At 40.0% G+C, this 203,603-nt stretch overlaps 5 protein-coding genes and 1 long non-coding RNA gene across 8 annotated transcripts; 5 read left to right on the top strand and 1 right to left on the bottom strand.

Moving 5' to 3' along the window:
* The first annotated feature begins 25,333 nt into the window (after nucleotides 1-25,333).
* TRPC3 (transient receptor potential cation channel subfamily C member 3) lies at nucleotides 25,334-74,628 on the top strand. 2 transcript variants are annotated; one of them, XM_064510653.1, is made up of 13 exons: nucleotides 25,334-25,719; nucleotides 36,150-36,921; nucleotides 48,347-48,532; nucleotides 55,667-55,831; nucleotides 58,739-58,955; nucleotides 61,123-61,356; nucleotides 62,726-62,990; nucleotides 65,282-65,477; nucleotides 67,338-67,547; nucleotides 69,774-69,857; nucleotides 70,886-70,961; nucleotides 73,177-73,212; nucleotides 73,676-73,805. In XM_064510653.1, the coding sequence occupies exons 1-12, from the start codon at nucleotides 25,496-25,498 to the stop codon at nucleotides 73,185-73,187; spliced, it is 2,640 nt and encodes an 879-aa protein (XP_064366723.1). In that variant the 5' UTR covers nucleotides 25,334-25,495; the 3' UTR covers nucleotides 73,188-73,212; nucleotides 73,676-73,805. The 2 variants fall into 2 exon arrangements, with proteins under 2 accessions (XP_064366723.1, XP_025951905.2); XM_026096120.2 differs by lacking the exon at nucleotides 73,177-73,212 and having other exon boundaries at nucleotides 73,676-74,628.
* Nucleotides 74,629-75,102: 474 nt separating this feature from the next.
* BBS7 (Bardet-Biedl syndrome 7) lies at nucleotides 75,103-95,070 on the top strand. The gene is made up of 19 exons (XM_026096115.2): nucleotides 75,103-75,330; nucleotides 76,172-76,237; nucleotides 76,871-76,933; nucleotides 77,291-77,466; nucleotides 78,093-78,279; nucleotides 78,924-78,996; nucleotides 80,484-80,600; nucleotides 81,971-82,101; nucleotides 82,853-82,937; nucleotides 83,852-83,954; nucleotides 84,535-84,727; nucleotides 86,239-86,313; nucleotides 87,657-87,722; nucleotides 89,689-89,828; nucleotides 90,788-90,952; nucleotides 91,654-91,763; nucleotides 91,867-91,970; nucleotides 93,164-93,287; nucleotides 94,268-95,070. The coding sequence occupies exons 1-19, from the start codon at nucleotides 75,295-75,297 to the stop codon at nucleotides 94,402-94,404; spliced, it is 2,151 nt and encodes a 716-aa protein (XP_025951900.1). The 5' UTR covers nucleotides 75,103-75,294; the 3' UTR covers nucleotides 94,405-95,070.
* A 501-nt stretch (nucleotides 95,071-95,571) lies between these two features.
* CCNA2 (cyclin A2) lies at nucleotides 95,572-103,446 on the top strand. The gene is given in 9 exon segments (XM_064510651.1): nucleotides 95,572-95,939; nucleotides 95,941-95,991; nucleotides 95,994-96,228; nucleotides 96,349-96,464; nucleotides 96,823-97,046; nucleotides 97,617-97,821; nucleotides 99,017-99,130; nucleotides 99,715-99,848; nucleotides 100,314-103,446. Coding segments are annotated over 9 exon segments (1,326 nt in total). The 5' UTR covers nucleotides 95,572-95,744; the 3' UTR covers nucleotides 100,366-103,446.
* A 413-nt stretch (nucleotides 103,447-103,859) lies between these two features.
* On the bottom strand, nucleotides 103,860-109,694 carry EXOSC9 (exosome component 9). The gene is made up of 12 exons (XM_026096104.2): nucleotides 109,541-109,694; nucleotides 109,291-109,385; nucleotides 108,442-108,561; nucleotides 108,225-108,327; nucleotides 107,630-107,767; nucleotides 107,024-107,106; nucleotides 106,579-106,711; nucleotides 106,038-106,126; nucleotides 105,686-105,832; nucleotides 105,105-105,295; nucleotides 104,692-104,770; nucleotides 103,860-104,142 (listed from the first exon to the last, which is right to left on the bottom strand). Exons 1-12 carry the CDS (start codon nucleotides 109,604-109,606, stop codon nucleotides 104,061-104,063), a joined length of 1,326 nt encoding a protein of 441 aa, XP_025951889.1. The 5' UTR covers nucleotides 109,607-109,694; the 3' UTR covers nucleotides 103,860-104,060.
* A 13,679-nt stretch (nucleotides 109,695-123,373) lies between these two features.
* ANXA5 (annexin A5) lies at nucleotides 123,374-169,233 on the top strand. Of its 2 annotated transcripts, XM_026096117.2 has the most exons (13): nucleotides 145,523-145,682; nucleotides 145,760-145,797; nucleotides 153,222-153,306; nucleotides 154,391-154,485; nucleotides 155,590-155,703; nucleotides 158,181-158,271; nucleotides 159,302-159,381; nucleotides 159,895-159,951; nucleotides 163,405-163,498; nucleotides 164,670-164,765; nucleotides 165,294-165,352; nucleotides 167,390-167,512; nucleotides 168,683-169,233. In XM_026096117.2, the coding sequence occupies exons 2-13, from the start codon at nucleotides 145,789-145,791 to the stop codon at nucleotides 168,743-168,745; spliced, it is 966 nt and encodes a 321-aa protein (XP_025951902.1). In that variant the 5' UTR covers nucleotides 145,523-145,682; nucleotides 145,760-145,788; the 3' UTR covers nucleotides 168,746-169,233. The 2 variants fall into 2 exon arrangements, with proteins under 2 accessions (XP_064366722.1, XP_025951902.1); XM_064510652.1 differs by lacking the exons at nucleotides 145,523-145,682; nucleotides 145,760-145,797 and adding an exon at nucleotides 123,374-123,490.
* On the top strand, nucleotides 128,268-137,056 carry LOC112980904 (uncharacterized). The gene is made up of 3 exons (XR_010388942.1): nucleotides 128,268-128,477; nucleotides 133,072-133,196; nucleotides 136,127-137,056. It is a non-coding gene; the product is annotated as an uncharacterized LOC112980904 (long non-coding RNA).
* Nucleotides 169,234-203,603: the final 34,370 nt, after the last annotated feature.

Here is a 203,603-nt window from a genome sequence, read left to right as displayed (position 1 = left end):
CATGGCTCCTGCCTGCAACAGAATGGCACACATGCGCCAATCCACAGAGCACAACAGCCGATGAGTACACAGGTGTTTGCAGGGACTCACAGTTCAGCTGCACTTAAACCCTGAGACAGCTGGACAACCGTAGCCTGGGTGCTAGGGTGCTAGGGTGCTATGGAAACAGGCTGTCTTTTGGTAAGGGTCACTGGCATGAACTCACTGCTTTGGTGGTATGAATAACTCCAAGAAAGCTTTTTATCATCATTTCAGGAATGGCTTATCTTACTTACTATAGTTAGAGTTTTACCTCCCATGGATCTTTATTAGTTTTTCTTTAGTTCACTGCAGTCCATAGCTGTATGTAGCTGGTGTTTTACTTCTTTCCTTCTAACCTGACCTACTCCTTCTGGTTGCATCTTGTGGGCTCATTTTTTTTCTCTATAGCCTACAAAAAAGAAAATCACACACAGATTTCTTCCTTCTGTATACACCAGAACTGGTGAATTCACTGGCCTTTTTTAAATTGAACTATTAGTTATTGCAAGTTCAATACAAATAAAAACAACAGCAACAAAAGAAGAAAAATGTTTTTTCACCTTTATAAATTCCTCATAAGTTAATTACCAGTTTAAATTTAAAATTAGAAAGAAGGAGGGCAAATATTCCATTGTTCTTATTGAACCACAAAGACTGAATTTTATTATGATACAAAAGGAAAGAATTTGTCATCATTAACTGTAATGTTTTCGGGAAGGAGGTTAGATACGAGACTTAGCATCATTAGAGGTTTTTATCTAAAGATTTCCTGCCTCAAGTAATTGTTCTGAAGAATAGAAGTAATCACGGAGAGATTATGTCATTTATTTTCTTTAATAAAGTTCTGTGGTAAGTGTTGTTTCATAGACTCATTTGAAGAATTTTAACAAAAACTCTAGTTTTTGGTTGGTTCCCTTATTTTGGTGGAAGTGCATGCATTTTTATTTATTTATGTATTTATTTTGCAGCTGTTTTACAGCCAGGTAACCAGCTACTTTTTGACCAGGTAACATGTTTTATGGTCACTGCATTGCTACTAGCTAGGTCCTTCAAAATCACGTGAGGTGCCTGCTCATATAATTCCTTTCCATATTTACCAGTACCAATGTCAGGAAACTAACACAGACCCAGCAAACATACTTACAGATACGCCCTATTATCCTGCAGCATTCATTTTCCAGTCATGAGTGGCTGGTCAGTTGACAGAGATATCTGTATGCTGCTATACTGTGTTGTCTATACTGAGTATACTACTCAAACAGTCAGTATTAGTTATCTAGTTATTTTAAATGCTTTTCTCTGTTCTTGAGTGTTGTACCTATTGGGGACCATTATCTTGCAGTCTGCAGGACGCAGCATTAAAATAAGAGAATATGTGCTTTTTTACAGTAAAATATAAAATGGTAACTTATTTTAGGTAAAACACACACACATACTCATGTGCGCACACACCTGTGCAAGTGAGTGCTATAGTCAGGACTAATAGCAACACTTGTGTTGAGACAACCCAACAGGTCTTATCAGGAAAGCCCATTTTCAACTGTTTATAATTCTATTAAATTTGGACTGCTAAAATAGTCCATGCGTATGGTTAATGGGGTCCTTTAATGTGAAAATTTCAGAAAGAATCATTCTGCTGTTTTTACAAGTGGAACACAGGGAAAATGTTTTTTGGTATTAAAAAATATATGATATCCTCTTCTTTGGAAAGTCCTAGTCACCTCCCTATCCTTTGGCCTAAGGACTAAAATTTGGCTGGGAATTAGTCTTTGTGTTATAGCGGGCCTCCTGCTTTCCATAGCAAAAACAAACTAAATTTATTTGAGTTTTCAGATTTCACACAGGCTGTTCACAGAAGTTGAATATGAGACTAGCTGTGTTACCTAAAATGTTAGAAAGCACTATGCTTGCTGAGGTTACATCACTAGCTAGAAGGATTATGCACTGTCACGACACAGTAGCAGAAAAAACTCCATCCACCCCCAAACCTGCTGGTGGCCGGTGTGCACACCCTGCCAGCCCCACACCTCTCTCCCTTCAAACCTTGCAACAGCTAAGGCAGGGGTCCTATAAACCACCCCAACATACAGCCCAGGCTCCTCCCCGGATCACAGGGTAAAAATCAGCGTATGACTGTCTGATGAAAACCTGGATCACAGTATGCATACAGTAGGACTATACTGAAGTTATGCTGGTACCTTTACCTTTTCATTTGGCAGTTCCTAACTTTGCAGTCTTCATCTGCGCTTTAAAGAGGCTGTGCATGTTGTATACATAGCCATGCTCTGCGCGGCTCATTCTTTCTGGACTCCCATTGCTGGAAATATTAAAATAGAATAACAGAGACTGTTTCCTTAAAGCATTTGGAATGTGCGTATTTTCAACTTTTATGGCAAACTATAAAGAGATTTCAGTAGGGACTCTTCCCATCAGCAAATCTGACAAACCGGTATTTTTATTTTTTTAATCTGGTTGTACAAAATTCTATTTTAAAATACGATTTTAAAGAGTTTTCCCAGACAGATTTCTCCTCAAATCCTGTAGTAAGATATTTCTCTAAAGGAACCTAATGAGAACTCTTTATCTGTTCCTGTATAGCAGACATGGTCTATTAGAAATTAATCTTAAACATATTTCCCTGAATGGACCTACATCCTAGCAGCTATTACTGGTGCAAATAGTGCAAGTCTATTCTGTCACCACTGCATCAGTTGATTTCAGAATTTGGGATGTTCACAACTAGAGAAGACCACAAACTACAGAAAGCACACATTTCTGATGCTCTTAAAAACTTGCCTGCCCTAATCAATTGCACGCCCGCAAGCTCTCTGATCAAAAGAAAAGAGCATTTGACAAAGTCCTTTCTGTACTTACAGAGGCTTATTCTCCTGAGGAGACAGTCCATCACAAGTCAGATTAAGTAACGTGAGGATTTCACAATCATTATCTGTATTTCATGCTGTTTCCTTTGCTCTTATGGTATTAATACTCTGCAATATTCTCTGATAATTTACTTTTTGGGGTTTCTGCTGCTGTGAGATCAGAGAACCTGTCAGAATCTTTCAGTCTTCATTTTCTGATCTGGCTTTTAGTACACTTGCTTTCAGTATGGTCAACTTTTGGTCAACAGATGAAATCTCCTTTGTTTCCTCCCCTAAGAGTAGGACCTGATCCTTCAGTTTGCAGAGCAGCCTAAGACTAGTCTTTACTGACCTTATTTTAATACTACTTCTCACCTGCATCTTCCAGCAGAGTTTAGAAGCATGAAAAGTAAGGGGAAATAATCTGTCCTTTGCTGTCTCATTAAAAGCTTTAAACCCAGTTTGCTCTCCTGATGAGTAGCACTGGAATTGCTGGTAGGGAATCTGTAATAATATGCCAATGATTTTTCAAATGTTTCCACCTTCTTTGAAGTTTTCATTGCATTTTTCCATAGCCTTACAATGTGGAAAACTGAGTAAAACTTGGTGAAGGATATAAAAATATCAAGACAATTTTTATAACTTAGGAAAATCATCTGTTTTCCAGTACACTTCTAACATGAAAATAAAATCTTGCTAAACTTAAAACAAAGAATGTATCCTCTAGCTAAAAACTAGTGTGATATAGTTCAGCACGAAGAACATTCTTTTCCTCCTAGAAAACTATACATACCTTAGAGCGGTAACACTATACAATGACATTCTTAACCACTTTGCAGCTGTTTCTGCAAGAAATATTAGGGGTCAGACACTGAAATACACGGGAATTGATGCCTTCAGGAAACTCCTGGTCTCACTGAACCAAAAAGAGCATTGGTATCAAAGTCCAGAGTGAGAATTTAATCCATAGCATACAAATGCATACTGGTGTGGCAATGGAATGAAACTGTAAGAAATGCGATGGACATTTATGCTACAATTTTCATTCCAGCTTCCAAGTACCTGTGTAGAACCCGCACCATTCCACTACAGCAAACACCATCTAAGAGACTTTAAAAGCCTGCAGAAAGAAGCTATACAGCAAAGGCTTCATCGTTCCTCCCTTTTGAAGACTATAGGCTGTTTGGTGCAATTTGCCTGCTCCTTTGTTCAAAAAGCTCCTTAGAAAAGAGATAGCATTTGTTCTGTGTCTGCTTCTTTCTGACTAGTGAGTGATCCTTTCTCTAATCTGATTAGTGCTTACTCCTGTCCAAATTAAAAAAAAAAAGAGGAAAAATGATTATTTTAATATTCTACGTTGTTGAAGACCTCAGATAACACACTGCATCTCCATCTGTTTTCAGACAATTACTCTTGACTGTGGCCTGTGGGGGCATGTGGAGGACAGTAATAGCAGTTCTGAGCAAGTGTATTCTTAGGATAAAACCCATTGCTTGTGAAGTTCCTTGGGATTATGATTGTAGGAGCCAAAGTACTTCAGGTCCCTGATCTCTGATGCAAGACCGCTTTGGGAAAATGCAATACTCTATTTGAGGTGTTTTGTTAACAACATTCAAGCATGCACGTAGGACGTAGCCCTGCTGCTACAAAGCAAAAATACACACATGATTAATAAAAGGTCTAGAACTCAGGGGATTATTCTGCCTGTGACTTAAGCCTGAGGAGGATCATTATCACAAGCCAGCAGAGGCTCTATAAATAACCCATGGAGCTGAGTTTAGAGCATTAGTTTAGCCTTTCAGTGGAAATTCAACATGTTCTGTAAGTGTGGTTAGAGGCAAATATTATCTTAGAGCAACTTATTGTTTTTATTCACAGTGGTAAGGAAATAAGCATTTCTTATTATCAGGATGACTGGCATTATTTCAGATCATCCTTATGACTTGTGGCAGAGCAGAAAGAAAGAATGAGGCAAAGCTGCAATTCCCCAGCAAGCACTTTTTCTCAGAAATTCAAAGCAGTGGATGTATTAATCCTGAAAAGCCTGACTAATGGTTCTGGAAATGGATTCAGTGTACCTATTCATGTGCAGGTGGAACAGAAGCAGCAGTACTGCAGCTGGTTCCACGCTGCTGTGAGCTGCACGCATGTTCTCAAGTCCCCTGGAAGCAGTGCTGGAAACACACCTCTGTGTCACCTCACTTAGCTACTCCACTGAAGTTGCCAACAGAACTGCGAGGTAGTGTGTGATTGAGATCTTTGTGAAGTGGATGTTTGTCCACAGAGAACTAAACTAACTACCAAGTAGTTTTGCATGGATTATTAAACAACCATTAGGTGGTAACAACTTTTTGCCGCTAAGGCCTTTAGTCAAATTGGAGGAGGTGACAGCTGTCATGTTATCATCTCTCCATCTTTCTATGTATCTACCTACTGAGTCAGTCACCCTTCTACTGCTGATTTTGAAGAAATGTGTTTTTATTAGAAGTTTCTTTAAATATGTTTCTTTGCGCATATTTTATCTGGCCAAATATTTTGTATCTCCTTCAGCTAGCTGATTAGCATACAATATAACAGCTTGCTAGCTTCATCAGATGGTAAAGTTATGCTGTTAATGTGAGTTTGTGCTTTCAACCCCGCGCCTGGTAAAATGGGTCCTTACATTTTTAGTGAAAAAAGCTGTTTCATGCCTGCCAATGAAGCTAGAAGCTGCTAGAAGTGTGGTCATTCAGAAATAATGCTGGAATACACTAGATCTTCATATCTCACCAACTCTATGATTATTTATTTATTATTAATGACTAAAAAAATTGTTTAATTCTTCTTAAGAACACTTAAGACTGTTCTATTTCTATTACCTATCTAGAGACAGTGAAGCAGTCTGATATTGCCCTTTCTTACAAGATGAGTTGCAGCCAGGAGGTAACTGAAAGCAAGCCTAAGGAAAGGAGACTTAAAAATACTTTTTTATGCATAAAACTTGTAACACTGTACTTGGATTAAAAAAAAAAGAAAAATAACACATCATCCAGCGTGAATGTAATTATATATGTACCAGCCTATAAAAATGTGTTAGTGCTATCAGCGCAAACTTCCTGTAGAGAAACTGTGCCTGAAGCCTATCCCTTCAGAAGACTGTAATGTTAAGGTACCATGGCTGGACAAACCATACTTTTGCTCAGACTAGGTCAGAATGATTTCAGTGAAAAACTCTATTTTCAATTTATACATTGTACAATGAAATTAGACCTTGCAGACCTTGACCTTGACCCGCTGACTTGACTTCCTGGCTTGACCTTGGACCTATCTCATCACTACGGACTTGTCCAGCGACCACTGGGCTGTGGCTGACCCTGGTAACTGTTACCAGTCCTGCCCTGCTCACCTTGCTTGGGTCCTTACCGGAGTCGTTGAGGTCACTGCCCCTGCTGATGTTGTGGGTGCCCCTCAGCTCCTGGCTCGCCTTCCCTTCCTGCTGCTCCCAGATTATCTCTGAATATTCACTGGAGATAGGTCAGTCTGCATAATGGTAGCAGAGAAAAAAATGTACCTCTGAAAGGGGAAAACAGGATCGGAGAAATTAGAGACCAATCAATGGAACTTTGATAATGAAACAAATTATGAAGTACTCTGTTTGTACTTATCCAGAGGACAATAAGGAGACAAAAATAGCCAGCGTGGACTTCTCCAACACAGGTCAAGTCAAGCTGTCCTATTCTCTTCTTTGATGGAATAACTGGATTAATGAATAAGAATTAAGCCACAAGTATGGTATAACTCGACTTTAGTTAGATTGCTGACATAGCTTTAAATAATATTCTTCTATAAAAAGAAGACCTGGACAAAATTATACTGTTATTAGGTAACTGTTGAAAGCTGATACTCAAAATAGTTCCAAAGCTGAGTCTTGAATACATCACTCTTGCATGTGGGCTTGATATTGTAATTAACAGCTTAAATGATAGCACAGGGAGTGTATTATGTCACAGGTTTTCTGAAAGAAAAACAACAATTGTTGCTCTAGGAAGTTATTAACAGAAATGTAGCATACAAGTGAGATACTCTGCTTTACTTGTAACTTGATATGGCCCAATTTAGAACACAATAGCTCATATAGGAATACCGATCTCAATCTCAAGAAAGATTTAGATAAATTGGAGAAGCAAACAAGTGATGACAGGTTTAGAAAATAAGGTCTGTGAAGAAGAGTTGAAAAAACTGGACTTTTTGTGCAGGCAAAAGTGAAGATGTGGAGGGAAGAAGGATGACATTGAATGTGTAAAAACTGTTTTAAAAGCATGGCGATCAATTATTCTCCATGCCATCTAGAATAGAACAAGAAGTAATCAGCTTTCCTTATAGCAAGGGAAAAGTCTAGTTTAAATTTTAGGAATAACTTTCTAACTACATTTTAGCACTAAAAGAGATTATTTAAAGAATCTGTGGAATCTGCATCACTGGATATGTCTAAGAACAGACTATCCAAACATCTGCCAGGCTTCCTATATCTAATCTCAGAGAATGGAATTGATGGATGGGGTGTCATCTAGTCCTACATTTCTAGGGTTTCTCTGATATCTTATGCTAGTGAAGGACATCTTAATTTAAATGCGGTATCTCTTATTTCATCTTCTAGTAATTCTTCTGCTTACCCACAGATATAATCAGCCCCAGGTATAGTGCATTATTATCTTGTACTTGCCTCTGAATAGAGAAAAGCCATTTAAAAATGGCCAGCACTAAGTGGAGTGAACTGTACATGTTCAGTGTTTCATAATCTGAAAGACCAGTTGTATTTAACGTTGTTGCCATCATAAAAAGAGTGTTCCCAGAAGTGCTCTCTGGAATAGAGCAGTGGCTGTTAATACAGCTGTATTGTGGCCAATACAGCCAATACAGTGGCTGTAAGATGGCCAATCTAAATTCAGGGCAAAAGGAGCTGGGCAATGACCCAAATATATTTTCCTGAGCTGTGAGTTAGTGAATGAGAAATGAACATTTTGGCTGAGATCAGCTCTCACACAAAATGTTTCTTTTGCTTTATTCCCAGCCTGTCCTGATTTTAAATGTATGTCAAAGTTATTTTTTTATCCTTGAAAATCAATGAAATTATTTTAATTTTTCATGCAGAGATAAAGATGTATGCATATTCTATATCAACTAGTATTTTTTGCTTTTTAACCAATTCTTTACTTAAAAGCTCATAAAACTAATGCTTTTGTGTTCATAAAAAGGAAAAACCAAGACATAAAGCCCTTGAGACCCCATATTCCCTATCTGCACAGAACTACCCAGAAGAGGACAAGCTTCTCATAAATTTCTGCAACCTGAAAGCTGTAGTAAACCTTTGATTTAACTACCTTATGGGAGATGAGTGGAGTTTGCAAGCATATGCAGTATCAAGGGACATACCTCTGTTTACCTACACGCTTGAAGGAAACACTCTCAGAAGGCAGCAGGCAGCAGGCAGCACGCCAAGCAATTTGAGAAGCAACCTCTTCAAGCAACTGTCTTGGCTCGTTACCCAGTACCTCTTTCATTATCCACACTTCCATTAATGGGGTTTTCAGAAGTGACTGTGCTCAAGATATCACCTGTTCAAAAGGCCTCTCCCAAAACCTTGCATGATCTATGACAGGAAAATGGTTATCCACAGCACCTTATTCCTTTCTGACATCTTCTCTTACCTTCTTTTTACACCAGCCAGATATGATGGCTGTTGAAAGCAACTTCAAGACCTTTTTTGCTGTGGAGCAGATGATCTGGCCCAAAACTTGTTGTGAACTTAGATTTTGCTTCATGCTCTGAGAAGCAGATAGACTATAGAAATTTTTTATGTTCTTTAAGCTCTTTGAAAAAGTAAAGCACTCTGTAAGCATTAAACATCTGTATGTATGTCAACCTGACCATTCCCAAGCTAATACTTACACAATAGAAGCACAAAACCCAGATATATTCAGGTCTCCTTTTTGCACTTTGCTCACAGGCCTGCAACCACCTGCCTTGCTAAGCAATGCCCCCTCACCATGTTCATGTACAAGCAAAGATCTTTTGCAGAACATGGTATTGCCAGGATGGAAGATGCTACATTCTGCCAGCTTTGAACAGAGAGGATGAGAAGCTCTGTAGTCGGGGATCTGGTAGAGAGCTAGGCAAAAGGCAAAAAATCAAATCCAAAACAATCTCTTGCACAAAAAAACAAAAGCAGGAAAGGAAAAAAAAAAGGGAATTTAGTTTCACTGTTGTCCCTGAAATGAAAGTAACAGAAAATCAGTATTTGTTTCAGTAATTCCGTATTTAAGAGAGCATTCTACTTTGAAGTCAGATCATCAGGAAACACAGGTGTGATCCCTTTACAGTACGCATGTCTTACAACAGGCAATTATGTAGCAATTCTCTTCGTGCAAAACAGATTTTTAATAGGGTTCAAAACAGATTTGCTCCTCTTAGATTTCTCTAGAAAAGATTAAAGCATATCCTTTTAGTCCCTGAAGTAAGATTAATGATGTCTAACACATAGGGTGTTCTCACAACCAAGCAAAGCTGTGTTTTGTTATTCCTATAGACACAGATTTCAACTCTTGTTCCTCTTATTTTACTATGCAAACACTGAGAACAGAAGTACTTTCTTAAAAAAAAATGACATTTTGAAGCTAAAATCACTGGAGTGGCTCTGCATGCCACGATGTTCAAATGAAAGATTTGTACAAGTATAAAGTGTTATTCCTCATGTTTATGATTGCAAGTAGAGAGTTGACACAGAAGGAAACTACCTGGTAAACTTCTGTCTTCGTCTTTTTTATGGTGAATAAACGAATATTTAGGATGAGAAAAGGCTATCAATAAAACTATAAATTACAACAAAAAAAACTCCTCTGCCTTTCACATAAATCAGTACAACATATTTTTTGAGCCTTGTGAACCTCATAAAAAGAGAGCTTGCAAAAGTTTTTTTGCTTACTATTTGGTTTTTAGAATCAGAAGCTGACAGCTGTTTCCTTCTAAAACTGTCAGCAGATAGATGACCTAAAGTTTCACAGATAGACTTAGAAGTACTACAGAAAGGTCACATCATATGTTAGGCATTGTAGAGAAGCTTATGGTGCTGGTATGCATTCTGTAGGCAAGTAAGTGTTGCCATTGTCTAATCATCAGCTTTCAGAAGAATAAAATTTTACTTTTCAAATGGTGATATGTAAAGTGATTTTTTCAAACAGCAGTTGACAAATAAAGAAGAGATAAAAGATCTATTTCATCTGTTGACTGTGCAACTATATGTTTCAGTGCTCATTCAACACACTAGAATATGTAACAAGCAACAGCCAGAGAGCAAACCAAGCAGAATGATTGTTTCAGGGCAACTTTCTCCTGCCCGTCTAAACCCCATCCAGTTAAACCATCTCAGCATCTCTGGACAGTAACAGAATGGTAACTGGTAGTCTAGACTGAAGTTTTAAAATGTCCAGGGGAGAGGGAAGCTGTTTGAATGATATTTTAAATTTATAAATATATTGTATAACTTTATTGTTGAAAGAAGCCACGTATTGAGACAAAAAAAATACCTATCATCTGAGTTGTCTGATGGAAATAATTGCCACTTAAGAGTATTTATTATCTCCCTCTGGAGAGTTTATAAAATAATACAACAGGCCAGAATTTTCATGCAATTTCCAAACTAATAATTGGAAGCTTGTTTTTATCATCCAGTTTAACAAGAAATGACCAATACCTTTTTGAATCTTTCATTATGAACAAAAGAACTTGGTAAGTTCCACTTGGGGACTTGCCATAACGCAGTCAAGCTTTCATTTATCTAAAGTTGAAAGATATTCTACTCAAATTTGGAGGTTGAACCAGATGCCATTAGCATTTTCCTGACTTTTCTGTCTGAAGATGGTAATCTCATATTCTGTCTCTAAGTTATCTCTTTTTCACCTTCTTCCTCACACCCTCTGCCTATCTTTCCTTGCTTCCTTATCCCAAGTAAGTGCCCAAGTCTGATAAGAGTCAGAATGAATCTCACACTAACTCTTCTTTAGTGTCTGAAAACCAGCTTCAGGCAGTGGACTCTAGTAAAGCTGATGTCTCAAAGTGCTTAATATGCCTGTACATCTAGATGCGGGGTAACACAGAAGAACTTAGAGAAAGCTGGAAAACCAAAGCTTCTTTTCTTCTGTCCTATGAAATGCAAGCATCTTTGAGAGTAGCAGTTTTTCCTTCACTTCTGATAGTCTTTGTCCTCTCTCTCCCCATTTTTGTAAATTCTTATCTTTTGTTTTGAGAAAAGAACAAGAACTGAATTTGACAAGAAAACAATAGAGTTACAAGCTAAAATTGAATTGCTCCTCCTCCCGACAAGGACATTCGATATCAGCTCTGAGGCTGTCAGACAGTGTCATTCTTTTAAAACTTGCACACAAGTAAGTTTTTATACATATATATATATATATATATGTAAAAGGAGAAAGAGGAAAGGACGAAGGGAAAGGAAGTGTCAAGAGCCCCATAAATTTTTGAGTTGTACATAGCTTCCTCCTTCTTTTTATCTTGTTAAAAATTAAATCATCATTGGCAGTGTATTTAACAAAAGCAACAAAGCCTTTGAAAGTGAGCTCTGCACCCAAATAATAGTCTCTATCTTTCAGTTCCAGCTTTAATTCTGTCCCTGTTTCAAGAATTTAAAAAGAATTGATCAGTAAAAAGGACCAATGCACAAGCATAAGTTGAGTGTGAGTATTTACAAGTGAGCTCTAATGTTAGTTCAGTTATGACATCACATAAAATCCACATTAAAAATACAGAGTTTGACAGCTCTGTGTTTCACAAAATTCTAGCATTCTCCTATCTCTATTTCGTTGCCAATGGAAAGTTTTCTTCTGTGTCAGAGCAAGGATTTACAATTTCTTTAAGGGCTTCTTCTGCACAGGCTCATTTCAGGGACCAAATATATGTGGCTAAATTGGAAAGTTCTTCTTGTTAGATTCCCTAACTTGGGTGCTTAGAATGACTGTACAGAGGAGCCAATCTTTTTCTCTATTGAAATACAAAGAAACTAGGAGGAAAGACTTAATTCACAACTTAAATTGGGTACCAGAAGGTAGGCAGTGTGAGAGTCTCCTTTGCCCCTATTACTGCTCATTGCAGGATGTCCACCTGAGCTCTGAAGTAATTTAATAACTATGATGTAAATTACTTGGATGGATTTTTAAGTCTCTTCACATTTATTATTGTAATAGTTTTATAACCTGTGCCTTGAAAAAATGATGTGAGGCACATCATCTGCACAGTACAGTGGTTAGGCATGGAGGTGCTGTGGGCTAGTCAGTGGACCAATATGGGGCATTCAGCAGAGGACCAGCCCCAGAAAATTAGTTATTTGGACAAAGGGGTGAGGTTCTTTCTAACAATAACTTTCTAACAACGGAAGAGAGAAGTAGGTAAAACACCTAACTATTTTCAGAATAGGTCCCTCTAAATTTAGGAAGAGGATTTTGTAGCAGTGACGGGTAGCCAGGCAACCACACTATATGCCCTTCCTTGTAATCTTTTTCTAGGGATGTGGAACTACTATGAGGAAGACATGGAGAATGATGTAATTCGGAGATGTTTATCTAATCCAGCCCTGCCTTTGCCTGTAAAAGGGTTTAAATGTTTTGTTTTGTTTTTTTTTAATTTTGGGTTAATTCTGAGAAGAGGTTTTATGGCTATGAGCTAAGTAGGTTTGTGGCATTATATTTCCTGAATGATAATAGAGACAGTGACCACTCACTTGTATCTTTAGTTTAGATTTCCCTAGACAATTCCCTTCATTTTACCTACAAGTACTTCTTATGCCACAGAGGACTACCGCATTTGTCAGTTACATAGAGCGTAGCTTGTTTACATGACAATTTAGAAAAATAGCCTCCTCTCACATGATCCTGTTCTTCTAGCAAAGCCAGCTAGAAACATGACTGAGATAGATAAACTAATTCACCAACATCACTTTTCACTTTTAGATTTCAGAACAGCTCTTCTTTTCAGTCAGTACTGTTAATAAATTATTGTTATTCTAATGTTATCTGTAAATCAGAGTGAAGCACTAAAAACATCAGGTTACATAAAATTTAGTATGTTTTAACAGAAATCAGGCAACTTGTAATTTAAATATAGGGAAGTTCAGAAGGACATATACATTTATTTTTAATGTGTTTGGAACAATGCTCTCCTCCAGTCAGCTTTAATAGGAACATAGGATCTGCCATGCTACATTAATCCATCAAGTCCAATATTCTCCACTCTGCTTGGCAAACACAAGATGCTTCAAAGGAAGGCAAATTGCCCATCATGCACTTGGCCAATTTTTCAGTTTGAATAGTCCATTGTGCAAAAACCATTCCATTCTTCCTGTCAAGTCCTTGTCCCATATGGTTTCAAAAGTTCAAGTAATCAAGTGACATGAATGATCCAATGTGCCATTTTAATAATATTTAAGGTTACATTTATGCTCTGATCTGGTCTGTTTCTCTTGAACTGTCATTGTTGTTATGTACAATGCTCCTCACAATCATTCTCATTACTTATCCAATTTCTACTATACTTCAATTCAGCAACTAAGCAAATCAACAGTATTCATGAGTCCTTACAAATTCGTATCAATATTCACAAATCAGTTATGAATTGCAAATAGACATTACAGGATATTTCTATTAAACAGCCACTTGGTATAACAAAACAGCATGCAGCAATGAGAGCATTACAACAGTGCTCTACTGAAGTTCCTTTGTTTGAATTATATGCTATTGTTGCACATGAGTATCTTTTAGTTTCTGAGGTGAGAAAAGCTTCTAATTCAGACTGCAATGCTTTGCAGTTTTGACCCATGCCTAACAAATGTTAATGAATTGTTGGCTAAGGGACATGTTGTGTTGTTAGATACTGGAAAACACTGGAAATATTTTCTTTATTTCTTTTAACATAATTTTAATATAATTCACTTAGTTCTTTATTTATCATTTTCTGGGCATACCATTTTCTTTTCTTGTTCTCTGTGTTTTCCTTCGGGACTTCATTTACTGTTTCAGTGATATATTTTGCAATGTTTTCACCTTTCTTTTTCTCTCATTGTCTTGCACTCTATTTTTAATTTAGGTATTCAGGGTTTGTCAAACCGTGTCAGACATGTCGATTAGGTCCAGTCTCCTGGATCAAGAGTATCTTACATTCTGGGCAACGCACGGACATGAGAAGGCAGAGCAATAGAAAACTGGAAAGTAAGGCCATAAGCAGCACTCTACTGAGTGATACATTTTGTATTTTTCTAGGGTTATATGTTCTCCACTGCTGTGCTTAAAAACAATATGCCAAATGAGGCAAGAATTAATTCAAAATGCTCAGGTAATAATTCTCTTGACATCTCCTCCCCTCAGTTTCAGACAGAATTCACGGCAATGACGTATTCTCTGCCAGGGCTCTGCTGCTGAATTGAGCTCCAAATGCCGCACTGAGAACTACGAACAGTTGTTGCTCCATTGTGTGGGGACAATGGGACTGGGGATGGGGGCAGGCAGGGAGAGGCAAAAGAGGGGAAATAAAGGAAGATAAGTAGGAAACTTATATGGGAACTGGAAGCTTTAGGTGACGTGGTACACAGAATTTCCCACTTACTGTTTTTCATGGGGTGTAGAATCAAGTTTAACATCTCAGCGTCTCAAGCGGACCTTTCAGCTTGTACAAAAGTCAGAGACATCCTAGAGTCTTTTATCTGGATATTATTTGTGGCTTCCACAAAACTGAATGCTGATTACTTAGTTGGCCCAGCATAATCAGAAAATGGGGAATCTCACAGGACTACAGGGAGACCATATTAAGGAAAGTGCTAGCTATCTTCTCATGATCTAATGAGCTGTTGCATTGACTGTGAGGGTTTCAGGTGGGGAAAAGGAAGAAAAGGCCCATAAACTGATGCTTCCTTTCTTCCATTCCTTCTCAAGATCTAACTCATTTCTGTGGTGATGGCATCTCTGAAGATGACCAAAATATAACATAGCATCTTCCCCAAAATCTTTTTTTCCTCCTTGTACCTTGCTGTTTTCGGAAGAGTCAATGTATCATTGTCGATCTTCTTAGAACTTTGCTTGTGTTTACAATCATTTTCACTCTCCCCTCTTTGTAATGCAAACATATATCATTTTGGGTACCTTTTATCTAATACAAGGTTCTTCATTACAAGCTGTCTAGAAGAAAGAATAGAGAAGTCAAGATATATTTTTTGTCACTGTATCACTGAGACAACATTTCTATCAGATAGAAGATTTCCGCAGTAATATATTCATTTGCAATCAATCCTTTCCATTTTTGAGTGTCATACAGAATGAATAACATAACAGATTCACTCTTGCTAAAAGGTCTGCTGTAATTATCCTGAATTACATTAATCATTACCTGATGCTGAAAATGGACTGTACAAAAATGGACAAAGCTAATAGCTGTTTTAATGTAGAAGTGCCTGGACTGGTAAGAAGTTAAAGGGTTCCACTTTGATAGTTTATGACGTAAGTTGAGAATAGAAAGTTTGAGTGTTGGAAGGCTCTTGAAAATACTGTATCTGATACTGCAGGTTAGTTATTTTTTGATGCTAATATATCCATACCACTACATGTAAAAGTGGTTTTATTAATTGCATGATTGAACTTTGGCCACATTTTATTTCTGCAATTTTTAAAATTCTACTATACATCTTTTAACATAATATTTTTACATTCAGAAGGTATATTTACATGTGCATATTTAACATGCCTTCGAAAAATCTTTGTTTGGCTCTTTCCACATGAATTGTATGGATTTCACATGATGCCCACATCAAAGTTCACAATGTCCAGAGTCTTAGTTTTCCAAAATCTCTGACTTGACAGTTAAAGATTTCTATCAGCACCTTTCTCATTTGACAAGGAAACTGTTTGTATCACTTTTCCCTAAGACTAATTTCCATGCTCAGTATTCCATTTCTTCAGTGCTTACTCCACCTCTTGCTACGGTGATGAAGTGTTATTTGGGCTCTCTATCAATATCAAAACCCCTTTAGTTGAATGTGGAAGTCTAAAGTGGGGGGATCCCCAGACAAAGACTTCAGTGTTGCATGCAGTTTCCATACAGCAGCTGGGATCACGTAATGAAAAATGTGGGGGGAGATGGAAATACTTCTATTCTAGGCATATAAACACTTTGTGCATGAAAGACATGTCCTTACATTTGTTATATTATTGCAAAATAGTTTGCATTCTACTGCTCTTCTGTTGAGTAAGCATCTCTGGTCCCATTTTTAGCGTTTTAATGCTCTTTACTCGTAAAAACCAGGACAGGCATCTTTTAAAAATTAATGCAATCTATGACAGTCTTCTGAGATTGACTTTTTTCTCCTTAGCTTGTCTGAGGTACCACTTCCGCCTGATTTGGCTGTGTTCTGAAACCCTGGGAGAAATTTCTTCCAGTTTTTCATGGAATTGGGTTAATGTTTTTATGAATACTAAAAAACAAAATCCAAACCCCACTGAAAGTAAATGCAACATTTCCTTTAACCTGAATTCACCCCCAAAATGACAACATTCTTATAGATTTTGCTTTCTAAATAATACCTGAATTCCAAATGTCCTGAGAGCACCAATAGGGGATATGTGAGTTGCAAATCTCCATGTCAGTACCTAGTCACACATGCAGGGGTACACAGGGACCGCTGGAAGAAAGCATTCCTGAGGTTCTCTTAACACATAACACCTGCTGCTGACAATAGTGGAGTTATTCTAATTATCATGGCAAAAGATATTGCACCTTCACTGTATTCTTAAATAGGCTTCAAGGAATAATTCATGTGTGTTGTGATGTCTGCCTTTTTTCAGTTTCTCTGTCACTCACTTTGAACATTATGCCAGCTTGAAACTTTGGCATATCCTCATTCTATTTTCTGACAAATGGCTTCTCTTACAGGCACAAGGCAGGAGAGCTGTAATGAAAGTTTATGCAAGAATTTAGAATGTGTATTTTCATTTTTACAACAAAGAACATTTGTAGGGGATCCCAAACTTTGCAAGACACCTGAACTTGGTGGGAGTTAAAGGTGTTGTGGGCTTTACAAAACCAGGCTGTTGGCATCTTATACTGTTTTAATCAGACAAGGATATAGTTTCACTGCTTCTTTTGGCTATTTCTTACGGATTCTGATTACTCCCTAACGAGTGTCTCTGAGCACATAGGTAAGATGTGGTCTTTTCATAAGAAGTTTAACACCCAGAGGCTTAAGGCTAATCCACCAGTTGCCAATATTATTGCCTGGTCACTTGGGAGTGATGATACATAGTGTGCTCAGTGCTTCACTGTGTACAAAGGGGCAAAATGTTTCAACGATAAGATGTATTTGGTAGAGCTGGAAACATGATTTTTGCCTTGTCAAGATACTGAACTCTTTTTTCACTCGGCAACAAATGACTTGGGAGCTCTGCAGGAGGATGCATTCCCATTTACACCACAGCTACACTACTTAACAGGATATTCTTTTAATCTGCTCCCCTTGTAGTTGACCATTCCTCCAGCACGGCAACGAAGAGGCTTTGGATGACCCACTGAACTGCTGTCACTCAAACAGTTATGACTTGTGGTTGAGTGTTATCACCTGGTCCACAGCAGTCCATGGAATGAAAGACTATATTTTCAGTTCAACAGTGTGCTGTGGTATTTGCTCCTCCACCAACAAAAGCAATTTAATTTTTTGAGGTCTGGCAAGTAGTTAGTACCAGATGGTATCTGTCCAAGGGTTCTGATGCAATTTAAGAAACTTAGACTCTAAACTATGACAGAATCACGTAATCTTTCAATCAAAATCACCAGGTAACCTGAACAAAGGAGTTTAGAATGGTGAAAAACAGGATGAAGAATTTTCTCCTTCTCTGGGAGCCATGCTTGTCAGTCAGATTTGCCTTTTATTATTGGTAAGCTGCTGTTTAAATTTCTTTCTGCTAAGCTGTCATGAGGGCTTCTGGGAATGTGCCCACAAATTAAAATATATTATTATATCAGTTCACAAAACAACATGAAAAATCCACTTGTTTCTAGATTTAAAAATTATTGTGAATTGGCTTATTTCGTTATGTGGCCTGTTTGTCTCTTGCTATTATTTTTCTGATGTACTGCTTCCCCTTTTGGATCCCCACAGTGACTCAAGTCCTACTACCCCAGTTAGAGAAAGATCGAACTGCGTCCAAATATATTCAGACTTAATCACCTGCACTGGACAGAAATCATTGCTAATTTGCTAAAATAAGAGCTCCTCTGCACTCCATACATCCATCCCAACTCTAAATCTCATTAGTAGTTAACAGAATGTTTCTTAGAAAAATAGAGGGCAAATTAAGGAATCAACAGAAAATACACATCCCTTCAGTTGAAGGCCCCTGCCTTAAATGTTGTAAAAGACTATAATCATCAGAAGCTTTCCCCAGCTGATACCCTGTATAAAATTAAAGTGACCGCTTCCGTCCACTTCCTGAAGGCAAATGTCTATGCTATCACTGCTGGCACCATTGGCACCCCTGTGGGCAGGGTGGTGAAGCCACAGATGAATGACTGATACTGGTTCAAATGGGACTAGGTGCCCAATTTCTGTTGACTTTCAAGAGGAGCTGAATACCGAACTGCTCTCTGTGCCTTCAAATTGTTTCCTTAGCGTTGGACATAAAAATAAATCAGCTCCTCTCAAAAGCGGTCCCTCCTGAGCAAGACCAAACATATTGGCAGGACAAAGTAAGAAGGAAGGCTCTGTTACTTCCCAGATGGTGTCCCAACGACTTCCATGGGATTTGGCTTTGAGGCTGTCAATATAGCAACTCTCAACTTTTTTTGCCAAAACAAGGTAAGTTCAATTGTGATTTTCACAGTGAGTTTTTTCTTACATGAAATGCAGGGGTTTTACACAAAGCACGATGATAAAGAAGAACAAAAGCTGAGTGTGACAGAATTATCTTTCTAACTAACTATCTTTCTGGGCTCATCCCTGAAAGGTGTTGAACATTCTGCCTTGTCCTAGCAAAACACCTGAACGGGAGTTCAGCTTTCATGTGGGGAGTAGCTTCACAATGCCAATGCTGACAAAATTCTACCAGATCAAGGTTTGCATCTTCTCAATCTGACCCTTATTACCTATATTTGGGGCTAATTTTAAGCATCACTATTCATTTATGATTCTGCATTCAACTGCATGACCTTGCAGAGAAAGGTATCTTAGTCTTACACCAAGGTCAGAACATTTATCTGCCTTCTCTGATTGTTAGATTTGGCTAAGGCAGACTTAGTTTATTCTGAGCATTCACTGGTAGTAATGATCAGAAATGTCAGTCCAGGTAAATCTTACACAACTCTCAAGAGAGTGGGTAATTTTAAGATTTTGGTATCCTACATGAAACCCTGCTGACAATGTTACATATGGCTTGCTTTCTAAATATAATGTAAATTATCTTTACTCACAGACTATTTTACTATATTTAATAAAAAAGTGTTCAAATAATACATTGAACCATTGAATACACCCATGTAGTAACTCTTGTATCAACTGGCATGGGGATAATAGGATGCACTGCATTCATCCACCCGTATTTGCAGCACTGTCAATAAGAAGAAAGTTTTGTTCAAAATGTTGTCTTGTGACAATAAATTTATTTTTCACATGGTTGCCAGCTTCTACTTAGCAATAGGGTGAGATTCGCGTTTACATTTTCAGGGAGGATTGACTGAGATAGGGACACTGAAACTAACTGGAAGAGGAAAATCCTGACACGTATAAATGATGAGTAAAGCAAATTTTACTACATATGAAAGTATACTTTTTTAATTTATGAGCCATACACAGTCTCCATGGAAATGTTCAGATAAGAGAACTGATTCTGTAGTCCCTTATCTAGTAACACTTCTATTAACTTCTAATATCTACTAGTATGAGGGAAAAGAGAGAAATAAAACTTAATTGGTATGCAATCAGGATGCTATGGATTTGTTCAAAATCATGCAAAAACATTGGATTTGTTTAAAGAAATATCTGTCTTGCCTTAGAAAAACAGAAACACCAAGTGCCAATGTGTAAATGTACACACAGTTGCCACTTAATGAAAAAAAAAGTATTTGCCCATTTTGTCCAGATAGACATTTTACAGACCTTTGAAAATGTAGCTGGTATCTATCTAATGGTTTTATTGGCAGGAGACTTCGGTAGCCTTTTAATATCGTAAAGTAGACCACATAATACAACTGCAATACACAGCTCTGAGGGCCTGCTTTCTAGTGGATCATTTGACAGTACTTTATACCCACTCCTTTTGCCTGGTCCTGAACGGCTGCACAGCATATATGAAATAACAGGCTCAAGTTGCAGGCATTTATCTTTTCATCTAATTTAAAAGTCTTAAACCATAATATTAGTTCTGAGGAAGAGATCTGCTTACAGATCAGTGACATCACATCACTCCTCCTTTTTTCTTCACGCTGATTAACCTGTTTAGACTTTCATACAAGTCCTTGGCGCAGGAGCTAAACGTCCTTGAAAACACTGGGCTCTTGGCAAGTAGGCAAATTCCCAGTATGAGGCAAAGAAGGCCAATTTTGCTTTCATTACACTGTTGCTATTCCCACCAACTTCCCAATTTTCATGAAAGTAGTACACATACACATTTTAGATAGGTTCAGCATAGTACACGACCTGGATTCTATTTCTAGCATTACCATGAGTGTCTTTTTGCTTCTCTTTATCCATCTCTTAAAACAAATGAAAAAGTATCTCGTGAGAGAGGGTACTCTGACTTGTTTTTAAAGCTGGCAAATAATCATTCAATAATCATATGATGTATAAGATATTTCCGTAAGGGAAATTGTCAGAAGTTTCTTGGATCTTGCTGATTCTTAATCATAAATCACTTAGCTTCAACAATCTTAGTGTCAACGATCTTAGTTTCGACAAGCAGGGTGAGATTTATCTTCAAGGTAATACTTTTAAAATGTACCTCTCAGAAAATTCCGCTAAGAGAAAACCCCAGATTGTATTCATTAAATGGCATTTTTCCATACCAGTTGTCACATGGTCTCTTACTGATTAGCACAGCCATTCAGTTAGATGCCTGATAGATCTGCAAGGTATTATTGCACAGCCATTCAGTTAGATGCCTGATAGATCTGCAAGGTATTATTGCTATCCCAGTTTACTCTAAGAATCTGAATGGACTTCCTGATTCTTTTATACATTGAATGCCAGGCTGTGCTATCTGTTTTCATAATTCAGATCTTTACTCCATTTACCTATCTTAAAGAAGCTGAAAAAAAAATGGGGGAAAGATAAGCCCAGAACTTCTGTTTTGGAACAACATTTTAAGGAAAGTAATAACTGTAGGTTCTTTAAGCATCTGACTTCAATTTAGGAATGCCAGTTGTTTGATCCAACCGGAGAATACCGTCAACAGCATTTTAAAATCTAAATGGTATGTTTCTCATAATTTTGAGGACAGAAAAATTCCATCACAGACTAGTTGACCCATATAAATAAATCCCTGTTTCAACCTAATTCTACCCTTGATAAAGCCTGTTTGGTGAAAAGAATGAGGGACTGCATTCTGGCTGCAGTTCTAACTCATACGTAAAATACTTACAACACTAAATCCATGCCCTAAACAAACAAAAACATGAAGAATAACAAACAGCAGCTTTGGTAATATAATACCGTATTTGCTATACTTCACTATTTGTTATAATTATGTCAGGCTTTTCTGTTCGGTCTCTTGTTCTTATAGTAGTATACCTTTCATTTTTTTAACCCTGCCTAAGCAATTTCTAGGAAGGGTTTTTCTAAATTAAAATGACATCACTTCAAAGCACTGTATATTCAGGTTAGTGCTCACAAAATGTACTGGATTGGCAGCCTTTGACAGCAACATCTTAAACCAGCTGAAACAACAAGTAGCACAAGCCTACTCATACTCCTCTGCCTGGTATTTTAAACCTAATCTTCCTTTCTCACTGACTCTAGTTTAGCTGTGCTGACATGTCTCATACTTCAATGACATTAAATACATCTGAGAGCAATAATGATTTTGGAACACTAGCATTATTGACATTCTAAAAGTTTTCAAAAATGTTTAAATGACTCATGACAAAAACCCCATTTCAAGAATGGTCAGCCGCACCCAGATTTTTGAAGGTACAAACAGCAGTTACTTTTCACTTTTTACCTTCAGGTAACTCAGTGATGGCTGAAGTCTAATCAGACAAAGATTCTCATACCCCTATTCCGGTACCCTGTTCTGACAATCACCTGTTTCTTCAAATTGCAGTAAATTATCTATATATAATTTTATTATGATGACTTTTGTGTTTTCCTACATGTTTCAGTTGGGAATGCAAAATACTTCTGAAACTAAACCCATACAAATTACATTTGAGATGTGTAATGGATCCTTTTGTTGCCATCCTGGCTGTTTTTCAGGTAGGATTTCCTTCAAATAACCAAAGGAAAAAAATTATGTTTTGGAAAGTTCAAATGCAAGCAAGTGCTGGCCAAAACCGATTAGAAAGCAAGTAAAGCAGGAAGGGCAGGATGAAGAAGAGCATCTAATCTAAATGTACATTAGGAAGTATATATTTAAGTACGATGGCTTTGGAACAGTGTGATAAGAAAGAGAAAAGGATTTGGCCACTTTTTCTTACACTACCCTCTTTCTTCAGCATCAAGAGGGAATGCTCACCTCCACGAAAAGCTTGACTGCCATTTCCCCTCCAACGCAGGCAGTGAGGAGAACACAGCGATGGCGGTGAGAGGAATCAGACTTGTCAGCAGTCTGCGTATGTTGCTGGGGAACTATGTCGTAGGAACAGTGGCCTTCTATAAAGTTTATAGTGCTATACTTTGACTTTAATAAGGTTTTTGCCACTGTCTCACATGGCATTCTCAGGAGCAAACTAAGGAAACAGTCCAGACAAAAGTTCCATGGGATGAAATAAATAATGTAAGATACAATAATGTAACTACTTGGAGAGCTGTTATTAATTTACTCCTCAAAATGGAAGGATGTGTCAAGAAGGCTTCTGCAGGGATGTGTCCCAAGTCCAGTATTATTCCGTGTTTTCCTTAGCGACTTGGATAATTGAATAGACAGTAGTCTTATGAACTTTTCTTGTAGAAACAGCAAAGCAAGCTCTATTTCATACTTAGACAATATGGAAATGATGAAAAACACAGCCCATAGAGCACCTGATTCAAATTAGTGATGAAAAGCACTACAGAAAAAGCAGCAATGTGAATTTCTTAAAACTAAGAACCAACATTAAAAAAATCTTTAACCTATTTCTGAAAGGCAAACAAACCTCGATATTCGGAAGCCTTGTTCTGAGCATAGGTTTGGGAAGCAAGAACATTTTTCATCTAGTTTCATCACAGTACCTGCTATACTTTTATACTTTGTTCTCGTGGGAAATTCTAGAGACAATTCAAAGTCCATTCCCATAGCTCACTGTAATAATAGAGGATTTTTTGAAAAAGGAATACAATATGGGAGGTATCATTTTTAGAAGTCAAAGAGACCCTGCAAGAATACCAGGTTTAATTTTAACAGATTGTTGTGTGGCTATGCTCTAAAATACGTAACAAACACTGATATGGTATGCATAATTAGGTTACACACCTAGACTGTCCTAAATGAAAAACCCCAAGCAGTTCAAAGTTAGAGTAGCTACACATTATATTAGTTTCTTAGAGAGCAAAATTTGCTCAACCATTTATGTAATTCCACTGAAGCTAAGAAGACTTTGTATGCGACAAGACGTAAAAAACCACTTCTGTAAACAGTTAAAAATGCAAACTAATCAAGCCAACAAAGACAAAACCCAGTTCTTTTCCCAAAGCTGTAGCAGAATGAATTATCTCTGTGTAACTCTTGGTTGTTTTTTCCTGTGCTTCATCAGTACAAATTTTGCATGTATGGAAAATAACATAAACAAAAGCTTGGCTGATACTGAAAATTGAATGTGCAACATGAGCTAATGAGTATTTTGTGCTAAGAGACAACTCAATGTTGCTCAACAGTGAGAATTTTATCTAAACAGTCATATTTGGATTTACAGCCCACCTTCTCTGAAATAACTGGAAAACTTACATGAATTTCAATGGCAGCAGGATCTGAATTTTTGAATACATATACATGCAATTTTATTCTGATTGCCACATTAAGCTTTGAAAAAGTTTAAAGCACAAGAAAAATGGCACCTCAGCAATATGTAGATAAAGGAGTAGCTTTATTGTATATATAAATCAACATATATAGTCTCTGTGCACCCAGTGTTCTGCATACTCTGTGTATAAAACTACATACATTCTGCCTTGATTTTAATGGGGTTGCAGTGTTGTGATAGAACAATTTTCCCTATCGCATAATGCACTGAAAATCTCATATTAAGCAAAGATGTAATATGTCTCTGTGCAGCAAGAATCTTTGTGACTCGTATCTGCAGAGTATAATTACCTTTGATTATATGCAATAGGCATCTTAACATCCTCCCACCGTTTTTAGTTTTACACCACGTAGAATTAAACCAGTCACTCTAAGACACAGACATGTGGAATATATTTGGGAAGCCTAGACTTATTTTTATCACAGGTAAGGCAGTGCAAAAGCTCCGTCTCTTTTCAAAACGCAGGAAATCTCACCTAAACTGTTTTCCAGTGTTGGGCGAAAGATGTCAAAGTAACGAATGTTTACCAGCCTGCGCACTGCCCCTGCTTCTGGGGCGTTTTCGCAGGAGCCACCCTGCTCGGAGCAGACCGTGCTGCCTTACTTGAACCAACAACCCCCGGCTCGCCGTGGACCGCAAACCGGGTCACGTCGGCGCGCCAGCGCTTCACCTGGCGCTGCACGGAGGGCTACATACGGCCTCGCAGGGACTGTGTCACCCGGCCGTGACCTTCCGAGGGCTTTCTAAAGCAGCGGCGACATTAACGTTTGGAAATCACGCGGGGCAGAAGAGCGATTTACCTCGAGGAACCGCGCTGGCGGCGGGCGGCGACGCGCTGCGGGCCGCTCGTGACGGCCGAGCGGCAACGGCCGGGCGGTAACGGCTCTGTGGTAACGGCTCCCCGCGCGGCGCGCGCCGCCCCCTCCCCGCCCCCGTGGCCGTTGGGGAGGGGGGCGGGGGGCGGTTCTGGCTTCGGCAGGTGGCGGAGGGGCGTCCCCTCCTCTCGCGGCGCCCGCTGTGGTACATGACCGCTCCGCTCCCTCGGCAACCATGCCGTCCTAGCGGGGGACGATGACAGGGAGAGGAGAGGGGCAGAGCCGCCGCCGCCGGGAGCCCGGTCTCTCCGTCGCCGCCTCGCTCGCCGGCACTTCCCGGCTGCCGCGGCCGGGCTGCACATCGCCGCGCCGCCCCGACCGGCGGCAGGGGGACAGGGCGGAGGGGCGGCGCTGCCTTTGTGGTGAGGGGCTTGTCCCCTCCGGGTGCCCTGTCCCCCGCCGGGCAGGGCTTTCCTCCTCCTCCTCCTCCTCCTGCCTCCTTCCCCGCCACACACGCCGCCGGGCGAGGCCGGCCGGGAGCAGCCGCCGCCTGAGGGGACCCCGACCATGTCCAGCAAGAGCAGGAAGAGCAAGGAGCAGGGGAGAGTGACCTTCCCCCCGCAGCAGGAGGAGGAGGAGGAGGGGGCAGAGGAAGAGGAGCAGCAGCGCCGGCGCCGCGGCTGGAGAGGCGTCAATGGGGGGCTGGAGCCCCCGCCGCCGCCGCCGAGAGCCGTTAAGACCCTGCGGGAGCCCTACGGCTACTACCCGCCGCCGCCCTTCGCCAGCACCATGTAAGTGGGGGCCGGGGCCGCGGTAGGAGGGTGCTGCCCGGCAACTTCTGCGGCGGAGGCGCAGGGGCCCGGCCGCCGCGGCCCCGCGAAGTTGGCGCCGGGCGCCGGGGAGCCTGGCAGCGGCCGGGCGGGACTGGCGCGGCGAGGGGCGGGCGGGGGCGGTTGGCGGCGGTGGCAGGCGGGCACTCGGGGGACAGCGCCCGCGGGCATGCAGCGCCGCGGCCCCCCGCGCTCCGCTGCGCCCCAGCCCTTCAGCTTTGCTCCGTCGCGGTGAGGCACAAGCCCCGCAGGTGCCGCGGCGCTGGGGCTGGGGCGGGCGCGGCCCCGGCGGAGCGGGACGTGCTGGGGCCGGGCACCCGCTTGTGGCCAGCGTTGCCTTTGCCTCTGAAGCCAAAGCTTGCAGAAGGGCGGCGCTGGGCCGGGTCCTGTGATCGACGGGGAGGGCAGCGAGGAGGCGCCCTGCCGCCGCCGCCCTCCCGCTTTCGCCGTGCCCCACCGCCGCCGCCCGGGGCGCGGCACCGCGGCGGCTCCTGGTGTTCGCGGTGCGGAGCCGGGCGGGAGGGCGGCACAGGCGGGCGCAGCGCCCCGCTTGCACAGCCACGGCACGTCCCCGGCGGCAGGTCGTTCCTTGCTATTGCGCGTCCCCTTTTGCATTATTGGGGCTTTTCTTTTCTTTTTTTTCCCCTAAACCGGTGACACAGTTTAAATCCTTTCCCGCCGCCAAACGCTTAGGAAACTTTATTAGTTATTAGAGAAGAGCTTGGTGAAGTAGGTCGCTTAATATTGTGATGAACGCATTTGATTTACGTTGGCATCGTGTCTATATTTTATGGTGTTTTTCCCTGAACTACCAGCATAGTTGCTGAAAAAAAGCCTAATTATAGGCTCGCCTAAGGTTTAGAGAGCCCACTACAGCCTGTTGTCCTGGCAGTGCTAAAGCATCCCTCTTCTATCTTTTAAATCATCTAGACTGTGATAAAACCAGACTCCCAGCAGAAATCTAGGACAACTGCACAGGAGAACATCAGTTTTTGCAATGTTTCTTGTCAGTTTAAATTCAAGGTGTCTTAGGAAGTTTTAATTTGTTGTTTTTACGTATTCACATGTAATAATATGTAATTCACATGTAATTATAAATACTGACCATGGCTAGGACTTACTGCAAGAGAAATAAATTCAATTTTACTTATAGGGATGATAACTTTCTTGGCTCTGATTTACAAAATGTAAGCTCTTGGTGAATTATTCACTCATTTTTATAACGTGTTGCAGTTTAGTGAGACTTCTCTCTGAGGATTACTTGAGTATCTTACACTTTCAGGACAATATTTAATTCTTAATTAAATATTTTAATTACCAAATGACAAATACTTTATTCTGAGTTTTAAGATAACATATTCAGCCTTTATAGAACAAGCCTTAATTAAAATCGCCCTAGAGACAACTCTAAAGTACAGGAATAATTAGAGTAGCACTTAGAATGTGATAACCACAAATAAAAATGGTTTCTACCATCCCAGTGCAGAAATTGTACACAAATATCCTGTACTCAGCAACTGAGACATCGAGGGAAGGAATATCTCACCTGTCTTTAGCTGTCTGAAAGTTGTCCTTAAGTTGTTTGTCTAGGCTCCCTCTGTGATCAATGGGATGAGAGAGGAAATAGCAATGGGCAAGTCGGCTTAGTCTTTCTTGAGGTGCCTGTCTTTCCCCATTCGCCATACAGGGAGCCTAGAGGATTGGTTTAGGCTTGGACACTTAACTTTTAGACAGCTGAAGCTTGCTGAGGTAAATTGTAATTCCTGAGACCTAAATTTCTGGATGTCTTGTAGGTTCGTGTCTCCATAGAACTGTTAGAATATTCCTTTCTTTAAGAAACGGTTATTTTGCCAACAGAGACTGAAACTGGAGTCAAGTTTGCACAGCTATAGGCATTTGTACCTGGAATGAGCTCCATCTGTTGGCATTACTTACTGGTATATAATTCCTGTGATCCTGTCCTGGGAATCTTTGTCACAGCAGCGATTGCAAGTGACTGTCCTCTGAGCTGACAAAAGGGTTCCATTAATCAATGTAGTAGGAGCGTATTGAAGCGACAGGGCATAGAAACAAAAGACCAACAACTACCATTTCCTCTGTTACATGCCTTTGGTCATCCGTGGTATAGCACCAGGCTTTTTCTTCTGGAGTAATTTTTTGTATTTGGCACTAAAGGCTAAAATCATAACATCTGTTAATGAAATAAATACCAATATCTGTTTGCTAATAATGTGCTCAAATTGGCACACTTAACGCTTTAGTGTGCACAAAATGAGTATGAGAATCCTTGACTTGAAAAATTTATGGTCCAAATAGTCAGTACTGACAGACAGCGCAAGGGGAAAGAGGCAGGAAAATGTGAAGTAGCTTGCCCAGGGAGATATATTTTGTTGGTATTTGAAGTGTCTTCACTCTGAAAGCTGTAACCTATGCAAGGTACCTGTCAACGTATGGTTGGCTCCCTCCTGTGCCAAGTATTGCTGGAAAAAGTAATTAACCTCGGATTCCCACTAAGGCTGCAGCCTGGATGTAATACTTCTGCTTCAGAAGGTATCATATGTCCCAGTGAGAAAAACGTAGACAAAAATTGTAAGTTAAATGTAATAGGCATTGGATGCCTGATTTCCTGAGGCTCTTTGGAAAAAATAGTTTAGTTCCCTGACTCAGTGGAACTCCAGAACACAAATCAAGGACTGAGTGTGAAAAAGGCTTTAAAATTCTTAGTTGCTGCAGCCCTGTCAACTTGTCTCTCTCCCAGTGAGATCTGTTTGCCTTATTCTGTGTGCACGTGTGCAGTCCTCGCATCAAAATACAGTCCCTTTATTTTCCTGGAATTCAGATGATTGGTATTTTCTATTGAGGAGTTAGTGAAGAGTAATGGTAGGAAAAAGCACTGCATAGTTTGTGGGGGAAAAGGAAAAAAACTGAATGTGAGTACACCCCCACCTGATATCTCATGGTGTTTTGTTCCGTTTTCTGACTGCAGTTCTTTCCGAGTTCTGAGCCAGAACTTCTGCAAGCTGACATGAGGGCATTTTGGATGATGGATTATGTCATTTCAGAGCAGTGGGAGAGTATAGACCAGGGTCAGGCCTTGCAGCTGGCCTGATTTATGTTCTGCTATTGAGCTGAATGAACCTCCCTCTTCTGGCAAGCCCAGGTAATAGTTTTCAGAAAGGAGAAGGAAGCTCTCATTTAATATTCTTTGGTTTGGTGCAGGCATTACCAAATTGTGTGGAGCACATATGCAAGCTTCTTTGAAGCGTGGTATGCAAACATATGTAAACATGACGCTACTTTTACTGGTGAAAAACAGAAACCTACCAAAAGCCTCTTGTGGTGCATGGCCTGGAGCAGAGCTTGGAGGGATGGCAAAGCCTTCATTTGAGAGGTGATGAAGCTGGAGGGACTGCCTGCTAGCACTGCCTGTGGCCCTGCACAGAGCCAGGAGCTGCTACCTCACATGGCACAACACAGTCTTTTTCTGTGGTGGTAACAAAGCAAACAGCTTTGAGATCCCTCAGTTTAGGAGATCGCAGAAGTCATGAGCTGAAAGGCTGCTGATATTTATGTGCATGTCTAAGCACTTGCTTTTGGGAGCAAGTCAGTTGTCATTCTTTAGATTTTAAAACTGGGACCTCAGAGGTTCCTTTTGGCAGAACATGAAGCAGACTCTGCGTCTCCTGTGCCACAGATTGTTGCCTGTAAGTGTGTGTGCGCATCACTGTTTTGGCGACATACTTGCCTGATCTCCCTATAATCGCTGGACTGCATTCCCTTTCCAGGGTTAGAACAGAATCAAGATTGCTAACATTGTACGGAAGTTTAGCAGCAGGATATACTACTTGTAAATTGTTGATGCCATCTTTTCTTGCATTTATTACTTCAGGGAGAGTAACAGCCAGTTCTTCAGTACAAATATTAGAAAACTGTTCTAGGGATCTAGGAAGGCCCAAAATGAGATTTCTGTTTCCGCCGCTTCTCTCCCTTTTTTAAAATGGCTTATGCAGTCTGCACAATTAAAAACAGACTTAGAAACAAGATTATAAAGCTTTTGAATTGCTGTTGATGAGATAATGAACAGCACAACACAAGGAATTCTCAGGTCAACTATTTGTCCCAGATCTCTGTCCTTTTGCTACAACTCTGAAAGTTTGAACATCAAAAGGGATTGGTAAATTCAGAGTAGACATCTGGAACTGAAATAATCCAGTGTAGAAGCAGAGGAATCATAAAGTTTGCTCTAGTCCTTTGCAATTGTTGTGCTGCTAAAGTTTCTAGCATCCCATATACAAGTAACTCTGTGTCCAAAGAAAAAAATCAATTATTTCAGGAACAGGCTGCAGTGTTCAGGCAACACTACAGCGCAATGTAATGTCATAGGGAATGTTATGAATGCAAATCACAATAGACAAAGTGGCCATTGCTTGCTTAATGAAAAAATACTTATTTTATATTTTTAATTACATGTATGAAGGGTCAAACATTTTAGGCAAAAATATTTAAGATAAATAGAAATAACGCAAGATAGATTTTTGTGTCTTACGACGCTAACTGGTGTATAATGAACCAATTAAGTGTTCAGTGTGTACTTATCACTGCCCTACATGAAATGTTTCTCATTTGGTAAAGGTCTTGAAAGGCTGTATACCCTTTAGGAGTCATGGCATGAGTCCTGCTGCAAACCAGAAACAGACTTGTACTGTCCCAGCTTCATATTTTTCAAGAAGGGCACAGCCATGGATTATGCCATGATCTTGGAGAAATGTACTTTCCCTTATATAGATGAAGTTTCAACCACAACCTGGCACTGGTGCTAAAAACATAACATATAAAACAGGAGTTTAGCGGTATTGCATTGGCTAGGATAGGTGTGAACAGGGAGAATATGGCATGTCTGTGTATATCAGTTTTATTTGTGCTTTCAGTGAATGGTTTATCTGCTTTATTTGTGTTTCCTGTTTATAGCTAGGAAACTGTATGTTTTGTTAAAAGAGACAGGCAGCAGAAAAGAGAGCTACCTTTTTGCCTATCTGTGGCTGCAGCATCCTGGACCTGGGGCCAAGGGGCTGCTGAAAGGAAAAGGCAATCGGTGTCTCCCAGGGAGCAGCAGAGCGTTTTGAGAGCAGAGACACTTCCACGGTGCAGGGTGAGACAGGTAGTAGCCCGGTGTCCTGGAAGGAGTGTGCTGCATGCGGGAAGCAGCCCCTTTTCTGTGGAAGTCTGCTGAGCGTAGCCTGGGCCTCCCTGGCAGCTGGAAGCACACTCAGAGGAGCACAAAGGGGTCTTTCCTAAGACATGCAGAGAGGACTGTGTTGGACGAGGTTCAACTGGGAAACTGTAAAAATTGCTTGCCTGAAAAGCATGACTGGGAGAAAGGACTACACTGCAAAGACCAAGGTCTAGGGAAGGGCTTGTTTTTGTACCTTTTATTTTAACCAGTCTTACGCAGCAGGTCAGTTTCCTCTTTTTAATGTTAATATGTTTCCATGTGTTATGTTTGTGTTCTTACAAAGCCTTGTCTTTAAAGATTGGGAGTCTCTGGAGATGTCCTTACTTTTAGGATAAAATGGGACAACTGTACCACCAGGCATTAGCTGACTTAAGGTCTTGTCACATCTTGGTTAATTGTTTATCATCTTGTAGTGAGTTATGCTCTGTGAAGGCTATCACTGAAGTTACTGAGAGTTTGTCTAAGTAGGAAGTGTGGGGCTAGACTTAAGCTGACAAATGAGTGATGATAGCAGTATAGTTAAAGAAATAAAACTTGTAACTTACGAACATCTTGGTTTTATTGTGATTGTTAACAGGTGCTATTGAATTAGTGATTCTGAAGGTGGCTGTATAGTTTCAGAAGTTCTTCCTTTTTGCCAGTGAAGCTCTTCAGTTCCTCTAAACAACTGACTGGTACACACTTATGGCCAAGTGAACGTGTTAAGATGTTGTAGAACTGGTGTACTTCAGTTAACATGACTGCTCTTCCCCAATTCCATCCTTCTTGTTTATGCTGAGCAGCAAACAGGGGCTTGAGGCTTTATAGGTCCCCTGGCCACTTTTTGTGCTGTCGGGAGTGTGGACAATCAGTCATGGGCAAAATGGAGGGGCTCCGCTGCTGCTCCATGTCAGCAGATGGGAACTGGGTCCTGTCCTTCTTACCTTCCTACAGCATACTACGTAGCTTAATTACTCAACCTGTGTACTAGAACTAGACTTCACTTAATGTTGCAGTACATCGCTGTTTAAGAATTAACATATAATAATTGGACATTTTTCTTGCTCAGTGTTTGTGTGGATTTTTTGGCATGAGCTCTAGAGATTCTAAATTTTCTGTCCTCTTTCAACTATTGGGAACAGGTGGGAAGAAGAACAATGCAATTTCCATCTCTCCCTCCCTCTTTTTAAATAAGTTGTCAGTGCCTTACAGGTTGAGAATGTGAACCTTAAAGTCTCTAAGAACTAGAGCACAAGTAATTAATACACATTCAGTTCTATTTTAATAATATTTTTAAGCCAATATAATGGTATCTAGAGATGTATCCTGAGATTTTGTGTTTTCATTACTTCAGTTGACAAATACTGCATATTAGATGTGTTGAAAACAGTTAAAAAGTTAAAACTAAAATTTTAATCGTTCAGACCATTTTTTCGATGTCTTGGGATAGGTTAAAAGTGTGATTAGTAGATAGAAGAATGGGAGAGTAGACAATGGAATAGGAGACCCTGTACCTGATCCTTCCTGCATGCAACACTGACCAGAGCTTCACTGGCATCCAGAAGGTCTTTGAATTTACTGAGGGAAGAGGGGAAAAAGACAGTGGGGAGGTACGAATGACCCTGGCAGTCTGCTGGCGGTGTGGTGCTGTACAAGATTTCTTGTTCTTTATTTTTCAGAAGGCCTTGACAATATTTTAGTCAATAAAATACCAAGCAACTTTCATCTTACTTTGAAAAGATATTGCAGTCAGTTCAAATATATCATTTCTGTCACAAGATTTATAGCTAAAGAGATCTTCCTTTTCGGGAAGATATTCCCGTACAACACCTTTGGAAAGATGCATCTTTTTTTACAGCAGTCAGATGAGTCACCTGAGTCAGAGAGTGGGTCTTGAAAGAATGATAGATAAAACAGAAAATAAAGTATTGTATTTCAATTTGTATTGAAAAATGACACTGAATATTTGGGAGAAAACATGTTGTTATATGTTTCATAAAAGATAAATGAGATTCAGGGTGACTTTAGAATCTTCTCAAATCAAGAAGTCAGCATGAGTTAATCTTTTTCTCTGTCTTTTTACTTGTTTTAATATACTTACGGATTTTTTTCTAACCATATAGTTATTATTTATTATGATAAAGAGCTGCATTTCTATAGCCATGTGTTTTTTAGATGTGGAGGAAGACTAGAAACCTAACAGCATAGCAGACAATAATATCTGGTGTAAAAGGTAATGATGAAAATACAGTATTTCTGGTTCTACTTGTGATTTCATGGAGGGATATGGTAGTAGCATACTGTGACTGTTCACCGCATGCACTCTGGGCTCAAATCTTTATATCCAGGGAGTCTCAGATGTGAAATATGACTGAGCTTTAGATATTAAATCAATTAGTGTTTAATACAGAGACACAAATCCTCTCTGTAATGCAGCCTTTTTCATAGCCATAAGGAAAGTGGGTCAGGGGTGAATAAGAATGGATCTAGGTTTTTTGGCAAAGCAGTTTTGACACACATTTCCAGAAGTAAATATCAGTTCATATACCTTACATTGTAGTGCCACCCAGGTAATTTCTGTCAGTCCAGAAATACTGATCACACTTGAAAATTTAAATAAGGTCAAATGCTTTCATCCCAGGAGAGTCCTACCCTTGGTAATGAGTATTACGATCTCACCACTTGGTCTGCAATGAAACTGCCCATTTGTGTTAACCAAAATGTTGGGAGCATGGACTAGCTTTTATGATGCCAGTAGCTTTGATAAAGTGGTTAAGATTTTATGTTTTGCTAAATTTATTACAGCTGACGTGGATAGCTGGAAGGCCAGACACATTCTTACAACCTGAATGGCATTAGTTATGCACAGTGAAAACCATATAGAGCTGCCAGTGTTGCGTATAGAGAAATCCAGTGATGTCAACAGGCATATTTTCTGCAGTGGTAATACAGATAAGCTCACTGTTGAAAAAACACACAGAAAATAAAAAATTGTGTTCAAGAGAAGGTTACTCGGGTTGCAAATCTGAACCCATAGGAATTAGGATTGCCACTATTAAAGCTGTTTATGCAGCTTCTGCTGTGTCCTCTTGAATGTGTAGTCTTTATATGCATGTGTCATTTTTTTCCCGTGTTTCATTCCTTTTTACAGACTTACAGGATTTGCTTAAAAAGGACTTTTTAATATTTTCTTTTGTCCTCAGTGTTCATTATGTGGACCTACATCCATTTAGCATACATTACTGAGCCCGTGCGCTGAGGTTGGAAGGAATAATTTCCTCTTCATTTTTTCTGTGTTGCTGTTTACTGTTATATTTGAATTTTTCTCTGAGGTGGATGAATTCATTTTCACAATGCTCCTATAAAATGGGAGACAATTATTCTTTATTTATAGATGATGAACAGAGGCACAGAGGACTTAAGGCCCAGATTTGACATCTATAGGGCCTGTTTGTCTCGGAGTATGTAGCCAATGTATAGTGTCATATGTATTCAAAGCACACTCCTCCATTAACTCACATATTGTTTATCAGCAGCATGGTGCCTCTCTGTCCATCAAATCAGTTCAAGTGATCTCTATGCCTTGAGTTAATGGATTAACTGATAGCAGCTGGAGGCTGTCTCCCTCAGTATTGACCCAGATTAGGAAGGAATGGGAGATTGCTGATGGCTTTCACACTTACTTGCTGACAGCAGTGAAGGAAGATTACAGTGCTGTGGCAGGCATCAAGCTTCTGTTTGTTCCCCTAGCTGTGACCACTTTGGCCTGATTCCATCTATTCTGTTGTTTCAGATCCAGCCAGGCACTTGTTGGTTCCTCTAGTCAGGCAGTGGCTGTTCCTCAGGCTCTCATTCTAGGTCTGGTTTCCTTGCAAATCCTTGTATCGCTCCTTTGAACCTCCTTTCTCCTCTCTGTTTTTCTTACCTGGCTAGTTCCAGCTCAGCATCTGATCTGTGTTTTCTCTCACCTGGTCTTATTTGTTCCTTGCTGCTCTCAGTCTGCATCTTCACTGGCTCATAATTCTGGTTTCTGTGTTCCTTCAGGTACCTTGCTTACTCTTTCACTTCTTCTGTTCCCCTTCTCTTTTCTCCCTCATTCTACTTTTGCAATCAGTTTTTCTGGGAGTTCACCACTTCCCAAGTTGATTCTCAGTTTCCTTTCCTAAACAATCTCCCTTTTCTATATCCAGATTTCTTCTCCCCAGCGCAGCCTACCTGCCCAGGTTTCATTCCTGTTCAATAGCTCTTTGACTTTTGTTTTTTTCTGATCATATGACAGGACTGTGTTTGCTTTTTTGCTTGGGGAAGAACATCAGACAGCTTTGTCCTTTCAGCTCCTCAAGTGGTAGACATATCATAGAAGTAGGGTCAACATAGCCCACAGCATTGCAAAGCTCCAGTTTGACTAAGAGCTGTTCCTAGTCTGGACTGGATCATGTGCAGTGTCTGGAAACTGTGAACAGTTCAGTTGCTGGTATCTATGAAGTCTACTGAACATGTATGAACTGCTGTTTTCAAAAACTTGTAATTTGGCCAAATTAACTGGTGACTAAATTCTTCTAGATTTGATTAACACATCTAGCAGTAAACACTAAGGGATGTGAGATCAGACTACTGTAGTTTGTACTGCTCTGAAAGGCATCAGGAAGCAAACTTGTCTTTGTTTCTTGTTTATGCAAAGTACAGTATGGTACACATGAATATTGCCTGCCTTAAACCATCAGCTTCTATGGTGAATAGTATTAATTGCTGTTGACAATCCAGTCTGGTATAGCAGGTGTGTTTTCAGTTTATATATATATATCTGTGTGTGTGTGTGTGTGTGTGTGTATATATATATATATATATATATATATATATATATATATATATATATATATATATATAGTAGTGAGTTGGCAGGTATTTCTGAAGAGGGATGACTTCTTATATTAGGGGGGAAATATCTTGACCATATTAATGAAACGGAAATGGCCTGTGGTATTGAACCTGTAAGTGCCTTTAGGTAGTGTACAAGCAAACATGAAAACAGAAAGATGACAATAGAGAATTATCCTGGTCAATAGATGCGTAAATGATACAGGACAAAATGAGTAAGTTGTCAATTTTTTCAGCCATAAGGGAGGTGGAAGTTACAAGTAACCAACACTGTGCAATTCTATTACCTTATTTTTGCTAGGTACATTGAAGGAAGTCCATCTCTGAGACGTATGACTATGATGAGGGAAAAGGGAAGGCGACAGGCCATTAGAGGCCCAGCGTTCATGTTCAACAACAGGGGGACAAGTCTTACCGCTGAAGAAGAGCGCTTTCTAGATGCAGCAGAGTATGGGAACATCCCTGTGGTGCGCAAAATGCTAGAGGAGTCAAAAACACTGAATGTCAACTGTGTTGACTACATGGGCCAAAACGCCTTGCAGCTTGCTGTAGGGAACGAACATTTGGAAGTGACAGAACTTCTGTTAAAAAAAGAGAACTTGGCACGGATCGGAGATGCCCTGCTGCTTGCAATCAGCAAGGGCTACATCAGGATAGTGGAAGCAATTTTGAATCATCCTGGGTTTTCAGCAAATAAGCGACTGACTCTGAGCCCTTGTGAGCAGGAGCTCCAGGATGATGATTTTTATTCTTATGACGAAGACGGTACCCGCTTTTCTCCAGATATCACTCCCATTATTTTAGCTGCCCACTGCCAGAAATACGAAGTTGTGCACATGCTATTGATGAAAGGAGCCAGGATAGAAAGACCTCATGATTATTTCTGCAAATGTAATGACTGTACGGAGAAGCAGAAGCATGATTCTTTCAGTCACTCTAGGTCACGAATAAATGCTTACAAAGGACTGGCTAGTCCTGCTTACCTGTCCCTCTCCAGTGAAGATCCAGTACTCACTGCTCTGGAACTCAGCAATGAGCTTGCCAAGTTGGCCAACATTGAAAAAGAATTCAAGGTAATGGTGTTTTTGTATTTCTGTTACTGCTTTAATGTTGATGTTACTTTATCCTTAGATGCTTGAAATTATTTCCTGTATTTTTACTTTTTCAATTTCAAGTGCTTTCATTACAGTCATTGTCTCTTTTGCTCTTGATTTTGAATTCTCAATATGTAAGCCATTAAAAAGCAATTTTTAATGAAATGAAAGTGCTTTTTCACCTACTATGCATGGAAAACAATGGAAAAAGGGACAATGTGAATTCTAATAACCTTGCAAGAGATGGAAAATTTTGTTTGCTGTAACAGATTAAAGATTGTTTTTAGTTACAAACACTCAGTAGTATGAGCTTAGAAAGCAGAAACATGCTTTTCTTGAGCATGCTGTAGCATTGACCTTATTCCCATTTTTTATTCATCCTTATTTCAAATGATGTCTCCAAATCGTTAGAAATACAGACAGCTTTTCTTTAATGCACCTTTTAGAAATGCCACTTGTTCAGAGCCAGTTGCTAAACTGATTACAGATGCAGTCCCTATTATCCTGTTTCTGAGTTGTATCTGGTTTAGTATGTCAGTGTCCTGACTTTTCTGTGTATCGCAGCTTCTTCATCAGATAATTAATTGACTCAGTACTGGGCAACAGTTAACTGCTTTTTATGATCTGTAGTTTTTTTCAATACCTTGAGAAGTACTAGCAAATACAGTTTGTAAGCTAGCAAAAAACCTCCCCCAAAAACAGAAAAACAACCCAAAAAACCCAAAGCCAAAACAGTAGGACAGGACAACTGCTTATAATAAGTAAAGCTCAGCTTGGGGTATCACAGTTTGTGCTCAGTGAGTAGTGATATTAATAGCATTGCATCTAGTTGTAACAAAAGTTTTAATGCGGTCCTGCAGGATCAGTGCTGGGTACCACTTGTTTAATTAATATCTTCATGAATTATCTGAGAGAGGCAAAAGATGCATTAATCTTTTGAGATGTCAGCTGTTACAAAGACAGTGGATGACTGAGAAGGACACAGCAACTTAGAGACAAATAGGCAGAAATGAATAAAGTGAAGTTTGCCACAAGCATAAGAAACAATTCTATACTCCTGAGAAAGAACAGCTCCATATGTAGCTAAGAGAGTGGAAATATAATTTAAAAAGAAAGTTTCAGTGCCAAGGAGGATCCAAGTATTATACCACTAAAAAAAAAAAAGTTTGTAACAGTTGTACTGTGGCCCACTACCAAAGCCAATACTGAGATTCGTATTCATCACTCATGTCATTCTTCAGGCAAAACTCTGAGAAGGGAGGAAGTAAGTCCTGTAGGCTTGTTGCATGCATTCCAGTTCGTGCTTCCTTCTGTCATCTTAAACCTCTCTTCTCCTTTCTCTGCTGAAGGAAACTCCTCATACCATGCAGCATACTGTGTAATTTGGCAAATGGAGTGAGTATTTACTGGAATGTTTTTCTTCAAGAGTGGAGGGAAAATGTCAGCTTTTTTTTTTTTTTTCTCCTCTCTGCTGAAAAAATATTAAACTGGGAAAGCTCTCTGTGGGGGTAAAATTGAAGAATGGAGATTTTTATCATATACCCAGAGCCTGTTGACTTACGTGTTTCCCCCAAGGACTTAGTTACTTGCCTTATTTATAGACCATTACAGAAAGTAAAAACTGTGCTGTATTCAACTCAGTCCTGTTCATGATTGATTGCTTTCCAACTAGGCCAACAGTCTGAGAGCCATAGGGTGTCCAGAATCCTGTGTGTCAAAGATAATACAAAGTCAACCTTTTTTTCCCTCCTGCGGCTTCTTAGGAAGAACTCTTCTTCTAGGCTGCCATCTCAGAAACTCTAACATCTATCATTTTTTGTGATACTGCGTATAATGTTTGTCATTATACCTGCGTTCAGAAATGCTGGTGAGCTCAGGACCTCAATTTAAGTGTCATACAACATCCCAGTCTTCCACAATACAGCCTCTGCCACCAAAAGCTAAATTAAGGCAAGCCATGTCATCTTTTTCTAAGAGGAGGATGTGGATGATTAGAGCTGAATAGAGAAGTATCAGTAACGCCGTAAATTCATGAGAAACTGATATCCTAGGTACTAAGACTATGAATGCTAATTTAGACAAAAAAGAAATGGCTTGAGATTTTGGAGGGGAAAAAGCTGAAAGTTTTGATTGGATTTCTCATTTCAAAACAGAATTTCTTTTTAAAAATTCACTTGAATTGTCAACTTCCACAGAATAAAAGAAAATACTCAATTTTCTGCAACTTTGCAATTTCAAATTTTGCAATTTTTTTGTTGTTTTTCTGAACCATTTAGCCTCTACCCATTGATATTTTGGAATGTCCAGGAACATAGGAGCCCCTCTATTTGCACAGATCTCACTGCTTGTGAACAGACCTTACACTGCTGCTAAGCTTCCCAAGCGTATAATAATTGATAATTGAATTTTGGTCCCTACTGTAGAAGTTGTTCCTGGCTTCTTGCTAGCATGGAAATTCTAGCTATTCATCAAAATTGCAACATTACAGTGAATTAGTTAGTTATTTTCCTAATGTCACATCTATTTCCTTTCCCTCTGTTTCTTACGTGTCTCAGGGTGTTCCTTGTGCTCTCTCAGGCCCAGTAGGAGAGTTGCTTGTTTGCTTGTAGCATCTATGGTTGGCTGCCCTTCCTGCGGGAAGGAGGGAAAGGACAGGGGAGTGGGGAGGAAAACAGAGAGGCAAGGAATTTTTTAGTATCAACATCAACCTAGTCTAGAAAGGGCCGAAATTGCATGACTGACGAGAAGTCTGTATATTCCATGGAGGCCGGGGGCAGCTATGGTAGAGCTGCCAGAGGCATGAATGTAATGTGAGATGCTGCGTTGACAAATGTAGAGGTAGATCTAGGAAGAAGCAAGCAGCCTCTCTTCTGCGTCTTACAGAAATCCATTCTGAGTTCTCGCCAGCTTTGATGTAAGTTCAAGTTGTAACTGTCTGTTCAGTGCTTTCTTTTCTACAGGTGTGTCATCTGAATGTGTTTTGCTAATAACTGTGTGCTTTGTCGCGCCCCAAAGGAGAACGCTTCTGGCCCAACGTTCATACCCCCTACCAGTGAGACTTCTGGTGTGCTCTTGTTTAGTATTATCGTGGCAAATGCTTAGGTATTTCAATCAAATTCAACCCATAAAACAGTATTGAGCATAATTCTTCCAGGCTAGACAAAAATAGACAATATCATTTGCCTCGTACAGGAAATGGACAAATATGTTTAAAGGGACTTTAGCAATATTCATGATTTATTCTCAATGTCTATGGTAAACTGAGGTGCATAGCATTTCCAGTGCCTGCTCAGTGTGGTGCACTTGCTGGATGTGGAACAGTGGCACAGAAAGTACATTCTAGGTGGCTTCCCCACAGACAAGAAGTATGGAGAGTGAACCTGTTTAAAAATGTCTGAGGTCAAAGTTTCCTGATGCACGCTTGCTAAGTTGAACCTTACCTCTTTTGCATATGCAAAGTCCAGTGTGCTTCTTTCACTTCTGATTTACAATAGCAAATTCTGATGTCCATGTGCAAATTGGAGCTTCTAGAAGTGTATTAGAGATGTGGGTAAGTGACTTAGGACATTCATTCACGACAGTCAGTTCCACGTGAACATTAAAAAATTTGTTCTTAATTACAGTGATTTTTTTTTTCCTCTGTCTCTCACAAGTAAGCAGGAAGGAATCAAAGAAACCAGTGAACCCTCATTCTTCTTTGAAGATACAAGACACATGTAGACAAAAATAAAAACTGAAAATGAGTAAAAATAGATGGGGAAACTGGAGCCCTAAAGAACATTGCACTCATCTTACAACTTACTTTCCCAAGCTTCCTTATTTCTTACTCCTTTGTGAAATCCCTGTTCCAAATTTCTAGTGCTCCTTTTACTCTTCATTATCTATTTCATTGTAGAGTTTCATTTCTCCTTTTTGCTATTTGCAGCTGCTTGTTGTCTTCTTTCTCCTCTTTTCTCCTTTTCAGTTCCCTCTTTGTATTTACTTTTTATTGTCTCCCTTCTAAGTGTTCTCCTGTTCTCTTGAACTTTTTGGGGATTCTTTACATCTTCCTGCCTGTAGTTTGTTCCTTGCTTTTCCTAATCTTGGTAAAGCATGCTGGCTTGTCTGAACGTCCTGATGACTCCTCTCTAGGTCTAGAAAGTAGCTGAGGGAGCAGCAGAGGTCATCAGTGCCTGGCTGTCAAAGCAGCAAGACATTGTTTTAGCGGCCAGTGTAGCAAGATACCATCCTTGCGCTCAGAGCAAGAACTGCATCTTTTTTTTTCTTTTACCTTCCCTGGCAATCCTAGTCCCATTCTAAGGATTAATGGCAGGATTTGGATGAAGTCAGAAATTTCCATTTGTTTTGTCTGAGTCAAGATTACTACCAAGCCTTAAAAAACTCTTGCTCTCAGTCTCTTAAAGGAGCCAGATAGACTCTGTTCTGTCAGATTTTCAGTGGTATTTTGTATGTAGAGTTACTTAGAAGGAAAGCAGCAGTGCTAATGAAGTTCTCCGTCTAAGATGTGAGACCAGAATTCTGCTTCGCTCTGGACTTTTTCACCAATTTTGATGTTTATAAAGGCTTGTATAAGCAATGTGCCTGCTCAGAAAATGTTTTACAAGTAAAACGACGCTCTCAAAGTGTATTAATCTGCTTGTTGAATTCCTTCTGTTTATTGAAAAGGACCAGCCTATTAAGTTAGAGAAAGCTGTGGTGCAGCTTTCTGCTGTCACTTGGTTTTCTGAAGTGGTTTCAGACCTCTGAAGTATACTGCTTTATACTTGAGAGACTGGCTGGGGAAGCTCAGTCTGGAACTGTGTCTTCTCCTAAAGTGAAACAGTGTTCATTACCACACTTGCAGAATCATATTTTCCAATCCCAGTAGCACCAGAAAATACTTTACAATACAAATATTCCCAATTTTTATGATTTTTCTTTTTGTTCTATTTTTAGCAAGCCCTGGCCACTGCAGTTGCTGTAGGTTACTAAAGTTAATTGATATTTACCGTCCTCCCTGAGACCTTTAAAAATGTTACTGCACTGTGACAGGAGAATTTCTAGCAATCAGAACAGCTGATGGAGCTTTCCTTTGGAGTAGCAATAGCCAAAAAAAGCGGGGGGGGGGGGGGGGGGGGAGAATGACAAGGTAGCTAAAAGGCCGTATGACAGTCTGTGTATACCAGTTTTCAGCTAAATGCAGTCGTGGTGTAAGCAAGCTCAATTCTCTCACTGGGAATTACGCTATCTGACATCATGTCAGAATTCAGTCTGTCACATTAAAGACCAAAAGGAGCATAGTCCCACTGTATAGGGTAAATCCCTGTTCTCAGTTGTACTAGAAGCACCCACTGAAAGCGATGGAAGATGTGGACGTGCATCTAAAGGCAGAATCTGTCACTGTTCCAAGTAAATTTACATAGTGTTATCTCAGCTGAACTAACAAAGAGTGTTCAAGCTTGAACTACATTTAGGACCATTTTTTAAAAGGACAGGGCCCAGCTCCATAATCATTAGTGCAATTTTGTGCTTGATTTGCATATACAGTTCCTACAGTTATATATGCAAGCTGGCTAATTATGTACATGATTTCAGAAGGACCATTTAATACCTAATACTCAACTTGCATGTATGATTGCATGTGTGTGAATTAGTTACTAGTTATTAGTATAGCTGTGCATAGTCATGAACTGTGGTGCTTATGGAAATCTGGCTCTTGTATAACAGGAAGTAGATATATTATTTGAATAGATGTAATTTCTCTTTATAAAGAGCTGTTTATTAATTTTCTTTAAAATAGTTTATCTCAAGGATAAAATCAATTTTAGATTTTTGTTCGTATGCTTTACTCTTCACACACGGATTAATACATCCTTTGTAACAATTCTAGATAAACTCACAATGTAGTCTTTAATATTATGACTGAAAATGGAATATGCAGAGTCGGACAGACAGATCTGACAGTTGATGTGTGCCAGAGTCCTCTGAAGCTGCTGGTGAGGCACAGGTCTGCAGTTCCACTCATGATCAGTTGTCCGTTAGATAGAGGTGTCCTCTGTGATATCCATAAAATGCAGAATACAGATTGATATCTTTGATATTAGAAAGATGTCTGTAGCCATTAATTTTTGAGAGAGATGTCATTTAAGATATAGCTAGTAAAACCAGCTAAGTTAGACTGAATTAACTGAAGATGCACTATGCTAGTCAGGGAACCAGAGTCCCTGCATTAACATGAAAAATAGACGAAGAGCTCTCCGATATAAACAGGTCTGTAAGTGCCTTGCAGTTTGGCATTCACCTGAAGGGTAGCTTCACCTTAGGGAACTGGCAATTTGCGTTGTATGTAGCAGCGTTTTTCAAACATGGGTTTGGATGCTTCACGCAGGAGTTTTGGCGGCATTGCTTAGAGTAGCGAAGAGATGAGTGATCTGGCCTTCATTTGATCTCAGTATCTTCTCAAGAGAAAACAGAGCTGTGTGTGTGGGTGACAGACCACAGACTCTGGTTTCTGCTGCTAGCACAACAGTTTTAAAACCTCAGTCTACCTAGAGGTAGAAGATTGCTTGAGGATTGGGTCCCATGGTTACAATGTGGGCAAAGTTTGGCTGTTTAGGTTTATGAAGGCAATCAAATAGACTGAGAGAAATTGGATTTTACAAATAAGTAAATGAAGACCTGGAGAGGGAAATCTAACCAGTTTTCCTAGTGTGGGATTCAAAGTGTGAGTCAGATGCTAACAATGCACACAGTGGTTTTCAGCTCTCATAACAGGATCTATAAATATTGTAGGCTTTATTTAATCCTTAAAATTGACAAAATAAAATTCCATGTCATTCATATGTAGTTCAAGAAGTATAGGTACATATGTACAAGAGTAGGCAACTCTTGTGTAGCAGGCAAATAGTCCATGCAGGGCAGTCTGTCCTTATGCAAATAGGGCTGTGCACAGAGTGGATGGGTGTATTTTCAGGCTGCCTGAAAAAGTGTGGGTATAAAGTATGAGCTGCAAGGGAAGAAACTTTGCAGCCTCTGCCAGGATCAGTCAGGAGACTTGACACTCTTGTAGACATACTTGTGGGGATGAGTATTCATTTGTGAGAGAGAACAGCAGAATGAAACAGTCTGTGCTGTTGAAATTGCGATCTTCATGTGGTATTACAGCCATCGCAATTTGTCCCCCTTTTGCCCCAGTAAGATGACTTTATGCTATTCTGCCATTTCTAGGCAATATTTCATGGCTGTAGCTGCCAATGAAAGCATATTCTTATTGCAGAGTTTGTACTAATTGAGGAAACTGATTTTGTTGAACCTTTGCTGTAGCAGTGTGTGTGACTAGCTTGAACTTGCTTGAACATTTACATTTTTGTAGAACTGATGCTAGAGTATACTTTTCCATGTATATGTGTGACTGTGTGTGATGTGACTGGGCTGTGGCTTAAATGCAAGGAAATCAAATTAGATTTTCTTGATTTTTTTCTTTAAATTTTTGAGAAATAACTTTTTGTCATATAACTTTTTGTATTACACTTCTGTGGTTTTTAAGGAAAAAAAGAATGGTTAAATTTAAGTAACAAAAATGGAGTGAATCATTAAGAAGATTAACAATTCCTATCTCCAAACTATTAGAACTCCTCTATTTCTCATTCTGATTCTTCACAGTTAGCAAAGTCCATCTTCATCCTTGAGATCTTTGCATGTGCGAAAAGACATTTTAAATGAAGAAACTCCCCACAACTGGACAGCATATATTCATTCATGGAAGGGCAAAATTTGAACTCTGTTGTGCCATGAGGACCTTCAACAGTACAAAATCAGCTAAAGTAAACTTTGTTAAACTTTAATGAGATGTCACCTTTCAGCATAGGATAGATAGAATTAATACTAGAACAGTGCCCTGTTTCTTTTTTTTTAGTCTTGTAAAGTGTGCCTGCAAAATTAGGGTGAGAAAGAATGTAGTTTCAGCTATACAGTGCTACCACTGAAGTCAGTGAAGTTAATATATCCTCCCACACGCTGCCAGTAGCAGAATTACAGCTACTTTATATTGCTAAAGGAAAATTAATTACCAGTCTTATTCCTGTTGAATTAACAGTGCTGTATCTGATGATTATCATGTTTTGTGCTCAGCCATCTCAATAAATGCTTCTTTAGTTGTGAAAATGTGGAAGCAAGTCTGAAATAAGAAATTTAAGGCAAAGCATTTCAAGTTCTCACAAATTTGTAATAATTCTGTTTTGAAAAATGTAAAACAATTTAAGATAAGCAATGAAACAACACAAGACTGAAGTAAGCTGAAGGCAAGGTATTGCTTTAGGTTCGTTGGCTCTGCTGGGATTATCTTTAGTCTCTATTTTGTCTTCACTGAAGAAAATCCCTATCCTCTTTTCATACTCTTTGGCTACTGTGATGAAGAACCTGATCATGCTCTTAATATCCTTTCCAAGCCTGGCTTTTAATGGCTTTCACTTTATTCTCTATGACGATACTTTCTTTTTGGTCTAGGCTGTTTCCCCCTCATCTTTTCTAAGGTGGCTATTGAAGCCAACAATTCTGAAATCCTCCTCTACAAGGTATCTATTTTTGTAGGATCTGAAGTCTAATCATTTTCATATCTTTCAATTAAAAGGCTTCTCTACGTTCAGACCTCTATGCTTGTAAGTCCATTTCACTCCCCTTACTAGTTTATGAGAGTTTGCCTTCTTAAAGTCCTAAATCTTACAGATATGCCTGCGTATCCTTCCACTTAATTTTACTACTTATTTTTATTAATTATTATTTTTATAACTGGCTCATCTATGCTGTTCTCCTTATTTACCAAAAACAAATCTAAAATAGCATTACGTCTTGTTGGTTCCACGACAACTGAATTAATGTCTTCTATGGCCTAAGGGAATAACGGGGTCCTATCAAGGTTAGGACTGTTTATTTCCTAGTCTGTATGTGGGATGTTAGTCTTCTATAGAAACAAAATTCCTAGGATTATTTATTTGTTTCCAGTAGTGTTTCAGAGATCTTGATTTATATCTGAATCTAACCTATGGGATTGTTAGCTATTCCCACAATTATCCTATGCAGTCTCTTTTCCCATCTTTCCCAAAATAATTTGAAACCACTGACAGCATGTTTGTTCTTCTCTCCCGTTTTATTTGTTTGTACTCTTCCTAGAACATTTTATAGATGCTAAGTTAAAAATATTAACAAAACCGGTAGTACAAGGAGGGAAAAGCAATATACTTAGGCAAAAGAAAAAAAAAAGTTAGGGTTTCAAATAAAATTTGAAATGAAATGAGCAAATAATGAAGGCAGAGACAGTAAGGAAGCCTTTTCCAGATGACAGGAACCACAAAGGAAAAATCTGTACCCCTAAGAGTGATTTAAAAAAGGCAGTGTGTGAAAATGAACAGAGTTCACTGATGAATGATGAGCAAAGATAGAAAAGTAGAGAGACAGAGAACTCAGACTTGTCTTTTGATAGCCTGTTGGAAAAAACAGCTGAAGCAAAGCTATAAGGTAGTCGAAGAGAAGGCTTTACTGTTTTGAATTGGATGCCGAAACACTTGATGATACAACAGGATAAGAGGCAGATGCAGTCAAGTTTCCTCCTCCAATTATAGCTTTATGTAAGGGAATTGGAAGCTGCATCTCAGACGAAAAAGTCATAGAAGTCAAGCTGAGAGGACATGGGCACAGGAATTGAAGACCGAGAGTTTTAAGTAAAACTCTCGTATGAGCTTGTAGACAATGTCACAGAGGTGGTGGAAAACAGATATACAAGCGTAGGCAAAAGTGCAAGGAGAGACTCGTGTTTGCATGCTTAACAGAATTATCTAAGATTTTGAGAAGTAGCCACAATTTTTGTCAGAAAAGTTGTGAGATTAGCTAGATGGAAATCTTGGCCATGTCAGCATGTATGAGCAACTGATAAGTTGAAAGATAAAACCTAAACATTAGACCTAAGCTTGCGCAGAGAGAGGAGGCAAAAAGAATAACGAGGAAGAGCATGAAACTTGTGAGCGGTTTGCCAGACAAAAGGTATGTATGTAGAGAAAAGCATTATCACAGTATCCTAGACATAACAGTTCGATAGACAGGAAGGATCACAGCAAGTGAGCGTAACTAAGGATACGGTCCGAAAGTGTGAAGTGGTGGAGGAGACTATGAGGAGAGACAGAGGAAAGACTGAGGACCAGCAAAGGTAGTTGCTTTTACTGTGTGACATAATAAAATTTCACAGGTGTAATCAACATGCCACAAATCTGGAAGTGGCTGATGATATTGTGCAAAATGGAAGAAGTTGGCAGGAGGGGAGGGCACAGAAAGAGATACTTTTCTGAAAGGAAATTTAGGTTTCTGGAGTGCCTAATTATCCTGGAATTGGAGGAGGGAGCAACGGAGGTTGTCTACCCAATCGTGGGAAACCTTGTTTAAAGTCATAATAGGAACCAGTTTTGAACTATATTTAAAACTAGTTCAGATTACAGAAATACACTTCCCAGTACAGATTAGGTTTGGAAAAGAATCTGAATAGGAGGAGGGGATTTGTTTTTTTTAAGAACTAGGAAAACAGGTGTTGGCTTTATGTACTTTCAGAAGGTAACACTATTGACTTCAGCAGTAACAGAAGGGAAAACTGATGGAACAAGAACAAATGAGGGACACTAAAACAATAAGGGATTTGGGGAAAAGGAGTGGTTTGTGACAGATATGGACAAGAAGTTGAAGAAGAGAGGGAAAAGACAAGAAGGGAAAACTGGGCAGAACTTTTGAAGAAAACTTGAAGTTTACCAAAGTATGTCTCTGTAACTTGGCTGTGTTATCAGTGGAAAGATGGTCTCTCAGAGAATGACTCAGAACAGGAGTCTAATATGAAAGCTTGGAATCGCCCTTTGAAGAGGCTGGTTTCTCTCAGTTGTCTGTATAGGAAACTTGCCCTAGTCTTGCTACGCAGCACAGGTGTCTAATTTCCTGCCACAGTTATTCTCTGCAGTAACTGTGTAACCCATGGTTACATGTGAAGCCAATCTAATGAAAGGCGGGAAGCAAAGGGGAAATGAGGGTGGAAAAATGAATACTGTATAAATGAGAGTAAAGAGTAAGCAGCTATTTAGCACTGTAGAAAGAATGGAAATTATGTTCATAGCCTGGGAGGCAACCCTTTAAGAATTATTTCATTAATTGTCTACATCCCTCAAAGATTTTGCTGTTCTGCTTGGGTGGGCAGCAGAAAAAGACTTCCTGTATCAAAAAAGAAATGATTTTGCTATAGAAAAAGTCTGTAATGTCTGATACACTCATAACTTGACATATTCTGTAAAAGGCAAACACTATTAATTTTTAGTAACTTGAACGGTTTCTTTTTTCCTTGCTGCTGATTGTCAAGCACGTTCCTCATGGGCCATTTTCTCTTACCCTTCTGTTTTAGAATGACTATCGCAAGCTGTCTATGCAGTGCAAGGACTTTGTGGTCGGTGTGCTCGATCTCTGCCGAGACTCGGAAGAAGTGGAGGCCATTTTAAACGGGGATTTGAATTCTGAGCCAGTTGAAACGCAGAGACACAGAGCGTCACTGAGCCGTGTGAAACTGGCCATTAAGTATGAGGTCAAAAAGGTAACTCTTTATAGCCAGTGCTTTCAGACGGGGTAATATGTGAACGCAATGTCATTTCATTATTCCACGTGTATTATGAACTGGTGGTTGGTTGTGTTAAATAAGATGTAGAGCATGTAATCAAGATTTTCACAGGGTGGAAGCTGGCAGAAGGGCACTGCACTGAAGGAGTTCTGTTTAATCTACATTCCACAGCTGAGAATTAATGGGAGATTTTAATGACGTAAATCAGCTGTGCTAGCAAGGTTATACACAGTTGGTCAGATCCTCATCCTGGTTAAACCAAAATTTCCTGAAGATTTAAGCTGGGCCAGATTTTCACTCTATAAGCATGTGTCGTCTTGCCAGTCTGTGTGATAATATTATAATCAAAAGAGAAACCTGTATTTATAATAGTGTTGGTTTCAATTAATGAAAAGAACCGGTTTGTTCATTATTTTTTGTTATCTTTGCTTTCTACCTTAAATAATGAGGCAAGTAAATTCTTGAAAGTAAATTTAGGAAGTCTTATGATGTTCTACCAGTATTCCTACGAACAGATACATATATTTTTGAAACAAAGGTCTGTATTTACTACTTTGAAAAGAGAAAGAGACTACTTATGTTGTCATTAAGCAAATTGTTTTTTCCTCTTTATTAAAATATGACAGTATATCAGAGAGCTCATCTGCTACTGTGTGGGTATCAAAAAACAACAGCATAGAGAGAAATTCTACATGATTGACTCTGTGTTCCTTTTTAAAAAAATCTTATAAAATTCAATCCTGGAAATGCATGGAATATGTTTGTTGTCGGTTAATCAGTTTTGTTGTCAGTTCATCAGTTTACACATCTGTGTTTGTCAGTGTCTTGTAAAGTGCAATGTGTGTTCAGCTGATAACCCTATCAAATTATTTTTAATGAACACAATTATTTTGTGAATGAATGTTATATATCAAAAAGCATAGCTCTGTATCACACAATCCATTTGACACAGATACATATCCATATATTATTGCAGTTTTCAATATATAGCTGTGCTGTTCTTTCTCAAGATCCTACTAGATTAGCACAGAAAATAGTTAATATGATGGCCTACTGTCAGAAGGGCTCGAGAAATACAGCAATGCTTATGTTTTATTTACAGCTACCTATTTACATGGTCACCATAATTTCCAATCTTAACAGCCATTATAGTTTCATCATCTCTGCAAGATTTCCTGTGTCTTTCAGAATAAATAACATTGTGTTATGTGGCCACCTCTTGAGCCAATCTGCCGTATAAAATGATTTGTAAGCAACCTGCCAGAACTGCTGGAAAGAGTTGTTTATTGTGTCCCCAGAAGATGGCTAACAAAAATTGTAAATGCAGCTCACAAGCAGCAAATTGTTTCCAATATAGAATTTGTGTTCAGCAGATAAATGCATGTGAATTACTGAAATTCGAAGTAAATATATAGAAACACTAAATTAATTGAAAAGAGCAGAGCAAGGAAAAATCCAGTTCTGGTAGACAAACATGTTATGATATCTAGATAACTTATGAATTCTTTATGCTGTTGTATTTCAGTGTGGACCAGACCTTTGAGACTCTTGTTTCTGCTTTATTGCTGAAGACCGTAGTTTTCTTCTAAGAGATGGTTGTCACTGGTGAAATTCATTGCTGAGCAAAGGGCCACCCAGATCTGTTAAGAACCGCAAAAATCTGCATAACACGAGACAATGCCATTTGGCCAACTCGTTCTCCTTTCCCGCAAGAGATCAGTTATCTGTAGATAAACTCAAGGGTTTGGTTCCAGTTCCTGAGAAATGCAGGTCAGAACCTACAAGAGCAATGATCGTGGTGGGAGGAAATAAGCAAACGGTGCAGAGTGGTTTCCGTATTCCTACATGTGCTGTTCCATGGTCAGTACAGAGGGTATGACAGGGAAGGAGCTGGGAAATTTCTCTGCCATGGTGGTCTTTTGATGCTGAAATTGGCCCCATTACAGCTGCTGCAGAGTACAGCAATACCCTGACTGCAGAACAGATTCCGATGTGGGAATTCGACGCAGGATGCTTTCAACCCTGTGACGGCAGCAAGCAGGCAAGGATGTGGTTCATATTTCTTAGGTTTCAGTATTTCTAGCTGCACTTCTGGGTTAGTTGTATTGCATCAGTTCACTGTTGCAAGACAGGTAGCACAGCCAAACAGACCTGCAGTTCCATGAAATGGCTCACGAGTGATATGCCCTTTGGTGGGGGGAGAGACAGTAAAAACCATATGACAAGTGAGCTAATGTTCTCTAAAGTGTGGTTTGGGAAATGCAGCTTTTAACCCTAATGAAACTCCTGCACCTAGTACCTGAGGCACTGCATAAGAAAGTAACCCATCCTGTAAATAGAGTATGAATTTTGGAGTTAAGGTTCAGACTGAAACTGCAGCCCCAACAGTGAATGTCTGAGGGAATTTTCAGCCAAGAAAAATTATCTAGAACAAGTAGTCTGGCTCTCCATGCTGAACTGCTACTGCAGCAGTGCTTCTAATTCCTGTATTGTATGTTAACTATGCCTTTAGGCTGCCAACAAAATCACAGAGAAGTAGCTGACATTGGGCCAAATTCTGCAGTTCTTATTCAGATGAAAATCAGAATGGAATTTCCAAATGAAATGAACAAAAATTTGTCTGAGTAAAACTACAGGATTTAATTTTCAAACATTGAAGTTTCTAATAGATAGGATAGAAGATTCAGATTTCACTTTGTATGCTGTGTGTTTATATATCAGAATATGCCAGGATCTGTTCCTGCTAGGTCTAAACTTGGTCATTTGGATGTTAGAATAAATAACATTACTTTATAATCACTCTTACTCATACAGAAAAATATTTACATACTGATCACTTGGTTCATGGTCATGGAAATGAATGCAAATTGAATGCATCTAAAATGTTACTGACAAGTATACCCTGAAAAGTAGATACATAAAACTGGGTTTTTTTTAGTGACTGGATATAGTCTGCATGCGTGTGTTTTGTTCAGTGGGATTTGGATTGGGTCATAAAATATTAGACAAACGTGATAATAAGATAAGATAGACCTATGTAGCAAAAACTGAGAAACTATGTGAAATGCAGGGTGGAGAAGAGAAACGTGGAAGAAACAAGGTTGCAGCATGATGTGATTGGTAGGCGAAAAATGATGCGAGCTACTGTTTTCTGAGGAGATGAAGGGGGAGAGATGGATAAACAGACAACCAGAGAAGAGGTTGCAATTGCTGAGATTCAAGACAATGAAAGAATAAATTGAAATATTTCAGCAGAGCCAGAGAGAAGGATGAATTTCAGAGCTTTTATGGATGGGAGAAGTGACTTGAGTTGCTATGGGGTCTTGGAAGTGGTGCAGATAGCGCAATTGCCAACAATTAAATTAATCTCTAAGATCTTCTCAAGAGCTCTTAGACTTACTGCCAGAGGAGAACTTGCCATAACCATTGGCAGCTTACTCACTAACTCCTCCCTTTTTTGTGGAAAGAGCACAGGCAGAGCTCATCTCAGCCTCAGATCATAATGTTGATAGACCAAGAGGAATAAACCCGCACACAGCTCTGGATGAGATGCAAGTGGGCCCCTGGGCTGATTTGTAGCCCTAGGCTAACTCCCTTAAAACTTCCTTTCTGTTTCTTCCCATTCCTCCTGATAATGGGAGGAATGATGTGGGTGTTGCTTCTCTCTCCTCTTTCCAGGAGTTTTTAGTCTGCTTTTTTTATATGTCTTCATAATATGAAATAATTACTGACTTCTTGTGTCTTTGCCCGCAGTGAACTTGCCACAGGATTTGTCATATAATGGCATGAATTGAGAATGAAGTTTATTCTAGCAAAAGAAGAGACTGGGGGCATATGGCAGAATGCACAAACCAACTGGTTTATACAAATGCACAAAAAAGTCTGTTTCTAATATGACAGGCTGGTGTTTTTTTCCTTGTATAAACTTCAGTGGTGACAACCTGTTTAAAAGAATAAAGATGTTGTTCAAGTTTATGTTAATTTCTTACAGACTTTTAAAATCTTATGTATTTCTGTCTGCCATTCCATTATAGGCACAAACTATGTTAACATGTGATCTAACTGGCTAATGAATCATATACCAAAATACTTGGAGACTTTTGTTTTGGAGCAAAGCAGATTAAAATATGAAGATTGCTTCCCTGTTTAAAGCTCATGCAACAGCTTCAGATTCCTTTTCCCGAGAGATTTAAGGTTCCCTCTTTTCATTGCCAACTATTTAATTTGATTTTTTTGAAGAAGTCTGCCCTATTGTACTACTGTATGCAGTTTTTAATGAGTTTTGGAATACAAATGTTGTTTTGCAGGCAGGACCTGGCAAGCAACAGTGCATGTAGTACATTAAGTACATTATGATCTCAACAGAGTAAAAATGATAAAACAGATATACAAGGCTTCCTTTTTTTTTTTTTTTTTTTTTTTTTTTTTTAGGTATAAGTAACTTGATCAAATTTCCCCCTTAATCCAACATGGAGTTATCAGAATTATTTTAAAATCCTTTTTGCGAAAACACTTTAATTCCTTACTCCAAATTATTAGAAGTGTCAACCAATTTGACAAGAATGTTAACCAACTCCTTCAAATTGCAATGAGGACTAGGCTTTTTATTCTTGTGCTTAACCAGTGTCCCACATGCTCTCATGATGTGGCAGTCTCACAAGCCACAGTATGATAACTGTAACAGTGATAATCATGAGTATGATAATAATTTAGAAATGGAGTTGTAAATGTAATGGGCAGGGAACATAGAGAGCTGTAGTATTGTTCTCTCCCCACCCCTTACATTTCTTCAGTAGCAGAACCCAACAAAGGCTGCACTCTCCCAGTTATATGATGTGGTCCTGATGGGGTGGTGGTAGAGTCTCCTCCATCCATGTAGCATGTCACTTCATCCCGAAGAAATACAACAGTGCTTTAAAAATATGGCAGTACATGCGCATCCACAAACTCAGCTACAGTGATTTTAGGAGAATAGGGCTTGAAGCATATAAAAAAAAATGCAGTAGTTGGACACAGCTTGTTTTATCATTACAGAATTATTTTGGGAAATAGTCCCTTTCCAATGCTGAAATCTTACTGAACTTAGGAAGATAACTCAGGCATCTACTTGCTGCTTATCAGAAAGATGGAAGTTGTCTGTTTAATAATAGGTAGTAGATCCTTAATGTGTGTCTCATTTTAGGATCTAAGCATTTCAACAAGTGCTTCCTTTCCATTTTCTGACATTCACGGAAAGATCTGCAGAAGCTAGGGGCTAATGAAACTTCTATAAAAGGCTCTGGGGAGCAAGTTTGTGTTGGAATAACTAATTGTCTGAGGAAAAAATGTTCATTTATCTTGAGCATTTTCATGCTTGTCTGTTTGACTGTCTTTTGTGATTAAACCCATAACTGATAAATTCACTTTAATGCTCTATTTCTTTGTCTAGGTGTTTGTCTGATTTTGGTGTTTTGTTTTGTTTTGTTTTGTTAGATTTTTAAAACACTCAAGTTACAGAAATGCTTAGTGATGGCTCTGCTCAGTTAGGGTCAGTTGATATTTTACCATTGACTTCAGTGGGGGGGCAGTTAGGTCAAAACAAAGTAAGTATATTTGAAAATCCTTTCTCATTTGTCCATGTCCGAGGATAAGAGAAGTAAGTACCAGAAGTTGGGTGTAGGGTCAAACATTCCAAAAATGGCCTGACATTCAGTGAGTTGAAATCAGTGGTAGCTGTGTATGTTTAGACTACTGATAATCAGGACATTCTTATGTAAATGCCTGAATATTGTCTCAGGAATGTAGAATTAAGTATTGAAATTTGAAATTTACTCAGATATTTGTACAGACTTACTCCTGTAGTTTCCCCACTTCTGACTGATATCTCTTAGTCCTGCTCCTATAGAAATAAATAAGCAGTATTGATAAATAATAATATAAAGCAGTCAGTAAAAATAAATGTCTCATTAATTGAAGGTAAAATTATGTTGCTTAGAAAAATCCCTGAAATGTTTATATTTTTAGATAAAGTATACACCATTCTAATCTTATTTGAGCCTCTGTTAAGATGTTCACAGCTCATCAAAACACAAAGAAGTCTAAGAATAGCATGAGACTGTACAGTGATAACAATCTGTACACTGAAGAACTTTTTAAATCTTAAAATAGTAAAAAGGGAAAAGTTATTTTTGAAAATGTCAAATTTGAGCATTTAATATTTTTCAGCTAAGAGAGTATCAAAGGCACAAACTTTGAATAGAGAAAATGAAAAACTGTATTGCAAAATAAACTTTATATAATTAGTGTAAAGGATGACAAAGCATGAAATAAAAAATCTATTATAGCCTTCTAGGAGCATCATCAAAACCATGACACCATCTTATTATCTGATTCACAAAATTAAATTTCTATATATTACTGAGTGATAAGTTTTATCTTCCACAAAACACAAAAATGTGTTTGTAATAAGTGGCTTCTGACTATTTTTCATATCCCAAGTAATTCCAAATGGGGGTGACAGCTTGCCTCATTGATGCTAATATGAGAATAAAGAACCCTTTCAATACCTGTGTCTCTGCCTCTGGGGAGGTTTAAACCTTTATTTTTGCTTCATCTATTTCTTGTCTCAATAAGTTTTAGACTTAAAAGATATAGATGGTGAAGGAGGTATTTGGAACATTTGTAAAAGAATCAAATCAAACAACAGCAACTTTCAAGGAAGACTGTGAACAGTACGTGCGAAAAGGGGAGAGGCTAAAGGTGGGTTATGGTAAGATCAGAATTTCCAGTCTTCATCAGCTTGATTTGCTGAGAAATTGTTGCAAGATAGGATTAAAGCTCAACTGACAGGATCCAGTTGGATATGTGACACTGTTCTAATGAAGCAGAAAAGCTTCCATCAGTGATGGCTGTCCACATGTGCAACCCTCTCCCCAAAGTGCTGCTTTTAATCAGCTCAACAGTTTGTTCTTTATTTATTAGCCTTCATTTTAAAGGAAAGGGAAAAAAGCAGGCTTGTTAAGATCTGAATTAACACCAGATGTTTAAGGTTCACTGTTCACGTATGCAATATTTATGTAACTTGTATTATAAATTGTAATATGTCTTGGTTTTCATTCTTTTTCTTTACAGTTTGTGGCTCATCCCAACTGTCAGCAACAGCTACTGACTATCTGGTATGAAAATCTCTCAGGATTACGGGAGCAGACCATAGCTATCAAGTGTCTGGTTGTGCTGGTTGTGGCATTGGGCCTTCCGTTTCTAGCCATTGGTTATTGGATTGCACCATGTAGCAGGGTACTGACTTTTATAAATTGCAAATTAAAATATCTGGTATTAATCTGGGTGCTGTTTTTCAGTTTCTGGCATCCAAAATGCAGTATTGTGCCTCTAGTTTGCTGCCTGTGAAGTTGTTGCTTCTAGGTAATCATATTTTTTGTGATCTCTAGTCGTGAGCCAAATGATGCTATTTGTTTTATGTTGCCTTGTAAAGAGGGAACTACACTGATGAAGCATTAGAGGGAACATAAGTTGTTGTTAAGGAAAGAAAAAGCCCTTCTCTGAGAGCCCTTTTTTAAAAAAAAATTTCTTTAGATCATGCTCACCTCACAATCTCTGCTATGCGACTGAATTCTTTTGTGTGTTTTAGTACTGAGGGTTTTTTTAATAGTCACCACCGAGTGGCCCAGAAGATTCTGTAACGGTTCTCCGGTGGCATCTCAGGAGCCGATGCCGTTCTTGTATAGCCCATCAGTAGAACGTCTGTTGACTTCAGTGATGCAGAATTTAATCCTAAGTAAAATATTTGCTGTTACTGTGCTAGCAGGTCTGTTTACCAGGTGAACCATAGAAGAGCAATCAAATTAAATACAGCTTTCCAACCATGTGGTACGATATATTCATAAGAGAGCGTAACCGTAAACACCTTTTTTAAATGATACAAAAGCGAACGGGTGCTTCTACATTCCCTGACAATCTCGAAATGAAAATAACAGAAGTTTCTTTGAAATCCTTACAGTCCGTAACATGTGAGCTATCTGCAAATGAAGCATATTGATAGACCTTTAGTAAATCAGCAGAAGTAAAAAGATTTCTCTAAGTTTCATTGGTTTTTAAAGATTTTAATTTTAAGTAAATTTACTTCTGTGCTGAATATGGTCTTACAATTTTCTTTCCCTAACAACTGTGCAGCAGAGAAATCTGAGTTTCACTCAGACTTGTATTTTGCTTTTGTAGTTCACCTTAAAAAGGAATAAGATTTTGCTCATCTCGTGCATATTTCAAGAGAATCTGGTGTTTTGTCTGCGTTAAATATTTATTTGTTTACTTTAAAGATTAGCCTTTATGAAATGGTATGATTGTTACTTAGATTATTCTCTGAAATGCCACTTTCTGCGATTATCGGTAGTGAAGATATTCCTCACAGCTCCGTGTCATAGAAATGTATTGATATTTTTTTTAGCTAGTGTTTAATATGGAGAAGTGACATTTGTCCTTGAGCTTTAATTCCTAGTACCAGAAACACCTGACATTTTTCCTAGTGCTCATGTCAAATAAAAGTACTGTACATTTAGATCAGTTGTTTGATACTGTAATTTCAAAATGCTTTCTAAAGGTCAGGAGCAGGAAAGGATACTGAGGTTGTTTGCATAGGTAGTAAATGCTGTTCAGTGTGTGCTGGTCTGTGCAGTCCAGAGTAGCTGACCCCAGCTTCAGAGAAACCACTCTGCAAAATAAGAAAGCTACTTACAGTTCCTCATCTACTGAAAGCAGTTCTTTTCTTCTTATATGTTACTACTGCTAATGCTGTACTTTACAGGGGATTTGGGGATGTTGCATAATATTGACAATGTATGTGGTAGTTCATCACGATAGAACTGTATATTGGCATTGATAAAGACTGGCCATTATGTGCAGGGCAGTGGATTCCCCTGTTGTACTGAAGGAGCCAAAGAGACCTTTTGCCTTATGTGGTGCGCAGCAGCTAAGGCAAAGAAAGCTCTCTGGCATCTACCTTCTCACACCCTGCACAGAGACAGGGGACAAGCGTAGTCACACTCAGGGTGCAGAAATGGGATGTATCCCAAAGGTACTAATCCTTCCAAAGGGAAGTAAACTGGGAGAGACTAGTAAGTTCAAATGTGCAGTCCCTCACAGAGGTCTCCAGAGAGCACTGGCAGGGAGTTTCGGTACCATCTCCGTACTTGAGCCAGTGCATAAACTGTAGTCTGTGGCGCAGCCTTGCTGGTGCTTGGACTCTCTGAGTACACAGGTCGGGAGGTTGCAGTGGCACTGGCAGCATTGGACCTTCACTGCACGGGTTAAGGAGGCTGGCGGTATTACCCTCTGAGAGGTGGACTGTAGCTCTGGCACTTTCGATACTGGCTGCAGGCTAAGGCTAGTACTGATGGGATCAGACTCCTTTCTTGTATGGGGAGTAGCAGTGACAGCCCCATTGCTCTTTTCAGTGTGGTCTCCTGGAGGCCAGCTGTTCCCCTCTGCTGCAAGACTGCCTCTGCAAATGTAGAGATACAGATGTGAATGAAAGCAGCTGAATTTATTTGAAAACAGTAGAATTTCTGATCTTGTCCTCCTTACGCCATTGCGATACAATAGTCCTCGTTGGTTTAAGTACACATTTAAAGGTCATTCATTTAGGACTTTTGCTATGAACCTATGTTCTGTGGTTGCAGTACAATAGCCAGAGATGAGGAGATGAGTCTGTAGTTTTTCCCAGAGCTAGATTGTAGTCATAGACAAACTAATAGTACTTTCTTGTTGGTATGGAAAGCATTTTGGTATTTAGGGGCTTTGTTTGTTTGTTTGTTTTCCCCTTGGCTTGCTTCAGTCCCCCACTGTCATATGTGAGCATTAGATCAGACACATTCTGGTCACTGCCACTGTGTATGTTTGTAGTTCCTTGGAGTATTTTCCTGCAAACATTGCCATCTAGAGTTTATGGAACAACATGAACACTCCCTAACAGGATGACATATTCCATATGGCTGCCTTTGGGAGACTTTTGTCAGAAATGGTACAGCATGGCACTTCATTGTCTTTAATATCCTTAAGCAGAGAGTAGAAGTTTTTGTTTCTGACTGTCCTGAGCTCTGAGTGCCTCTTTATGCTTCTGAAATGCTTGATGAAAGAGAGTTTCTGTTTCTGTGAGAAAGATGAGTGACTGCTTTCATTCTGCCTTCACAGCTTGGAAGAATTCTTCGAAGCCCATTTATGAAATTTGTGGCACATGCAGCATCCTTCATTATTTTCCTAGGCCTGCTGGTGTTCAATGCTTCAGACAGATTCGAAGGTATAACAACACTACCAAACGTCACTGTTACTGATTACCCTAAGCAGATCTTTAGGGTGAAGACTACCCAGTTCACCTGGACAGAAATGCTGATCATGGTATGGGTGCTTGGTAGGTATATTGCCCCTTCGTCTCTATGTCAACTGTGTTCCTGAAGGTAGAAATTAGAAAAGAAAGGAGAGAGACCTAGGTCCCCAACCTTTTGCTAACCCTAACCAGCTGCTGCATGGTTAGAAATAAACACTCAGGGCAGATTAGTACCCAAAAACTAGTGAAAGCATCTCTATGCTGACCCCTCTTGCAGCATGGGGTAAAAAATTGTCAGAAGAGCAGACTGGGGGCATAAAAGGAGTGGCTGGACTGCTTCGTACCTGGGGTGCTGAGCAGCCCCCAGGCAAGAATGAGGAAGCCTCTGTGGCATTGACCCCAGCACAGATGAGGCTTAAGGCCATTTTGTTCTGAGCTAGAGCAGAGCAGGGCAAGGGAGGTGTGGTGAGTGAGGGCAGGAGTCCTGCTGGCTGTTGCCCCAGAAGAAGGGATAAAAGGCTAATGAGTGGCTGAAAGGGGGCCTCGAAAAGGGTGCCATTGATACCACTTGTTTCTTTACAGCTTTCATATTATTTGCAGTCAAGAAGTTTTAAAATTTGTAGCCTGCAGGAGTAAAGTGATCAAGCATTTTCTTCAGAGGATGAAGGCTGTTTCACGGTGTAGTAAGTCTCGTTGATTTGCAGACACAGCTGAGCGGTTTGGTAATTCTGGCATTTGTGACAGGAACATAGGTTTGCTGAAGAAAACATTACAGAAATCATACTTTGCTGAACTGCTGTTCTTAAACGGCATCAGGAAGCCTGCTCTGCTCTATATGCCAGAAGGTCAGGAGGTCCCATGGCTCAGTGTTAATGCGTTAGCATGGTAGTGCTTATGTGGCATTACTGCTTACGTAGCATTTGGGAGAAATCACAGTTTCCACCAGTGTCAAGGGGCTAATGTGTCTGTTCCATTACTCAGTCCCGTGTGCTGCCCCTCCACCCCCGAACCTGGTCAGCTGCCAGCCTGTTTGAAACTACGTATGGCAGAAAATGCTATCTTCTAGTTTTTCATCAAAGTCGGGTGCCCTATGTAGGCAGGAAAATGTCAGCCACGTGATGATGTAGCATTCTCAGATTTTACCAGCTGCAGAATAGAAAGGAAGTATTACTCTGGCTGCTACTTGAAGGTGCCTCACCTGTCTTTTGAATCATCTATGTCTCCTGGTTTAAGCACTGTTTAATCTTAAACTACGTTAGGGTAGGGAGATGAGTATCCCTTGTGTATGCTGCCTTTTGGGTAGTCCCAGCATATGCTGGTGGAGAACAGCCTCTTTATTTCATGGAAGGCAAGGATTGTGATTTTGGTGGTCTCTGGGACTCGGTCACTGTAAGAAATTTCTTTGGCACTCAGGAGCCGACCAGCCCAAGCAAATCCAGTGCATGGCTGCTGTGCATATGCTTGGGGTGACAACAAAATTACAAGTTAGATTAGAGACTCTGTGGCTCAAGCCTGTTCAGAGCAGAACCCCTTTACATTATCCCTGTAGGGAAACAAGGAAAAATATTTATCTCTTTTTTCCTCACAAACTTTTTGAAGTAAGCAAAAATCATGATTCTCAACAATTACATCTCTAAATTATGATGAGGTTGTGGTCTGGATTAATTCCATATGAATGAATGTCTGAGGAGAAGTTTGAATAAGAAGGTTGAATTACAGTAGCCAAATTCCACTTTGCATGCTGAAAAGCGTCTTACTCTATGAAATGGAGAACCAGTATTATAATTTTGCCATTTATATTTTGTCATCTATACAGTTGTGAGTTGTTGTACCTTTCTGTAACAATTAGCCCTTTTGATTAAGAAGTATTATGTGAATGTAAATGATAAAATAATAAGAGACGAGTTCTTTTTTCCACATTTAAAATTTTTCCTTCTTTAGAAACACAGCATATTGTTAGGCTTTTGCTTTCATTGCATATGCACGTTCATTGCAAAGTTGTGGTGCTACGTTTTACAATATGGAGATGGCTGAACTTTATCTTGGCATATTGATTAAGATCTTGCAATTTGATCAACCCTATTAAAACCAAGACAGCCATATTCAAGGTGTATGACAACTCTGTGACACTGCAAATAAGTGAATTTCTGATCTACTTGTACCACCTGGTTTCATGCAATGAGAGAATGCAAAGAGCTTAAATGAAAACGGTGTGGCCAACATTGCTATGTTTTTTCATTTCTTGTTGCAGGTATGATGTGGTCAGAATGCAAAGAGCTTTGGCTGGAAGGACCCAGAGAATATATTTTACAGTTATGGAATGTTTTGGATTTTGGGATGCTGTCCATTTTCATTGCTGCTTTCACAGCGAGGCTTCTAGCATTTCTGCAGGCCACAAAAGCACAACAATATGTGGACAACTACATTGAGGAGAGTGACCTCTCTGAAGTCACACTTCCACCAGAAATAGAATATTTTACTTACGGTGAGTTTAATTTTTCTGCAACACAGATCTTAAAATAGAAAATCTGGTTGGCATCCCTTTGAACTGTGAAATGCACTAGCATTTTTAATCCTTAAAATGAGTATTTGCATGTGTCTGTGTTCATAGCATTATCTAATGGTTTCTACCTCTTTTTTTTCTCTGCTATTTAAACAATACTTGCTATGCTAATTTGATAAACAAGTTTGCCAATATATTAAAACCAAACAATAGGTAAGGACAAAATCAATTCAAATGTAACTGTACATAATTTAACTGTCTTTCCGAACTGCTTATACCAAAACTGAATTTGACCTTTTGTATTATAAACACTTCCAAGCTATATTTTATTCTTGACTTAACACACAACAAATACAGTTTTGATGTGAATTATTTTTTTGTTTGGTTCAGTAGAATCATTTGTATCCCTAAAGGTCTATCAGCATTTTATGATTAAGGAAGAAGCTTATACCAAACTTGGACCCAGTAAAGTCCTGTTCAAATAGAATAGAAGTACTAAATAGTTATTGCAGCGCAAATGTCGTAATTAAAGGTATAAAGAATTTCTATTTGCGGCTATCAACAAAGGCCTGTATTTGCTGCTGACAGTATACTTTAGCATACTTTATGAACTTCAATATATTATAATAACAGACTTGATTTTATTACTTTAATTGGTACATAATCAATCTGAACTTGTACTTTTTTTGTACATATATTATTTTGGTATCAAGCACATTTTAATTCAGTGGTATTTTGCTACGAGGGTGCATTAACTCACATAATAAAGAATTTATGAATTTGTATACAAATTATTATTTCTGAACATGCTGTAAGTAAAAATCATGGTCCTGTTCCCATTGAGGTCAATGGAAAAAATATCCATGACCGCAGTGGGGTCCAGGTTGTATCCTGAATTTGTAACAATGGCAAAAGCTTCATATAATTAACAAATTAAATTGTCCCTCAGCCAATACTGTTTACTTTCCACTAATAAACCCCAAAACGTGAGTTAAGTACTGGCTTTAGCTGGTGCATGTTAAGAGAGCTAATCACATGTTACAAAAGACAGTAAGAAATTATTTATTGTTACGTAGTTCAGGTTAAAGCACACATTGTAGAAGTGACTTTTATCTTGAAGCAAGTATAATTTTTCTTCTAGCAAAAGGTAATGTAATTTACATTCATCATTTGTGACTTAAAGGAAATAGGAATAGAGTAGCAGCTATAGAGTAGCAGCTACTAGGCTCCCCAAATATTTGTCTCAACTAGTTTCAGACATGTTCATGACAAATCCTGTCAAGATTTATTTTAAAACATTGTGATAAACGAGTAACTCCTTATATTTATGTCTGTATTTCATATCTTCCAGCTAGAGATAAATGGCTCCCATCTGATCCTCAGATAATATCCGAAGGCCTTTATGCAATTGCTGTTGTACTTAGCTTTTCTCGGATTGCATATATCCTACCTGCAAATGAGAGTTTTGGGCCCTTGCAGATTTCACTTGGAAGGACCGTTAAGGACATTTTCAAGTTTATGGTCCTTTTTATTATGGTGTTTCTTGCATTTATGATTGGAATGTTCATACTGTATTCCTACTACCTTGGAGCTAAACTAAACCCGGCCTTCACAACGTAAGTATGAAGCTATGTTAAAGCAAAAGGAAATATAAAACTTTCAGTTTTCCACAAAGGTAACAAAGTCTGTGAAGTATTGCATGCTCTCTCCTAGCATTAAAATATAACTGAATGCTGCTGAAGTGGATGAGAAATCAGGTATCTCAGAGCCTTAGAAAGCAGAATACAAAAGCCCAATTCTACCCTGCGTACATAAAGGATGCTTCCATTAAAATAATTTTACCTCTGTATCATGGTAATCATACAGGCTTGTGGACAACCAACTGCAAGAAAATATTACTGATTTCCCCAAATTACATTTTCCCATATCAACCAGTGGAATTACAGTCTTGAACGGTGCTCTATCAGACCTAATTGATACAGAGAGGGATTTAGCCTAGGTGTCAGTAATAGGCCTCCAAATAACACTTTAATCTTTCAAGAAGTGAAGTTAGCAATTCTGTAGATGATGTGTCTTTCTTAGATCAGTACTGAAACAAATCTATGAACTGCATTGCACTCTTTTGGATCAGATTTACACTCTGCAGGATAACTACTTATTACTGATAGTTACATGAGTGCAAAAGAACACTGGCTCTAAATTGCATCTCATGCAATTAGATTGCTTGCCGTGATCTTCGCTGAAGTTTCTGTCTCATTTCCATTTTTTACTTCCTGAAACAAAGTGATGTTGGAACTGATAAATACTTAAGACATTCCAAACCAGAGGTAGTTTCACAGGTTGGTGAAATTCAGAACTTTTCTCTTTCTCCCATCTTTCCACACAAGACTGAACTTCTGTAAAAACTGTGGTGTTTCCATGTATTTCATTCCATGACTTTTCCTTAATTTGATGTGATTTTTTCACTTATTCTTTCTCATTGTCTTTCCTTTAGATAAATAATGAGATACAATGATATTTATGCTACGGTTTCTGGTACCAGGTATTGAATATGGATAATATCTTAATACTTATTCATTGCTTAAACAGTGGTGTTATTTTACTAGACAATACACCCCTTCCTATATTATTCAAATTTAAAATTATTTATCAGCATTAAAACAGGTAACTCAGGATATGTGTACTGGCTTATTTTGGATACTTATTAAAATACAGCTGTAAATGTCTGTTGTTTCACCTTTTAACAACACAAAGAAGTAATTGCCAGTAAATTTTCTACAATGGGGTACAATGGAAGGTACATTTTTAAAGTAAGATCAAACTTTTTATTGAATTTCTACATCTCTTATCTTCCGTTCTTTAGCCCACCTCCCGGTGCAGTGTAGGGTAGAGCTTTGCAGTGAGCTGTATCCTCACTGCATGATAAGTCAACCTGTAGCAACGTTATGCTGACACAAAGCCAAGCTCTGCAGTCTGCCCCTCGATCTTGGTGGCAGATGTCTGTCTCGCCGCTGAACGAATCAGACAGGCATCAGAGCTGTGTGCCACGGAAACAACAGTCACTTTGTCATGAGAATGAGAAGGCTCCCTGGTGCCATATTGCTGTAATCATTTTCCTTTCCCTTCATAAAAACCTTCATGAGGTCAAATTTCCCTGGGTTGGAAGAGGAATGGCAGCGTGAAGAGGATCCACTGTCAAATGCCCTGAAGGTCTGAGACGGGGGTCAGACAGCTGTCTGAGAGGCCTTGGCAGCTCCCTCCCTCAGAAATCAGTCTGCCCTGGACCCAGAGCCTCAGGGGTGTTTAGGTGCCTGCCTCCTACCAAAGTGCTCTGTTCCCACTGTGATTTCAGCAGTGGTCTTGAAGAAATCCCATGAAATCTGTTCGGTTTACCAGTTCTGTTGCTGAACTTGCTCCTACCCATTTTTGGATGCACTCTTCCTAATGGAAGGTTTATTCAGGAACTCTGTGAAAGGAGTGCAGCAGTTTTCCTCCCTCCAGCCCCATTTTTAGCTTTCTTAGGATAGGGAGGGTCTGCCCCCTACAGAATTAGACTGGAAAATAATGAGAATATGCTTCATGTCAAAACCTGAAAATGTGATAGCTTTCTAGTTCCTTTTTCTACTGAGCTTTCAGTCTTTGACAAATATTTTGAGTAACTGAATTTTGCATGCGTTACCAGTGTTATAGCAATATTATGCACGATATATCGGAGCACAGTGGAGAAATCAAGGAGTCTGAACACAGTTTCTTGAATGTTTGTTATTTTGATCAATGCCTAAATTAAAATCTCTACAAACCTGAGTCACGGACAAATTACTGGAGATTGTTTATCATTTGTTCTAAACACAGCTTATGTATTTATTTGTGTAGCTAGTAATAATGCTTGCTTCTCTCTTTAATACAGAGTGGAAGAAAGTTTCAAGACTTTATTTTGGTCAATATTTGGCTTGTCTGAAGTAACCTCTGTTGTCCTCAAATATGATCATAAATTTATAGAGAACATTGGTTATGTTCTTTATGGCATCTACAATGTAACAATGGTTGTAGTTCTGCTCAACATGCTGATTGCTATGATCAACAGTTCATATCAAGAAATTGAGGTATGGCTCTGCTCTCAAGTTGTTCTCTTTTATTATGTTGGAAAAGGGCAGAATTATTAAGAATTACTTTAATGAGCACATCTTGATATGCAAAAGTACAGTGAAGGGACTATCTTAGTGAAGGAGATGACAAAAAATACCATGTTCCTAAGACTGTCTTTATCTAGCAACCCAGCCAAGATGCAGAACCTTACAGGATCTGAACAGGTAGTTTATCTTGTGCACATGTAAGGAAATGCCATCCATCCAGAGATCTTACAATCAAAACTAACATTCAGATGAAGACTGCTGTGAAGTAGAAAACAAAGTTACTTGGCACAACATTTTAGACCATGACTAGTTCATTCCCCATTTCTTTAGGGTGCTAATTGCATGTTTTCTTAATGCGGTACACTTCAGTCTTTGGATAGATCAGTAGGATATGGATTAAGTGTATTTTGATGGAATTTTTAATGGAAACCTCTTTGCAGTTCCAGTCCTTAAACTTTTTAACTAAACATGGAGGAGCTGGACACTTATGTTCATATGCCACTACTGTACACACTTTTCCACATTTATGTACTGTACTTGGAGTATGCTATAAGCATCTATCCACATAATTGTTGTGACTGAATCACACTTCACAATGCTTACAAGCTTAGTTATGAAGTATGTACTTTTCTTCTGCTTTTAGGTACAATATTAAAGCTTGATTCTTGGCTTAGCTGAACTTTGTCATGTGCCCTGAAAACACAATAGCAATAGTTCTCCAAATCTGCCAAATGGCTCAGTGGAATGAATGACTGAAGTTCACACGCAGTGATTAGCTGCATTGCTCATCAAAAGAGATATGTTTTTATTTGAATTTCATTTTGATGATAAAGTATCTTCATTTTTAAAGCTAATTAATTGAATTAGGGTGTTTAGAACCCTACTACAATAAAAAACTCAAAAACTTTAAAGTAGAGAAGACATTCGCTTTTAAAAATAAAATTGAAATTGCTGAAATGAAAATAAAAATACATTTATAATGCCAGTCTTCCAGACCATAAATTATGATGTTATTCAGAGTACTACATTCACATGCACACATGCATGCCCGCACACATGCATGCCCACACACATGCACACACAAACACTGCCCCCAGCAGGGAAAAAAACCCAAATCTAACAGGAAGTGTAGGGATGGATGTGTCATTTACAGTACTTTCAGTGGCTTCTGGGAAATTTCAGGGAATTCAGCAAGAGAAAAACAGTTATACTAAACCGAGTTTTCACTTCAGGAATAAATCAAGTCCAGACTTGAAAAACTTTGGTAAGAACGTATCAGGACAAAATCAGTTTGTCACTTTTTAACAGGATTTCTTCATGAAAACAGATTTGATATTTTATGTAGTCCATTATAAGTCACAGTTAGTGTTCATAGTTATGTAAAAAGCTGTGAACCTTAGTAGTTTGAACTGTGCATGCCTAGAAGCCAATACAATTACTTCGTTTGCATAGGAGTAGGAGTAGGAAATTCATGTAACCAATTTAAAGAAGAAACAAGACTTCTTTAAAAAAAACAGTTCCACTATAAATAGCAGAGAGTTAATATATTAGCTTTCACTCAGTGCAAAAATAACTCTTGTTTAAATTGTTCACATGCTTGAACTAAGTACCAGTAATGAGATGTTGACATAAAGAGAGAGAGCTGAAATTTAGTTGAAGTAGGTTTGATAAAGCAGTTGCATTTTTGCAGAACTACTAAGGCTCTTACTTGTAAGTAAGTAACATTGCTATGTAAAATAAAAAGGTTAGATATTTAAAAGATGTTTCATTTGGAAGAAGTTTTGTGCATCATGAAAACAAAGCACATACCTGTTTTGTATCTTAACACAGGACGACAGTGATGTAGAGTGGAAGTTTGCTCGTTCTAAACTCTGGTTATCGTATTTTGATGATGGAAAAACGTTACCTCCACCATTCAGTCTCGTACCAAGCCCCAAATCTTTTTTCTATTTCATCATGAGGATCATTAACTTTTCTAAGTGCAGGAGGAGACGGCTGCAGAAGGACATTGAAATGGGAATGGGCAATTCCAAATCTAGGGTAGGTACTAAAATCTTTTAATTGTCATAATGAGGTACTTTTCCATCTCAGTATTTTGTTTTCCTTTACATTTTAGGGAATAATTTGTGCTTCTGATAATGGTATGGTAATTAGGCATTTATATTTATAGATCTGTAATTCATATTGTCATATGGAAAAACATGGTTATAACAAAAATAACTCAGTAATCAAAGATGCAAGTAATTCCCCCATGGAATGACCTAAATATTGAACAAAGAAACTTTCAGCCTCCACTGGAGAGATGTTGCCATACACTTTTATTTCATGGATAACAACTGGGGATATGGAGAGCTAGCTTTTCCTTTCACCAAAACAGGTAACGGATAAAGTGTGGTCAGGATGGTATTTCACTCCCTACTATCAAAAGCTATGTTCTCAAGAGAGGGGAGCAGGAAGAGAGGGAATTGGTAATAATAATCTTTAGCACCTCCATAACATTCTAAATTGGGGTATCTAAATGTTCTGTGCAAATATTAATGAATGCAGTGTCACAACACCCTTGAGAATTAGAGAATTAGATAACAGTTCCCCCGTTTTGTTGATGGCAAAGTGGGACACAAACAGGTTAAAGAGGATGCATTTCTTTTTTTAGTAAATTAGCCTCAATGCCTTGTATTTTACAAAGACCAAAAGCAGTATTTTGAAAATCATTTTTGATTTGTTTTACCATAAAATATAAGAAATATCAACTCTTTCCTTTTTTCTGGAAGATCTCTGGAGTCTTGGACATTGTTTGGGGCTATTGAATCTTTAATAAAGACAATGTTTTCTCCAGTTTTCTCTAGGCAGTGAAAGTAGATGCATGTTTTTAAAAATGGCAGTTTTAATCAGTTGAGCTAAGAGCACTCTTTGCTACTAACTGCTCTACTTTTGGCCTTTAGCGTTTCAAGTGTTTAAAAAAAGTATAAAAAATGACCAAGAAACCTCAACACCCTGAAGATACACTTTTATAACAAAGCACTTACTCCTTCTGATATATCATACAGCAGCAGCTTAGAATGTAAGTCACTAAAGAATGATAATCATGTTTGAGCCACCACTGAGACAGGTGAGGTGGAGCTAGTTTTTTCTGAACTACAAACCAAATTGTTTTTTTCTGGGAAAGGCAAGGTATATGCCTAGAACATCCTTTTGTTCCCTGCAGCCTCTTCTGAGCCAAGTTGGGCTGACACACTGTGTATTACGCTGTGTACAAAGATAAAACCTGGCCCACTCCCTGTGAAAAATGGTGGCTGAGCTGATGTCTCATTGCCCGAAGGAAAGATGACAATCTGGACTAAGCACAAATAGCACGCTCCTGACCCACCTTTCTTAACTAGTGACAGGGACTTGTCTGTGCATGGGCTGTATGCAGAATATACGCACAATATGTGTGACACTTACTGAAAGCATCAAACTCGCTGTACAGGTGCAGGTTGACATCAGGTCACTCCCTTGCCCCATTAGAGGTCAGGTGTTACTGATTCAGTGACTTGAATTGGTCATACAGAAAATTAATGACAAACACAGATTAGGGATTTGAGCCTTCTCCTATGGATAGGCATTTTTACTTCACTCTCACTGGTGTATCTGATTTGATGGTGGCCACTGATTTGATAATAACAAACCTTGTGCATTAGTCACAAAGCCATCTTGTTCAAGGCTTTTTTCCCCTTCTATTTTTATCCCATTACTACAAAAATCTTAATTTGGGGGGTGGGGGTGGTGGGGGGAGTAATCTGATGATGTCTTTGTGGTAGAATCTGCTGATCCTCTGATAATTAAGCAGTGACCAATTTTCTAAAGGTATTACTATTCCTGAAATTTGTGCTTTAGAAGAACACCTTTGCAGATGCTTTGAACTGAGTAGAAATGGTTTTCATCATGTACTTGTAGTTAAACATATGCCTAAGGGTGCAGTTTCACAATAACCCTTTCCAAAGCTAGTTTGGGGAGTCTCTCCTTGCTCTGGCCATTCATTCCTGCCTTCAAGTCATAACTTGTTATCTTTTGAACTGTGTGAGCACAACTGCTATGCTGTGAACAGGATAACTAAAATGCTCAGTATTAAAAAAAAAAAAAAAAAAAGCAAGACGATCTTAGTGTTTTTTTGAAAGTAGGATTCTGAAATAGTGAATATAGAAACATCCCCAAGAAAAAAGAAAGCAGCTGACTTTTAACTGTGAATTCCATAAAGTGTTTTAATTTTGTTTTATTGTTTCCTAGTTAAACCTTTTCACTCAGTCGAACTCCAGAGTTTTTGAATCACACAGTTTTAACAGTATTCTCAATCAGCCGACACGGTATCAGGTGAGTATGTACACTGGCCACTGTTCAGTAATGGAAACGTGTGAAAGTAGAGATTATATATATATGTGTGTATATATATTAATTACTCATCATATAAGATGAGTAATTATTTCATACACTTTCATTTGATAGAATCATAGAATATTTAGGTTGGAAGGGACCCCTGGAAGTCATCTAATCCAACCTCCTGCTCCAAGTCAGGTCAGGATGCCCAGGGCCTGGTCCACTCCAGTTCTCAAAATCTCTAGGGATGGAGATACCATAACCTCTCTGAGCAGCCCTTTTCAGAGTAATTATACTGGAGAAAAGGCAGAGGAGCCTATGTCAGAAAAGAGTAGACACAACTGATACTCAGAAAAGCTGCAGCATACTTTATTACCTAGAACTGGTTCTTGATCAAAATAACTAATCAGATCAAGCACCATTTGTTAGGTATAACTTGGTGTCTGCAGGGCTTTGTTTAGGTAAAAGTTCTGTGTTGGGTAAGTTACTCAGCGTCACCATACAAGTGGCTGCATAAGTGCTAAAGAAATCAAGATAATGGCAGAAAAGTGCTACACAAAATACAGTTTTTTTTTCACCACTATAATTTTACATTGATAATGATGTGGATAATAAAGTTACATCCATAAGATTGGGTTTCCACACCCTGTAGTCTATAAACCCCTGGTGGTGCATCTGGTGACTTCTGAAAAAGCTAACTATTTGCACTAAGCCAAACTTTCTTGTTTCCACATGTTACACTGCATTAAAAGAAACAAAATTACATTTGACATGTTGATATTGTCCATGTTCCCTGAAAGCAATGGTGATATTCTGTAAATAAGAGGCAGCTGGATGAGAAAGGTGCTTTGTTGTAATGCTGAATATCTGCATGCCACCAAAAAAGCCCATGTAAGACAACTTCTTAATCTAGGGCTGCTCATTCTTTTGCTTACAAGGAAGTGAGAAGTAGAGTTCATAAACGAAAGTGAATAGAGGTTCATTATATATGCTTACCTGATTATAAAACTGTTTTAATCTGGCAGCAAATAATGAAGAGACTGATAAAACGTTATGTTTTGAAAGCACAAGTGGACAAAGAAAATGATGAAGTAAATGAAGGTAAGAGACATTGCAGTTGTAACATTCAGAGACAATTCTTGCCACGCTGTATTAGGAATTGGAATTGCAGTGGTGCATGAAGGCTTCAGTTAAAATGAGGGTTTCATTCTATTTTAAGTGCACTGAACTAAGTGCACTGAACTTAAATAGACAGTAAGGAAAGCATGTCTGTGGCAACAAAAATGGACAAGTAGGGCAAAAGAATTGGAACTGAACATAGTACTTCTATGGGCCCCATTCATGGAAAATTGGGATACAGACATGACTTGTCTAGAGTTTCAGAGGAAACTTGTGAGGAAGCCACTAACTGTATTCAGACTTCCAGAGTCCTAGTCAGAGCTGTAGGGCTATCTTTCTGCTTCATTCAACTGAACACACAATTTACTACTTCATGCCATGAACTACGTGGATTCCTTTCATTCATGAAGTTATGTGGAATCTTCATCTATGAAGTTGCGCATAATTAAAAAAAAACTGCATAGCTTTAGCTGTACGGTGAGAAAAACAAGAACTGTAGCCACTGTTTTAGTGCAAGACCGTAGATCTTTGGCGAAATGGTGGATCTGAGCTTCGTGTGTGTCTGAACTGTGGGGCCTCAAGAACTTGTATGGTAGCAGCGTGAGGGGTCATGTGCCAGGCGCACACCTTGACTCTGTTTGGGGTAAGACTCAGGTGCACACTGTCCTCCTTTCTCCTGCCTTTCAGGAATGAAATGCAGGCCTGGGGGCTAAAAAAGAACCTCATGAGTCTGGGCAGGTCTCCGAATAAAGTAGTCGAGATGAGCGCAGCACTCTGCCCTCTAGGGAAAGATGATCAGGCTATAGACTAATGTCCTTTCCAGGGCTAGCTCTGCTCTTTGAAGATGTAAGTAACCACTCCAGCAATATTTTTGTTCCCGGTAAGCTGGAGGTCATAACCTTCCTGGTCCAACCAGTAAGAAATCCACATGACCACTACCAGCAGAACATACCCGTTTTGCACAGGTGGTTCTGGTCTGGACTAGTTTAGCTGGATCTCCCTGTACTGGATTGGGGAACACTTATCCAGACCACTGTATGGGCAGGCTCTTGCCCTTCAACTGGCATGCGGTGGTGAACAGCTTGGGATCAGAACAGCTTTTACTGGCATGGAGGGAGCAGGAGACTGTGTCCGCATATGACATGAGGGGCCCTGAGAGGCTGCTATCTCAGCTAAGGCTGCATGACTTTTGCTTTGTTTGTCAGTGTTTCCCTGTTGAACCACAACTCCGCAGCAAGAAGCTGGGAGCAGAAAAGAAATTAGGATATAAATTAAATCCAACTCTGTGCCTTCAAAAGGCAGCATTGTGTGGTGACTGTCATTTTGACTCTGCCCCATCCTATATGGCTGTGCAGAGCCAAGCTCATGAGCGACAGAAGCAGAGAAGCTCCTCAAACTTAGATAATGGGGAAAGACAGTCCTGTACCTGTCTTGGGTGCAGCATGCCCCTCACGCCACACTGCAGAATTCCCATCGCTTTTCTCCTACTCCCTCTATGATGGGGGAATCACCTACAGAGCGATTAAAAGTCCATGTTTTCTCACCAGTAAAATACCTGTGGAGTTCAGGTCTTCCCAATGCCCTGATGACTGTTCAGGTATTTACATACACAGGTTCACATGAGTAAGACAGTTAATGTGCAGAAGAATCATGATGTATGTGATGATTTTCCTAGAGGCAAGTCCACTTCGGGCAAGTCAGCTAACCCCTGAACCTCAGTCTTAGCTGCAAAGCAAAGATGCAGCGTTTTGCCAGTCTCATTGGTACCTGAGATATCTGGGCTTTGAAGATGCAACTTTTGGAGTCTGCTATATTGTAAATAGAAAACTCTCTTCCACTGTTACATATTGCAGCTATTTTAATCATGAGTTTAGGGATTTTTCCGTTTTGCATCACGTAGAGAACTTAGGTATTCTTTTGTACTCTGTTATTTCATACATGTCAAACAATTTGCTGCAGTGGGTACCACGTAAGAATTAACAGGCCTCACACTTCTTAGAAGAATAGCATTTGAATATTTAAAAAAACTTCTATTCTTGAACAGAACATCCTATAATGAAAAACATGCTGTTGCTTGTTATAAGGCTGGCCCTAACAATTGTTTCTTGACTAATGTGGTTCCCATTTAGATGGGGTGTTGGTACTTGTGTTGAATTGTAACATAATATTAAATTGGTTGACTTTTTCTAATTCAAAGGATATTGTTAAGGACGAGGAGAGAGACTCAGAAGCTGTGAGTTTTATTGCCAGCTCTGCCACACTTTTCCTGTGTGATCTTAGCATATCACTTCAGAAAAAAATCTCTTTGCCTTTTCTCTCTAAAAGCGGGGGGGGGGGGGGGGCAGGTGTGCACAAATACTAATATTTACCAGCTGCTCAGCAGTGTTGCTGTGATTAATTCATTAACCTATATAAAGGGCTTTGTGAATCTTTGATGTTCTGTGTATCCATGAAGCACATTAGTAGAGGTTGCTGGATTATGAAAATACCTTTGGTACAATACAGGGGTGGACACATGCTCACATGTCGAGTGAAGAAGTAAAGCCTCTTGCTGCACTCCTGCACATGCTCTCATGAAGAGTTTGGATGAGCAGGAAATAATTCTGAAACATGCACTGATGTTACTTGACAGAACATTATTTAAGGACCGTATAACAAACTTTGCTAACAAGTATTTTTTTCAATGATTAATACAGGTGAATTAAAGGAAATCAAACAAGATATCTCCAGTCTTCGCTATGAACTTTTGGAGGATAAGTCCCAAGCAACAGAAGAGTTAGCTATTTTAATACATAAACTCAGTGAAAAACTAAATCCTAATATGTTGAGATGTGAATGATTCAGCAAATGAACCGTGGCTTTGACTACAGCACAACTATTTATTGGCAATAATATTTCAGTATCTTATACTTGAAAAATGTATTGTAGATTTTTAGCACTAAATAACTTTATGTACAGCTTCTCTGGAATTTAGTCTTAAGGAAATTTTATTAACTCACCACAAAAAAATTGCTCTCTTCATTTTAAGTGTCTAAAAGCAAGAATTATCATACTTTTTTGCATTTATGCATTTTAAGAAGGTATAATGGTATGAATTGCTAGTATTTAAACAGGTTTATGAATACATGCTGAAAATTCTTTGCACTAAATTTGCAAGAAAAAATTAAAATACTGTATACAGTGTAGTGTTCTGTTCCGTACGACAACTGGGTATGAAGAGGATTTTTCCCTATATAATAAATCAGCTAGAGATCAGTGAAGGATTACTTGAAATCTCTATGTTCTTTATTAGTGATGCTAGTAATGCATATAAGCTGAGAACTCATGGTCTGGTCACAAAAACTCGATGAAAATCAGGTAAGTGTGAATGTAATTTTAGAAGCACTGTTTAACATGTATGTATATACACACACCCCCACACAAAAAATAGTTTTTTCTTAATTCAGCATATTTACTTTCAACAATAGCAGTTAGAGGTTTGGGGGTTTTTTAAACTACTTTGAAAGGTAATGTGAACTCAGTCCAAAGCTACTCTTTCTGTGGTAGAAATGATTTTTTAAATTCGAACTCTGGGCAGGGCCGGTCTTTTGTTACGCTGTTCTAAACAATGCCTCCAATGCTTATTGTTAAATAAAATATTCATACTTTACGGCTCCTCGGTGTTGTCCCAATAGCTCAGCACTGGCTTACGCGATCGTCTAACAAAAGCGACTTTGTACGAGAGAGACGCCAAGGGTACGGAGGGGTGCTGCCTCGTACTTGCGCCATGAGCTCGGCCTTTCTGGTGACATTTCAGCAACACCCATCTGTCCGTGTTTGAGATTTAAGTAGGAAAAATAGGTTTATCTGCCTTAAAAACCCTGATTTTTAACTACTTTTTTTTTCACGGTCGTAGTAAGAAAAGCTTTACTGCCTTCCCTCAGTAGAAGGGGGGAAGCCTGGCACCGCGCGCCGTGTGCACCACTCGCAGCCTCGAGGGCCGCAGCTGGGCGGCTGCCGCTCTCGGCTGGCCCCGGCTGGGCCGCGCCCGTTGCCCCGCCGGAACCGCTCCGCCCTCCCACGTGCCCCTCTGCCCAACCGTGGCGCGCCCCTCCCTGCGGACCCGCCCCCTCCGCCGCCGCGCGTGGCCAATGGGGAGCTGGCTCGGGGCGACGCGGGCCGCCGCTCACGGTTGCCGCGGTAACGGGGGCGCCGCGGCCGTTGGTGGCGCGGGGCCGGGCGCGGCCGAGCGCTGGGGGCGGCGCGGCGCGGCGCGGCGGCGGCGGCGGCGGCGCTGCGCTGCGCTGCGCTGCGCTGCGCTGCGCTGCTGCTCGCCATGGAGCTGAGCCTGGCCCGCGTGGACTACTTGCAGGTAGCGCCTTCGGGCCCGGGCGGCGGCGGGGCCGCGCTGCCCTTCCCCCGGCGCGGCCCGGTGGCGAGCTCGGCCCTGCTGGGCCGCCCGGTGAGGGTGGGGGAAGCGGCTCGGGAGAGGGGCCTGGGCGGCCCGGTGCGCTGTGGCCAGGCCCGCGGCGCTCCCGCTCGCTCGCTCGCTCGCTCGTAGCGTTAAGGTGCCCGAAGCTAAACACATCTTCGTAGGAAAGGCGTTGGTCGTTAACGGCGGGAGGGGCAGGGGGCTGCCGCGGCCTGGCGCTTCGGTGCGCGTTAGCGAGGCTGGAAAAACTGTTAGTGCGGCACGGCTTCCTGCTGAGCGCCGAATTCCTCATTTCTGCTTGTGCAGAGCAGTTCTTGTAGCTGTTTTACTTGTTTGTTTGCTTTTTTATTATTTACGAGGTGGCCTGTATAATTTTGGTTGTATAAGGAATGTCGGGCTGCCTCTTTGAGGACCAGCAGTGTTTAATTGCCGGGTTTGGCAGAGAAGTTTTCATCTGATGAACATAAACATGCAAAGTTTAAAATAACGGTGGAAGATCAGGTAATTGTCTGTAAAGATGGCATATACTGAATTAGTGTGATAGTTTTATACGCTCTGGAATAGATGAATTCTGTATTTAGATGCTGCCAGAGCAGTTTGAGCAGGGCCGAGTGTTGCGGCGTCCGTTCGGATGAATTGGGAATCCCCGGAGAGCTCCAAGTGTTGCACTTCCCTTTGCTGGTGAATCGCTTCTCCCCAGTCAGTGACTGCTCCTGATCTTGCATGTTTAAGTAGCAGAGCCAAAATAATGTTCAATAATAAGAATATATCTTTTAAACAGGTGGGAGTAACATCTCAGAAGACTATGAAGCTTCTTCCTGCATCAGGACGTAAAGCAACGCAGAAGGTAGTGGTTGTTAACAACGGATAACTTGTTCTGCTGTTTCCCACTAATTTATTTTCCAATTTTGGGGAATATCATGATAATAATATTAATCATATTTTGAGTTTCTCTATCTGGTAGAGCGTAGGAAAAATTTCAGAACCACTGCGATTTAAAGAATTGCTGAAACTGCAAGGAAATCAAACTGCCTTTTAATGCAGACAGAAGGAGCTTTTTTAAAATTGTTTTTAATATAAGTTCAAATTGAGGAAAATATTCTTTAGGAAAACTCAACAGAAACAACTCAACAGTGCATTTTTTTAATAATAAATGCAAAATATGAAAATACAACTGTTTCCCAAATATGCCCTTCTGGGGGTACCACCTGATGATTTCTGGCCTTTACAACAGGAAGCAGAGGAGGGATTGTAAAGGCTATCACTTAAAACTTAAATTGTTCTTAGGCTTTAATGTCCTATTTATAGTAGCTTATATACTTTTCTAAAGCATAATCCTTTACAGCTATACAAACTAAGTACTGTAGAATTTAATAATATTTACCAAGCTACAGAAAAATATGATTAATCTAGGAAAAGTGTTATTTAAAAATAATGTTTATTAATTCATAAAATATAATGTTGGACTATACTTTTGAAGGTTGTTGTTGGAGATCAAGATGGGGTGATTACATGTTTCGGCATAAAAAAGGGGGAAGCTGTGGTAAGTTTAATTTTTCCATTTAAATATATTTTTCTGGAACAGAAGTGCAATATGTAAGAGGGACAACAAAAAAAAAATTGCACAGCTACCAGCAGTGCTGAAATTGTCTTGGATAAATAAGGATAAATAATAAGTTTGGGGTTTTTTTTAATTATTATATTTCAAAGCCTTCTATTGACTTACAGAATGCTTGATTTCTTTGTGATGGTGAAATGCACAGTATGATTTTTGTCTGCATATAATCTATAGTATCATTAGTTTTGCCAGAAATTGTAAAGTAGATTTATCATCCTTTGTATGAAAAGATGACTGTAAGAATGGTACTGGGATGATGAAAATTACTTTTCTGCTTTACAGCCAGTGTTTAAGACACTGCCAGGCCAAAAAATTGCAAGATTGGAGTTAGGAGGAGCTCTTAATACACCTCAAGAGAAAATTTTTGTGGCTACAGGATCAGAAGTTAGAGGTTTCACAAAAAGAGGGAAGCAGTTCCTTTCATTTGAAACTAATCTCACTGAAAGCATCAAAGCTATGTATGTATTGTATTTATATATTTGTTGTTATCCATAGCAGATTGTTAGTTTATGATTTTATGAAATAGTTCTGTTACCGTAATGCATGCTCGTAGGTGCCCATCCGGCTTTAGCATATATCAGTTACATGACATGTAGAAAGGAACTTACTGTGAAGCTTAGAGAGTGCATGGGGGCTTGGGAGCGGTGTGGAGGCACTTGCATTGGTGCAAATAGAGGTGAGGGCAGCTGGGGTGGTCGTGATGATGTATGCTGTCCCTATATCCCTCCTGTAGAAAACCAACTTGTTTATTCTTTTTTTGATTTTGTTGTAAGGTGCTTGGGACAAATTGTACATAAACCAGCTTGAGAAGAATTAATATGCTCAAAATACATTAATTAAATTTCTATAAAGGTATTCTAAGGGCTTGACATGAAGACAGAAGATAAAATTTGAGAGCTGTATCAATCATATGGTTTTAGCATGCATAAGAAACATTTTTTAATTGCTGAAATGGATGGCTTACGTGGCACGCTAGTGCATTCAATCTGCAAGCAGTAATATAGTCCGTGCATATAGCAGGGCTAAAAGAATATCACTTAACTATACTGGCAAAATGCTACAAGAAATGTTTTCTTTTTCTCAGGCATATTTCAGGAGCAGATCTCTTCCTTTGTGCAAGCTATATCTATAACCATTACTGTGACTGCAAAGACCAGCACTACTACCTATCAGGAGATAAAATCAATGATGTTCTCTGTCTTCCTGTAGAGAAAGTGAATTGCATTACACCTGTACTTGCATGTCAGGATAGAGTCCTCAGAGTTTTACAGGTTAAAATACTTGCTTGTTTTTCTTTTGTGTATTGATGCCATAGAATGTGGCTAATTCTCAAGTGAATCAACACTTTTTAAACATTGTAAGCATATTCTTATTTGTTATGGCCTACAATAGTGCAGCTACTTTTTTTTTTCATTGAGAAACAAAGTTCTGTTTTGTGGAAATCATGACAGTAAACTTGCAAAATAAGGATTAATAAAATTCTACTATAAATAGGCTTTGGAATTTAGAGATGGAAATGGTTAACAAATTGATTCCTTTTCGTATAACTACAGCTGCTCACACAAGTGAATTGAGTGTGTGACTATTTATAGGTTGGGAAATCCTTACTCTCACAAATTAATGTCATAATAATTCTGAGTTATGTTAAATAGTATAACGTTGTTATTTCTTACTGGCTGATGAATTCTCAGAGTATCTTGTCATAAAAAGAGTTTTTAAATGATAATAACATGTTATAAGACCTTTTTAAAAATCAGTGCTATGTTTTATTTATGTACGCTTTATACTGTTCTGGCTTAGAAATGGTACTCCCACAGGTATTGAGAATTTGTATAAGTAAAGCATATCCATGTAAAAAAAGTAATTTGCATCTATCATTATTAAACTCATTCAAGACAGTTTTCTTTGTCTTTAGGGATCTGATTTACTGTATGAAGTAGAAGTTTCTGGACCACCTACTGTTCTTGCTCTAAACAACGGAAATGGAAGTAACAAGATTTTTAATATACATATAACTGAATAGTACTATTTTATTATGTTTCTGAGATTTTAATGCTTATATGCATACAGCCTTGATTTTGAAGCTGATGCTAAACATGGGTCACAGCTGTGACCATGTAAAGTCATTTGTTATAGTTATATCTAAATATATATGTTTGATGGTAGTTCGAATCAGTACTTCATTCTAATTAGATGAGAACTTAGTTGCACTGTGCACTTGAACAAAATTATTGGAAAATTACCAACTTCTTGGGGGAGGGGAGTGGAACTTGAAGGTATTTGCATAACTTCTTCCTATTTGGAAAAGTGGGAAAAAATCTTTTAATAGTATTTAAGACGCTATCATTAACTGAGTTTTTTTGTTGTTGTTCTTCTAGTGGAAAAGGTTCATATGCGGCAATTGGGATGAAAAGCCTGTTGACACTAAAAGAAATTCCAAGTTTAAAGATACCTTTTCCCCCTCATACAAAAAAACAATTTTTGAGTCAGAGTTGCAGCATTTATACTGCGTAGGCAAGTGAGAAACTAATAAGATGAAAAGGGGGAGAGATGGCGGGAGGAGTACTATAGTGGTTTTACGTTGAGATGCTGGGGAGATTATTGTGGAGATTTGGAACTAGGGACTATTTCCGCCTTACGCTTTTTCTGCTCTGACTTTAATTCTTATATACAAATTTTTAGACAATTCTCAATGATACTCACATTTCATTGAAAGCCTCTTACAGCAGCATTTTATTGTAAGATGGTTTCATGGTGTAGATATGAACTAGCCTTTTGGGAACCTCATGCAAGTTCTGGTTTTGGATTTCTCTCTTACGTGTAGATTTCCTTAATGAGAATTCTTAGCTGCATCCATCCATGGATAGGAGAGAATATTGGGTAGTGCTCCCATACACTGAGAATGTGGCAGAAGGATCAAGAAGGATCAAGCTTAAAATAGTTTGGTCATCCTTCTTGTTAACATGTTTTAACCCAATATAAATCCCTTTGGTGTGTTAATCTGGTGCTTAATTTAGTTTGGATTAGACTATTTGACAGCAATATTCAAAGTTGATTTGGAAAAGCAGTTCTTTTCGTTTAAGTCTCAATACAATATTTACTGTTAGATCTGTGTTCTTAATGAATCACTTTGTTTCTTTTCCATAAAGGCAGATTTTATTTGCTAGTTGGAACCACAAAGCCTCTCTCTACCTAAATTTAAAGCACTAGATTATGAATGCCCTGGCATCTAGGCAGAACTCCAGTGCAGGAGGACATTAATGCACAGGAGAGTACTAGTGTTGAAGAAGTTATAACAGTTGAAGTTTTCATGTATTTGGCTTTTTTTTTTTTTTTTAAAGCCTGACAGTTGTGTTACTCGACTTTAATATTTTCTTTTATCCTTGGGAAGTAGAGTATAACTGCACGCTATTTTCAGATCTTTAAAACAGGTGTACTTGATTTTATTGATCCTAAAATGAATTTCTGTGCTTAGGTGATTCTGGAGAAGAAATTGTGTTTGGAACTTCTGATGGTAAAGTGGGTCTGATCCAAATTACTGGTTCCAATCCTGTACATAAGTGGGAAATTGGAAATGAAAAAAAGAGAGGAGGTATGTGTCTCAGTCTCTTCATCTTTAGTTTTCCAGCATAGCTTAGGTATTATTACAAGTATAATAATTAAGAGATGTTATTCATAGATACTTTGGATGTGTATTATAATTATTCCAGTATATGATATGAATATGAATAAGTTCTCTTTCATTCTCCTTTCTTCTAAATTTTAATCAATTTGTCTTGCTTTGGGTCTTCTGTTTATATTATTTCCAGTCTTTCAGTATTATTTTGTTATTACAGTATAATTTTTAAAGTGGCAATGTTAAAACAGAATATAAATTCATATATAATCCCTTGAGGTTTTTATGATTTTGGTGACTATTTTTAAAGGCAGATGTACCTGCTAAACTTTCAGATGTTCAGTAGTCTTAAAGTCTTTTCAGAGGACTGGTTGGCATCTTCTCTGCAAGACTTTTTAAAAAATTATTCTTATGGTTTCTCTCTGAAGATAGAACAAGGATTTCCTTAAAGCTCTATACCATAGTTTAACTGGTCAAAATATAGTAGAATACTTTCTCTACTTTAATCTTGGTATGCTGTTGCTTCTGCAGCATGTATTAGTCTTTACTCCTTTGAAAAGGAGAGGACCAGGAATACATTTTGTTTTTTTAGTTAATTTAATTATCTCATAAAAGATACTGCTAAACTTCCCTCTTAAAATGCATTTAAGTATGGCCATACTCTTCCTTTGAAATACTTGAAATACTAAATTCCATCTGATTTTTTTCTTCTTAAGTCTTATACTAAAGCTTACTCGCATTTTTTTTTTTCTTCCAGACTATAGCTCTGTCTGTCCTGTCCAAACACTATTGGTTGTCATAGACTGTGGTTCCACATTCAGTGGTGGTGTGTTTGTGGACTAACATGTCATTCAGCAGTATAGACCTAATCCCGATCTGGCACAAGTCACAACCCTACTTCTGTCAAATTAGGCAGAATTTGTAGTAGTCCATTTACTACAGCTTTATATACACTCTCAGAAACAAATAATATTACAGTAGAGTGGACAGGCAAGTAGTTCGTCTTGGGAAAAGTTTGACATGGGCAGGTTAAATCCTTCAGGAGTGAGTTTTTGGATTATCAGAAGGGATGTCTGTGCAGTGCTTTTCACCTTTAGTGTTCATGACTGGAGGGGGCTGTAGTGTTGTAGACTTGCTGTTGGCAGCCATAAAATCACTTGCCATCTTGTTGACCTTCGGCCATAGATCAGAGACTTCAGCCCTCTCTAGTGGACTCAGCCGGAAATAGCATTAATAAAACTTTAAAAGCTGACCAAGAATTTCTTTCTATGTAGTTTAATGTGGCCTGTGTAGTAATGTGTCATAAACAAAGATGAAGTAAGTGGTTTCCTTGTCTTTTCCATTAGGTATCTTATGTATTGATAGTTTTGACATTTTGGGAGATGGAGTTAAGGAATTACTCATTGGACGAGATGATGGTGTCCTAGAAGTCTATAACTTTGAGAGTGCAGATGATCCAGTCCTTCGATACGATCATGTAAGTCCCTGTTCATCATATTCTTCTTTGCTGGCAAAATGAATTAAAAAAAAAAATCTGTATTTCAAAATTTCAAGGTTTTACAAGGTTGGAAGTTACAGCTAAAATGTCATTCATCTTTTAAAAATTGATGCACTTTGTAATGTAGACTGTATGAACTTCAAAGCCTTATGCTAATATTTGAGAAGCAGAAAGTGATGTGATCCTTATTTGAGCAAAAATCAAAATAGTGTAGTGGGTATGTTGATGCTCTGTCTCTGGTAACTATTGAACCCTCTCCTGCGTGAAACCTAAAGTGGTGCTGCTTTCTCAGTGAAGAAACTAAACGTAAATTGTATATAATCTTTCTTTTGCGTATGAAATAATAAATGTTAGCTGTCAGGATTTTCTGGGCTTAGTTACCTTGGTTATGAATTGCTAAAATAGTGGATTTAATTCATAGTGATTATTTAGCTTCAGTCAGACTGCTAATTACCACTGGAAAAATACTAGTACATCAGTGTTTTACTTTAGGCCACCTCTTACTGCCTTTGCTACACAGAGTAGAATCAGAATGTATTAATTAAAACACCCTGATTTAGTTGTGATAGTCATCAGCTAGCTTGCTTGCTTTTTGCATCTAGATATTCTGCATGTATGTAGATATTTTGTGATGTAGGTAAAAGAGGGAAAAAAAACTTAAAAATGCAAAAACAAACTTCTAAAATAGGTGCAGTGATATTTCCTTGTACTTGAATGTGTTTATTTGAAGGCTTTATCAGAGAGCATTGCCTCAGTCCAAGGTGGCTGTGTAGGAAAAGATGGATATGATGAAATTTTAGCCTGCACGTATTCAGGTATGCTGTTTATCATTCATTCAGTAGAAGTTGGGTATGGTGATGGAATAAAAATGAAAAGGAAAAACATGCATACACCTGTGGCCTTCCAAAGGTAAACTCCAGTGTGGTGTACAGTAGATTGGGTTTGGTAGATTTTGGCAGGTAAGAAAAGTAGTGCTCTGAACAGTAGAAGTTGCATTTGAAGCCTGGCAGTGTTGGACTTCAGTGGATTTTTTAAATTCATGCTCCGTTATTTGGCTTTCTTGGTAATTGAAGTAGATAGCTGAGGAATGTGAAAGATTGTGGATGTTCACTTGTCAGCTTTTGTGGTGCATTTTATAATAATGCGATATTGCTCTTTGTTTTCTTTTGGTGAGGTAATTCTAGAAGTCGAAACACCTAAGTCTGCACAGCATACCTGAGGTGTCATGGTATAACCAAGTAGTATGTATTTTTATAAGTAAATGCTATTAAGAAAACAAAAAAGCTTTTTTTTCCATTTCGAGCAACAGCATTCTGTCTCAATACACACTATGCAATATGTAGTTTTCTATAAATAATTGCACAACTCTCTTTAGTGTTTTCAAATATAGTGCTGCAAATTATCCCAGGTATTAGAAAAACTTCTGTCAGAAGTAGGGACAAAAACCCTCAGATAAAAATTGCTACAGATAGATTTATTGTTTAAACTGCTCTATGAAAAAGGATAAGTAATGTTTTTCAACTTGTAAATGTAGAATGACTCCCTTCCCATAAAAATCTATGCTCGGTGTCTAGAGTGATCCATTTTGGAGTTTATCCTCCAAAAGAGCATAAAACTAAGGCTTGATTCTCCCTATCCCAAATCCTGAACAAAAGTTGCTCCATTCAGATATAAAAGCTGAGAGTAGATTTTTATTTGTAGCTTATATGGAATATAAACTTTGGTTTAGGATGGCTGACAGGACTGACTACAGAACCTATCCATAGAGAAGGCGGATCCGGTGAAGAGCTAAAGCTGAGTCAAGAGATGCAAAGCAAGATTTCATCCTTAAGGTAATTTTTACTGAAAAGAAATGTAATAAAATTTCAGATCTTAAAAGCTGAAATATCCTCTTCCGTCTGATCTTGTCAGATTGTTTTTGTATCAATTGTGTATTCAGAAAAGGAGTCAAACCTTCTCAAAGTAGAAATCAATAGTAATCTGCTGTTTCATGGTCCCTTCTGTCTTGTCTTCAGATGATGTTGTCTTGATGCCATCTTCCTCATAGTGTCAGCCAGATATGATTCTGCACTTCTGTGTTGTTTCTATCTTCTAAGTGATGTGAGGGAAATAGTCACTGATGTATTATTAAAATGTGTTGTATTTTTGGAGGGAAGGAAGTGTCCTTTTCAGTGTCTCTTAGAAAATTCTTCAGGCACTGTACGGTAGAACCTACATTTTCATATTACGTAGTTTTTGTTTTATCTTTGTGATATTATGTATGTGGAAGGGGACTTACTGGTCACATCTGATTGGAAAGCAGTGGACAGAAGATCAGAAACCTGATTGCTTTGCAAGTATAATATTTAATTTCTAGTGTAGCTTTTACAGTTAATTTTTCTGACAACTTTATGTGTGTTTTCTCTTTTCTAGGAGTGAACTGGAACACTTACAGATGAAAGTACTTCAGGAACGTGAAAAATACCAGCAGTCTTCTCAGTCCAGTACTGCTGTTTCATCAGTGCCTGCATTTAGTGTGAATGATAAGTTTACATTAAATAAGGACGATGCTAGCTACAGCCTCATCTTGGAGGTGCAGACGGCTATAGATAATGTCCTGGTGCAGGTGAGAGCTTTTGTTTTCCTGTTGGCTGTCATGGATCTTTAAATGAAAGTTAAAACATAAGAGACTCTCTGTCTAAAAAGACAAGTTATAATCTGCTAAGTATGTGTTTGTTTTTAAGTATCTGAAGTGTTAGAGAGTTGAAATGTGTAGGCTTGGAATATTGATGCAACTGTTCTATATGTTTGTTTCGGAACAAATAGAACTTAAATCTTTGAGCATCATTATGGTACCAAAACAGACTGAAACATGTGCTGTACTAGCAGGCTTATATGCAACTTTTGTATTTGCTCTTGCACATCACTTTTATTTCAAGAGCAGTGAGTTCAGTGGATCTTAAATGTGATCTGATTTCTCACTGGGCTGGTTAATTACCTTCTGTGCTGGAAGATTAGTTTTAGAACAGTACGGGCCGCATTTGTGTACTTTAACAATTTGCAGCAGTATCCGATTTGTATGTTGTTGGTGACAAATATGCCTGCCAAGTAAAGCCATCTTAATTAGTTATTCCTCTTAACATTCACTTCGGGTGATGCAGTTATCTTTGGTAGTCAAAAGAATAATGGTACTCAGTTAACTTCTTCTGGGATATGCCTGGGGAGAAAAATTTGACCAGGAGGAGTTTCTGTCTAGGTAAATTTGCCATACTAAAGGGGAGGGAACTACTGTATGATTTTTTCCTTTCACTTTCTGTTAAATATTTTTATGGCAAAGGATTTTAATTAGAGAAAGGCTAAGCAATAACCAGTTTGCAGCTCTATGGTTTCTGCAGTTTTATTAGCTAAGTGAGGAAAACTTGAATTGTTTTATCTAGGCCTGAATTTATTGTAGAGCTTGCTGTCATTTAAAGAAAAGGCTGTAAGTTCTGAGGTAATGCTTGGTATTGCCTTCTATTGCTAGAGAAGGCAATAAAACTGTTTTTAAGTTCTTAAGTTTTAAGACTTTTAGGAAGTCTTTTGCGTATTTGCTGGTGTTTCCTGACACTTCTGTTAAGTTATAAAGCAGTATTAAATCAAGTGATTTAATTATTTTAAAGCTTTTAAATGTTGTTATGCTATCCAAATAGTTTTCATTTTAATACAGGTGAAAACACATCTAGGAAAGAAGTGTCAAAAGCCTTGTTGTAAGTAAAAGTATCGTTAATAATGATCTCGTATGGTCCGTTATTTCCTAAATGAATGTTACATTCCCCCTATTAGAATGGGGAAACATTTCAGTCATGAATGAATATACTTCAGGCACATCTGAAAGACAGTTGCCTATCTTGTGCTGGGGTTGTAAGCCAGCCACACGACAGAGTTCAGAGCGCCCTAAGAGAAAGATCATCACATTCCTCTGGAAATAAACTTTAAGCAAGAAATTGCATGTCTCTTAAGCTTTTACCTCTTGGTTATAAATGATGAAGCAATCATATTGCCTCACCATTACTAAAAATGATTGATTAGAGGATAAATGCATTAGAAGCTACTCAGGAACTTAAACTTTTTATTTTCCCTTCCTTATATGTTCTACAGAGTGATGTCCCAATAGACTTGCTGGATGTGGATAAAAATTCTGCTGTTGTTAGTTTTAGCAGCTGTGATTCTGAGGTAAGTGAAACAAAGGAAATAATGATATTTACAGAGATTGTGTGAAGAAAGAGGTTAATACTGTTTGTTAAAAAGAACAGAATTTGGATTGATATATTTGTAATTGTAAGTATATGGAGTTAAACTACTTATTTGGTAATTTTAGAGAACTCAGCCTCATTAGAGATACTGCAAAATTAGGTATTAGAGGGAGACCTTGATAAAAGGCACAGCTAAATGTGCATGGACAGATCCAGAAGTGACTGCTCTGGCACTTTTTCCTTCCTAATTAGAGGTGTCCAAGGTGTATTCAGTATTGCTCTCTTTGGATTTGCCAATATCATGTATAGTCAGTTGAAAGTAATTTAGACAAAGAACATTACGTATATATGTGTGTATATATATATATATATATAAATATGTATATATATAATATATATACACACATACATGTGTGTATACACATATATATATATTATATATAAATATATATATATTTTTTTATATATATATATCTTACTGTATCTCTTAAAAATCACTTTGGAACACGAAAATTTTGTTGTCTGGAGAGTCACATGCTTGACCAGGTGCATTTTTTATATATAATTATACAATTATAGACATAATATACTTAAATATATTTATTTCTATATATAAATACATGTATCTGTCAATATAGATACATATATCTATAAGTGCCTGTGTGTGTATACACACATATATGTATGTACATATTTCTTTGGGGGAAAAAATCCAGAAACTACTTAGGAATATTATGAAAATATTCTGCGATGTCTCTTTCTTCATAACAGTCCTCTGAGTATTCTCATTTTAATAAAAGCTGAATTGGCACCTCATAGGTTTACCCTGGAACCTTCCACAATGAGCTTTTATTCAGAGTTTCTTGCCGTTTTTCATGTTCACTAATTTAGCTACTTTGTTTTTCTGCCTTTGGTGTGTTTTTTTAATGGATCTTTCTTTCCACAATTAGCATAATTGTAGTTTTCAGGCATTAGGCTATATTAATACTGCAGCTGAGTGGGACAGGCTGACAGATATTCTCTGCATTAAAAAGTTTCTAGCTTTTTTCCCCCCCCCCCTTTTATGGTGTTATTAAAGAATATAGGAGTTTGCAGTTGATTTGTCTGTGTATAGAGGTAGATGCTTTGCTACTCTGTCATCTTTAAAGTTAATTGGAACATTCATGGGAACCAAAGCTTGCTTTGTTGTATTTATCTTTTGAAAAATAGCTGTGCAAAAATAGCAAACTCTTTACTGTGTATGTTTACACTTAGAACAGACCAACAGAACTGTGAATCCACAGACCTATTTTGTATTATTCCACTGTTTTTTATTGTTCACAGCCAAATAGCAACTTTCTTCTTGCAACTTACCGATGCCAAGCAAACACTACAAGACTTGAACTTAAGGTAAAATGCCACAAAATACTTTCCAGAAGAAACCATATGGTATGTAGCAGTCTGCTTAGGGATAGAGAGATCTATCTCCACCTGGATTGACTCGTTAACCTGAGCAAATGATGAGTCAGGTTATTCTCACATAGTACTTTTCTACCACTGCTTGTTCCCTGAGAAGTTTCTAATCTGGTAATTTGTAAAGGTTTCTATAAATATCTAAAGGAGAGCCTAGGATCCTGCTTTGGCTGCCCCTAAAATGAAAGCAGTTGGTAAATCGCTCATTGTGAAAGTACTTGATTCTAGAGACATTGTGTGAAACTTCAAGTGGAAAGGTGTGGGAAGGAAAATTCTGAGGATAAAAGGTGCTAGAAGTATTTGAGAGAAATAATGCTGATCAGGGAAAATAGACTGTATTTTAGGAGGCAAATTCTGTACATACATGTTTATTAGATTAAAGGCATGCTTTGTGGTGTTCCGTTTTGTTTTTAATTTTTTTAAATGATCCACCAAATTCACACATTTCTGTGGTTACCACTGGGAAAATAATAAGTGAAAACATGATTAGTAAAAATAGCAAAAATAATCCTCAAGATACACACAGACTCCAGGCTTTCTCTTGATGCAGTCACCTACCACTGCAGCCTCCTAATCTGATGTGTGTTTATTTATGTAAAACTCTCAGTCAAACTACTGTTTTTGTCATTAGAAATTTAAGTTTGCGTAAGACACATAAAATGCAGGAGAGTTGTGGGGTGGGTTTTTTGTTTGTTCGTTTGCTTGTTTATGAGAAGGGGGTGAGATCACAATAATGGACCTACTGTGCAGAATTGAGACTTATCCTGTATCTCTCAGGTCCCCTTAAGCAATGCTTTAGGTTTGCCTATTGGCTCTGAGCAGGTCATTTCATCTCCCTGTGTCTCAGTTCTCTTATTTTAATTTAAGGATATGACGCTGGCCGCCTTTACTGTTAAAAGTACTATGTAAAGAATAGGTAATATAACACACACAAAAAGAAGATCAAATGCATTCATAATACAAGAAAAGAGAGTTTAGTTAGCCTCCAACTAAAAACATTGCTGTTTAATAGTGTATTATCAAAAAAAATAGTGTCATCAAAACACTATACTATCCTTCTGTCATTTGGATCCTGATGGTATGGATCTGATCTATGTAAGTTCTACTGCAACCCCACTCAGTACATCAAGAAATTCCAGTGATTTACTTATCCAGTGCCTGGCACGTCCAGTTTATTCTCTTCTGTGTTTCCTCTCTGCACATACAGACTGTGCAACCACTTTAAGTCTTTGAGATTTTTATTTCCAAAGAGACTTTTTTCTTACTAACTTTTATTAAAAACACACTGAAGTGGATGCATTTCTGCAATACACTCCTTTTCTAGTACTGAGACACTATAAAATACATGAGATAACTAAGGTTGTAAAACAAACATGTCCAGAGGTGGAGACAGTGTCTCAAATGTATTTGCACATCCTGGGTATTCTGATTATTGAGCTGTGAAATCTGATCTCTTTCTTTTCCAAAAATAGCTCATGAAGAAGTTTGATTGTTATAAAGAGATGGACATTAAAGAGAGAATATTGTGAAATTCTGTTGACTTTAAAAAAATATATTCTTTAATCTATTCTGTGTTGTTAACTGCTACAGAATACAATTTATAAAAACCAATAGGGGGGGCTACTGAAGAATTAGGAGTAAGTTACAGACTTAGTATTTTAACTAATCAGAAGGTAAGTTAGTGGGTTTTATTTTTGTAATATTACATTCATCCATTATTTCATCTAGTTTTAAAATATTCTTATCTGCCCTATTTATTGGGACATTGTCAGGTAAATACTGTATAGTACTCTGTACTGTACTGAACTGAAGTCCTGCTGGAAATCTGAAATCTCTCTGAATTCTGGTAAATTAATCTTTTCCCTCCTGTTCTTTTTTGTGGGTTCTGCTTCTATTTATGCAGGTTCGATCAATTGAAGGACAATATGGGACACTTCAAGCATATGTAACCCCAAGAATTCAACCGAAAACCTGCCAAGTTCATCAATATCAGATTAAACCACTTTCACTTCATCAGAGAACTCATTCTATTGACCATGACCGGTATTTACAAAGAAAAATCAATGCTGTTTTATTCTGAAAAACTGATACAATCCAGTTGAAACAATGTTTACTGTATAAGTTTAAGTAATCACACTTAACTTAAAGTTGAGCATGTGGTTCCATTTAATGGGTTTTTTGACAAAAAAAAAAGGGGGCAGATTTAACAGGTTCCTGCTTTCCTTTCCATTCTTTATCATTGTATTTTCAGGTTGTTGTCTTTATTTTATTGGTCTGGCATTATAGTGCAGCCCGATGTGCTAGTGGAGCTGAGGGTGTGGCAGAAAGGAAACTGTCCTGTGTGACACTGTCTTTTTCAGTTTCAGCCTCAGTTTCCCCTGAGCCCTTTATTGTAGTTCTTTCCCATTGCTGTCTTAGCTGCAAACTGACTTTTTTTCCCCATATCCCTCTTTGTTTTACCCAATTTTACTTGATTTCCCCACTCTTAATTAGTATCTTATATTACAGTCTACTGGTTGCTTAAAACTGAGGGACTGAATGAATGATACCACATGTATTTACTTGAAATGGAAAGGTGTTCCTTGTTTTTGGTATAAATGCTATATGTCTGTGGCTTACAGAATGGAAGACCTTTGAGGCTCTTGGTCATATTTTTTTTCCTTTTGTCAGTTATTTGCCTTTGTCATAAGTTTTGAGCTTAACAACTTGAAATGAGGTATGTCAAAAACTTCCACCCAGTTCTTGCCCAGTTTTGACATACCTACTAGTAGATAAAATTTGCATGTTCTTAAAACTTTTTGTCTTGAGATACAGAAAACTGTAATCTGCAATACACAGCTGCTTAGCAAGATACCAGAGTTAGACATGATTTTTTTGCAGGATGTTGATCAAAAGAAGATGACCACATGGAATTAAACTTTTTTTTTCATATGGATAACCAGGGCACTGATAGTACCACTTTCAGTAACTAATGACCAGTTTTTACTTTCATAATGTCATAGACCTATGAATACACTGATGCTCAAAGGCCAGTTCAGTTTTGCTGAAATTCATTCCTGGGTTGTGTTTTGCTTGCCTGAAGTCCCTGAGAAGACTCCAGCTGGAGAGAGTATCACCTTTTATTTTCAGAACACCTTTCTGGGTACACAGCTTGAAAGTACTTACAGGTAAAATATAGTTACTGAAGCAGAGTGTGACTATGCTGGAGTTGTCTTTTTTCATTCTTGACTAGTCTGTGAGGACTATCCTCATGCACACACTAGTGTTTGCCTCCCCCATCCCTCTCACCTCCCATCCCCAGTAAAATCTCCCAGTAGGGAATTTTTGCTTAAAAAGGACTGTCAAATATTACCATGATTGAGTACTGTACAGTAATGATACAATCTCTAACTTTAACAACTATGAAGTTGTTGGGGCTCTTGTGGGGGAGGACATGTTTTTTTCTTCCTCCTGGTATTGAAGCTTGCCTTCCTGTTTGCCTTCCAGGTGTTTGAATGATAAACTTAAGAAGAATGTTGGTATATAGAACACCATCCAAAATCTTACTTGTGTAACCTTAATGCCACGCAGCAAGTAAGATAAAACCGCTTTATCTGTGTATGCTTGAAGATACTGCTTTGTCTTAATTACTGGAACAAATTCTGTTCTCTGACAAGGTTGCGCTGAATAGGAAAGGAGGGAATAACATGGGTGTATACAACCACCCAATATATGAAGAATCATTATGACCTATATAGAGGTTGTTTTCTCTGATTTAGGTAGTAATTTATAGGCCTTGTATTTTAAAATGGGGAAATATCTAATGCATGCATCTGTTTTAGGTTGGTCTGTTTGTGTAAAAGTCTTTTTTTTTTTTTTTTTTAAATAGAAAAGGTGAGGGATTTTTTAAATCTGACAACATTTCTACCATATCCATCTTAAAAGATGTGCTTTCCAAAGAGGCCACTAAAAGGAAGATTAATCTTAATATATCATATGGTAAAACTTCTTTGCTGTTTTATTGTCTTTATTTTATATTCTTTTAAATGAAACACATTACTCATTTGCTTGTTGTGGGGTTTTTTTTCTGATGCCCTGCTAGACATAAATGAAGAATCTGTGAGGTATACATTAAAGCTTATCCACCCCAAATTAGAGTATCAGCAGCTGTTGGCCAAGAAGGTTCACTTAATAGATGCTTTGAAAGTAAGTATTTTCCCCGAAGGATTTTTATGTGGATTATGTTGGCAAATATCAAGCTGTATGACTCAAGTCAGATATGTGTCATAATATTATCTGTTCTTTTTCGATTCCCAAGACACAAATAGTAGTTATGTAGGAGACAGACATTTTAAAGTAAAACTCCTATTGGTACTATATAACTAGTGAATAATACATAGAATTACTGATTGTTGTGGAGGGTGTTTAAATTGGACGGTAGACATGGGCAACTGATTCCTTCTTGTGCTTGATACCACCAAAGGACTAGTTGTCAGAACTCTCTTTGGTTACTGGAAAAACTTTACTACTAGTGAGCGCACAATATGTTGTATATTTTTCTTTTAAGTAAAAGTATTTTACTTAACCTTGATTAAACAAACTTGAGAGATACAAAATAATAGAGAATTTATTCTCACTGCGTGTTATGTTTGTGCATAAATACTGATGTTGCAGCTCTTGGAGGAAGTGTTTTGTGCTTGCTTTAGGTTTTTTTAGTTAGCAAACCTTTAACGTTTTTGTGTCACTGGTATCTAAATAACTTATTAAGAGGCCGTACAATAATCTGGCAACTGATAAAAGCTATTATCCCTGAAGACTCAAAATGCCTAATTACCTTGAGTCTAGAAAAGAACAGTCTTTCTGTACAGAGTAAAAGGATCTATGTCAATTTGATCTGATAGTAGACAGGGGCATTTTAGGAGAGGTCTTTAAAATCTCTTGCTGTTATGAGTTCAGTCATACTTTTGGAATTTGCTTTTACCTTTGGACTTTTAATATATGCTGCATGTTCTAGGAATTTACTTATTCCGTAAAAGAATGCACGTATTCTGTAAAATTCACGTATTCTGTGAAGGCATGGTGAAGGCTTTGGGCCTTCATTAGGCTTGATTGTATAGAGGCTGAGCTGTGCAGTGATCCTGTTCTGGCAGGACTTGGAGCTCAAAGCTGTAACACATAGCATTTTGAGAATCTAGTGTATGAAGTGACAAGTAACATCTGGCATTTCATTAGAAGGCCTAGAAAATAACTCTTGCTAGTTTAGAAGCGTCTTATTTTGAAAGGCATTGTTTAGTCCTTGAAGTATTTCCTCCAGTCAGATCTAAGCTGAATTTTTGTTACTTTTATGTTCTTTTTGTACTTACCAGTCTTTAATTTTCACAATTTAAAATGTCTTTGAGGAATTACAAGTTCATGAAGGAAATGTGGACTTCCTGCTACCTAAGTACCGTAGCATTTTAGAAGAGGCAGATCAGCTGCTTGAGGAATACAAAAAACAACCTGCGCATCTCGAGAGACTTTATGGTTTGTTGATCAACCCAACTTTTTTTCTAAGTGCAAATTAATGTTCAGAGAACGCATTGGATGTGACTGAAATAGTTATGAAGTCAATACCTGTAGCATTGAAATAATTTGGTAAGGGGGTACATTTGAGTAGCTTCAGGAGACCAATAGGTGTCTAAATATATATGTCCATCTGCTCTTACAGCTAGGCTGGATGGTTACACGGTATTTTTGATCATAAAATTCCAGAGTTAAAAGTAAGATAGTAGAACTTAGCACATACCAAAATTGTTTTTGCTACTACAAATTTTGAAAAAATCTCCAAAGGTCCTCAAGAATTGTTCAACTGAGAACTTCTGAAATTATCTTGCTGTCATAAGCATAGTGCTGCGAATGCAAATACAGGATTATTCACGAGTGACTTTTGTACTTTTTATGTCATAGGCAGCTTTTTATATTCAGATGATCCTTGTCCTTATGGACATGGTTAAGGAGCATATTCTAATTCAGGATGGCATTTAAGAGTGTATATAAGTTGAATGAGTGATTAAGTTCTGCCAAAGTAAAAAGACTTTTATGAGTTAACAGAAAAATATGCATGGGATATGAAGGGAGAATCTTTGATCTAATTAAGTGAAGGAAATTCTGTTACCTTTTCTGGTGCTTCCCTATATAGCTTTTAGCTCAAGGAATCTCTGCCAGGCGTTAGGTTTAGTAATGAGTCCTCCTTCCCTACCCTTGGACAGTTCCTTTCTCCTGAGTGTTTCAGGTCTGGGTAATTCTAAGGCAGAAATACACCCTTTGGAAGGAAGCTGGAATCTGGGATAACAGGAGAGTGCTTTGGGTTTAAAGTAAATCATTGTTTAAAACATGAAGTTTAAAAACAGTCTTGTCTCTAAAAACAAAATCGACTAGAATAGTCTATAGATGGTAATGAGTTAAAAGTAGAGATACGTCACTGTGAAAAGGCAAATAAAAATCTCGGAATTTTACATTTGCAGGTATGATCACAGATCTCTTCATAGATAAATTTAAATTTAAAGGCACCAATGTGAAAACAAAAGTTCCTCTTCTTCTGGAAGTTCTGGATGGCTGTGATCAAGATGGACTAATTGCTTTTTTTGAGGCTGCAGCCTGAATTGGAAGTGACAAAGAGAAGACAGAGTGATTTCTTTTATTTATTTACTTTTTTAACGAAGGCAATCAACTATCACGTCCAATACATTATTGTGGGAAAAATGTTTTTATTATTCCTTTTACTCTTTCATTTTATTCTTATTTATTACCGCACATAGTTTATATACACAAATGTTCTTCATAGCCAAGGGAAACTACTGAATATCCTTTTTGCAGAAGTATATTTTCAGTTGCGTTGGAGACTATAAATAGGAATATTCTCCATTTGTAAGAATGTATGAAGAAATTTATTATCATGGACTTAGCACATTTAGAAAAGAAAATCAGGTGTTTAATGTATAGCTATGTTGTTTGTACTGAGCACGTGGTCCAATGCTGTCAACTGATTTTATGTAACTGGCGTGCACATGAAAGGGGGGAGAGTTATCTCTGAATTTTAGATTTACACGATCACTTTAAAAGCTACCCATGACCTCTGTTTCAGAAGGCACTGCATTAGATTTCCTCCGTGCTTCTTATCTGTCTGCATTCTTCATTTCTTCAAGTCAACTGAATTCTTCAGTTCTTCCAAATGACTCTTCAGTACTCTTTGTTGAAAGCAAAGCATCTATAACATCTTATTTTTTTCTTTGAACTTAAAAGACATTAAACAGGCTATGGATATGGATTTGTGTGTTTTCTACTTCTCGATATTAATAAATATCTTACTTATTTTTCCTTGCGCGAGAGCCCTTCGCTTCCCTCCCCCGGCGCAGGCGCCCAGCGCGGGGGCAGTGCAGCACGGACCCCCCGCAGCCAGCAACGCGCCCTTACGCGGCAGCAGCTCTTGCGTTAACCCTCATCCTTTCTCGCCGCCAGGCCCGCGGCAGCGCTGGGGCTTTACGGGCAGCAGGGGCTGGTGCTGGGGGCACCGGCCGCGCTGCGCCATCCCGCCGCCGCCGCTTCCCGCCCAGCAGGAGCCGAGCGGAGCTGAGGCCCCGCCCCCACGCGGGAGGTGCCGGCGGGGGGGAACCACTGCCCAGCGCCCACTGCGCATGCCCGCTTCCTCCCGCTCTCCAAGCCACGCCCCCTCGTCTCAGGCCACGCCTTCGCCCCGCAGCGCGGCTCTCCCCATCCTCTTTGGCCCCTGCCGCTGCCCGTAGGCCGCGTGACGCGCGGCGGCCCACGCTCCTCATTGGCCGGTTCAATAGTCGCGGGTTACTTGAACCGCGAGAGCAGCACCGCGGCGCGAGACTTAGCGGCCCCGGGAGTGGGCACACGTCGCGCCAAGGCCCGCTCGCCCTCTCCCCCTTCCCTCCGCGGGCAGCGGGGCCGCCCGCTCCGGCCCGGCCCGGCGGCGCGATGATGTTCGCGGAGCAGGAGAACCAGGAGAACGTCCCGCCCGGGGGCAAAGCGGCGCCGCCGCCCGCCGCCGCCGCCCGCGTGGCGCTGGGGCTGCTGCAGGGCCCCGCGGCGCGGGCCGGGCCGCCGCCGCCGCAGGCAAGTGCGGAGGGCGCGGGGGGGGCGGGCGCGCGGGGCCGCCATCTTGGCGCGGCGGGAGCTGTCAGGGCGGCTGTCAGCGCCGGGCCGTGCTGACGGGCCGCCCCCTCGCAGGCGGCGCGGAGCGGCGGCGAGGGCCATGCGGCGGCGCCGGGGCGGCCGGGCGGCAGCCAGCCGGCCTTCGCCATCCATGTGGACGAGCCCGACGGCGAGCGGCGGCGGCGGCGCGGCGCGGCGGCCGAGAAGGAGGCGGCGGCGGCGGCGCTAGGGCTGCGGGCGGCCGTGAGTGCCCTGGGCGAGCGGCGGCCGCTGGCGCCGCTGGGCAACAGCCTGGAGCTGAGCTGCGGTGAGTGCGGGCCGCGCACCGGCGGCAGCCCCGCCGCCCCCCGCCTCGCCGCGGAGCGGGGCCTCTGCCCCGCCGCGGGGGGCCGCGCCGGCGCTGACGCGGCCGCTGTCTCCCGCCCAGGCTCCCCCAGTATCATGGATATCTCGATATGCTCCGAGGCGGAGGAGGGAAGCCCCAGCGTCAACGACGTGCCCGACTATGTCAGTGACATCCACACGTACCTGCGGGAGATGGAGGTGAGGGGCTGCGCCTCGTCCTGCGTGAGCACAGCCAGCGGGCGAGAAACTTGGGGTCGCGAAACGTGTCCAAGCTTCAGTCACTACTGCAGTGACTAAAGCTGTACCTAAGATAGATGCTGTGTCCGCTGCTGTGAATGCAGGGCCCCCGTTCTGTAACAAAGCTGGCTGTGCTGTGCACTGAGCACCAGCTGGAAAGCAAAATTACAGAAAAATAGCATGCTGATCCTACGCTTGCCAGTGCTGGCTGCTTCTGATCTGCTTAAAGCCTTTTAACTAGGATAAATGGAGTTAAAATACCTGCTTCCCTGCGAGCACTTAATGCAAACTTAACCTTGTGTGTTATCAAAATTTACAGGTGAAATGCAAGCCTAAAATGGGCTACATGAAGAAGCAACCTGATATCACAAACAACATGCGGGCCATTCTCGTGGACTGGCTGGTAGAAGTTGGCGAAGAATACAAATTACAGAATGAAACCCTGCACTTAGCTGTAAATTACATTGATAGGTTTCTTTCTTCAATGTCTGTTCTAAGAGGAAAACTTCAGCTTGTGGGTACTGCAGCTATGCTGCTTGCATCGTAAGTGAAACTGGTTAATTTAAAACTCCCCTGCTGGTCTTGTACAGATGGCAGCCTTCTCTTGTGGCTATCATGTTTTGTTGTTTGTAGTCAGATTGACTATGCATGGTTTTACACTAGGTAAAAAGCAGCAGTTATCCACCCAAAAGCCTGGTAGCCTATGTCAAACTCCACAAGCAAGGTTCTAGGCTGTGTTTGTGGATTGGCCTAATGTGAGGATTCATTACTTCTAGATGCAGCAGCAAAAGGCTTTTGAAATGTATTTGGGGGAGTACGTACAAAGAACGCGAAAAGAAAATATTGCTCACAACTGTTAGTCCACTGTATTTTCAGGAACTTTAGTAGCTCTTAAGTCCCAAATTACTTAATGGTGAAATTGCTGAGTGTAGCTCTCCATAACTTCAAAGTCTGCTGATCCAAGACCTAGTGGGCTGGATGCAGCAAACCTGAGTAACAGCATACAGCTACTTCACAAGTCAGAACTTGTACTAAGTTGTTTTTCACTAAATGCTGCTGGTTAGTTGGTTCTCTGCTACCCAATTACTTGCTCATAACTGTTCTTTATGGCAGAAAGTTTGAAGAAATCTACCCTCCTGAAGTAGCAGAGTTTGTCTACATCACAGATGATACCTACACTAAGAAGCAAGTTCTAAGGATGGAGCACTTAATTTTGAAAGTTTTGTCATTTGACTTGGCAGCTCCAACGATCAACCAGTTCCTTACCCAGTATTTCCTACATGAGCAGACAAGTGCTAAAGTTGAGAGCTTATCAATGGTAAGTAAGAATTAATAGTTGAATCTGTGTAACTGGAAAGATATCTTATTAATGCACCTTACAAGCTGTTTTCTATTCCCAATAGAAAAGGAAAAATGGTAAAAGATACTTCAGTCCAGCTTTTCTTTTTCCCAGTCTTTCTTACATCAGTAACCTTACTCTTTGGGAGACTTGTGGAGAGTGCCCCTGGTATGCCATGTGCTCCTCCAGCGGTGGTGCCCTGCCTTTGGAAACTAACCCTTTTGTCTGCCACTTAGTAGTGGAGCGTCTCAAACAGTACAGTCCTCCAGGACTTGATCTGGCTCAAGTGTGAATGCTTACTCAAAGCAGGCTGGGATTGATAAATGCAGGGTCTGTTTCAGTGCTGGATGTTTCCCCTGATGCTTTCCCATCTAAAATCAACACCCTCTTCTCCCCTGAAAGGGACACTGTTCCTTAAGTCTCCATGTTAAAATTGCCTATGGAAACTGAATAGGGATCAATGCATAAATGTATCGGTCACCAGAAACATCTTGAGTAGATAGTGTCTTGTCTGGGCAGACTTGTCTACTTTAGTGGTTTATTTTGGCTAGAAAGGACACTTTTGGGGAAAAAGCATCGAGCTCTAAATCCAGAAGCTAGTTTCTAAAGCAGAGCACAATGAACATCTCAGGCTTATTCTGGATAAAGTTTTAAGTTACCTTAAACCCAAAGTGTATGGCAGGTGCCAGAGATGCTAAATGGAAGCAGTCGCCTCATTAGGCGAAGGTCAGACATGACCGGACTCTTCCCTCTAGGTCTTGCGTTACTTCTAAAGATAAAAATGTCGTGTTGAAACAACATGCGTGGGAATGGTGTTAGACTGTGGCTAACAGATGCTAAAAGAGGTATTTCTTTGGTATATTCCTCAAGTTTTGTTGCTGTTCAGGGACTCCCAGAATCGGAGGCGGTGGTTTAGTTTATCAGCCCTCGCTCTTCCTCCCCCGCACCAATGTCCAATGCCTTAACCTGTGTCAACTTTGTCCTGAACAGAGTATCAGTATTTATTAGAAGGAACAAATCTGTAGGCCAGCTCAGTAAGATGGTTAACCAGGAAAAGCTGTTTCCCCCAACTGATGGCAGGATTGGAAGTTTAAATTAGGGTCCCAGTGGAACTGTTTAATATCCTCCTTCCTTTTGGAGGCAGATCATTCCTCTTCTCTTGTCTTCCTTGCAGTATCTTGGGGAGCTGAGTCTAATTGATGCTGATCCTTATCTGAAATACCTGCCATCAGTTATTGCTGCTGCGGCATTTCATCTAGCAGGCTACACAATCACTGGACAAACTTGGGTACGTAGCACTGACTGGGCCTTCAGATCTCTTTATGCCTGCCTTTATGCATATATTCATATGCAGTTCTGCATGCTCTGGCCAAAGCTGTCCTTTGGGCTTGGGCTGCAGGAATTACAGCCCTTCCACACCAGGATCCTGTTAATTAAGGATTGTTCCCTTTGGTATTTGAAAGAGGAGGAGGTGGGAGAACCTTTTCTAGGAAGGGAGAAGCATCTGCTGATGTGCTCTGTTCTTGTGATTCTTCACAAAGCTGTGAGCAGCTTCCTTGTGATGAAGAAGTGAGCAGATAGAAACCCTGAACAGTGGAGGCAAGGAAGACTTCTAGTTTCTGTCTCTAAAGGATATGATAGTTTTCAGGATTAATGTAAATCTACACAAACTGCTAAAATCTGAGCAGTTTGTATGAAACTGCTTGGTGCTTGAGCTAACCATACTCCCCCAGCCCGTGAGGACAACAGCAGAATACACCATTGTCTGCTGGTTTCAACAGGAAGCTTAAAAACTCCACAAATGATATTAGCTCATCAGTGTAAGCTAATGGAAACATGCTCAAATGTTCCTCTTGCTTTTCTTCTCCTCAGCCTGAATCTCTGTGCAAAGTAACAGGCTACACCCTTGAAAACATCAAGCCTTGCCTTGTGGACTTACACAAGACCTACCTCAAAGCAGCACAACACACGCAACAGTCGATAAGGGAAAAATACAAGAGCACAAAGTGAGTATCTGTAGAGATGCATGATAAACTAGTATTAAGCACGAGCTGTCCTAGCGTGTAACTGCTAAACTAGGGGTTTTAACTTGAGATGAGTCTTAAGTCAGACTAAACTAACCAAATCGACGATGTGAGTGAGACAGTGACAAGACTCTCCCAAGATCTTTGCATGGTGCTTTGTGGAGCAATACTTCATGTTCACCAACAGGCTAGCTATCGCTACCCAAACTATTAGCTGAACTGCCCTGTGGAAACTGGAGGGGTTTTCTTGAAGTTTCTACAACTGGTAGTCAGGAGACTACCAAATGCTCCTAAAAATTGGTGTCGGCATGGCAGCTGACAAGCTCCAAAACGTTTTGTTGGTCCTGCCTTTAGTGAAATGCACTTTGCTGCAGTATATATGCTGTTCTTTCCAGCAGAGAGCACTTAAGTGAGATTACATCCTGCATGTTTTTTTCCCTCCTCTAGGTACCATGGAGTATCGCTCATTGACCCACCAGAGACACTAAACTTGTTGTAATAATCAAGAGACTGATCTTTTTAAAAGATGTATATTACCTTTGCGAGAAAATGATGTACAGTTTTAAATGGGGTTCAGAAATCTAGATGTGATCATTCAGAATATTAATGCAGGTTTTGATGAGCTTAATTATGAAGTTAGTTTTATGTGGTTTTAATGTAAATCTTTTGTACATGCAATCTTGTTAAAATATTTAGCAGAATTTTTTACAAAAACATTCTCTTTGAGCACAGAATTAACCATGCAGACCAAGTGCATGCCTGAGACTGCTTATCTAATTATAGAACAAACAGTAATAGCAGTGCATTAAAGTAGGGCTTTTTCTCTTTCCAAGTGAGAGTGACTTGGACTCCACAGCAGTATTTGTAGCATTTTTCTACTGTCTAGTTTAAATTGAGACTTAGTATAGATCCAAAATGTGGCTTAACAGCTATAATACTGGAAGAAACCGCATAGCTATGAGGAGAACACCTTGCTGAAGTTAACTTCTGTGAGACTCTAGGATGTGCTAGATACTGGAAGCCTGGACTTCTACCTAACGTACTGCCCGATCTCCATCAGGTTAAAGGTTGAGTGTTCTACCGCAGGGACTGCATGCCTCAAAGTAGTGTACCGGTTCGTACTTCTCTTCCTGTATGTAGGAAATGGTCTTGCTACATGTATTTTCCAGTCAAAGTGTAAAACATACTAACGTATTAGCTGCCCCAAAAGCCCATCAATGCCTACTAAAAAACTCTGATCATCAGTCTGCTTGCTTAGCACTTTGGTGGCAAGATTAAACTGCAGCAAGGCAAACTGCTGCTGTGTGCTCAAGAGGAAGGAAGGAAGGAAGGAATGCCTTTTGGCTTGGATGGACTGTGTGCAGAATGGTCCTGACTGTGTACATCCCTATCCCTTGAGATGGGTTCCTCTGCAAGCATGCAGCAAAAACATAACCAACTTGTCTTAATTTCTCTTAGTTACCAGAACTGCTACACAAATTAGTGGCAAATAATCAGTGCTGGATCAAATGGACACTCACCTTCAACCTCTATAAATGGAGTGATGTCCTGTACATACAGTGCTTTGAATGTAAAGCAGTGAATGTATGGGAGTGGATTTCTAAATGAGCCATTTCCAGGTTAGCTAATAAACATCTTTACATCTGATGTTAGTGGTTTTGCTGATACCTTAAAAAAACTGACAGTTAGTAGTATTACCATCATAAATTGGCATTCATTTCTAAATCCTGGCAAGGACTGCCCTGTGAAACCTGTTCCTTTGTAACTTGAAGTTAGTTAATATAGGTGTGTGGCTAACCAAAGAGACAAACAGTACTAGTTGAATTTTATATATAATGTGGAGCAGCTGGTGTGGTATGGGCTATAAAAAAGGATATCAGCAGCCTGCTATCAAGCTGATAAGCATGTATTTTGGTGAGAAAATTCACATGTCAACTCAGCAACTAAAAATTTGCTGTTCTGCCTGCATGTCTGCTAAACTCCAGCTCACCCCTGCTCAGTCTGTGGTCTGAGCCCTCCAAAACCCAACACAGTTAGCAGAACTTAAGTCTTGGCTTATGAAGTTAAGCCAAAAGTATGCAGCAGAGGGGCCACCTCTTTTGGCAGATTTGAGTGTTTTAGGATGTGTTTTGACAAAGTTTTAATGTATTCTAATGTGTAATGAAGAACCATATTTCATTAGCGTTCCTTGTTCTCCAGTAGCCTTCATTAGCTAAATTGCAATAGCTTGCCACTGAAAAGCTAAAATTTTTTTTCATTAAAACTACACGGTATCATGTCTGGTGCTTAGTATTGGAAATACTCTAACCTTATAGGGGAATGAGTTTGAATATACATTAACACATGTGCTTTTGCATAGTTGCAACATCAGTTGGTGACCTTTGAAGGTCAAATGGAAATGCTGAATGGCCACTATTTGAAGACCTAGAGCACAGTGCTCTTCCTGAGAAACTGGGTCCTGCCTTCTCCTTTTTGTGGCAGATGTTGGGATCTTTAAAGACCGCCAAGAAGTGCAAACATAAGAGGAATAACTTAAAGAAAGCTTATGAATTACTTTCCCCAGAAAAGAGCAAGATACCAGTACTCAAGTGAAAGGCTTCAATAGTTGACTGTATTAATTTACAGCTTAATGAAAAGTCTCCTTGCTCTCTTTTGGACTAAGAAGTATTGTTTCTATAGCACAGAGAATAATGCTCCTTTGCTCCCTAAGCTTTGCTTTCAGCATATGGCATCTGGTATGACTTCCTGTATGGCCTAAAAAATGCTTCAGCAATGGGCTGCCATCTCAGCCTGGTATGAGACTGTTCCTCCTGCCATACTGACAGCTCTTGTTGCTTCAGTAAGTAACATCCTTTTCCATCTCTTCAGTTTCTACAGCTAGCAGGGGGAATTTCTAGCTCTTGTCACAGAGCTTTGAACAAAAAAGCCTGGGTTGCACTGTACTACCATTTTGTCTATCCGGGGTAACTTCTCTCATTCCTTTCAAAAGGAAAAACTAAGGAAAGTAGGGTATGCACTATCATGTGTGGAAATAACAGGATCCCTAAATAGAAGGGGAGAGAAACAGTTGCAAAGAATACTGTTCTTCCTGAAGAAGTTGGAAGAAACTGAATCTTCACTTGTTTTTGTGCTCCTAACAGCCCTTTCCAATCAGAAGAACTAACACTAAGAAAATACACTGGTTTAGCTCCTGAAGGAACAGGGTTTGTTTGTCTCTTTCTAAAAGATCGCAACTTGATTAAAGCCGATAATTAGCAAGGAGATTCCCCCACACCCCCCTCAAGTTCTAAAACGGATTCTGGGATCCAGTATCTGTGACAGCAACTTCTTTCCTGTTTGTATTTCATGAAATACTGAGGTCACATGTAAAATAGTCCTACTTTGCTCTTGTACATATGTGTGTGTTTCTGATTTGACTCAGTTTTCAAACAAAGCAGCTAGGACATCTTGGAAACCTTTCCTTCTGCTTTGTTTTGCCTGATTTTTAAATTCAGAGCATAATTCTTGGACTATGGTGCAAGAAGCATTCCTGTTTGTTGCATGTAATATTTAATTAAACTTTAAAAAAAAAAAAAACGTATTGACGAACTGTGAGTCACTTTCATATTCAAGTTTTGCCGCCTCTTGTCCCTCGCCGGCAGCTGTATGCTATTTTGTTAAGTATTTGCATTTTTGCTGATTTTATACACAGCAATTTTAGTGAAGGTAAGATAGGGAGTGATAAGGAAAGACTGTCTTAGTCGCAGTACATCACTTCCTGCTGTGACATCTTTCAAGGTATGATACAGCTACATTAATCAAAAAAAATCCCTTTTCCTGGCATTACGCTTGAGCCATAATTCCTTTTACCAACTGAACTCTGACTATACCTAGTTTACAATGATGAGAACTGTTGATTTATACTCATTTAAGAATTAAGTAGTTGCTGGGTTTGTTTTGTGAAGATTACGATCTAGCCTGCTTGTACAACTTGAGTTAAATAACTTGAGTCAGTTTAACAGGATACTACCAGAGAATTTAATTTATATGCAGACTTTTTTTTTCATTTAAAATGTGTACAAATATTATGTAAAATATACATGGAAGCAGACCTGAGTTTGGGGTGGGAGGGAAGAAAATTATCTACAAAAATAAGGTCAATAACAATAGACAAATCATGTATTATACAGTGTGTCTGAAGGACAGATGATGGCTTTAATGAGCAGCCCTCTTCTTTTTTCTCTTTTTGTTAAGTGTTTTCTTACTTGTGTTTTCTTGTTTCAAGTTGGCCTGTGTTCTGCGAGCAAATAACATTTTAACAAAATAATACATTAAGCAATTTTAAAAGAAGGTAGGTTGATCCTCTGTAACAGGGCAACCATCCACCATGCTGAGCACAGAGCTCAAACTTTAATTTCTAGTGGGTGTTTCAACACAGTAAGTTTCCATGGCTAACAAAGGGATACAACAATAAATCTAACCTACAAAAGATTAAGATTAGCTGTAACAGGCAGTCTCTACAGCATTTCTTAAGCAGCAGCTGTTTTGAATCCACTTCTATGCTCTTATTCCCTTTGCTATGATTAAGATTAGTGAAACACCTATAAGCCTCTTCAACAGCTGCAGGTCAGCCAGGACTACTGGCCTCAGAGAGAAGCAAACTAGTATGCATTTAAACTTCCTGACTATGCTATCTCTGCAATCCCCTTGATCACTGGAGTCCTTGTCTTGGCCTTGCCGAAATTCTCAGCACATGCTAGAGAGCAATGTCTTCAATAACATCTGGTGCTTTCAGAAACTACTCCTTACCTACACCTTCCCCCTCTTATTTTCATGTTATGGTTACCTTGGTTTCCTTGGTAGATCCTGTGGTTCCAGAATGACAACTTCTTCCTCTTCACTATCAGACAATACAATAGGTTCATCTTTTAAAAAAAAAAAAAAAAAAAAAAAAAAACACTTGTACAAACTTCTGCAACTAGTAACTATGCTATTTCTAAAGAAATATTCAAAGTAGAAAGACTGAGGTTCACTACTGCTAGGGCATAATTTGGAGCAGTAGCTCTTAGTGTACCACAGAAAACAAATTTGTTTTGAAGACGTGTCCAGGTGAAATCCAAGTAGCAAATGGGTGTATGTGTCTCAAGTAGAAAGTGGCTATGCTACCTTCCCTTTCTTGCTAAGGAGATCTTTCACATCTTAGTTCTGGATTGTTGAAGTGATATTATAAGTTTCTCTGATAGCAAGATGAATACTTACCTTTCTCAGTTTTATTCGTAATACTTGTATCCTCCATTTCCATCTTCTGACATTCAAAAGCAGTAGCATCAGTTTCACCTTCCTCTTCTGCTGCTTCTTCCCTCTCAGATTCTTCAAGGTCTCCCCAGGCATTCTCTATTCCTTCCCCAATTTGGGCTGTCCCAGGGGTGTGCAGTATTGGTTTGGTAAAACTTGATGTAGTTAAGAAAAATCCCAGTTAGCTGGTAACCTGTTTGTATTCTTAATGCAAAATAGCTGGATTTTAAGCTGTCTTTTCTCTACAGGCCTTTAAAGGGGAGGTAGGAGAGAATACTTCCTCCCTGGGGTGATTGACAGTTTCAATTTTGTTTGATTCTCTCACAAGAATTTGTTACATAACCACCAGTCACTTCAGACCATGGTTTTGCAGTTTGTTAGGAATTAAATTATCTAAAGGCAGTTACTATCAAAACCAGTATGATGGTGGTGATTCATTTGAAGGCAATGAGGCTACCTAAGCTGTGAGGAATTTTAGCTATGTGTTTAGCTACTTCAGTGGAGGGGAAGCCTGTTTTTTCCACTGCATGACACAAAAAAGATACACTTCTGAAGGAGGGTCAGCTTTAGTGATGATTTCTTCTGCTTGTTCTTCCACATCCTTAGTATCAACAGCAGCTCTTTCCATTTTGAAGGCAGTAATCTTTTGGTTTGGTATAGATTCTGCAAAGCCAAACTTCCCACCTTCTTTCCTAATCATTCAATGACAAATGTTATTTCAGGATGTTTCACATTTATAAATGCTTTCTCTTTTCAAGCTCAGCCATATATACACTTACTGTTTAAAACAGCTATAAGTTTAAAAAAAAAATGCTATTCATATTAAAGGGTGGCAGTGATTTTTTTTTAAAGCATATTTCTTAAAAATGTTCTTTTCCCCTCTTTCCCAAAACTCACCTAACTTTCTGGTCATTCTCCAATGCCTTTTGAATGAGTTCCGTTATTTCTGCAACCTTAACAGCTGTTATTTTACTGCATCTCAGAACCTGTTTATAATATATATAACAGCAGTTTAAAACTGTGAAAAGAAGGCATTTTTATCAAAACCACAGTACACTGGAGTCAAACACTTAAAATACAATATGGCATCTTAACATGAGCGTGTAGTGTATCCAGTCCCTCATGCTAATACAAGGGCCTCTAGCGATAAATGAAAGTACAGTCTAGGTTCCTTTATAGCCTCCATTCCCCAGAAAAAGGTGGGGGAAGGGGGAGAAGATATGCATATCTGACCAAGAAATGTTGCACTTTGTTATATCTCTTCTTTGACACCACTCTCAGTTGCATGCTCTTCCACTAAGAAGAAAAACATCTTTTCCAATGAAATCAGCCAGATAGTTTTCTTAGCTTCAAAATGTTAAGGACTTTGCAATATCAAAATTACAGTACAGGAAGTAGCTTAGATTTGAGAGAAAGACAGGTCAAGGCAAAGATTTACCTGATCTTTTAATAGCATAATCCCACCACTGGACTGTATGGTACAAATTTCACGATGTTTATTCATGGCAATTACAAGGAGGCCATCCATTACACGTTCCTCTCTTTCACTTGGATCCACCAATAAGTAGGTCCTAGAATCAAGTGTTTGAATATAATGCAATAATAAAAGTTTAAAGCAAGTGAGTTACTATCCTTAATATAGCCAGAGAATTGGTTTAAATAGAAGTAATTATGATTATACTTTCCCACCCTCAACCTGAGAAAATTTTCTATGTTGTTTGTGAAAGGTGCTGGTTACTTAAACTTGTGCAGTGCACATAAATAAGTGTTTTAAGAAATCAGCCTATCAATACAAATATTTTTAGGACTCTTCTACATTTATTGTCAGTTTCTGCAGAACTGGTAATAGGTTGTTTCTGTCAAAGACTTAACAAAAAGCTTACCCTTGCTCGAAGAAGGCAAAACTGACACAAATAGGCATGTGATGGATACTCAAAGGGACAGGATCACGCTCCTCAGGGGTGTACTTTAAAAAGAGTTAGCCCACAAGACAATTATTTACAAAACACGTATTTAATTCCAAAAGGATGTTCTGTACACACATGATATTTAAAGGAATAAAAAGCAAAGAAAAAAAGGCACATAAACTTTTAGTCATCTAAATATTAACAAAAGTCTTTCTAACACTTCTTGTGTAGTTCTTTCTGTTTATTACCTACATAAGTAAATAGAGCCCATTTTACATTTACAAATCCAAGAATATAATTCTTGTATTTGATCCAGTTGAAATACTGCTCATCAGTTAAAACACTCTGTAAAATACTTATCTATTACAATGAATATTCCCACAAACCTGAAGTTGATAGAATTCTGTATTCAGCAGGCTCACTTACTATCCTCTCACATGTTCTGCAGCAATGCATTTATCCTAAAGCAATGTATATCCTGAAGTTCATCTATTTACATAAACATTTATTTCTTCTCTCTCAGACAGAGAGGAACAACTATCTGTGATCCCACAGCTTTTACTATGGGCTGACATAACTTACCACGGTTATTTCCTCTCCTTGTACAGACACATCTGGTCTGCGAAAATGACACAAAGCTACAATTCCTGCTATGCTAGCAGCATCAATAATGTTCCCATCGTGATTTAACAGATGCAGGTCCACACGAATTTGCCAAACCTGAGAAAAAGTGTACATAATGACGGAATTTGTAGCATGATTCCACAGAAACTGTCATTTTTCAAAATGCTTTCAGCTTTCAAATCATGGGGAAAAAAAAAAAAAAACAGGGTATATTCATCAGTTCTTGCCTTAAAAAGTTATGATGAAAAATCTTGGTAAATTCAAAGATACACAGTGTGCTAGGTTTAAACACTGGTTAATTTTGACAAATACACAACAGTGAAGTACAGCCAAGACATTCATTCTACAAAGAAATATTCAAGGGTCCTAACTATCTCAAGAGGCCCACACAGATGAGCAAGTTAAAATGCATGCAAACTCAGATGAGTAAATCCTTATTATATTAAGCTAAAGTCAGAATTCTTCATCTTCAAAACAAGGCAGTGACCACTTTACAAACAGACTATATGCATCCTCTAGTATAAAACCATCTGGAATCAGTAGCTTTCCATACCTTTTCACCAGCAACAACGCAGAGGGATTCTGTATCTATACACTTGGAGTTTCTCAGGCATCGTTCTATCAGTCTGTTCAGTTTCACCAGTAATTCAGATTGCCTGTTAAAACAAAATTGCCACAGATGGTGTGTGATTACACTGTATATTTATATGTACCAAAACAGTGGCTCTTACGTTGTCCCTGTTTTTAGTCTTTTTAAGAAAGCTACATACCTGCCAGGCTCAAAAGCGGGTGCTGCCATTGGTGAGAGCTCAAGATTGAAGAAAAGTATACCTTCTGCAGCCCGATTTGGCTTGGGGGCAACAAGTTCACATGAGACTTGTCCAAGAACCCTGTAGAGGGAAATAAACCCCCAGACCACAGAATTTAGTGGGAAGAAAACCCTACCACTAGAAACAAAATACATTCACTGAAAAAAAAATGCATTTGGGCTTTTATTTTGTAGTTCTGTCTTCTCCCAGTTTCTACCCAGACCATGTCATACCTGTTTAAATGCTAGTTACTAATTGAAAGGACTGAATGTAGACATTAGAATGTTGTTCTAAATTTTAGGACAGAAATGAATAATATAAATAATAAATAAATAAAAGCAGAATTGAACACAGGAAAATTGAGAACTAAAAGTCTATTTAAGTGTACATATTCCACTTTTCCCCATACATAAAAGAAACATCTGATTTGTGGAAGACTGCAAAATGTATGAGATCTTTGAATAATGGGATGAAAAGTTATACACAGTGTCTAATTTTCCTTAAGCTACCAGCAACATGGAAATCCCATCCTTTCCACTCCAATTTATTATGCATATTCCTCTTCCCGAAATACTACTGCTTTCAGGCCTCAGCCCTTGAAATCCACTTACGGTGATTTCAGTGGGCTTCCCAACGTCCCTCACCCAACGCTGCGCGTTTCATCTGCTTCTGCCGGCGGGGAAACGCAACGTTGTGAAGCCGGAGCGCCAGCAGCGCCCGAGTCACCTTGGCCGCGCAGCAAGGCGAGATCAGGCGCGGGGAGCGGTTCCCCTGGCCGGCTGAGCCCCCTCCCGCCCCGGCCCCAGCTACCTGGTCTTGCCCAGCTCCACGATGCAGCAGCCGTAGTCGGCGCCGAAGGAGATGCGCACGTTGCGGTAGTCATAGCACTGCCGCCCGTCCAGGCGCTGCCAGGGAGAGACACACGCAACGTTACGGCGCCATCGCCGCCCGGCGCGGCGCAGGGGGGAGAGGCCCGGGGGGCCGCCGCCGGCGGGGAGGGCCGGGCAGGCCGCCGCCGGGCGGGAGAGGAGGGAGAGGGAGAGGGAGACCGGTGCGGCACCTTCCGCTCCTGGACGGCGCGCAGCAGGAAACGCCGCTCGCAGTTGGACAGCGGCGTCTCCTTCATGGTGGCCGTTACCGGCGGCGCGAGCGCGGGCCACCGGTCGCGCGCGCCGCTGCGTCATCACGGGGCGGCCGCTGGGCGCCAGGGCGCATGCGCAGGGCCGGCTGCGCCAGCCGCCCGCAAGGCGGGAAGCGCCGTAACGGTTTTAACGGTCGAGGCGAAGCGGCCCTCGTGTGGGGCTCTGCGGGCGGGCGGCGCCGGGAATACGTTGGGGGCTAAAAGCGAAATTAATCTTTACAGCCTCGGGCAGACACACCGTGTGAGAGAAACGCGTCTATCTCTGCGGGCCAAGCCTTCTAAATAAAGGTGGTTGATACAGTAGCTGATCTCAACATCATATTCTATATTCATAAGCTTGCTCTCTGGGGAATTTGCACATTAAATCGATCTCTGTTAATCTACAATTTGATCGATGTCACTAATCCGACTTTAAATCAGTGGAGGAGACTTTCTGGTTCTTCCCTAAGTCTTCCCTATGTTTTTAAGCTTTAACGCTGGTAAAAATTGAGACATGGAGACCTTTAGAAGTGAAATTTATGTTGGAATGACTTGAAATGGTCATAAGGTAGTGAGATGTGTTGCAACATGAATACATACAAAGCAGTATTTGGTAGCTGAGAAAGTAAGTTTTAGCCATGATTTGGAGGTCTGCTCTTGCAAGTGATAACCCCTTGGAAAGGGTCATTGTGGTGTCTGTGAGTCTCAATGCATTTTTTAGTGACTGAAAGAATAAAGGCCATGGGGATTAGTGCAAAAGCTCCTGTTGTCTGGGTAATCATATGGAATTAAAAAAATGCATCTCTTATTTTCATTGGTTAACGCAGATGCAGTGCCCAGTCTTCAAGGCAGGCAGAGTACTAAAGAGAGGCCAAAGAAGAGAAGGCTGTAGAAAACTGCTAAGCTGGCAACAGTAGCAAGGTAAGTAGGGCTACAAAAGTACAACCAAACTTCCAATTCATTTGAAGAATATAATTTCCTGTTGTTCTGAAGTGTCTCCCCTAAGGGAAAACTTAAGGCCTTTACAAGTGGCTTTTATTTTTAGTTTGAGCTGAAATGAGAAAAATCTATTACTCACATATGTTCTCACATAGAAATGTTGAAATATCTTAATTATACTGTCTTTTTAAAGCCTGTTAATACACTTAACAAGTGTTAACAAGGGTTTAGTCCAAAGTAACGAGTGAGTCACATTCAGAAACTTGCAGATGGTGCCAAATGAGGACAAGTGCTGTAAGATTGCCCATGCTGGTTTTATATTTTCAAAATAGAATGCATGTCATCAAAGATATTTATTCTAAAAGAATACCAACAAGAGATTATAATGGCCCTCATGTTGTAGAGACAAAGGTAAACAAATAGTTTTCCCAAATGGTACTACATGTAAAGCAACAATAAGGTACAAATTGCTTTAATACTTGCAAGCTTTCCTCTCGTCACAGATATGTTAACATTTGGAACAAGGCTCTCTCTCATCATGGTTGCATCATGGTTGTTTTATTTTTCCCTTAGGCTTTGATGTGCAGGTTTTATTCAGAGATTCTGACGATCTTGCTTTTTTCATTCTTTGTTTAAATCAGTGATGGCATTTGTTAGTGAAGACTTGGGGTTAAATTCTTGCTGTTTTGAAATCACTGAGGAGAAACACTTCCACTGGGACCAAGCCTGCTTCTTATTAGCAGACTTGGCCCTTAGTTCTGCAGTGCCTTGGCTGATGCAACTTTTTACATGGAATGTAGAGCTTGGGTACTAATCACTTGCCATTCCTTAAGATTTGATAAGAATGAAATTATTTTCTAAGGATTAATAGCAGAGCTAGTTTCTGAGTTATGTACAGTTGGGTAACTAATGAACAACTAGTATTTCTAAGTCATAGAACACAAAGAAATGTAACATTTTGAATTGTTTCATTTGCTATCAGCAGGAAGATATAATATGCAAAATAGAACCTGGTGAAAACTGACAGAAATATTTTGGTAAAATGTGTAAATTGAATAACAAAAGTGGCAGACTTCCGAAAGAGGTGGGATGCATATGTAAGCTTTGTATTTTGAATGGCTTTCTAATTTAAACTATTTTTGCCAAGTATGTTAATGCAAATCCTTTCCTATAACACTGATGTGTTTCTTTTGTTGCACTGTGGTCTGTATGTTGCATTCATAGAAACTCGATACAAATTTCAGCCGCTTCAGTGTCTGGAGAGATTTTTTTTTGGCATATTCAAGTAAATCTGAGCTAAACCCATAAACTACCTTCTCTGATTATTTTTTCTTACATCTTTTATGTGCTATTATTTTGTATTTGTAAGTATACTTACTAAGAGTCCATTTTCATCCACGCTCTAAGTCATAGTATTTGTGGAAGTGAGATTGTAGAATATTTGTCGTTTTATATTTTAAAAAGTGAAATCTTTTTACATCCCAGTGAATAAAATTTGTTTGGTGGGGCATTTGAGTTACATCTCTAACAAATAGGATAATCAGAACAATGCTGCATTACCCTTTTCTCACTCTGTGTGTTTTAGTGTAGGAGTCTAATAGCAGCATTCCACAATATTATGATCACGAATGTGATCTCTTTGGCTAACCTATTAAGGGAAATGAGAGGAAGGTGGCTGGGCTCACTATCTTCAAAGAGAACTCTGGAGAAGCAGTTTTTTTGTAACATTTTCCATTTACTGTATTATTGAGAATTTGTCTACAGTCATTGTAAATTCTCTCCATAGTAAATTGGGTTAGCTCTGCCATTATTTGTCATACTAAACCTCAGGAAATCAGAGGTTAGCTTGTCTGAAAAAGATGGTTAAGCCTTGTGAGACTGATTTCTTTATAGGAGTGGGATACATGCATTACATTCAGTAAGGAGGATGTATGAATATGCAACCAATTCAAGTTATAGGGTTCCTTGTTATGACACTTGGGAGTGAACTGAAGTGATCTAAGGGTGTACATACTCTATCAGACACGGTCATTTAAGGTTTCCCCTTACATTGGCATGTCAGGTTTTTTTCTGCAGAATTGCTGTCTAGAGTCCAACCCCTTGCTTCAAGCAGGGTCAACTAGAGCAGGGTGCTCAGAGCTGTGCCCAGTCGGGTTTTGAATATCTCCAAGGGTGGAGTCTCCACAGCTTCTCTGAGCAACTTGTTCCAGTGGTTGACCATGCTCACATTAAAAAACACTTTTTTCTTATGTTTAAATGGAGTTTCCTGCAATTCTGTTTGTGCCCATTGCCTCTTGTCATGTCACTGGATACCACTGAGAAGAGTCTGACTCAGTCTTCTTTACTTTCCCTCACCAGGTATTTATATACACATTGATAAGATCCCCCTTAGTCTTCTCCAGGCTGAACAGTCCCAGCGTTCTCAGCATCTCCTCATATGTCAGATGCTCCAGGCTCTTAATCATCTTTGTGGCCCTTCACTGGACCTGCTGCAGTGTGTCCATGTCCCTCTTGTACTGGGGAGTCCAGCACTGGCTCCAGCACTCCAGGTGTGGCCTCACCAGGGTTGAGTAGAGGGGAAGGATCACCCCCCTCAACCTGCTGGCAACGCTCTGCCTAATGCAGCCCTAGTGGCTGTTGGCCTTCTTTGCTACAAGGACCTGTGGCACCTCATGTTCATCCTGTTGTCCACCAGGACCCCCAGGTCCTTCTCTGCAAAGCTACTTTCCAGCTGGTTGGCCCCCAGCCTGTACTGGTGCAGGGGGATATTCCTCCCCAAGTGCAGGATTTGGCATTTCTTTTTGCTGAACTTCATGAGGTTCCTGTTGGCCCATTTCTCCAGCCGGTCAAGGTCTCTCTGAGTGGCAGCATATACACCCATCTGGTGTATCAGCCGCTCCTCTCAGTTTTGTGTCGCCTGCAAACTTGCTGCAGGTGCACTCTGCTCCATCATTTGCATCATTAATGAAGATGTTAGAGATACCACTAGTGACTGGCCTCCAGCTGGACTTTGTGCAGCAGCATGAAGCACTGATCAAAACCCTTTAAGCTCAGCAATTCAGCCAGTTTTCAGTCCACCTCACTGTCTGCTTATCTAGTCAGTACTTAATCAGTTTTTCAGTGAGGGTGTTGTAGGAGAGAGTGTTGAAAGCCTTGCTAAAGGCAAGATAATACCAGCTGATCTCCCCTTGTCCACTGAGCTAGCCATTTTGTCAAAGAAGGATATCGGATTGGTCAGGCATTTCCAAGCCCTTTGGAAATCTGTGCTGCCTATTCCCAATCACCTTCTTGTCCTTAATATGTTTGGAAATGTTTCCAGGCTTATTCCCAGGGATCAGGGTAAGACTGACTGGTCTATAGTTCCCTGGATCCTCCTTCTTGAAGATAGGAGTGACATTTGCTTTCTTCTAATCCTCAGGAACTTCCCCTGATCACCACGACCTTTCAAATGTGATTGAGAGTGGCCTTGAAATGACATCAGCCAGCTCCCTCAGCACTCATGGCTGCATCTCATCAGGGCCCATGCACACGTGTACATCCAGTTTGTTTAAATGTTCTGTAACCTGATCCTCCTTTACTAAGGAGTTTTACTTTACCAAGTCTTTCTTGTTCCATACTTTCCCATTGGTCTCAGGGGCCTGAGAATCCTGGAGATAAATCTTATCAGTAAAAACTGAGGTGAAAAAGGCATTAAGTATCTCAGCCTTTTCCATGTCATTTGCCAGCAGGTCCCCACCCCATGCAGCAGTGGGCCCACGTCTTCCCTAGATTTCCTTTTGCTGCTGAAGCCCCTGTAGAAGCTCATCTTGTTGCCCTTCACATCCCTTGCCAGATTCAATTCCAGATGTTTTTGGCTTTCCTTACCCTGCCCCTGCACACTCAGACAGCGTTTCTGTATTCCTCCCAGGGCACCTGTCCTTGATTCCACCTCTTGTATGCTTACTTTTTATATTTGAATTTTGTCAGGAAATCCTTCCTCATCCATGTGTTGGGTCCTTGAGGACACTGCCAGGTCCTACCGGCCCTGCCCAGCATCCCTTGAGGCCTGCCTTGACCCTGCCCTGGGCCCATCACCCCATTTCAGCTCAGTCCCTGCCCCAGCAATGCCGTAGCAGTGCCAGCCTCCAGCTCTGCCACAGCCCTGCTCCTGCCAGGCCATGGCCTCACCGCTCCGGACTCTGACCTGCGGGCTGACAGCCTGGCCTGGCCTCAGCCCAGCCCTGTCACCACAGCCCTGCCTGGCCATCGCTGGACCTGATCCTGACCAGTTTAACTTCCCAGCTTGCCCTTGGCCCTGTCTCCTCACCATGAACTTGCTGGATGATCTGGACTTTTGGTTAAAGCTGGCCACGATCTTTGGGTCTGTCCTGCTCCCTTGCTTGGGTGCTGTGGGACAGGCCCTGGCTGGTGAGGCCCTGCCCTGCTGGCCATGTTACCGTGCTCGGCTTGCTGCTCCATGACACCATGCAGGCCTCCTGTTGCCTTTGCTTGAGTTCCTGCTCATCAGGGTGGCCTGTTCTTGAGCTTGGAGAAGGTGACCCTCGAAAATCAGCCAGCCCACCTGGACCCCTCTTGTCTCCGGGACTGTCTCTCATGGGACTCTCCCAAGCAGGTCCATGCAGAGGCCAAAGTCTACTCTCCTGAAGGTTGGGATCCTGCTATTTTTCCTGCTTCCTCCTTGCAGGATCCTGAACTCCTCCATCTCATGGTTACTGGAGGCAAGGCTGCCCTGACCTTCAAGTCCCAACCAGTTCTTCCCTGTCTGTAAAAGAGGTCCAGCAGAGCATTTCCGCTTGTCGGCCTCCTCAATCACCTGTGGTAGGAATTTATCACCAGTGGTCTCCAGAAACTTCCTGGATTGCTTGTGCCTGGATTGCTGTGTTGCCCTTCCAGCAGATACTGGGGTGGTTAAAGACCCTCTTGAGAGACTTATGCCATTAGTTTAATCCTGCAAAGTAGTTGTGCTTTATTTAAAAGATGTATCTTATGCCACAGAATTTGAATCCTATGCGTACACAAATGTATTGATGTTAATGATGGGAGTAGTATTAAATATTTTTATCTGGCTTGCACAGCTCAAGTGGCTGAGTAGAAATGAACTAGATTATTTTCTTGATGCTACATATGCATATTTTGGTTCTAAATTCAAATTAAAAGGCCATCCAATAAATCCATGGAGACAGTGAGGTCGCATAGGTTTCACTAGAGACCTGATCTGGCACACAGACACTTTATTAGTGATGACGATATGCAAGAAGGAGAGATCTCAATTTGAATTACAGAATCTTGATTTGGTTTGGAAAGCTAATAGCTTACAAGCAGGAAAAAATATCTTTCTGCAGTGCATTTCATATGAAAGGTAGTAGGACGTGGTGACTGTGAAACCTTACTGTGCCACTTTGTCAGCTTACGATAAAGTATAAGGCACACTGAAAACCTTACCATCTTCTTTGGATTGAAAAAAAACCAAGCTTTTATTGAAGAGCAGGCTTTATGGACCCGGCAGGCTAAAGGCATAAAGGCTAAAAACACAAGACTAAGACTTCAACCAGGGAAGTCTTTCTCCGAAGTCATACCTTGCCTGATTAAAATGCTTCGTGCTGAGCTGCCCCTTCATTTCATTCTGCACTCTGGCATCTGTAACACTCTTGCATTCCATGTACTGTATTCTGCAAGCTTAAATTGGTCTATAGACATTGACATAAGCAATTCTCTTCAGTGTATAGACTCCACCTCTATTGCAGTAGCCCACATTAAATCCGGTTTACTAACTGTTTCTTTCCACCTTTTCCTCTGATTTTCTTTTTTGGGGAAAAAAGTACAACTCACTGGATGAGGGTAATGCCGGCAATTACTAACATCAATAAATTAGTTTTCTTAAAAAGTGAGTTAGACTATCTACCTTTTTAGAAGAAGTGGACTCTGAAGACTGGACATTTTCACTCGCTTGATTCATAGGAAGTTCAGGATAGTCACTTGTAATTTACATTGGTGTAAATGAGCAGAGCCTGAATACTTATTATCTACTCAATTTGAAATCAACAGTATTTGTGCTTCAAGTGGGAAAACTGGACTGTTAGTATTTGTATTCAGTTCCATCACTGTGGGCAAACAATTGAATTCAAGCATTTTTCAGCTTAGTCTGATTCTCATAGCTTCTACAGAAAAGGTGATCAGGTTGAATTTCCCACTTAAATGGAACATTTTGTGCCTGTGTAATATAACAGTTCAGATATTTAACAGAAAAGAGCTTCCTTGAGCAGCTTACCTTCCACTGTCTGCATTATTTATTCAGCATTTTGCTTATCTTAGCAATGATAAATTAATCCATTTTACCTGGTTCTCATTCACTAGCACCATTTTGTTATACGTTAATTGCAGGCTTTGCAGAGAACGTTAATGCTTAAATTCACTGTGTTATGCTTCAGAAAGAAAAAAAGTTTCCTAACCATTGAGAAAGAGAATTGAGCTCTGGAAATTGGATGTCTAGCTCGACAAATCGTTCGCATAGGTTAAAATGTCCTCTTCTTGCAAGCTGTATAGGTGGTGGAATTTTTACTGTAAATGGTTGCTCAGTAGAGCAGTCAAATGCCAGTTTTGAAACATGGCAGTCATTTTCATTTTGAAATGAAGCAATTTTTCATGAATCTTTCTTTAGCTACTAAAAGCAAGCTTGGAAGGGAGACCTCTGTGAAAAAAGTCTCAAATGGTTATTGTTTCTAGAGCCCCTGTAAAAAGTGTTACTTTCCATCCCTTACAAAAATGTCGGTGTGGATATATGCTGAGATTTGTGTTAGGGGCTACAGTAGGAAACATTCCTGGCCCAGCTCTCAGGGTTAACTGTTGTGTGCTTTGGTTGGCCAGGCCAAGGCCAGGGCCAAGTGCCATTTGGTGCCCTTTTGACAGGGGTGAGAGTTTGACAGGGGTGTTTGGGCCGTTGAGGAGTTACAGTCCAGTTGCTTAGCAAAGCACAGTAATAGCTCTTTTGTAAAAGAAGTTTTTATAATGGTTTTGATAAAATGGTATTTTTAAAGGAGTCACATGTTTCACCCCCACTTCTACTAGGTTTTCCTGCACTAATACATGTTCTGTCAGCAACTTTTCCAGAAGTTAGTTCTAATTACCTTTACTGCTGAGGAGGCAGGTAAGGTAAATTCCTGCTTCCGAAGCTGTTTCTGTTCAAGATCAGTAAAATACACAGAGAATTTGGTGATGGACTTCTAGGAGAAGCTGGATGGGAGTCCCAGCAGGTCAGCATTACAAGCCCCGAAGGAACCAAGTCGTATGTGGGGGGTGGAAATGAATTATTTCCTATGATTCATGCCATATTCTTTGCACAAAGTCTGCTTTGTAGATTTTGTGCATGCACATGTGCTGGGAAGGATAAAGAATTTCATGCACAAATTAAGGATGCATAAAATCGCGTATCAGTGGAAATTTGAAGCAGGATACATGGGAAAATAAGGTCAATACAATAGGGTAATGAAATAGAAGTTGAGATAATACACAATTACTGTGATGTTTCTGTATAGTAAAAGGCAGAGTTGTAATTGTAACCAAGTAATAGAAATACACTGGGTATTTGAAACGAGAGAGAAAGGGAATGAGTGTATTATGCTGCCCAGTAAGTGAATAAATCACAGGCACTTAGGCTAACGCAGGAATTCTCCAAAAGAGGAGCCTAATGATCTATTGTGCCCACACAGAAGCGTTCCTTCATTTGAGATCAATGTTCTGTAGGCTGAAATGCTTGAATTGGATTATCTTACCCAACTGAGCCATGAGAGAAAATCACATTTGATGACTGAAGAAAAAAACAAGCTGCATCAGAATCTTGGTATCTTGACTCTAAGCCTCCAGCAATCATATTTTATGGCTTAATAAAAATAAATAAAAAAATCATCTTCAGTCTTCACAGTAAGCTTAACTATGATGTGCCCCATGCTGCTTAGCTGCTAGTGCCACTCTCCAATGTCCAGTATACACATTTACACGTGTATGCACAACATGATGTATTCAATATTTTAGTATATAAATTTGGGAAGAAAGACTCTACATAAATGTAAAAATATTCTTAATAGCTTGGTTTTACAAGAGCCTCTGAGACTTTGAAACAAATACAGTCCTGCTTGGTGGGGTGGGGGAGGTAGGTAATCACTGTGAGCAGTGCAGCCTGCGGAAATAAAACTTGAGCAGTACCGGCTGCTTAACAGCTTGATGCAGCGAGGTGCTGAATATTCTGGCCTCGATCCAGAAAAACACTTAAACAAGCTCTTTATTTGAAGCACAGCCGTAAGGGGGTTTGTCCCTTACTGATTAGAAGGAAGGTGCCACAGCTTGTGTGACTAAAATTTAGGAGGGTAGTTTCCTAATTTATACACCAAAGTAATTTTATTCCATAAAAAGGACTCTGAATTGTCAGCAAGCTATCCAAATACCAGCTTAAAACAAGTTGGTAATAAGTTCTGGTCCATCTACTCTCTGGATGTTCGTTTTATTATTTTTCATAGGCTGGATTTCTGAGTATGCCCCAGAATATTCTTACTGTTTCCACCCATGCTGTAGCCTTCACATAAGCTCTTCTTTTTATTATTATTATGAAAGAAGTTTATTTTGTGAAGAAAGAATCCCATCAGAGGTTCTAGTCCTGTCAGCAGTTCTGCATTCAGCACTTCTTATCTCTAAGCAATCCTCTGGGAAAGCGGTAAAGTCTTTGCTAGGTGGGATATTAGGCAGGCAACAAAGTAGCAGAAAAGGAATTCTCTCCCGTTTTGTTGCTGCTGCCTGTTTTTCTGTGGAAGCTGCTGAAGAGCTACTGAGGTAGCCAAAATGTTATCCTGTCATCATGTAATGGCACTTAATTAATCTGTAGCCTAGAGTCTCTGCAAAACAGTTAACTACGAAGAGGCTGGCTTTCTCTAAATGGTGCAATTTCTCTTTCTCTGTCTTAGCCACAGAGGTATGCACTTCAGTTTGCCATTCTCAATAAATGGCATGCCTGGCTTTTATTGATTCAAGCACAGCTGACAACAGTTGCTGAGTTAAAAGTATCACATTAAGCCAAAACTGTTAAAGCTAGTGTCAAACACACAGAAGCAATGTCTGGATTAAGATTTTAGTGTTTAAGATTTTCAAACCTGTTAGAAGCATCTTCAAATTCAAAGGAGTGTGACACTTGTTTGTACCGAACCAGGAGTTGACTCTCCTTGCTGAATGTTTCATCATTTTAAAAAGTAAAAAATGTTCATGATAAAGCAGAAACTAGCTTGCTTTCGTGTTAAATATTGGATAATTACTGAGGGTAGGCAAAAATTAATGTTTGTTATAAAAAAACCCTCACTTTCTTGTATCTTTGTCTTGACTATTACTTGGCAGAGATCATAGGTTAATTACTGGATATTAAGCTGATATGGAATAAGTGGCTTGGTACAAGAACTCAGAAGTTTGAAATTGAAGCTAATATAGATTTGGAAACTTAATGTTTTTACTGGAAAAGTAGACAAAAATGTTTACTGATACATATTATTGATCTTACTATTGTAAGTACTTACTGTACTATTCCTATAACACAGGGGAAATCCATAGTACTGAAAAGCGTGCAGGCCATAAGTGATGATAGCACATTTATGGTTAACAAAATTATAGTGTATTTTTCTCTTTTTGCAACTGGGATTATTTTGAATAATTCAGTTCAGTTTCCCATAATCCACAGTTCTATCGATCTCAAATGCCAGACTACACTGCTACTGACATAGTATGGATGGAAGAAATGCGTATGAGGTGCTGTGATAATCATGACCTGGATTTCTGCTGTCTATTAATTGAATCTGCCGAGCCTTACAACTCTAACAAATCAGTATCATTTCCATTCCCAGATCCTCCAAAACACCATCATGACTCAGAGTGATAACTGAATGAATACATTTAGTTACAAATACACAAGGAAAATCTGACTGTGCCCTTATAGAATCATCAGCTGTAACAATATTAACACAGCATGTATTGATGCAATGACAGGGGAGGTGGTTTCGACCCCAGAAAAAGCAGAATAAATAATACATGATCAAGTTAAACCACGAAATAAGAAGTGCTCTTTTCAATTCTTTCTCCTGCTTGTTCAGCTTCCAAGTATCTGTTACAAACAAGAAATTAATCTTGACCACCTGGTTACTTGAGACACTGGAACTCATAATCTTTTTCTAGCAAGTATTTTTGTTGTTCTCTATGGATGACCTCTTTTGAGACTACTAAATCTTTGTACTAAAATATTTTTGTTAAATCAGAAGATGCATTTTAAAAATGTATGGATATGCCTCTTCTGAGTCATTTGTTGCTATCTTTCTATAGAGCCTTACCACTTTGTTGTGTGAAGAGTAAGGATTGGGAAAGAAGTCTCGCTTACCTATCTACTGAGGTTGTGTTCACACTGTGTGAAACATTTTGCATTATATCGTTATAGGATTAAATAAAGCATTTTGATAGTAAAAGAAGATGAAATATTTCTCTTCTATGCAACTTTAAGAAATTTCAGAATTCTGTTTCGATCATAAAAAGCGCAAACAAAAACTATATGTATTTTTGCTGATTTTAAATACAATTTTGTATTTGCAATTGTTTCTTAAAACAGTCATTGTTAAAGTATAAAAGCATATTTCAGAAGTAACTGCTCTGTGTACCACAGCCATTTACAAGGCATTAGTGTCCAGTGCACAGTAGCAGACTGTCTTTCCTAGACATTTTGGTCAATACTCTGTGCATCTCAAATGCATGTTGTTAATACTGTCATATTTCCCCAAAAGGCTAATTCTGAATTCCTCATGAAGAAATGCTGATGACAAAATACTGTTTTAAGTAGTCTAATTCCTCACTAATAATACAAGCAGAAGGGGAAACTGTTAATTATTATGCTTGAGGGACTACAGAACAGGAAAGCGTCGACTGCTGGTGAATTATTGATGCAGGACTTTTGTGATTCTGTCAGATAATATTTTCTACAGTATTGATGAAGATGTCAGAATGAAGCTTTGCTATTTCAGGGAGAGGTGAATTATCATTTTCTCAAATTGCTTCAAATTGTTTATTAAATATTATTATGAAGATCAAATGAATATAGAAGATTCAGTGTAAAATGGTAGCTCAATACATAATTACCTCCTCAGCTCAAACTTGCATTGAAGCTATATTTAAATTTAAGAATTTGGAAGGTTTTATTCTAAATGAAGTAGAATTTATGCATTTTTTGACATATTTCTTTGGGAAGTAAGACACTTAATGTGGTCTTGACAAAATTTGGAATATATGTGGCAGTGCTTATGTTCATTCTTTTAAATTTTGGTCCTAATGCTCATGAATCTGGGTACACTTTCGAAACATTACTTTAGCCGAGATGAATTGCTTGAGGAAGGTGGACTGAATGCCACCAAAAAATGCAAGTAGGGTTTTCCATGAGGACAGCAAAGAGCAGATATCCTTCCACCGCCTTGGTTTCATCTGCTTTCGTGCAGCCTCAGTGCACTGATGGTCCTTTGGAGAGCAGGGAGAAGTAAGGAGAGATTAGGTGCAATAATCTGAAAGTGTGAGATACACTCTGTGGTTTTGTTTTGTTTTTCTTTTTTGCTTGATGCCACTGTCCCTAGTGAACCACTGCATCCTGCAAGCACTACCTGCCCTGAGTGGTGCTCAGGGCTGAGGCAGGCAAAGTTTCAGCTCGCGGCAGGCTGGGGGCTGTGTGGGGGCAGGTGCCGGCGAGCACTGCGGCGGTCTCCTGCCATAGAGACCTGTCGCTGGAGCCTGGAAGCTTGGCCGCCGAGCAGAGGGGGCCGGAAGCCTGGCGCGGGAGCCGTGGACTTGTGCCAGATGTAACCCACGCACGTCCCTCGCCCGGCACCTCTGTTAGCTGACCGACAGCCAGATGTTTGAGACCCAGGTCTCCGAGTGGCTTCCAGGGTTTTTCTAAGTATAGTTTTTCATGACTTTCACATAAACTAAGTCAAGCAGTCAATGGTTTGAGTTGACTTTTCTATCCCTATAGTAATACCTGATAAATGTCTTCATTCCTGCCCAAGAGGACAGTTCCCAAACTCTTCAAGGAGAGAGCCGTTTCCTCATACTGAAACAGTCCTGAGCTGGTTGGCACGCAGTGCCGAAACCCTTCAGGAACAGCGTTGCGTCAGACCGTCTCCTCCTGAGAGCAGAGCCCGCAGCCCGCGGGCGGCGGTGGGGGCAGCCCTGCCCGCCGCGCCTCCCATCCCGCCGCCGGGGGACCCCAGCTCCGCGCTAAGTCCCGGAGGGACCTGTGGAGGGGGCGCAGCGCCGGCCGCGACTGCCTGCAGCTGCTGGGGCCCTTTGGGCCAGAAGGGCACTTTTGACCCGAGCCTGCCCCGCGCCTCCGGCAGTCCCCGGCCGCGCCGCGCCGCCGCTGCTCCTCCCGGCCGGCCCCGGGGCGCGCCCGCTGCGGGCGGGGAGAGTCGAGCCGCGCCGACCCGTACCAAGCCGAGTCGTGCCGAGCCGGGCTGCCCCGGGACCTGCGTGCCCGCCGCCGCTGCCGCCGGGCATGGAGTGGGAGTTCAACCTGCTGCTTTACCTGGCGCTCTTCTTCCTCCTGCTGCTGCTCCTCCTTCTCCTGCTGTGCCTGGTGCTCCGGCAGCTGAAGCGCTCGGCGGGCAGCGCCCCCGGGGCCCCGCGGCGCGGCCGCCCCTCGCGGCGGGAGCCCTGGGGCTTGTGCCGGGAGCAGGCGCTGTGAGCCGCCGCCTATCGCCGTCGCCTCCGGCCGCCCCGGGCCGGCCTCCGCGGAGACCCCGTCCGGGCTGGGCGTGACTGCACGCCCAGCAGCCTCCGGCCCGCAGACTGATGCCACCTGCACCATCCCCAGGGCTCCTGCTGCCCGCAGGCATCTCCCGCTCTCGCTCCTTGTCTTCACCTGCAGCAGAAAAATTAAGGAGAAATCTGAAGGTGAGCTTACCCCGTGGCTTTTACTCTCTAAAGAAATCATGTAAAGCTCCCGTCATGTAAATGTAAATGTAAAACGTTTTGTGGAAGAGATTATTTTGGATTTACTTTGGCATACTGAGATCTGAATTTGACTCAGAGCATTTTAAAATTCAGCATTTTCCAACAAAAAAGAATATACTCGTATTTTTAAAAGACTTTCTTTTTTTCTATCACATCTAACCCAATTTTTGCCCTGTTATTCCACAGGATTTAGTCCCTACATATGACTAAAATCCTAGATAGGCTTAACTCACGGTAGGTGGGGGCAGACCTGGCAATCTGCCCCTTTCATTTCCTCAATGTGGCCAGGGTCTGCTTTGGCCCCAGCACAGCAGCCCAGGCACCGCAGTGCCAGCCAGAGAGCCCACACGGCCGCTCCTGCCAGCTGCCTGTCACCCTGCGCTCAGGGACTGGGCACCATGAGGAAAGTGGTTTGGCCTTTGGGCCGTCAGGAAACTGCTACGCATGCAGATTTTCTCACAGTGTTGTTTTTGATAGCTCTCTTCTATCATGGTGGCTTTGAAAACCAGGCTGTATGTAAGTGAGCTCTGCCGTTGTGCATCACTAGTGCCCTTACAGAAGTCTTTGTGCAGTCATTAACTTCTGAGAGCCTCTCACTTTCCCCCCTTTTTATACAGTACAAAAATCTATGAAAACAGGGTTTGGAAATGACTTTTGATTGCTTGAATGGCACATAGCTACCTCCTGGTTCTGGGAGGCAAAGCAAAATGACTCAGTAAAGCAGTGCATTGGGTCTGAGGTTCCTGAGCCCTGGACTGGTAACTGTCAAAGAGACTGAACAAAGTATCTTGTGTTTACATGGAGGCTGCTGCTGGCAAGGAGGCGAGGCGCTGAAATGGGTGTCTGTACCATGACCAGCGGACGGACAGAGTTTGGTCTTTATAGGAAGGATAAGTGGAGAAGTTCCTGACAGATGCTAACAGCTGGGCAGCGAGCTTAGTGAAAGAAACATATTTCAGAAGTCTTGTAGAGTTGGTGTTCCTTTTCAAATGTGTGCGTGTGTGGGTTTTTTAAACTTTTTTTTTAGGTCTTACTAGATTACAATTCCTGGAAGCAGTCTGGCTGCTAGAATAGCATGCAGCCTGGTCTAGCTTTGCGGCAGAGTGTGTTTTAGAGGGCAGAGCACCGTGCTAATTCAAATAGCATCTCTTAGCGTACTGCCTGCCGTATTTAGATCTGCCATGCATTTCTCCGTTGCAAGGCAGCATGCTTTGCAGGCAAGGCTCCTGTTTTACCAGCTCAGTATACCAGCTCACCAGCCCTCGCTCTGGTGAGTTTGGCCCTCTCCCCATCCACCCTGTACCACGCCCTTCTCCCATTTCTCTTTACGCTCACTGCTCAGTGACTGGGCATAGAAATGTGGGACAGGGGGCCGCAGCCACAGTGGGCTAACGCAGCCTGCGAGGAAGATGCCATCGCGGGCACAGCTGGTGGGAGCTGGCGCTGTCGGGACTGTGGCTCTCCATACGCTTCCCAGCCTATCTGTGGGCTCTGGGGCTGTGACAGAGCCACTGCCCTGCCATGCCCGGGGTCCCAGGGTGTCTTTTTCTTCTTCTGTGAAAATGGTGGGAATAACTTCTGTCATTGGTTAGAAAGAAGACTGGCTAATGGCTTTATTTGATTAATACAATAACCATGGATGTATATGGCATATTGTACCTGAGCACACGGAGATTATCTTTATACCTAGCTGACTTTGCAGATAAATAGCCCTAAAGTATACCGAATAATGTGAATAGTTGGGATGTTTTTAATAGTAGGAATCTTAAATGTATTTTAATAACCTGATTTGCAGAAGCACTGCATACTTATTGTATTGTGAAGAAATAGAGATAATTTAACTTTTTTAACAAATCTTCATAAATGTGGCTGACAGGCAGGATATAGGCTGAGTCACCTTTATCTGGAAACTGGAAACTAATAGACCATTCTCCTCTCACATACATGCATTTTATTCCAATGTAATGTGACAGAAGTCTGTGGGGCTACTCAGTTAAACATTTGTAAGTGAGAGGATTACCAACTCTTCATTTTGTCTTGTCTTGGTACTAGTATTGCATCCCAAATCTCCTAATTTCACAAATATGTGCAGCATAGGAATATTTGCCCCAAACTTCCTCTGCAAGTAGCATAAGTCCTTCCTGAAAGTAATCTCAATATTTCAGTGCAGTCATCTGCAGTGTCACTTGGAAGGACAAACTGTGAGGCAGTTTGACACACAAGTGACACCACACATCTGCACCAGACAAACACAACATTTCCATTTCTTGGTATGGATTTCAGGACACAGCAGTGGAGGCAGCACCATCCCATCTGGTGATGTAGTCACCAGGAAAAGGGCAAGTAGAGATCAAGGTCCTGTGAGCTGCTATTTTATGTGATTATTCTCCTTTCCAAGTGAAGATTGATGCTGCTGATTGCCCCTCATCCTTTTGCTCAGAGCAGAAAAAAGACCACCCCTGGTGCAGAGAGTGCCTCTCCCACCATCCAGAGCTCTTCCTTCAAAGTTTCTAAATTCCCAGTGGCCACCTTTGAAATGAAAGACATGCCTCGTTTTGCCTAATCAGTAGAGAGAGTGAGCCGTAATCCAAAGGCGCTAGAAGATGAGGCAGATGAATCATTTGGGGAAGATGCAAACAAACTGAAGAGTGAGAGAAATACGAGGTATGATCATAAGCAGTAAATTAATCCTGAATGTGCAAAGCAACAAGCGAGTCTTGTGTCCTGATGACCTGTGTACGCATAGGTATCCTGTCGCTGGGCTGGAGCTAAGGTCTTCTTTCTGGTCAGCTCTAATGGGCATCGTCCAGACACCTGGTCAATAGACCATTGCTGGCAAAAGGAGGGAATGCATATAAGAGCAATGAAAAGTTTTTAGGGAATTGCGAGGGAAAGAATAAAATAGTTAAATGTGTGTGCTTTTGATAACTGGCATCTAAAGGGGAGCACAATCACCTACATACACTCAAGGGATATAAATACTGAGGAAGAAGACTTATTTAGCAGAATCTGTAGCTAGGCATAATGAGATAGAGTAAGACTAACAGCAGGAGAAACTGCTTGACGATGAGATGTGTTAAGTTAAGAAATAATCTCCCAAAGAAAACACAGGAAGCACAATATTTGCATGTTGAAAACTAGAGGGAATAAACCTGGGCTTTTTCAAAGATATACCAACTATCTAATTAGCTCTTTTCTCATCTCTAGATTAAAAGAATCTTAAACTCAGTGTATCAAATCTATTTCTGGTGAAGCCTGAGGAATTACACCAGAAATGTCCTATTTTGGGAATTGGTAAATAATCTAAAATAAATACAACAACCTGTTTCTTCGTTAGATGTTTAATTTGGTATGGATATTCTCATTGTGACGAACAGCAGCTCTGCTCACAGTCACAGCTGTGCAAGACCTGCTTTAATTTCCTGGCATCCCTGAGAAACTTGTTATTTCTTTTTGCTTCCCTTCAGATGCATTGCATCTCTCAAATTTTAATTTGAAAATCCACCTATTCGGAGAGGGCTATCAAAACTGCTGTTTTGAGGGGCCTTAGGGGGCCTTAGCCAAACAGGTTTTCTGTTCAGGCAGGCTGATGCACCTGACCTGAGCTACTGGCTCTTGTGACTTGTGTCACTCTCAGAAGATTTGATGCTGGTTTTAGAGTCCCAGCTTCTGGATTCATGTGATGGCATAATGGCATACATGTCCATTTTCTTTTGCAGAAAGCTTTCCAAATCCCATGATGCAAATAAAAAGCTTGAAAGGGAAAAAGGTAGTCAGTCAAGGTTTTGCAGTTACATCTTACTCTTTGTATAGAAAAGACCTGATCCTCTTTTCAGATAGCTGGAAATGATTGTGAATGCACAATGCTCTTGACACAGAATATGATGATCCATCTGATTTGGGCTTGCAGAATAAAAGATCTTTTTTTTGTCAGATTGATTTTTTAGTTTCCCTCACAGTAGTGGCTGAAAATTTTAGAAAATGAGGAATATTACAAAATTACAAAAATTGAACTGAATTCAGTTCTATGAGAGACAATTGTCAGAGAAGCTAAAGAATGCCTCAAAAATCCATTTATTCTATATTTGCAGCATGACCTTAAGTGAAAAGTAACAGCATATACTTAAGATGATTTCTTTCTAAATGCATGTATTTTATTTTTGATTTCAGTAAAATTAACTTCCTCAGATCAGAGCACGTCAATAACGATGATCTTAAGATGATAAGCAGTCTTCTGCTTCTTTTCTGGACTTTTTAAAAATATCAGTGATAAAAATGCGTGTCATCAGTCTGTTTAGTTTATTGTTTCTGAAGCTATCTTGATGGAAACAACACCCTGAAAAAAGGGTTAAAAGACTGCGCGCATCCCTGCTTCACTGGAGATAACAGATGATAGAGAAAAACAAATTACTTTTCGTTCCAGTCTGTACACAAAAGCCCTACTTAACCTGTATGTTAGTAAATGGCACTCCTGCTCTTCAAGGAGATTCAATATGATGCTCTCAATAGCTTCAAACACTGAATTAACTGCAAGTCTACTGTGATCAGCAAGCCTACTCACACCTATTTAACACTTGGGAATTGGTGTGCCCTAACATGTATTTCCTCCTGAACACTAAGCCTTGCTTCTCTTCTTCTAAGCAAATTAGGCAATATCTCACCATGTAATTCAGGCGTCATTTTCCTTGTGCTTGTATTTTCTACAGCAGTTGGTGAAATACCTCCTAGCACAACGTCTCTCTCCAGGCCCCTCTAGCAGGGTGATCCCTAGGTGTATTCCTGAACCAGCTAGGGATGCTCTGCACAAGATATATGAGTGTGAAACAACAAGTACCCAGTTCCCTGCCTTCGATTTCGTTTTCAATGGAGCAGCCAGGAGACACAGAGTGTGAACTGGAAAGGCTGCTGAAAGGTGGCAGCAGGGAAGGTGAGGAGTGTTGGCTTTTTGGTGTCCCAGACTGGGTCTGAACTGGGACGCAAGCTGCCCCCTGGTTAGACTTAAGCCCTGCATGTGTTGAGACCACTGGGGTTCCAAGTGCGTGGCACATGGGCCGGGCTCCCCTCATGCCGGGATGTCATTTTGTGATGGCACAAAGTCAGCTTAATGGTGCCAACAGCTCTTCAAATTACAATGATTAAAAGCAATGAACCTTATTTTGGTTTGTTAAACAGGAATTGTATTCCTAGAAGTAGTAGTGGAAACCGAATCCAGGTAAAATTGTAGCACTACAGTGATACATTTATGTTATTCACACTTTTAGATATCTGTTTTTCATTTTGATCTTAGATTTTACTATGCTTCCCTTTCAAATGAAGTCGTCACATGCTTGGGTATCCTTCATACAGATTAAGGCTACTATGAGCTGTTTCTTTATCAGTGTTATCAAAATATGAGAATTTAATAAGGTATGTGCCTGATAATATGGTGTAATCCTAATTTTACAATTGATACCATACTAACTGTAAAAAATTTAAAAGGAACCATGTCCGCTATATTAATACTTTTGCACAAAGTGGTCAATAACAGACAAGTCACCGAGATTTAAAAAAACAGACAAATATATTGCCAAAAATTCATTCATTCCATGAGTTTGCTGTATAATCTCTCTGTATCAATCTAGAAAGCACTGAATAATTTAGTTTTTCTTCTTATCTCCAAGTACTTGTAGAAAAAAATTGTCCATTGCTTCTGACTTTAATTCTGTCCATTTTTGATAGTGTTTTGAGTACACAGTTAATGATTCAGAGAAGCAACTTTGATTGTCTAAGTGACTTCTGCAGCTGCTGATGTGAGACAAGTAATTGTGTGAAAGAGCACCATGGATGTAAACTTAAAAACAGGCTTAGAACATGCATGCGCATGCTGCTGTTTCTCCTGTGCGTGATTAGCAGGAGAGATTGTCAGCAATGCAAGGCGTCAAGGTGAAAAGGAACCGCAGAGAATTGCTTTTCTAAAGCTCAGCAGAGCCTGTGCTCCTATCACTGTTTGTGCATGCCTTATTAAAATTTATGTTGCATTAAGGAGATGCTAAGAGGCAACTCTTTGTCTTAACTAATGGTAATGAGGTTGTCAGTGGTATCCATTCTTTAGCGAAAGATCACCTATCTGTGGTAGAACGGGTTTCGCTGGAGCCTTGATTGATTGCTCAAGACAAGTCTAGCTATTCTGCATTGCTAGAAAGGGTTGTTGGCGTATACTTTCCCTGCTTTGTTTTCTCTCTCTTTTGGATGATTGATGTACTTGAAACAGGGCCTTTTACATGACGTGAATGCTGTGTAACTCCAGATGTGTGATGAAAACTCAGTATGCCCTTTTCCCAAACTGAAGAATGCCTCCCAAAGCCCAGGTGTTCCTATGGTGACAGTATCACTGGCTCTCTGACTCTTTAGGATAAGCTGCGCAGAGCGTGCCAGACACTTCTGGCCAGAGCTGGATGGGAAGGTGGGTGGCTGGGGCCGGCACTGCAGGAAGGGAGCTGGGAAGCTGCAGGCCACGGGACGTGGAGGGGAGGAAACACAAGTGCTTCGATGAGAAAGCTGGTGGTAGGGAGAGGGGAAGGGGAGCTGGCTTGTTTTTGTCATGACAGGGGAGAGTGGGCATTGAGAGATTAAGAGCAGTGGGACATGGACCTGGCAGCGGCCTGAGCGGGATAACTGGAGCCAGGTGCGGGCTCGTTGTTGCTGGCAGGGTGGAGGACGGAGTGGGCATTGTGCGCTTGTCTGTAGTGGCTCCTCAGGGGCACCTTGGTGCATGTCCACTGAGAGGGGCCGGTGCACAGAGCAGCAGGGAGCTGAAGAGGGGAGTCAGGAACAGCAGAAGGGGTATATATTTCATTGCGTTTAGTTTCTGATGTGTGGAAAGGAGCAAAGGCCCTGGATGCCAAGGTATGTCAGAGTGGAGGGAGAAATGTGTTGCAGTTTTTCTCTACTTTGATCAAATCATTTCCAAGGAAATAGTGAGTTTTTGCAGAGTCTTAGGTAAGGAGAGACTTCTCTTGCTTCCATTTGTTAAATCTGGGCATGAGACAGACCTTGGGGCTGTGCGAAGACCTGCTGCCTTACTTTTTGGCTCCCGCCCCACAAAGGGGAATCAGCATCCTTGTGCTGTGCTGGGCTCCCAGACGAGGCACCAGAAGGGCCTCCTGCGCACCCAAGTCCCGCAGTGGCACCCCACGGCAGTCTGCAGGGAGCTGCCTGGTAGGGAGGTATGAGGGTGTCTGTTAAATGCTCCCCAGCCTGCAGGAGGGGTTTTAGCATCTGCACAGGGGCTTTTCTGTCTGGCTGTGAGCACAGCTTAGTACCCTTCTGCTGAAGGGAGGCACATATCACCTTAGAAAAGACAGAGATGTCCTGATGTCCCCTTTTGCTTTAAAATTCCAGGGGAAAGCATATGTCTTTATGGTCTTTTCATAAAGGCCTAATGAAATGATCTTGCCAAAAGAATGAGTTATGTAATTTGTCAGTAGTTGAAATGATGTAAACCACTTCTGTGTTAAAATGTACAGTTTGGTTAAAACAGAGATGTTTCAATTTCATAACCCTTATTTAGTACACTCTGCTTAAGTGATTAACTGAGTTATCTGTATCTGTTGCCCCGATTCAAATGTGTAATCACTGGAGGCTCTTCATTTGTCAGAAGATTATGGATACTTAGCAGAGGAATTAAAGGTCTGCAATACATTATTTTGCAAAGAATAAGCATGGAGGAAAAGATGATTCATCACTGCGCTATACCAGTTCTGTATTCACATAACTCACTCAAACTCAGCTGCATTCAATCACCTTGTGCAAGACTGAAGCTGGAAGGGACATGTGCGGCATCCGGTCTGCTCAGGCACTGCTCTTCACCTCTGGAGTTCAGGGCTTTGCAAAACCCCCTTACCCTAGTTCCTCAGATGGGAAAGTGAGGCATAAGCTGGTTGTAGGCATGCAGAAAGGTAGTGTTACTGTCAGGATACAAGGCATGCCGCGGACTGGCTCCCGTGCAGGTGGGCCGGCGGTGCCCCCTGCCTCCGGCCCTGGGCAGCAGCGGCAGAAACTGCGTGCCGGGAGCAAACTGAAGCATGCACTGAGAGACCCGTGCACACCCAACGCTGCCACCGAAATGCTCCTCTGAAAAGGCTCCAAGAAGTGCGCCATAATGCCAGACAGACCAAGTTGTGTGACTTTTATCACTTGGCTTTCATTTCAGGGAAGATGCAGCATTTTTTCCCTGTCCTGTTGCTATATGAAAGACAGGTGAAACTTGGTGTAGGGGGAAAGGAGCATTCACCATGATGCAGGCTCATTTTGTAACGTGGGTGGCTGGTTACTAGGAGATGCATTGAGGAAACTTGCTTAATGAACCTGCAAAAAGTCCCCCCCCTTTGATAGAAGTTGCTAGCTTTTGGGGGCAGCACTAAGCCCTCAAACAAGCTCTCTCTTCAGCCTCCCCTTTCTGCCACCAGCACTATAAGTAAAGGTAGGCTCTATCGAAAACCCTGAGGTGACAATACTTTAAAAGGTGAAAGACCTTAAGCGTGAACAAAATATTCATTACAGAGAGACAGAGCCATCTGAGGTGAGAGGACACATAACAAACTGATGTGTTTGCTTATCTCGGCCTGCAGTTCTGCTAAATGAAATATTACCTGGGCCCTTCTGTAGAAAATATTTCAACTTTTAAACTTAAACGCATAGTTCTGTAACTGCACAATGTCAATTTAAGAAGAAATTACATTCATATTAATCTTTTTTTAATCTGATCTCTTTAGTATATTTCAGTTCTTCAAACATATTCAGTGCCTGACCTGAGCACTCATTCACCATTTGAAAGTTGTTTTGCTGATAGCTTTTATGAGTGTCAAATTAAAAAGGATTTGCTTGACTGAAACTTGCCTAGACTGGATAAACATTTCATGGTTATGAAAATCTTTTCCTCTTCCATTTTTCTTTGAAGAGAGTATCTGAATACCAGAGCATAACTGAAGCTGTTGCAGTGGAATAAACCAAGTACTTTTATGAATTATAATGATTTTATTTGCACTCTGTACTGGATAACAAGACTTAGCTATAGACTTTACTGCTTTCTCCATATTCGTTTATCTTTTACCTAGTTGCTGTGGGATTTGCTGGTGTCTAATTTCTCTGGCATGAAATCTGGTTCCTTATTATGTAAAATATAATCCAAATTTACATTTAAAGTCTTATTAAGGACCAATAACAAAGAGTGAACAATCACAGAACCTTTTATTTTTTTTTCCATTTACTTGATTGCATTTATATGAGGCCTATTTCCAGCTCAGAATCTGTCTTGCTTGTTTTAAACACAAACTCTTAGTGTGAGATTATTTATCAGTATGAAGCGTTTTTCTTAGTAGAATCAGGAACCTACTGATGGTTTCACACCAAAAAGAATGGAGAGCTAGAGGGAAATCTGCCTACAGATGGTGAGAAAGCTTGATAAATAAAACCATTCTGGGATCAAATGCTAGGATGCTGTGGTGATATTGTACGTAAACAAACCTTTTCTTTTTCTCCAGCACCAGAGCTGCCAGTTTTAACTTTCCACAAATAACAGCAAGAACATTGACAACGTATTTCTGAGTGTGAATCCAAAATTCAGATGCATATGGATGGCCTCATCTAGACCTTTTGACTCTCTGAGGTGAGAGAAAGGGATGCAAATAGTAAATGTGATAGAAGAAAAACACACAAAGTGGGATACCTGCCTGATTGCCTGGTGGTATTTTTTGAATTGTTGGAATAACACTTTTGCCCATCTCAGGATTTTCGAGGGATTTTATGTATCACCACTGTTGTTGCTTTACTTTATCATAGTATTAATGCATGCACATGAAAGATTTGACAAGACACCTTTTTTCCATCCCTCGGCCATAGGTTCAATACCCATGCCTTGCCACTAGATGTCTCATTTTCTATAAAAAAGCTTAAATCATGCTGCTTTAAAAATCACTAGTGTTGAAATATGGGAAGGGATTTCAATATGTCATTATTTACATTATTCTAGTTTTTCACTTCCCCTTTGCCTGTATTGCTATTTTTGAAAAATTTGCCACTGACAGTGGTTTAACATAGTTTAACTAAAATTCCTACAGGGGACTGGGTTGCAAATGCATAGTGCTTCTCCATCACAGCGTTCAGTAGAATAACGTGCAATAACTTGCTTTTTAATTATTGTATGACAGCACTGCTATACAGGGATATATATTTTAGTGAAAGACTTGTACAGAAACCAAGCTGTTGGTTCTGTCACTGCTAATGGTGGCAGATATTCAGCATAAACTACTTGTTTTGGGTTCCTTTGATTTAAAAATATTTCTGAGGCGGAGCTATGCATGAATTATGCTGTGTGTGGTGTAAGCTGTGTGCAGGCCTGAGCAGAAGGTTTGTGCCGTTGTGCAGAGGTGTAGGAGCTGTAGCATCAAATACACCAATTTATGGTGCACATGGTGACGTGACCTACTCCTTCCATGCAGATTACAGTCACTCCGTCTCCAAAACAAGGAGGACACCTCCAATATGGATTTTGCCCCTCTGGACCCCAAAGCTGTCTGTCGTGTTCCCCAGGGATTAAACCCTGAGGCTTTGACCCGAGGCCCCTTGCACCTGTGCAGACGCCCTCCTGGGCCTGACCCACAGAGCGGCCACGCAGGCCTGCAGGGGTTTTGCTCGCCCCCAGTGGCGAAGCTGATGGAGGCCCGTGGTGCAGAGAGGTTTCTGTGTTTCCTGGCTTCCTCCTGTGGTTAGAGGCACAGCGGCTGTCACCCATTTCCGGGACGTGCGGCCACTCGCCTTGCTCTGCGCCACGTTACCTCCGAATTCAGCAGTTTAGCAAGGTGCACGTTCACAGTGGAGAAAGAAAAGCTCTAATTAGCTATACCTACTCATTTATTCAGGCTGAAGGGAAAAGGGCAATTTATGTTTGCAGCTGTCTTCAGCAAATAATCTAACATTAAGAAGCAAGTAAGTTAGGTATGGAAAGAATGCACCTCCTCATGTTCTGTAGTCTGGACGCAAAGTTTAAATGTGCTGATTCACCTGGTCCCATTGAATGGAGGTGAACACACCATGTTTTTCAACAGCTCGCAGTGTAAGCTTCCTAGATCTAAGTACTGTAATGCCTCACTAGACAACTGCCATTTGGTTTCATTTAATTACTGCAGTCATTGCTAATGATGATATCTGGTATACATCTCTAGCTGCACATGAGCTCTCTTGATGCCCAGTTCTGGATAGTGCAGAGTGTTTCCAGCTCTTGTTGGTATCGGTTATACTCAGCAGTTGGCAGGATTGTGCCCTAAAGATTTTTTTAATGAAATCCTTGCTGGCATTCCCTTTATTATGGGCTAAGTTTTGACTTTTTTGATGACTGCTACCTGAGGGCTCAAACAGCTCCACTGTGCAGCGGTAGTAACACCTCACTCCACAGGCAGGGTAGTGCCTTGAAGTCAGTGACAGATGTGGCCTTTCAGTGACATGTATCAGGGTGCTGAGCATTTTACAAAGTAAATAAAGATGGTTCTTTCTAAATTCCTGCCACTGGCTTTCTCTCTAACTGATAAACCTAGCAAGTAAGTGGTGTTGCTGCAAAACATATGGAATAACAGCAGCTGTTTTCTGAAAGCCTCCTCTGCTGTTTGAGGGACAAAACCGGGATCTGTTACTGTGAGCACTATATAAGCACAGAAGAGAGAAGTTTCTTGCCCCTGGGGATGCAGAGCATGGAAAGCAGAAGCAAAGGGTTTACAACTAGGATAAGCATGCAAAGAAATGGATAGAGATGCTTGGCCGTGCTCATGACAGAGAGGAGAACTGAGGTATTGAGACAGGAACGGGGGAGCCAGTAAAATTATAGAAAAAGGAGTAAAACAGCAGAGCTGTCATAAGTTATCCCCTGTCCATCCATGCTTACTTTTGATGGCTGCTCTTTCCCTGGGTAATTAATAAAATGAGAGTGAGAAAATGATCACTGTTAGAGCACCATATTTCTCTTTCTCCTCCTATTTTGAGCGGAGTTTGGTGATCTTCATGAAAGAGCAGACAGCGAACCAAGGGAACATCAGGGCTGTACATGGGATAACAGCATGCACCGTTTGTGTGTCGTATGCCTGCTCTGTGATAAAGGTCCTCATGCACCTGGAAGTCCGCTGCTGGACAGCATGGTGCTGCAGATCCTTGCCCTGCCAGCAGGACTGTAAGGCTGAAGGTTTTTAAGGGAGGGATAATGGGATCAGGGCCAGAATTTCTCCCCTTTTCCTTAGTCCTGCCAGTGCAGAGCTGGGAAGTGTGCAGTTTTACAGGAGCAAAGTTTGACACACTTCTGAAGACTGTGCATCAAAACATCAGTGCTCTCTAACCCCAGTTTCACTGATCTGTTCGTACCAGCGCAGAAGAATATGCAAGGGCATACTGAGGTCTGGACATTTTTTTTTTCGTTCTGGGAAGACAATTTATCTGGCTCAGTGATGGCATTTCCTTCCTTCTTAGCTTCACACAATCAGTCATGCATCTGGATCGTTGCTTCTATGAGCCTTGACCTCTAGACATTAAATGTAATGGCAATTTTATTTGCAGGGTTGTGGTCACCTGGGATGTGGGCAGACAAGCGGTGTTGCAGGCAATCCGCGGGGAAGTCCTTCAAACCACTGCGACCAGACACAGGTGCAGCCAAATGAAGAGCTCAAGATAAATGGGGGAGATGATATTTAATGTAAGGCAGTTTGCAGTTTCCCTTGCAAATATGCTCATCCTGTCACATCTGAATGCCAAAAACCAGTCTGGTGTTTGGTTTGGTAACAGATCAGGATGCATGGCAGTAGCTACATGTGTACTGCAAAACAGTGCTAATCTATATTATTATTTCACGTGTAGACATTTTCATCAAGGCGCTTTTATGAAGAATATGTATTATTCTAACCATTTCACTCCTGGAAGAAGAGACTTTGGGTCTCAGAGCTAATAGTGTATCCTGGAGAGGACTCACAGCTCCTGACTCTCAGTTCATTCTTCTACTCTGGAAAAATCAGCGTTACAAAAGGCTGTCAATATGATAGCTGATAGAGCAAGCAAATCAGAGAATTTGTCATTAAAAATGCTTTACTTGAACAAGAGCTAAATATATGTTCTTGCAAAGTGGAAAAACCTACTTTGAAATAAACAGAACTACAGGCCTTTGCACCAGGATAGAATTTGTTACCATGTTTCTGGACCCTAATGTGTTTCTGTTTTACTTAAAGTTTTGCTGTGGTTACTGCTACAGCTCAAAAATGCGAATTAAGGTAACAAAAGCACCCCCAAAAGTCCTAGAGATGCAGAGGTGCTGTGGGATCTTAGAGGAATATTACTGCAGGCATTTCTCTCAAACTAGTAATTTATTTTCAGTTGGACAGCTAGTGTAGGAAGAACAGAAATGGTCTTTTTTTACAGACAGCTTTTACAAAACATGATGTTGAGTAGGAGTTGAGACTACTGGAAAAGTTGACTACACATACAAGTTTAGCATAAATTCATTACATTTGCTATCTTTTTTTGCTAAAGCTTTAACTCCTTGAATCATGTTATCACCTGGAAATCTCAGCTTTCATTAAAAAAAATTGCAATAGAAAATTGTTATATTGTTGCTATAGAGAAAGGAATTGACAATGTGACGCAAATAATATGGAAGAATTGCATATCATACTACTTGAAGCCTAGTCCTGTTTCTGAAGAGAGAAAAGATGTGTTGTGCCTGGCAATGACCAAGGTGGGAACAGGAGAATACTAAGAAATACTGTATAAAGGTGTCTTTGAAGTTTTTCTTGGAGGAAGAGGTAGATTATTGTAGGCCCTTCTACACTGTATAGAAGAGAGCAAGAGTGAGAGCGGCGGGGTGTGTGGAGTTTTGTCCTGTACAGGGCTACTCCCAAATGCTCGTGTTTGCATGGCTTTGTCCGTACATAAATCTTTGTTTAGTGACTTGCTCGTCTTTGAAGTTTTAAAATTAAGTAAAGAATAGAGCATTTTTAAATCTAGAGTGCTTGTGTGTGTGCACAGAGTAGCAATAATTTGTTGGGAGCAATTAAAAGATTTCATTTATTTGCTGGCAGTTTCTATAGATTCGTTCTAGTCCAGATGTCAAAACATACCATAGAAACCTGTAAAAGGACTTTAAAGGTCTTGAGCTAATTGCTAAAAAAGCTTTTTGTGTTTACAGGAGCAATAAATATCCAGTGGTAGGGGAATATATGAGAAGTTACGGAAAGAAAGAGTAGAAGTAAATTAGGTTCAAGACAGATGGATCAGAGCTCTGTAAAAGACCCTAGTGCCTCCTGATAAAGCTGTGAGCTCTAGGTGGTGCTGCTAGCTGCACACACGGTCTGAAATCGAAGTGCTCCGTAATAGGGGGTTTCATGAATAGTGACTTGGAAGATTACTTGATCAACATTTTCATTTTAGAACTGTAATGAAAAGTTGAAATGTAAGCAAGCTGATGTAGGCTTTGTTTGCTTTTGCCTCCAGACTTATTCCCTTGTTACTAAACTAAGCTTTTATGGGCTTGATTCTGCTCTTACTAGGGACTCAAAGTCTGTACACTTTTAAGTGAGAACAGTCGTACTGTGTCCTCTCAAAAGCATGCAGAGATGCGACAGTGCTTCTTATTTTAACATCCTTAGAATAATTTGTGGGGTTTTTTGTCCTTTGACAGTAAATATGTAAACCAAGGAGGCAGTTTTCAGTGACACTGAGGCCCTTTGGCAGCATGAAGAGAGAAAGAACAGCCCAGCGCTAAGTCAGTAGCTTGTGACTTGACACCTGGGTTCAGTTACCGGCTGTGCTGCAGATTGCCTGTGTGACCTTAGGCAAACCACTGAGCATTACCTTACCTTTATTCTCCGTTTGGAAATGAGGATACTAGTGTTTTTGTGTCTCAAGACTCTCATGAGAATGCTAAATGGTAGTGTACTAATCCAGGGCCTTAGATGAGAGAGAGGTCTTGTTACAGGATCTCACTTACGAAGTATTTGGGAATAATAAAAGCAAATGATAAATTTATTTAGTGGCATTATACCAGTTCATATCAGCTAAGTTGATTAATGTTTCCCTTCATCACAGAGCAGGAGACATGCACTCATGGAAAATTTTTATTTTCCTCTCCCAGATTTTTCAAATTTCCATTAAATTAAACCTCCAGCAAACAGAATCAAATGTCTTTCTCTCTACTGCTCTTTTACAAGTATAATTAATGGCCTCATAGGCTAAGGGAAACATCTTTCTGAACTTTCATTGTTTACACTTGATGGTTGCTTACTGCTGTCTCACAGGTTTGTGATTGCTCTTACATTCTTTAAAGGATGCTTTAAGTGCTGGGTAGAAGAGAAGTGTTCTGCTACTGTTGATGGGCTGTCCCCTCATCCGCTCTCATGGTGTGTTGGAGGGTGTGTGTGGAGAGAGCACAAAGCATAAGTGATCTGCTCAAGATAAAAAACACAGTACAGAACAGCCGGACTTACAACCCAAGCTCCTGACTCCTTTTCTTTCCCTTTCCCCTAGGGAAGTCCAAATCACTAGTCATCAGGGATGTCAGCTGTGTCTCCCAGGGAGAATTAGGCAGCCTGATGCTCGAGGCTGGCCTTAGCATAATGCTGCAGAATCGCCCTAGTATCGATACTAGCATCCAGAGCCTGGGACAAGTATTGGGATCTGGCTCAAGGGATTTATCTCTGTGGATATAAAGCTTTGCTTGAATTCACGTTATTATATTGATGACATTCCTGTGGTATGCCTTTCTGTAGAGATAGTTTCAAAGAAACCTGAACCTCCTCTCAATAAAAGAAAATATTTTTTTCCAGTAAGGTGAATCCAGCTGCCTGATGCTATAACCAGTATGAATGCTCTTAACTCCTGTTAACCTTTTCACATTGTAGTGGTGTCCCAAGAGAAATCAAGAATCTGACAGAGCACCGCTTTGTAATGGGTTGTGGATTAAAAGTAATGAATCACTTACAGGAAGTTGTCTTTGCTGGAACACAAACCAACATTTTTAGTCTCCAAAGCAATTCTCAAAGCACTTAAAAAAAAAAAAAAAGTCTTCCCCTGCTCTCTACTCTTAACCTGTCCTTCAGCAGCCCCTTCATGCCAGCATACAGCGTGGAGAGAATTTTATAAACTTTCTGTCGGTATTATAATCTGAGCCTTTTTACCCTGCCCATAAACAATAAAACCCTCCCCTCTCTCCTAACATATTCCTTATGTTCAAAGGGTTGCTGTTTTGAATTTTGTCTTGTACCTCCCACCTGAGGTGCTCGAGTGCTGCCAAAGCTCTTCTTGCCCAAGCTAGCAGTTGTGCTGTGCTTGGTGTTTGTGTAAGAGCCGAGCAAAAGGTGGCACTGAGAAACTGCCATCCTCTGGCACCTGGTCTGGAAATGAGCTGGTTCCTTCTGTGTTAGTAGTAATCAAAGCATCAGCATGAAATTACTCTTTTCTCCTCACTCAACTTTACTTTTGGCTTGTGGTTCATCGAACAATTCTCATTGTTTCACTTCCAAAGAGACATTAGAGTGTGAAATGCATCTAAGGCTGATCTGCAGTTATAGTTTCATAACGAAACTGTGACTACAAGCACCAGTGTCTGCTCCCTGAAATTTCACAAGCCTGAAAATCTTCCTGGGCAAAAGTCTATTGCTGTTCATTGCCTCTACAATAGGCTTTTTTAATATTTTGCAATGGGATTTTTTTTTCTGAAGAGATAATATTTGAACTAGGACTCTGACTGTCCTTGGCCTTTCAGTATCATGTGGAAAGGACTCTAATGTGATTACAGTGCTTTGACTTTTTTAGATAAATGGAAAGACCTTTTCCTTCTCAGCAGCCTTCTGATAGGTAGCAGGAGGAAACTTTCCTTTAATATGGGCCTTGCTTTTTTTCTTCTGTGGTGCACTTAAAGGTAGTTACACTGTGTCAACTAACATCTCAGAAATGTTATAGTAACAGAGTGATGTATGATACTTCTGGGTAGGAGGTGAGGACACACTAGAAGACTGTCTTGATACAGCTGACCATCTGTCTTTATTTTTTCTTTTTAAACCTGAAGTTACTGGTCTTTCTGTGATACAGCATCTTGCTTTTGACAGCAATTGCAATAGGGTGTGCTTTTGAAATTAACTGCTTTTTTGCTAACCTTTCATCCTCTACATCTTTTACATTGTACCTGAAAAATATGCGGATACATTTCAGTGCTACAGCAAGTGTTTAAAATCATTTTCCAGTTCCTTATTAGAAATCCATTATCAAGTTAATTATTTAACATATTGGGTGATTCTTGTGTTTAATGTTTGCCTCCCTTCTACAACTGAAGGTCCTATAATGAATCTGTTGTGTAACTGTGCGGTGATGTCAATTTTGAACTTTATACTGTGGTCAGGGCTCAGGGAAAACTCATTGGCTTATTTATATTGAATAACGTGCCCAGGTGACCTGCTTGCATTCCTGAATTTCACACAAAAGCAAGAAGGTTTAGTGAGATCACACTTCTTTAGACAGCATGTGTATATTGTTTTTGTAATATATAATTTGCAATCCTGCCTACAGGCTCCTGAACCCAGGCCCAGAGAAGCAGGTTATGCTGAGTTTTTGAATTTTTTTTTAAAGAAAAACCCCAAACAACAGAACAGTAACTTTGTTGTTGAAGAACAAAAGGCAACTTTCAAAGTTCGTCTGAAGCCACAACAATCATTTCATCCGACTGCTTCCTAGTGTGGCAGCAAACCGTCCTTGTCTAGGATTTCAGTCTTCGTGCACTGAGACGAAAACCCTTTCAGCTACCCAGTGTACAGTAGCTGGACATTTCTTTGGGAGATAACAAAACCTACATTCTCCCAGAAGTAGAGAAGTGGTTCACAGATGAAGATGGTGCCCATGACAGTCTTTCACGCTCCTCTCCTACCACCTCCTCTGTGGTTTCAGGCTAGCCACATGGTCCCCAGCTTCTCACCTCCTCCGGAGGAACAGAAATGTGCAGGAAGCAAGCCCTCATGAGCATTAGTCATTCTGGTTATTGTCATTGTGACATTTTGGATGTATATGTCTAGTTTTTAATCCCTTTCCAAGAGGTTAGGCCAGGGAAGTGCTAACCTCTGACGCAGCAGCAGTAGCCTATGTCTCTTCAGAGCAAAACCCTGTGAACGCAGAGTGTATCCCCTGATTGATACAATCCCATCTTGCCTCCTGGGGAAGTGCAAGATTGCTAATATAATCCATGCTTCTCGCATTACTTTGGCTTTCTGGCTGCTGAACACTTCTTAGTTGCCTAACTAAGGCACATTCAACCCCAGTGTGATATTTCAGCATTTCTTTACCCTTTAGAAGCATGATTTTGAGGCCAAGCCAGAATTTCACTCCATGTAGACCAGATCTGTGCCTGAAGCAAATTTGGGATTTAGAAAAGCATGACCCTGCTTGCAACTGAAGTTGTTGCGTGTGTTCAAGCTAAATACATCATCAAGGCATTGGTACTTTGTTTATTTTTTTATATTATTATTGTTATTGTTCCAGGTGTTTACAGCTCTGCACTTAGGAAGGCTCAGGCCTATGCTTTGCCAGCAGCAGCAGTGCCAAGAGGCAGGCTATTACATCCTGGTATGATGCTGTTCGTTTTTGAAGATGGAAAGGACAGGCAGGGCTTGGGAGGGGGAAAGACTGTTTTAACCTAATATGTTCTTTTTTTGCTTGAAAATTAGGTTTTCTTTAAAAACAAAAAAAACTAACAGGATTGTACTAAATCTGGAAGACCTGTATGTGGTTTGTGCATGAACACTATTGAATACTAGAGCAGCTAGCAGGTGCGTGCTCACAGTGGCTATGAAGGTCCTGCATCTGATGCTTTTAGTACGTCTACTATCTGTAAATGTGCCCTAGCCCACCTTAAATTTTGCCACCAAAGGCAGTCCATACAATATGCATTTTCCTCCCATTACATGCTCATGTCTTTCTCAGGTCCACTCTGGATTTGCTGGTATAGCCATTCTTGTCTCTTCCCTTTGCATTCAAATCAATTCAGAGACTGATATTCTGTGATGAGCAGGAGATTTTTGAACATCTGCTCTTGCCAAATGGACTGGCAAATCTGTTACATATTTTTATTCTAGCATCCCTCCAGGCGTCCTTGCTCCACCAAGTTGTGCAAATATTTGCTTGCTTAAGCAAACATTGATGACATTTTAGTCTGACTAGAGTAAGTTTTACTCCTAACTTCATCTGTTGGCAACAAGATTGCTCTGTTCTTCTCAGTTTAACCTTTCCATTGCTACAGCTAGTGTTTATCTTACATCATGTGTTTCGGACTCCCTTCAGAGCAGAAAAATACCATGTGTTCTCATATCCAAGATTATCCATTCCTTATCCTTCACGGATTTGAAATGCAGAAGCTACCTTAGATTGGCTGCACATTACCTCACATTTGGCTGGGGGTAAGGCTGTGCACACAGAGTGTAACAAGCACACAGGGAGTAGCAAGCTATTTTGTGTGAGCTCCTCAAAGGTAAATGAGAGGAAAACTATTTCAAATATCTCAAAATGAAAGAAGGGAGACGACTTCACATTCATTGTAGATTAAGTGTGTACACAGGGACACTTCTGCAGAACAAGTGGCATATGTTATTTTGCTCCCAAATCCACAAGGTCCAACACAGTGTTTAAAGGGAAAAATAGTATTGAAGACATCTCTTACCATTTGATGATTTTCTCAAATTTGAGAGTGGTTATAAATTAGTTAGGATATTAAATATGGCCCAGGAAACACAAATCTGATAACCCATGTACCATAAAAATCCATCCTCATGGTTTGAAATATACATGAGAAGAGCTAGGAGAAAATAAGCCCTTTTTTGTCTTTAATGTGCTATTTTACACATGCAAGTTCTGCAATGTTTGTGTTAAGCTAGCAGCGATTATTTTGTGTCAGACTGCCCAGTCTGAACTATGCTGGCTGTTACAGGAAGCCGAGAGCTCAAAGCTTATACTGCAGATCTGGGAGCCAGGAGGGGCTGCTGCAGCCGAGGGGAGGGGAGAGCAGGATCGTCGTCTTTCTGGGGCAGCGCACTTGCATTCCAGGCAGTCAGGTGCTAACTGCTGAATGATTAGACAAATATACACATTTTTCCAGATTATTCAAGAACTTGTTTCATCGTTTGTGAAGCTTAACAGATATATTTGTATCAATAGAGGGAAGCGTACCTATCTTTGTGTATGCGGTTTGCTGTAGGAGGGAGATCCTATTAACATATTTCAAAGCAAGGAGGACTACAGCTTTATTAGTTTCTAGAGAGCTTACTAATTGTTTGCGTGATACTAATAGAGTCCTTTTAAGCTTTCTCATTTTGCAGTAACTTTTCCTTTACTTATCACACATCTGAGTCACGAACATGGTCTGAATTCCATGCGGCTGTGTTCACACCCCTGGCTTTCCACGCTCTGCACGCCGGTCGTGTGCCTCAGTCTGACAAACAGAACTTTGGAGTGCATCAAAAATGGCAGATTTAGATCCTACTTCTTTTTTTTTTCCCCCTTGTGAGCATGTGTGCACTTTCTCCAGGTGGTAAAGCTTGAAACATGAATCCAGCATGTCCTGTATCTGCTCTGGATACAATGTGTAAGAAGAAAACGACTTTCATTTTTGCAGGAGATGGGTGTGCCTAGGCTAGGTTGTGCTTAAATTAAAAGCAACCAATTTGAACTTCCACAGATACTTTTTAAAATCACTTCATAACCCTTAATGCTTTCTTGATTACCCTGACCCTACGTCTAATCCATTGTGCATTTCCACATGTATATATTGAGCAATATTGAGCAGCTTACTATTCCCTTCGTGAGTCTTTGTGCATGTGTGGAATGTCACTTAAATGGATGGGATGCAAATTAAACTTTAATAAGGAAATCAGGCCATTTTAGCAAACCATTTGGCCCCCAATCCTGTAAACACAGCCAACTGCATTCATGTTTTTCCTGAACTGTTTGTGAACTTTTGAGGCAACATGAAACGATAGAAAAAAAGATTTAAATTTACATCACGATCTGCAGTTCTGTCAGTGTTTTCAGGGCAAATACAACTCGTTTTAAATAAGACTGAAGTCACCATTGTATGTTAAAATGCTCACATAGTGACATAATGTTCATGTCTCGTTTTGGCAAAGATGCTAAATTCTGTTTGTGCTGTAATCTCTTTTCCTTCTGTCATCTAACGCACAACTGGAGTGCATCTGTACGGGTGAGGAGCAAATTTTTAGCTTCGGGTGAAAATGCTCATTGAAATAGCCATGCAGACCGCATCCTCCCTGTTCTCCAGAACAGGATGTATGTTCTCTGTGCTTGGGGGACCGAAGTGGTCCCTCTGTAAGATGCTGAGAAGTAAAAAACATCATCACTCATTAGATCCTGTATAAAATGCTTTTACCATACTGGTTGTCTGGATTAATAACCTTTACACTCTGATCCCGTGTCATGCTCATTTTGCTGACCTAGCTTACATGGAAGCTAACCTAAGTCGGCTAATAAAGTGACTAATTTAAAATTTAGTACAGATTTGCCCTTTAGTGATGGGGGGCCCAGCTCCCTTTCCTCTTGCGATTAATAGGGATTTTTCCCTGATTTCAGCAGGAGGGGACTCGCTCACGGTTTGAAGACTCTCTGCAAATGTCATTTTTCTTCCCAAAAGTTTATTACTAAAAAAAGAAAAAAACCCAGAACTTTAATTATACGCTTTTATTGGCACGATAGAGATGGTGGAGAAAGCAATCCTCTAAAGGTGACCAGCATCGTTTCCGGCGCCCTCGGGCCTCGGCACCGGAGCCTCCGCCGGCTTCGCACCAGCGAGACGGGCCCGCGGCGGGACGGCGGCCGCTGACCGGAGCTGCGGGAGGAGCCACCCGTTCCCCCCGGGGCCCGGCCTTCCCCGGGCGGCGCCTCCGCTCCCCTCGGAGCCCGCGGTGCCGCCGCCCGGCCGGGCTCGGGGTGGGGGCAGGCCCCGGCCCGGCCCCCGGGTGGGGCGGGCGGCGGCGGGGCCGGCTCGCTCTCTCCCTGCCTCCCTCCCTCCCTGCCTCCTTCCCTCCTCAGTGCTGCGGCAGCTCTGGGCGGCGGCGGCTCGGCGGACCCGCTAGCGGTGAGGGGGCGCCCGGCCGGCGGGGGAGGCGGCGGCGGGGCGAGGGGCGCCGCCGCTCACGGTCTCTCTCTTTGCAGACTCGGCCCCGGCGCGGAGGAGACCGGAGATGGCGAAGGTGAGGCGGGCGGCAACGGCCGCGGCGAGCTAACCGCCGCGCTAACGGCTTTCGCCGCAGCTTTTTCTTCTCGCTTTTGCGCCCTCGCCGGTTTATTTTTGGCCTCCCGCAAATCTGCCCGTCCCCAGACCCCGGCAGGAGGAGGAGGAGGACGGGGAAAGCAGCTAGTCATGTGAGGTACACGTCAGACAACTTTTTTTCCGCCAGTTTCCACTAATTTGGCCAAGTTTTCAGTGCTGTGTGTTTATATTATGCCTGGGTGGAGGCTCTTTCCACTGGCGGAGGGAAGAGAAAGACCACTATGTTCTCCTCCTCCTCCTCCTCCTCCTCCTCTTCTGGTGTTCCTCCCCCCTTCCTGCCCGGCTGACACGTCTCCGGGCAGTGTAGTCCCTTCTACTGCTTTGCCGCATCTAATTCTGTTTTTCCTTCTCTGAAAATGTTGCAGCTACCACACTGAAGCCTGGGAGCATGAGTCAAACCACACTGTTTCTGTAGTTGCATCAAATGTATTCACATTCTGCAAAGTAAAATAAAAGCTAAGTTGCTCATTGCTTTTGTGCTGCTGTAGGAAATGAAAGCCATCAAATTGTATGAGTGGGACTAATTGCACAGTAACATTGTGGTAGTTTTTTTATCTTAATTTGAAATAATAGTTGAATGACTTTTTGTTGAATACTTAGCGGAATGATTTAATACTAGTGATGTTTTAATGTTGCTGAGAGTATTTACTCATATTCTATCTGAATTTAGTTTTTAAAGGAAGAGGGGTTTCTTCATTTTAAAGAAAGGGCATTTTATTTTGGATAGTATTCTGCTAAATCCTCACTAGGCTTTCTGAGGAATAGAAAAGGGGATTTCTTTTTAACCCAGCCTGGCTTGTTTAGGGAGTATCTCACTGGGAAATAGGGAACCTTACCCATGCCAGTGCAGGATATCTGGCCAGACTGATCTGCCTGGCAACCTTTAATTGCCATGGTATATGTAATGTCACATGTGGATTTGAAGATAACTTCTGTTTTATAAAAACATGGAAATCTCTGATTCACTTGTCATTTACTCCACATAGACACTGACTTTAATTCTTGATCTTTGTAAAAGGAATGTTTCATGTCTCCATAGTATAAACCAGTTATTCTTGTATTCATGTGGTAGGATTTTCTATTGCCTGAGGTAACACTTAGGATTGAGTTGCTGACTGTGGTAAATTGCAGTGGGCTGAAGTCATTGGAACTATGGGGTCTTGCCCTCCAATTCCCTTCTTTCGGAGGACTGCTTTCCATTGACTTCAGTAACGCTCTCTGCCTGTATGTGGCAGTGAAAGGCTGTAAGAGTGTTAAGGCTTTTTAGCCTGTAATTCATTCAAAAACAAACAAATAAAGGTGAGGAATAAGGTCTGCTCCTCATGGCAGGTGTATTGCATGCTTTTGCATGCAAAGTGTTTTTATTTTCTGTTCTTAATTTTGTTGCATCATGAAGTAACACCACAAAATGAAAATATGTATCAGTTAATTATGAAATGTTGAGTATTAATCGACAGTACCTATTTATACAGGCAACTAAAGGTTCAGAATTCCAAAAAGCTGCACAGAACAACACCAAAAGTGCTGTGTATTAAAGTCCAGTTAAGTCTAGATAGGTCACTGAAGAATAAAACCTTTGAAAAAGGTAAGTTATTTTTGACGTCTCAGTGACTGAAGTAATTGCTCTTGCTCAGGAGTGGCAGGATTTTTTTTTTCTTTTTTTTTTTTTCCCCCATCCTAAGGTGCTGAGGGATTTTATGTATTGCACTGCCAGGAGAAAAAGATCCATTCGTTTTGTGGGGAAGCTATGGTGCTGTGCAGACTCGTCTTTCCATGTCTGCATTTACCCACTTGTTTGGTGGAACATTACTGTTGTAACAAGCTGCCTTTTCTCACACACCTTTATCTGTAGTGGTCTTTGTTAATGCCGAGGTGTGTATGTGACAAGCTCTTCCTGCCTGATGAACTAGCTGCCTTGGAAATTCTGCCCCGTGATCTTTGCTCGTTCAGAAATCTTGGAACAAAGCAGCAAGAGTAGTTTCTGCTTGCAGGGTGGTGGGCTTCCATGTTGTGGACTGGTCTATATTGGTATGCTACTCTCAAATTAATCCCTGAAAGTGAAGTTGGGACCATTTCATATGTCCGTTTGTAATTTGCTGGGAACTGTGCTTGTTGCCAGTGCAGGTGTGGCTGCTGTGTGCTGTATCTGCAGTTCCTGTTATGCCAATTTGCACATGTGACTAGGAGCACAGGAGTAGTATCACTGACTCCGTTATTGCTTTAGAGGATTATTTCTGACATTCAGAAGTACACACATTTTAGCAAGTGCAAAATTGGGTCCTAAGTAGTTTCACTGTCTTTGTTGGGATTATTTGCGAGGACAGATGCTTTGAGTTTTTTTGCAAATGTTCTGGTGTTGATTTCTAAGTTGCTGTTGCTTGATCTTCTATTTCTTTCTCCCCACCCCTACCCCCCATCTTTGCATCTTTGGTATCTCTGTGGTGCAGTGACTCAGAGTTCAACCCAGATGTTATGCAATTTCATCTTTTGTTAGGAATTTAAATTTAGTAGGGCAGATGTGAATATAGTCTGCTGACTGGAGGTTATTCTTTCCCTTTAAGTGGACGATATGAAGCATTACTAAATTTGGAGAGATGTTTTATAGAAATGTCTTTAAAATAGTTTCACATACGCACCCGCTCTGTGCCTATATGCATCCATTCACCATGTAATTTACGTTCTACTGGCTGTTGAAATTTTAGCGGAGATGTCATGAAATAGATGTATATTTCTTGTATGATGTTGATTTTAAAGCACAGTTTGAACTGGGATCTCTGTCCCATCTTTAATGGCTACAAAGGCTTTCAGTTTACTGGTGAACACTATTGTGCTTTATCTGCAAGATGGCTATACTTATCTACGAAATCTTAAGGGAATCATTCATTTATTCCAGCACGTGAGCTTCTGGGCTCTTTTCTATGTTCGCATAGCATGCCTTTTCTGTTTGTTGACCTACGTGCTGAAAAGCATTTTCCATTTCCATTCCCACTTCTCACTCCACCATTTTCCTGTACCGTCTTGTAAACAGATGACCGATTAAAAAAAGTCTGATGTCAGATACCACCTCTGTAATAGACACTGGGCTTTTCAGTAGTAGAGAGATGAGACCCAACTTTTCTTGCTGCAGCATGATAAAAAGGGGTAGTTTTTCATGTACAGGAAATCTGGCTGGTAAGGACTTGTTGTGAGTGGATATGGAACGAGAGCAATCAGGAGTATGTCTGAATCAGTCTAAATGTGGTCTTTTGTTCCCTAGTAATGAATGCTTTGTATTTAACAGGGATAAACATAGGCTCTTGTGGGTGGGAAATCTTTTTGCCTGCTTGGTAGGAAAAATAAAAAGGAACCTAGTTAAGTGGCTATTGTTGATTCTACAGATAGTGCTGCTGCCAGGATATGTGGCCACGTGACATCAAATTATGAAGCAATGTTGTCTATTGGGAGAAGCTGTCATAGCTTTGAGGTGCTGGTTAGAAAAAGCTCAGCTGATGAGACCATGTTTTCTTGTCCTTCTGCAAACATGCATATGAACTTCTGCCAAGGCAGAAGAAACAAAAAGAGCAAGCAGAAAACATTAATTTCATCATTTGGAGGGGTGTGAGTTGTAAAGCCAGATCATCTCTTCCTTTGAAATCTCACATTTTTTTCTCTGCCTTTCCTCTTCATGTTAATTTTGTCTATCTAGAGGCTTTGTTGGTCTCATTGTTGGTAGATCTCTGGAAGAAATGGAAGTTGCTGATTATTTCTAGTGTATCATCTCAAATAGTCTGTGCACTATACATGATTGTTTAACAACATGAAGTGTATTAGGGAATGTGGAAAGAAAAGAGAATGTGGGTAGGTTTGGGGTAGTATAATCATCTGATATTCTTTCTATTGAGGTTGTGCCTGTTGTCATTCTCTTTATATTTTACTACTCACAGTGTATAGTTTTGCCCCTTAGTAAGGGATCATTCCAGATTACAAATGGACTAATATCAAAGACTATTTATGTTTTCCATTCCATTGATATGCTTTACTTACTTTTTGATATGCTGTGCTCTGAATGAGAAACTTAATAACCAAAATAAAAATGTCCTATGAGGCAGTAGTGTTATTGTGTATCTATTTGCATAAATGACAAGGCACACTTTTAGAGATGTTAAAAATATGATTGTTTATTTAACTCTATAAAAAAGTTATGAAGTTTGGAAACATGTTAGATAATTGTCTTTCACTGCATTGATTTTTCATGTTAGATAAGGATATCATAGCAGATGTGAAGCCATGATCTATCTGCAAGCACAAGTTTGTTTTGATAAAGTTGAAACTCAACATAGTGTGGAAACTATAACATAATTCTCTGATAAATGAATGCCTGGCTTTTCTCAGAAACTCTGAAAATCAGAATCACAGTTGTACAGATCTGTTATTTTGTTAGAAAAATCTGTTTCGGAGGTCCTGTTTCAGATTCTTTTTGCCTGAAAGTTGACTTCAGTGGACACAGTCAGCCTTTAAGTTTCTGAGCCAGGGTCTCTTCAGGTAATGACGATGGTTTAGAAGCGGTGCTTGCCCTCCCTTTCTCTGGCCAAAGGTGCTGTGTTTGGGAAAGATAAGACAGCTCTTCCCTCCATGGACCAACTTTGTTATCACTGCAGAGCTTCTTACCACTGTCCATTGGTCTTGCAAATGAGAAATTGGGATGAGAATAACTAATAGTGGTGCTCCCGGGTTGTTTTAGATGGATTTGTGGTTATTAAACATGGTGTGTGTGACTGTACCCTCCCATACCCTGTTACTGGGTCACGTTGCCCTAAAAAGCTAGAGGAGTAGGTTTGTCGCATACAAGGTAGGGATGGCTTGACAACTTCCCAGTGGTGGAACAAGTCCTGTCAGTGTCGCGTCTGCCCAGGTGTGGCTTCTAAAGGTATTTTTAGACTGCAGCTTTGACTGCAACCCCCATAGCCGTATCCGAGCTTGCCTTATACTGACAATCGCTGCTGGTGGCTGTGCTCTATTTGCACTAGCATATAGTGGTGAGGGCAGCATATGTGGCTGGAGAGTCTGCCATTATAGCTGCAGTGTTGGTGGTACTCCCGTGACATGGATTTGTATTTTCCTGGATGCCAGAGCTGCAGCAGTATATCTGCTTTGCAGGTTACGTGCAGCTCAAGGGCTGACTGAGGGTGTTTGTGGAGTATCAGTAACCAAAATCCAGTCAACACTGCTTAGAAGGGAATTCCTGGAGTGTAAGTGCCCAGACATCAAGAAAGCTCTTTCAGGTTACAGCTGCACCAGAAGAATTTCAAGATTTATTCGTCAAGCTTAGCATATGTTGAGGTTTTCCACAAGATGCTTTGGAAATGAGAATTATGGAAGGATTCTTCTTAGTTAACAAAAATAAGAAGGATGATGCAAAGTGACTTTTAATGTAACAATTAGTGTTTAAACAAAGTTTTAACTTAGAAGTCAAGAACTATTATTCTCTACGAGATCTGTTGACCAGAGGGTCGTTTCTGAAGGAGAGTTGTGGTAGTTCTATAAAATTAGCTTATACAAGATGATATGAAACAAAACGCTGGGAAATGCCCGTTTTTAAATAACCTTGTACTGACTGGCAGAGTAATGAGGGAGGAGAAGGAAAATAGAGGCTTTTCAGTCTTTATTTTCTGTTCTATCAAACTAAATTCTGTTTTGTAAATTTGATTCCCAAATCCTGGAGGTTTATTCATGATAGCTTTTGGAATTAGCTAGGAAAAAAACAGTAAGTACCTATTGCTGTGCTAAAATTTGAAAAACTGCCTAAGAACTTGCTTGTAATGGGAAAAACAGAACATTTCAGGGGAATTGTCGACTCTCTCAAGTATACTGGATATTGGAAAGCATCTACTAGAAATAAATATGTTGTTGCTATTAAACGCCATCATACTTTGTGTTCCGAAATTCGGACACTGAGGTAAACCAAATCCGTTACTACTTCTGCGGTGGGAAGGGTAGGGGTTCTCTGGTGGCCATAACACACAGGTGGCCTGAGAGGTGGCAGTGCTTCAGAGCAGTTTCTGGTTAGCGCTTGTTTTCTCTCTATGCTCTTCTGGCTGACCTATCCTACATGAGTACATTGGCTTGAAACAAAAGCACTGTGTGGCTGAAATTGCTAACCTGAGGGAAAGGCTGCATCACAGAGGCCAGATGGCCGCACTGCCTGTGAAATAATCTGCCATCAGCCTCGGGAGGCGTCTTGGCACTACCTTCTATGCTCTACGTTAAGTGGAAAAATGCCCTGGCTGTACTGATTACTACCTCTGTTCAGGAATGGCTACAAGAAGTCTTCCCCACCCCCCTGCCAGCTGTTACAAAAACCTCTCTGTTCTAAAACTGTAGCTGTTTCTCCTCTTGTCCATTGCTCAGGGTAAAATCTAAAGTAGCTTACAAATTACCTATATGTGTGTAGCACAGCAGGTTCTTGAACTGTCATGTTTAAATAAAGGCAAGCCTTCTGTAAGGGTGATGAATATCCTTTTGTGTTTGACCGGAAGAGAAACTCCCTGAAGAGTTATGTTCCATGGAAACCTAATGGAATTATTTTTGTGTTTGGATGGCTTGATCTTTTATCCTTATGTTTGAAAGGAAACTTCTTTTTAGCTCTGAACTACTATGTGAAAGGTAGCTGAATTACATGAGTAAAAAGGTGCTTATGCCAAGGATACATGATGAAAAGTTGAAGCCCATTGTAAAGTTCAGTAGGTGTCATTTCCAGTGTGATAGGATGCTGAATCACTTGAGTAAAAGGTACTTGTGCCAAAAGATACATGATGGAAAACTGAAAGCCATTGCAAAGTTCAGTAGGTCTCATTTCCAGTGTGATGGGAGGAATCAAAGTATGACACAGACTGAGAGCTCCAGTAAGTTCTTCTTGAAGAAAGGAAGTTCTTTCTCATTTCTGAGCATGTCTTGGATCTTTGTGTAGTTTTTCCTAGCACACATGCCCTGTCCAGTTAATTCCCCAAATCACTCTAATAAATTATATTTCCTTAGCCACTCTCCTGCATTCAGGCTTCAGTGGTGTAAGTACCAATCCTGCAAACTATCTTCATGTGAAAAGAACTGAACTTAGCAGGTCCACTGCTGAATGAGACCATTCAGAATGGTAGTACCATTCTACTGAGTGGGTAGTACCTTTCTAGTGAGAGCTATGTTTACATACCCACAGAGAGCTATTTAGACAGACGTTTGCAGGAAAAATACTAGCATCTTTTGGATCTTGGTTTCAAATTCTAGTCTGAGCTGACTTACAGAGGACTGAAAAGTGCTGGTATCTTCTATCTCATGGCTTTGTTCCTTCTCCCACCCCTTTTCTCCCCCTAGAACACAAGAGGTACCGTGAAGGCCTTCTCTCCTTTTGATGCCAGAGCTGATGCAGAGGCCCTTCGTAAGGCCATGAAGGGAATGGGTAAGAATAATTTAATTTATGAAAAGGAAAGGGCTCTCACGCTTGCATTAGCTGGCTTTGAAAACAGCCTGTCTGAACTCTTTTTTTTTAATATTAGCAAATGAGGATAGGGCGTGTGTCTACATGCTGTAGAATGACAGCCCCAGGACTGCAGGAATCTAGGCATGTCCTAGTTCTGACTCTGCTGTTCTTAAGAGTGTTTATTTTGGGGTTAGCACAGGGGAAAAAAGGTGTTTTGCACATTCCCAATTCAAAATTGGATACTCTGCAGGCTCCTCTACACAAGAGGATTTACTGCACAGTAAGTTAGACTCTGAATGTACAGGGCAAAACAGTAGAGAATTATGATAATATAGCTAGATGCTCTGTGCTTGGAAAATGTGACAGCTGCCTCTAGCCTGGAAATCGGTAAGCTGTGTAATGGTTACTGTTTACAAAGGATACAAGCACACAGAGTGAATGTAGGCTAACAAGTGATCTGTAAACTCACACTGTAGCTTTCTGACCCAAAACTTCCCTGTATGAACAGATAATAATTTGCAAGAAAAGCTGCAAGAAAAGAGGGTGCAGGGAGGAAATGCAATACACCTCAGTCCATTGACAAATTAAGTAGGGCTAGTAAAATGTTATGCTGTGAGGACTACTTTGCAAACTATTATACAGAAAATGAGAATAGCTCCATACTTGCATACTCTGGAGTATTTAGGGTCACTGGACTGAATTTTGCTGGGAGGGGGCAGAGTATTATTTCTAAAATAAATCCCTTGGAGAGCTTGAAAGCAAGGCTCCTTTACAGAAATACAGCCTGTGACAAAATGTTATACCTGATGCCTGGGGTGCTGGGAGCAGTGTCTGGAACAGGGTACTGACTGAGAACAATGCGTGGATCCTCCAGCTGTAGTTTTGCTACAGCAGAATACCAAACCTGCTTGAGGTGTGGTTACATTTGTTACTTAAATGCTGGTGCTTTTTGTCAATGAATTGCTATTTTCAAAGCGTCTTTCATTGCCATCTGAGTTTGTGCCACCATTGTTTGTTTTTAGAAAATGTTTTTAATAGGTTTGTTTCTTTCTTTCTAATTCAGGGACTGATGAAGAAACTATTCTGAAGATCCTTACCGGCAGAAACAACAGTCAGCGCCAAGAAATTGCGTCTGCCTTTAAAACCTTATTTGGCAGGGTGAGAAGAAAAATTACTTTAGAAATGAGCTGAATATGGTCTATGATGATTACTTAAAACTGTGAGGCACATACACCTATAAAAAATTCCTTTGAAGAAAATCTAGTTTTGCTGCTATCTTTCCCTCCCACCCATAATAATTCTTAATTGCTGGCTAAGTTAGAATATTCCATTTAATTATCACAATGATGTGTTGTGACTTTCTTTTTCCGTATGTCATTCCAGTATGTGTCTTAGACTTGTTTTTGTGCAAAACCTCCTATAGTTTCCTCTTACCATGCTCCTAGTACTGATCTTATCCTCAGTATGGAAGGAATCATCAAATATTTTGATGCCACAAATTGGTTTTGGTCTGCAGAGTAAAGTGATAGTGGGAAAAGGATTTTCTAGTGCTTTGATTTCTGTCAGTTTTTCTAGCTATCTAATGTTGTAGGAGAGAACAAAGCCAAGTATATTGGTAGGTAAAGCCATAAGGTAGCTTAAAGCAAAGAGGGTTTGTTTCTCTCTTTGAGCATTGCTGGATCCTTTAGCATCTTGGATGACTAACCTTTGTCTCAACGGCAAGTGCAGCGAACAATTACGGTTTAAAGAATTTCTATATTTTTATATATATATATATATATGTATGTGTGTGTGTGTGTGTGTATATGAAAACAAGCAAACAAAAAAACAGATGAACCCTCCATCCCAATTAGCATTAGCTACCAAACAAATCCAAAAGGCTGTGATTGATAGCAGCCATTCCAACCTCCTTTCCTTTCTGACAAATTTTGACATTTGCTTATATGAGCTGTGAAGCTGTTTGTATATTGTTTCTATTTTAAGCCCATCATTTTACCTTTCTGAAAATGACTTTTTTTTTTTTTTAGCCTGAAGATTAAAATATGTTTCAGGTTTACCAAATGCCCGTATATACTCTTCTTTTTCCTGCTTAGACTTTTGGCTACATTTATTTCAGTGTAGGTGCCAGTTAAAATGAAAACCAGCCCTGTTGCTTGCACTTTTTGATGCGTCTTCAGAGTGTTCTAGCTTGCAGACATGCATGACATCTATTTGAAACTTTTAATCCTTGTTCATTGTAGTGCTGTGTTTGTTCTGCATTAGGATCTTGTAGATGACCTGAAATCAGAGCTTACTGGCAAATTTGAAACCTTGATGGTATCTTTGATGAGACCAGCATACATTTTTGATGCTCATGCACTGAAGCATGCCATCAAGGTAAGAGGACCAAGGGAAGGGCATGAATTTATTATATGAAATGTTTGTTGCTCTTGTTTTGTTTTTTTTCAAGTATAAACTTTCTGTTGGTAAGAGGAATGCTAATAGAAGTCTTCTCTCTTTATAATTAGGAATGTTATACTAATGCTTGCTAATATGGTTAATGCTGCGGTTTTGCTTAGTTTCTTATTCACTCTAATAGCTCATTAGCAGTGTATTAGAAATCTAGTCTGTGTAATGTTTTATGTGACATTATTTTAATGAGAAACTACGTAATTTTAAGAGAACTGTCACTGTAGATGTTCATTAAAGTTTTTGTAGCATGGGACTTACTCCTTCTGATTTAGGCATTATGAGTTGATGTGTGTGTGTTGTTATTAAATCCTTTTTGCTGCTAAAGTGCAGTGCTGAAGTTCAGTATGCACTAGGTGTTTTGCTGTGAGTGACATAAGATTCATAGCTATACAGCTGTATGCATGGACTACAAATTAGTTCAAGGCATTTCATTAAAGTATGATGGGTTTTGGCTGTCTCTTGTTGACTATTATTTAAGCTAGAGAGCTTTTTATACCTGATGAAGTACAGTCCAACTTTGAAATTGATGGGTTAGCATGCTTGTGTAAACTCATGTCCAGGACCAAAATTATAAATGGGTTTTATTTTTTTGAATGCATTCTAAAAGCTGCCTGCAGTTATACAAAGGGAAGAATTGATAACCCTGTCAGTGTTACCTTTCTAACGTTTGTCTCTCTAGCTGAAAACATTTGGTGCCTTTTTGGGAAGGACGGGTAAACAGACAATTTATGACCTATATGTTCAGATATCTTATTCAGTGTGTTTTCTTCCATATGTTCCTTCCCACTTTTTCCTCTGTCACATCTGTCTGATATCATCAGCCTGTGGAAATTCAGGAAGTGGATGTCCCTGAATTGTTTGCAGAACCTGTTGATTGATGTAGGGGACATTGAACTTGACATAGTGTCAGCTAGTGCTTGGTTGGGTGACACCTATGCGTAAGGTCTCAAGATCCTTGATGACGACCTAGTTAATATATAGGCTTTAGTCAACTGTGCAAACTAGCGCTCATGAACCCATGACCCAGCAAATAGTACGTCAGACAACAGAAACTTTGAATCCTGGAATTTTCTGTAATGTCTCTATGTAGTGAGAGAAGGGGAGATAGTACCTGACAAAGAAACCAGTAAAAGCTGTGTTGACTAAAAGGAAGAAAAATAATCTCCAAAGTCCTTTTGTTGATTTAAGAGCTGAAGACTGATAGGGAAATGACGGAACAGACGGGTATAGGAGGGAAAATAGAGATAGTGAAACAAGAGTGTTTTTGTTACCGTCCCTTGAAATAAACAGTATTACACACAAGATCATAGAATTTCAGAGAATGTATCTGTGCAGGAAAAGGTGTTGATACTAGCTGCAGTTCAGCTAAGGTGGGTAGCAACAGTAAAGAAGACCTGATAGCACAGATTTCAGCACATGATAACAATCTGGCTAAGAGCATGAAGTCTGTGTTGAAGCTTGTGCTATCTGTTTTCACAACTGCTGCTACTTAGGCTCCCTAGATTACAACTAATGTAGCTGTGCCTGCCTTGTTCACCTGGCATGTTCATGGAACAATCTGTATTTGGTAAAGGATTGCATGTAATCTGGTAGGGTGTTTTGGTTTGTTTTTTTTTGTTTTTTTTTTTTTTTGATATCTTTGTAGGGAATTAGTGTACAGATTTTCTTTATAGGATAAATTTTAAATAACACACCACAGCAAAATATACACAGTATTGTAATTGAGTGTTGCTTTTCTTGAAAGGACTCCTTTGGAAGTGTAAACAGCAAATGCTTATTCTTATAGTTAAAGTAGACTCTGACATGTGAAAACAAGAGATTGCCTTGACTTCTGTAAATTTTATGCTTGCAAAACTGAAAAGTGTCTGTCGCACCTTCTTGTAATTAGTGACTTAAACTATCTGGGTACCTGGATTAGCAATTCTATTGTAAAAAGTCTGTGTTTGCAGTGTGAGAGAGGTTGGATATAAACATAACAGTTCATATAAGGGTAAGGATCATGCCTGGGTGGCTCTATGTTTTTGTGTGTACTAGACAATGAAAGACAGCATATGAACTAGAGCTAAGATGGAAACTGTCATTTTATACATTTGGTTTCCTTGATGTTACTGACTGATAATGAAGAACTGAGGCATACTGGGTGTGCTTGAACAAGGAAAGTGGCATCTGAAGCCCATAGTTGTGAGCCTTAATTAAATGTGGGTTTGGTTTTGAAAGCAATCAATCCAAAACTGGAAGAAAAATCTGATTTCCAATGCTCCCAAAATATAACAGGTAAGAAGAAAACAATTTTTCTCTCTGTGGTCCAGGTTTATAAGCTGATTCTTGCTTGTGATTGTCTAAGGGAATGCTTGTCTTCTTTTTGTTATTCTGTCAACGGATTTATACTTGCCCCCCTCTAGGGAGCAGGAACCAATGAGAAAGTGTTGACTGAAATTCTTGCCTCCAGAACACCTGCGGAAGTGCGGAATATAAAACAGGTTTATCTGCAAGGTGAAGTTCAGTAAAAAATAAACTTCTACGTTCTCCTTTCAATTCTCTCAATATAGTTCTAATGCTTATTTGAAATAAGGCCTACCTGTGAACTGAGAGGTGTTTGCAACAACTGGGATTTTGTTCTGCTGGGTTGGGAAACTTCATACTATAAGAAGCCAGGGTTTGGATTGTAAACTACAATCCTCCTTATTTTGCAGCTCTGACTGGGATGCAAAATTTGGTGTTTTGTGATTTATAGTTAGAATTCCTTCAAATATATTTTTCTTCTACCCATTATTTTCATCTCTTTAACCAGAGGGGGTTTTTAAATAATTGGAAACTGGCACCACATAAAGAAATGGAAGCAATTTTTTTGCTTCCTGCTAAGCACTCTGTTCAAATGCATTTGTGCTAAGGCAAGTACAACTTTTGGTTTGGTTGGCATGTTTCTGGATTTGAGCTGAACCACAGAAATATCCACAGGGGTACAGGTTTTCCCTCTGATTGTGGGGTTGTTTTTTCGTTGTTAGTGTTTTGGGGTTTTTTTCTTTTAAGGCAGTGTTTAATTCAACACATTTCTCTTGTATCTATCCAGCTTTCTGCCACATGAGAAATTCTCATGTCTGAATAAGGTTCAAGACAAAATTTAGGGTCCCCAAGGACAAAGCTTGTCAATGCTATGAAGTTTTGCAAGCAAAATGAGACTTTTCTGGGCTTCCAATCACTGGGCTGCTGTATTTCAGCGTAACAGCAGATTTGTGTGCTATTTAGTTCCTTTAGGAGCTGAACCTCTTTGTGGCACCCTGTATTTTATAATATTTTGAGTAATCAGCTCCTGATATGAGCTTTGAGATGCTATCTTTTTGCCACTTTTACAATAATGTAAGGTTATAAGTGAAGGTGGAGTATGTCTTTGGGTTATTAAAGCTATTTCTGATAAATGATTTCACAAGCTATGAGTCAAATAACCTCTTCGCTTTTCCTTTTTTTTCTCATAAAAGTACTGAGGAAGTGGGTAAGGTGGTGAATAGGTATTGCTCTTTTGCAGAATATGAGGCCAACTTGGAGGATAAGATCACGGGAGAAACATCAGGCCATTTTCAGAGACTGCTGGTGGTCCTGCTGCAGGTCAGTATCTATATGTGCGTGTGTGCATAGGGTAGACACTGAAATGGGCTGCAGAACTCTGCCACTGCTGTGATGTACAACAAACTAACTGAAATTATACATGCTCCTGCTCACTATTTCATTTCTGCTTTCATGTCTGACATTTCTTTCTTACTGTCTTGGGAATCTAGACAGACTTGGTGACAGGCAGGGTTGGTTATGAAACTGAGTAACTTCACTAAACTGATAGGGTCAGTCTGGAACTCTGTTACAGGCCATTTCCACAGCACTGGCCTGAGAAACTTCTGTGATGCACATAGGTATAGCAGGGGGCCTGATGGTTTTGAAGGTAGTGGGAGAACAAAACATTTATTTCATTATGCTGTATGCAAGCAGAAGGGACAAATAAGATTTGTTTTGGAGAAGATACGTGACAGATTGACTTTTCACAGTAACTCTTACAGGCTAAACATAACAGATTAGTTGTTTTTTGATTCAACTATCAGTGTAATAACTTCTACAAATTCTCTTTAGGCAAATAGAGATCCTGATGGCAGAGTTGATGAGGGTCTTGTTGAGCAGGATGCTCAGGTGGGTGAATGATTTTTTTTTTTCTCTAGGGCATTTCTACCCATTGTCTTGCAAAGGGAGTACACAGATGGAGCCCAAAATGTGTGAGAGAAGTTCTTGAGGTTCCTTTTTTTAAAATATACTTTGCTGAATTTTTATATGTTCTGGATGAACAAAGTGGCCGAAGCTGAAACATTGGGATCAAGATTTTGGGCGCTTTCGCATTTTAGTGCAAGCCATGTCCTGTTTTGCTTATTACTTCATGAGGTGCCTAAATGATACAGTGACTAGGTCAGTAGAAGAGAGAGTTATGGATGCTGAGACTTATGAAGCTCAGAGACCCCCTGCTGGAAAACTCAGAGATGTTAAGAGTTTATTCCTTACTATCTGACTTTGGCTTCTTTCTAATTCCAAGACTTACATAGCATGCATCAAATAATAGCTAGAGGAATATTAACACTATTCCGCGAGGGATGCCTCTAGAGATGGTGAAATACTAAAAAGAGAAAATATTCCAAATATTTTGCTTTACTGTAACTATATGACCATCCCAGAATTGCCACCAAAGAGTTTCTAGGAACCTGCCTATTGCCCTTGCTGCATATTTTCCATGGATTTGTCACTGATCATTAAACCTGTGTTCCAGACAGGAAAAGGAATACCAGCAGAAAGCTGGTAGCCTCGATGCAGTCTTTCGTTAGATTGTATTGGCTTCGTTGTTAGTTATAGTAATGGTCGGTATTTCAGCAATTTGATTACAGAGCTTGTTTAATGAATGTTTCCTCTCAGCTATTTTGGATAGCTTTGAGCTAGACATTTTCATTCATAGACTGTCAGCTGAGATGAAAGATAATATATGAATTGCTCAAACAAGGTGAGACGGAGGAAAAGCAGAATACCAGATCAGTAAAACATTCTATTGACAGCAGTGCAAGTTGGAGAGAGATATTGGCAAAACGTATTTTACCAGCGCAGGCCTATCCTTTGTTGTGTAAATCCAGAAAGCATCATTCTCCTGCTATTAAATTTAAAATTTTCAGCCCTTGAAAACCAGAGACTTGAAATTAGCAAAGCAAATGTTGGATCACTAACTAGATTGTCTCATGAAACTGCCAGGCTTGTCTTCTGCTGGGTTTATATAATTGAAGAAAGCTGTTAACCACAGGCCTTAGATAGATTCCTCTTGGCCTCTTTAATAGATGTTAAACTGTATCTAAATTTAGGAGGCACCATACCTATGTGCACAAAATGTCCTGATTTTCTAAATGATCTCTGTGGTTTGTGTACATTTGGCTTAAGCTGGGACCCATACAGGGAAGTGTTCTGTCATGTTTCTCTTAAATGCTGTCTTTACATTCAACACCTAACATAGCTGGAATAGATTCAGATAATTTTCTAATTATTGCCAACTACAGATGGTCAGAATTGAGGTACGTGACAGTGCAAGTGTAAGACCATATTTTTGGCTTCCAAATGTTTGTATCTTGATTGATATGATAATCTGGGAAGGGTATGATACCTTGGAGAGCAATCTTTTTATTTAGTGGAGTTTTTCTTTTTCTTTTTTTTTTTTTTTGTGTGTGTGATCACTAAACATACATTAATTCAAAGTAGTTGGGGAAAAGGCAGCTGAGACAGTACCAATATGCAGAGAAGTTATAAGATTTTTCTGAAAATACTTGAAGGAGAAAATTTAACTTTTTGAAAGCAATTCTGTGAATATCACTTTTTAAATTATGCCACTGAGGTATGTTTTGAGTACTGCACAGTGGCAAGGCATGTGAAAATTTAAAGTAATGCAGCTAATAAGTCTTAGCTATTTTTACAATTATGAACTGTTGTTTCTGGTAACAGTAAGATCAATGTGAATGGCACCTAGCTTATCTGTTTCTAACTCCTTTGTGAATAAATACGTATTGCTGGTTGTAAAACTCTTTACTTGGACAGATTTATCAGATATTTTAACTATCGTTCAACAGTATATATTTTATGAAAGCTACTAAACCACATTGGTGGTTTAGTTTAGATGAAGAACTTGTTCATTTATACATCATGGTGGGAGATCTACTACTTGTCATTAAGAAAACATTTGAAGTAACATGTGAGATCAGGCTTGATGAGCATGCTTCAAATCTAAGATATTATCTCTAAAACTTAACATTTGTAACAGTGCTTTACTCCGGGGGATTTGAAGATAGGGAAATATAACTAGCTGTACAAAATCTGGCCCAAACCTAGATGTTAATGACTGTTAGAACTTGCATAAAGTGCTATTCAAAACTTCCAGTATCACCAAAGAAATGTATTCCAGGAGCTTCTAAATGCTGCGGCGGGACTTCACGTTTGCTACTGAATGGAGAGTGCTAGTATTCAGTCAAAGAATGTAGCAAATTTTTTTGGAAATGTCCCTGCAATGACTAAATAGAGGGCCTTTTCCCAGTCTATTGTGCTTTGTACCATTAATGTTAAAAAGGACCAGCAGTGGCTATACCAAAAGCATTTTGAATAGGATTGTGGGATAAACATGAATAGAAAATTCATAACATTGCATTCATTTTTTAATACAGACAGACAGATGGTCGACAGCATTGCTGTGCCACAGATTTAGTTGTGTGGGTTTTTCTAGAAAATATTTGATTGTCTGAATACAGATTCTAACCTGTTTGCCTGTCCTCTGCTCACTGAAGAGGGAGAGGAAAAAAAGCTATATACTACAAAAAAGGCTATATACTGCAATATATACAAATATTTCTCCTCGTGACGTGTTTAGCACACAATATGGAAAAAGGCTTCTGAGTTTCAGAAAAAGAAGCTCATTTTATTTTCTGATTTTTCTATTGCTTATCCCAATTCTTGGAAGTGTTTCACTTTCCTAAAGGCTGCTTATGGCCAAGGAGCTGTTTGCGTTGAAGAAGGACTTGCCTGAGGAGCAGTGAATGTGCTCTAAAATGATTAAAATTTGCTATCAGTCTGGTTTCGTATGGCTAAGAATTGAACAGTCTAAAAGCCTTTTTCTGAGATCATCTAAATCCATCTGACCCTCCTTTTTGGAAAACTTCCTCCTTGGCCAGCTCAGCGTGGTTCTCCCAGTGATGTGAGTCATCATGTAATAAAGTTCTGCCTGTCTGATTTTAAAGAAAAAAAAAAAAGCAGTATTAGAAATGAAGTTTATCTCCTGTATTATCATAGTTCCAGAAGGCTTCAGACTTAAGAAAGAGGCTTTGTGCACAGTAAATTTTAGGGCCTTAGGCAGTATTATTCATGTAAATGCTTTCACAGTCAATTTAAGATTATATCATTTATTCCTTTCTAAAGTCAGCTCTGTATTTTGAAATTTTATTCCTTTTTTTTTCCTTCTAACTATGGCTTGTTAGTAAATTTAATGCTCCTTAGAGTGAGACAAATGGAGCTTTTCAACAGGGTGTGTGGACACACAACAAATACTGTAGTTTTAATCTCTTGAATTTACAACAGGTCTTGTTTAGGGCCGGGGAGCTGAAATGGGGAACAGATGAAGAAAAGTTCATCACCATCTTGGGAACCCGAAGTGTTTCCCATTTAAGGAGGGGTAGGTAAATATGGTTCAAGTATGACTGAATTACAGCCTAAAATCTCAATGCTGCCCAGCTTGTGATAGGAGCAGTAGAAAAGCTGTTTCTGCTACTGTATTTCTCAAGCCTAGCAACCTTTATTCACCTCTTCCCTCTGCCTAAGAAATTTAATTTTGTTTCCTATAATTTATTTCCTCATAGCAAGAAGCAGTGCCAGTTTGCTGTTTGAAGGAGTGGTGCTCTAGATCTGAGGGACAACTGGAGTGTGTCTTTTTGGATGCTTGTATTCCGCCCCCTCCCCCCGCCCTTTTGAAAGGGGTCATGGCAAAAGAAGTGGTGCTGAGAGTCTGTTAAGAATCACCATCATCTGATGGAGAGCCAGCCCTGAAAAGATCAACCCTTTTATAAGTGCATATTTTATTAGGTGTTAATAAAGAGACAATAAATCCCTCCCCCCCGCAAGTTGCTTATAAGTCTTTTTTACTGAGCTCTTTAGGCAGTTGGAAATAGTGACCAGAAAGTTTTGCTTTGGTTCTCCAGTCTTTCTGTTTTTCCTCTATCTTTGGACTCACTGAATTTTCAAAGTAAATTTGGTTTGTCATTTTTATTGTTTAATTTTTGCATTAAAGTAATCCTAAAGCTTGTTTTGATGCACCGACTATTTACTTAGCACTATAGAAATGCAAGATTTCACAGAGGAGTTGTTAACAGTAGAAAACCTGAGTCTTACAGATACTCATGAACACAGAACTTGAATAGACTGCCAGTAGGACAGTTTGTTTGCACAGAGTTAATCAGATGTAGTAGCCCAGTGTGGGGAAGAGCTTTGTGTGCAAGTGAGGTGGCTGATCCCATTAGATAGTGTCCGTTCTTGTTTTCCATAAAGTGCTGGTGCCAACTGAAATTCAGGCCAGTGATAGCTGCTTCCTGGGAAAAATGCTTGTCATTTCCTACAACTTCCCCTTCTCCTCCTTCTCTCTCCTTCCCACAGCTTCTCATTGAATATGTTGTAGAGTAGCAACCCAGTAGGAAATAGATATTTAAAATAGGGCAGAGGGAAGAGCGAGTGGAAATTAGTATTTGAACAGTGCATAATGAGGTGCAGATGGAATTAACCTATAGTGAGGAGGATGCTGGGAGGAATACTCGCTATACATGTGACTGTATGCACACTTTCTTGTTTTCCAGTGTTTGACAAATACATGACCATTTCTGGCTTTCAAATTGAAGAAACCATTGATCGTGAAACCTCTGGTGATTTGGAGAAGCTGCTTCTGGCAGTTGGTAATTAACAGTCTTAATAGGTCTAAGACTGGCCTTATTTCATATACTCCCCAGCCTCCTTAAACTTCAGCTGTATAAGAAGTGGCTTCAAGACATGCCTCCTTCTCAAGTCATTCACCTGGGATCTATTTTTGTATTTAGAAAATAAGCCTTTACTCTTCCTTTAATAGATACATGAGGGAGGGGAGGTAAACTCCATGCTGTTCGGCCATGTGCACCTGCACCAGGAAGTGAGACAAAATTCTGCCTTTGTTTGTATTCCTTGCAGCTCACTTAATACAATGTCACAGTTGGTTCGTAACCAGTGGTAGAATTTGGCTAGCCAGGTTTCTTTTCTATTAGAAATCCATGGTGCATTTTAAATCCTAGAACCCAAAGAGATGTAGCAGAAGAAGGAGTTAGTAGCTGTAAACTTAATTGTTCAAACCGGAGACAGTGGTCCAGAAAAACACACAGCTACCTTGTCTCGCCAGAAAAAGACTGTCCTGCATTGAATAGCAATCATTAATTTATTTTTTGTCTTTTTAGTGAAATGCATCCGAAGCATTCCTGCCTATTTTGCCGAGACCCTGTATTATTCCATGAAGGTAAATATATGGTTTCTATACATCACTTTTCATCTCCTCCAGCTACAGTTCCTCTCCCTTTCACCTTTTCATCATTCCTTCACTTTTACTGCAAATAGCAACAGGATACTGTATCATAAAGCATATGCAAAAGGTTTTGGGGATTGTAGATCTGGGACAGGCTACAAAGAGTTCATAAGCTTTTCTTCAAGTTCATCATAAGTTTGTCGGACCCTAAATGTTTCATAGGAAACATTGGTTTGAACAGCTGTTCCTGGACTTGGTCTTGCGATGCTGGATAACTTCTGGCTAGATCCACAGAGCACATCAGCTAAATAAAGACTACAGTATCCTTATGTGGTAGATATATTTAGAAAGTAAGGATGACCAAAAGCTAAACTGCAGATTGTGCCATGGCTCTTTCTTTTGGAGATGAGTGTTTAACGACTGAAGTCGGAGTTAGCTTTAAAACACCTTTTAAGGACTATTCATCCCATTTTGAGAAGCAAAGGAAACTTGTCAGAGAAAAAAGAAAAACTTAAACAATTTATAGTGAAGATTTATATTTGAAGATTCCATAGGGGGACCTCGTGGGAACTCTGTCAGCTACACAGCTGTTTCTCTGATGGCTTTGCTTTCTCTTGGATGGGAAGAAATAAGAATGCATACTGTATTTGTAACTCACATTGGCTAATATTAATTCAAATCCTGGGAAAGATAAGGTAGTCTTCTGTTTTCATGCAAGTTCTCAGATTCCCTGAAGACTTCCCCCCTCCATCTCTTGCTGAAAAGCACTGAAATATTTGTCACCAGATGGCTGTGTTGATGAGGTGTCAGCATGAGAATCAATGGAAAGAGGTGAAATAATAGCTTAGTTTTTTAAAAAGCTACTCTACTGTTTTACAGGCATCAAAGTAAAACAAGGTTCAGATGGAAAATTATAAAATACTATATCAGTATGCTGAGCTGTATGAGGAACAATTGCTTTTTTTAAGAATGAATAGAAAACCTCTGGGTTTAGGAGTCTCTTAGATGTCAGTTATGAAGGATCTACTTTCTCTATTTAGTCTATTAGTGAAATCTAATTTTTTTTCTAATAACAACTGTTAAGAGCTTTACATAAGAAAGCTCTCCATCATTTAAAACTTGAGCAGAATTTGACTTTTACCAGCATTTAATGTTTAACAAATTAATTAAATTCTGCTCAGAAACCACTATACGCTTGGCATAATTTTTGAGCAGCTTTAGAACATTTTTTAGATGTAATCCAAGAATATTACACCCATTCTAAGAAGTGAATGACCCTGGAGAATAGGGAGGGCTCTGCAAAGTTCTTTCTTCAGGTGCATTAGCAGAACAGCATGTGGAAATTTGCATTGCTTCAGCTTGCCTGGAGTCTGACTTGTCTGAGCAGGAGGGGTCAGGATGTTAGTCTGGCACTGCTTCCCAGCACAAAAACTCAAACTTCTAAAGCAGTAAAGTCAAACAGAAGAATGGAGCATGTTTGGAAAAGGCTTATTATGAAGCTCACCTTCATAATAAATAGATGGGTAATCTGTGGAATGGTTTGCTCTGCCTGTGTCTGGTTGTACAATAAGTTACATGCTTTCCATTAGTCATTGTTAGGATTTATATACGCACTTCCAGAAGCCACTGTGGTTCATTGAAAAGGGTGATTTACATGTGATTCTAATTGTGGCAATCAGATGCACTACTGTATAATCTTGGAAATAAATAATTTAAAAATTATCTGGGCATTCACAGTTGAAGCTTATGAAGATGAAACATATGAAATAAGAGGTGTGATGATATACCAATTCATAGGAGTCCAAGGCTTAGAGCACTTGGCATGGTCAGCCCTCTGTTCTCCACATTGTGTGAATGTGTTATGATACTGTCTAAATTATTCTCTGTTTTGCAGTAGAAATGTCATGAAGGAGTGTTTTGAGGTGTCATCTGCTTTCTTCTTGCACCCTGATTGTATGTATTTGCTGTTTTGTTACAGCATCTGTCCAGAACAAACTCATATTGTAATATTATTTAAACTTTTCTCTTTAGGGGGCTGGCACTGATGATGAGACCCTGATCAGAGTCATGGTTTCAAGGAGTGAAATTGATCTGCTGGATATTAGACAAGAACTCAGAAAGAATTTTGCAAAATCCTTGCATCAAATGATTCAGGTAAGATGGCTCTTCTGTTCTCAGAGAAAGTAGAAGTAACTGGGATATGTTTTCCACTGTTGTTTATTGAAAGAAGTTTATGCGGTGCGGGGGGGAGCAGATGTGTTTAGAGCTGGTCAACACAGTGTAGTCAGAGCAGTGTTGGTTGGGCTGCAGTAAGATAGTGTCATTGAAGTGGGAGACATTTCCTATGAAAAGCTAAAGATTTCTTTCCAGTGCTCTCTAGGAGAGCAAATGCAGTCATATGAAATCATTATTACTCATGTTTTTCCATTTTAGCCTCTTCATTTCTTTTTTCTTGCCTGGATTCCTTCTAATTTTCAGTGCTTTGGAGAGGGTGCTGGTGCCAGAGGAAATAGCTTTGGGGTTGGGAGTTTATATTATCATGAGGTTGTAGTTTCAACTTCAGATTGATATGTGGAACTTTTTGTGCCATTTCAAAAGGGGGGAAAAATAACTGCAGAATCATTATCTGAATCATAATCTCCTCTGAGTGGATGGGAAGGAGCAGGAAGGGAAAGAGCCAGCAGGAAATCCAGAGCCAGCTGTTGCAGGATTGTTATGTATTTGCTGTAAAGTTGAAGCCAAAATACTTTCGCCTTAGGAATTTTTTCAGGGATTTTATTTCTTTTTATTTTAGTGAGTTTTTGTGGCACTGCTCTTTGCCCTATTCTGTTCTTATTCCTTACTTGATGCTCTCGCAATTCTTCTGTGTTGCATTGCTTTTAACACTGTCAATCAGGCCCAGACAGCAGTCCCCTGGAGTTTGTGGCAGAGCTTCCCATTAAGTCTAGGGAGCAGGGTGGGGCCCTTTCTAAGTGATAGCAGATGCACTTTGAATATTTAAAGGCTGTTGCTTTTGGTGTTGCTTTGGGCTTCTCCTTTGGTCTCTCTCACTTGCAGATAAATGCTTTGTAATATGCAATAGGTAGTAAAGTGAGTTTAAAGCTTTCAGAAGCTTTTAGTGTTTCTGAAAGTCTGTCTGTGTAAATATAACTCTTAATATAAGAGGGAGAGAATTTCCTTGCGTCATTCCTGAGTGGAGAGTCATCCAAGTGGATTTCTTGTGGGCAGGACATGTGTGTAATCTGTTGGAGTCCTCCTTGGCTGCTGCTTTTCTTTGCATTTCTGTGGTTGTGACTCATGGTGATTGGTCTGTTATATTAACAGAAAGATACGTCTGGGGACTACAGGAAAGCACTCCTGCTCCTCTGTGGTGGAGATGATGAGTAATGCTGGCAGTGACATGAAGGATTTGTACTCTAGCTTTGCAGTCCTTTAGTTAGCACGTCTAGCTAAGATTTTGTATGTTAATGCTTTATGGCTGTTTGAATTTATACTCTTATCGCACTTGTTTAAAAGCAAGCATATTGTTGTCCAACTGATAGCCAGTCCCTTCTCCTCCTGACATCCCAACTTCCAGGAATTTCAAGTGCCTTCTGTGAGTACGTGGGTGTTCTCCTCATGGAAGATGAGTACTGAGCACAGAACTTGGTTCTTTGCAAGTGTTTTGCTGACATAGGAAAAAATAATCATGCATTTCGCTAATAATTTAAAAATGTTTTGCTTTTATTCCTTACATTTCCATTGAATGTTAAACTAGCTCTAACATTGTGAATGAAGAAAATATATCCTTTGTATGTAATATTTGAATGAATTTGCTAAACATAATACAAGCAGTCATTGGAAATCTAAAGGACCAATAAATTTTTTCCCTCTCAGCACAATTGTCTGTGGTCTTTAATGGGTAAAAATCCATTTTCCCTCCCCAGGTCATATGATTCCATCACTTCAAACAGTTGGTGTATTTTTCCTACTACTTCATAGGTTTATAAGTATATAGGATATTTTCTAGCCACATGTCATTATGTCTTGTCTGGTAGTGAGCTATATATTGGTGTTGCACTAATGTTGCTATTTCAAATAGTTGGGATACCGGTATCTACAGGGCATTGCATTCCTGTTTTGTGCTGCTTGCTTGCGCTCTCTCTCTCTTTGTTTTTTTTTTCTTTTTTTCTTTTTTTCCTCCTCCTCCAAAGTTGGGAAGGAAGGAAAGCTGTTAGCATATTGCCAAAGTAGAGCAGATGTGTGGCACTTGTAGGACCAGCTGAAGATTTCTGCAATAGGTGAAGAAGCGATCCGTACCTCAGAGGTCTTGGGAGAACGGAGATGAATGCAGCACCGCTGTCCCATCAGGTTCGCAGGGAGCAAGGTGCAATGTGAAAGAAACACCAATCTGCTTTATAGGCTGCCTTAAATGCTGTTAGTTTACCATTCATGGCTAGCTCTGAAAATTAAACAGACGTGTGTTACAGAGAATTAAGAGACTTTTTTCATGTATTAAGGGGTCTAAATACTACGACTCTAAATTTAGCTTATTGGTCAGTCACATTTCAGCTACAGAAACTGTACATTTTTAATAGTCCTGTTGAAACTGATCCCTCACAGATTACTAACAGCTTTTAAATTTTTATATTGAATAAATGCAAGGTTTTAAATTTTTGATTGAAATTATAAAAGTCATGATAACTTGCTAGTAAGTACTTGGTTTTCAATATAAAAATTTGAAAGCTCTTCATAAGTAAACATGTTAACTAAAACCTAATCCACTCTAAAACCTTTGTTTTCCAATATTTCCCTCTCTCTCACTAACCTCTTTCTTCTCTTCTTTTCTTTGTCCAAATTTAGGACCTGTAGACTTACAACCAACATAAGTGATTTCCTTATGTGACAGTTTAGAAAAAAAAAAAAGTACTTCCCTTTGCTATTCCTGGACGGTTCCTTGTATTCTCCAGATCACTGCAGTATTGGGAAGTGGCTGTGGATGCCGTTTCCATCCCCACAGTAGTTTAAGCTAATCTAAACTGGTGCTGCCGTAGTGGTGCCCTGCCCACTTCCTCAGGCCACGTGTTCCCACCCCTCCCATGTGCTGGCACCGATGCTCTTCCAACCAATGCTCTTCCAACCGTTTGGCAAAATGATTCGGGGACCTAAGCTGGCGGAGTCCAACCATGCAAATACAGCTTGGTGCCTGGAATAACTCACCAGGGCGCCTGGGGAGGGCTGCTGCCGGTGGGGGGGAGGGCTGGAAGCACGCGCAGCGTGAGAAGAAGTCTTATGGGAAGGGAGATGGGACTCAAGCTGGGCTGTCCTGGATTGGCATCTGCTGTCAGGAACTGCACCTGGCACTGTGAGAGCCTCACCAGTATTAGCAGATATGTTCTTCAGATTTGCTGGCAGATTTCCTTTGGCAAAAGCAGGAAGCTGTATTTTATGTTTGGATTTTGTGGTGTTCTCTTTCGTGTGATTCATTTTCAGCATTTTGCAGTTTTGTGTTCGGTCACGTTTTTAGAAGATTCATTATCAGGGAGTGTCGATGTGTAGTTAGTCATCCTTGATTAATATGGTCATCTGCACACACTACAAGCTTGGAAATATCCTGTGACCATAGAAAGTCCATTTCTGTAGCAAGTTAGTATTTGCCCAGATAAAATCAGTTACAGTATAATTGCTGGTGAGCACCTATGAAAATGGCTGCATAGGATCAGAGCAGAGATCTGCCTAGGGGTAGCTGGGTCTTCCTTGTCTGTATGCTCGTTGACTTCTCCAAAGATTTGCAATAGATTTAGGAAGCAAGACTTTCCCCAACAAAAGCTGTGCTGATTCTTCTACAGTGTATTACATTCGTACTGTCACTCCTGGTATGCTTTATTGTGGTTTTACCACTTTGGTCAGTGTGGAATGTCAGAAATACTGTTCTGTAGCTTCAGACCAGTAGATCTCTCTACAATCCTTCCTAAAATATCATGTTTGCTACGTTCTACTGCTCTGGTACAAAGGCAGTTTTAAGTAATAGATTAGATGATTATATTTAATACTTCAGCTATTTCATACTTTGAGTGCAATTAGAAGTCTTGGGCTGGTTTTGTAGATTTTGGTGTATATTTCTGCTGACACTTGAAATGCATCCTCCAGTGTGTGCCTTGTAAAGAAGGCCCCTGCTGTGTTTCCTTTGCCAGAGGCGGTAATGATGGTTGGTGTATGAAGCTATTCCAGCAAAGGCTGGCAGTTGTCACAAAACCTGACATTTACAGCTTAAACTGAATAATCTAAATTGCTGCCAGGTATTATGAATAGTAACTCTGAACAGGAGTTGTGTGTAAAGCTGAATATAGTATCTGTCATCCAAAAACAAATACTAAAATGCAAATGGTGCAGAAGCAGTTAAATTCCATTTTGAAGTTATTAAACAGAGAAAAAACAAGTCTGACCACCTATACTTTCTCTAAGAAGTCTAATTAAAATGGAAAGAAGTTTATTGAATTTTGTTTTCCAGTATTTGGTATATAACTTCCCATTAAAAATAGAAAATATGGAATTTCCAGTACAGTGCAAAGCTAAGATAAATTTAAACTAGCAATGCTTATATGAATAACTGTTCTTTTTTGGCAGTAGTTAATGATTGGTGGGATTATTTTTCCTCTCTACAGCTCTTCTGGCTGCATTCATGAAAATTTTTGTTCAGTTCATTTTTGGCACATTTCTGAAACCTTTAAAAGCCCTATCAATTTCTTTGTAAGGTCAGGAGCAGATTGTCACATGAGTAGTAGAATCACATCTCCTGCTTATGAAGAGTCTATTTTTAAAGAAAACTTCAAGAAATCAATTTTTGGTTTTGCCTGAAGACCCCTCCTGTCTCCCTCCTTCCCTCCTTTCCTTTCTGTCTCACACACACAAAGTGCTCTGAGAGATACTATTTTCCTGCCAGAAATATATTTTTACCTATTTGTTTTCATCATAAATGGTTAACCTTAGCACTATTGCATACACCATATAGGACAAAAATTTGTGGAATTTACTAGCTTATTTAGTTTTTTCCCCTCTTTTTTGTTGAAGCATATAAAAACACTATTTTATTTTATCTGGATTTCTGATAAATGCTCATTAAACTAAAATGAGCTGCTTATTTTCTTGTTAGATAATCCAGCCATTTAAGTAAAATTTCTTGTTGAGATCTTTAAAAGTAAAAATAAAATAAAGACTTGTGCTGACTCGTAAGAGTTAATTTTAAGAATTAAACATGATTTTGTGGGCATATACCACTGGATCACTCAGTCTGGTATTGTTCACATCAGTGTTTCTTTATCCAGTTGCTACCATATGACACCTCGAATTGCTGCTGGCATTTATTTATTCAGAAATCTATAAAGGTTGTCCAATATATTGGTGAGTGAGTCATTACACTGAAGAGTGTGGATAATAGCTTTTGTGCTCTATATAGATAGTTTTGGCATCCTTTAGAAATGCAGCTTAATAGCATTCAGCGCTGATGTCGTCTTCTCCTTCCCGCAGCCCTTCAAAGAGGAGTGGGCTGGTGGGAACGGTGAGGACCAGCGATATGGTGCAAACTTCTCTTTACTGTTCCTTTGTTGGAGAGTGACAGAATATGGAGAAATAAGATTGGATCCGTCCTTAACTAATTAAGATGCTGGTTTCTCTGCTGAAGCTATTAATAGAGCTGCTGACTTTGAGGATGATTTTTGGTATCAGAAGTATAATAAAATGCTACAGAAATGGGACCTTTTTGGAGGTCAGTGCATTTCCTTTCTTCCGTTTCATCACTGTGAGCATAGCTATACATTTGTCTGCCTTTTAAAGAAATGAATTGCTATTCATGTGAAATCCCTGCTCCAGTGCTTGGGCCAGGCAGAGCAGTCAGGTTCTTGTCTTCCTCCGTTTGTTATTCAAAGTAAGGTGAAGTGGCCAGTATGGAATGTGCCACCTCTGGAGTATTCTTATCACAAATAGTAACTTTCTTATCTGAAATGAATCTTTTCTGTGTCTCGCAAGCTTTAAATCAAAAAACCTTCAAAAAGAACATGTCAAAATCATGTTATGGTCAGAAAGAATCCAGAGCCTGGAATAGGTATGTGAAATGTAACTGAATAAGGCACTTTATTGGTGATCTACCCATCTAACGCCTGTAGTTTGTTAACTAGTGGTGCTGCATTTCTGACTCAGGAGTGAGAGGCTCCATCTTCTCAACTCAGTAAAGCTTTTAATCCTTTGTTTATTTACATCCATGTTCAGCAAAGTATCTACGCAAATGCTGAAACCTCGCAATGGGGTCTGTGGGCTAATCATCTCCGTGTTGTTAGGGGTGCTGCAAACCTTCTAGTCGCAACCCGTAAGTAGTAAATACAGTGCCCATGTTCCTCAGAGCAGTCAGTGCCTTGAAAGAAAGCGAGGACTGAGCTGGTGCCTGCTGGAGTGACTTTGCGTGATTCCCGCCTTCAGGGGCACATCTGCTGGGACTAAGTGAGGGCTGTCATGGGGATCGGTTCTCTCTGAGCAGTTTCCAAGTCTCTAAATATTCCCCCCCCCCCAAAAAAAATGCAACCACTAGAATATTGCACAAGGTCCCTGTTCAGTCGCACGTGTTAATGAATGTGGTGGTTGTGTCTTGCTGCGTTCAGCGTTCAGGGTCTTCCCCCTCTCAGCTGTACCTGGCACACGGGGAGGATGCCTGTAGTGTTTCCCTTTCTGGCCAGCAAGAATTCCCTCCCTGCACAGGAGCAAACTTCCTTCCTTCAAAAAGAAAACAAAGCACAAAAACTCTTCTGGTGGCTATTCCAGGAATTTTTCCTGTTAAGCAGGAAAAAAAATCTGATTGGAAAGACCTGCGTCTAGTCTTTTAGAGGCCGTAGTTGGAGCACCAGTTTCTTTACGTGTAGGTGCGGTGGGCGTGCTCGGGTGCCGGTTTCCCAAAGGGGCCGGGGCCGCCGGCGGTGCCGGAGCCCTTCGCCTTGCGGGCAGCGGGTGGTGCTGTTGTTTCAGTGAGCTCCCACTGAGCTCATAGCTGTTTCAGCCTTGCTCAAATTACCTCCTTAATGTTTTGTTCTCTCCTTCAGGTTGCTTTCTCTGGAACGTGCTGACTTTAACTATGATGGTCTGCTTTTTAAAAGGTTCATGACTGTTATTAGTTATCATTCTTAATTAATTAACGTGCCTTTCTCAACTTGAAACACAGGTCAGACATGCTATTCAAGCTTTTTGTTGTCGTATTTTCAGAATCCCATAATATAATTTCATGTTCAGTATAACATGAGGGAACACTAATATGTGGGGAATAATGAACAATAGGTATTATATGAATAGGAACTAATTTATGCACATGGTATTTCTTATGTTGTGCGTAAAAAGACATTGACCATTTACCTTCTGCAGTCTGAACATATGCAACACTCGCTGTTGCTCCCCAGTCATAGCCATAAGAAGTTAGAAAATACTTTTCTGTTAAAGTTTTATATATATACCTTTTGAGTTGAGAGTGGAACATATTTTGCTATTCAATATTTCTCTGTGCAGAGATTTCTAACTTTGAGTCGCCAAGTTACTAGCAAATTTTTATAAGCCTGTGACGTAATTTCCTATCTTTTCAAGCACCAGTGTAATTGCACCCTGTACTATCTAGAGAAAGTGAAAGGCCTTGGGCCTTTTAGAAAGTCACTCTGTAACTAGCAGGAAAAAACTCACTCCTCTGAGGGAGTGGAAATGAGTGGGAAGACGGGTTTTTGAATTTCAACCAGTTGTGGTAACAGAGATAGCAATTGTACAATGTGATGACAAACTCAGCACAGGGGAGAGGAAGGATGCTGCAAGACAGTCTAATCTAGTTTGCTATTGCAAGAAGGCTTTGGTCATTTTTTACTTGTCGGCCTCTATTGTCAGAGGAATTGTATGCCTGATTTTTTTCTGTCAGATCCAACGGCTACTTAAAATCCACGGCCCAGCATATGTTCTGGAGAGTTTATTTGGATGCACAGAGGAACAACATCTGTCTCCTACCAGATGGAACAGTAAAATAAATGGCCTCAAGTTTTTCTGCAGTTTCTCAGTGATGCTTAGACTCAACTGGTTAAGCGCTATGATGTTACAGGTATGTATAAGTTTCAGCCCAGGTCCATAAAAATAATTTTTGGCATATATCTTCCTTTGATGTCAATGGGAAATAGGCTCCTAAATCCTCCTGTGGATCTAGGCCTTTGTGTCTAGTGCGTGTGTGCTGGTATAACTTCATTGACAGAGTAGTCTAGTATTTTGACCTTTCAGCTACTTCTGTGCTTATTTTCAATAGGTAAGCAGTATCATACCACAGGAGGTCTGATTTTTGGTTTTACTTTTATACAGCTCTATGAAATGTGTCATAACACTGAGGCAACCTAAAGAAAGAAAAAAAAAGCCAGCCTGGGTAGCTGATTATTTCCACGTACCTTGCAGTAAATGTCCTTTCCTCTCAACCTTCCTATTCTCAAGTCATCTTGCAAATTAGCAGCAATGGCAGGCTACAGGCCACATGTAATGAAACCTAAAAGGTGCAATAGTATCTCTGAAATCTAGTGAAAATGTCGTTAGAAGTCTTGCTCTGTAGTAGTTACCAAGAATTCGTTCCATATTATACTCTTTCACACTGACTGCTTTGTCTTTGTGTACTGAAAATCAGTGAAGTTACTCTGCAGATGCTCTAATGCTTCATTAAGTATGTTTTACCTTTTTATCTGTGTTCGCCCTCCTGGTGTTTTATAGTTAGTCTCAAAGAGCAGTCCTCCGATGACAAAGATGGATGGAGGAAATTAAGAGGTTATAGATCCTGATTAATGCTGGCACCACAAAGTGAATATGAATATTAAAAAGAAGAGCAGTGCATTAAGTTTTGGAGTGATTTGGCAATGGCAGCTTAGGAGTAGGGCTGATTTCACAACGTCGCCATGCACCATTGTTAACCAATACACTCAATAAACAAATGGAAGAGTTTTGACACAGTTTACGTGCTTGCTTATTTATTTACCGTCACAATAGTGTTTCTTGAGTTATATGCAAACCTGTATGTGGGCTTTACTTGAAATGATCTCTCTCAGGCACTTCTTAACTAGACACAGTCAAAGGTTCTTGAGCAGTGATATGGACATAGTTAATGTGACTTGCAAAGAGAATAATGAGGCTGGGTTTTTTTCTTCTTTTTTTCTTCCTGCTTTAAGTGAAGACTTAAGTAATCTAACTTGCTGCTTACTGAAGAGCATATGCAGTGATTCTCCCATACAGCTGGGTAAAAACCATCTATTAACCTAATGGATATATTATAACAGCCACCTCCTAATGTCTTTTACAGTGAAGTAAAAATATCCTGACATCCATCAAGGGCATCCTGTTGCTAGATGAATTGAAAAATAAACAGCCAGAATGAATGCTTAATCATTTAACCTGTTTGCATAATGTTTTGCCTTGTCTCAGAACCCACTATGTCACCTTCACCTAAAGATGATGTATTTTTGTCTGTATTTATCTGGAGTCTCTTTCTCTCTGTCTGATCAATCTCTGTCGGCTAGGAAGGTATCGGTGATGTATCAGACTCCTCTGTTGCAGAGTCCATTCCAAGCTAATGCTGCATTTGGGCAAAAGAAACCTTGTCACAGTTTGCTTCAGTCCGCATGCGTAAATGTGTGTGTAGATGAATGAGCTCTTTCTAAAAAATGTTTGCAGTGGTTTCCCAGACCATATTCTGGTATCCGTGGAGTAACACTGAGGTAGCTGACTGCTTGAAGGCGTTCCCGGCTCTGTATTCTGTAATCCTATGGACATGGCAGTGTTAAACCCTTCTCCAACCTGGAACAATCCGGGGAAAAGGCAGAGAAGAAGAGGATTTTTTTAGAAAGGAAAATGTGTCTGCACGTATTTGCTTCTGAATTCATACCTTTTTTTTTTTCCAGGGCTTCTCTTTTTCTGTTTCTGTTTCTCTGCTACTGAGTTTTCTCAAGATACCACCCTGTTCCCATGCTTTTCCGATGCCTTCCACCACAACGGAGATTTCCTTTTCTCCTTCCCCCGTTCTGATGGGTGACTCCATCTTTTTCATTCCCACTAGGAAGGGTCCCTTACACTCCCATTTCCACCATCCTCACCAAGGCTGTCCCTCTCTTTATTCTGGAATTTGGACTCCTTTGTCTACCTCTTTTGCAATGTGAAGGGCAACAGTGAAAATCCAGGGGACCATCTTCTCCAGTGCAAGGGTGGTGGCTGTTGTGCAGATGTGTAATTCTCACATAAGCAGCTACAATTTTAACAGAGTTACAGAACCAGCTGTTTGGACGCTGGCTCTTAACCTTCCATCCATCTTTACCCAAGCTATATTTTAAAACTGAATGCAGTGTTGTAGTTTCCTTACTGTTGATAAAACACACTAATTATAGTCTCACTGTAAGTTTTTTCAAAGCTATACTGAACTGAAGAAGGTACCTAATATGACTCTATTTTCTGACTGTGGTTTCCTTTCTGGATACAGCAGAAAATCTTGGTACTGAAGGAGCTTTGTTTTTAGCAGACTTCTGCCAGTGGGTAGTCTCAGAAACAACTGATGAGAAAGAAAGGTATTCCTACCACTGTACTTTAATCCAGGGTTTGCACCTCTCTGGAGCAATGTCAAAAACTGATGGACATTGAAAATCTGATACCAACAGAAACAGGTTTGGCTTTTTGTTTTTCTTGTTAACATGTTTCAAAATGCCCACAACTCTCAGTGCAGGACACTGCACTTGCCCAGGATCTATCAGGGTCTGGCCTGCGATAACCACACCAGGATATAAATAAACAGACTAAATTCTACTTACCACCTCTACAGGGAACACCAGAATTTATTTTTGGCCAGGCACACGCTAAAAACCATAACTGTTCCTTTCCAATTGCATTCCCTTCTTTCTCCACAGGCTGCTTGCTCAAGGACATATTTACTTTTGAAGGCCTCACACCTGACACCTGAACAGATTGTTTTTTTGAACTTCCTTTTTCAAGTTTGTCCAGTTACCTGGACCAGTTAGCACCATGGGAAATTTTTTTGATACGCTGCAGACCTAGAGCTTAGAGATGCACTAAACTCAGCGATGCAGAAAATTGTTCAGCTTTTCACTGACTGTATTGCCAAGATTTTCAGCATCAGAGTTAAGAAAGTAACAGTATTTTAAGGTTTTAAAAACACAGACTGCAATGTTCTTAATGTCTAGGGCCATCCTGAGCAGGACCTGCTGCTTCTTAAGCAGAAAATTCCATAGTAAATTCCTTCCTACATGTCTGCTCTTCCCTCCTTTCAGTTTAGCTTCATATGGGTCCTTTGATTTACCAATATGTCAGCTTGTGGCCATGTAGAAGCTTTGCTATGAATATGTTTGTACACGGGTACCTGCTACACCTGTTCGAACATGCTGATGGTTAGCACATGCTGGGGGGACCCTGCAACACTGTAGCAGGTGGTGCAGTAATGGATGCTGAACAGTGTTCGGCATCTTGGGTATTGGTATGCGTCGAGTTGCACAGAGAACTAGGAAGGAGGAGGAGAGGTGGTTTTGTTTCCATAAACCTGCTGTCAGTCCTGTAGAAAGCAGTGTGGCAAACTGGTTACAGAGACAGAGAGTCATGATTAGGGTTTAGAAACTGTGTCAAGTTGCAAACATTAAAAGCTGTAATGTGGGCAAGTTTCATGAAAACGGGGTGATGGGAACAAGCCAAGACTTTATGGCACTTTGAGAGCAGTTTTCGATTGCTATTCATTCTCTGTGATCCTCAGATAATGAAAACCTTGCAGAAAACTACAACTGGCCTGAAAAAATTGCTTTCAGTATCATACTGAGTGACCTTACTTTTTTACTCATCGTTTTCTAGCAAGTGTTATATTAATAGAGAATATATGTAATAGAAACTCAATAAGAACAGGGAGAAGCAACATCCATTCTGAAAGTCAATTATTTAGAAAAGTATTAGTTTACTGTCATGGTTTAGTACTTAAAAAACAGAAGCTAGTATATTTTCTCACAATAAAACCCTATACATAGCCTAAGCAGCATAGTTTCAATTTATTACTTTTTGTTGCTCTGGCCAGGGTTCTGTGTTTGTCCTGTGATCCTGCTTCTTTAAACACCAAAAGATTGGAAAAATGGGATTGGTGCTAGGAATCTGGAGGATGTTTATGTGAAAAGTAGGACATTAAATAAAAAAAGAGAAATAGTTGATGTAAATGCAACATGATAATACCAAACCTGAGGCTAACTTTGGTTTTCTAACTCAGAGTGGGTATGGATTTTATGTATTACTGAAATAAAGGAGTGACTTAGATCCAGGTAGTTTTGAGAGAATGTTAATTGTGTGTTTGAATCTCGGCCTGATTCTGTGCTCATTCACTCCTGTGTTTATTGGTAGAAAATCCACTGACAATTGCTGATGTTATCCTGTTGTAAGCTGATGCAAATGTGAGACTTTTCTTTAGCCTTCTGCTTTTCCCTCTGAATGAGTGGCTACGTGCATCTCAATCCCTTCCTCCAAATTTGCACTTTCTTCTCTGTTGCTTGTTTGGGTTTGATGATATTTTTCTAAAAATAAACACCCAGTTGTTTGAGGAGATACATTTTAAAGAAGGAGTGATGGCAAAGAACATTTTACTGATAACACCATACATAATTAACAGAAATTTTAAATTAATAGCTGTAGTCATAATTGCTTTACAGTTACACTGTCAAATTCAGAACATGATGTCACTGAAGGGAATGTCTAAGTTACAGGTGTTCAAGTTCAGAAAAATGTTAGTCATTACTGGGCAGATGCATAAAAGGATGCAAATACCTGAAATCTACAGTGATGTTCCTTAAATGCTTAGTACCTATTTTGGGGCATGCTCGGAATTGCACCACTCCTGTCAGTGCTCAGCTGCTTCTGCTACCTAAGCCCAGCTGGAATTTGCAACATACGTGTTTCTTTATCCATCTCTGTCCTCCGTGAGACAGCCTTTTGCAAGTGAAAATTGAGTTTTGTCCATTTTGTGGCTGGGAAAATGGAAGCAAAAGCCTTAAGTAGCTTATCTGAGTTCAATACAGCAAGTCAGTGACAGTTTCTCCCTTTCTGGCACTGTGGTTATTGAACCAAGAAACAGCTCAGAACACTGCACAAATATTAATTGATGACACGTGGGGTGGCAATATTGTGTGTGAATTGCTAATGAGGAGATGTTGCATGGGAAATCTGTTTGGAAGTATGGAAGATTTGAAGTTTTGTCATCCTATCCATCATTTTAATGGCAATACTGGTATGTGTAAATGAGAAAAAAATACTGAGCTGGAAAATATACTGAATTGGTACTTTTTCTGCATGAAGTCTTATTCATTTGTTGACTCACTCTTGGCATTGGTTCATCTGACTTTATTATGATATGTAATTTAGTTACTTCTATGTAATATACTTATTAAAGCTTGGTAAAACTAAATGAATATTCTACTTTATGGATCTGTGCTGTGTACACTGGAGAGACATTTTATCCAAGTGTTGAGTGAACGCATAAATCCCCATACAGCAAATTCTGTAAATGCTTAGCTTTTGTCATATTTTTGCAAGCAGAGGGGTCCTGAAAATGGCACACTGACATAGGGACAGAGTTTTCTTAGAAAATTAATGTTGATAACAGGTAGAAGTCACAAAATATGAGGAAAATAGCACAGGGGCAGAGAAGAGCTTTCTTTGTCTCTGGCATGGATTTGCTCTGTTGGAACTGGCATCACTGCCTGCACAGGGGGTGAAATGTTATTCTTGTTTTTGATAGCGGTGGTGAGCTCCATAGATGAGAAGACAAATTGAGATGCTCCAACATGAAACCATGCTATTTAAGTTATTCAGACTTCAGAACTTGACAGAATATCTTATAGGAGATTTCAATAGGAGATTTCCATTTCAAATGTTGCTAGCTAGAAATCGGATCTTAACAGAACACCGTACATAAGGTGTTATACAGATGTTTTTAGGCATGGACTGTGAGAGATCACATATAACAAGATTATATCAGTTTTTTAGTGAAATAGATTATTGAGAACTTGGGATCGTGTGGATTGAATGTCTGACTTCTAATATGCTTGAATAGGACATTTGAGTAGATTCTTCTTGTAAGTTATCTTAGAATTACTCTTTCATTAGATGCTGTTACCTCTTGGGCATCAATTTCACTATAAAATTAAAACTATCTGCTGCTCTTCCTCCACTACCTCTGGACTGGAAGAGCTGGGCTATGGTTTCTCCTTCCTTGGGGCTCTGTGGCACCCCTGGCTGCAGCAGGTGCCTTCAGCACCAGCCCCACCAAGGCTCCCTAGGCTGACCTGCTATGGGGCGTCCTCTTGGCTCTCTCCTTTGGGGATGCAGGCTTTTCACTGGAGTGAATCTCGCAGCCTTGCCCCCCCACCCCCCCACCCCAGGCACCGTCTCTTCTCAGGGACAGTTCTTTGGTTTCTGCCTCATGTAGTTATTGGCAACAGACCATTGAACAGCTGGACAAAATGAACTCAAATATGATCATTCCTTTCAAAATCTGTGAGAATCTCTGCCTATCTCTAACAGCAACTTCCTCACAGTAACTGAGAGGAGAGATTTAGCCTGCAGAAGTTGCAATACTTCATAACTTCACTAGATTGGGGTCTCTTAAGCTTGTTCAGATTTAAGTATTGAAACACTGACATACAAAGGTGGCTTTTCTTGAAAAGGTAAGTGCAGACAACCTATAAGGCCTTTTCTTGCTGATGGTTGAATTCAGTTTCTTTCTTATAAACTTCTAATACGCAGTCATCATTTTTATTTTAAAGAGATTTTTAGGCCCTAACACAATGTTCCTATTCAAATATATGGCTATCTACAGGACCTACAAAGAAGAGAGAGAGGGAAGAAAAAAAGAGAGAAGAGACAGGAAGTCACGAAAGAGGTGGACAAAGGGAGGACCTGGAACACATTAACTTCCCTATCAGGTTGGCAGTTGTATCAAGGAATATCAGGCCCATCTGTTATCTGGTGCCCCCAGGCTCATCAGCCTGACAGCTGTATCCTGAGGCCACAGAAATGAGGTACGGACACAGAATACACTGTCGAATGTCCCAAAGTGCCCGCAGGGAGAGGAGAGAGCAGCGTCAAGACCTGCTGGTGCTCAGTCAGTCTGACGCATGCGAGAAGGGTACATACAACAATCTTACACTCGTTTTATGTAACACAGGGAGCTAAGCGAGACACATGGAGTAGTTTCCGCTATGATTCTGATAGTTCTTCAGACAGAGATTTTGAACAAACATACGATTTCTAAGGGGTTGGTCTCTAACTTAGAGACCTGTGGCATCTACCCCAAAATTGTCGCCAATTGTTTCTTACCTGGTGGTGGAAATATGGCAGCTGTGAAAGGAGGGAGCGTATGAGAAGGCACTCCTTTTCTGGGTATGCTGAACAGTCTGGTCCCTGAGTCCCTATGACCTCTGTGTCTTTGGAAAGAGGTTCCTTCCAGTGCAGTTTTGTTAAACGTTATGAGGGGATGGGTCTTTTCCTTCACTCTGTCTGGTGCCCCATCAGAATTGTATTTATAGTCTCTGCTCTTTCCTCCCTTAGTCCCATGTGTGCCTGAAGCTCCACATCCAAGCCCTGAGGTTTCCATTGGAAAGAGTAGCAGCAGCTGCTCCCAAGCTAGGAAACAGAGGCTCTGCCGTAAGGCTTGGGAGGCATTTCACTGTAAAGTGCCCTCTCGATCCTTTCAGCCTTTGGCTCACGCTTCCCTTAAGCACCTGGACCCTGTGAATTTGGTGGTAGGGGGAGTGTATTTCACTGTGGTTGCCAGCTTTTGAGAAGGATGATTTTTATGGGATACATCTGTGGAGTGCCCAGCATGGTAGACAGAGATGGTAAGTGGGTTAAAAGAAAAAGAACAAAAACAAAGGAGAAAAGGGACTCACTGCAACAATCTCATATTACTTTACGGCAGTCTTGCTCTCAAAATGTATTTAAAATGTCTGCATTGAACAGGACAGCCGCTGTATTTTGGGCAGAGAGGTGACAAGTTTTCTGAGCAGAGGTTATGAAAACATTAATTTTAATACAGACATTTACTTAATAGTTTGAAAAAAATTGACTAAATAATGAATCAAAACTGGCTTTTTTGTTTTGATGTTTGTAATGTATTTTCCACTATAATAATCTGTACCAGTTCCAGTGAAATATGTGAGGCTGTATGGTGGTGCTGCAAGAGACTTATATTCTTTAGATTACAACTTTTTGGAACTTTGAAAAAGAAGTAACTCATTAGGTGACAGATATTTAGCCTGCTCTCTGAAACTCAGTTCAACAAATAAGTGAGGACAAAAATGTGAGGGTGACTTCAGCGGAGATTAAGGAAATGTTATATTGTTTTGAATGAAAACTAGTAGAAAAATTTTAGGAGGTATACATTTTTCTAGATTGTTATATTAATATAAAAGCAACTGAAACAAACAGTCAGAAAATGAAGTGCTAACATGCCAGTACCATGCATAATAAGCAAGATTAAATTAGACCTTATGGTTAAATTTACGTGAATGAATACAGTATATGTTGAGAAAGCGCTTGGAAATCAAGGACTGAAATTATCCTTGATAATGTTTTAAAAACAAACAAACAAACAACAAACCAGCCCAGAACATGCTACCCTTGGGCTATTTAATTCCTTCTGAATATGAAGGTTTGGGAAAAGACCTTTCTTCTCCCAGTTTTTTAGGTTGTGTTTAATTTATCTTCCTTTAACAAGGATGTCCTTTTCAAAATTTAGATGAGGTAAATGGAAGTCTCGGGGAAATAAAAGCAAAAGGCTAAGAGATATTTGTTACTGGCTAAGGTTAATCCAAACCAGAACATAACTTGTGAATTAGTCACTCCGTAGGCCAGATCAAGTTAGATCATTAGTTTGGCTATATCTGAACAGATGATTCTGAGATTTCTTGGCCAGGTTTTATGTTAAGATGATGCAGAGCTAATTAATTGTTATCGTTTATTGAAGAGTGAGCTCATAATCTCTGTAGGAAAAGGCTTGAAGCAATGATTTTTCACTGTAAAATCATGCTTGCAGTAATGGCATAAAATCCTAAAGCCATTTCGCATTTTAGCAGAGTTACTAAATACCAGTTTGTTCATAAAGCTACAACTTAAGAATCCAAAAGGCTTAAAATAGAATAATTAAACAGAAAAGCTATGAGAAAGTGTATATAAAATGGCTTGAGTCATATCTTATTACTGAAGATAGTGCTAATTGGCACTCGACGGGTCTGTTCCCTGCAGTGTACCTCAACGGCCTTACACTGTGTTGAGTAGGTGCTGTAACTACAGATCAATGGGTATATCTGAAGTTCAGAGAGCTCTGTGGCTTTGTTTTCTCTAAGCACAAAGGATGAATTCCTGAGTTAAATAAACACTGAAATCTAATGATCCTTCTTTATGGATCTGATGAGTTTGAGCTACGTTCAAAAGAAACCCAAGTGATAAGAATGGTATTCAAATCTGGCAAGAGGAGGCCAAGACCTCTGTGTGTTTAAGGCAGGGAAGGTCAGCGTGCAGCTCAGCAGCTCAGCCGGCAGCAGGCTGAATGGTAGCTGGCTGACTGGTGATTGGGAATCTCAAAGAGGGCGATGCATCCGAGATCTTGGAGCTTAAGGGGTCTTTGGCCCCTGAATTGGAGACCTTCTCCCTTTTGGAGAAAGGATTGAAATTTGTAACTTGTTACCTTCTCTTGTGAGTGGGGATCCAGGTCATTGTTTTGTCGAAAACAAAACCAGATAAATCCCTGTTTCAAAGCAGACTTTACATTTATATAACCTTGAAGTAGTTAAAATGTTGTGTAGCAGAGGGAAAACCTTGATTCAGTTTCTTCTTTGTGCAGATGTGTATGTAAAGTTTGAATCCAAAAGTTCCTTCCTTCTCAACAGCAGTGAAATGGATCTTGCTAGTTGACTTATATGAGAGCTTGCTTGTTCACCATGGAAAGCTGTTTCTAGAAGTGGAAAATGGCTTCCTACAGGTAAACTGAGGCTAATTGCTTTCCAGGGCTTTTGCATTTTGCCGGTATAGTCTGTAAAATATTGTCTGTTGAACACAGTGTCAGGAACATTTTAAAGTTCTGGAGCACTTTAAGAGGAAAAGTCAGAGTAAATGCCTTTGTTCGTCTGTGCTCCTTGCTTCTCTGATGCGATCTACCTCTGATCTGCTTTTCAATTACTTTTTCAGTGGTTTGGATTGCAGACCCCTATTCATTCAATGAATTAGTTCCTTACTAAGGAGCACAAACCCTGAAGATTTTCTCTTGCATGCCTTGTTTAAAAAAAACATTTCTGTCTGCAATATGGACCATACAAAAAAATCAGCAAAAGCTGCCTGTTAGCCTAGCATACAGTTTGTGCTGGTGTAATCCTCCAGACAGTACCAGGGGACCTGTTCTACTGACGGATCATATGTATATTGCCATGCCACTACTTCCTCTTACTGTACTAAGCAAGTCTCTATATGAAGTTTGTTTTTTCTTTTCTATAAGATGTTAGGCATTTACCAAGACATAGGAAGAGATAACCAAACTTAACAAGTGTGTAGGCAAAACAGCGCCTATGAATGAGTTAAATCCATGTTCTCCTGCCTCATTTTTTTTCTTTGACTTCTTTAATATCTCTCAAATACACTCTTATTCTCCTTGGCTTACATCTTGCCTCAGTGTCACACCCAACCTGCTCTGCCAGTCCTTTGATGCCTGGTTCTCATTCAGTATGAGGGAAAGAAGAGAGCAAGGAGAGAGGAACATTGCATTGCAACAGGTTTAATGGCAGAGCCATGGACAAGGAATTGTTTCTGGTAAAAAGCAATGGTGGTGGCAATATAATGTATACTCTGCAAATGCTCTTCATAAGAAGAAAAAAGTTGTTTTTTCTTCCACATGTCAAAGTGCCCGACATCTTCAAAAAGGTCTGGCTGAGTCCTTGTTTTTCTTTTTGTGAACAAAGATGTCAAATGCAAAAATGTCAAGAAGTTCTTTCTGTTGCCTCATATTGGCTTACTAGTTATAATCGTGTACCAAGCTTCAGTAAGCATTATTAATGAACAGAGAGAAATCAGTTTCTGCTCAGTATGTATCCAAAGCAGATTACAAATAATGGTGAACAGTTTCTTTCATTTTCTCCACTTGAATTTCATTAAATAACTTTTCCCAAATACATGCAGATTCCTATAATGGAACCTGAACACAAATGATGCAAATTCTGAGTGATCGTAATATGTCAATGCTTATTTAGATGGCAAATCTATAAAGTGAAATAATCAATGTATTGCTCTAAATGGTAGAAATTGTATCTTAATGATAAATTACGAAATACTTGATGATCAGCAATGAACTATGGAAAAGTCTGCATATATTATTTTTACTTAATATGGAAATATTTAGCTGTTGGAAATGCTGCCAGATATGTTGGCAATATTCAGTAAAGAAAAATGGCTGAAGCTATCTTAATGACCTAGTAGCTTGTATAATATTCCTCATGCAACTGTGTTCCTCTAATGGACTTTTTTCTTCTCTCAGAATATTTCTTGAACTGTCCTTTTAAACCAGACAGTATCAAGTGGTGTGTTCCTCAGGTAGTTGCAAAAGAGCTATCCACCCTGTTTTCTTTTCTGCAGGTGCCTCCCACATCTCCCTTATGCCTTGAAGAGCTTTCTTTTTGTTAGCCTTTTGTTGGCAATTCTTGCCTGAGTTGTAATGAATAATCTGAAATTGAACTCCAGATAGAGAAATCTGTTTCTTTGGGCTGTGTGTAAAAGCAACTGTTACTGTGGCTCATTTTAGTTAGTCAGTGAAGGCATGTTATTTTGGAATTTGCTGGCTGGCATAGAACAGGCATGAAAGGAGCAGGACAGAAGAGGTCCTCTGGAAGTTGCAGACTTTAAAGCTGTTGGTCTGAAGGGATGTTGTGCAAATGGCAAACATTTCATAGAGCAATGAGGAGCTTAATCAGTTTTTTGTTTCCTTTCATCTGCTGTGAGAAGTACAGACTTTCCCTTGTGCTCCTCTCCCTTGTGCAGACTTTGTGTAGAAGCTGTTCCTGTTTTACACAGAAGTACCAATGAATGAGCTCCACACTTCTGATTATGTGGGTTTCTTTGCTTTTTAATCAGCAAAATCTTATATTTATAACTTTTGTTTTCCCTGTCATTTGTACTCTGGTACATAATTTTGGGAAAAGATGATCTGGAGCTTGTTTATTGAAGTAAAGCAATTTTCTAGAGAGCACATTCTGTTATACTTGCCAGCTTACTGAAAATGTCATCCCAGCTGGTGTGAAAGTACTGTGGCTTCAACATCCTTTTGCTGTTTTAGATGCTTGCTATATCCTTTACCTTTCTAATCTGAAATGAAAATACCCATAGATCTGTGGCATAGATCTGTTTTTCACATGACTTAATCACTTATGATAATCAGTTATTTAGTGACCGGATTATTTTTGTCTGTGTGTGGAGTTTGTGTTTTGTTTGCTTGTATAAGTGGGGATACTTCCTGAGACCTTAGAAAGCTATGCTCAAATATTTGAGGAAAACTGGTTTACCAGCACTACAGAGGATAAGGAGAGAGGCTCTGCTGTTTAAAATTAGCCCCTGGAGTTTGTATCAGAGTACTCCTGAACTCGTTCTCTAATTCGATAAATGACTTACCAATTTCAATTGCCTCCAGTACATCCTGAGTAAAACTACATCTCTAAAGGAGAGGAAGAAAGAAGGATATTGGAAACAGCTAGCCAGCCATAGGTGGGAACTGTTTGTTATGGAAAAATAAATGCTGCCGGCATGCTGTTTTCAGTGAGATGGGCTTCAGGAGACTTTGAGATATATTGCATGTGAATACCTGGAGTCTGGCAAAAGGGTTGTTTTTAGCCCCTAAGTACCCTTGGGCACTGGCTGTAATGCTATTACAGTATCAGCATGCATAGTCTCCATTTAATCTTGCAGGGATTGGGAGGGTGGTGGAAAGTGACTGTTGTAGGGAAATGGAGTATTTGAAGATATTAAGAACAAATCAGGGTTTGAATGAAAGCAGTAAAAATTAAGAAACTATTTGTACTAGCTCCTGGGCTAAACAAGCAAGTAGCAAACAGAGGTGTAATATAGTGGTTCTCAAGTAGTGTCTAGAGAAAGTAGTGCGATATGTTGTGAAGAAGTGGTGTGTTGTGAAGAAGAGCTGTCCACACTATACATGTTTTGAGGGATCTCATCCCGGCTGTGATTCCTTTCCCAATGAGTGGCACAGTAGAGATTCATGGTCTAATGAGAACCAAGTCACAGGCTGGGTTTCTTACAAGGTTGCTTGATTCAAAACACACTAAGGATAAAACTTTACCAAACAGGATGAAACTTGGGCTCTTGACATAAAACATCCCAATGTTCAGACTTTCCACTAGGCTTTTAAGTGTTGAGTGCTCTCCAAAGGCACTGGCAGTGAAGCGTGGAATTAGAACCAAACTTCAGCCTCACATATACAAATGCTTATGCCTCCAAGAGCCAATTATAAGATGGAAAAAAAAATACATCAACATTATTGCTTAAACATCTTTCCATGGGTTTCCCAAACTGTTTTTCCCAACACATCTGTCAGAGCAACATTAAAAATTCTAATGACTGTGAAAACCACTCATCCTTTCTGTATGTTTTAAACCATAAACATTTTGCACAGCAAACAATGTTTTTGCATTACCCTGTGGCTCTAATTATCTGCTGTGATGCACAGTGTAGCAAAACCGTTTTGGTGCAAAGCAGTGTTTTCATTTTGTATTGGCTTTCAAAAAAAGTAGAAATTTTTTTACTTTGCAGATTGCAACAAGATTTAAGCAGCACGACTTCTCTGCATATAGTGTAAGAATTGCTGGCTAAGAAGAAAGGACGTGGTTGCAGTCAAGTTGTTTACTAAGAATTTGGTGAAATTAAATACAATCAGAATGAAATTGAAAAAACTAAAATATGAATTCACAATTGTGTCTTCTAATAGACTAGGTATTGGAATCGGAGATTGAAGGTCTGATTACTTGCAGTTTTATCTGTATCTTAACGAAGTACTCTGAAATATTCTATATCAATATATTTTATAGTTATTTTTCAGAAGCACCTAGAGGCAATCATTCCCCATTAATCACATGTTTTGGGAGAGTGATTTTACATTTCTATAATATCCTGTCATTTTTATCCATATTGAAATATATAGGATTTCTTCCTTTTTAGCACACACAGACTTGTGTTTTACAGGTACTTCAGAACAGAGCTGTTTGTGGAGTAAGTGCATACACTGTTTGGTGATGCTGAAAACAAAGGACTGATAATCCAAAAACCTTATGCCTCTGTCTAATGCTTGATGAAATGAAGGAAGTCTCTCTATTGACTTACTAGAGTAGTACTGCAATCTTTGAAAACATTAAAAATCAAAAGGTCCACATCTACCAGGATGTTTAGACACTCGAAGTCTATTTATGGGTCTGACTTTGTGTCTAAGCTTCTATGTATCTTCACGAGAGGTGAGATTTGTCTTCCACTTGGAATTAAAATGTGACACTAAAGCCATGCCCAGTAATTACACATTAAGGCATGCCTATGCAGCAAAAGACAGGTACCATGTACTAACCTGTCTTTGATGATTTTAATCTAGCTTGCAAGGCAGTAATGGTAATGAAAATGTCACATCGCAGATTTCTGTGTGCAGTAGCAGTCAGAATATGGATGCAGGTCCCTTTGTGGCTTTACGGTCTGTATCACCCCTGTTGCCTGCCTGTGAAGGTTTAAACTAGCTTTGCATAAATGCTGTCTTGGTAACTTGGTGCCATGCTGTCCAAAGCAGCTGTCTGCTCTGGAATTACCTGGTATGTCTGAGTTGTTGTTTCTCAGTTGCTTTGCCATGATCTAGCAAGTCCTTTAATCTGGTTGTTTTCCCGTTCCTTTAGCAGTCTGCTCAGAGATCAGGGGAGGTGGTGGTTGGGGATTAGGTGACCTTCAGTGCTCTGCTTATCATTACAGAGGAGTATTCAGAATCTAAAGTGTAAAATTCAGAAAAGCTGAACTGCAAGATGTTATCCTCTATAACTATCTATCTGCAGAATTTTTCAACTTTCATTCTGGCTCTTAAACCCAGGGCTGTAATCCATTTTGAGAACAATGGGAAAATCCAGCAAGTTTTTCTCCAGCCTCTGAAAAGTGAAGTGCAGCGTGCTTGGAGTCTGAGTGACTGAAAGGCTCTGCGGAGGGAGCTGACAGGTCTCTGCTGCTTGAGTGAAAGTGCAGCCTGGTGAATTACAGGCTGCTACAAAAATCAGCTTTTCTCCCTTTCTGTGTTCTGCCATACTGCAATAATTGCTTCTAGAAACTGCTATAGGGCCAGCAAACCAGGATACAGTCCCAGGCAGTATTTCTGCACACGTGTGATGAGATACTGAGTCTTTGGGGTAGACATACATAGATCTTTTTCTTAATGACAGCAATCTGAAAAGAGGCTTTTAGACTTAGAACTCAAGGTTTATTTGAATATAGACTAGAGGCATTAACCTTTTAAACTGAAAAGCAGTTCAATGAGCAGATAAAACAGAATTCAGTGAAGATTGTAATTAAATCTTCCCTGCCACTGTGTCCTAGCACACAGAGCTTCTGCATTTGCTCTGAGATCTTTTTGGAAACTCCACAGAGTCCCTTTGAGGTCCCTACAAAAGCTCGCACTCTCTGTCAGTTCAGACACCCAAGTCTGTGTGTGCTCTTGTCCTCAGTTTCCCAAGCTCCGCTTGTGCTGCTGGCTGGATTTCAGTACCTTTTCCAGCCTATCCTGCTCTAGTCTGTGAGGCCTTTTGCCTCTGGTACTTGCTCAGCTGCTGCTAGAGCAGGCACATAATCTCAGTTCCTTCTGGAGGGCTTCACAGCATCAGCCTGGACTGGGCAAACAGCAGCTGTTTCTGCTGGCCAGTGAAAGCCTTTTAAAAGAACGTAATGCTGTGTCTTACAACTGAATTGAATAGATGCTTTCTACTGTAGCATGTTACTCTTCTTATACAATGCATTTTATGTTTCCTTGAATTGCAGATTATAAATTGCAAATCTCACTCTATTTTCAACTGGAAGTCAGTTCTGCTTTTAGGTAGGTAGTCCAAGGCCTATTGGGAGTAGTGTGATGGAGAGTAGACCATAGTATTGTGATTGACAGGAAGGTTATGGTCTCTAACTGACTGGAGGTTTTTAAGAATAGGTTAGAAAGTATCAGAAATGAGTAATTTTAGTTGGTCCTGCCTTGGAGCTGAGGAGTGGCCTAACTGGCTTCATAAACTCTTTTCCAAGATTATTTTTATAATCTCTTAATTCAGTGATTGTGATAAATGACTGATCAATGGCACATGTGTAACAATCCGTGTGTCCCAAGAACAAATAAATTGAATTCAACACAGAAGAAAGGTATAAGGATAAACAAGCTTGTTTTCCCTATTGCTATCACGCTGCATGGAAGCTGATTTTTCTTTTGTTTTTGTATGTCTAAAGGCATCTCATCGTGTTTAGCAGCTACTTTGGACTCCCAGCTGTCCTGGGGGCTGGAAGGAGAACAGAGCTTATTCTCCTGAACTATTCACCTCTTTCAAGAAAATACCTGTGATTTTCAGACTGGATAAGTATAGGCTCCTCAGCACCTCTGAGGGTTTCTGATTTCAGATTTGTCACAGGTGAAATAACGGGATGGAATAAAGCAAGGTATAACATTTAGGATGAATATTTAGGATGGAGTTTCCTCATGGTGAGAACTATTACCTATGTAAATGGCTTCCTGGGGAAGAACTGAAACCTCATTGCTTGTCCAATTTTAGAATTAGGGTGGATGAGAAGCTGGTAAAGGTACAATAAAGAAAAACAACTTTTTTAGGGAGAAATGCTGTAGATCCTTATGAGGACTTTTCCCTTTTTAGAGTCAGAGGATGAGCTTTCCAATAGCCTAAATGGGCAGAGCATTATCAGTTCACTTTTTTTGCTGCGTTGCTCCATTACCTCATTCTTTCTGGAGAAGTTTTTAGCAGTAAGGCCACTAACCAGTGACAGCTTCTGATGCTATCCAAAGTGACTGAGAAACAACCTAAACAACCTGACATAGACTTCCGGACATCTTCACAAGCTATACGTATGCAGATTGAACAAGGACTGTCATTAAAATTCATATCCTCAGATGCTTATTACCAGGTTTCATTTAAAATTCAGGGTTGTGCTTGTGACGCTGTTACTTAAAAGAACGCCATTTTCTTTACCTTTGATGCTGAAAGTCTGTTTCTAACATACAGTAAACGTATCTGTTAGGAATGATTGCCACTTTCAAGCTCTTCTAATAGTAATGAGTGGCTGTCCTACCATTTGAATTTATCTTATGCTTAGTTATATATTATTTTAGAAAGCAGACTTGTAACCTCACAGACAATGTTGTTCTAGAGTGAGGTGGCAGTCCCTCAAAATAAATATTTTGTTAGTAGCATATTGATATATTTATTTAATGATACGACAATGACAACCCTTTAACGGTAAGTAGGTTAATAACTTCACTATAGAGAGCACAAAGAATATCTCTCTCTCATTCCTGGTTGCAACTTTGGCCATCTTTATGGGGTACTCGTTGGTGGTATGTTGAGAAGGAACAAAAATTTCAGTTTAGTAATTTCGAAGTCAGCATTATGGACTGTGACTGCTTAATGTGCATATTGATGACATTAATCTTTTCCAGACTTTTTTCCTAAAAAATGGAGATTTATGTGCTGCATGTGTAGATGTTATGTTTTGATGTTCTCCATCTACGCTTTATTGCTTTCAACAATATGTATTTTACCAAAATTACTTTTTCCATTTGTCTTCTCTAGATCTTTCCTCCTACTTAAGTTATTAATATTTTCCAGTCAAATACTATTTCACATATGTAGTATTTTCTTTTGCCGTGACTATGTCCATAAAGCCTGTATCAGGTGCAAGAACATAAACTCCTCTGTCTCTATTCGGTAAATAGGGATGATTCCTCAGTGCTGTAGTAGTATGATTTTAGAAGTCATTCAGATGATATGTACTTCTGCCTTTACTTTCTAACCCTGAACCAGAAGTCTTTTGGGAAGAGCCCTTTTCTTTTTGAGGAATCTGTGAAAATAGCTCCCATTGCATGTACTGTTTTGTTGGGTATGTTATATTTGTTTTGTTTTGCAAAAAATGTGTAGATAAGAATATGTACCCCGAGTCTATCCCTTCCATGGACCATGTGGATTTTAATTGTTTGGCAGATAAATGACAAGTGTATTTTTAATTCAGGTCACATGTACAATTCAGCTCTGTGGTCATACTAGCTTGCAAACGTAAAAAAAAAAAATAGAAATGCTTTTCAAAGAGCTATTTTAGGTATATGTGTATGTTAGTCTTGTTTTTTTTTCCCTCCCACCCTTATTCACTATTGCTTCCGTTTTCTCTCTGATGCTGCCTTTAATACATTTTCACCGAGCAAAGAAAATAGCTCATTAGTTTAGAATAATTAAGCATGTTTTGAGATCTGTATTAGCCACAGAGCTAAGGGCTAGATCTGACTCTTCTCGCAGCATGTCGTGGTCCCTCGAGCACAATCGTGCGTGGGACACCTCCTTTTGGACACCTCATGAAGGGAACGGAGAAAGTGAAGCCCTCCAGCATGGGGTCTGCCCCAGGCAGTGCCAGGGCGGAGGGAGCTGCAGGCAGTGGTTCCCCTGGAGGTAGCCAGCAGGAAGCGCTGAGGGCAGGAGGGAATCATACTGCATTGCTTGGGCATCTTTCTTTTGGTTCGCTTCTTAGAGCTATTTAAAAATGTACAAGCAAATGCATTTAAGACAAAAATTTAGTAGCATGGGGAAGTCTTGAATAGCTTTCCTAGTCGTACAGAGAACATACGTAGCTGAAGTTCTGTATAGATCTTTTATATGTCTATATAGGATTATATCTAGACAAGGATCTCTATCAACCTTTACATTGTTACTTTTGTACTTTAAGATACTCGAATATTATGAAGTTTTTATGACTAGATGAGGATGGACTATTTCTTGTTTTTAAACTGACATAGGATAGCTTTCTTGGCTTTTACTTTCATTCGGTTTTAATATGCATTTCATAGAGTAACTACACTCTTGCCACCTCTCTCTGTAATATACTAGAAAATCACGTGCACAGGAGGAAGGCAGGCCAGTAGCTTTCGCTGTTGCTGTCTTGGAATAGCAATAACATCACTTGCAGAGATTTGGCAGCTTGGAGCTATTCTGAAGTGAGTTGCAATCTTTTAGTAATTGTCTGAAGTGGATTAAAAGGTACAAACTGTACCCTTCAAAGATAATTAAAACATTCTTTGGGAAGCCATAGAAAACTGTTCTTCAGTACTGCTGTAACAGACTGACAACTGGGATTAACCAAGGCTGTTTGTGTAAAGAGTTTATCCAGTCTTAAGGATGTATGCAGTGCAAATTATTTGAAATCAGTAAGGGGGTGTTTTCTGTATATTGCCTTTTGGATTGAAAACAAACTTGAATCCCTGCCACTGAACTTTGCTATGTGAAAGAATCTCTTGCTGATGGCGAGTTTGACAGAGGAGTCCAACCAAAATGAAGGGCAATTCTAGGCGCTTTACTGCTCCAGGCAGAAATGTAGCTACAGATTTTTCTGAGTAGGATGAACAGTGTTTCTCTTGATCACTAGCATTACAGTCAGATTTGCAACTGACCCAGCATTAAAGTTACTAACACCTGTTAAACTCAAATCTGTAATGGGAAAGGGAAACTTGACATCTGCTGCATTCAGTTCATCTTTTAGTGATATCTCCTGTATCCGGAAAGTCTGAAACAGAAATGCTAAAAAGGCACCAACACCGCCAGGTCATAGCCTCAGGTTTAGCCCTCCTGTAATGGTGGGCCAGATGCAACATGGGAAGGAGAGGGGTTTTCCACTGAACATTTCTGAAGGGATTTGGCCTGCTTTACAGCAATTTATTAGTTGAGCCCACAGGTTGGCAAATGCTTATCTCCTGCATAAAGCTTGGAGAGTCTGTTGGCATTTCTCATGTGGCTATGTAAAAATCAAATGCCTCAAACAGCTTCTTCTGGCGTGGGATACTGTTATGCGGCTTTAGCAATTCTGTCTTAAAGTGCTTATAGGGGAAATGGGAGATGGTGCCCACTGAGAGTATAGGGAGAGGTTTAAGTAAGGAAAATGTGATCACCAGAGTGAGTATTTAGCTAAGAGACAGTGAACTCTAGAAAAAAAGGGGGAGTTTTGGGAGCACAGTGATAGAGATATTTAGATAAAGAATGCAGAATTTATGAGAAAAACAACAAATTGGATGTTTGTCTTCAGTAGTTAAATCCATCAAAGACCTCACAGGGTGTGTTCAATGCTGCCTAGTGAATTAGGACAACAGGTTAATTGGCAAAGAATATTGCAGTTCTAGGGGAAAAAGGAATTTAGAGCAGTCTCTCACCCTAGCTTTACAGTAAAATATAAACAGATCCCCTTTCCCTCTGAGTGAGAGACAGCTCCCTTTTCAGAGCTTTCCAAGGGAAGGTACCGGAGAAAACCAGGCTTACATACAACTTTCTTTGACTAAAGAAAGGAAGTTAATGAGTATTCATGAAAGCAGGCACAGGGTTAGATTTAGTCTGTCTTAAAAACGTCTGTTCAGGTTTTGTTCCGTTCTTTCAAATAAATTCATGGGTTGCTGGGACTAATCCAAGGCTTTTTGCTCTGCTCAGTTCCCTAACGAACATAAATTAGCTCATTTTTTAAATGTTCCTTCATTAGCAATGAGTTCAATTAAATGAAAAATGCTGAATTCACTTAAAGCCTCCACTGCTCACTGTGGGCTCATTCTGGGGCTGCTGAACTCCCTCAGGTTCGGCATCCGTCAGGATATGATTGACGCAGGGCAGGATTGGCTCCAGAGCCTGCAGCTTGTGAGTTGTCTTCTCCTCTGAATTATTAAGGACTTGGATCTGTCATATCTCTTTGGAAGCCCGCAGTTGTCCTTACGGGGTGGCAGAAGCAGGGCTGGACTAGGGCGCAGAGGAGCTGCCCTGAGCTCCCTGCGGAGAGCTGGGGAACAAGCGTACCAACACGCTCTGCCTCCCACAGCTGAAATCACCAAAAAATACAGCTTCCACATTTCATACCTCAAGTATTACTGACTCAGTGCCCAATTTGTCATCTCTTGTAGTTTGTGTAGTGATTTACTCCCATGCAATGTGGCTGTAAAATATTTCAGCTCTCTGTGGTGTCAAGTTGTGCACTTGTACATAATTATACAAGGTGAAAAGCAGCAGAGAATCAGGACAAAATATGTGCAATTCCCCTCACTACTCTGGTGCTACAAATTCAGTTATATAATTCCGAAATAAAAGTTTGTTTAAGGTGAATGCAGAAACAATACACTTCAACTGTGTGTAATGTTCATCTGTAATAATTAAGTAGGAGTTTGATGCTTGTATTCTTTCATCTGAATCTAGTCTCCAGTACTTCTGTCTCTGCTTTGGTTGCTTTTTTTTCTATTTGGTTCAAGTGAAGCATATTGAGTGGAGCATGATGGAAAAATAAATCAATGGGAAAGATTTTATTCTAAATCTTAATGTTGTAAAAAGCAAAACATTTTGTGGAACTTGTCAGTCTTGGAAAAAGTCTCATTAGCAGAAAGTCTCATTCAGTCTGGTTTAATCTTAATTATGTTAACATGTCCTGTTTCTATTTTCTTATTTCTATTATATTTCATTTTCAATCATTTTCTTTCCACTTTTGAAAACATTGTTCCTCACTAGTAAAATGAAATGCTTTTGTAGTTCTGAACTGAACCAGTAGCTCAGTAGTTCTCAAAAAAGTTTGAGTTTTTTGCTTTTTTGGGGGGATTTTTGGCTGCTGTTGTTGACATTCTCATTCAGAACAAAACAAGTATTTCATTGGAATTTCCCATAGAGCAGATGATCCAGGTTTTTAAACAGCTCTAGTATTTATTTAACCTTTCAGTTAGGACTTTTGAACTATCTTATGTACCAGCTATAAAGCTTAGCTTGAATGGTGGTGCATCTTTTAGTAAATGGATAATAAGCATCTTCTTGGTCTTACTTGGAAATGCCTGCACAGAGGGCAAGGATGGAAGTGCCTTCCCAAGGCCTGCCTTTTGCTAGCCACCATATGTAGATTGGCAGGGGCTCGGGCAAGGAAACCTGGTGAAATTCATTAGCAGCAGGTGAATAATTGTCAGAGGGAGGGCAGGTCTATCCTTGCAGAGCAGGTGCTCATGTTTTCTGGTGCTTCATTTCCTTTTTTAGCTTTGATTTTGTGGAAGTTTTCATCTTTGCTCTAGATTACAGCTGAAAGAAGACCTGTTGCATTTACAGTTGTGCTGTGAAGAGGATAGCTGTATTTATTTAAAACATATTTTATAATATGCCATATAACATCTTAAGCTCAGCTGACGTGTGCAGGGTCCACTGACTACTTACTGACCTGCCACTCAAATGATACTTATGGTTCCTTTTTAATAACCATTTGCTGTTTATTTTATAGTTCTGGTAAAAATGGGGATCATACCAGTGCAAAGTGGGAGCTTGAAAAGAAATTCCATTTATGTTCTAGTTATTACTGATCTTAGAATGGTATTAAACACATGTATTTTTCCTATTCCAGGTAGCAGAGTGGCTGCTGGTAAGTGTTCTTCCAGAGTGGCTTTGTCTCTCCTTTGGTTGTAACCTTTCTGAATTTCTCTGGAAAGATGAAAAGACTGCATTTCTTCCGCTTTCATCCCTATAAATACAGATATCCTATTCACCGTTTCTGAGAAAGGCTCTTTTATTGAGAGCTGTGACTAAGTAGGATGTTACCATTTTCTCTTTGATGAATGAGTTGTCTAGAAAGCTGAATCTGACTGAGTTCATGCTCAAAAAGATAAACAAACATCTTTAATATATAACAAAATAAATGAACATCCCTGTGGGAGCAGAGGAGATGCTTCTTCCTCTTTCCCTCGTGTTGTCAGCAGACAGGGCTGGCCGAAGGTCTGGACCTCGTGTGATCTCAGCACCGGTGCCTGCTGTCGGGCCCTCTGGGCAGGAGAATTTATGTGGCCATGGCTGCTGACATCAGCCCCCATCAGCAGGGGCAATTGCATGCTGGGTCCCTGGGCCCATGCAGAGAAGGCATGGGGAAGCTAGGCATCAAGTGAGAAGTTTGCTCATCCTTTTATTTTGTTCTCTGTATATGAATGTCTTCTTTTCTTGCTATTTCCCTGTGGCATATGACGACACGGACCTGAGGTAGGGTAGTGCAAAGATCCTTTATTGAAAAACACAATGGCTGGTTATATATCAATCAAGCTCAGCCACTCCTCCAAGTATCTCCTAGGCATTGTGGCATCGTGTGATAGATAGGAAGACATCTCCGGATCCCTGGCAGGCAGGCAGGCAGGCCGGCAGGACAGGCCCACCGTAGCTGCTGACACGTAGGCAGGAAGGCACACCGTGACTGCTGGTACGCAGGGAAGAAGGCATATCATGATCACTGGCAACTCACGTGCACACATTCTGACCACAAATCATAGTTACCACATCATCACTTTCTGTCTTAGAGATTCTCTGCTGTCTTACACAGTGCCATCCTGTTTTGGTCCCCAACATTTCCCATCTCTTTTCTATTTCTTTTTTATTTTTAAGAGAGGCTTTTTTCCTCCCCAGTGTTTTATTCAAAGTAGAATACTGTATTTGGACAGGATATAGCCTCGCAGTAGGGCTGAAGAGGCTGACCTACTAATTCTCCATCATTTCACATCATGCAATCATTTATATTTGCAAGAAGTGGCTGTAGAGTGATACCTAATACATATGCAGTGGCCTGTACAGTTCTGGCATAGATATAAATATGTGAGGTGGAAGAATAATGAAAATCCAGTAGATACTTACAATCTCAGTGCCTTAGTCTGTGCTGTGCTTTTTGTTTATAACAAGGTTTACCTTGCTTTCAGCAACGTGCAAGTAATATAGTTGAATTTAATAGCAGTAGGCTGGAATGCTTGGTTTAAACATAGCTCCAATATTAATTCTAAAAATTATTCTTGTTAGATATTTAACTAGATATTTCACTGTTGAGGCTAATGTTTATTGTCAAGAGGCCAATTTCTGTGCTAGGTTTGCTAGCACATCTGCTATTAGATGAGTCTCTTCTGTGCGTTATGCATGATCTTTTAGTCCGTGTCCTGTGAAATTTTAATTTCACCCTTTCCTTTAGTTTTTATAATTTCATGCTAGCATCATATTCTTTTGGCATTAATTACTTATAGGAAAAATAAGTGCTGTATTTTGCCGGCTGAGCAGTGATTCCCTCTTGAAGTTGGATGTTTTTGTTCACTGGAGTGTCAGGGCTAGAACTTGAGCAGAGTTAAAGCTAGTGTTAGGTCGAGATTGTAGCTGACATACAATTTTGAGGACTGGCCAAGTGTCCTTGGGGGCACGAGCTGAATCCACAGACTCAAGTTTGGAGATTCTTGTGTATGGCCCCAGTGCAGGTCCAAGAACTATCTACGTTTAGTGCTGGTTGTCCTTTTGTGCAGAACAAACCAGCAACTTCCTGGGAATGGAGAAAAGCTTATTGTCTTGCAGAAAATAAAACTTCTGTCTCAGACAAAATATACTGTGTCTAACTCCATACACTTGCGGGAGGGGAATTTATATTAGAGTAAGGCTTTATACATGAATATTTTCATTTTAAACCGGCAGAATTTTTAGTTTCATTTCACATGCGTTCTGACTCTCTTCCACTAAAAGAATTCTCATGAAATGTCTGGAGGAAAAAAATCTATGTAGATAAAATAGGTCTTGCCTTTGAATGAGGACTGTACAGTTGAGACTGAGGTTTACTGCATTGGCAAGAGAAAATAATACAAGTTCTATGCTCTCTAAGGTCATCTTTCATATTTTTTAGAGGTTTCCTGGTGGTGTAAAGAAAAGTGATATCTGTCTTAAAAGGTCAGTAGAAGTCAGTTTTTCAATGCAGGCTGGTATTCCAAGAAGAGACAGAGGTATAGCAGAGAAATTATTCCTTAATGCAGCAGAGTAGCTACTGAATGTAGCATCCTTAGTTTCACTATAAATTGCTAATTATTTTTTTGTGGGTAGGCATTCATGGAGTTTTGTGGGTATATATTACAGGAGGGAATCATACTAGGACTTCTTGGCTGTTCCTTCCTACCTAATTCAATGTAATAACTTAACTGCTTGAGATGACCAAATTCAGCTTGATGCAGAGATGAGCAGTAAGCCTCTTCTTGGCCAGAAAGGCATGGGTTTATGATGATCATAACAGCATCCTCAACATGCCTCTGCCTAGGATGTAGTCCTGTGACTGCTGCAGAAAAGGGAATTGGCTCTTCTGATTCAGCCCAGTGCCTTAGCCACAGGTGCATGCAAACTTTCAGAGTAACGTGGGACTTACTACTCCTGCCAAGCTTTGGCAGGAAGGAGAAGGCATGCATGAAAAGAAAGACGTGAATTTTCATGCTTCAGAGAGATTCCTAATGTCTTTAATGCAAACTATCTGGTTACTCTACTGAAAATATTTAAAAAGTTGTTCAAGTTGTAGCAGGAAAACTCACACATGTAAGTTCTGATACATCTGAAATTATTCTAGATTGCTATTTTTAAGTTAGTAGCCTACAGTAAATGTGCGAGTATCCCCAGTTCCCATTTACTGACAGGCTCATTTTTATTAGCTAATGATCAACTTGAAAACAACAGGCTTTTTTTCAATTTACCTCTGAGACAGAAGGGAACAGGTTATTCATCTTTCCAAAGAACTAAGGAGGAGACTTTGAAACATGTTTTGTACATATAATTCCATCTGATTTCCCAGAATAAAGTGATGTATTTGCAGAATTAGCTCTAGTCAGGTCTAGTCTGCTTATTCTTGCTTTCTAAAAATGAATATTAAGTGAAGGAAAGGATTGTATAAGGAGTGAATGGCAAAAAGGCTTTCAATGTCATGGAAAACTAGCATTACTTATGGGAAACAAAATGAAGAACAAGGTAAAATGGCAGCATGAAGATATAAGTTAGATGAACTATAAATATCAATAGAATTAAATCTTATCCTTCTGATGTATGGTTTTAACATTCACAAGAAGATAAAAAATGCTCAATTTTAAGTTATGCGACTGATTCGTAAGTAATAATTCAGACACAGCATTTTTCAAGGAATTGACTTCTACCCAGAATGTCAGTTTCCATAAAGCATGGTCAGGTGCCAAATGGATTTCCAGTTCTTCTTGTTTTCATTTTGTATAGGAATTTTTTTTAAACTAAACCAGTGGTATTTATATGAGATTAAAGTGTTTTGCTCCACAGAGACTGAAGTCAATATCCAGCAATTAATCCTCAGTAAAAGCTCCAAAAAGACATTGAATTGGATAGGAGTTGCATGATTTGTTTTCTTTTAACCTGGAGCTTCAATCAGAGGTAGGAACTTGTAGAAACTTTCTGTATTACTCTGAACCATTTAGCATTAAATAAGAACTTCAGGCTTTTGCTTTCTTGCCCCATCTGCCTGCTACTATTGTAGAATTTTATCACCTGCCTAAAAAAAAGTAAAGGTCAAGCCTGGCAGCATATGAAGGCAATATGTAGTGTGAAGAGTGGTCTCCTGGTGCTTGATGCCTGGTCTTAAAGTGTTCATCATCTTGGCTGTGCAGATCTGGGCACAGTAGTGTATTCCTTGGTAGTCGTGAGAGCTGAAGCACTGGAAAAACTGGATGGGTTTGTACCACCAGAGCAGGGTTTGAGTGTGATTGTACGTCTGTTTTGGATTTCTTAAGTGTCTGTCATCATGCTGTTTGAAAAGGGGAGTAGAACTGGGGAGAAAGGGGAGTTGTTACATGAGGTACTGTATTATCCATGCAATCAAACAAACTTGCTTAAAGGTAGTTGCCATGGATATGTTGCATGGCAGCTGAAGGAGAAGTACAGTTCAGTTTGTCACTGGGGAAGGGACTGGACTGATACAGGGGCAGGAACTGCTCTTAAGGAGCGTAAGTGTATAAAACTGTTTGCATTTTTTGTTCAGTACAAGGGGAATTAAGAATAGTGAACCAATGCAGTATGTTAAATTATGTATTTAGGTCTCAGATTTTAATTTCTGCACAGTCAGGGATTACATCTACTTAGAATTTAAAAAACAGGAGAAAATAGTTTATTGGAGTGATTGATTTCTAGGCTGATATTACTATGGCCAAAGTCCAGTAGCCATGCACAGAAAATGATGCTCTAAGAGATTAGAAAGATAGCTATGGGACCTTATGTGCAAGTTAACCAGGCTGCTACCTATAAATATGTTTAACTGTTCTTGAAAATCTAGCAAGATATATGAGAAATGAAAGACACTTTACAAATGGGTAGCAGGTGCTGAGATAAATAATTGCAGAGAGAACAGTCATTGTGTATTTTTCATGTTCTCTCCTGTGGGTTTTTGTTCCTATTGACTGTGTAGATTTTTATACGGAGTTCTGAAGAAAAGTTGCCTCTTCCCTTTTCAAATCTTGGCAGGTCTTTTTTCATAGTGTTTGTGGAAGGAGGTGTTTGTTTCAGATGTGTCAATCAGTATTGCTACATGTTGCTTATCAGCTCTCCTAACGTGTCCTTCACCCAGATCTAGCTTTGGATGCATCTGCCTGAGCTCCTCATCCTGTGCTGGCTTGATAATCAATGGAGAGAAATATGTATGTTTAGGACATGAATTTCTTGTGTGTTTTACATGTGTGCTTCAGGATGTGATGAATCGCACGCTGGAGACCAAACTTAAAACATCCTGTGTTCAAGAATAGCACCTCGAACCAACATGCATCACCTTTCCTCTGTGAGCAAGCGTTGGCCTTGATTGCACCGCTGAGGAGCCTCTTGTCCAAGGGAGACCTCCTCTGCTTGTGGCACCCCACAATTGCCGAGGAGGTTGCGCTGCAGGCTGAGCTGACTATGTGAGCATGAGCAGGGTGGTTTTGCAGAAGGGATTCTGTGCTTGACAAATCCATTTGTGCTGGACACTGAGGCACCTTTTGGTTCATACTGATCTTTGCACCTTGTTCTTTTTGTTTTCTTTTAGTTGTGTATTTTCAGAAAACCAGAAATACTTTAGTGTGAATTCTTAAGTTGTTTGAAATACCTAGTCTCCCTACATTATCACCACTCCCCCA

Source organism: Dromaius novaehollandiae, chromosome 4 (genome assembly GCF_036370855.1).
Source record: "Dromaius novaehollandiae isolate bDroNov1 chromosome 4, bDroNov1.hap1, whole genome shotgun sequence".
Classification (NCBI taxonomy): Eukaryota; Metazoa; Chordata; class Aves; order Casuariiformes; family Dromaiidae; genus Dromaius; species Dromaius novaehollandiae.
This window is presented reverse-complemented; position numbering and strand designations above follow the sequence as displayed.

What these genes read in the sequence shown, in the direction of transcription:
- TRPC3 (XM_026096120.2), top strand. Translation starts at nt 25,496, where the DNA reads ATGTCCAGCAAGAGCAGGAAGAGCAAGGAGCAGGGGAGAGTGACCTTC. An exon ending in AATAGAATATTTTACTTACG is followed by an intron (nt 61,357 to 62,725) that starts GTGAGTTTAATT and finishes CATATCTTCCAG; the next exon opens with CTAGAGATAAATGGCTCCCA. An exon ending in TGGGCAATTCCAAATCTAGG is followed by an intron (nt 67,548 to 69,773) that starts GTAGGTACTAAA and finishes ATTGTTTCCTAG; the next exon opens with TTAAACCTTTTCACTCAGTC.
- BBS7 (XM_026096115.2), top strand. Translation starts at nt 75,295, where the DNA reads ATGGAGCTGAGCCTGGCCCGCGTGGACTACTTGCAG. An exon ending in AAATGAAAAAAAGAGAGGAG is followed by an intron (nt 80,601 to 81,970) that starts GTATGTGTCTCA and finishes CTTTTCCATTAG; the next exon opens with GTATCTTATGTATTGATAGT. An exon ending in CTACAAGACTTGAACTTAAG is followed by an intron (nt 87,723 to 89,688) that starts GTAAAATGCCAC and finishes CTATTTATGCAG; the next exon opens with GTTCGATCAATTGAAGGACA.
- EXOSC9 (XM_026096104.2), bottom strand. Translation starts at nt 109,606, where the DNA reads ATGAAGGAGACGCCGCTGTCCAACTGCGAGCGGCGTTTCCTGCTGCGC. An exon ending in GCGCCGTCCAGGAGCGGAAG is followed by an intron (nt 109,386 to 109,540) that starts GTGCCGCACCGG and finishes TCTCCCTGGCAG; the next exon opens with CGCCTGGACGGGCGGCAGTG. An exon ending in GATCTACCAAGGAAACCAAG is followed by an intron (nt 104,143 to 104,691) that starts GTAACCATAACA and finishes ATTTGCTCGCAG; the next exon opens with AACACAGGCCAACTTGAAAC.
- ANXA5 (XM_064510652.1), top strand. Translation starts at nt 123,389, where the DNA reads ATGCCACCTGCACCATCCCCAGGGCTCCTGCTGCCCGCAGGCATCTCC. An exon ending in TTAAAACCTTATTTGGCAGG is followed by an intron (nt 154,486 to 155,589) that starts GTGAGAAGAAAA and finishes GTTCTGCATTAG; the next exon opens with GATCTTGTAGATGACCTGAA. An exon ending in TGTTTCCCATTTAAGGAGGG is followed by an intron (nt 163,499 to 164,669) that starts GTAGGTAAATAT and finishes CTTGTTTTCCAG; the next exon opens with TGTTTGACAAATACATGACC.